This window comes from Bufo bufo, chromosome 9 (assembly GCF_905171765.1).
Source record: "Bufo bufo chromosome 9, aBufBuf1.1, whole genome shotgun sequence".
NCBI lineage: Eukaryota > Metazoa > Chordata > Amphibia > Anura > Bufonidae > Bufo > Bufo bufo.
Window position 1 is genome coordinate 189464122 of NC_053397.1, and position 288358 is coordinate 189752479.

Here is a 288358-nt window from a genome sequence, read left to right on the forward strand (position 1 = left end):
TTTCTAATAAAATATCCACTTAAAATAAAAATTAAAAATAATAAATCTTAATTGAGAAGGGGTAACCTAGAACAATGAGGTTACAGGATGCCCAAAGATGTTGTTGATCAGTAATTCAGTTCATATCTCTGAGGCTACTTTCACATTAGCGGCAGCCTTCTCCGGCCGGCTGTTCCAGCGGGTGAACAGCCTGCCAGATCTGTGCTGCCGCTAGTGTAGTTTTATTCCGGATGCCTCTTGGCATCTACCTCCGGACCGCCCCCATTTTTGTGAATGGGGCCATAGCGGACTTCCGGCGGCACGCTGCACTAGCGGCAGCATGGAATCGGCAGCTGTTCACCGGCCGGGACAGCCTGCCAGAGAAGGCTGCCGATAATGTGAAAGTAGCCTTAAGTGATTGGGAACATGTAATGATTATGTTAATGATCTTTTGTTTCGTGGCATGTAGCCAGTGTTTTAAGGTCCTGTTAAACCAGGGATGCTCAACCTGCGGCGCTCCAGCTGTTGTAAAACTACAACTCCCACCATGCCCTGCTGTAGGCTGTCTGGGCATGCTGGGAGTTGTAGTTTTGCAACAGCTGGATGGCTGCAGGTTGGGCATCAGTGTTTTTGACGGACCCATGATCAGGCCGAAACACTTGTTTCCGGTAATTGGCCTGTGTGTAAAAAGTTCCGGCGATCACCCCATGATCGAGTACATTTTCATTCATCGGGTGATCGTGTCGTTCTACTGGCACCAAAAATCATCATTTCTGTGCAGCAGATCGTGCTATCTAAACAGCGATCTACTGCCCAGGAATAGTGATTTTCTACATTGACATCGCTGTTTCAATTGCTTCCCCCATACAGTGTAGGTGATTGCTGCATGTAAATCCCACCTTCATCTTCACTGATGACCAGGAAATTATCAAAAACGTCTGGTTCTGGTCTATGTAAAAGGAATTTCCAACGTGCTTTTTTTTATTTTATGTGGCAGGGTTTTTTTTTTTCCCTCAAGGGTGGGGGGGGATTCCAATAAGTTGCCAAGTGCTTGTGAGACATACTGTTACGCATTAACAGAAGTTAACACGCATTCATAAACGAACCTGTCTTCGGCTAATGTCACGCATGAGCTTTGTCCCTTGCATTCCCCATGAGCTGAGCACAGCAGGCAGCGTATGGCTGGTACCCTCGTATTGTTTGTGGCCTGTCAGTTGCCCTTGTGTTTTTGTAAGTTGGGAACTAGGATTGAATTGAAAAGGAAGAAACCGTATATATGTAAATTGTATACCCTTATAAGTCTCATCCCAATGAAGGAAGAGCAGCAAAAGAACCGGGCCCACTAGGATATGCCACCACTTCCTGACTGGTGTTGGGTCTGACCTATGGCGTCCCAGATGATCCTGCTGACATAGTACTGTCTCCCTTTCACTGGTTTTCCACTGCACAGCAGTGTCCTAGCCATCCGCTCTATGGCGGAAGTGCAGCATAGCATCATGTTAGTGGGTGAGGCCAGCTCCAATTCCCTGCACAGCTCCGAGGTTGGGGGCACTGCTGTTCTGGAAAACCTGTAAGTGGACAGAGGGCTAAACCAGCTCTGCATCTCTATGCTCAGGATCAGCGGAGGTCCCAGAGGTCAGATCCCCACAGATCAAAAAGTGACCTGATACCATCACTTGATCAGATGGGGTAACCCCTTTAAGTTGTACAGGTTTTCTTAAAGGAGCACTTTGGGCATTAATGTATTGTGTTATGCCTAGTTCAGGGACCCAAGTACTCAAAAAGACACCTTGCATCCTGCCCACACCCCATCGAGGCCTTCACTAGGTAAAGCACATTGTCCGTTTTTTTGTTTTTGTTTTTTCCTTGATTGTTCCTTTAAGAAAAATAGGCAACCTAGGCTGGAAAAGAAGAAACGGAGGAAGCTTTGCTCTTTATCTTCCTGTTTTCATGATCCGTTTCTTGTTGTAAGGGCGTTCCAAGTGACATGAATGTGGCCATGTGAGCAAATGATTGGCACAATGCGAGGGCAACAGCTTAGATTTTGTCGGTGGCTTTCGTGTGGAATTCTGTGATCTCTGCACATATATGTATCGTGTCCACGTGAGAGGAACTATCTACTTGCCATCTAGAGTTAGGGAACCCTCCTAAACTTTACTCGTAATGGCAGAGGAAGCGGCTTCTGTCTGATGTTAGCTTTACAGTTCTGAGAAACCGTACATGTGTTACACCTGGTCTTCTATACAGCAATCCCCCATCTGAAGGACACACTCCATCCCTGCCCCCCAGTATGTATTGGGGTGCTGTTGGAGGGTTTAACCCCCTTTTTAAATGACACTGGTGCTATAAGTGATTTTTGAATTTGCTTGATTCCTGTGAGTGTTTTATTTTTTATTTGTATCCAGATTATAACTCTGAATGTCTATTTTGTTCCAGTTTTTATCTTTATTTCTGTAAATATGTTCCTGGCTGGGAGGAGGTAAGATTAGGAGGAGAGAAAAGAGGGGGTGGTGGTTTATACATAGCTAAGGTGCGCCCCCGGCCCTTTCTTCCTCTCCTCCTGTTCTCCATGTCCTCCACCTGAAAACATTATGTATTACACCCCTGTCGAAGCAAAGACACTTGTGTAGGGTTACAGCACAAAGCTAAATTTTACTCCCTCACTGAAACTCCTCACAAGACCCTAAAAGCTCGTGTCAGTGTTTTTCTCTGTTTTAACCTCCTCGTGTCATCTTTCATCAAAGACCCTTCCCGAAAAGAGAAGCAAGCTTCTGCGGCCAGAAAACTGTGCGCCCAATTTGCTCTCTTTGTTAGCCATGTCTAATATTGGATTGATAACGGACAGCAGACTGTTCAGTAGGGGGGGAGGGGGTCATCTGTGGTCAATTTTTTTTTTGGTCCAGGGAAGAAAGGGGTTCAACAGAACACAACACATTTTTTTTATGTATAAAACAGTATTTCTTATTTATAATAAATTGAATATTTGTAACCCCTTACTACTGAAATTTGTACTTTTTATTTCTTTCCGTACTGGTCGTTAGGTTAATTTTAGTGTTGGGCTAGCCAGTAGTGGATCCAAGACGAGGAAAGCTATAAAGTAAAGACTTGTCCTCAAAAAGTTGCATGTGTGTGGTTCCAGTCTTGCAGTACTCCGTGTGTGGCGAATGGTATGACCATTTTTGGTGCTATGAATTTCTATCCGTGCTGTGTTAGGGATACGGATAGAATAAGTGAGCCCTGAAGGTAGTTTTAAATCTCTAGTAACAGGCAGCTATTGCTTTGATCAACCCATACACATGCACTTTCGGTTTCGCAGAGCTTGAATGTGTCCTCAATGGGGAGAGGGGAATAGCTGCTGTGAAACAACTACAACTCTCAGCATGCACACCAGCTCAACAGTTCTTGTAAGGGAGGGTCCACTTCGCCATTATTTTTCTGTTCTTCTGATCCATTTAAAGAACAGGTATCGCTACAGTCCTCTTCAGTGTATGCCTGCACGTTGTCTCCATTGTAATGGCAGTGCAATGTAATTATAACGGTTCTACCCATTCAAGTGAATGGAAGAGGAAGCTGCAATTACACAGCTCTAGCACTGCAGCCCCTTCAAACAGCTGATTGTCAGGGGGGCCAGGAGTCCTCAGAAGCTAATCAATATCTGTAGTCCAGGCAAACACTTTAAGCTCGACTGTGTCAGGGTTATGCCAATTATTATTTTTTTCCCGGATTGCTTCCAAGCAAAGATTTCAGTGCGCTTCATTCTCATTTATCACTTCTGTTGTTTACAGAAAGCATTAGGCTTGATAATGAGATTTGTGAACTCACCTGTAAAATATTTCTCGCTGAGTTCATTGGGGGACACAGGACTGTGGGTATAGCTGCTGCTGCCACTAGGAGGCGACACTAGGCTGCAGGCTATACCCCCTCCAGTCTGGAGAGAGCAACTCAGTTTGTGTCCAAGCAGTAGGAGTAGCAGAGAAAAAAAAAGAATGGCGGTTTCAACAGCCACGCCATCAAACGTAGCAACTCGAAATGCTGGTGGAAGACCGGTCCCTGAGAGAGTAGATCTTCTCTGAGTGGAAGGGGCCACGGTGTGTCTTCTTGGAGGTGGATTATCTCGGAGTACCACGCTCGACGGGGCCAGTCCAGGGCGATGAGAATCATCTGAATGCCCTCCATCCGTATCCTGCGGAGCACTCGAGGAAGGAGAGGGAGAGGTGGAAACACGTACAGGAGGGAGAACCCGTCCCATGGTGCCACCAGAGCGTCTACTGCACATGCCTTTTGGATCCCTTGTGCAAGAGAAGGTGTGCAGCTTGTGGATGAATCTGGATGCTATCAAGTCCACGTCTGGCCGCCCAGATTTATGCGAGGACCTCTAGGTGCAGGGACCATTCCCCCGGTTCCACGGTCGTCCGACAGAGTCCGCCGCCCAATTCTCCTCCCCTGGGATGTAGACTGCCGACAGGGCTGGTACAAGCTTCTCCGCCCATTGAAGAATCAGCGAGGAATCGGCCATCCGCTGCCCACACCTTGAGCCATAGTTTGCGTCGTAGAGTGACTGCGAGGGCTGACGAGCGGGCAACAAGCGTGCCCGCATCCAATAACTCCTCACAGAGGTACTTCCCTGTCTGGGAGATTTGTGAAGCCAAGGCCTGGAGTTCTGTAAGAGGGACCCCAGCTTCCAAGTCCTGATGGAGGCGTAGAGCCCACTCTGAGACCGCCTTCGCCACCCATGCGGAAGCAAAAATGGGCCTGAGTGCGGAACCACTTGCCGCGAAAATGGACTTAGTGAGGAGCTGTCCGCCACAGGAATAGCCGTATGCTTGGCCAGACTTTAGGAGGAGTGGTCTATTTAGAGACACAGTCTTACGGAAAAGGGTACAGCAGATCCAGACTAAAGTGGCAATCTGGATGGTTCCATGGCTTAGAGATGACGACGTTTCCGTCGTCATGCAGTGGGAATGTCCCGTTGGACTGCCTTTAGGAGCAGAGAAAAGCCTCGGGATCGAAGTCTCCAATTTCCCCTTCAGACAGCAATACTCCAGGGAGAGATGATGCATCTGAGCTTGACCCCGGAGGGGGTGGGGAAGCAGATGCGTATGAGGAGGAGGAATGTCCTGCTCTGCGACGTATAGTGCAAGCGTAATAGGTGGTGGCTGGAAGTTTGGGGGGGGGGGGTTGCTGGTGGGCTCAGACATGGTGGGCCCCCTAATGCTGGACACAAGCTGTAAAAAGACTAAAAGGAATTGTCCTACCAGCGTGTGACCTCAGGTCCTGTGTCCTCCAACACCCCAGAGCCGCAAAAGACGGGTGCGGGACGAACTGCGGTCTGGACGCCCTGAACAGCCGTCCTGACTTAAAAGGGTTTCTACCACCTCATTTGGACCTAATTAGCTGTCAGACACTAGCGATCTGCTAGTGTCTGCTCTACCTAACCATGCTATTCTAAGACCTTTGTGTGCAGCCGTTACACAAAAAAAATAGGAAAAATAATAAAGCATGATGCCCTGAAAAGCAGGGAGGTCTGCCTCCTGCGACACTAAGCTAAAAACTGAGTTGCTCTCTCCAGACTGGAGGGGGTATAGCCTGCAGTGGAGGAGCTAACACTTTTTTCAGCCTAGTGTCGCCTCCTAGTGGCAGCAGCAGCTATACCCACGGTTCTGTGTCCCCCAATGAACGAGCGAGAAAAATGGTTTGCTTTCAATCATCTGCAATCTACCAGAGGCCACCTTCAGGTATCCTGGCGGCATGTGTTCAATTTCCCTGCAGTGCCCCCCCCCCCCCCCCCCCCCACACACACAGATGAAATTAAGAATTACGTAGCTGTCAGTTAGGTCAATTGACTGTTTATTTGTTAAGATAACGCTTCAGTCATCCGGCTCACCCGCCATGAACAATAAATAAGAAAAAAATCCAGTATCCGTAAAGATTGAAGACCTTTATTTCCTCCTCTTAGAAGCCAGGGAGAAGACAAAACCAGAGGCCTACGCATATTGGATTGTTACTCGGCAGGTGATGCCATGAGTAAGGATTGCTGAAGAGCCATCTGAAATGCGTATGTTCTGTCCCCACATGAAGGCGAATGAAGGTGTAACTGATAATGACTTTGTGACTGGCCTACCTTCGTATCCAAGCAGTGGAGCAGACCGTACCGGCAGATGCTCAGGTTAGATGGATCCAGACGTAGACATGAGGATGCAATCAAACGTGGATTTATTTGATCCAGAGCAGTGTCATACGGTGATACAATACAGGAATGCAGTAGATGCTGTCATGTGGATGTCTTTTCTGAGGCTAACTGCTGAGGCTACTGCTGGTCAAAAACTGATGCCTTCACAAGCCGAGGTGTGTGTCTCCAGTCACAAAGAATGCAGCACTGAAAAAGGCTACAGGAAGTGACCAGGCCCAAGGCTACTAAAACCACGCCCAGAGATAAAACTTTATAGACAACGAACGAGGCGTGCAGCATACAAATTCCGGCCAGCAGATGGCAGCAGAGAACAATAGACTTAAACAACATAGGTAAAACAAGAAATAATACAGTGCAGAAATTCAATATGAAAGGAACAGCACACTCCCCGTCTGAAATTCACTTTGGGGATTTCACTATGACGAATGTCCATAAAATATAAACAACCTGTAAAAGAAAACATGTTAGAATGCAAACATAGATTAGTCCTGTTTTCCAACTTGGAATGGAGATGATCTGCGAAGCTAGATACAGTCCTGTTCACCCATCAGGGACATTCTCGATGGGTCTCATCCAACTGGAGAAACGTTCAAAGCGCTGACAACCGAAGCTGGCGTTTTGCTTTGTTCCAGTGACTAATGCACTAACTTCAGCGCGGATTTCTGGATCATTATCCGGATTCTGGATGCTGAAAACTTCCTGTACACATTCGTCTGCCTCTCCAAGCAGAAACTCTGGACCGTCGGTGTAATACTGGACTTCAGCTCGACACCCAGTTCTTGTTGTATGAAATCCGCAATCTCCACTGCCAACACAGTCCCACAAAGTTCCAGTCTGGGAATAGTATGATCGGGCTTGGGGGCTAACTTAGCCTTACCAAAGACGAATCCAACGTGATTTTGGTTGTTGGGTTCTGTCACTTTCAGATAGGCAACCGCTGCGATGGCCTCCGTGGAGGCATCCGAGAACACGTGGAGTTCTTTCTTTATGCTAGAGGAAAGTGAAGTTTTAATATAGCATCTCGGGATGTGGATCTCATCCAAGGCACACAAAGATCGCTTCCAGGCTTCCCATTTTTGCTCTTTCTCGGAGGGAAGTGGGGTATCCCAATCCTTGACTGTTTCAGAAAACTGTCTCAGTAGAGATTTACTTTGTATGGTAATGGGCGCTACAAATCCCAGCGGATCAAATAGGCTGTTTACCACTGATAGGACGCCTCGCTTTGTGAATGGCTTGTCTGCACAACTTATCTGAAAACCGAAGGAGTCGGCCGAGAGATCCCATCTGAGGCCCAAGCTCCTCTGCACAGGTTTACTGTCCAGTCCCAAGTTAATGTCCTTGAATCCTGGTGCATGATCGCCTGATTCGAAGGCCCTCATAACGGCCAGGCTGTTTGAAGCAATTTTGTGTAGTCTAAGTTTAGCTTGGTACAACATACTTTGAGTCCTTTTGAGCAGATCGATAGCCGCTTCTTCAGTCGGTAGTGATTTGAGTCCATCGTCTACATAGAAGTCCTTTTCTACAAAGTCTCTGGCGTCTTTACCGTACTTGGATTCTTCCTCTAATGCAGTTCGCCGAAGGCCGTAAGTTGCCACGGCAGGTGAAGGGCTGTTTCCAAATACGTGTACCCTCATTCGATATTCTGCCATCTCTGCGTTGGTGTCATTATTCTTGTACCACAGAAACCTGAGGAAATTCCGGTGGTCCTCTCTGACTACGAAACAGTGGAACATCTGTTCAATGTCGGCGGTGATGGCAACGAGCTCTTTTCTGAACCTCATCAGCACTCCAACTAGGTTATTCGTCAGATTAGGACCTGTGAGAAGGACATCATTAAGAGATACACCTTGATGTTTGGCACTTGAGTCGAAAACAACCCTAATTTGATTAGGTTTCCGTGGGTGATACACTCCAAATGAAGGCAAGTACCAGCACTCGTCGTTCTTCCCTAAGGATGGAGCTGGTTCTGCATGGTTGTTGCGGAATATTTTGTCGATAAAGGCAACGATGTGTTCTCTCATCTCAGGCTTACTGTTCATGGTACGCTGAAGAGAGTTAAATCTAGACAGAGCTTGTTCCCTATTGTTCGGGAGTCTCACCCTGGTAGCTCGGAAGGGTAATGGAGAAACCCAGTGATTGGTTTCGTCTTTAAGGAACTCATTGTCCATTATCTTGATAAATTCTCTGTCCTCTACTGACAAAGCTACTTTATCATCGTCCTTGCTTGTGTGAAAGACTAATCTTCCCAAGTTGTCAGCAAAGTAGGGAATGTCATCAGGTGGTTGTATGAGGTCTGGAGGCTTCTCTTTCACCTCAGTGATGAGGACAAGGCTTAATGCAAGTTGTGCGTCCATCTCCACGCACGTACGTTTTGAAAGAGCGGATTCTTGGTTGATCCAAGCATACATTTCCTATGACTACCCATCCCAAGTCCAGTCTCTGGGCGTATGGTGCATAGTCGGGACCATTACACTGTTGACGCACCTTGTGCACCCTTAGATTGTCTCTGCCAAGCAGGAGTAGAATCTCGGCGTTGTTGTCCATAGCTGGGATAACGTTGGCTAGGTGCTTTAGGTGTGGATGGTGAAATGCAGCTTCCGGGGTAGGAATTTCATCCCTATGGTTGGGTATTTGATCGCATTCGATCAGCGTCGGTAGAGGTATTTCCGTATTTCCACTGACTGAACAAGCGATGAATCCTTGTGCCCTCCTGCCGCTAGTCTCTATGCGACCCGAGCAGGTGTTTAAGATGTAGGGTTCTGACGGTCCCTTTATTCCAAAGGCTTCAAAGAATTTAGGTCCTGCTAGGGAGCGGTTGCTTTGGTCGTCAATGATGGCATACATTTTTACTGCCTTTTCTGGTAGCCCCTCCGGGTAGACCTTTTATTAGGCATATGCGGGCACAACATTTCTCACTTTGGCCCTCCCCACATACGTCCAAGCATGAGCAGGAAACAGCAGTGGCTGTGTTAGCGTGGTTCTGGGGCTCCCCGCCATGACTTTGAGCAGGACTGGTGGTGACAGCAGCCGGTGAATCCCTTGTGAGTGGAGTTTGGTGCATAGCTGAGGCATGTCTTTCACTATGACACTCCTCACACTTGATAATGGATTTACAGTCCTTAGCCATGTGCTCCAATGAAGCGCAGCACCTAAAGCATACCCCAAGCTCGGTGAGGACTTTCTTGCGCTCCTGTATGGTTTTGGATCTAAATCCTCTGCATTTGTTCAGTGAGTGTGGTTTTTTATGAATGGGACATTCACGATTGAAGGCCCTGTCTCCTGATGAGGTAGTGTACTGTCTACCAGTGGGTACTGCAGATGATGGTAGGTTAGTCTTTCTAACATTCACGCTGCTCTTAAAGTCTCTGTGTTTATGTACAATACTTTCGTACCTTGATGATGGTGTCACTGAGGCTGTAGTATTGAACTCCAGGAAGTCGAGGCTGGGGTCATTCCTCATCTGGGACTGTTCATCGATGAACCTACAGAAATAAATAAATAGGGGAAAAGTGACGTCATGCACTCTTTTGTACCTTGAGACTGATGCCGCCCACTTCTCTTGCAGGCTGTATGGTAACTTCACGACAATTGGGTTCACCCCATGGGCTGTATCCAGGTAGCACAACCCGGACAGACGAGGGTCTCTTTTGGCGAGCTCCAGTTCCATGAGCAAATCACTTAAATCCTGAAGCTTGTGGACATCCTTGAGACTGATCTTGGGGACGTTCTGCAGTCTCCTGAATAGTGCCTTCTCTATTGCTTCTGCACTGCCAAAGGTGCGTTCGAGTCTCTGCCAGGCTGCAGCGAGACCTGCTTCTGCTTGTCCCACATAGACAGTTCTAAGGCTCTTGATGCGATTTGTGGAGCCTGGGCCCAGCCAGTTGATCAAGAGGTCGAGCTCCTGCTCTGTGGTTAGGTTGAGGTTGGCGATGGCGGCTTTGAAGGTTGCCTTCCAGGCTCTGTAGCTCTCCGCACGGTCATCAAATTTTGAGAGACTGGTGTTAATTAGCTCTCTGCTCACCATAAACCTGGCAAACTCAGACATATCTGATTTCTCACTGCTTGTTGCCATGACAACTTGTGATGCCCCTGGGGCGTATAGGCTGCGTGGCGTGAAAGGGTGAGATGCTTCCGGGTAGAATGATGTTGCTGCAGGGTTTAGCTGTGGTCTAGCCTCTGTAGATTCTGATGACTGCTGCTTGAGCTGTGGAGGTAGGCCAGGAAACACCTGGTAGCCATCTTGCTGTAATAACTGCCCTTGAGAGAGCGCGTCTGGGCGACTGTTATTGGATTGCTCGGGTGCTGTGGGTGTCACTGGCCCTGCAGGTAGAGCTGACTTGGAGGTTTCAGTGTTGTTGGCTTGGACAGTACTGCACACTGGGGGTGGTGCAGATAACTGTTTCAGTACATAGTCGCTGGTGCGATCAGCTGGATCGTCTATCTCCTCTGGTGGTAAGCAGACTGAATCAAGGCCTTGGCTCAATGCTTGCTCAAGTAGTCTTACTTTTGCTAATGCGATTTCCTCTTCCCTCTCTGATTCAAGGATCTTTATTCGAGCCTCTGCTTCTGCCCTCTTGGCTTCTGCTTCTGCCCTCTTGGCTTCTGCCTCTGCCCTCGCAAGGACTTCTTTTTCGGTGAAGGAACGCCTCACTTTGGATTGCTCTGCATTTATGCGGGCCTCTAGTAATCTGTCGCTCAGGGCGGAGCTTCTAGAGCATGATGATCTGTAGGACCGCGAGGAATGTTTGGATGAATGCAATCTGTGTGATCTGGTTTCTTGCAAATGAGAGATGCGGAGTTCCACTTTATCTTTAGCATCCAGCACCATGGCGTCTCTTTGTCTGTCTATTGATTCTGCCTTGCACAATTCTGATGGGGCTTCTTCAATATTAGAGTCTTTTAGAAAGGTTATATACCTTGTGGACAGTCTCTTGTGTCTTTCATGGGCTGCGTTCAGCCGCCCGACGGCAACTTGTAAACTGGTGGCATCGCCTGAGGAGGACTTAAGTCCTGATATGAGGGAGGAAACTCGTTCCCATAGCTCTTCCAGGTTGTCACATAGCTCATCTTTCATGGTGTGATAGTTTTCTGTGATCTTTATAGTCGGTTTGAGAGAGCGCCTTGGTCGCGTGACTTGGTCTGCTGGAAGTGTGGGTTCTACCTCCAGCTCTTCATAATGATCAGTATCAGGTTGCATTTGCTTTGTTTCATCACTGGGGAACTGTACGAGGTCCTTTTCGGCCATTTTGATTTAAGGTGCGCTGTCTCTTTAAGAAAATTAACTTTTGAATTGGGGGCTGAAAATTGCAGTGCGGCTCGGATGAGGCACCCCGATGAGTTTCCCAAGGTGTTTTAAGTGAATAGCGGGGTTTTGGTTTGAGGGAGGCCCCGCGTGCGTGAACAGTCCTTATATCATGCGAGCAAGGGTTAATATAGGATGTAGAAAGTGGCTTGGCGAGTAGTGGAGGACTTCCAGGCGAGAGTATATCTACTGCGGACACGCCGTGCTTCCCCTTAGGCTTGTGGGACGTGCACTGTTGCTGGGCAGATTTGCTGGGAGTGGGCCTGTTGCAGGGGAGGTTCCTGAGTGTGGTACTGGGCTCTGAGGGAATCTGTAGTCGGGCATTGGACATTCAGACGGGTATTGACTGGGGTATAAGGCTTTAAGGCAGTTTTTGACTGTTCTGTCCCCACATGAAGGCGAATGAAGGTGTAACTGATAATGGCTTTGTGACTGGCCTACCTTCGTATCCAAGCAGTGGAGCAGACCGGACCGGCAGATGCTCAGGTTAGATGGATCCAGACGTAGACATGAGGATACAATCAAACGTGGGTTTATTTGATCCAGAGCAGTGACATACAGTGATACAATACAGGAATGCAGTAGATGCTGTCATGTGGATGTCTTTTCTGAGGCTAACTGCTGAGGCAACTGCTGGTCAAAAACTGATGCCTTCACAAGCCAAGGTGTGTGTCTCCAGTCACAAAGAATGCAGCACTGAAAAAGGCTACAGGAAGTGACCAGGCCCAAGGCTGCAAAAACCACGCCCAGAGATAAAACTTTATAGACAACGAACGAGGCGTGCAGCATACAAATTCCGGCCAGCAGATGGCAGCAGAGAACAATAGACTTAAACAACATAAGTAAAACAAGAAATAATACAGTGCAGAAATTCAATATGAAAGGAACAGCACAGCGTAGGCACCTTATTTTGTCCTGTTTCTGGCTTTTAAGGGTACAGCTACAGGGCGATTGGTGTTGTGCTACACAAAAAGATGTTCGACCTGTCTGCAACTTGCTGCCGAGCGACTAGTCTAGAACTGTGATTTGGCTGTGAAAACACAGCCAAATCTCAGGCGATTCACGCGTTGCGTGCAACTTCCATTAAAGTCAGTGGAGAAAAAGTCGCGCACAACGTGACCTACAACACAGAATCTGACCTGTCTGTCAATGGTGTCGCAATGCGAGACATGAAATGCTGCCACAGCGATGCGACAGTTGCAAAAAAAATACATACTTGTCGGATTTTGGCACAAATTGCATGTCGCGCTCGGTTTTCACTCTATTGAATTTAATGGAAGTTGCGCGAGACACGCGTCTCATCTGCAATTTGGCTGTATTTTCACAGCCAAATCACAGTCCTAAAATAGTCGCGAGACATCAATTTGCAGACAAGTTGCTGTTGTCATGTAGCCATACCCTAACGTGCAAATTAAAATCTTCAATTTTTTGATGGATGCTGGATTTTTCTTCCTATCGAATTGACTGTTCACGTATTGCAGTGACGGGCCGGGTTATTTGGAGTCTGAACCACAATTTATGGCCCCTCTCTGCACTGGATAATGGATGGGAATCCAAAACGGGGTTTGCTTGAATTTGCTCAGAATTTCATAAATAGGGCATTTAAAAATGGGCAAATTCTTTTCAAGAAGAAAAACTACCTCTCCTATGCTTGAGGGGCTGCAAAGCGAAGCGTATTCCAAGTACGGTATATTTTAATACAGTTAGGTAAGGCTTGTAAGAACCTTTAATGGGTGTGGGTACAATTTCAATAATCGGCCTGAGGGGTGTAACTGGAGGCAGATGCAGCGTTCTCTACATTGTAGTGGCAGGCAGGTCAAAACACATCTCTCCTGGCACAGGAACAGGGTGTTTCCCAATCAACTGTACTTTATGTGACGGATGTAAGCTCCTTGCCCCAGATCAGAATTTTTTATTTATTTTTTAGTAGATTGTAGACTCCACTTGGCCACAATGATATGAATAATGTCTGCAAGTAAGACTTCATGCACATGACCTTTTGTATTTTGTGGTCTGCAAAACGCAGATCCTTAAAATACGGATGACGCCTGTTTTTCATCCATTTGTTTCCTTATCCGTATGTTCGTTCCACAAAGGGTGCAAAATACAAAAAAAAAAAAAAGATGCAACACGGACATTAAGGGTCATTTACGAACAGAAATTCTGGTGCAGATTGCTGTGTAAAGGTTATTTGTTCCGCAATCTGCGACATATTCCCGCTTATGCCAGGTCTAAATAAAGGGGGTGTGGGTGGGGAAGGGGATGGCCCGGCAGCCCGTCTCATTTATCATTTTCTACGGCTGTTTTAAGCGTAGAAAATGGTCTAAATTTAATCCAGCAAGGATCTGGCATAGATTTACACCGGCGGTGGATGCACTGATGTTATGTAGATGCCGTTGCCTCTTCATAACTTCGACGGATCCACCACCAGCGCTGGAGTCTAAAATGCTGATATTAATAAATTACCCCCATTATATCGTACTTTGTGGATCTGTGTTTTGTGGACCACACGTATGGTCAAATATTATCAAAGTTTAGAAAAGTTCTTTGAAGTTTAGACCTTTTCTATTGTGCAGCCTTCTTCCTTACGCTAATTGTAGAAAACTGAAAAGGACGGAGCGCTGGATCTATCATATGATGGCTCCAGCAGCACCCAATGAACACCAATTGGCTTACTATGGGGTCCATTGGATTCCATCATGGTGTCCATCCTTTTACCAGAAGAGATGGCTGAATCTGTGTTGGAGGCTCCCAACATGCCCTCACTTGATCCTAGGCGTTCCCATTCTTATAAACCGTACATGCAGCTACTGCACAATTGACAACCAATATGGCAGCCTATCTTGTTGTCTTTTTTGCAAAAGATAAAGTAGAATACACAGACAATACTATAAAGGTCTAATGAGTGGGTGTCTTCCATCTGGACCCTCACCGTTCAGTAGAACAGGATACTGTGGTCCCGCTTTAGGTTTTTACCTTTAAAGGTAAGGTGAGGGTCTCAGGCGAATATTCCATAAATGCTGTAAATAAGAATACTCCTTTAAGACGAACATTCACTCTTCTTTATGATTACTATTTTTGTTGGGGGGTAGCAGTCTATGGTTCCATACTACACACAATTATATGGTATAGGCCATATGCTTCCATCAGATGTGTTGTGACCATTCTCCAGTCTCGTCCAGTAACCAATCACTGGGTGCGTCTGAGGGTGACAGCAGAATGTTTTAGGAAGGTTTCCGCTTGTTTGCAGTTTACCCCTGTTTACTTTGTGTATCCGCAGGGCAGGCAGTCTTTGCACAGGGAGTGTCTAACCACAGCCCCGTCTACCTTCCCTGCAGGCATGTTCTCAGCCGGGTGTCATTCTTCTGACCGCTGCAGCAATCACTACCACAAGTGTCTGATTCACTTGCTGCTTCCTGTCTGCAGCACACATATCTCCACCTTAGGGCTCTAAATAATACAATCCGGTACGGCATAAGTAGTCATTCCCTTATGTTATCATTTGCTTCCTTGAATAACATGTTTCCATCTTACACAGACAAGGAGACACAGACTTAGGCCTCATCCACACCCATCGTAAGTGTTTTGCAGGTCTGCAAAACACAACTCCCAGGCGTGTACATGCCGCCATTTTTTTAACCCCTATAGGAATTTCCCATACTTGTCTTGTCCTTTTTTTGTGGACTGAAGGAACGAACAAACAGAGGTGGACAGCACACGCACGGTTCATTGAAATGAATAGATCCACATCCAATACGCCAAAAAATCGGGATCACATGCGGACCAAAAAAAACAGTCGTGTGCATGGGGCCTAAGGCTATCTTACAACATTTCCTCTGCAGGTTACCATACACAGCGGCCTGCAGACTGCTCATGCTGATCCCTGAAATACCAAAGTAAAATCTTGAATGTTCAGGTAATAAAAGCTCATACCATTCAGTCATTGCAGAAGTTTTATTGAAACCTAGAATTCCCAGCTCAATTCACTAGAATCCTACGACTGCATTGTGGGACAGCTAGAGCCTTCTTCACCGAGGACAAGGATCAAAAATGCTGCCCTAGACCTGTCCCTAACTACCCTGGCCAATGCAAAATGGCTTCATGGTACCCTTCCAACACTCAGACTGCACATTTTGTAGTCAGAGCACAATATCTATCTATATAAAGCAAAAATCTGGCGGCACTACATCCAACTTGAACAGAGAAGGGTGCACTCCCGAAGGGACTAGACCATTACCTTGGAACCGAACCTGAGTTTGGAAAAAGTTTTTTTTTTTACAGTACAAATTAGTTTATGAAGCTATTGCGCGAAGTCTCGAAAGACATCAAAGCAATAACTTTGGTTTATCGGAGCCAATACATTCTAATACTGTACGGAGATCCTGAACAAAGTTTTATGCGAATAGACTTTCGATGTTTCATCCGAAGTCTATTTGCTTATCCCTACTATCTATCTATCTCAACTATCTACTATCTCCTCTTTCTATCTCTTATCTACATCTCTATGTAGGGCAGTGGTCCCCAACCAGAGGCTTGAGAGCCACATGTGGCTCTTCAGCCCCTGCTGTGTGGCTTGCCATGGGAGCCCTTAGTTATGTACTGGTAATTGACATTGTTGCAGACCTATCCTTGACTTACCACCAAACATGCTAATTTGGGTGGTATGATAGTAATGTTCCCTTTCACACTGAAATATTCATCAGCAAATGTTTGCAATTTCATGGTTTTGTTTCTCCACATTCAACATTTCTCTCCTTTATTTTGGAATTGGCTTTTGCTCCTGATCATCACTGAAGGCTGAATGTGGCTCCCAACATACAAAAGGTTGGTGATCTCGGATCTAGGGAATGATTTTGTAACAGAACAATGCAATGGTGTGAACATCAAATTGGCTCTCTTGCCCCTCCAAGTCTGCCTTCGGAATCCTGGCTGCCATTTATGGCAGCCTGTATTTCATACATGATGCTGTAGACTCAGGCTCAGGATCCCACCAGAGTTAAAGCTACCCTTGAAGTGTCTCCATGTAAGTCTTTGGGAATAGCATGTCCTAGGTTTTGCTGAGCCGGACGCCCCTTGTGCTCATTACACAGGTTGTGCAGAGCGGGATCTAGTGTGTGTCTGTGAAATGGGAAGGGTTGGGCTGTTATTCAGAGGGTGAGTCACAACAGAAGATCTTTGTGTCTGTAATGAGTCAGGTTACAGAGAACTCATAAAACACACCTGAAGGAGACAGAAGCAGCCAGACTGAGGGTGCACGGTGCACAGTACGCAGAACCCCCCCAAACAAGAAGAGCCACCACAATAGGATGGTTTTATGGAGGAGCCTAGACTCACGGCTGCTACTACTGCTCCCATTTCTGGGTTCACTCTTCATTGCATCATCCATAGATGGTGAGAATCAATATTTTACTTCTGGTGATGGGTGGTGGTTCATGTGCAATGGAATGGAGTGGCTAGGGGCAGAGACTTTTACTTAAAGGGGATGTCCAGTATTAGAAAAAAAAGGGTTTCGTTTTAAAGTAACGGGATTGAGCTCCTGTACCAGACAGAACTGGTGGATGAGAGCGGCGCTGCTTCTAGAGGAAAGAAAAAAAGACCACTTTTTGTAATCATGGGCAATTATCTAAGATGTAACCATGTCTCCCCAGTATAAAAACAACAAATGGATTCCATCATTGTCCCTTTATTTGCCCAGATTTGGAGAAGGTATATATGTCTAGCAAATGTCTTATTCAGGAGTCGAGAAAATTTACGGTCCGTATGTGAGCTGTAATGGAGCTTTTCCTGATAGCCTGCAGCTCTCCAGCTGGTGCAAAACTACAACTACAACACCCAGCATGTCCTAATAGCCGAGATGCTGCGGTTTGGCAACATTTGGAAAGCTGCATGATAGAAAACACAGTAATGGAGGTTTTTATGTTTGCTGCCTTCTACCACTACAACATTTTAAAAAATACCCATACCTGTAGTGGCATGACCAGATGCACAGTGAAAAGTCACTCTCGTAAAATGTGCCCTGTGGCATCCTTTAGCAAATCCTCTGAGTCAGATGTTACCTTATATAGTTATGTATTATGTGTTTTCTGGATCATGGCTGGGGATGTAGACTTTATGTAGTCATCTAGATACGGAGTCACAAATATAGAGTTATTTCTATGCTGTAGGAGATGATCCATGTCCAGAAAACACAGGACACTTCTAACATACTGGGGGTTCATTTACAAAGACCGGCTTTTTACGCCGGTCTTTGTTCTCCCTTTGCACTAGTGGAGGATGCATATAATTTATGATGGGGCATGCACCTTGTCCTAAATTAGGCACACCTTCGGCAGTCCATTCCCCTGCCTGGAGTACTTTTTGCCAATATTTATGCCTGGTTCCAGGCATAAATGTTGGTAAATTTGTCCTGGTCACTCCCTAGACACTCCCAAGTGTCGATCGCAACTCAAAAACGCCAGTGCAACAAAAATACTGTTGCACAGGTATTTAAAGAGTCACAAAAAAGACTCTTGACTTATTATACGCCAAAAACAGGTGTAGTGCTGTTCATAAATAACCCCCAATTTCAGGGTAATAGAAGAAAAGCTGGGTTTGTCAATGTAGCAGGGCCAAGATTTTTACGATATCATGTAGGATATTTTAACTCCTTGAATTATCGTCGTTCGCAAACCAATTCAGCACATCTGTGGACTTGCATAGTAGTGCCTGATCTCTCTGTCAGCTTTTCTGCATGGAAGTGTGGTTCTTTGCCATGTGTTGTTAAATGGATGAAAACACATCCATTCTGGGAACACATTTTCAGAAGGCAGCCACATTTTAAGGTGAACTAAAGGGAACCTGTCACATTGGACATGCTATATAATCTGCAGACAGTATGGTTTTTTGCAGGAGGAGCGGAGCAGATTGATATATAGTTTTGTGGAGTTTGAAAAAAGATGGTGGCATGCACACAGTCAGAATCCATGTTTTGCATATCTGGAATTTACAGACCACAAAACAAATACGGTCGTGTGCATGAGGCCTAACTTAAATCCCTGCTCTTTAGAGTCTTAGGAGTCCACTGGGTGGGGAGACTTGGACAATTCGACTTTGCTTCATGTCTTTTGTGGACATATGCATTGCTACTAGAAATGCCATATGGCTAAGGCCTCTTGCACACGACCGTATGTATTCTGAAGTCCGCAAAAAATACAGATGACATCCATGTGCATTCCGTATTTTGCAGAACGGAATAGCTGGCCCCTGATAGAACAGTACTATCCTTGTCCGTAATGCGGACAATAATAGGACAAATTCTATCTTTTAGCGGAACGGATATACGGAAACGGAATGCACACGGAGAACAGCTGGCCCTTCATAGAACAGTACTATCCTTGTCCGTAATGCGGACAATAAGGGTCCATTCACACGTCCGTATGTGCAAATTGCGGATCCGCAAAACACTGACACCGGCAGTGTGCGTTCCGAATTTTGCGGACCGCACATCGCTGGCACTCTAATAGAAAATGCCTTTTCTTGTCCGCTATTGCGGACAAGAATAAGACATGTTCTATTTTATTTGCGGAACGGAAGTGTGGATCCGCAAATGCGGATAGCACATTCCGGCCCAATTGAAAATGAATGGGTCCGCACCTGTTCTGCAAAATTGCGGAAAGGATGCGGACCCATTTTGCGGATGTTTGAATGGACCCTAATAGGACATGTTCGATTTTTTGGTGGAACGGAAATACGGACATACGGAAACGGAATGCACACGGAGTAACTTCCGTTTTTTTTGCAGACCCATTGAAGTGAATGGTTCCGCATACGGTCCGCAAAAAAAAAAACGGAACGAACACGGAAAGAAAATACGTTTGTGTGCATGATCCCTAAGGCTAACTTCATACTTGTAGCAAAGGTATCCGGGATTCTGGTCTGGCAGAGAACAGCCTGCCGGTGTTCTCCGGATCCAGCATAGCTGGAAAGTGCCACTTTCCCACTGGCTATAATGGTATCTGGCAGGGATTCGGACGGACAAAGATTGCTGTATGCAATGGTTTTTGTCCAGCCGAATCCCATTATATTCTAGCAGGCACACGGCACTATCTGGCTATGCCAGATCCGGAGAATACCAGTAGGCTGCTCTCTGCCGGGACAGCATGCTGGATAGCTTTGCTACAAGTGTGAAGGTAGCCTAAGGGTGAACTGAGAGGGATCTGGACACCTTACCAACGACTATAGCTAAGGTTGGACTTGGGTTTCTTGTGCAAATAGTAATGAGGACCTGGCCTTCATCTATACAGAACGTTGTCCTCTTCTTATTGCTTTGTAATCTTTGCTTTTACTATTGCACACACATGACATATCATTGATCAGATCTAATAGGTTATTTGTGAATCGTCTCTTAAAATATACCCAAATGGTACGAGATTGGCTGCAAAGTCCTCTCTATATGAGGTTGTCCTGCTAGGACCCATTATTGTAGGCATGTGATTGACTCTAAAGTCATCTCTATGTGAGGTTGTCTGGCTAGGACCCATTATTTTGTCAGGGGTAGGGTGACCCAATGGGCCAACTGACCTGGCCTCTAGCCAAACAACCACAGCCTAATGACCATTCATACCAGGTCGGTCAGTCTATGGGTGTCTACACTTAGTGTAATTAGCTTTTAATTTCCATGCCTGGCATTATATGACTAATAGGATTTAGGCAGCATAGTAGTCCATAGTAGTAGATTAATAAAGTTAGACTGGCGCCAGGCTTCGATCACATGTGCCATTTATAATGGATATCGCTGGATCAATGCAGAGACTTAAAGAAACCTAAATATTCTCTAAGACGTATAACTCTATAAAAAATAATAATTTTCCTTGTGCCAAAGGTACAAAAAGTCTTGGTACAAATCTCAAATAAAGTTTAACCATTTGTTCTACAATGAGTAGTGAACATACAGTACATTAGACTCCAAAAAAGTAAGGGGTTAAACCAGGATGGGCATGTGCCCTCCTACCGAGATCCTCAAGTGAATTGTCATCTCCACCAGTCTATCCAAGGACTGTAACCTGGAGTGCCCTTATTGAGCACTTGACCCGAAAAAGGTGACCCTATATGGTGACCTGTACCTCATTCATCCCTAATAAGCCACAATCCTAATATATGCTTCAAAGTGTTTCCTTTGTGGAGTTGTCCCAAAATTATCAGTGGAATGAGGTAGTAGAGGGTTAGTGGTCAATGGTGGAGCCGATAGTGGCACAGAATGAACACAAGGAGAACGCCCAGTAGATGGTGGTGTCTAGGTTCCCTTTTAGGTTGACCTTTTTGAGGCAAATGTTCTATAGAATTATGGAGCTGAAAAATCAATGTATGGTCACTAATTCCTAAATGAGGAGGGCACATCTGATGGGCACATGCCCATCCTGGTTTTACATTTCTGGAGCCTTATGTACAGTATGTTTCCTCTGCATTGTAGACCAAAATGGGTACAATTTTGTTTGAGGTTTGTACTGAGATTTTTTGTGCCATGGATGGTCTTACGGTATCCTTTCATACCAAGAAATATATAATTTTTTATGGAGTAATACTTTTTAAGCATATTTATTTAAAAAAAATGATGTTAGTCTCTTCATTGATCCAGTGGTTTGTGTGTGTTATAGCAGAGGACAGGATGTTACATTCTGAAGTGATGAATCCTAATGGTTTACCATTATGAAAGCCACAAGTCAGATCCATGGTACAGACAGGTTCCAGTGATGGCTGACAGACCCCATTGACTTATATTGTGGTCTAAGCGTTTTGACAGCAAGTCAATAGTACGCAGACTGTGCTATTCTTGCCATGAGATCTGATGGGATTGCCAAAGGAGCCTTCAACGCAAGTGTGACTCCAGCCTACAAAAATAACTATGGTGAATCACGGAGGTATGATGGAAAATATGACAGAAGAGCAGAAAAACAAAACCCGAGGTGCGAAAGACCAATAGGTATTCTTGTAGCAGATTTAGCTGCTCAATGACGGAAGTGTCGAGAGGCAACATATTTGAGTCATGTGACTCCTTTCTACGAAGAATGAATAGTCGCTAATCGCATAGGACCATATGGGTGGAAGGAGCATTATTATGATGTCAGAAGAGAGCTGTTTTATGGCTGGCATCTAATTGGCGTGGAATGTAATCCTGTTCCAACCTGAGTTCTGCTGGCTTAGAATTACTAGACCCTTGCAGACGAGTCCTAAGCAGCCGAAAAACATTTATATCAGCAAATGACCTTGGAATAATCAGTAGGCGTACATCACCTAAACATCCCAAATTACTAGTTCTTAACCCTGATTATCCAGTTAAGGATGTTTTCTCTGACTGGCGTTGGAAAGCAAATGTGTTGTAACATGTGCAGGCAGATGAATGTGGATGATATGCACAGCAGGCTCATGTTTAAAGTGCCTGTATATTAGGGAACTGGAGTGATTCAGGCCATAGGCTTAGAGCAGGCGTGAGGAAGCCCAACCTGTAGTGCAGCAAGCCGAGAAGAAGAATGGTTGTGGCAGTAACAATGATGGAGGTGGTAGCCTTCGTAGTGGCAGTGGGAGTCATGCAGTGATGTACGGGCGCACCCTTTCTAACTCTGGGCACACCCTGGCCTTTTTGTGGACCCCAGCCTGGTGGTAGTTAGGGTGCCCTTGAAGGGGAAGGGTTGGCAGGGTGTGAGGCAGGAGGGCAGGTGTAAGGTCAGTGGATAGCTGGTGGAGTCAACAACCAGGCCCATTTGGTTACAATAAATAAAGTCGCCCTTTACTGAATATATTATGGGAGTTGTAGTACATATAGCAGCAATAGGCACAGTTATGAGGTATATTACAGAATAGCTGTGTATAGGCCGTAGCAATGATGGTAGTAGTCCTTTCTGAGACTCTCTCCAAAGTCCCCTGTGTGAATGGAGCAGTAGTGTGCATGAGTGACAACTGTTCCATTCCCCGTGTAAGGGACTGCTGAGTACACTGCTCGTGTCTCCACCAGTCCCATAGAAGTGAATGGAGTTTTGGTCATGCCTGCTCACCACAATCAAGGTTTTCAGGAGAAAGCGGTCAGGCCCCCAGAGCTCAAACATGTATCACCTATCCATTCACTTGAACGGGCAGCGCAGCAATGCCCATGACAGCAGCTATTGTATGTATGGTGTTCTACTTTATGGACCAATGTAAACAATAAAGAGGCCACAGCGCTCACGTGAATGTTGCAGCCCCTTCAAACAGCTGACCACCCAGGGTGCTGATAGTCAGACCTCCACCAATCTCATATTGAAAGCCTATCCTAAGGGGATAGTTATCCTAAATTGTAATCCCAGAAAACCCCTTTAAGTAGGTAAGCCTGCAGTAAGAACAAAACGAGGGAATGTATATCTCACCCAGGGAAAGCTAGGTGGGCTAAAGGAATCCAGGGAAGATGGGTTTCCTCTACTTTGCTGGGATTTTGGTGGAAAGGCATCTGCATGAAACTGAATAAAGCTACGTTTTACCTGTAAGGTGCCATTGCCACCCCAGTACACAGAGATCCAGACAAGTGATTGATGCAGGTTTTTATTATCTACTTCTCTTTTCCGTCCTTCAGTCCACATATCTGTTTGCAACTGTAACGGCCATTCCCAGCGTTGTGTGTTTGACCCAGAACTGCAGGCGCAGACAGGCTCTGGGTTCCGCTGCATAGACTGCAATGGAGGCACAGATGGTCCAAACTGTGAGAGATGCAAAGATGGGTACTACCCACAACTGGATGGCGCCTGTGCACCCTGTGACTGCTATGCTAAAGGTATGTTAAGAAGAAGCACTGAGCTATCTGATGCTTTACTTGATCACTATATATGTACTGGAAAGAGATTCCACCTGTAATGATTCAGCATTGGGTTATGTTTCCCCTTGCAGGTTCTCTAAGCTCTCAATGTGATAACTACGGACGATGTAGCTGTAAGCCTGGCGTGATGGGTGAGAAGTGTGACCGATGCCAGCCTGGCTTCCATTCACTCACTGAGGCTGGCTGCAGGTAAATATAATTTATATGAAGCTTAAAGAGGTTGGCCACTTTCTGGTTACTGTTGACCAATGTGTTTGTAAGATGACTATATGGCACCTACTAATATAGTCTTTGTTGAAATTCTGCACCATTTTCTATATTTCATAAGGTATGCCCACTTGTTTGCAAAGTCTTTTGTGCTGTCCACACAGTGGTCCTGTCCATAAGATGGTCGCTGATGGAGGGTTATGTGACCAGGCAAATCACTCCATGTGATGTTGTCTCCTCCATTCAAATACACTGCGCCTACCAATTGCACTTGTTCTGTTGGGAGTTTGGTGCAGGTGCAGTGTATTTGAATGGAGGAAACACCACAAGGAGGTGATTTGCCTGGTCACATGACCCTCCATCAGCAGCCATCTTATGGACAGGACCTCTGTATGGACAGCAGAAAAGACTTTGCAAACAAGGGAGCATACCTTATGAAATATAGAAAATGGTGCAGAATTTTAACAAAGACTATATTAGTTAGTGCCATGTAGTCATATTACAAACACATTGGGCACAAGCAGCCAGAAAATGGCCATCCCCTTTAACTAAATGAACTGCCATGCTAATCCAGAAGGACCATCATTTTCTAGGGGCTTGCCAGTAGATCAGAGTGAATAGGACTGACAACAGTAGATCTGAAGGGTCAATTTGGGGCAGCAACTAGAGATGAGAGAATCGCTTCTAACAAATCGATAATTCTGATCAGCCCGAGTTCTTTACCAGTGAGGGGCTGTGCCCACAGGTGAAGAAGCGCCCACTTGCTGTTTGATTGACAGGGCCGTACATTTAGCTCAGAACTTTCAATCTTCTGCCTCTAGTAGCAACCAATCTGGAGCTTCAGCCCATACACAGAAGGCATCTATGATGTTGTACTAAAGTTAATGAAGCATACAATGAAGAAGGACATGAAGCATACATTGTATGCACATTCTATTCACTTTACTGTAACAGGAACCCAGCATTTACTGAACATACAGCAAATGCTAGTCCATCTGGTCCGATCCAACAGAAGAACTATTGTAGGACATTTTTTTTTTTTAACTGGAAATGTTAAAGGGGATTTTCCTCAGGATAGGCCATCAATGTTAGATTTACTATATTTTAGATGTATACAGTCAGGTCTATAAATATTGGGACCTCGACACAATTCTAACATTTTTGGCTCTATACACCACCACAATGGATTTGAAATTAAACGAACAAGATGTACTTTAACTGCAGACTGTCAGCTTTAATTTGAGGGTATTTATATCCAAATCAGGTGAACGGTGTAGGAATTACAACAGTTTACATATGTGCCTCCCACTTGTTAAGGAACCAAAAGTAATGGGACAATTGGCTTCTCAGCTGTTCCATGGCCAGGTGTGTGTTATTCCCTCATTATCCCAATTACATTGAGCAGATAAAAGGTCCAGAGTTCAGTTCAAGTGTACTATTTGCATTTGGAATCTGTTGCTGTCAACTCTCAAGATGAGATCCAAAGAGCTGTCACTATCAGTGAAGCAAGCCATCATTAGGCTGAAAAAACAAAACAAACCCTAATGTTTTTGCTATCTCTCTGATGATAGCAAAAAAAATTAGGCGTGGCCAAAACAACTGTTTGGAACATTTTTAAAAAGAAGGAACGCACCAGTGAGCTCAGCAACAAAATAAAAAAATTTAAAAAATCATTTTCCGCTAACTTGTGCAAAAAAAATATATATTCTAGGAACTCGCCATGCCCCTCACGGAATACCTTGGGGTGTCTTCTTTCCAAAATGGGGTCACTTGTGGAGTATTTATACTGCCCTGGCACTTTAGGGGACCTAAAGCGTGAGAAGTAGTTTGGAATCCAAATGCGTAAAAAATGCCCTGTGAAATCGTAAAGATTCTCATTGGAATTTGGGCCCCTTTGTGCACCTAGGCTGCTAAAAAGTGTCACACATGTGGTATCGCCGTACTCAGGAGAAGTAGGGAAATGTGTTTTGGGGTGTATTTTTACATATACCCATGCTAGGTGAGAGAAATATCTCTGTAAATGACCACTTTTTATTTTTTTTTATACAAAGTTGGCAAATTACAGAGATATTCCTCTCACCCAGCATAGGTATATGTAAAAATACACCCCAAAACACATTGCCCTACTTCTCCTGAGTACGGCGATACCACATGTGTGACACTTTTTTGCAGCCTAGGTGCGTAAAGGGGCCGAAAGTCCAACGAGTACCTTTAGGCTTTACAGGGTTGCTCACAATTTAGCCCCGCCCAAAATGCCAGAACAGTAAACACACCCCACAAATGACCCCATTTCGGTAAGTAGACACATCAAGATATTCGCTGAGGGGCATATTGAGTCCATGAAAGATTGAACTTTTTGTCACAAGTTAAAATAAATAAATAAAAATCTATTTCCGCTAACTTGTGCCAAAAAAAAACTTCTATGAGCTCGCCATGCCCCTCACGGAATACCTTGGGGTGTCTTATTTCCAAAATGGGGTCACTTGTGGGGTATTTATACTGCCCTGGCATTTTAGGGGCCTTAAAGCGTGAGAAGAAGTCTGGAATCCAAATGCCTAAAAATGCCCTCCTAAAAGGTACTCATTGGAATTTGGGCCCCTTTGCGCACCTAGGCTGCAAAAAAGGGTCACACATGTGGTATTGCCGTACTCAGGAGAAGTTGGGCAATGTGTTTTGGGGTGTCTTTTTACATATACCCATGTTGGGTGAGAGAAATATCTCTCTAAAATGACAACTTTGTATAAAAAAATTGGAAAAGTTGACTTTTAGAGAGAGATTTCTCTCACCCAGCATGGGTATATGTAAAAATACACCCCAAAACACATTGCCCTACTTCTTCTGAGTACGGCGATACCACATGTGTGACACTTTTTTGCAGCCTAGGTGCCCAAAGGGGCCCAAATTCTAAAGAGCACCTTTAGGATTTCACAGGGCATTTTTTAGGCATTTGGATTCCAAACTTCTTCTCACGCTTTAGGTCCCCTAAAATGCCAGGGCAGTATAAATACCCCACAAGTGACCCCATTTTGGAAAGAAGACACCCCAAGGTATTTCGGGATGGGCATAGTGAGTTCATGGAAGTTTTTATTTTTTGTCACAAGTTAGTGGAATATGAGACTTTGTAAGAAAAAAATAAATAAAAATCATCATTTTCCGCTAACTTGTGACAAAAAATAAAAACTTCTATGAACTCACTATGCCCATCAGCGAATACCTTAGGGTGTCTACTTTCCGAAATGGGGTCATTTGTGGGGTGTTTTTACTGTCTGGGCATTGTAGAACCTTAGGAAACATGACAGGTGCTCAGAAAATCAGAGCTGCTTTAAAATGCGGAAATTCACATTTTTGTACCATAGTTTGTAAACGCTATAACTTTTGCGCAAACCAATAAATCTACACTTATTGCATTTTTTTATTAAAGACATGTAGAACAATAAATTTAGAGAAAAATTTATATAGAAATGTAGTTTTATTTGAAAAATTTTACAACTGAAAGTGAAAAATGTCATTTTTTTGCAAAAATTTCGGTCAATTTCGATTAATAACAAAAAAAGTTAAAATGTCAGCAGCAATGATATACCACCAAATGAAAGCTCTATTAGTGAGAAGAAAAGGAGGTAAAATTCATTTGGGTGGTAAGTTGTATGACCGAGCAATAAACCGTGAAAGTAGTGTAGTGCAGAATTGTAAAAAGTGGTCTGATCATTAAGGGGGTTTAAGCTAGGGGAGCTGAGGTGGTTAAATTGAATGCTCAAAAAATGTTTTGTCTCACTCCCATTTCTTCTTGTTGCATGTTGAAGCTCTACTTGGAACCTTGTTAAGATCCAGCCTTGCTAAATATGATTTTTTGCAATTTTTAAAGTGGTCTTAAACTTTTGATCAGGACTGTATAACTAAGAAGGGCTGAACCAAATTTATGGCGCAGATTATAGGGCTGGTAAATCCTAGTAACTCTGCTACATGAGCATCACTATAATACTGCACGTTGTCTCTTTGTTTTCTCGAATTGTCAGGAGACAAGGTTGTCAGTGTGACCCGGCAGGCAGCAGCCAGGGATGCGACAGTGGAGGAAATTGTGTTTGCAAAACCCAAGTCATTGGAGAAAGTTGTGACAGGTAATGTATTCTGGGATAAGGTGATATGAGCAATATTCTGCATAAATGGCAATGGATGTTTTATTGCAGCACAATCTGACACTATCTAATCAGTGCTGCGACAGACTGTGCAGGGACACCCCCCCCCAATCTGGTAACATCCATCTGGACCTTCATTGCAAACTGCTAGCAATTAATTCATAACTTCTAGCAGGAATAATAAAGTAATCGCACAATACAGAGTCATAACAATTGTTTTTACAAGTGGAATGCAAGGATATACAGTATTCACATGGAGCAGATATGTTGTAGAAAATTCTGTGATTGAAAATCAGTTCCAGTCATTGGGGTTGTTTTGCTACATGGAATTTTGCAAGCCCCATTTCGATGAATGGACCAGTTGCAGAAATTTCTGCCACCATTGTGTGAGAATTCACCCTAGTCTAGATGCTCTTTTTCTGGATCCACAAAGTGCAAGAGCAGAAAATGAGCCCCTCAGCTTCAGTGTCATGGTGCTTGTTGCAGGTGTAAGCCTGGATACTATAACCTGCAGGCCGGGCGATCGGAGGGATGCTTGCAGTGTTTTTGCTATGGACATTCGGCGACATGCAGCAGCAGTGACTACAGCAGGAGTGACATCACAACTTCTTTCGAGAAAGGTAAGTTACACCAATGTCTTCCATGCTTCCTCCTATGTGCACTGCCTCTCAATGGGAGCTTCCTCCTGGACAGTCTTGTCTCTGTGTGAACTTTTCTATGGCTTCCGTACATTGAGTCGCTATAAGACGCACATTTTAACTGCTAATTTCCTATTGTCCTGTCTCAATTTATAATAGAAAGTAAAAGCCACACAGAAATAATCCATGCGCAAAGGGTTAAAAGATGTATTTCGTCCAAATACATTATAGGATTTGTATGTTATGTAAATAAGGCTTGTTTCTTGTGTAATGCAACACTTATCAAAGTTTTCCCGCTTGCTGTCAGTGAATGAAAACCACCATCATTTACCCTTAAAGGCTGACAACCTGTCCTAATACTGTGCTCTTCACAAAGCTTCCCCATAGCAACCAATCAGATTTCATGTTTCATTTTCCAAAGGAGCTCTGAAAAATGAAAGGCGGAATCTGATTGGTTGCTATGAGCAACTAAGCCAGTTTTCCATTGCACTAGTTTTGATAAATATCCCCAATGAGTCTGTCAGAGCTCCTGTAAGAAGCCATGCTCAGAGCAATATCAGAAAAGGTTTTGGAGCCTCAGGATGTAAAAAAACTGGGGATGTTTATGAGTCTGTGTAAAAGGAAACTGTCTGTTGCCTATAGCATTAGCAATAAAAGCTGCTCCGTGATTGGTTGGTATGGGCAACAATGGCAGTGGTGCTTTTAGGCTAGGTTTACATCTAGCTGTTAGGAGCCTCTAGTGCAAATTCTGCCAAAGGACAATGGGGGAGATTTAGCAAAACTGGCCTAGTTGCCCATAGCAACCAATCAGATTGATCCTTTCATTTTCTAAAGAAGCGCTGAAAAATATAATAATAATAAAACGTATTTATATAGCGCCACCATATTCCGCAGCGCTTTACAAATTCATAGGGTTCATGTACAAAACAAAAGTAACTGGCTAATATGCAACTGAAACACTAGGAGTCAGGGCCCTGCTCACAAGAGCTTACAATCTATGAGGAATTGGGGGTGACACATAAGGTAGTTGATTGTGATAAGTAGGATTTGAGCCATTATTAAACTGACAGGAGTGGTGCCGGCCGATCTGCTTCGGGTTTGGGACTACTAGAGGGTCGAGTTAAGGCCAGAGGAGTTAGTTGGGGAAAGGTTTAGTCTGGGAAAAGTCATTTTAGGTAGCTTGATAAGCCTGACTGAAAAGATGCACTTTTAAGGCACGTTTGAAGGTGTAGAAGTTGTGGTACCTAGTATTCAGGGGCAGAGTATTCCAGAGAGTAGGTGCAGCTCGAGAAAAGTCTTGAAGACAGGAGTGAGAAGTACGTATTATGGAGGTTATTAATCCTAGGTCGCTAACAGAACGGAGAGCACGAGTAGGGTGGCAGAGGGAGATGAGGGAGGAGATGTATGGAGGTGCAGCACAGTGGAGAGCACGAGTAGGGTGGCAGATGGAGATGAGGGAGGAGATGTATGGAGGTGCAGCACGGTGGAGAGCACGAGTAGGGTGGCAGAGGGAGATGAGGGAGGAGATGTATGGAGGTGCAGCACAGTGGAGAGCACGAGTAGGGTGGCAGATGGAGATGAGGGAGGAGATGTATGGAGGTGCAGCACGGTGGAGAGCACGAGTAGGGTGGCAGAGGGAGATGAGGGAGGAGATGTATGGAGGTGCAGCACAGTGGAGAGCACGTGTAGGGTGGCAGATGGAGATGAGGGAGGAGATGTATGGAGGTGCAGCACGGTGGAGAACTTTGTGGGTGAGGGTGAGAAGTTTGAACTGTATTCTGTGGTGGATGGGCAACCAGTGAAGTGACTGGCACAGACTAGTAGCATCAGTGTAGCGGTTGGATGGATAGATGAGCCTGGCTGCAGCATTTAGGACCGACTGAAGGGGGGAGAGTTTAGTGAGAGGGAGACCGATTAGTAATGCGTTGCAGTAGTCAAGATGAGAATGAATCAAGGCAACAAGAGTCTTTGCTGTTTCCACCGTAAGAAAAGGGCGGATTCTGGCATCAGGATGTCTTCAGTTCAGTCTTTTTGACTTTTCAGGACGGAGATAATACTGCAGCATGCTGCGGTTTTATCTCTGTCCAAAACACTTGCCGGAATGCCGGATCCGTCATACATTGAAATACATTAAAAATACCGCAATGCCGGATCCGTCCTTCCGGTCTGCGCATGCGCAGACCTTTACAAATGTGAAAAAAAAATAGAAACGGATCAGTTTGTCCGCATGACAGACGGATTAGTTCTTGCAATGCATTTGTGAGACGGATTCGCATCCAGATCCGTCTATAAATGCTGTCTGTTTGCATGCAGATTCCGGCAACGGAACTGCTTGCCGGATCACTCTGTCGCAAGGGTGAAAGTACCCTTGCATGGACTCACTTTGCAGGCAATTATTGGAAAGAACTGTTCATTCCAAATAATTGCCATGTCATCAGAGGAGGAGAATGCTGCAGGAACATGCAGCAATCAACCCCACTGTGTGGGAATTAGCCATCTCTACTGTGATCATTCACCCCTATTGAGAAGCGTTGCTTCTGAGCAGCTGATTGCTGTTTACATGGGATGATCTGTTGCCCAGAATCGTTGATTTTAGGTGACCGTATCAATGGTGCTTTTATCCCATGAACGAGCGTCTATTCATTCCTTAGGTGATCGATAAAACCTTTACATAGGGCAGTTATCAGGAACAAGCATTCCTTCCCGATAATTGACGCAACCATTGGTCTGTGTAAAGGGGCTTTTATTCACACGTCAGTGTTTGATCAGTGATTTCAATAAGTTATTGTGAGCCAAATCCAGGAGTGTAGCCTACTCAGAGATAAGGTGTAATGGAAAGATTTGCCCCTGTTCTGTGTTTTTGACCCGCACCTGGTTTTGGCTCACAATAACTGATGGAAATCACTGACATGGGAATAAAGGCTTAGCAAAGAGTCAGCTGGAGCAAGAAGCACCAATTGTACTAAGTGAAGCCTCTTTATATGTTCATGGCATCTTGTGCGGTCTTGTGCAAAACTGAAATCTACCCTTGCCATGAGCTGGCAGAGATTTCAGTTATAATTTATGCCAAGTTTCAGGAACGCGTTTCAGCCCGTCCCAGCTTTTTTTATTTTAATCTTGCGTATTACTTCATGAAATAAAAGCATAAGTTGATTGAGATCTATTCAAAAATAGGAGAAAAGGGAGCACTCGACGTTGCAGGTGAATTTTTCTTTTATTTTATTTATTCCGTAATCAGCAATCTGCATGATGCAATGTTTCGGCTAGTTATATTAGCCGTTTTCAAGTACTGTATGCTCGAAAAAGACTAATAACTAGCCAAAACGTTGCATCACCCGGATTTCTGATTGTGGAATAAATTTGCACATTTTTTTCACCTGCAACGGAGAGTGCTGCCTTTTCTCCTATTTTTGATTCACTTTGGGGACTGCTTTGGACTCGGCCCCTGCTGGGCGAGCACCGCATCACGCTCTGGCTTTATATTGAGATGCTGTTTCCTATTTCCTATATATATTTTTTTTGACCAGACTACAACTCCCAGCATGCAAAAATATTTGGCTGTTCTAACTCTCAGAGAAGGGAATGAAGCCTTCTGGGAGTTGTAGTTTCTGAACAGCTGGAGTGCCAGAGCTTGCTGATCCCTGATTTAGACTATTCAGCGGCTGCTGCGATTTTCTTCACACTGTATGTTGGGACAACAGCCCTTTTTCCGCTGCAGCGCTACAAACCGGATTGAGCGCTGAGCAGAATTTCACAGAGAATTGCACTCTGAAAAATGGCGTGTCTTCTGTCTCATATTGTCTCTGTCCAATTTCTTATAGGTGTAGAGGGCTGGACAGCAGTTCTAAAAGATGGCTCCCCTGCTTCAGTCCCTGTCCGCATGTCTCGCCATCATAAAGAGGTGTACCTCGCCTCACGACAGCTTGAACCACTCTACTTCAGTGCCCCAGGTAAAGTGAACTATGGTACATGACCGTGTTTTTTAGCAGAATGCAATATTGATAGAGCGTGTATATTGTGTACAGCTCTGGGTTTAAAGGACTAAGGCCTGTGTCAGTGTCACATCCATGTATCATCCGTGAAGATGTCCATGAAAGATCCATGATGTATGTCCGTTTTTTTCCCTCCATGTGTCATCCGAAATTCATGGACGTTGCTCAGTTAAACATTAATTTCAAGAGCATTTTCTATGTGTCTTCAGTAACAAACAGACGCACCACGGATGGCATCTGTGTTGTGTCCGTGATTTTCACAGACCCATAGACTTCAATGGGAGTGCTTGGTCCGCATCACGGATCAAAGTAGTGCATGTCTCCGTGATATTTTTTTTTACTGACCAACAGTTAGTAAAAAAAGTACTGAAATGTGAACAGACACATTTTAAGCAATGGGTATGTGTGCTGTCCGTGGAAAATGCGGACAGCACACGTCCGTGAAAGTGTGGACGAGGCCTAAAGAAAGAAAAAATGATTTTCCTTTTATTGTGGCCTTGTGCACACAGCCGTGTCCGTATTTCAGTCTGCCAAAAAAGTAGCTTTCTCGTGCATTCCGCAAATACGGACAAGATAGGACCCCGGGCTGAGATTTGTGAATTGGGCACACAGATTTGCAAAAAAAAAAAAACTGAAATTTATTTTTCATCTACGTCATATTGCAGGCGCGTTCTTAGGAGATCAGTCTCGGAGTTATGGACAGATGTTCTCCATCAGTTTCCGTGTGGATCGAGGGCGTCACAGAGCTGGTGCTGAAGACTTAATCCTAGAAGGAGGAGGCTTGAGAGTAACAGCGCCACTTACTACATCCAAAACGTCCCTGCCCTGCAGGATACCTCAAACATACACCTTCAGGTAAGGTGGCATCACTGGCAAAGGCGCAATTATTCATTCATACTGGGGATGAAGTTTTCTTGTATTTCCCAATATAAAAAGCATTTACAACACTGTGTCCTCCCTGCAGATTGGATGAACTCTCTTTCAGTCCATGGACTCCCAAAATCAGTCATTATGATTTTCGTCGTCTGTTAAGCAATGTGACGTCCCTAAAGATTCGTGCTACTTATGGAGAATACAGTAAGTTCAGTAAAAGACAGAATTTGCCACTTAAAAGGAATTTGTCACCAAAAAAAACCTATTATTTAAACCAATTTTTCTATAAAACATTATTTTTTATATATTTTTTTCCATGTTCACTATATATAAAAAAAAAAATCCTGTGCAGAGTAGATAGTAGCTGTGATATCACACATTGTGAATGGTGGATCCTGTATTACCTGTCATGGTAATGCTGCCTATGATGACAATATGATTGCTACTGAAAAGTTCCCTGTATAGACTGAGAAGTGATACCTATTATAAGGCTTAGTGGCCAATGCAAAAACTGCACATTTTTTGATATTTTTTTTAAATATATATAGTGACAAGGAAAATTAAAGCAAAAATCACCAAAAATTCTACAAAAACAAAAAACAACAACCTGATTTAGGCCGCATTCGCACCAGCCGTGTGCACTTCGCATCGCGGTGCAAACCCATTGACTTCTATGGATCCGCAATCCACAAGATGTGGCGAAAGATAGAACATGTCCTATCTTTTGCAGCGCAGAGGCATGGACCAGGAAGCTCACGGAAGGGCTTCCGTGTGTTTACATGTGCTTCTGGGTCTTGCCTCCATGCCTCAAAAGATAGGAGATGTCCTGTCTTTTGACGCATCTTGCGGATCGTGGACCCATTGAAGTCAATGGATTTGCACCACGATGCGGAGTGCACACAGCCAATGCTCATGTTTTGCGGGTCCACAGTTTGCAGCCGTCCCACGATTGTGTGAATGTGGCCTTAAACAATAAATCATTTTCTGATGAAACATTTCCTTTAAAATATATTTTCTCTTCTTTTCTCAAGATCATACCATGAACTCATTCACTGCCTATTGTGCCCTCTAGTGGTGCAAGTAATTACTGCAGCTTTTTTCAGTTTAAAAAGCCAAAATAGATGGGGTGCATGAACACCAAGTGAGAATATAATTTCTCAGTATTTTCATACCATTGCTGCCCAGATTGTATGGTAGCATGCATTAGCATTTCAGAAGCAATGTTAGGATATTCTAACAACTAGACACCCATACGGTACTTTGGTCATTTTCATACAAATTGCCTTCCTGTTTTGTTATCTTGACTTTAGTCTGGGCATATCGAATACCATTTAACACTTTTAATTACTCCCTTATTAACTGTATTGACATATTTATCCATGAAGAAAAAAGCAAAGTCTTTTAACAGGCTAAAATATTAAAGGGGTATTCCAGATTTTATTTTTATTCATTTGTTTACATAGTGGGATCATACAACTTTCTAATATACATGTATTTAAAATTCTGCATACATACCATTCTTATACCAGGCACTTGAGCCCTATATGCAGTAGAATGGTATATCCCATGTATCAGTCTTGTGTCATGTATGCATGGCCTAACTGAAACATGGCATCAGTTATGTGACATTCTCTAGGTGATGTTGTAAAATGGCTGCCTGTCTTTATGTGATGTTGTCATGTTGTTAATAAAGTTTAGTGTTAAAAAAGCAAACACAAATTTGTTTCTGCTCAGACACTGACTGACATGCTGAGGTCCCTTTGCAGGTAGTAAAACTGTATATACTGTACATGTTCTGCTCCTCAATACAGTACCATTCACCTGTTAGATACCTGGGCAGTTAACTGATCACATGATACGTGTCAGGGTCACATGACAACTCACATGACTGACTCCATGTTTAGTCCTATCCAGCTCTCCTATGGATGCGTGTTATAAATGGGCCATACCATTTTCTTTTTTAATTAGGGAGAGGTTTGAAAATTTTTCAACATCCTATTCTCTAAATAAATAAATGCAATAGTTAAAACCATAATACCCCATTTTTAAAAAAAATTCAATTGTACTATTTAGAATATCTTTGATGTTAGATTGACATAGAGAAGCCACTGTAAGGATAAATATCTGTATTTGTTATCTCCATCAGGCACAGGATACCTGCAAAGTATTACTCTTGTCTCTGCCCATCTTGGCCCTGGGGATTCGGCTCCTTGGGTGGAGAAATGTGATTGCCCTGTTGGCTATATAGGTGACTCCTGTGAGCAGTGCGCCCAAGGATACTACAGAGAATCTCCAGCACTTGGGGCATTCAGCCCATGTGTACCCTGTAGATGCCAAGGAGGAGGCCGATGTGACCCAGAAACTGGTAATTATCATTCCTGTATGGCCGTGAGTTCATTTACATCCACTTTTGCAGATTTATTTTTTGTATTTTGATTATCCAATAGGTGACTGTTATTCTGGTGATGAAAATCAAAATATTGACTGTGCTGACTGCCCACATGGACAGTATAATGACCCCCGGGACCCCCAGAGATGCTTGCCATGTCCTTGTAGACCTGGCATAGGATGCTTATTGTCTCCTGAGACTCAGGAACCCACGTGTGATCACTGCCCTGTAGGCCTAAGTGGTAAGTACTAGATATTTTATGGGGTATGGGATTTTATGTCACATAGGTAAATAGTCTGATACTCAGCAGGCCTGGCAAACAGCAGAAATGTTGAAGGAAGGTCTGGAACCCACTGTCCATTTGTCCAATGTAGGGTGGAGATGGCAGGTAGATCTGCTTCTATCTCAGAGACCACTTTAGTTTATTCATCTCTTCTTTCTATTACTACATTTTATTCCTCCTATTAATTGTTTAGCATACATTTAAATAAAGATCAATTTTAAAAAAAAAATTTAGCTCAAAATAGGTAGAATGAAATATTATAAAAATTTGCCCCCAAAGGTGTACACAGCCTTAAAGTAAAAGTTTCGGGTGACATATTTAGTCAAAGCTGCAGGTTGACGTACTTTGTGCAGTTAACTTCAAATATCTCATTACGGGTCTTGTAACAACTCCCAAACCAGGTCCTCGCTGTGAAATGTGTGCAGATGGATATTTTGGAGATCCTGAGGGAGAACGTGGACCTCGACGTCAGTGTAGGCCTTGTGCATGCAACAACAATATTGACCCAAATGCAGCGGGAAACTGTGACAGAGTGACCGGAGAGTGCTTGAAATGTATTCATAACACAGCTGGATTACACTGTGACCGCTGCAGAGAAGGGTACTTTGGGGACCCTTTGGATCCAAACCCTGAAGGCAAATGTAAAGGTAATGTTCATTAACATTTCATTGTGTCAGGGAGCTGCATCACCATGAAAGGGCGGCATTGCTCATCAATGGTTTTGCTCTGTTGCCTGCAACACTGGGGTCCTGGGCTTAAAGGGTCTTTCTGAGATTTTTTTAGCTGATGACCTATCCTCTAGAAAGGTCATCAGTATCTGATCAGTGGAGGTCCGACACCCAGGACCCCTGCTGATCAGCTGTTTAAGTAGGCATTGGTGCTTGCAGCCTTCTCGCAGCTTTGCCTAGGCCACGGGATGTCACTTTCACACATGGTCTAGGAGCAGCTCAGCCCCATTGAAGTGAATGGGGCTGAGCTGTGATAGGTATACAATGCACAGCGCTGTGCTTGGTAAGCAGAGAGAAGGCCACGGCGCTACTGCGAGCGCCTATGCCTGTTTAAACAGTAGTATTTGATTGGTGGGGGTCCGACACACAAGACCCTTACCAATCAAATACTGATGACCTATCCAGAGGATAGGTCACCAGTGAAAAAAATCTCAGAAAGCCCCTTTAAATCCGACTAAGGCAACATCTGCACTGAGTTGGCATGTTCTTTCTGTGATTTTCTGAGTTTTCTTCCATGGTCTCTGGTTTACTATATTGATATATGGTTTGTGTGACCTTTTTGGTTATGAAAATCATGTTGCTTTCAGGAAGCTATATAGAAGTTGGCTGCTCAAAGGCAACCTAAACCTAAAGTTCATAAGTTATGGAAGTAAATCTTTCAAAAACAGCTGCTGATGCCATTCACACATGTGTATGTAATTGTTATGGGAAATTCTCAGCACTGCACATAGTAATGATCATGGAAGAAGACAAATGAAAGACACTACAGTTAGGGGAAATAAAAAACCTACCTATCTGTTGAGAACAGTACTGTAAATGACACATGATAGTTGGGAAGTCATGTTATAGATGCATTGCAGACCAAGATCTTCACATTATGCTTCTCGAGAATTTGTCATACATATTTCACGTATTTACATATTAATGGCCTTAGTATAGGTCATCGACATCAGATGGGTGGTGGTCCGACACCCTGCAACCAGATTTTTGATCAGCCCCAAGAACTATACAGCCAGAAGCACAAGCATTTATTAAGACTGGTGTTTTAGACGCCGGTCTTAATAAAGCCCTATAGCTGGCAGTGGATCGCCGAGGCGGTGGCCTCATCATAACTTTGGCGGATCCTCCACAACTTCTAAGTGTGAGACAGCTTCCTAGCTGTCTTACATATAGACCTTTTTCTACACCTGAAAGAGGCGTAGAAAAAGGTCTATATAGATATAGATATATAATATATTTAGACCTGGCAAGAGCGGGGAAAAGTTGGAGATTGTGGCGCAACTAACCAATAACCATTGTGCCGCAATCTGCGCCTGAAATACGCCTAATTTAGGCGTATTTCAGCTTGATAAATGACTCCCAAGGTTCCATCCACTTTGTATTGGCCGTGCCAGGGTACTGCAAGTGAACGAGCTGCAGGACGCCGGTGCTGGAAAATCCCCTTGCCCAGATTTACCAATCCTAAAGATGGTGCAAGCTAAGACCGGCTGCCTAGACCTGCCCCAGATTGATCACAGGGGCTCAGGCTGGAGGCTAAATCTGTAACAACTATTGGTTGGCTTACTTCAAGACAGATTTTTATGCCAGAATTGCACTGAAATATTGGCGCAAAATGGCACATCTTAGACCCGCCAACTTTATGTGAAACCACGCCCACCTTCTTCTAAGCCACTCACTCGTGCAAAAACCCTAGATCCGCCAATTTGTGCCACTTTTTTTTAGACAGCTTTTTGGTGCAGACACATTAGTAGATCTGAGCTACTGTGAATGGAGTCTTCCATTTAGGGCTCATGTACACGAACGTGTGTCGGCCGGGCCCGTATTGCGGCCCTCGAACAACGGGTCAGCAATATATGGGCTCTGGGCGTTTTTGCACCGCATTACAGATGCAGACCTATACAAGTGAATTCAAATTCGATCCGGAAGGTGCGGTGTGGAACGGAGGCACAGAACACCACGGAAGCACCCCACAGATTTCTCTCCGTACCTCCACCCCGCAAAAAAATGGAACATGTTCTATTTTTTTGCGGTGTGAACGTATCACGGACCCATTCAAGTTGAATGGGTCTGCATCCATCTGCGGAAACTGCACGGATGTTGCCCGTGCATTGGGGACCTCAAATTGCAGTCCCCGATGCACGGAACGGCTGGCACATGAGCACGAGCCCTAAGTGTTTAGTTTCCAGCACGGGGGGGGGCTGTCTGAAACAGCTGATCGGTGATGGTGCAGTGTGTCGGACCCTCACCCATCTGATGACCTATCCTGAGGATAGGTTATCACTATCTAAGTACCAGAAAACCCTTTTATTCATAACATTCTGGCTACCACTGCCACTAGCGGGAGCAAGGGAAACTACAAAACAGAAATTTTCTATGCTCCCCCTAGTGGTTGGAGGAACAATAAAAACATTTTTTTTTAACCCTTTATGTTTTCAGCTGAATATGTTAAGTTTTCATCTTTTTATGCAGCTTGTTCCTGTCATCCAATCGGTTCCCAACAGCCAAGCTGTCAGAAGGGAAGCACCTGCGCGTGCAAGCCGGATTTTTATGGCGACAACTGTGATCAGCCGCAATGCCCTAGCTGTTATTCTCAAGTCAGCAACAAGGTACGTCTCTGGGTAAAAGCACAGCTCTCATCAGTGTGCAGTCCGGCTATCTCGTGTACAAACCATTCATTAGCTTTTATTAGAATAACCATATATTCCATTGTATTTTCTAGATGACTTTGTACAGAAGACAGCTCCAGGGCCTCATAGGTGGTGCCAATGGCCAAAGCCAGGCGACAGATACACGTTACTTAGAGGAACAAATGAGAAGAGCTGAGGAGGCATCTACAGTCATGCTAAGGGATTCCGAATCCACTCATGGTGAGATCTGCACTGTTATGTAAGCTTGTAGACATGGTGACTGCATTTAATAATCCAACTGTCTGTATAAAATATATATTGAATTATCAACAGGTGCCGAGCTCTCCCTGCAAAGACAGATGTCTGGGCTGCAGGGGATACAGGCAGAGACCCAGAATGACCTTGAGCGAGTGCAGATGAAGCTACAGGGTGCACAGTCTCAGTCCAGCCAGTACCAGAGCCAGTTACAGGACTTAAAGGGGAAGATCACAATTGCAATGCAGCAACTCAACAGCGGCCAAGCTGAATTAAATCAACTGGTAACTGTAGCAAATTTTTCCTTTTGGTCAATTATATACAGAAATTCTGTACATTTATACAGCATTTATACCTTACATATGGCTTCCATCAGTCCGTCATATTATCCGGTGGCACATTGCTACTTGCTATGTACACCTTTGGGGGCATTTTTTTTTTATTATTGCATTTTACTCATTTTGAGCTAAAAATATTTTTGTATTAAAAATATGGCGTCCTTTTTTCTGTACAGAGCTGAGATGCTATAGTAGCACCTTTTGGATTTTCTGTCTTTTCCGTCAGACCAGGAGCTGACGGACTCCTTATCTCTGCTCTCTGACATTATAAACACCCATTATAGCTCAGTTCTTATCTTACTGATAAGAATGGGGCTTAAATAAGTGTTTATGACCTCTTAGTAATTTAGAGATAAGGTTTATTAGATGACTGGCACACAGTAAACGTACCAGTCACACAACCAGAAAAACAGTTAACCCTTTTTAACCACCTCAGCCCCCAGTGCTTAAACACCCTGAAAGACCAGGCCACTTTTTACACTTCTTACCTACACTACTTTCACCGTTTATTGCTCGGTCATGCAACTTACCACCCAAATGAATTTTACCTCCTTTTCTTCTCACTAATAGAGCTTTCATTTGGTGGTATTTCATTGCTGCTGACATTTTTACTTTTTTTGTTATTAATCGAAATTTAACGATTTTTTTGCAAAAAAATGACATTTTTCACTTTCAGTTGTAAAATTTTGCAAAAAAAACGAGATCCATATAGAAATTTTGCTCTAAATTTATAGTTCTACATGTCTTTGATAAAAAAAAAATGTTTGGGTAAAAAAAAAATGGTTTGGGTAAAAGTTATAGCGTTTACAAACTATGGTACAAAAATGTGAATTTCCGCTTTTTGAAGCAGCTCTGACTTTCTGAGCACCTGTCATGTTTCCTGAGGTTCTACAATGGCCAGACAGTACAAACACCCCACAAATGACCCCATTTCGGAAAGTACACACCCTAAGGTATTCGCTGATGGGCATAGTGAGTTCATAGAACTTTTTATTTTTTGTCACAAGTTAGCGGAAAATGATGATTTTTTTTTTTTTTTTTCTTACAAAGTCTCATATTCCACTAACTTGTGACAAAAAATAAAAACTTCTATGAACTCACTATGCCCATCACGAAATACCTTGGGGTCTCTTCTTTCCAAAATGGGGTCACTTGTGGGGTAGTTATACTGCCCTGGCATTTTAGGGGCCCAAATGTGTGGTAAGGAGTTTGAAATCAAATTCTGTAAAAAATGACCGGTGAAATCCGAAAGGTGCTCTTTGGAATATGGGCCCCTTTGCCCACCTAGGCTGCAAAAAAGTGTCACACATCTGGTATCTCCGTACTCAGGAGAAGGTGGGGAATGTGTTTTGGGGTGTCTTTTTACATATACCCATGCTGGGTGAGATAAATATCTTGGTCAAATGCCAACTTTGTATAAAAAAATGGGAAAAGTTGTCTTTTGCCAAGATATTTCTCTCACCCAGCATGGGTATATGTAAAATGACACCCCAAAACACATTCCCCACCTTCTCCTGAGTACGGAGATACCAGATGTGTGACACTTTTTTGCAGCCTAGGTGGGCAAAGGGGCCCATATTCCAAAGAGCACCTTTCGGATTTCACAGGTCATTTTTTACAGAATTTGATTTCAAACTCCTTACCACACATTTGGGCCCCTAGAATGCCAGGGCAGTATAACTACCCCACAAGTGACCCCATTTTGGAAAGAAGAGACCCCAAGGTATTCGCTGATGGGCATAGTGAGTTCATGGAAGTTTTTATTTTTTGTCACAAGTTAGTGGAATATGAGACTTTGTATGAAAAAAAAAAAAAAAAAAATCAGCATTTTCCACTAACTTGTGACAAAAAATAAAAAATTCTAGGAACTCGCCATGCCCCTCACGGAATACCTTGGGGTGTCTTCTTTCCAAAATGGGGTCACTTGTGGGGTAGTTATACTGCCCTGGCATTTTCCAGGGGCCCTAATGTGTGGTAAGTAGGTAAATGACCTGTGAAATCCTAAAGGTGCTCTTTGGAATGTGGGCCCCTTTGCCCACCTAGGCTGCAAAAAAGTGTCACACATGTGGTATCGCCGTATTCAGGAGAAGTTGGGGATGTGTTTTGGGGTGTCATTTTACATATACCCTTGCTGGGTGAGAGAAATATCTTGGCAAAAGACAACTTTTCCCATTTTTTTTATACAAAGTTGGCATTTGACCAAGATATTTCTCTCACCCAGCATGGGTATATGTAAAATGACACCCCAAAACACATTCCCCAACTTCTCCTGAGTACGGCGATACCAGATGTGTGACACTTTTTTGCAGCCTAGATGCGCAAAGGTGCCCAAATTCCTTTTAGGAGGGCATTTTTAGACATTTGGATACCAGACTTCTTCTCACGCTTTGGGGCCCCTAGAATGCCAGGGCAGTATAAATACCCCACATGTGACCCCATTTTGGAAAGAAGACACCCCAAGGTATTCAATGAGGGGCATGGCGAGTTCATAGAAATTTTTTTTTTTTTGGCACAAGTTAGCGGAAATTGATATTTTTAATTTTTTTCTCACAAGGTCTCCCGTTCCGCTAACTTGGGACAAAAATTTCAATCTTTCATGGACTCAATATGCCCCTCACGGAATACCTGGGGGTGTCTTCTTTCCGAAATGGGGTCACATGTGGGGTATTTATACTGCCCTGGCATTCTAGGGGCCCTAAAGCGTGAGAAGAAGTCTGGAATATAAATGTCTAAAAAATTTTACGCATTTGGTTTCCGTGAGGGGCATGGTGAGTTCATGTGAGATTTTATTTTTTGACACAAGTTAGTGGAATATGAGACTTTGTAAGAAAAAAATAAAAAAATTCCGCTAACTTGGGCCAAAAAAATGTCTGAATGGAGCCTTACAGAGGGGTGATCAATGACAGAGGGGTGATCAATGACAGGGGGGTGATCAATGACAGGGGGGTGATCAATGACAGGGGGGTGATCAATGACAGGGGGGTGATCAATGACAGGGGGGTGATCAATGACAGGGGGGTGATCAATGACAGGGGGAGTGATCAATGACAGGGGGGGTGATCAATGACAGGGGGGGTGATCAGGGAGTCTATATGGGGTGATAACCACAGTCATTGATCACGCCCGTGTAAGGCTTCATTCAGACGTCCGTATGCGTTTTGCGGATCCGATCCATCTATCAGTGGATCCGTAAAAATCATGCGGACGTCTGAATGGAGCTTTACAGGGGGGTAATCAATGACAGGGGGGTAATCAATGACAGGGGGGTGATCAGGGAGTCTATATGGGGTGATCACCACAGTCATTGATCACGCCCCTGTAAGGCTTCATTCAGACGTCCGTATGCGTTTTGCGGATCCGATCCATCTATCAGTGCATCCGTAAAAATCATGCGGACATCTGAATGGAGCTTTACAGGGGGGTAATCAATGACAGGGGGGTGATCAGGGAGTCTTTATGGGGTGATCACCACAGTCATTGATCACGCCCCTGTAAGGCTTCATTCAGACGTCCGTATGCGTTTTGCGGATCCGATCCATCTATCAGTGCATCCGTAAAAATCATGCGGACATCTGAATGGAGCTTTACAGGGGGGTAATCAATGACAGGGGGGTGATCAGGGAGTCTATATGGGGTGATCACCACAGTCATTGATCACGCCCCTGTAAGGCTTCATTCAGACGTCCGGATGCGTTTTGCGGATCCGATCCATCTATCAGTGGATCCGTAAAAATCATGCGGACGTCTGAATGGAGCTTTACAGGAGGGTAATCAATGACAGGGGGGTAATCAATGACAGGGGGGTGATCAGGGAGTCTATATGGGGTGATCACCACAGTCATTGATCACGCCCCTGTAAGGCTTCATTCAGACGTCCGGATGCGTTTTGCGGATCCGATCCATCTATCAGTGCATCCGTAAAAATCATGCGGACATCTGAATGGAGCTTTACAGGGGGTTGATCAATGACAGGGGGGTGATCACCACAGTCATTGATCATGCCCCTGTAAGGCTTCATTCAGACGTCCGGATGCGTTTTGCGGATCGGATCCATCTATCAGTGCATCCGTAAAAATCATGCGGACATCTGAATGGCGCTTTACAGGGGGGTGATCAGGGAGTCTATATGGGGTGATCACCACAGTCATTGATCATGCCCCTGTAAGGCTTCATTCAGACGTCCGTATGCGTTTTGCGGATCCGATCCATCTATCAGTGCATCCGTAAAAATCATGCGGACATCTGAATGGAGCTTTACAGGGGGGTAATCAATGACAGGGGGGTGATCAGGGAGTCTATATGGGGTGATCACCACAGTCATTGATCACGCCCCTGTAAGGCTTCATTCAGACGTCCGGATGCGTTTTGCGGATCCGATCCATCTATCAGTGCATCCGTAAAAATCATGCGGACATCTGAATGGAGCTTTACAGGGGGTTGATCAATGACAGGGGGGTGATCACCACAGTCATTGATCATGCCCCTGTAAGGCTTCATTCAGACGTCCGGATGCGTTTTGCGGATCGGATCCATCTATCAGTGCATCCGTAAAAATCATGCGGACATCTGAATGGAGCTTTACAGGGGGGTGATCAGGGAGTCTATATGGGGTGATCACCACAGTCATTGATCATGCCCCTGTAAGGCTTCATTCAGACGTCCGGATGCGTTTTGCCGATCGGATCCATCTATCAGTGCATCCGTAAAAATCATGCGGACATCTGAATGGAGCTTTACAGGGGGGTGATCAGGGAGTCTATATGGGGTGATCACCACAGTCATTGATCACGCCCCTGTAAGGCTTCATTCAGACGTCCGGATGCGTTTTGCGGATCCGATCCATCTATCAGTGGATCCGTAAAAATCATGCGGACGTCTGAATGGAGCTTTACAGGGGGGTAATCAATGACAGGGGGGTGATCAGGGAGTCTATATGGGGTGATCACCACAGTCATTGATCACGCCCCTGTAAGGCTTCATTCAGACGTCCGGATGCGTTTTGGGGATCCGATCCATCTATCAGTGGATCCGTAAAAATCATGCGGACATCTGAATGGAGCTTTACAGGGGGGTAATCAATGACAGGGGGGTGATCAGGGAGTCTATATGGGGTGATCAGGGGTGATCAGGGGCTAATAAGGGGTTAATAAGTGACGGGGGGGGGGGGGGTGTAGTGTAGTGGTGTTTGGTGCTACTTTACTGAGCTACCTGTGTCCTCTGGTGGTCGATCCAAACAAAGGGGACCACCAGAGGACCAGGTAGCAGGTATATTAGACGCTGTTATCAAAACAGCGTCTAATATACCTGTTAGGGGTTAAAAAAAACACATCTCCAGCCTGCCAGCGAACGATCGCCGCTGGCAGGCTGGAGATCAACTCTCTTACCTTCCGTTCCTGTGAGCGCGCGCGCGTTCACAGGAAATCTCGGCCATCGCGAGATGACGCGTATATGCGTGACTGTGCGCAGGGCTGCCACCTCCGGAACGCGATCCTGCGTTAGGCGGTCCGGAGGTGGTTAATAAAGGCCAATTGAATTTTTTTTTATTTTTAGCCAAAAATGAGTAACATGCAGTCATAAAAAAATTGCCCTGTAGGTGTACATAGCCTTTAAACCTATTTGCGACTATAGACATCTCCTTAATCATGTTTCTCATACTGTTCAGTTACAGGGGGTTTGGGCCCGTCTACACCTCTAGTGACGTGGATTTTATTTAAATTTATTCATATCATTTTGTTTTTAATAATTATTAATAATAATTTTTTTATTAATTAGTATTAATCTTTTCTTATTACAGACATTTTCTTCTTTAGAGTCATCCGGGAATTCAAACTCTTTCTCACAAATTGGTCAAGAGGCGCAGACTATAGCAAACAGGTAATAACTTGATTATTCTCTTAGGCCAGAGCCACACGGTGGTATATGCCATATAAACAAATGCCATGTTATCTGAATATTACATGATGATAAAAAGGTTTTCCGAGTGTTTCATACTGGTGACGTATCCTCTGGCAATCCGATGAGCACTGCGGCCTCCTCGCAACTTACCAAGCACAGTGCTGTCCTTTGGATATGAGCTGTGCTTGGTTTTGCAGCTCTGCCCCACTTGAATGCGACTGAGCTGCGTCTAGGGCATGTGACCCAGTAATGTGACATCAATGGCCTAGGAATAGGCCATAGCACTTACTGAAGCGCTACAGCCTCTTTAAACAGCTGTTTTTTTGGGGGGGAGGGGGAGTCAGACCCCCACCAATCAGATTGGTTTGGATAGGTCATCAGTATTAAACACTCAGAAACCCCTTTAAGGCTGCCCCCACATGGGTCTAACAGAAGCAGTCTGCTGCAAAGCTCCATCAAAGGTAGGACCTGTGTGCATGGATCCTGTATGGCAGCACAAGTATGGCTCTGTACTACACACCCTGTGTGCTGCCATCTGGTGCCTCTGTATGGCACTACATTACGCTATGATGTTATTATCCCCTAGAGGCAATGCTTTTAATGGAGAATACCTTCGTAATACAACGTACAACATTATGATGGAACATACCATGGAACCCAACAGAAATATGAAGTCAGAGCCCTATGGACGTACAATAGACCTCTCTACACCTCTATGGGTGTCATATTACAGCCATATTCAACCTGGAGGCTGTACAGAGCCATAATATATGCCCATTTTAAGGGTGGATTGCGGTTTTATATCAGTGCTGCAGCTCTGGTAGCATATAGCGCTATGTCCCCTCCCTACCCAGAACAGCAGGGAGCCGCTGCCATAGCGCCACCACCCAGGCTTATATTATACCATGGAACAGAAGCCAATAATTGGGAGTTTTTCATTGGCTGAGGTTTTGTCATTAGGGAGCAACAATGAATCAAGACTGTTTTGCTGTTGCCATGGATTCTTAAAAGATTACAAATGTGTAATCATTGTATCCATGGCAACTATTTTGGCCAATTGGCCTGTGCAGTCAGCAAACAAATATAACAATGAAATTTGAGCCAAGGAGATTCATGTGCTATTATAGTTTCTGGCCACTAAGAATTTTTGGACCTCTGGGGAGTGCAGGGAGAATGGGAGTCGTGGTTGTGGCTCTGAGGGTGGTGGTAGTACCTACAGATCACGGCGGCGAGCTCCACTCCTGCACTCTCTAGGGCCGTGCAGTGACTGACTAACACACTGGCATCAGGGCTCCTGCCTGGTGTCAATTGGGGTGCCCTTAATGGTGGATGATTTGCCGGGTGCAAGGGAGGATCAGTGAACAAGAGAGACAATGATCAGGCTCGTTGTGTGATATAAATAAAGTCTCTCTTTACTAAGTTGATGATAGGGATTGTAGTACAAAGAGCAGCAAAAGGCACAGTTCTAACAGTATGTCACTGTACAATATTCTCTCAATAGCTGTATGGACAGCAACAATGATGGAGGTTATAGTACTCCCTCTCTCAAATTACCCTTTCAGTCTCTCAGCAGAACCAGGGGCAAGTAATAAGGTTTTTGCTAAGTCCTTCTGCATTTGGCAGATATGGGTGGCCCATCTGTCTCACAGTGTGGGGAATGCTTTCTCACAGCAGCAAAGCCTTTCTGCCATAAACAAGCACAATACCTTGCTGTCTGAGTCCAATGCATGGCCTGGTGAGTTCTAGATCTTCTCAGATGTCTGTCTCTTGAGTACTTAGGCAGGATGGCTACTTTCTGGGCAGTTGTAGTGTTTAAGGTTCTTGGGCCTAGTTGTGCAGAAGGTTGACCAGCCACATCTTCCCTCCAGGTTGCTTCAGACTAAACTCTCTCAACATTAACTAGTCAGGGGTGGACCTAGTCCATCTCTTGAAAACCTAACACAATTTGCCAAGTTGTTTACCATATGTTGTCTATACGATGCCATTAAGTGCATGTACATAACAAATGAAGAAACATTGCATTTAGGGTCCATTCACACGTCCGCAATTGCATTCCGCATTTTGTGGAACGGAATTGCGGACCATTCATTTCTATGCGTGCTGCCTGGATACGGAATTGCGGACCCGCACTTCCGGGTCCCCAATTCCGTTCCCCGAAAAAATAGAACATGTCCTATTCTTGTCCGCAATTGCGGACAAGAATAGGCATATTCTATTAGTGCCGGCAATGTGCGGTCCGCAAAATGCGGAACGCACATTGCCGTGTCCGTGATTTGCGGATCCGCAAAACACGTTACGGACGTGTGAATGGACCCTAAATCTGTTAATGGTAACTAACCCTTTGCAGTAGTCCTTCTGGGGTACTGCATTAGTATTATTTCTTATCTTAATTGACACCATTCTGAGTTTTTTTTGTTTTGTGTCCAGACAATCCCTTTAGTTTCCAAACAGTATAATCCTTGCTGTATAATACTACTACTACTACGACTCAAGTCCTGTTAGTAGGAAAAAAATGTCTTCCTTGTGGCTTATTCATCTCCTTGTCATACAGACTTTCTCAGGACGCCCAGATGATAACACAGGATGCAGCTGATGCCCTAGCCGATACCCAGAGGGCAATGCAGATCCTCCGCTCTGGAGATGTGGACCTCGGTGCTGCAGAGAGACTAAGAGAAAGGTACGGGATAGTGGTCGATAGTGAGGGTCTTAGTGCTAATGCATGCCGGAAAGTGATTAATGCCAGCCAGATGCTGCCTTCTCGGTTCTCGCTGCTATTTACAAAATGATGGCTGAAATGCTGAAATATCAATAATGGACAATATGGACAATATGTACACAAAATGTATGTATTTGCAAAAAATCAGCTATAAATATAGGAGCCCTCATAAATATCTCCCTGAATATGCAGTGTGATGGAATATGCTACAGTTTTTTTTCTCATGGATAACGTATGAGAGAAACCTCTGTATACCTTACACAGGGCCCACAGAGGTGCAGTATGGGTCCATAGCTGTCTATCGGCGCTGTATTATATATACAGTATTATATATACATATACAACACAAATCCATGATACTACTCTCTGCATGAGACCTAGGGGTGACAACCACACTAATTTTCTTTTAAATAGAATGAGTGGTTGTCAATAACATCTACTGTATGAATAGCAATACTTCAAATGCTAATACCTCCTGTGACGTCCTGACTTGTAATCACATAGGTATGTTGTTTAAAGGAGGATTAAAGAGCAATTCCATCTAAAATAGAAAAAATATATAACTCCTTTAGGGATCCTTTCAAGGCTTGTTGCTAATAACCAGAAGTTATATCACATTTCATGGTAAAAGCTGGGCAACAACCAAAATGGCCACTAACATATCCCCCAAAATGGGTGGCCACTCAGTATTCCTAGCTTTCTGAAAAGCCAAATTTGGCTATTTATATAGGACTTTAGTTATGGTCATGAATATTTAACTGGTGGTCTATTAGCTTTCTCATAAATTGATATACATAAAGAATATATAAATTACCGAATAGCATTTTAACAACTTAGAGGATGACCTTAAAGGGCATCTGTCAGCAGATTTGTACCTATGACACTGGCTGACCTGTTACATGTGCACTTGGCAGCTGAAGTCATCTGTGTTGGTCCCATGTTCATATGTGTCCGCATTGCTGAGAAAAATTATGTTTTAATATATGCAAATTAGCCTCTTGGAGCAACGGGGGCGTTGCCGTTACACCTAGAGGCTCTGCTCTCTTTGCAACTGCTGCGCCCTCTGCACTTTGATTGGCAGGGCCAGGCAGTGAAAACATCATCACACCTGATCCTGTCAATCTAAGTGCAGAAGACGCTGCAGTTGCAGAGAAAGCGGAGCCTCTAGGTGTAACGGCAACGCCCCCGTTGCTCCTAGAGGCTCATTTGCATATATCAAAGGATCATTTTTCTCAGCAATGCTGGCACATATGAACATGGGACAGATGTCTTCAGCTGCCAAGTGCACATGTAACAGGTCAGCCGGTTTCATAGGTACAAACCTGCTGACAGATCCTAATAGATGAGGCCACTGACTGAGGGACTTTACTACTATCTTTGAATTTCCTATTTGAAAACGGGGTTTTCTAAACCAGATAAACCCTTCCATATTGAAGCCACAATGATATTAAGCTGATCGTCCAAGGTCTGGGCAAAAAAATGATTTTTCCAGGGAAGCATTCTCTAGCCAAAAAACATTCCCCGATGAATGGCGGACCCTGTATAGACGGCTCGAGTCCACCAGAGCTGGCTCATAGAGGGGGTGCCTGAGCAAAGCGAACCAGCCCTGTGACATCCATATGCCCTAATAGGACATATGGACAAAGTTTGTCTTCATGAGACAAACCCTTTTAGGACCTATATTTTCGAGGATTATTTCTTTAAATGCTCAGCTATTTTAGGTTTTAAGGTCACTCAAGAAGCTTTTATTGTAGGAATGTTTTGTGTTCATAGGTTGGGTGATATCCGCACTCAAACTGGAACAATAGAGAGCGAGGCCATTCAGGCTGCAGCGGCGGCAGAGAGGTCCTACCATGAGAGCATGCAAACAGCCCGGGAGGTGGCACAAGCTTCTCGTTTGGATCCTCTGGGAATCCAGGTAATGGCATCAGTGAGGTCCTCATATAATCACTTTGTCAGATGTTCTAAAATTCCCCTAACGCCAACAGTTTTACCCTTTTACTTATTCCATTTGTTAGAAACATAATAGATCCTTGAATCCTTTCTGAATATCTTAAGGTCAGAAACAGATTCTTGTGATAATAAAAGATACAAATAATGTTTCCTCCATTTAATCAAGACAAAACTAGTCTAATGTATTAATGGGAATGGTAACACACCTCTTAAACTTAAAGGGAGTGTCCGACAGGACAACAGTTTTTTTTAAATATAATAGACAGAATGGGTTAAAAAAGAAGCATTACTCACCTCAGCAATTCCCTGCTGCTGCCTTTAACACGATTCCCAGGTCTCTGCTTCCTGGTGCCAGCTCCAAACAGGAAAAGGCAGGAGATGCTTTCTCAGCCAGTCAGTAGCCAGAGTGGTGATCCACCTCAGCTCGTGATTGGCTGAGCAGGCATCTCCAGGCATTTCCTGCGTGTCAAGCCAGAACCAGAAAGCAGAGACCAGTGGGAACCCTGTAAGCATCACGAGATCTTTGAGGTGAGTAATGGTTCTTTAAAGGAGTTGTCTCACTTCAGCAAATAGCATTAATTATGTAGAGGAAGGTCATACAAGTCACTTACTAATGTGCAAAGAAAAAAAGTTTTAGCAGCTCTCACCTCTACACACCTGTCAGAGGAGGTGATCGCAAACAAAAGCTTCTAAGCAGGGAAACATATTGGATGTTCATTTTAGAGACTTGTATACCGAAGGGTTTGAACAGAAAGCATGATTTAACCTTGCAGTATATGTAGTGCACCAGTATATGTTTCTGAATGTGTAATTCTTTGAATTGCTGCGTCCCCACCCACGTATTCCTGGGAGGGTTTTCCTAATCTGGGAGCACCTGAGTCTGGGACGCAACCTTCATCCAATTAGAGAAGGAGGAGGAACCCATTTGTGTTGTATATAAAGCACTTGTTTTTAGTACACTTTGTATTGTCTTGATGAAGGGCTCAATACCATAGCCCGAAACGCGTCACAATCTATTTGTGTCTCTCCATGTGACATTTGTTGGATCTTAATACTGCAAGCCGAATAAAGAATACTTTTTATACGTCAAAAGCTGGAATCAACCTCTTTGTTTTTTGGATAAGTCACTTACTAAAATATTGTTACTATCCATATTGTTTCTTTTGCTGGCTGGATTCATCATTATACACTGCTCGTTTCCATAGTTACGACCACCCTGCAATCCAACACCAACACCAGTGGTCATGCTTGCACACTGGTCTCTCTAGTAGCCGGGACCGTGGGAGCACACATAGGCTGGTGCTTTTTCCTATACTGTGCAAGCACGACCACAGCTGCTGGATTGCAGGGTGATCATAACTATGGAAATGAGCAGTGTATGGAAAAATGAATCCAGCCAGCAAAGGAAGTAATATGGATAATAACAATACATTAGTAAGTGTCTTGTATTAAATTTCTCTACATAATAAATGCTATTTGCTGAAGTGATACAAGACAACCCCTTTAATATGCACTGAAAAGAATAAAGAGGTTGTCTGTCAGTATGTACAGTACAAAAACATTAAAGTATGATGTAAAACACCATAAAATGGCAAGAACGTTACTAATAAGGAATTTTATATATATATATATATATATATATATATATCAAGGCATACAGTGAAATTCCTTTAGTCTGGTGTCTGATAATCCAGAGCAACACAGATCTACAATATTAGGGTTCATTCACACGTCCGCAATTCTGTTCCAAATTTTGCAGAACAGAATTGCGGACCCATTTATTTCTATGGGGCCGCACAATGTGCTGCCCGGATCCGGAATTGCGGAGCCGCACTTTCGGGTCCGCAATTCCGTTCCCGAAAAAATAGAACATGTCCTATTCTTGTCCGCAATTGCGGACAAGAATAGGCATTTTCTATTAAGTGCCGGCGATGTGCGGTCCGCAAAATACAGAACGCACATTGCCGATGTCCGTGTTTTGCGGATCCGTTTATCCGCAAAAACACACAGACGTGTGAATGGACCCTTATGTAAATTATTTTGGGTGTTCTTTCTTATTTTTCCGAGAATACCTGTCTCTTTATTCTAGAATGTTTGATAATGTGGGTTCTATCTGGATATTGAGTCCCATTTATGCCAGATTAAAGTAATTTTACTCTATATTTATGAAGAGAGAAAGGAAGGGGCCCCTGTTACAGGGTAGGGTCATGCTTGTACGGATTTCCTCCTACATATAAAACCATTTGGCCCCAGTGCATGTGATATAGGGAAGCTAGATAGTGAGCCCCAGGGGCGTAACTACCATAGCGGCAGACAGGGGCATAGCTAAAGGCTCATAGGCCCTGGTGCAAGAGTTCAGCTTGGCTCCCCCCGCCCCCCCCCCCCCCCCCCCCATCCCTCACTCAGCGCTTTTCTGCTGCCCAAGGAAAATATTGAACCCCCCCGCCCAGTGCCGGACTGGGGATAAAAACCAGCCCTGGAAAAAGTTGCATACCAGCCCCACAGCATTGCGTCATTATTTACTTGTTTATAATAGGAGAAAGCATTCATTTTAAAACATGTGTGTAAACACGAATATGAACTTTGCCCCACGGTAGCTCTTTTGTAGAACCCCCATTGTTCATATTATCACAGTGTTTTCCCAACCAGGATGCCTCCAACTGTTGCAAAACTACAACTCTCAGCATGCCCCATAATGCCCCCCCTCCCCAGTAGTAATAATTCTCCTTATAATGTGCAAAACATACCCCTTTGTAATGCCCCCAGTTGAGCTAATGTTCCCATAATGTGCCAATATAAAATACCCCTTCTCAGTGCTCCCGTAGATGACTCCATAGTGCTCCCCCCCATTCCCCATAGTACCCACCATAATGTGTCCCAGTATAAAATGCCCCTATACAAAGCCCCCCATATAAAATACCCCTTCTTTTTAGCCTCAGTAGATGCCCCTATAGTGCCACCCAATAATCTGCTAGTAATAAGTGCCCCAATAGATGCCGCCCAATCATGTGCCAGTAATAAGAACCCCCCCATCATGTGCCAGCAGTCAGAGCCCCCTCATATCATGTGCCAGTAGCCCCCCTTATTATGTGCCAGTAGCCGCCCCTTATCATGTGCCAGTAGCCCCCTTATGTGCCAGTAGCCGCCCCTTATCATGTTCCAGTAGCCCCCTTATCATGTGCCAATAGCCCCCCATGTGCCAGCAGCCCCCCTTATCATGTGCCAGTAGCCCCCCTTATCATGTGCCAGTAGCCCCCCTTATCATGTGCCAGTAGCCCCCCTTATCATGGGCCAGTAGCCCCCTTATGTGCCAGTAGCCCCCCATCATGTGCCAGTAGCCCCCCATCATGTGCCAGTAGCCCCCCTTATGTGCCAGTAGTCGTCCTTATGTGCCAGTATCCCCCCCCTTTATCATGTTCCAGTAGCCCCCTTATGTGCCAGTAGCCCCCTTATCATGTGCCAATAGCCCCCCCATGTGCCAGCAGCCCCCCTTATGTGCCAGTAGCCCCCCTTATGTGCCAGTAGCCCCCATATCATGTGCCAGTAACCCCCCCTTATCATGTGCCAGTAACCCCCCCCTTATCATGTGCCAGTAGCGCCCCTTATTATGGGCCAGTAACCCCCCCTTATTATGGGCCAATAGTCCCCTTTATGTGCCAGTAGCCGCCCCTTATCATGTGTCAGTAGCACCCCTCATGTGCCAGTAGCCCCCATATCTTGTGCCAATAGCCCCCATATCATGTGCCAGTAGCCCTCTTATCATGTGCCAGTAGCCCTCTTATCATGTGCCGGTAGCCCCCTTATCATGTGCCAGTAGCCCCCCTTATCATATGCCAGTAGCCCCCCTTATCATGTGCCAGTAGCCCCCCCATCATGTGCCAGTAGCCCCCCTTATGTGCCAGTAGTCGTACTTATGTGCCAGTAGCCCCCTCTTATCATGTTCCAGTAGCCCCCTCCCCATCATGATCCAGTATTGTACCTATATTAAAAAAAAAAAACACTTATACTTACCTCCAGCGATGCGATGCAGGCCTCTTCCGGCCTGTGTCCCTCGCTATACGGCTCAGGCGGCGCGATGACGTCATTGCGCCGCCTGCACCGGCCTAGTGTTGGCAGCCTATCAGAGGAACAGGAGGAACACACCTCTCCCTCCCCTGCCGTAGCATAGACATCTGTATTGCCGTCCTGAAGACGGCGATACAGATGACTATGGAGATGAGCGCTTCCACAATGGAAGCGCTTATCTCCTGCTGTGCCCTGTCGCCGGCCGCCCCCACTTGTCACCAGGGCCGCGGCCTTGCGGCACTTAGGCCTGCCGGCCTAGCGGGAAATTTCCCGGTATCCCAGCAGGCCAGTCCAGCCCTGCCCCCCCCCCCTTCCCTCCAGTCCTACTGTTAAAGGGGTTGTCCTCTTTTTACTACTGATGACTTATCCTCAGGATAGGACATCAATATCAGATCAGCCGAGGTCCTCCAGCACCCCCGACGATCAGCTATTTGAAGAGAGGGCAGCGCTCATGTGAGAGCTGCTTTCTCTGTTCTGTTCACCGGCTCGCCATAGCATTTGCAGTGATGAGCAGGTAAACAGAGCAGAGAAGGCAGCGCTCATACAAAAAAAAAAGCGGACAACCCCTTTAAAGACATACTTGGAAAACATTACATACAGCACTACAGAACATACAGGGTAATACAGCACCTCATACCTCTTACATCCAGTGACATCTCCTCTGATGTAGATATTCTTTTTCCTCCTCTTCTCCTGTTAGACCAGACCACCATGGTGACTTCTTTCCGCCGCGCCTTGTCTCTGCAGATTTTAACAAACAGACATCTTACTTTCCTACTTTTCCATCATCCTCCCACCTTCTCAACACCCTATCCTGCCACCCCCAATACTGTGCCCACTGTGCTCCCCAATACTTTCCTGCAGAAACAGTCCCCCTGAAAATACTGGTACCACACAGATAGTGCGTCAGTACAAAAACACCCCTTTATTTTGTGCGCTAGTACAAAAAATCCCCCCTTCCTTTCAGATCAGTCCCCCATATAAAATCCTAAATGAGATCCCCCCCATCTCAGACCAAATCTCCTTTAGACCTCTGTGTCAGACCCCATATAAGACCCCAGTTTTAGACCTCAGATCAGACCGCCATTAGACCTCCATGTAAGACCCCGACCCAATATCAGACCTCAGATAAGACCCCCATTAGACCTCCAAACCCCATATGAGACCCTATTAGACCTCCAGACCCCCATATCAGACCTCCAGACCCCCATATCTGACCCCCATTAGACCTCCAGACCCCCAATCAGACCCCCATTAGACCTCTAGACCCCCAATCAGACCCCCATTAGACCTCCAGACCCCTAATCAGACCCCCAAACAGACGCCAATTAGACCTCCAGACCCCCAAACAGACCCCCATTAGACCTCCAGACCCCCAATCAGACCGCCATAAGACCTGTAGACCCCCAATCAGACCCCCATTAGACCTCCAGACCCCCAGTGAGACCTCTCCAGACCACCAGTCAAACCACTCCAGACCCCCCAGTCAGACCTCTCCAAACCCCCAGTCAGACCTCCAGACCCCACATAGACCACTCCAGACCCCCCATAGACCACTCCAGACCCCCATTAGACCTCTTCAGACCCCCAGTGAGTCCTCTCTAGACCCCCCATTAGCCCTCCATATCAGACCTTAGATCAGACTGTAAAATAATAAAGTAACTTACCTCTCCTTGTCCTGGCGGTCTTCTCAGGGCCTGCGCTGCAGTCACCTGACCTCCTGCAGCGTCAGGTCAGAGTGCGCTCTGTCCGTCCTGATGCCGCAGGCAGCCAGGACACAGCAGCGCGGGCCCTGAGAAGAACGAGCAGGAGGAGGGGTAAGTACTGTACAGCGCTAACATTGCTTCTCTTCCCCTCCTCCTGCAGACTAGTGAGCGCTTCCATTATGGAAGCGCTCACTAGTATTCCCTTTATAAGATGCACTGCATCTTATAAAGGGAAAAGTACAGTACTACTGGCAAGGGGACTGCTTATGGGCCCGGTCACAACCGCGACCGCTGCAACCCCTATAGTTACGCCAGTGGCGGCAGACCATGCGACTGCAATGGGGTCCAGGGCAAGAGGGGGCCCAGTTGGGATCATCTCCTCTTCTACTGGGGGTGAAAACTTGGTCAGGACTCTACCCTCTAAAGAAACAACTTTTAGCAAAAGAGGCAGTAAAAAAATGGCCCAAGGGTCACTGAAAGGGGTTTAGGCGGAAACCCTTCTGTCCTGTGTGGGGGCCCTGGTTTGATCCTTGCTATGGGGCCCTTACTTCTCTATGTACGCCACTGGTGAGACCTATTTCAGACAGGGACCGATGTGATTTCAGTCTGTGCACATCGCAGCAGAAGATATTGCTGCATTCTAAAGCCTCCTGCACACGAAAGTAGGTGTTCCGTCAGACCGCATATGCGGATCCGCAATACACGGGCACCGTTCCGTGTGCATTCCGCATCACGGATGCAGACCCATTGACTTGAATGGGTCCGCAAATCTGGAGATGCGGAACAGAACACTATAGAAGCACTACGGAGTGCTTCTGTGGGGTTCCGTTCCGTACTTCCGTCCCGCAAAAAGATAGAACTTGCTCTATCTTTTTGCGGAATAGACGGATGCCGACCCATTCAAGCTGAATGAGTCTGGATCCGTCCCGGCGTGCCGCACTGAGGTTGCCAGTGCATTGGGGACCGCAAATTGTGGTCCCCAATGCACGGAACGGAACAAATACGTTCGTGTGCAGAAGGCCTAAGGCACAGGAGCAAAATTCTAATTTAGAGGACATCTCCGAGACGGATGCTTTAGTCTCTTATATTATTGGGTCAGTGTGAAATCATCAGCCTTTATGTATGCAGCAATATTTTTGGACTGCCATTTATATCCCAGTGACAAACCATGGGTGAAATGCCAGACATTCTAACCTGTCAGGTGTAGAGATGGTTATCATTAACTGGTAATAATGATTGGGAGCCATCTGCTTGCTATAAAGCTAAGACTCACGGCCATACATCTTCTTAGGGGGAGATGGAACGTCTGAGAGGCGAATCTTTGTCCTTGAGAACTTCAGTGGAAGGAGAAATATCTCAGATCAAGACTCTACAAAGCAAATTTACTGTCACGGAACAGGATGTAGAGCAGCAGCTCCGGGAGGGACAAGAGAAACAGCTGGTAAGGAAATGTGCATGAACCACCACTGACCGCCAGTCTTCTTTTATACCTGTCCAGGAACCTCAGTGTGTATATATATATATATATATATATATATATATATATACATGTGTGTGTGTTCATTCGGCTAACAGCTATCTCCAGCCAACCTCCTCATACAAATGCCTACTTCTCTTGGCTCTGCAGAGTATTCAAATTTATTTCTTCATGTTTGAACAGTTTATTAGATTCTGCAATGTCTGATTTTCTTTATACATGTACCAGATGGGACGTAATGGACTGCAGGATATGTTGGGGCTAGAGCTTTATTGGGAACAGACTGTTATTGATTTAGCAGACATTGTGAGAAGGCGGCCATACACATTCAATAGCTGTCAGCCAAGCGATTGCTTGATCGACAGCTATCTCTCCCGACTCCCTTCTGGCTCTGCTAAACATGTATACAGGGGTGGACTGGGCAAGTGGCCCTAATGTTGTAGGTGGGTCGAAACTTACAGAAAGTAGGTCAACAGAAGTAGATGGGCCAATACAAGTTGACGGGGTCAGTAATACCATAGTGCAACACAGAATACCATCCCACAGAACCAAATACAACGATGCAGCACAAAATACCTCCCAGAAGATGTCCCTCTGTGGTGGCCATCAATAGCTGCCACATTCTGTCTAATATGGATATGGAGCAGGGGGCTTAGGAGGTGAGATGTGGACCACAACACCAAGCCAGTCCTACCTTCAGCATGCTGCTTGGACTTCCTCCAATATTGAACCCTCTAGTTCCTCCAGTAGTATGTTCCCGGTCAGCAGCAGTGAGGAGGACCGTCTAGGGTCTGTGGTCTGTGGTCAGTCCGCCCCTGCGTGTATGTTACTATGTTACATGAATGATATCACTTTATCATGGCTGTCAGCACTAAATGACCGGTCGTGGTATGAATGTTATAAATGGTGTTACAGGGAGCTGATGCCTCCTTTTAGCATTGTTTTCAACTGTACACAGTTGATTCAAGTCAATGGGTCCGAATCCGCACCACAGAGTGCATGCGGTCAGTGCCCGTATATTGCTGACCGGCCATTTACAGTCAGGCACTGAGCGCTTACGCTTGTGTGCATGAGCACCTGTAAGGAGATTTGAAAACTCATCTTCCTGTATTTCTTGCAGATTGCAGATCAGCTGTTGTCACGCGCAAATGCTGCAAAGAATAAAGCGGAAAAGGCGATGCAGACAGGGAACAGCACTTACTATGCCATTGAAGGGATGCTAGGCAGCCTACGGGGTGAGTATGGGCAAACACAACTTCCTTTTCAAAGGATATCCTTCAAGAAGAAGTTATTTATCAAGGCATCTTCACATGTTACACATTCATTTTATTTCTTTATTTCCTGGGCCATATATGACCCTCTCTTAGAAGTCCCCCATTGGGCAATTCCAATCTAGTGCACATGTTCCAATCCAGCGTCTCTGGGCCCACCAGAGAATCTGTACAAAAACTCTTAAAGAGGACCTGTTACCTCTGCTAACATGTCTTAGTAACTATTTGTATTCTCCATGTAATAACAATTATGCAGCATCTATTCTTATAACTGTATGATGTGCCATTTCTTTTATTATTCCTTCTAGAAGTTATGAATGAATTGCCAGCAGTCTACAATGAAGGTCTAGATGGATGTTACCAGTTGGGGGGGGGAAGGGGTCCCTGCATAGTCTGTCTGACACTATCCAATCAGTGCTGCCGATGTCAGACTGTGCAGGGACACAGCCCCAAATGGTAACGCCCAACTGGACCTTCATTGCAAACTGCTAGAAATTCATTCATAAACGTCTGGCAGGAATAATAGAGGAATAGCCTAACATAGAGTCATAACAATTAGGGCTCTTTCACACTTGCGTTCTTGTCTTCCGGCATAGAGTTCCGTCGTCGGGGCTCTATGCCGGAAGAATCCTGATCAGTTTTATCCTAATGCATTCTGAATGGAGTGAAATCCGTTCAGGATGCATCAGGATGTCTTCAGTTCCGAAACGGAACGTTTTTTGGCCGGAGAAAATACCGCAGCATGCTGCGCTTTTTGCTCCGGCCAAAAATCCGGAACACTTGCCGCAAGGCCGGATCCGGAATTAATGCCCATTGAAAGGCATTGATCCGGATCCGGCCTTAAGCTAAACGTTGTTTCGGCGCATTGCCGGAGCCGACATTTAGCTTTTTCTGAATGGTTACCATGGCTGCCGGGAGGCTAAAGTCCTGGCAGCCATGGTAAAGTGTAGCGGGGAGCGGGGGAGCAGCATACTTACCGTCCGTGCGGCTCCCCGGGCGCTCCAGAGTGACGTCAGGGCGCCCCACGCGCATGGATGACGTGTCGCATGGATCACGTCATCCATGCGCATGGGGCGCTCTGACGTCATTCTGGAGCGCCCCGGGAGCCGCACGGACGGTAAGTATACTGCTCCCCCGCTCCCCACTACTACTATGGCAACCAGGACTTTAATAGCGTCCTGGGTGCCATAGTAACACTGAACGCATTTGGAAGACAGTTCCGTCTTCAAATGCTTTCAGTACACTTGCGTTTTTCCGGATCCGGAGTGTAATTCCGGCAAGTGGAGTACACGCCGGATCCGGACAACGCAAGTGTGAAAGAGGCCTATACAGAATTGTTATTACACGGAGGATTCAAGTAGTTACTAAAACAGACATGTCAGGGGAGGTGACTGCAAACATTTTCCTCTTTTTTTCGTCTCAGTGCTCCGTTAACCATAACTTTTTTATTAGTATGAATATGCTGCTATTTGAGGCCTGGCGGATGAATGTCACATTTTATAGGCATCACTTTGGGGTACATACAGGGGCTAAAAGGGTTTGTCCAAAAATAAACTGATCACAACTGACCCAAAAATCAGTAACAAAATGTGGGGGAAATGGCAGCAAGGAGAAAATGACACAGGGACCATTGAAATCAGGGACTGTCTGTGTAATAGATGGACATCAACTGATCAGTCCTAATGGAGAAGAGTACTGAATGGCGGATCCCCCTATATGTACTCGGAATTGCCTTATAGAGTATTAAAATGGGTTGCAAGGGTTTCCTTATATAGTTGAAGCTAGTTATTTTATTTGACCTTTTTTAGGGTTTGGAGACACAGTAGGGGACCGGCGCACAGAAGCTGAAGACGCCTTGAGACGTCTCCCAGAGATCATGCGCATGACTCAAGGTGCTGTAGATACCACAGCAAAAGCAGAAGCCGGTCTAAAGGGGGCAGAGAAGGATTCTGGCACAGCAATTGGAAACGCCAGAGAGGCACAAAGTATTACAACTGCAATACAACAGGTAAAGCCAAAACCCTAGCGGACAATATTGGGGAAATATAAGGTGTCTGCTGTGTATGGGATTGTCTTGTTCTCTAAGACAGGGGCTGGCTGGGGACTTAAAAGTGACCTTTAAAAAAATAAAGGTGGCTCCATGTTGTCGGCAGGCTAAAATTGACAGAAGGCAGGGCCAACACAAGTAGGCAGGGATAACCGAAGTAGAAGAGGCAGCAACACCATAGTGCAGCAAAAGATACCGCCCCTGCAGAACTAGAAACCACAGTGCAGCACAAAATGCCTCAAATATCACAGTGCAGCACATAATACTGCTGCCCTTGCCGCAGTATTCAACTGTCTCATCCTCCAGGGGATGGCAATACAGTTGAGTTCAGGAGGACACCTACGACCACTGGTCAGGTGGTCGTACCTGATGCTGATTGCATGAGATAATTATGTAACCCGTTGCTGACTATGAGGACGGCTTGGTCGACCCCCTGGGCATTGGCCCACTGGGAAATTTCCCTGTATAGTCTATGGCCAGTCTGCCCCATGTCCGTTCCAATGAACCAGAGCTGACATGGGCCCTGATTTATTAGGCTTGGTACTTTGTACACCAGTCAGCGTAATGAGATTCACGTGTTTGAGATGTGGCAAATTTATCAAGAAGTGCGTGCCTCTTGGCGCATGTCAATCCTAAACTGCATCTGAGTCTGAAATGTGCAGCCGTTGAGAGGGCATAGATTTCAGCTATAACTTATGTTTTCTCCTGTGAATTATAGTAAATATGCTGAGATGGACAGATGATCAGTATCTAATCGGTGGGAGAAGGCACCGGTAGTCGAAGTAGCAAGCGCGGCCTTATCTCAGCTCACCAAGCACAGCGCCGTACATTGTATAGCGGCCGTGCTTGGTATCGCACTCAGCCCCATTCACTTCAATGGGGCTGAACTGTGCCTAGGCCACGTGACCGATGAACGTTACATCACATGGCTTACGGAAAGCTGTTACAAGGCCGAGGTGCTTCTGTGAGCGCTGGGGCCCTCTCAAACAGCTGATCACGGGGGTCCCTGGTGTCAGATCCCTACCGATAAGTAAAAAGATATCAGAAAACCCCTTTAAAGAGTTGCCATGTTTAAAATGGTGCATGTGGCATGATAAATCTGGGGCAATTCACTAGCTGTATTAGGTAGGTCTCATGCACACTGCTGCTCGGTACAACCTCTCAGGATGTTGCTGTAAGGTTCTATCCCTAAGGAAGAGCCTTTTTATTGAGCAGTAGTGCACTTTGAAACTATCATTAAAAATATAACTGCTTCCTTCCAAAAAACCTGTCAACTAGTGTTGAGCGAATTGGGACCAAGCCCTCTTAGTTTGAAAACTTTATTAACAATATAGCCTCCATACTACCGTAAAATGTATGGGCTGCAAATATTGCGAGACTTGCTTCGTCTCGCATCTATGACGTGACGCTTGGGTTCCGCGCATAAATGGTCGTGTCCGAATCCGAACTTGGCTTTGTGCCTCGTTCATGAAGTCGAGTTAAGCTTCGGATTTTGACACTGTCATTTATGTGCATAACAGAAGTGTCATGTCATAGATGGGAGACGAAGCAAGTCCCGCGATCTTTGCAGCGAAAGCGCAAAGACCTCCGCGGAACCCATACATTTTACGGTAGTATGGGGGCCATATTGTTAGTTACGTTTTCAAACGAATTGGGTTCGTATACAGCAGTCCGAACTCGATTCGCTCAACACTACTGTCAACCATGCCTATCCACTGGTTGTCTGTGGTATTGCAGCGCAACCGCATTCACTTCAGTGGAGCTTAGCTCCACTGCATCTCTATGATGAATACCATTTCACTGTCTTGTATAATACATAGATGTCCAAAAAATAAAAATAAAAAAATGGAGACAGCACGTCCAAAAGGTGGAATTTTATTCCAGATGCAACGTTTCGTCTTAGTGATAGCCTTTGTATAATACATTCTGACCTCTGCTTTTCAGGATATGATGCAGATGGGCCTCGATGCAAACAGTACAGCTGAAATGGCCTTGACTTTGGAGCGAGAGTTTGCACAATTGCGCAAGATGTTTTCTGGAACAGCTGGAAACTTGGATGACAGGACTCGGATTGCAGATGAAGACAGTGCGGCAGCTCAAAGTGTAGGAATCATCTCACTAAACATCATTCAGGCTACATACGTAACAGCTTGACCCATTGTGGCTATATGAGCTGAATTCATTCATTGAGGTTTAAAATTGTCATTGGGCTTATTCAGATGAGATCTTCTTCTTTCTTCCAAAAACAGTGTCACACTTGTCCACAGGCTGTGCGCGGTATTGCATCTCGGCTCTAGTCACTTGAATGGAATCGAGCTGCAATATGAGGCACAAGCTATGTACGTGCATGGAGCTGATTTAGGAAGAAACCAGCCATGTTTAAAGGTCTAATCCTGTGCTCCCCCTTTAAATGCCATGTCCGAATTTCCTATAGACATCACTGATCTCAGTTTCAGCACTACTGAAAAAAATAGATGTGTCATAATGACGAAAATAACAGTTCTGGATCAATTTTGCTTGTTTTTTTTATCACCCTTTAGATTGCTGCAAGCGCTCTGGAAGCCGAGGCCAGCGCTGTTGGCACATTTGGGGCCGTGACAGAGACGCTGAATGCCCTTGATCATGTACTGGGGCTATTGGGTAAGAGATTGCGGTCATTTATCTCATCAAGGTGTGAGCTATCCCTGCATCATGCACTGATCAAATTACTATTGAGCCATTAGAAATTCTGTACCAGCTGAGCCTTTAGTCTTCTGAGGCCTTTGTCACCGTAAATCAGATTTCAGGGCAGCGATTAGGTAAATCCTGCCTGAAATACCAGTTGAGCCTTTGTGTCCAGTTGCTCTGTTGAAATTTTTCATAGGTAAAGCATGTTATATTAACCCCTTAAGGACTCGGCCCTATTTCACCTTCTGGACTTGGCCATTTTTTGCAAATCTGACCAGTGTCACTTTAAGTAGTGATAACTTTAAAACGCTTTGACTTATCCAGGCCGTTCTGAGATTGTTTTTTCGTCACATATTGTACTTCATGACACTGGTGAAATGAAGTAAAAAAAAATGCATTTTTGTTTATAAAAAAATACCAAATTTACCCCAAAAAATAAAAAAAAATTGCAAATTTCCAAGTTTAAATTTCTCTACTTCTATAATACATAGTAATACCTCCAAAAATAGTTATTACTTTACATTCCCCATATGTCTACTTCATGTTTGGATAATTTTGGGAAGGATATTTTATTTTTTGGGGATGTTACAAGGCTTAGAAGTTTAGAAGCAAATCTTGAAATTTTTCAGAAATTTTAAAAAAACCCAATTTTTAGGGACCAGTTCAGGTCTGAAGTCACTTTGAGAGGCTTACATAATAGAAACCACCCAAAAATGACCCCATTCTATAAACTACACCCCTCAAGGTATTCAAAACTGATTTTACAAACTTTGTTAGCCCTTTAGGTGTTCCACAAGAATTAATGGAAAATAGATTTTCCATTTTAATATTTTTTTTCCAGTTACAAAGCAAGGGTTAACAGCCAAACCAAACTCAATATTTATGGCCCTGATTCTGTAGTTTACAGAAACACCCCATATGTGGTCGTAAACCGCTGTACGGGCACACGGCAGGGCGCAGAAGGAAAGGAATGCCATACGGTTTTTGGAAGGCAGGTTTTGCTGGACTGGTTTTTTTGACACCATGTCCCATTTGAAGCCCCCCTGATGCACCTCTAGAGTAGAAACTCCAAAAAAGTGACCCCATTTTAGAAACTACGGGATAGGGTGGCAGTATTGTTGGTACTCGTTTAGGGTACATATGATTTTTGGTTGCTCTATATTACACTTTTTGTGAGGGAAGGTAACAAGAAATAGCTGTTTTGGCACCGTTTTTATTTTTTGTTTTTTACAACATTCGTCTGACAGGTTAGATCATGTGATATTTTTATAGACCAGGTTGTCACGGACGCTGCGGTTTTATTGGCACAATTTTGGGGTGCGTGTGACTTTTTGATCGCTTGCTATTACACTTTTTGTGATGTAAGGTGACAAAAAATTGCTTTTTTTACACCGTTTTTATTTATATTTTTTTACGGTATTCACCTGAGGGGTTAGGTCATGTGATATTTTTATAGAGCAGGTTATTACAGACGCTGCGATACCTAATATGTATACTTTCTTTTTATTTATGTAAGTTTTACACAATAACAGCTTTTTTAAAACAAAAAAAATTATGTTTTAGTGTCTCCATATTCTGATCTATCGTTTTTTAATTTTTTGGGCGATTGTCTCAGGTAGGGGCTCCGATTGCACCGCTGCCGCACCAGGTAAAAGCCGCAAACCGCAGGTCTGAATTGACCTGTGGTTTGCGGCGATCGCCGACACGGGGGGGTCACGGGACTCCCCCCGGCGTTGTGACAGGATGCCCGCGGACATCCTGTTCCGATTAACCCCCGCCGCACCTCAATCGCGTTTTAAATTTAGGACGTACCAGTACGCCCTGGGTCCTTAAGGACTCGGGAAACAGGGCGTACCGGTACGCCCTAAGTCCCTAAGGGGTTAAAGGACATCTGCAGATTTGCACCTATGACACTGGCTGACCTGTTACATGTGCACTTGGCAGCGGAAGACATCTGTGTTGGTCCCATGTTCATATGTGTCCGCATTGCTTTGTCATGAAGCCTTACCTCCCAGCACCTGTGTACTCACGATTGAAAACACTGGATAAACCCAAGAATGTTGAAATTCAATCTAATTCACTAGACAGGTTCACAGGTAAAGCAATGATGTGGCAGGGTAAAGGTCTATGAAGTAGGGCGTTACCTTCAAAATTCAAACGATATGTACATTACTGGCATCAAAAATATAACAAAAACAACAGGTCTGTACTTTAAGGATAGCACTTCTACAAATCAACCTGCCGCAGGTACTGTATATAGCACACATTTAGCTTTTTTTAACGGAAATTTTACCTAATTACCAATGTCTCTAGAATAAGGAATTAAACCTGTATTTTTGTAATCTGTCATGGAGGTGATGGTTAACGTGCCCATGTTTTTAGGTTTTGGGTAAAAATACCTTTTCATGGTATATTAAACCCCTATTGTCTTAACCTGCAATCCTGAACAAAAGCAGACTCACTTGTCCATTGTTCTGCCGCTGCCCCATGCGACCAAGAAGTGGCTGAAGTGCCTTGACTGCTGCAGCCAATCACAGGCCTCAGTGGTCAAATCAGCTTGAAGGTTACCTCACAGCTGTGAGGTAATGTTCAATCCGATGTTACCACTGAGGCCTGGGATTGGCCACAGCAGTCATGAGACCCATATGCTTCCTGGTCCTGCAGTGAGCGGGAATGGAGCAGTGGCAGGACCTGAGTCTGCTTTGTTTTTGTTCAGGGGCACAGGACTTGACAATAGAAGTTCTTGGCTCCAAGGACGGACATCCCCTTTAATATCTCTTTGCTTAGTAAATGGAAATATCCTCATTAAGAGGCTGAGAAGCTCTCCTTATCCTTTCTTACATATGGTGGTATTATACACAGCATTCTTTTTAGAAAAACTCCACTGCAGATCCTTCCTTCCCTCCTTCCTTCCCACTCTCTCTCTCTCTCTCTCCCTCCCTTCCTTCCTTCCTTCCTTACTTCCTCCCCTCCCTCTCCCTTTCCCTCTCTTCCTTTCTTTCTTTCTTCCTTCCCCCCTCCATTACTTCCTTCCTTCCCTCCTTCCTTCCCACTCTCTCTTCCTTCCTTCCTCCACTCCCTTTCCCTCCCTTCCCCCTCTCCCTTCCTTTCTTCCTTCCTTCCCCCCTCCATTACTTCCTTCCCACTCTCCCTTCCTCCCCTCCCTTCCCTCTATCCTTTCTTTCCCTCCCTCACTCTTAATTTACCGCTAAATTCTCTTGATTTATTTTTATTTTTCAGACCAGCCTATAGAAGGCAGTGAAGAAGGGATACGCGCTCTGGAACTTAGCCTGCGGTCCGCTCGTACAAAGGTCACGGGGGAGCTCAGGCCAGCTGTGGAGGTGTTGGAATTGGCAGCTAAAAATCAGAAACAGGAAATTCTCTTTTTAGAGACAGAGATTCTACAAACTCTCATTGACATCCAAAACCTGCGTGACATCCGTAAAGCTCTGCCACCAGGGTGCTACAGTACCTCCGCCATAGAAAGACCTTAAAAGCACAGTGATGGTCTGTCAAAGGGGCGCACGGTCACTCCACCTCACCCATACTGGGTGCAATATGCTGCAGTATTAAACGGTCACCTATTGATGTATTTTATTACGGGAAATCTATTCTTTTTTGGACGTGGTTGAGAGAGGACTCACTCGTGAATCAAACCACCTGAAACCATGAACTTTGCCTCTCTCGTAGAGGCCATTGCACACCTGCTTTGTACTGTTCCTATTTATTTATTAATAAAATCTGATCCCATTTATCATTTTCTTTGTTGGCCGATATCACAACGCACACATTCTAGCAAAGCAAAATCTTTATTGGTAAAACAGCAACATTAATATGAACAGAACCATACACTAGTCAAAGAACTGCAGTCAAATCCTCCGAACATGAGTCTTACCCCCCCCCCCCTTTTTTTCTTGCACAATATACATAAATTTTTATTTTTATTCTCGACTCTTTGGCCACATAAACTTCAGCTGTTCCTATTATTCGACTTTCCTAAATATGCCTGCGAGTAGGCATATTGTAAAAGGGTCTCAAAAACAGGCCAGTAAGAGGTGTTAGTACGTGCTTGGGGCTCGTAACCACAAGTTAATTTTATCAGGCACTGGACCCCCCCTGTCATCCCCATAGTTCACATTTTATCTTTTTGGAGGCCTCAGCAACAGTACTCATTTGTAGGAAATTCATCCACTGCATGCCGTAAAGAAAGCCAAGCTGACATATGATGGAGGGATGGACACTGATGTATACATGGAATGTATATAGGGGTCAGGCTCCATAAATGGTGTAACTATGAATGCATGCTGGCTAATATGAAGAAATATGTCAGGAACGGCTTGTGCATTCAGAGGGTCCCCGGAAAGTTAATCCATTTGTGAGATCATGTAGACAGTGGACACACGAAGGTGTCGGGGCTGGAGTCAGCAGTGACTATCATATTGTTAATTATTATTATAATGAAAGAGGGGTTATCTCAAAATTGATGCAAAAAAAGAAAATCAAACATAATATAGTACATGACAATCTCTATTAAACAAAGCTAGAACCAGCCCTGTACCTCACATGGATCCAGAGATCTCCCTATTCATTGCCCCAATTGCTCTGCTACATTCTCTTCAAGCTGACATCTCGAGGGGCCTGTCCTTTTCCTATTACAGCTAAAGGCGTGTCCTTATTCAAGTGGCGTGTCCTTTCTGCTGCAGCTCTCTACCTATCACAGCTCAGAGGGTGTGTCCTTTCTGCTGCAGCTCTCTACCTATCACAGCTCAGGGGGTGTGTCCTTTCTGCTGCAGCTCTCTACCTATCACAGCTCAGAGGGTGTGTCCTTTCTGCTGCAGCTCTCTACCTATCACAGCTCAGGGGGTGTGTCCTTTCTGCTGCAGCTCTCTACCTATCACAGCTCAGAGGGTGTGTCCTTTCTGCTGAAGCTCTCTCCCTATTTCAGTTCAAGAGCTGTGTCCTTTCTCAGGGATCATGTCCTTTTTTTTTGCTGCGGCTCTCTCCAGGTAACTGTCACAGCTTCTAACAGTAAATACAGTTGAAAGATGGAACTGATCATGTGCAACCACCTCAGAAAGCGGACATGCACATTACTATACAGAATAACCACCAGGGAGCGCCATTATAATGAAGTAAAGAGTATATCTCACAACTAGAAAGTAAATTACAAAAGTAACTCGTTTTTCATGCCTAATTATATTAAAATAACATTTAATGGTGGCAAAACCCCTTTATCGTCAAGTTTTATGTTATGGGTCAAACATTTCTGATTTCAGTGGTCATTTCTTTTCAGTATCTACAGTCTACAGTACTCATGCTCAACAATAGCCCTTTGAAATGTAATGCTTTTTTAGTATTTATTACTTTTTGTATTTTATGCGACTCTACAGTCTTTACTGCTAAGTAATAACGACTCTAACGCTTTATATTCCTATTTAAGATAGATCCATGTAAATGTTAGCACTTCAGATTCACACGGTAGTAACTCATGCGTGAGCCCTGCTGTCTGTAAGAGGCCTGTACAAGCTGGATGGAAAGGTTTATTGGCATATGGTTCAAAACTGCACCGGACAGCACCATCCCGAAAACTGCTACATTACCTTCCACTAACCTTGAGCCCTGATTTGTTAAAGCAATCGCTGAAAGACATATATTCGGAAAGAGGGGGCTACACCTAGGGTCTACGACACCATTTTGACATGGCTGGAGCGAATACTGAGGCTACATATAGACGTTCTTCCACCAAAATACCTTCAGCACCTTCTGCGTCAAAAAAGCATTGCCCTTTATAGCATCCCAATCAGGGCCTTCACCCAAGGTTCCCCACCAGTTCCCTATTAATTTCTGTACTTCTTATTGAGCTGCATGCCCCTGTCCTTCTAGATTGGGGGGGGTTCATAAAATTTATGATAACACCATGGACATATAAGCACGAGAAGAACATACTAGTTGCATGCAGAATGCTTATGGAGGGAATGCAGCAACAACCCCCTCTTGTCGTCGTATCCACGGTCCTCTGGACAGAAGGAGGACAGGGATATTGGACTTATTCCCAGTTCCTACCACTAAAAGAGAAAAACAACTTATTTGGAGAAAGTAAGAAATGAGTCATACTAAAACTCCCACCATCAACAGGGGAATAAATATACGCCCGCTCAGTGATGGGCATGGCACTGAATGGGTTATATTATACGCCGCCCTCCCCGTAATATACAACGAATGGTTCTAATGCTTAAAGACACCAGAAAAAACACTGCCCCAAGCGCTCCCCTCAGAAGAACAGCGAGCGTTACCTCAACCTTGGGCTTTGGAGTCATAAGATAAGTGAATGAGTAAGGCATAGAGGTGAGGAGGACAGTAATGAGTGGGGTAAAAGAGGAATCATGATCCGTGAGGAGACTGTGGTAAGTAGTGAGTAATAACACATAGTACTGTGATGACGAAGGTGAGCCCGAGGCCACACCTAGATCAGGAACATTCACGGTCACCCCGATGTGTTGATATAAAGCTGACTTTTCAGTACATAGTCAATGACAGGCTGCATCAAGTAATCCACCACGTGTCCATCTCCATGCTGCAAGGCCAACCTGAAGGAGACAAAAAATGGGCATCAACTGGGTTATCAACGCAACGTCTACACTGCCCCTAAAGGAGGAATGTGGAACTGCATACAAATCTGGCCATCATTTTAGTACTACTGAGCTATTTAGTGTCTGGATACATGACTATTTTATTATCAATCCTACATAGTCTACTTATCACTGGATTTATAATGAAAATAATGAAAGATACAAACTGTAAAGGACAGGGATGCAGTACATATTGGGGGTCATTTATTATAGTGTTTTGCTCCTGTTTTGATCTAGTTTTTCCTATTTTAGACTGTCTAGTTTTTTTAGGCGCATTTACTAATGAAAGCGAGCCTGTTTTGGAGGCATTTGTGAACTTTCATTTTTAAGACAAATTCTTGTGGTGTTTTTTTTTTGCCCATTATTTTCGGCCTATTTATGCAGATGCGCCTTTTTTACTTATGAATTGTTACTCTACTCCAAGGGTGCCGTAGTTCTGTTCATCTACTTGTACAATTTTGTTAAAATAGTTGCATTGGCGGGTAGAAGTGGACCTTTTCACAAACATATACAGTTGGAAGAAAAAGTATGTGAACCCTTTGGAATGATATGGATTTCTGCACAAATTGGTCATAAAATGTCATCTGATCTTCAACAATAGACAATCACAGTCTGCTTAAACTAATAACACACAAAGAATTAAATGTTACCATGTTTTTATTGAACACACCATGTAAACATTCACAGTGCAAGTGGAAAAAGTATGTGAACACCTAGACTAATGACATCTCCAAGAGCTAATTGGAGTGAGGTGTCAACCAACTGGAGTCCAATCAATGAGATGAGATTGGAGGTGTTGGTTACAGCTTCCCTATAAAAAACACACACCAGTTCTGGGTTTGCTTTTCACAAGAAGCATTGCCTGATGTGAATGATGCCTCGCACAAAAGAGCTCTCAGAAGACCTACGATTAAGAATTGTTTACTTGCATAAAGCTGGAAAGGGTTATAAAAGTATCTCCAAAAGCCTTGCTGTTCATCAGTCCACGGTAAGACAAATTGTCTATGAATTGAGAAAGTTCAGCACTGCTGCTACTCTCCCTAAGAGTGGCCATCCTGTAAAGATGACTGCAAGAGCACAGCGCAGACTGCTCAATGAGGTGAAGAAGAATCCTAGAGTGTCAGCTAAAGACTTACAAAAGTCTCTGGCATATGCTAACATCCCTGTTAACGAATCTACGATACGTAAAACACTGAACAAGAATGGATTTAATGGGAGGATACCACAGAGGAAGCCACTGCTGTCCAAAAAAAACATTGCTGCACGTTTACAGTTTGCACAAGAGCACCTGGATGTTCCACAGCAGTACTGGCAAAATATTCTGTGGACAGATGAAACCAAAGTTGAGTTGTTTGGAAGAAACACACAACACTATGTGTGGAGAAAAAGAGGCACAGCACACCAACATCAAAACCTCATCCCAACTGTGAAGTATGGTGGTAGTTGTATCATGGTTTGGGGCTGCTTTGCTGCGTCAGGGCCTGGACGGATTGCTATTATCGAAGGAAAAATTAATTCCCAAGTTTATCAAGACATTTTGCAGGAGAACTTAAGGCCATCTGTCCACCAGCTGAAGCTCAACAGAAGATGGGTGTTGCAACAGGACAATGATCCAAAGCATAGAAGTAAATCAACAGAATGGCTTAAACAGAAGAAAATACGCCTTCTGGAGTGGCCCAGTCAGAGTCCGGACCTCAACCCGATTGAGATGAAAGCGATTCACACCAGACATCCCAAGATTATTGCTGAACTGAAACAGTTCTGTAAAGAGGGATGGTCAAGAATTACTCCTGACCGTTGTGCACGTCTGATCTGCAACTACAGGAAACGTTTAGTTGAAGTTATTGCTGCCAAAGGAGGTTCAATCAGTTATTAAATCCAAGGGTTCACATACTTTTTCCACATGCACTGTGAATGTTTACATGGTGTGTTCAATACAAACATGGTAACATTTAATTCTTTGTGTGTTATTAGTTTAAGCAGACTGTGATTGTCTATTGTTGTGATCAGATGACATTTTATGACCAATTTGTGCAGAAATCCATATCATTCCAAAGGGTTCACATACTTTTTCTTGCAACTGTATAAGATTAGGGATTTCTGATTAATTAGAGAGGGGTCCTTTGTTCGGGAAAGTGGGATGAGGTTGAGAACTGTTACATAGAGCATCTTTGGTTTTGGAGGTCCTGCCCTTACTAATATGAATGGACATTGTGTAATGTTTAATTTCCCCTGTGGTGGCGCTGCAGGGAAATTGAGCACTTACTAAAATGTTTTCCTACAGATTACAGGTGATTACTGGGGGATATTTTGTGATTTGCTTATTATCAGGCCCCACACACATTCAATTGTAGGACGATCGTTTGGCTGACAGCTATCTCCCCAGACTCCCTCCCGTCTCCCCCATACACATACACGTTCGGTTCAGCTAAATGTGTATATGTATTCAATGGGTAGAGGGGGAAAAGCCGCTGCCAGACAGTTCTGGAAGGGGCTTATCTCCTCTGAGAACAAAACAATCTGGAACAATACTCACTCTGCCCGATCCTTCTCTCCCCCAACAACATCTGTCAGGGGAGAGTCAGGAACTCCCCACACACATAAGAATGTTGGACAAACTCGGTGGGTTCGGCTAACACAATGGGGCACATTTATTAAGAACGAAGTTTTAAACACCGGTCTTAACAAGCCCTATAGCGGGTGGTGGATCGGCCTTAGTTATGAAGAGGCGCCGGCCTTAGTTATGAAGAGGCGCCGGCCTTAGTTATGAAGAGGCGCCGGCCTCTACATAACTTTGGCAGATCCTCCGCCGCTACTAAATGTAAGACCGTTTCCTAGCTGTCTTACATTTAGACAATTTTCTACACTTAAAACAGGCGTAGAAAATGGTAAATGAGACGGGTCTGCCGGCCCATCCCCTTCTCCGCCTACATAACGCCCACATTTTTAGACCTGGCATGAGTGGGGAGAAGTCACAGTACCTTTGTGCCACAATCTGTGCCAGAAATACAACAATGTTTATAGGGGGTCTTGACACGTCAGGATTGTCCAAAGTGGAAACCCCCTTTAAATTTCTCAGATTGGAATGTTGTAAATTAATAGTAAATTATATTGGAATGTGAAGTTGTAAAGCAGTTTCATGACCTAGTCCAAGGATCAGCAACCACCAGCACCCCAGCTGTTCTGAAACTGCAACTCCCAGCATGCTTCACTCACTTCTAAGGTAGATACAAGAACAGTCAAGCAAGTGTGCATGCTGGGAGTTGTAGTTTTACAGCAGCTGGAGTGCCAGGTTTGCTGACCCCTGACCTAGTCTTACGACACACCATTAATGTATGGTCAGTAGGAGTCAAACCCCTACTCCATAGACAACCTACACTTGGGAATGGTATATGCATTACCTGCTCTTGGTGGAGCTCACATGGGACATCGGATGGTTGCTGTCATCTTTAACCACCAGGATGTTGTTCTGTAAGGGAAGGGATAGTGTTAGGAGATATAATGTGACATACATCCTAGAAGTTCAACCACTGGCATTCAAGGGCTTATGTTCACAGCCCTTACTGCTGTGATAGGTATAATGGAGAGGGGTCATTATCCCAGGGTAGTGCCATTTATTGTTGGATGGATTACTCCTGCTCCTCTACAGAGGCAATACATTCTTACAGGGGTTGTCCCACAATAAATATCCTACAGTTTTCAAACCAGCACCTGGATCTGTATAATTTTCTAATTTCATGTAATTAAAAGTTGACTATAGCCTCTGAGTTATTCCATGAAATCTAGCTGTATAGCGCCACCTTCTGTTTGCCCCTTTACTAATTTCTTTGTCCACCTCACTGTGGTGGATGCACATGCTCGATTCCATCCTTCAACTGCCACCAGGTGCACCAGAAAAGGCAACCCCTGAGAAAGGACATGCCCCCTGAGCAATGAATGGGCAGATCTCTGGATCTGCGTTAGGTTTAGGGCTGGTTCTAGCTTTGGTAGGGCTCATGGTTCACACCAACCCTAACAGAAGTCTGAATAGAATGTGAAGACAAGTATTCTGTATTCCTTCTTCATGATGGAGGGGTGTATTGGTATCAACTGACAAAGGAAAGAGATTTTTATTTTGTGTATATCGCCTTCTCCTGTTTGCAAATGGTAGAGAAAAGTTTATCAAAGCTTAGATTTCTTATCCCTTTAAAGGTGTTGTCCAGTATTTTGATGTTGATGGCCTATCCTCAGGATAGCGCATCAATGATCGTCAGGGGTCCAACACCCTGCACCCGCACTGATCAGCAATTTCGTTGTAGAGCTGGAAATTGGCATCGGACCTCCACAGCTCTATCCACTGTGTGGTGGGCGTAGCTGGCAATCACAGCTCTGCGCCCATTCACCCAGCCCTGACCACTACACAATGTATCCGTGGTATGGTGGATACCACCGTTGCCTAGCAGACGCCATTGAATTATAATGGATCGGTTGGGGTTCCATTATACAGGGAGTGCAGAATTATTAGGCAAGTTGTATTTTTGAGGATTAATTTTATTATTGAACAACAACCATGTTCTCAATGAACCCAAAAAACTCATTAATATCAAAGCTGAATATTTTTGGAAGTAGTTTTTAGTTTGTTTTTAGTTTTAGCTATTTTAGGGGGATATCTGTGTGTGCAGGTGACTATTACTGTGCATAATTATTAGGCAACTTAACAAAAAACAAATATATACCCATTTCAATTATTTATTTTTACCAGTGAAACTAATATAACATCTCAACATTCACAAATATACATTTCTGACATTCAAAAACAAAACAAAAACAAATCAGTGACCAATATAGCCACCTTTCTTTGCAAGGACACTCAAAAGCCTGCCATCCATGGATTCTGTCAGTGTTTTGATCTGTTCACCATCAACATTGCGTGCAGCAGCAACCACAGCCTCCCAGACACTGTTCAGAGAGGTGTACTGTTTTCCCTCCTTGTAAATCTCACATTTGATGATGGACCACAGGTTCTCAATGGGGTTCAGATCAGGTGAACAAGGAGGCAATGTCATTAGATTTTCTTCTTTTATACCCTTTCTTGCCAGCCACGCTGTGGAGTACTTGGACGCGTGTGATGGAGCATTGTCCTGCATGAAAATCATGTTTTTCTTGAAGGATGCAGACTTCTTCCTGTACCACTGCTTGAAGAAGGTGTCTTCCAGAAACTGGCAGTAGGACTGGGAGTTGAGCTTGACTCCATCCTCAACCCGAAAAGGCCCCACAAGCTCATCTTTGATGATACCAGCCCAAACCAGTACTCCACCTCCACCTTGCTGGCGTCTGAGTCGGACTGGAGCTCTCTGCCTTTTACCAATCCAGCCACGGGCCCATCCATCTGGCCCATCAAGACTCACTCTCATTTCATCAGTCCATAAAACCTTAGAAAAATCAGTCTTGAGATATTTCTTGGCCCAGTCTTGACGTTTCAGCTTGTGTGTCTTGTTCAGTGGTGGTCGTCTTTCAGCCTTTCTTACCTTGGCCATGTCTCTGAGTATTGCACACCTTGTGCTTTTGGGCACTCCAGTGATGTTGCAGCTCTGAAATATGGCCAAACTGGTGGCAAGTGGCATCTTGGCAGCTGCACGCTTGACTTTTCTCAGTTCATGGGCAGTTATTTTGCGCCTTGGTTTTTCCACACGCTTCTTGCGACCCTGTTGACTATTTTGAATGAAACGCTTGATTGTTTGATGATCACGCTTCAGAAGCTGTGCAATTTTAAGAGTGCTGCATCCCTCTGCAAGATATCTCACTATTTTTGACTTTTCTGAGCCTGTCAAGTCCTTCTTTTGACCCATTTTGCCAAAGGAAAGGAAGTTGCCTAATAATTATGCACACCTAATATAGGGTGTTGATGTCATTAGACCACACCCCTTCTCATTACAGAGATGCACATCACCTAATATGCTTAATTGGTAGTAGGCTTTCGAGCCTATACAGCTTGGAGTAAGACAACATGCATAAAGAGGATGATGTGGTCAAAATACTCATTTGCCTAATAATTCTGCACGCAGTGTAGTGTCAGTCATTTTGCAGGCAACAATATTCTTCTCATCGAATCTGTCAGAATTTATGATGGAGCCCCCAACACTAATGTGAACAAAGGGGGTCATTTACTATCCAGAAATACTCATATATTAGGCGTATTACTGGCACAGATTGCGGTTCAAAAGTTATTTGTGCTGCAATCTGTGGCTTTTCCCCGCTCACGCCTCATCTCATTCATCATTTTCTACGCCTGTTTTAGGCGTAGAAAATGGTATAAATGTAAGACAGCTAGGAAGCTGGCTTACATTTAGACTGGTGCAGGATACGCTGAAGTTATGTAGAGGCCTACGCCTATAGGGGTTATTAAGATTGGCGTTTTAGACCGGCATTTGTGTTGGGGGGGGCTATATTCTGAGCCTCCGTCACAAGTCCCATCAGATTCGATGAAAAGAACAGTGCTCCGTGCAGCAGAATTCTTCCCGTCAAAGCCACCACCATGGAACTCATTATCAAGCCATCGGCGGTATACGCCATACAACAGATCTGGTACTGTCCTGTGGCTTCTGTAACAGAGACCATGACGTAAGTGTGAACATAGCCCAAGTCAACTGAGCTCTGCTCAGCTAAAATTAGAATTTTTTTTATTTTTCTATTTTACAAGAAAAAAACTATATTTATAGTTATAATAATAGATTTTAATTACCGGTATATATAATATATAACAATTGATTATATAATATATATATATAATAATAGATGGTAATTATAAATAATGTCAATAAAATCATTAAAGTTGGTCGTCCAGGGAAACATTTGCCTTAGCAATGACTAAAAGTTTACAGATAAGAGCAGAACACACCTTGTATTTACGGAGAACTGATGAGTGATTCATGATTTGCTCAGTGTCTGTACCGTCACGTGGCACCACCACGATGCCAAAATCTCCAACGATCACCTCCATCTACAGGGAAACACAGATACACAGCGCAGTGAGCAAGGAAGAAAACCAGACATCATCACTATCCAGTCACCCGTGTAACTCAACACGTCTGTCATCCAAGGAAGGAGAATGAAAGCAGAAGGGTCTGTAGACAACATAAGGAACAATACTCACTTCTGACTCATTCCAGAGGCCAGGGATACAAAATGACTCAAGCAGGTCACTACCACACAGGAGCAAGATCCGCAGCTCTGGGTAGGAAGGACAGCAAGTGTATGAGTGAGAAGACCAACGTCTATAGTATCACAGAGAGAGTGCCGCCTCTACACCACCTGTCCCATCACACTGACTCTTACTGGCACTTACCTATTTCTTCATATCTCATGACTGTGCCCAAGTTTGCATTTTCATCTGTCAAACAAAATGACACAACCAGTTATGTGAAGTCACATATGAATACATGCCAAGCATTTCTATGTTATTGCTTGTACAGATGTAGCACAAGTTACCTTGATACACGAGTTAGTTTAGTTTCCCATATGTAGTAAGAGATCTCTGGATCTGGCATGGTACCAGAATGCCCATCGGCCCAATTAACTATAATAGGGTCCGCCGGAGATTCAGCTGCTACCCGGCAACTATGCTGGGATTCAACCGGAAAAAAAATGCTGTGCGCAGCATTTTCTGTCTGGCAGATTCCAGATAATCTATGCCGGAACAGCCTGCCGGCAAAGGGAGAAGCCTAAAATGCATTGTGCATTAGTTTTCTCAATTTGGAATTTCAGTAAACTAGAGTGGGTGTACGCCCTGGAAATTAATTTATTTTATTTAAATAGTTTCACAATCCCATGTGGTTGATTTAGCTGTCTAGCAGCCGCATTGTTTTTTTATGTTATAGAACTGCAACTCTGCAGCTACCACTAGAGGGAGCTTAGGAGCTAACTGCATACTAGTTATACATTGAACTTAATAGTCTCACAGTCTGCAGTAAGCTCCCATGCTCCCTCTAGTGGCAGCAGCATGTTAAAGGTAAAATGGGTAATAGCTTTCTGAATGGGAGAGAACCGCAGTACCATTCACGGCCACTAACCATTGTATCGAGCTATGCCAAGTCTGGAGTACAGAAAGAGTCAATGGGGTCCATCAGGCACCCTTGGTTTCTGTTAAAAAGCAGTGATGTGAACAAACACCACCATATGGACAGGGGATTGTCAATCTTAAATAAAATCTCTGCTGTGCAGTTACAGTCTACAGTTTGTCATTTACTTCATCAGAATTACTGACTGCAAGCCCAAAAATATACAATGCATTCAGAAAGTCTTCACACCCTTTCACTTTTTTCACATTTTGTTATGTTGTGGTCTTGTGCTAAAATTAAGAAAAAATTAGTTTTTCCCTATAATTCTGCACCTCAATTCTGCACTGAAAACGGGATGTTAGAAATCTTTGCTAATTTATTGAAAAGGGAAAACTAAAATCTTGCATTCACATAAGTATTCAGACCCTTTACACAGGACTTGAGTTGAAAAACCTTTGGGTTACAATCTTCTTGAGTATGATGCCACAAGGTTTGCACACCTGGAGTTGGGGAATTTCTGCCATTCTTCTCCGAAGATCCTCTCATGCTCTGCCAGGTTGGATGGGGATCATCAGTGGACAGCCATTTTCAGGTCTCTCCAGAGATGTTCGATTGGATTCAAGTAAGGGCTGTGGCTGGGTCACTCAATGTCCCTAAGCCACTTCTATGTTGTCTTGGCTGTGTGCTTAGGGTCATTGTCTTATTGGAAGGTAAACCTTCAGCCCAGTCTGAGGTCCAGAGCACTGTGGATCAGGTTTTCATTTAAAACATCTCTATACTTTGCCCCACTCAGCTTTCTCTCAACCCTGACCAGTCTCCCTGTCCAGTCACTGACCATACACCCCCCCCCTCCCCAGCATGATGTTTCCATCACCATACTTCACTGTAAGGATGGTATTGGGCAGGTGATGAGCAATGCCTGGTTTCCTCCAAACATGATCATTATCTTAGAATCAAGGTTAAAAAGTAAAAAAAAAAAGTTTTATTTTTCAGTCTGAGAGTCCTTTAGTTGCTTTTTTTTTTTAAATTAAACTCATTTTCATGTGTCTTTTACTGAGGAAAAGCTTTCTGGCCACTCTACCATAAAGCCCAGATTGGTGGAGTGCTGCAGTGATGGTTCACCTTCTGGAAGTTTCTCCCATCTCCACACAGGATCTTTGGAGCTCAGCCAGAGTGACCAATGGGTTCTTGGTCACTTCTCTTACCAAGGCCCTTTAGTTTGGTGGGGTGGCCAGCTCTAGGAAGAGACCTGGTTGTTCCAAACGTCCTCCATTTAAGAATTATGGAGGCCACTGTGCTCTTGTGAACTTTCAGTGCACCAGCAATGTTTTTGTACCCTTCTCCAGATCTGTGCCTCCACACAATCCTGTCTCTGAGTTCTACAGGCAGTTCTTTGCTCCTCATGGCTTGGTTTTTGCGCTTATATGCTTTTGTCTTTCCAAACCATGTCCAGTCAACTGAAGTTCTCACAGGTGGAGAAAAGATAATCAAGAGAAATGGGAGGACCCCAGAGGTATATTTCAAGGGTCTGACTGAATACTTATGTTCATGCAAAATTTCTGTTTTAATTTTTTTTATTACATTTTCTAAATATTCTACATTTCTCTTTCTACTTTCCCATTATGGGGTATTGAGTGCAGATTTAGGTGGGAAAACGTTATTTTTTTTATTTTAGCTCAAGGCCAACAGAAAAAAGTGAAAGGGTCTAAGGATTTTCTGAATGCACTTTATCTGCTGTGAGCAGCTCTCTTTTCCCATCTGAAGGACAGTACAATAAAACAATGTTTTAAATCACAAGATGGTATTTTAAAGGGAGTCCATCAGCAGTTTTGACCATGCCAGACTGCTGACAGCAGTAGGTAGGGGCTGGGGGAGCAGTACAAACATACCTTTTATGGGGATTTCATTAGGAAGAGTAATGTAATTATGAACTTTTATTCTGCCACATTCTGTTCCTGTAAGTGCCCAGGGAGGAGCTTTACTGTGAAGTATTCTCTGCATTGAGCTGCTTCACCGTCCCTCCCCTCTGCTGTGAGTGACAGCTGTAGCATCCAACCAGGAGACCAGTACAGCTGTTACCCAGAGCAGAGGAGAAGGTCTGTGAAGCAGGCCAATGCAGAGAGCACTTCACAGTGAAGCACCGCCTTGGGCACTTGCAGGAACAGAATTTAGCAGAATAAACCTTCATATTCACACTACTCCTGATAAACCTATCTAGTGCTGTCAGCAGGGTGGTCAAAATTGCTGACAGACTGCCTTTCAATGTGCCCTCTGCAGGACATACATGAGATATCACTCGTCTGCTGGTTTTAAAATATAAAACATATACAAAAAGAATCTCTGGAAACTTACCCACAAATGTAACACGCTGCAGATTGGGACGCACACAGCACATACGACTCAGTCCTTCTCCAACTTTTCCCAGAAACTTCACTAACAGAAGAAAATAAAAATAAACCAATTACTGATGGTTATATTAATACTATGCAACTGTATATATGACACTTTAGTCATTCACACCTGCTTTTGCCATACATGACTTATTTTCTTTATTTTTAACTCATTATTGAACCAATCTGCTTGTTGATGGTTTCCTAGTATCAACAGGTTATAATTCTACACTCCATTAGTTCCAATAAGTTAGGATCAGACCTAATGCACTCAGTATTAATTAATGCTGGGAACATCAGGCACTTATGTACCTGGCCCGCGGCCACAGGTGCCCACCTGAATTCCACTGTATTGCCGTCCTCAGGACAATGATACAGTATCATACTGTGGTGTAGGTGGAATGCTGCACTGTGACATTTGGTTCTGCCGGGGCAGTATTTTGTGCTGCACTGTGGCATTTGGTTCTGCCGGGGCAGTATTTTGTGCTGCACTGTGGCATTTGGTTCTACTGGGGCAGTATTTTTTGCTGGACTGTTGCATTTGGTTCTCCTGGGGCAGTATTTTGTGCTGCACTGTGGTATCTGGTTCTCCTGAGGCAATATCTTGTGCTACACTGTGGTATTTGGTTCTGCTGGGGCAATATTTTGTGCTGCACTGTGGTATTTGGTTCTGCTGGGCAGGTTGCATATATGGGTTATAGACCTTACAGGGAAATTTCCCAGTAGGCCGATGCCCAGATGGCCTCCTGAGCCCTCTTCACGGCCGGCCAGTGGAATTTTTTGGGGATGTATTTTGTGCTGTTTGCGGCATTATTTTGTGCTGCACTGTGGTATTTGGCTCTGCTGGAGCGGTATTTTGTGCTGCACTGGGGCATTTTGCTCTGCACTATGGTATTGCTGGCCCCACCTATTTCTGTTGTCTCTGCCTACATGTGTTGACCCACCCTCTGTCAATTTGGACCTGTTTATACCATGGCGCCACTTTTAGGTTTTTTTTCAGGGCCACTTTAAGTTCACAGTCCGCCCCTGGTTAGGATAGTGATAACATGTACACTTGAGTTTAATCTCCTCTTATTTTTTTAAGAGATATTTTTTTTTAACCAGATCCTGACCTTTCTGGCTCCTAAAATGTCCCTCTTGGTCAATTGTCCTACATTGATATATCTACAGCATTACACTTGTAATTGTCTGTCAAGGCCTATTAGTACCTACCCTGTCCATCCCTTCATGATATATAAATATACTTGGTGTTATTAGGTTGGTGGTATGATCACTATGATCTATTGTGAAATCTGAGGATTCTTCAAAGGTGGGCTCACAAAAAAACCTAAAAACTTTGACTCCTATAAACTTTGAAGGACATGTTGCCTTCTTGTTTTGCAAAGTGCTTATGTATTCGGCAGGTAACTGTATTTGAAGATATGTCTATAATGGAGCGCCCCAGAGGACAAGCACGAGGCATGATGAAGACCTCATAGGAAAGTCTCCACTGTGACTCAGTATTCCTTGGGGATCCAGTTTCTTTCGTGTCCACCGATCATGCACACACTTGCCTGCGGTGGGCTTGTTGGTGAGATTGTTGTTTTGGTAGATGGGTTGTGTCGGCTGGTTCAGGGTCTGATTAATGATCGGTGTGACGGATGGCGTGTTCACATTAGACAGTATGCAGCCAGTTACCCTCTGGAAAGGAATAGAAGCTATATTATCACCATTTTACTGCCTGCAGGCTTCTTACTAATCTACCAGAAAGTCTAGAAACATTGGGGGAAATTTATCAAAACTGGTGTAAAGGAAAAGCCCATTGAAACCAATCAGATTCCACCTTTCATTTTCCAACGGAGCTCTAAAAAATGAAAGGTGGAATCTGATTGGTTGCTGGTTTTCCTTTACCCCAGTTTTGATAAGTCTCCCCCCATTATCCTTGTAGAAAGTCTAGGGCTCAATGTGGCGTTCTTATAGTCAGTCAGCCCCCATATAGCACACAGAACATTTTTTGTCTCACCTTCATGAGGTCTCGGTGATGCTCCAAAACACTGCATGTTGTCTGCCAAGTATCCTGGTAGCATTCCCATGGGTCTACCCTGCAGAATGGAAAGGTTCAGGCTCGTAACACAGGGAGGCAACCTACTTTATTAAACCTGTGTGAACATAGATCCTCTAGGCCTAATAACAACTTAAAGGGGTTGTCTGGGTTCACCCAGGCAGCCCCCCCGACAAGAGCATCAGAGCAATTCAGGAGATCCAGTGACATACCAGGCTCTCCTTAAGGCTGCCAGGCGGAGGCTTCCTCCTAGCAGTGAGCCCATGACGTCACCTGCACTGATGGGCGGACTTTAGCACTGCCCTAGCCTGTTATAAAGCTAGGGCAGCACTAAAGCCAGCCCATCAGAGCCAGTGACATCACCGAACACACTGCTGGGCGGAAGCCTCCGTCCGGCAGTGTGTTGTAAATAAAAAAGCCCTTGCCCTGCACGATCCAGCGCAGGGCAAGGGAGAGCATCGGAGCATGAAATGCTCCAATACTAACATCAGGGGGGCTGCCTGGGTGAAAATATGGGTATGTCTGCGTTCAGCTCTGAACCCGGACAACCCCTTTAACTTTTCAGTTTCATTTACTTATATTACTTTACTTCTACTTTACTTGTATTACTTTACCCCTAATCATTTTATTTTCTTGTTTCTTCAGCTATATATGACCCTCTTAGAAGTCTCTATTCTGCAGTGTATATATTCCAACCCACTGGGGGTTTCCTTGGACCCACCAGAGAATCTGTACAAAACCTGTGCAGGTCCTGTCGCCTCTCCTGACATGTCTGTTTTAGTAAACACTTGCATTCCCCATGTAATAAATTCTGTAAATTCTATTCTTATGACTCTGTGTTGTGCCATTCCTTTATTATTCCTGCTACAAGTTATAAATAAAAAAGCAGCTTACAAGGAACGTCCAGATTGGTGCTATCACTTGGGGGGGGGGGTGTCCCTGCACAGTCTGATATTATCCAATCAGTGCTGCCACCAACTGGTACCTCCCAGCTGGACCTTCATTGAAAACTTCTAGCAAGAATGATAAAAGAATGGCACATCATACAGGGATTACTAAAACACACATGTCTGGAGAGGTGATCTCCTCTTTAAGTGCTTTATAAACCCTGTGGGCATGAATTCAGCATGACATATTCAACCTATAAGAAAAAGATCATACATATTCAATAGCTGTCGGCTGAACAAATTGTTTGGCCAGCAGCTATTCCTCCTGACCCTGCCATACACATGCACGCTTGGCTTGGCCAAAAGTTCATATGTTCTGAATGGGGAGATAAGATTAAGCTCCTGCCAGACTGTTTTGGCAGTGGATTATCCCACCACAGAATAAAAGGACCAGGTGCTAAAATTCGGCATGTCCGATCTTTCTATTCCACAACATCTTCTGTTGAGAGAGAATCGGGAGCCCCAAAATATACATATGGTAGTTGGCTGTTCCTGCCAAAATCAACAGGTTCGGTGCTGGACCATAGGCGCTCATTATTGTGTCGGTGCCTGGTCCTACTGAAGGCTCCTCTGATTCTGGTGGGCAAGTCTGTCCCTACAGAACTTTTGGTTTATCAGCTCTTAGTAATCAGCGCTTTTGCGTTATTGATATCATGCCCCTTAAGCCAAATCTCACCGAATCCAGTCAGAATTCTGCACAGCCAACTGGCACATGGTCAGACGATGCCGACTTGAGACCAGACCCTAAAGAGGACACAAAAAAAGACAATTTATGATCATGATGGTCCACTGATGGTCAGTAATACTTAAAGACAAAAGAATAAGCACATTTTTTTACCCAGAGGACGAGCCCGCCCCCCTCCCCCTCCCGGACACGTGTATTCATTTTAATTTCTTTATATTTTTGTCAATTACATTTCCCATGACGGAAATGATATTTCTTCTAAATGATTGCTTCAGAAAAAGAAGACCAATTATAGCAGCTTGCTCATGAAGTAATGGGAATCTCCCACTGGAGTTTATGGATAGTAATTGAATTTACTTTGGCAGTAATAGAAAGATTACTCCGTCAGGTGAGCGGTCCGGAAAGGAAAAGGTGAGAATGTTAATTGGATTAGGACTTTACGCTGACATACATGAAATCAAGGTCAAACCCGGTTGATTTCGGCAGAACTGTCTGACAATGTGTATGAAGTTGAGTACACCCCTACAGCCGACATGGGTGGAAAGATGAATCAGACATTTTGGATTTGGAAGATATTAAAACCTAGCTGTGAGGAATACTATGGTCACCATCAGGAACCACAGCCAGCAAACTCAGAAACGGCTACCAGTCTTCCCTAAGCCCTCCCGTTGGTAGGAAGCTAAGGTTACTCATAGGTTCTTCACTAGAACCCACAGCAAGGGCAGATGGATTTGGAAACTGGAGACCCAGGTTATTTACTATTTATTTTACTCACTTATATAGCGCCAACATATTCCACAGCGCTTTACAGATGTTAGCATCATTTACTGTGTCCAGTGGAGCTGACAATCTAAATTCCCTATCAGTATGTCTTTGGTGTGTGGGAGGAAAGCGGAGCACTTGGTAGAAACCCTTGCAAACAGAAAGAAAACATACAAACTCCATGCAGATGTTGCTAAGTCTGTGGGGTAAGGTAGCAAAAAACTGGCGCGAGCTTGTTAAAAGCAGATCTACTAGAATGACTGGGCGGGGGTTACAAACTATAATAGATGAGCAGGATCAAAACTAGGAGAGACACTTAGGGGGAAATTTATCAAAACTGGTAGAAAGGACATCTTGCTTAGCTGCCCATGACAATCAAACAGTTTGCACCTTTCATTTTCCAAAGGAGCTCTGAAAAATAAAAGGTGGAAACTGATTGGTTGCTAAGGGCAACTAAGCCAGTTTTCCTTGACATCAATTTTGATAAATCTATCCAAAAGTGACAAAACACTGGATGGTGGATGAAGGGTTAATCTAGAAACAAGCCACAGTCAGAATAGCAGCAGAACCATCCGAAGGCAAATCAGTAGATGAGGGGTTAATCCAGAAAACATTTAAGTGAACAGTACACTGGCACTGGAAACTACACAATACTACAATGTATAGCTTCCCTCAAAACAGCTGTCTAAAACAGCTCACTGGTGGGGGTACTGGTGGGTGTCGGACCCCACCAATTCAATACAGTATTGAAGACCTATCCTGAGGTCAATATCTGTAGCCTGGATAACCCCTTTAAATTAACGAAGAGCAAATGTAAATAATATAGTTTGTGGTATTAGGGCATATAGACATCGCAAAGGGATTTCTACCCCTCGAGACCACCCTCAATGAGCAACAATGGAGAGCCACATCATAACAGCGGCTCCTCCTCCGGCAGGCTTAAGTCACCCTTATATTACATAGATGCCCATTCATTGTACCACGGCATTTGCTTAACATTTGTAGTACCCCGGAGTGGGGCACTACCATTTTGTCACCTGGCTACGGGTTCCTATGTCTAGCAATGTATCCCATCAGTATATTTATTGCAAGGTCTGCTCATTTAGTGCCTTAATACTGTTATGCAACTGCTTTCATATGTTATGTGCCTGGTTTTCCAGCAGGTGGCATATGTTCTGGAAGATTTCTTTAGATAGAATGGGACTAACCATTCCGTACTTTCTGTTCCGCTTCCCACCAAATGAAAAGTTTGCTGAAGAAGTTTAGTTAGTTGGAGTTAGACTGAGAAAGAGATCAGACAACATGGCGCAGTGAGGGAGTGTTTTCCTCTCCTGATGCAGGAGCCCTGGGAAGCAGCTTGAAGAGCACACCACGACTCCTTGAATTTAATAGATTGAGTATTATGAGGAGGTCAACGGCCAAAGGCACCCCACTCAACGGTACCAGAACCTCTATGAAGTCCAAAAACAAGCCTTAAGCCTGAGATGGGCACAGCAGAGAGAGCAGAGTACTAAGGCCTGCCACCATATTGCATCCTGCTGGAAACAAGTAAAGGAGAATCACACTAAACTGGGAAGCGGCAGCTTTAAGGTAGGAGCACTGTGACACAAACATTGGGCCACAGTATACCTCTTGGCATTCTACACTCCAGGACTGCTACTACTACAGAGGGGGCAGCTCGTTGCACATTGCCTGGCTAGCCACCACTGGTGACAGAATTGGGTGTTTTTGCGTATATTGCGAACATATCCTATATTATTGTGGAATGGACATACAGATGCATAAAGCACATGGATGATCCGTACGTCTGTTCCGCAAAAAGATAGAACATGTCCTATACTTGTCCACACAATGCGGAGCATGGACCCATTGAGGTCTACGCGGATGGAACATGCACCACTTTCGCATGTTGCGTATCCGTGGTTTGTGGACTGCAAAACACGTACAGTTGTGTACATGACGCCTGAGATGGAGTTCAAAGGGCTGATAATTGTTATAATAGTCAAGTGTCTTATAAACTATAGTCAGTGGTGTCTACGGAAAGAATTTTATTTACTTCCACACTATTTTCCTGCAGTTTAGTAGAATCAAAGGGAAGAACAGAAATGATCAGATTTCCTGCTGTGATGAAAAAGAGCTGATCAATCATTATGCTAAATCAGCCAAATGTGAGTTTGGATTAAAAGTCAGTACAGTACAGTCAGGTAGGTGCACTCCGTTATACTCAGTAAATACCCAGTGTAAAAAATATGATGAGTATTGATGGGCAATTCCACTTTTAAACAGTTTAAAGGGGCTATCACCTATCCACAGGATCACTGAACGCTGGGTGCCCAATCATTGGAACTCCCACAGTCAATACAGCAGGGGTCCGGAGTTCCCCTTCCTTCTCACACAACCGCTTGAATGGAGCAGATGTACAGCGTGCAGTCTGCTGTTCCCTTCAATGTCTATAGAGCTGATGGAAATGTTTCAAGCACAGCGCTTTTCTGTTTCTCTTGGCCTCATAGATATTGTGGGCCATTTATCAGGACCGGCGTTTTCTATAACCGTCTTCATCTTCGCCTGCACTGCTGGAGAATGTGCTTGACTTATGACGAGGCACGCACTTAGGCTAGTTTCACAGTAACGTTAAAGAGGTCCGGAAGGCGGTTCCAGCAGGGAACATCCTGTCGGAACACTCTGGATCCAGAATGATACCTGAATGCCCGCTGGTCCAATTAACTATAATAGGGAGAATCGGCCCGACAAATACCGCTGCATGCAGGGTTTTTAGTCCGGCCAGCATATTTGCGGGGTTGCAGACGGATCTCCGCTGGTCCCCATTACAGTGAATGGGGCGGGCAAACATTTAGGCAGCGCCTGGCAATGATGGGTCCAGAAATTTCCGGCAAGCTGTTCCCTGCCAGAACCACTTGGCGAATCTCTGAGCACTAGTGTGAAAATAGCCTTAGGCTGTGCCTCTCCACTCCACCGCCTTCTAGTTAAGCAAGAAATTGTATATAAGGAGACAGGGGTGCATCTAGCCTTTCTGCTGCCTGAGGCGAAAACTGAAAGGGTGCCCCCACTCCCCAATGCCAATTTCTTAACCTAACCCCTTCCCTTCAGCCCACGGCCCTTCGGCTACCTCCCTTTTGACCCTACCTAGTGCTGCCTGAGGTGATCACCTCGCCTGGCCTCATTGGTGGTGCACCCCTGTAAGGAGAGCAATCAGATACCCCAGTTGTCTGAACATAGGGACCAGTGCTTAGTAGAGGAGACCCTGCTAGACTGCATGAGTGACCAGAAGATGATGCTGAGATAGGGATGCTCTGCCACAAACCCTGGGTCACCAGCCCTGTGACCAGGGAGCCAGCCAGACAACTGAGCCACACCTTTCGGTAGGGTACCAGCCTTCTGAGAGAGAGAGGGGCAGCAAGCACAGGCCTTTCCTCAGCACAGAACCTTCTTCTGCCAGGGAGGAGACTGGAGAAGCCAGCTCAGTGCACTGCCTGTATTGTTTTGCTCTTGAGTTTCTCCAGTAAAGAAGCAACCTGGTTTACTGCAGACTCTGACTCTCTGGACTTATTTCCCATTGGGGTGCACCACGCCTTACAATGCCCTCCGGAGAGCAGCAACATGTTGTGACACCAACCGTGTCTGGAGGACCTTGCATAGCGTTGCGACCACCCCAAACCCGGCCACTGCAGTATTACAAACTCATTTGGGTTGTAAATTTTGTTATAGATGATTAACAGAGTCAAAAGTGTCATTTTCTTTGTTGTAGGATTAGGACAATGGCATCAGGATTTATCTTCTAATATCCAGATGTAGTGCAATAATCATTCATTCTCAGTATTACCATTATGGCCGTCATAACATATGCATTGCATGTAATGAAAAGTCACGGCAGTGGAGTAAAGCACTGTTATAATTTGAGGGCTGCCAAGGAGAAGATTTTTTGATAAATGATGACCCCAATGCTTAGTATATTTTTATATAGTACTCTGCAATTCGCTCTTCACATCTGACAGATCCTCTATAAAAGATATACAGTTTAAGCAGTCACTTGTATATTAGCCTGCTGGGAATAATATTAAAGGCCTTTAAGGCCCCATTCACATGACCGTAAGGGCTTTGTGCCTGTATTGCAGACAGCAAACGGCAGGCGCGCAATAAACGGGCACTGACCGTGTGCACTCCATTGGTGCGGATGCATTGACTTGAATGAGTCCGCGATCTGCAAACGATAGGACATGTATTTTGCGGATCGCGGACCCTTTTAAGTCAATGCGCGGATCCAAAGCCCATGGAAGCACTACGAAGTGCTTCCATGGGCTTTTGGGTCCTTACCTCCAGACCACACCACAAAAAATAGGACGTGTTGTAGTTTTAAAACAGCTGAAGTCTAGAGAGTCACAGGATGTGGCGCCCAGTCCAACACTGGCATCACTCGTTGGATAGCATCAGACTGAAACACCCCCAGCTGGTAGCACCAAGAAGTACTCTGCAGTGCTCATCAGACAGCCTGGCCTCTTTAAACAGCTGATCGGCAGGTGTGCTGGATGTCGGACCCCCACCGATCAGGTAATGATGACCTATCCTGAGGATAGGTCGGCGCTATTAAACACCCGGAAAACCCCTATACATGCACTCTTAGGAAACAGCACTAGACCAAGCCCATGTACATAACGACATTGCTGACGACATGTACATGGGAAGAAGTAACAAGTGAGCATAGATCAGATCTATGGTACAAGATCTGCAGCCAAGAGAAAGTCCATCAACAAGGTCGTGTGACCGAGATACAAAACTCCACATCTTACATGGATTGTGAAGAACTTAGCAGAAAAATGTTATTCCCTGAAAACCCCTTTAACGTTGGTTCTTTTAGGCTAGTTAGGCTAGGCCTCATGCACACGAACTTTGTTTTGGTCCGCATCCGAGCCGCAGTTTTTGCGGCTTGGGTGCGGACCCATTCACTTCAAGGGGGGCCGCAAAAGATGCGGAAAGCACTCCGTTCCGTGGTCCGCAAAAAAAATATAACCTGTCCTATTCTTGTCCGTTTTGCGAACGCACACGGACGCCATCCGTGTTTTGCGCATCCGCAATTTGCGGACAGCAAAACACACAATGGTCGTGTGCATGTAGCCTAACGCTAGCAATCTGTCAGGCTTTTCCGGCAGGGAACAGCTTGCTGGATCGCTCTGCATTCCGGAATTGCCATTAGCTTGTAAGGCTATTTCCGGCCCCATTGACTATAATGGAGACTGACGGAGGTCTGGCCGCATTCCAAAAATATGCCAAGAGTCGGCTGGAAGAAAACCGCCATGCAGCGATTTTCTTTCGGGATCTCTGCTGGTCTCCAATATAGTCAATGGGGCCAAACGGAGCCTTACAATCTCATGGCAATGCCGGAATGCAGAGCGATCGAGCAGGCTGTTCCCTGCTGGGACAGCCTGCCGGATCGCTGGCGCTAGTGTGAAACTAGCCTTATCCTCAGACAAAAAAAACTCTATTTGCTTCTAATAGAAAAGGAAACGATGACTAAATATATACAAGAGACATTACCTGTTTCCCATAAGAATCATGGACAGGTGAGATGATCCCTCCAATCACAATGAACCTTCCAGTTTTGTGCAGGTAGTCCCGAGCTCTCTCTGCAAACGGCAAATGGATAATAAATAAGTGTCCACAGTAAATGCACCTGAAGGAGAACTAAATCTAAAGGCAGCGGCTAAAATGGTGACTAGAGATGAGCGAACAAGGTTCGGCGTACAAGGTTCGGGTTTGGGTTATCTAAGATTTCCGTTATGGATTCCACTACCACGGACCATAACTTATAATCTGTGGTAGTGGAATCCATAAAGGAATTCTTAGATAACCCAAACCTTGTACGCCAAACTTGAAAACACAAGTTCGCTCAACACTAATAGTGACCATCAGGGCAGGGATGCTTCCGAAATAGGCTACAGTCAGGCCCTCGCCTGTGATTGGTGGCTTTTTGGGAGGAGCCAGAGTCAGTTAGGACTTTGACTATTATATTCAAAGATCTGTTTGAAGGCTACATCACAAATATTCCACATTCCCCTATTAAAACAAAAACAATTCCATCAAAAATCATATCAGTGAACCAACAATTTAAAGGGGTTGTCATCTTTGGAAATATTGTTTTGTTATAAAGGTCTCCAGTCATTCTTGTTCAAAATGGATAGGAAACAGACCCTTGCAGACAAAGAAAAACAAAATGTTTTTTTGATAAATGGTCCTTGTGTATTGCTCACTTGCCTAGGAAAACATCCTGATACTTATTGGAGGTTTTACACGGTCGTATACCCATACCAGATTTGAATGTTTCATGATTACTTTGTAGGATTGTAAGCAGTGTACCACACGGGGAGGGTAGTTTGTTGTTATAATGAGCCGAATTATCATATTGTGATTTATGGAAAACCAATAAAGAGATAAAAAAATAAAAATAAAAGTCTCCTGCGGTAGGGTAGGGAGCAGTGCAGCCCTGTACTTCATTCACACCATTGTCCTATATGGCGACCTCCAATTAGGCGATGGTCCCTAACTTGCTTAAGTGCAGGTTCCTAAATCTAGTAGGGTAAAAGAGTAGTCAGACAGAAAGAGGTCGGAACCAGGCAAGCAAAAACCAGGATCGGATCAGAATCCAAAAGCCAAGTCTAAATCAGGCTAGAGTCCAAACCAGAGAGATACATTAAAATTAACATAAAATAAGAAAAAACAAAGAGTCAAATACCACATGGGGTCAGTGCCAGGAGAAATAATTGACAGTCAGGGGCAAGGTCAGGGACAATCCAAAAGTCAGTATACCAGGAATCCATACAATAGAAATAGACTAGTGAGGCAAAGAAGATCAATTACAGGCAACTGTGGCCAGAAGTCCTGTTTAAGTCCAGAAGTCCCTGATAGGCCAATACGCCCCACTATCAGTGACAATGAGTGACAATGGTGGGGCCGCAGCAACGAGGCAGGTAACTACTTGACATCTCCACTGTGATAAGGCAATCACAGGATGTCCTGCAGCTAATCAGCTATAATATGATGGCAAGCCTGGCAGCGAGTGTTTTTGCAGCGCCACTACAGGAGAAATGAAGCATTACACAGTGCCCAGTGAGATCAATAGACTGTTTGTATAGTGCATGTATGTGCTGGGTTCTCCACAACCAGAAAGGCTCTTAATAGCTTCCCACCGCTCAGGCTAAGGATTCTGAAGAGCATGCCTTTTATTAACTGAGGATTCCATAACTGGGTATATATCCTCAACCAGAGAACCAGTGGTATACCTTCAATAGAGGTAGACCACAGGAGGAGAGGCCCAGCACTGAACTCCTTCTCTTTCCAATATGAAAACACAGTATTTTCATGCAGCCACCACTAGGGGGAACTCAGTGTAATCAGATTATTACAGCTTCCTTATCAGTCAATTGTACCTGCATACATTCCTATGCACTGAGCTCCCCCTAGTGGTGGCTGCAGGCAGCTAGCTTTGTCATAGAAGGGAAGCAGGAGATTTATCAATCCAGTTGATACAATTGAGAAATATAGTGCCCAGAATGAGCGGCATATTTATGAAGCCCTAGCTCCACTTAACTGACATAGCAGTTAGATAAAGCAGGTGAGGCCAAGGGTAACTTTTTTATTCCAATTTTTTCAATTAAAACTTTGTCTGCTTAACAAAAAAAAGTAAACTCATCATTATGTGTTGCCTGGGAGTCTTTTACGCACGTGTACTAGCCATACTGGGAAACTAGGTGGGGCAGGTGGGCCATATTAAGTTTTGCTATGGGGCCCTATGAGATCTGTGTACAACCCTGCTCAGAGACAGGCAAAGTACAATTAAAACATGCAAAAATGAAAGCCTCTTTGACCTTCTCGTTCCTAAATGTACTCATAAGAGAACAGTATGTTCTAAATTAATTACATTTCAGATAATTAAAGCATCTTCAGTCTATGTGAATGAGTTCTCTACAGTCTAAGGAGACACACGGACCTTTATAGTATCAATCCAAACACAGTAAAATTAAATATGGAAAGTAACTACGACAAGAACCAGATATTGACCACTTTTGTATCATACGTATTTATTATCCTTGCCCCTGAAGACTCCTAGATATTAGTTATTGATTCTTTATGGTCTCCACTGGTGTATCATATCATAAAATATCCTAACAATGTAACACACAGAATATTGAAAATCATTAATTAACTATGGTTTTCATAGATAGGAGCTGTACTGTTGGTTGTTGTGTTTATTTATGAAATTTCCATACACCGTTACATTTGTGCATTACATACACTGTACACTGATCTATAGTGATGACTATCAAGCATATGCATGTGTCCCTCAAGTTACAGTATTAATTCTTCTGACAATAACCAATTTTATTTTTTATTGCAACTTGAGTTCATCACTATATGAAAAACTATTAACATTAGCTCAACCTGGCACAGTAGATAGCAGTACAGCACATGTAGTACATGTACAGAGCAGTAAAGTAAGTATAGGTCAGGCAGAGAGCAGAAAAGTGCCAGTAACACAGGTAGATAGTAGTACAGTACATGTAGTACATGTATAGAGTAGTAAAGTAAGTATAGTTCAGGCAGAGAGCAGAAAAGTGCTGGTAACACAGGTACAGTTGGAACCAGAAGTTTCCATACACTCTATAAAAAGACACATATGCATGTTTTTCTCAATATCTGACATGAAATCAGAATAAACCTTTCCTGTTTTTGGTCCATTAGGATTACCATAATTATTATTCGCTTTTTGTTTTTCATAGGTCCAGACCATGTCGGAGATCACTTTTTCATCCATTAATGCTAACGGGCTGAACACCCCTGAGAAGCGTTCCTCCATTCTTCGGCTCCTATGGAGTAAAAAGGTACAGATTGCCTTCATTCAGGAGACTCACTTCCGCAGGGATACTATGCCGAAATTTAGCTCCCCCCGTTATCCTGACGCTTACCATAGCTGCTATAGTGATTCTAAATCGAGAGGTGTGAGTATCCTCATTGCTAGATCCGCCCCATGGGAGTTTCTAGACTCTAGCTCTGATGATACGGGCAGATTTTTGTTCCTTAAGGGTAAGATAGGGGGCCAGTTGTATACCCTGGCAAATGTGTACTTGCCCAACACAAAGCAATTGAGAGCCCTCACGGGAATACTGTCCAAATTGGAGAGCTTTGCTGAGGGCACGCTTCTGGTCGGAGGGGATCTTAATGTAGCCCTGGACCCATTGGTGGATGTCTCTAAGGGCTCCTCTCATCTACCTTACTCATACACTCGCCGTTTCAGGAGCCTGCTTCACTCTCATCAGCTGGTGGATGTGTGGCGAGTGATTAACCCTGAGGTCAGGGACTTCACATTTTATTCCAACCCTAGGGATGTATATTCCAGATTGGATTATTTTTTGCTTAGACACTCGGCAGTACCCCTCATTGCCTCTTCCTCTATTGACCCAATTACATTTTCAGATCATGCCATGCTACATGTCTCTCTGAAATCCCCTCTGCCTTCGCCTAGATCGTGGAGATGGCGTCTTAATGAGTCCTTACTTCAGGATCTGGAAGTGGCGCAGGGTATTGACTCGGCCCTTTCGCACTACTTTGAGGAAAACCTAGTAGACGATGCCTTACCCCTTTATGGTGTGGGCTGCGCATAAGTGCGTGATCAGAGGGGAGTTCATCAGACATGGGGCACGGCGTAAAAAGGAGAGGGCTTTGGAAATCTCCCAGATTTTGAAGGACATTTCCGAGTTGGAACAGATACACAAACGCTCCCATGCTCAGTCTGTTCGAACTGAGCTCACACAGGCAAGGTGCAAGCTTAGAGATAAACTAGACACTCGTACAAAATACCTCCTTTCGCAGGGTAGGAGACACTTTTTTGAATATGGCAATAAGTGTGGTAGACTCTTGGCTAGATCCTTACGGGAACAAAGGGCAAGGAACTACATTCCACGCATTACTCCACCGCGGGGACCGGTACTACACAACCCTGACTCTATCACAGAGGCTTTCTCCCACTTCTATCAGAACCTTTACAATCTTCCTCAGTCCAGTCAAACGAATCAGGCCCTGGACTCGGCCATGAGCTCCTATTTGACTAGGTCAGGTTTACCCAAACTGCCGAGTGAGGCCCTTGAGAGTTTAAACAGTCCGTTCACCGCTGATGAGATTGAGGAGGCTTTGAAGTCAATGCAGCCTAGTAAGGCTCCAGGCCCCATCGGCCTACCGGCCTCTTATTATAAGAGATTCCTCCCCCTTCTGAGTACTCCTCTTACCAATGCCTTGAATAAATTAAGTTCCGGAGTCCCTCTCCCTAAAGATATGTCGCATGCACACATTACTGTTATCCATAAGGAGGGTAAGGACCCGACCCCTTGTGCCAGTTACCGGCCCATATCTCTACCTAATGTAGACATTAAGCTTTTCGCAAAAGTCCTGGCCACCCGCCTGACCCCTTTCCTGGCGGACCTGATACACTTAGATCAGGTTGGTTTCATTCCCTCAAGGGAGGCGAGAGACAACACCACAAAAGTTTTGAACTTGATCCATCTGGCCAAGATCCAACGTTCCAACCTATGTCTCCTATCCACGGATGCCGAAAAGGCTTTTGACAGGGTTGGATGGCCATGGTTATTTTCAGTATTAAACCATGTGGGTGTGGAGGGTTCTCTATTGACATGGATCCGCTCCTTATATTCTTCTCCCTCGGCAGCCACAAAGGTTAATGGTGTCCTCTCGCCTCCCTTTGAGATTAGGAATGGTACACGCCAGGGTTGCCCCTTATCGCCTCTAATCTTTGTCCTCACGCTAGAACCACTTCTGAGGACTATAAGGAAAAACCCTGATATCTCCGGTCTGATGGTGAGAGATAGGGAGTTTAAGATAGCAGCATATGCAGATGACCTGCTGTTTATGATTACCAAGCCTAGGGTTACGTTCCCCAACCTAATTGAGGAATTCAAAGTATTCCATAACTTGTCCAATCTGAAAATTAACTTGCAAAAGTCTGAAGCGCTTAATGTCTCCATTCCACCCACCCTTGAGGCTGAACTGGCGGGTTCCTTGCCTTTCCGCTGGACGGCAGGCGCCATTAAATACTTGGGGACGATGATCCCCAAAGACTTACGAGAGCTATTCCCAAGTAATTTTACCCCCTTCTTGAGTCGGATCAGAGAAGATCTTAAGAGGTGGTCCAAAGGCCTTTACACGTGGTTCGGCAGGTGTGCCATTTTTAAGATGAATGTCCTTCCACATCTATTGTATTTGTTCCAGACCCTTCCAATCCACATTCCGGCCAGCTTCTTTTCTATTGCACATCGTGACCTCTTTAAATTTCTATGGGCGGGGAAAAGCTCAAGAATATATAGATCCCTATTACATGTACCAAAGGAAAAGGGGGGTTTGGGGATCCCTGATCTAAGGAAGTATTATGCAGCCTCAATGTTTCAACGTGTAGTAGACTGGTCCCGACACACCATGTTCAAACAATGGATCTCTATTGAGCAGTTTTCTTCCCGGACCCCTTTGGCACTACTGCCATGGACTGATGGGAGGGTTCCTAGTGACCTCTCCTCTCATAGGTCCTACCCTGACTCAGTTCCGTAAGTATCATCAGATCTCTACTATCTCCCCTACGCCCTCCCCAATGTTTCCTGTCTTGGGACATCCGGACTTCCCGGCAGGTAACTCTGGGGGACCGTTTGCTCAGTGGAGATTGAGCGGCAGGTGTCGGGCACCATTCTTTAGAACCTCCGGTAGGTGGCTCACTTACTCAGAAATTTTAGGACAGATGGACCCTTGCCCTCTAGGTCCTTGGAGATCCAGACAGCTTCACCACTTCCTTTCTTCTATCCCCCCCTCTCAGGGGTCTGACAGGGCACTCACTCCTTTTGAAAAAATTTGTATCGGCTCTCTCAGAAATATACAAGTCATTGGTAACGCCAGGGTCGGACTATCTCCCCTCTTATTCGGCCAAGTGGGCTCAGGATTTGCAGAAGGATATCTCCTCCGACCAGTGGCTTAGGATTTTCCAATTTACCCATAAATCATCCATTGCCAGTAAGTATCAGGAGGCCAGTCACAAATTGCTATCGAGATGGTATTATGTCCCAACTCGTCTCCAGAGAATGTTCCCGTCGGCATCTCCTCTATGTTGGCGTTGCGACTCCCACCCAGGTTCTCTCCTGCATATTTTCTGGCATTGTGATAAAATCAGACCGTTCTGGGAATCTGTTCATGGGACTCTGGCTTCCATTTTCCCCTTTTCTATTCCTAACACACCAGAGTTTTTGTTGCTCTTTCTCTCGGACTTACCGTTGATCTTATTTCGGCGATCCTGTTTGCGCCACCTGGTTATAGCGGCTAGAGCTTGTGTCCCTGCGAGGTGGAAGTCTGCCTCTCCTCCCTCTATGGGAATGTAGATTCAGAAGGTTGAAGAGATACGAAGAATGGAGGAACTCACAGCCTCTATGAAAGGTAGTAACAGGGCTTTTGTTACTATGTGGACCCCCTGGTTCACCTTCCAAGACTCAACGGAGTACCGGAATTTGCTGGCCTGAGAGTCTCGTTTGGACACCAATGTACTCTCCACTCCCCCCTCCACCTCTACCTTAATTCTCTGTCCCCCCTATTCATTTTTGTATCCTTGTCCTGTGCTCCCCCTCTTCATTTATGTTGTTGATTGTTGATTTGTCTTTTAATTTCATGCAGAGGCCATGTCTTCTTGGCCTTGTGATTTTCTATATGATTTTTGTCAGATGAATCAAGGTGCTTTATTGTCACCGCAAGCTGAATATCAAACACTGACCGTGGTGTTGTAATTGTATGTGTATTGTTGGATTATGTTTCATGATGTCAGTCGGCTTGGTCCGACTATTATTTTCTAATGTATGTGATTCAACATGCAATAATTTTGTTATTTTTGCAAGATAGAAATAAAGAATTAAAAAAAAAAAAAAAAAAGGTTTATTCTGATTTCATGTCAGATATCAAGAAAAACATGCATATGTGTCTTTGTATGTAAACTTTTGGTTTCAACTGTAGATAGTAGTACAGCACATTTAGTACATGTACAGAGCAGTAAAGTAAGTATAGTTCAGGCATATAGCAGAAAAGTGCCAGTAACATAGGTAGATAGTAGTACAATGCATGTAGTGCATGTATAGAGCAGTAGAGTACATGTAGTTAAGGTAGAGAACAGGAAAGTAGATGTAGTACAGGTAGGGAGCAATGCACAACATTTAGCACAGGTAGAGAGGAGAAGAGAGCGTTTAGTACAGGTATATAGCAGCATAGTACCTGCAGCATAGGTAGAGATCAGTACATTACATGTAGTACAGATAGAGAACAGTACAATACAAGTAGTACAGGTAGATAACAGTACTGTACATCTTGTATAGGTATTGGGTGTACAGTATATGTAGTATCAGTAAATATCATTGCAGAACATAAAGTACAGGTAGAGAGCGGTATAGTAGTGGTACAATAGGTACATATCAATACTGTACACATAGCACAGGTAGATAGCAGTGCAGGACATGTAAAGCAGGTAGATAGAACTGTATGGCACATGGAGAGGGGAGTAAGTGCATGAAGTACAGGTAGATAATAGTACAGTACTACATCGAGAATCACATCGACTTTGAACCACACTGGATCATAGGGACTTTAGATGTCCAGCCCCTATATACCATCATTAACCATGGACAGGGCATACAAGCTATGAGGGCTCAATTATTAGCGGAGGACTGATTGCCCCTGGAACAGATTGATTTTGTGGCAGAAGGGGTGGACTTTATTCTAAACCATAATTATTTTTATTTTGAAAGTGATTATTACTTACAGACACAGGGTACTGCCATGGGCACCAGGTTCGCCCCCCAGTTATGCCAACTTGTTCATGGCACAATGGGAGTCCTACACCATAGCCCCTAGACTAGGGGCGGACCTGGTGCTCTGGCACAGGTATATCGATGATGTGATATTTATATGGCGTTAGGGGGAAGATCAACTTCAAAAATTTATAGAAGAGATTAATATAAACACATATAACTTACAATTTACCTCCCAATAAGTAAGACATCTATTGAATTTCTAGACCTACAAATTTTTATAGGGAATGGAAAACTGACATGCAAAACATATCAGAAGCCAAGAACGAGTACACTAGCTGCCACCTCCCACACTGGCTGCTAAATATACCTCAAGGTCAGTTTTTCAGAATAAGACACAACTGTACAAATGACAGCCATTTTGAGGAGGAGGCAGAAAAGATGACACAACAGTTTCGAATAAAGAAGTATCCATCTACACTGATAGAAACAGCATTAAATAAAGTACGGGATATGGATAGACAGACATGTTTTTGTGAAAATTACACAAAAGATAACCAACCTAACGATGATACGATAAGAATTATTCTACCGTATAACACAACTAAGGCTACTTTCACACTAGTGTTCGGGGTTCCGCTTGTGAGTTCCGTTTAAAGGCTCTCATAAGCGGCCCCGAACGGATCCGTACGGCCCCAATGCATTCTGAGTGGATGCGGATCCGCTCAGAATGCATCAGTCTGGCACCGTTTGACCTCCATTCCGCTCAGCAGGCGGACACCCGAACGCAGCTTGCAGCGTTCGGGTGTCCGCCTGGCCGTGCGGAGCCAAACGGATCCGTCCAGACTTACAATGTTAGTCAATGGGGACGGATCCGTTTGAAGTTGACACAATATGGTGCAATTTCAAACGGATCCGTCCCCCATTGACTTTCAATGTAAAGTCTGGACGGATCCGTCTGACTAACTTTCAGACTTAGAATTTTTTCTGAAAGATAATGCAGACGGATCCGTTCTGAACAGATCCCATCGTTTGCATTATAGGAGCGGATCTGTCTGTGCAGACACCAGATGGATCCGCTCCGAACGCAAGTGTGAAAGTAGCCTTAAAGAAATAAAAAAGATTATGGCTAGACATTGGCATCATATACAGAATGATAAAATAATAGGCCCTATGATCTCTGGTACTCCCCAAATGACATTCACAAAAGCGCCGAATTTGGGCTTAAAAATAGCTCCAACCATTAAAAGGAAACACAAAACATTTGAATCTATCCATAAATGGGCAGACATTACAGGGGTTTTTTTAGATGTGGGAAATGTTCTAATTGCAAAACCACCTCATTTCCAAAGAGAACCACACAAATAACGTCAACTACAAACTCGCATAGACAACTGATAAAAGATACTGTGATACTACAAATGTGATTTACATTTTGCAGTGTCGCTGCAACAACAACAAATATATTGGGAGAACAAAGAGGACACTAAAAAAGCGAGTTTCTGAACACATTATCAACATCAAGAATGGGTATGATAAACATACAGTACAGACCAAAAGTTTGGACACACCTTCTCATTCAAAGAGTTTTCTTTATTTTCATGACTATGAAGGCATCAAAACTATGAATTAACACATGTGGAATTATATACATAACAAACAAGTGTGAAACAACTGAAAATATGTCATATTCTAGGTTCTTCAAAGTAGCCACCTTTTGCTTTGATTACTGCTTTGCACACTCTTGGCATTCTCTTGATGAGCTTCAAGAGGTAGTCACCTGAAATGGTCTTCCAACAGTCTTGAAGGAGTTCCCAGAGATGCTTAGCACTTGTTGGCCCTTTTGCCTTCACTCTGCGGTCCAGCTCACCCCAAACCATCTCGATTGGGTTCAGGTCCTGTGACTGTGGAGACCAGGTCATCTGGCGCAGCACCCCATCACTCTCCTTCATGGTCAAATAGCCCTTACTTTCAAAGTTTTCCCAATTTTTCGGCTGACTGACTGACCTTCATTTCTTAAAGTAATGATGGCCACTCGTTTTTATTTACTTAGCTGCTTTTTTCTTGTCATAATACATATTCTAACAGTCTATTCAGTAGGACTATCAGCTGTGTATCCACCTGACTTCTCCTCAACGCAACTGATGGTCCCAACCCCATTTATAAGGCAAGAAATCCCACTTATTAAACCTGACAGGGCACACCTGTGAAGTGAAAACCATTTCAGGGGACTACCTCTTGAAGCTCATCAAGAGAATACCAAGAGTGTGCAAAGCAGTAATCAAAGCAAAAGGTGGCTACTTTGAAGAACCTAGAATATGACATATTTTCAGTTGTTTCACACTTGTTTGTTATGTATATAATTCCACATGTGTTAATTCATAGTTTTGATGCCTTCAGTGTGAATCTACAATTTTCATAGTCATGAAAATAAACAAAACTCTTTGAATGAGAAGGTGTGTCCAAACTTTTGGTCTGTACTGTACATTATCTAACCATTTTAAACAAGCTCACCATCAAGATCCAACAAATTTAAGATATGTATCATTAGAAAAGGTTCAAAAACATTGGAAGGGGGGTGTGACCACATAAGTAGGATGTCAAGATTAGAATCAAGAAGGATATTTGAGTTCAACTCACTCCTACCGGGTTGACTCAACGCTGAGTTGGAGATTTTCGGCTTTTTATAAGTATTGGGTGGGTGCCTCTCACCGACGGACGACGGGAAATACCAGTTATAGGTTTCTCAATCTTCTCTCGGTGGTAGGTTCCCACCCATTTATCTCAATGAGCCCCCCATACATCCAGAATTTATAAAGCAAAAAAATACCATCAAATGTATGATAAAGAAATCCAGTTCTAGATCACCTGAATATTTTTAGGCTTCTGGAACATTTTCAGAACATTGGAACACCTATAGAACTCTTCTACATCTATTTCCATAATGTATATATTGAAAAACCTTTTATTTGTGAAAACGCATAAATAACGCATGGAAACCGCACTTGCGTTTTATTACTTATTTTCCATTTTTTATTCATTATTTTTATATGTATCATTCTTAAAGGGAACCTGTCACCATGTTCTGACATATACACCCTGTACAGAATTATTAGGCAAATAAGTATTTTGACCACATCATCCTCTTTATGCATGTTGTCTTACTCCAAGCTGTATAGGCTCGAAAGCCTACTACCAATTAAGCATATTAGGTGATGTGCATCTCTGTAATGAGAAGGGGTGTGGTCTAATGACATCAACACCCTATATCAGGTGTACATAATTATTAGGCAACTTCGTTTCCTTTGGCAAAATGGGTCAAAAGAAGGACTTGACAGGCTCAGAAAAGTCAAAAATAGTGAGATATCTTGCAGAGGGATGCAACACTCTTAAAATTGCAAAGCTTCTGAAGCGTGATCATCGAACAATCAAGCGTTTCATTCAAAATAGTCAACAGGGTCGCAAGAAGCGTGTGGAAAAACCAAGGCGCAAAATAACTGCCCATGAACTGAGAAAAGTCACGCGTGCAGCTGCCAAGATGCCACTTGCCACCAGTTTGGCCATATTTCAGAGCTGCAACATCACTGGAGTGCCCAAAAGCACAAGGTGTGCAATACTCAGAGACATGGCCAAGGTAAGAAAGGCTGAAAGATGACCACCACTGAACAAGACACACAAGCTGAAACGTCAAGACTGGGCCAAGAAATATCTCAAGACTGATTTTTCTAAGGTTTTATGGACTGATGAAATGAGAGTGAGTCTTGATGGGCCCATGGCTGGATTGGTAAAGGGCAGAGAGCTCCAGTCCGACTCAGACGCCAGCAAGGTGGAGGTGGAGTACTGGTTTGGGCTGGTATCACCAAAGATGAGCTTGTGGGGCCTTTTCGGGTTGAGGATGGAGTCAAGCTCAACTCCCAGTCCTACTGCCAGTTTCTGGAAGACACCTTCTTCAAGCAGTGGTACAGGAAGAAGTCTGCATCCTTCAAGAAAAACATGATTTTCATGCAGGACAATGCTCCATCACACGCGTCCAAGTACTCCACAGCGTGGCTGGCAAGAAAGGGTATAAAAGAAGAAAATCTAATGACATGGCCTCCTTGTTCACCTGATCTGAACCCCATTGAGAACCTGTGGTCCATCATCAAATGTGAGATTTACAAGGAGGGAAAACAGTACACCTCTCTGAACAGTGTCTGGGAGGCTGTGGTTGCTGCTGCACGCAATGTTGATGGTGAACAGATCAAAACACTGACAGAATCTATGGATGGCAGGCTTTTGAGTGTCCTTGCAAAGAAAGGTGGCTATATTGGTCACTGATTTGTTTTTGTTTTGTTTTTGAATGTCAGAAATGTATATTTGTGAATGTTGAGATGTTATATTGGTTTCACTGGTAAAAATAAATAATTGAAATGGGTATATATTTGTTTTTTGTTAAGTTGCCTAATAATTATGCACAGTAATAGTCACCTGCACACACAGATATCCCCCTAAAATAGCTAAAACTAAAAACAAACTAAAAACTACTTCCAAAAATATTCAGCTTTGATATTAATGAGTTTTTTGGGTTCATTTAGAGCATGGTTCTTGTTCAATAATAAAATTAATCCTCAAAAATACAACTTGCCTAATAATTCTGCACTCCCTGTAAAACCGAATGTACCTTAATGCTTGGTTCCCCTAAAAGTTCCTAGAGATCGATCCATAATCTTCTCAGGACTAACCTTTCCTATTTTATCGCCCTATAAACCTTTACCGCCGTTAGGCTCATTTGAATAAATAATTCCTTCCCCTCACACCATCATAGCCTATTTCCCGCCCCCTAAACTTTGATTGACAGACGATTTCTGCCCTCACTGATTGTAATGTCGTCCGAAATCGCGCACTTGCCCTTTATTTATTAGACCAATCAGATAATTTAGTGCATGTCCCCTCCCCCTCACACCACTATGTGCTGGAATATTCTCAAATATCCGCTTCAAAATACTTACGCAATGGAGCTCTGCCCAAAATGAATATTGCGCATGCGTGAGATCTTATCTATAGGGGGGGTTTCTTAGGCGGAGCTCAGGTGTTTGACTCTTCTCATGTCAAACAAGTAAGATATGACTCTTTTATGTTAATTAGCATAAAAGGCGGGAAAGCTTTATAGGGCGATAAAATAGGACAGGTTAGTCTTGAGGAGATTATGGATCGATCGCTGGGAACTATCAGGGTAACAAAGCGTTCGGTTACATTCGGTTTTATATCTCAGAACATGATGACGGGTTCCCTTTAAGTCTCACAATATGTCCAATGTCAAAGCTTTTGAAGATAATGTCCACAAATGTGCACTGAAACGACATTATATTGTTTTTATAGTGGGAATTAAACCATATGTGGGATATAACTATTTAGGATCCAATTTCATGATCAAGATCCAGTACAGACTTTGAGATGGACCCTTATGAAACTATTTAAGGGGTGTAACAAAATGGAGGTCCCAACCACGGAGGAAGGAACCAGTAGAGTTCAGAAATGCGTCTGGTAGAGTTTTGGGACCCTACTTTATATATGAAGCACCTTATGGATTGATCGTACAACTGTATATGGAGCTCTCCATGAACTTTTGCTGCATTCATTCAAATATCCAGAGATTGGCCTGAAAAGTCACGTGAGACGCCATCTGCTCTTTTAGATCTGGACCCACTACGTCTATGCTCAAACCACGTGAGCCCCGACATCCACGCCTAGGCCACGTGAGCTCCGACGCTGCCGATCTACGCAGAGGCTAGCGGACCGAACGCCATTCTGAAAATTTGTGCAGGCACACTTCCTTGCTCCGCGATACCAAGGACACCTAACCGTGAGTAATATCAGTGAATACTATTGCTCTGGTGGGCACGTGTATATTACTAAATCTACTAACTGCATAACCTGGAGATATTTGCGGCCACTAGAGTCATCTGGACATTGATACATCAACAAACATATGAACTAAACCTATCAAGGCTCTGTCAACCATTTACATCACTTACAGCATATCTATTGATTTGCAGCCTCCATTTTAACCATATTTTATGGAACCTTTACCGTTAGTGGAATGCACCATATTGTAGACTGTTTATGATATTTTTATCCATATGCGTTTTATGCTGTATGTACTATGGTTCACTTTAAATGCAATTTTAGTGCATTTTTTAATGTATTTGTTTAGCGGTTTCTTTTTAGCAATTAAATAAATAAGTATTTGCCTCCACTTGATCCATCTGGTGAGTGCCTGTTTAACTATAATAATTAGATATTTAACCTAACTAGCTAACTACTTTTATCATCAGAATCACTCTTCTTGTGAAATGCACCCATTTAGAAGCAGTAATAAACACTAAACAATATTTTGTATATTTAAAATGTATACGATTTTGCAAAACACTTTGTGTGTCTATCTATCTATGAATAATAATGCATTGTGTTGTCTAGTACATATCAAAGACTAGGGCCGGTTGTGTTAGTATAACAGTTGTAGACCATGAAGATGAGTATCTGTCAATTTCAGCACCAAGATGCTGGACAGCTCCCAGCTGGATACTCTTATTACAAGGCTGCATTGACATGAAAGCTTTCTTAGTAAGTGAAAAGCATTGATTTATGCACGTCACCCCTCTGTAATGTTATCTGTAGCTGCTAAAAATACTGAATATTACCATTATTATATATATATTCTCTGTACAAAATCCCTACTTCATCACTAATAATAATAATTATTATTATGATCATAATTATTATTATTTTATGCCTACATTCAAGATTGTTCTAAACATTTTCTGGCTTTACTGCCATTTCACTAACGTAAAAATAAAAATTCTTTGTAGACCTCTTTAACACTCTTCATTTCATATTAGTGTAGCAAATATAATAATAATATAATACTGTTTATTAATAAGTGTAGTTCGTTTTCATTTTCCAGAATACAATATAATTTTCTTAATGTACTTAATCAAAAGAACATGCTTAAACACTGTGAAGTCATAGGAAATGGTTACTGCACACAGTGGGAAAAATATGCAGTCGCTGTGATGTCACTGAACTGAGATAATAAACGTGATGATATCACAAAGCCCATTTGCTTACATAATGCACAAAGTGATGTCACAGCATGGGAATAATAAGCACTGTAATGTCAGTTTGGACATAATAAGCACTCACTGTGATGTCACAGAACAGGGGTAATAAACATGTTGATATCACATCTAATGGCCTAGGATGACAGTGATGTGACATCACATAGATTATAGATGTGGTGTAATAACACAATAATGCCCAAGAGTGATGTTACAGCATGGGAATAATAAATACAGTGATGTCACAGAACAGATGTAATGAACACAGCGATGTCACAACACATTATCATGATGCAAAAATACAGTGACATCAAAGTAGATGTCACAGCACTGGATTAATATACAGTTGCAAGAAAAAGTATGTGAACCCTTTGGAATAATATGGATTTCTGCACAAATTGGTCATAAAATGTGATCTGATCTTCATCTAAGTCACAACAATAGACAATCACAGTCTGCTTAAACTAATAACACACAAATAATTAAATTTTACCATGTTTTTATTGAACACACCATGTAAACATTCACAGTGCAGGTGGAAAAAGTATGTGAACCCCTAGACTAATGACATCTCCAAGAGCTAATTGGAGTGAGGTGTCAGCCAACTGGAGTCCAATCAATGTGATGAGATTGGAGGTGTTGGTTACAGCTGCCCTGCCCTATAAAAAACACACACTAGTTCTGGGTTCGCTTTTCACAAGAATCACTGCCTAATGTGAATGATGCCTCGCACAAAAGAGCTCTCAGAAGACCTATGATTAAGAATTGTTGACTTGCATAAAGCTGGAATGGGTTATAAAAGTATCTCCAAAAGCCTTGCTGTTCATCAGTCCACGGTTAGACAAATTGTCTATAAATTGAGAAAGTTCAGCACTGCTACTACTCTCCCTAGGAGTGGCCGTCCTGTAAAGATGACTGCAAGAGCACAGCGCAGACTGCTCAATGAGGTGAAGAAGAATCCTAGAGTGTCAGCTAAAGACTTACAAAAGTATCTGGCATATGCTAACATCCCTGTTAGCGAATCTACGATACGTAAAACACTAAACAAGAATTAATTTAATAAATAGTGCAGATGTGGCGCACTGAAGCAACGAAGGACCAAATGAGGTGCACACAGTAGAGTAGGCTCACCCAGTCTACTCAAAAGGGATACAGTAAAAATGAAGAGAACTGGGCACTCTCGAATAATGGAACCAACATTAAATTTATTCAACCTAAATAAAATCACAATATGCAGAAAGTGATAAAATCGATACATAGAAACAGATTCAATAATACGAATACTATAAAATCCTGCTATACAAAAAATAAAAAACAATAAATAAGTATGATACCACGAGTGGCGCAATTGGGGATCCCAACTAGTAGTAAGGTGCACCTAGTGAGTGGTAGCCTGTTGTGGCTCGATCAATCAGTGTTGAAGTGTTGATTCGAATACTGTCTGCCGCGCGAAAGGAAGGCTTAAATGAAGTTACAAACAGAGACCGCTATTTAAAACGAAGGTCCACGTGTATACAGGCCGCCAGCGTGGGAGGTCAGATGGGAATTGCTCGTAAGACACCAGCCTTTCGAATATACGACCAACGTCTAGAGCAATATTTGAGCACAGGCACCTCATATGGTAAGAACGTTCTTTATTGCATGCCGGCAAGAAAATATTTTATTGTCCAAGCACTAGTTCACTTTACTTCAGCGGGACGCCGCTGTCTATGCTATATGGTGTAAAAGTGAGAGACATTAACTTTCGGAAGCACTTTAGTTCGAAACGAATGGACATTGTTTTTCTCATTTCCATAACAAAAGATACTATAACACAACCATCAGAATAATCTATTCATTGGAACACTAGACCTTGCTTTGATCGATCACTAAGCCACAACAGGCTACCACTCACTAGGTGCACCTTACTACTAGTTGGGATCCCCAATTGCGCCACTCGTGGTATCATATTTATTTATTATTTTTTTGTTTTTATCTAGCAGGATTTTAGAGTATTCGTATTATTGAATCTGTCTCTATGTATCGATTTTATTATCGATTTTACCACATGTAATTCGATTTTATTATCGATTTTATCATTTTCTGCATATTGTGATTTTATTTAGGTTGAATACATTTAATGTTGGTTCCATTATTCGAGAGTGCCCAGTTCTCTTCATTTTTACCAAACAAGAATGGGTTTCATGGGAGGATACCACAGAGGAAGCCACTGCTGTCCAAAAAAAACATTGCTGCACGTTTACAGTTTGCTCAAGAGCACCTGGATGTTCCACAGCAGTACTGGCAAAATATTCTGTGGACAGATGAAACCAAAGTTTAGTTGTTTGGAAGAAACACACAACTCTATGTGTGGAGAAAAAGAGGCACAGCACACCAACATCAAAACCTCATCCCAACTGTGAAGTATGGTGGTGGGGGCATCATGGTTTGGGGCTGCTTTGCTGCATCAGGGCCTGGACGGATTGCTATTATCGAAGGAAAAATGAATTCCCAAGTTTATCAAGACATTTTGCAGAAGAATTTAAGGCCATCTGTCCACCAGCTGAAGCTCCACAGAAGATGGGTGTTGCAACAGGACAACGACCCAAAGCATCGAAGTAAATCAACAACAGAATGGCCTAAACAGAAGAAAATACACCTTCTGGAGTGGCCCAGTCAGAGTCCTGACCTCAACCCGATTGAGATGCTGTGGCATGACCTCAAGAAAGTGATTCACACCAGACATCCCAAGAATATTGCTGAACTGAAACAATTCTGTAAAGAGGAATGGTCAAGAATTACTCCTGACCGTTGTGCACGTCTGATCTGCAACTACAGGAAACGTTTGGTTGAAGTTATTGCTGCCAAAGGAGGTTCAACCAGTTATTAAATCCAAGGGTTCACATACTTTTTCCACCTGCACTGTGAATGTTTACATGGTGTGTTCAATAAAAACATGGTAACATTTAATTATTTGTGTGTTATTAGTTTAAGCAGACTGTGATCGTCTATTGTTGTGACTTAATTGAAGTTTAGATCACATTTTATGTATATGACATCACAATACAAAGATAAAACCTACACTGATGTCATAGTACAGGAATAACAAACAAAACATCATAATACAAGGATAATGCACATGGTGATGTCCAACTACAGAAGTAATAAATGCAGTGATGTCACAGCTCAAGGATAATAGAGTATCATATTACAAAGATAATGTACACAGTGATGTCAGCATATAGAGGTAATAAGCATAGTGATGTCACAGTACAGAAGTAATACACACAGTGATGTAACAGTACAGAGGTAATAAAGGGAGGGAAGGGATGTAAATGAGCTCTTAACAAGCTCTGCCTCTAATGCCACCAGATGTAAGGCAGCTATCCTATAAGTCAACGTTCAGCTCTTAAAATAAGCCTTGAGACATGACTTGGATATTAAATAAGCCAGCACCTCATCTGCAGACAGCTGTTCCAGGGTGATTTCCCCTCATCAGTGCAGAGAGTACTGGCTTAACTGGGTGAGAGGCCTGTGTCCGGGTCAGGGGGGAACTAACTCTCCTTAGGGAGAGAGCACCTTAATTAGTGTGAGGAGACTTATAGGCCATACATGCTCCTCTGGAATTCTGGGATGGAAGGGATGCAAATTAGCTCTTAACAAGCTCTGCCTCTAATGCCACCAGATGTAAGGCAGCTATCCTATAAGTCAATGTTCAGCTCTTAAAATAAGCCTACCCAGACACACGCCTCTCACCCAGTTAAGCCAGTACTCTCTGCCCTGCACTGATGAGGGGCAATCATCTCGAAACAGCTGTCTGCAGATGAGGTGCTGGCTTATTTAATATCCAAGTCACGTCTCAAGGCTTATTTTAAGAGCTGAACATTGACTTATAGGATAGCTGCCTTACATCTGGTGGCATTAGAGGCAGAGCTTGTTAAGAGCTCATTTGCATCCCTTCCCTCCCAGAATTCCAGAGGAGCATGTATGGCCTATAAGTCTCCTCACACTGATTAAGGTGCTCTCTCCCTAAGGAGAGTTAGTTCCCCCCTGAGAGGTAATAAACACACTAATGCTACAATACAGGGGTAATTGATCAGTGCTGACTATGGTAGGATGCACATAGTGATGTCACAGTATGTAGAATAAAAACTGTATTTCCATTATGTCACAGGGTGGCCATCAGGACCTCTAAGGTCCCAATTTTTCATAGAACCAGTACTCTATTGCACACAGTAGGAATGCAGGACTTTAGGTAAATGTGTCTTGGGGCTCATTCAGACAATCGTATGAATGGGTCCGCATCTGTTCCACAATTCTGCGGAATGGGTGCGGACCTATTCATTTCAATGGGGCCGCAAAAGATGCGGACAGGACACCGTGTGCTGTCTGCATCCATTGTTCCGTGCCACATCCCTGCAAAAAAGATAGAGCATGTCCTATCTTGTCCGCAATTGCAGACAAGAATAGACATTTCTATCATTGTGCCTGCCATGTGCAGTCCGCAAATTACGGAACAGGTATCCGTGTTTTGCTGATCCGCAATTTGCAGAATGCAAAACACTACGGCTTCTGAATCAGCGCTTAAAGGGGTTGTCCAAGTTATATTTATTGATGACCTATCCTCAGGATAGGTCATCAATATCAGATCGGCTGGGGTCCGACACCCCCGCCGATCAGCTGTTTGAAGAGAAGGCGTGCGCCGCGCCAGCGCTGCCTCCTCGTCATTGTTTACCTGCTCGCCGTTGCATCTGCAGTGGTGAGCAGGTGTAATTACACCCAAGCTGTCCCATTCATTTCAATGGGACTGATCGCTCCTATACAAGTGTATAGAAGCAATCCATACCATTGAAATGAATGGGATGGCTTGGGTGTAATTACACCTGCTCACCGCTGCACATGCAACGGCGAGCAGGTAAACAGTGAAGAGGAGGCAGCGCTGGTGCGGCGCGCGCCTTCTCTTCAAACAGCTGATCGGTGGGGGTGTCGGACCAGCCGATCTAATATCTAATATCTAATATTGATGACCTATCCTGAGGAAAGGTCATCAATAAATATAACTTGGACAACCCCTTTAAGTTTTCTAGCTAAAGAATAAGTGTTATAAAAATGACCAAAAAGGGTTAAAAATTGTAAAAGTCATCCTCAAAGGTTCTAATGCTGCTGTAGTCCCCGCTGCTTTCCACCTCCTCTTTCGATATAACACACAGAAAATGGCTGAAATGCCCACTAAGCCCAACACTGTCTGAGGTGGGTCACAGCAGCGGCCAGTGATCGAGTGGGTATTTCCAGTCAAAGCCGCTAGCAGAAAGTGGAGGCAGCGGGGACCAGAGCAGTGTCAGAATGGCAGTGGCGGGGGATCGGTGCGGGTGAGTAATGCTTCTTTTTTTATTTTTTAACCCCTTCTGACCCTTTTAAAACAATTTTTCATCTACTCGGAAAACCCATTTCACGCAGTCTTTTCTGTATTAAAATGCTTTTTCTGATATTATTTATGACCAATATTTCTGTATGATACACAGAGTATCACGACATGTAACCAAAACCTGTGTAAATGCTTCTGTGTACTTAACTTCTGCCCTACTGTATAATGTCAGGAGCATCAATTGTTCATCTAGCTGTGACAAAAATACCCTGTACCTCCTTCCTCCCGACAACTTAGATCAAGACATAGGACATTAGATGGATTTACATTGAGCCGATCAATAAATCAAATGAAGTTAGTGCCATTATACAGGGAAAAAACAGCGGTAAGAATAATGACAATCCGAGAATATACAGAGCTCTTCCCTTCACTAAAGACCGGGATGTACAGTAACTATCAGGTTAAATAAGAAAAACTAAGAATCATATCTCACAGCTTTTCTGATATTCTAAATTATACCAGATAGCCACTAAATATTATATCCATATATCCACTTCCTATGTGACGCATTGACAGTGCCCTCTCCTAGTTACAGCCAATGTTGCTTGGAAACTACGGAACATGATTTTACATGGAGCATCACATATTACATTGATGCAAACACTGAGATATCAAAATATCAGGGGAAATTGATCAAGATCATGCAATATAATGGTGCTTGCACAAAAAAAATTCCACTTTTCTGGCATTGATAAATTCCACCACTGTACTGTACTAGTGATGTGCAATCTACAAATGTAGGACTTAAAGGGGCTGTGCCACGAAAAATATCCTACATTTTTCAAACCAGCACCTGGTTCTGAATACTTTTGTAATTGCATGTAATTAAAAATTTAGTATAGCCTCTGAGCTATTCAATAAAATGAATCTGTATAGCGCCACCTGCTGTTTGTTCTTCTCCTTATTTTTTGGCCACCTCTCTGACATGGTCATACGTGCTCAGTTTAATTTTCAACTGCCGCCAGCTGTATCTTCTGTTAGAAGCCAGGGAAATTATAGGGAAAGAGCAACAACAGAAAGGACACACCCAATGAGCTACCAGCCTGAAATAAATCTAATAGAACAACTGAAGCAATGAATGGGGAGATCTCTGGATCCATGATCTAACAATCCTGGTCTTTTAAAATTAAATTACACCCAACGATGTCCATAGCCTTTAATTAGTTTGGGCCACTCAGCTGGAGACTAACTGTACCCCTGACCTTTAATTTAAGATCAGCTATGATTTTGAAGACATTCAAAATATTTAAAAAAATTACAAATTTCACATTACAACCACTTCTACTCAATATCAGCTTAAAGGGTGTAAGAAGGTACAAGGAATCATCGTGGATGATAGGTATGTGTCACCGAGGTTCCTGGCCTCGGTGGAGTAAGAGCCAGTTTTCATGTGTCAGCAGCAGTTGCTGTGTGACACCTTGCTATCTAGTATGGCTGTAAATAGCTGATACGGGACGGCTTTTACTGGGCGTAGTCAAAGTGATGGGTGGGTGACTACTCCCCACGGTCCAGGCCGGGTTTTGACAGGCCTAAAAAAAAAAAACAGCCAGCAGTGTCAGGTGGATGGATTACTCCTCTCTGACACTGGAGCTGTGTGAAACTCTGCTGAGATCTGAGGCCCGTGTGTCGGCTGAAAGCTGAAGACAATGGGTCGGGCGAGCAGGCCGCCTAAACCCTGCAGGTGGACTTTCTGAGGCTGAGCATTCAGCCGGGTGTGGATTAAACACCCAGGATGAAAGGTGAATGTTTTTCTGTATGAACTGTTTTGGGTGTGAACTAACACCAATACTGAAAATGGACTGTCATACTGTGAACCTGCAACTAGTGTGAATAAACACTGCAGTTTTTGAGTTCCAAACGTGTCTTTGCCTCTTTACTGCACCCGCTTGTCCTGTCTACCAGAGCGAATCCCCACAAGGGGTATTCCCATCTCTGGGACATTGATAGCATATCACTAGCATATGCCATCAGTGTCAGATAAGTGCAGGTCCTATCTCTGTGAACTGCTCCTATGTCCATATTGGGACTCCAAAAGTGAACAGAAAGCAGCAGCGCATGGGAGTTCTGAAAATAGCCGAGCCCGGGTCAAGAACATGACATCATGGTTGCAGTGGCGGGGAGGATGCTGCAGGAGACTGATTCAATAGAAAGTCTCTGGGCCTGTCTTGATTCTGTCTCCTGCAGTGAGGAGAGCGTGCGCTATGTGAACGCTTCTCTCTCCTTGTTCTAGCAATCGCAGGAGGTCTCAGCATTAAGACCCCCACCGATCAGAACCTTTGATATGTCGCTAAAAAGCAAACATGACAACCAATATGGCTGCACTTCCTGTTTTCTCTTTTGCAAAAACGGCTCTACAATTGAACGGGATTCCATGTACCTTGAATGTGTCTCATTGTAGAGAAAACCGACTGGCTAAAGAATGAAAATAGTGATGAGTACATACTGTAGGAGCCGGTGCAGAGGATGGGAGTGGTAGTGGCCCTGACAAGGTGTTGTGTCATGATCGGTGTAGTGGAAATGTAGAACCAGGCCAGAAATGAGCCTATAACAGTCACTTTTTACTAAGTGCAAAATATACCTTGCAGTATATCCAGCAGCAATTTATACGTAGTGCAGTTTTCTGGCACCAGTTGAGAAGGTATAGTGGCAGGCTGGATATACTGGTACTTATGGTTATTGGTGTCCACTGTAAGTCAGTCAGACTTAAGCTGTATGAGGTCTAATAGTGGTCTAGGCAGGGGCATAGCTAAAGGCTCATGGGCCCTGGTGCAAGAGTTCACGTTGGTCCCCCTTCCCTCAGTGCTTTGTGGCTAGGGGCAAGGAAGCACATAGCCTTCATGCTGCCTGACCCCTTCTCTCCAGCCAGAGGTGTAACTTGAAGATTCTGAGCCACAGTGCAAAATCTATAACAGAGCCCTGCCAGCATGAGCTTTCTATAATACTGGTGTCTTTTTATGAGGCACAAGTCTTTGGGTTCCCTCAGGATCCTGGGCCCGGTAGTGACTGCTCCCTCTGCACCCCTTATAGCTACGCCCCTGGGTCTAGGTGATGGGTGTCTCAGCTGTAGTCCCTCACCTTGCAGCAGTGTCTGTAAAGTTGTATTTCGCTGGTCACTTTGTTGTCTCTCAGATCCTTCTTGTAGTTGAATTTAGCTGGTCTCTCTGGATTGTTGGTCTCACAGGAGAATAATATGTCGTTCCCAGGAGCAGGAGCTCTGGCATGACCTTCCTCTCCTTTCTAACACTACTCTGGAACTTTCCCTCTTGGCAGGAAGTGGGACCCACCCATCCCTACCAAGTAGGTGAGGAACATGGTGGTTAGCTATGTTTCTGCCAACCTTTTCGAACCATACCTCTCCTGCTGGTACCTACTGTACAGCCAAAACAATAAAAAAAATACATAACATTAATATACATTAACAAACATTTGCAGATCCCCCCGGTCTGGGGTACTGCACATATCTATGTAGTTCATATGCCCTTCAGGAGAATACGTTGTGCAGCTACAATTGTCATTCCTTATCCAACCTCCTATAACTGCTATTAATAAATGATGAAACCGGACCTGCTCTGGAGGAACATGAGCGGACTCATTACTTATTAATTGTAGGCCCCATACTGATAAGACAGCGTCTGATGTCTGTCAATATATGGACAATATACAGCCTTCCCCTGGGGTTAGGGGTTTCAGCAAATCAATATTATTCACAGCGATGAAAACGTATGCAATTTTCCAATAGACTTTTGATATCAATCCCTTGTGGTTTTCAGGATCTCTGCTTGCAGTCATTTCATAGGACTTTTCATTGTTTAATTCTAAGAGATAAAAATCTGTCCTAGCCATTTGATGGACACTTAAAGGGATTTATCCCATGATTAATGTAAAAAATTAAAATCACACATCATAGAGTCCGTGACAATCTCTATCTAACACACTTAGAACCAGCCCTGTAGCCCTCATGGATCCAAAGATCTCCCCAGTCATTGCTCTAATTTTCGGGTACATTTATATCAAGCCGACAGCTCAAGGGGAGTGTCTTTTCTGCTGCAGCTCAGGGGGCGTGGTCTTCTCTCTCCCTATCACAGCTCAGGAGGCAGTCAAAGGATGAAACTGAGCATGTGCGGCCTTCTCTGTGAGCTGGACAAAGAAATAAGAAAAAAACAAACAGCAGGTGGCGCTATACAGATAGATTTTCTTGAATAGCTCACTGGCTATACTAAATTTTTCATTAAATGCAATAAAAAAGTATTCAGATCCAAGTGCTGGTTTGAAAACTGTAGAATATTTTTGAGCGGCAACCCCTTTAAGACGTTAGATGTTACAAGACACATTTCTGATAACTCTGCTGTAACGAGCGGGATTATACTTAGCAGCCATTTTGATCAGCCAGGATTGGCATTGTGCTGTCATCAGACACCGTAAAAATGCAACTTGGCATTAGCAGAAAAGCCTCAGGCGGTGTATTAACCCCTTACATACCAAGCCTGTTTTGGCATTAAAGGGGTTGTGCCACTAATAACGCTTACTCTCTATCCAGAGGATAAGTGCTTGAACGCTGGGGGTCTAACTGCTGGGGATGGGGTCCACAAGTGCTGCCGATCTACCCTATTAGAATGGAGCAGTGGTGCGCATGTGTGACCATCACTACATTCACTTCTAAGGAACAGCCATGAGTGCTGTACTTGGCGCCCCCATAGAAGTGGACATTAAAGGGTTGTCCCATCTCAACATTTGTGACAGATCAATAGGATATGCCACAAATATCGGATAGGTGCAGGTCCCACCTCTGAGACTATTTCCAAAAGTGGCCCCTGAAGTGAAGGAGAGCACACCACGCATGTGTGGTCACATCTACATTCACTGCTATGGGACTGCCAGAAATAGGCAAGCCGGCGTGGTGAATGGAGGGTGGCCGTGGATACGTACCTGCTCTCCCTGCACTTCGGGGGCCCCGCTCTTGGACCCGCACCTATCTGGCAATGTACCACAAATATTGAGATGTGAAATCCTCTTTTAGTGGTCGGATGATGTGATACAAAATAGGACGGATATAAGACTTACAGCATATTGTACTGCTTGTATCAGCGCATGCGCTAGACATGTTCAGCTACTGTTCATTACCTGTGCAGCAGTAGAGGGAAAACTGAGGCAACGGTAACATGGGTAATTCATGTGACTGCCGCCATCTTATGTTCAGTGGACACTGAGAATGCTGCTCATCGTTATTTATATATCCCAGCTTTGGACAGCAGGGGGCCTTCAACTACAGAGCTTGGTGGCAACGGTAGACATACTCTACCCATTGCCAGAACGGGCTCTTGTGTCCCCCTTTTGAATACAGCAGTGGTCAAGCATGCTCAATACTACTCAGTGGCCTACCTTCAATGTAGGCAGAGTATGCGACTGCTACAGGGGATGGGAGCCCACTGCTGTATTCCTACTTCTGTTCCTGACATGAAAACACTACACCACCACTAGGGGGAGCTCAGTGCAAATAGATAATTACAGCTTCTAATGCAGTCAATGGCAACTGTATTTATGTCTATGCACTGAGCTCCCCCTGGTGGTGGCTGCAGGCAGCCAGTTTTGTAATATATTATCTTATTAGAGCTGTATGGGGGAGATTTACCATTGTATTTATGCCAGTTGTTGGGCCTACATACATCGAGAAATAGGGTGGAAGTTGGATCAAGTGGGTGAGATCAAGGGCGAATTTTTATTAGATTTTTTTTTATTAATTTATTTTCCACTTAATAAAAAACAAACGTAATTTTATCAGAAATCTGGTGTATCGTGGTTTGCATTCTGCATTGCCAGGGACTGACTGATGCACATGTACTGGGGAAATGAGTGGGCACTGGTGCCCGTACTAAGATTTGCTATGGGGCCCTAAGAGATCAGTGAACATTCCTTTCCTAAAAAGAAATGTGAGTCAGTAGAGACAAATCTATTTAATAAATGCTTGACTACAACATGACTATTATGCCCACTGCTCACCCGGGTTAGGTGAAATTAATTCTCATGGGCACAGAGGTGCATGCACCGGTTCAGGAACCATTTCAGCAGCCCAGGACGCCGCTCTATTTGAATTGCTTATTGGTTCCTATTTAACCTGGTACTTTCAAAATAATATTCCCTGAATCTGCAAGATTAAATTTAGACACACTTTGCCATGGGCTGACATATGACAATATGTCTGTGTTGCCTGCATCAGATTACTAAACCAAAGAGCATAAGCCACCGAGATAAAGAAATAGGAGAAGGCACGAGAAAATGTTGAATTTTTGCAGAGTCCGGCTGGTGAGATGTTCAAAAACAGGAGGATGAAGCCTGGTGATGGAAGGCGGTCTGCTCTGTATCCTCTAGGGAAGCAGCGGTGTCAATCACCATTAGGCTAGACCGGATAGACGCCATCAACGGACAAAACAAATATTTCAGGCAGACACATAGGTCTTTTTTATAGAATGGGCTATAGACTCAAGATCCATGATGCATAAAACAAAAGTCAAACGTGCAATGACTCCAATGATTGTAGCTATGAAAGAAGCATTATTTACCGAAACCTTTGCAGACAGGTTGTTTCCTGTGGCTCAACCCAAACTAAGCTGCAATACCCAACACTGCCTAAACCAGGAGTGGCTCGGTTTCTAGAAGAAAATAACCAAGTTTTTTAAAATCTCACAGAACCCAATGGGGATCATTTATTATCCAGAAATATGCCTATGCCTAGTATGCCACAATTCATATAAAATTGGTCAGTAAAAGCCTCAGTATATGGGCTCATGGACAGGACTGTATGTATTTTGTGGTCCGCAAAACACAGATCCGCAAAAAAAAAAATCGGGTGATGCCCGTGTGGATCCATTGTAACTGCCTGTCCTTGTCCTTAAAACAGACAAGAATGGAACATGTTTTATTTTCTTTGCGAAGCAGACATATAGACAAGGAATGCACATGGAGTCATTTCCGTTTTTTTAGAGCCCCATTGAAATGAATGGTTCCGCATACGGACCTGTAAAAAAACGGAACGGAAACAGAAGAAAAATACGTTTGTGTGCATGAGCCTTTTCTCTGTATAAACTTGGAGACATATGAAGGTACAGTAAGACCCCCTAAGATGTCTCTCTCGGAACGTCTGAGAGGATCCCAGAAAAAGGGGCAACCCTTCACACTCCTGGAACAGTTCACAAATGTCCCAGGACCTCCCAAAAACCAGCCCTGTGTGTGCCACCAGGATGCTGCATCATCAGGTACTGCCCTGGCCTCCAAATACACATTGTTAGACAAGGGGTGCGTCACCACAAGGTGCGTGGCCTGTCACAAAAGGGGTTTAGCCTAAGAAAAGGGGCATGCCTTGCTTCCTAGATTTCACCTCTGAAAAGTTTGCAAATATGAGTTTTCTATGAATTATGGCTCTGTACAATTCAAGGGGCTACACGGAGCTGTAATACATTAGAGTGCGTCAGCGCGAACAGAAAAACTTGCCTTGACGGAAATATACAGCACCCCAAGCTGCAGTTGTGCACATGTAGGATCTCACCCCATCAATGGAAGATGGTATAGATTATATATACACATATAACATTTTGGACCGAACATCTGGATCTTCTTCAGATATTATGAAAAGCTACTGTAGCAATCAGGTCCAGTTGTAGATGGAATCACCGAAATAAACATTAGCATATATGAACTGATGACATGCGAGGGGCGGCTCACTCCTAACTTCAAAAACTTACTTGCAATCAAAGGCTTTTGTTATCATTTTTTATTGTCTATTTTTGAAAAATGAAAGCTGACTAGTGCTAAGGGCAACAAAGTCTATGATACATGAAGTCTATGGACTCATTCATCTAGATAGGAACAAGGAATTCTATCAGAAAAAAGTTCTTACTGAGTATTTTCAATTTTCCTCATTTACAAATTGTAAGGAGATTGGGTACTTAGAATAGGCAGGAGATGATTCTGGTGACTAAATAGACAAAGATAGACATTGTGTTGTCAGGAAAAAAAGGAAAAACATTTAAAGGGCATCTGTCAGCAGATTTGTCCCTATGACACTGGCTGACCTGTTACATGTGCACTTGGCCGCTGAAGGCATCTGTGTTGGTCCCAAGTTCATATGTGCCCGCATAGCTGGGAAAAATAACATTTAAATATATGCAAATGAGCCTCTAGGAGCAATGGGGGCGTCACCATTACAACTAGAGGCTCTGCTCTCTCTGCAACTGCTGCACCCTCTCTACCTTGATTCACAGGACCATGCAGTGCAAATGATTCGCGCAACGGAGAGATGCAGCGGTGGTCGTCCAGGCATCAGGAGCGACACAGGTGCCGGGGAGTGGGATATCACCTGTATGAGGTGCCCGGGGAATTTTGGGGGGTATTGGATAAACCCTTTAAAGTGACACTGTGGATGATTGAGAGAGAAAAAAAAAACAGAATAGTAAAGAATTAAAACTTTCAATAAAAACTAAATATAGTTAAAGGGGTTATTCATAGTATTCAGTATATTGGGCAGACTAGATGAGCCAAATGGTTCTTATCTGCTGACACATTCTATGTTTCTATGTTTCTGGGATCAATATCTGATCAGTGAGGGTCCGACTTCCAGCACCGCTGCCAAAAAGCAGTCTGAAGACAATGCAGCCTCCTCACAGCTTAGCAAGCACAGCGCCGTACATCGTATAGTGGCTATGTTTGGTACTGCCGCCATGGTTCATTTACTTAAATGGGACTGAGTTGCGCTTAAGCACCACTGAACGTGACGTCACTGACCTAGGAAGAGGCCACAGCATTCACTGAAACAAAATGGCCTCTTCAAACAGCTGATCAGCGGGGGTGTCGGGAGTCAGACGTCCACCAATCTGATATTGATGACCTATCCGAAGGATAGGTTATCAATATTGTACTCTCGGGAAACCCCCTTTAACTCTTATCCTATTCTACCATTTCTGAGTAAAACGCTTGACTTGACCTCATTTACTTTGAAAGAGAAATCTTTCCCGAGGACAGGAGATATATTTTGATGGCGGTGTAGCTGTCTTGACTCCTTGAATCCCACTCGTGTATGTTCTATATTAAAATGCCAGGTCCTCCCCATCATCGCTGTCATCTGTAGGCAGAAGCAGGGGGAGGCATGAGCTGTCTGTTACACAAATAAAATGTTTGTGTGGGAGGCCCTCAGTATGATGGGAGGTAAGCATCCAAAGCGACAACATGTGCATAAGGATTATCATATATAAGAGTTGACAATAATCATCATGTAAATATGGGTGTGATGTTTCTGCAAATCATGTTTTTTTCTTTAAAAGTCTTTCTTTGTAAAAGTATATAAAAAGTATTCAAACTGTCAACAAGCTAGCTGACGCTGATGTATTTTATTCTTATTTATACCACTTTCACAGCAGGACCCAATTTTGCAATCCAAGCGCTAAGTAGAGATGTATAAAAAACGGTCCATCAAAAGCAGCTTTTTGATGGTCTCCGACAAGCAACAGGGTTTTACTAAATGTTTTAAAATAGGAGTATACAATAGGAGTAGCCGTTATTGAGCGGACCATTGTCCTCACTTTTTTGCCATGTTGCATAGGACCACTGTCCTTATGCAACTATTGGGCTGTATTGATTAGACCAAAACCCTACTGCCCTTTAAACACTGTCCGTTGCTCTAAATCTAGGAGCGGACTTTTGTAGCTCAAATGGGCTTTTTTTGCATCTATTTTTGTAATTTTGTCTTTTCTTTAAATTGCAATCTTCACTTTTATTGCCCCTGAAGAGTCTCCCTGTGGGACCAAAGATGGCATGTTGGGATATAAGTGAGGGACAGTTTTGAGGTTTAGGCCCCAGATAGGGACAGGTTCCGGACGGGGTCGCCCCTATCGGGGCGGGTGCTCTGTATGTTGTTAGGCAGGGACCATTAGCCCCCTACCTATATATTAGGCAGGGTTTAGCACCAGGGCTCTGTAGGTTTGCCTCATTTAAGCAACTACTACATGAGGATTTGCCTTCATGGAATTATCCGGACAAGAGTACCCGTTCCGTTTTCACTATTAAAGGACGGCATCTGGCAAAGAGGTACTACACAGCTCATTTATCCGGGTTGGGTAAGATCATTCCATTATTATCTTCCTGGAAGTGATTATTTGCAGGCGCCTTTTTTGGTTTTGGCATTGGTTGCACAGGTATTTCTCACCGTGTTGTACACTGTGTTTTCAAATTTGTATACTCCTATTTTAAAAGATTTTGTAAAACCTAGGTTTAAACATATAACCCAGGTCTTTTTTGAGATATTGTTCAGTATTGGTGAGGGACCTCACTCTGTTTGGTATACCTGTAACAGGGTGTCAGTTATTTGTGTTGACTCGCATGTTTGGATATGGCAGGTTTTCTCAGTACAGGATTTAATTCTGACAACTGGTTATAAAGAGCAAATAGTCTCCTGGTGGGAGGTTCAAAGTCTTGACAACTATCTTAAACATAATATAGTCCCTAGGGGCTTAAGGATTACCCTGACACCAGCAATCAGATGTAGGAATGCATCATTAATGACGAAGTGAGAACAAGAGACCACAAATATTTCTCTTCGCTTTATGCACATTTTGTTGGAACAGGAGCGTATCTTGTTGGAGGATTTAAACATAAAGCTAAAAGAACAGATTAGCATTACTCAATCTTTCGCTCAAGAACCAGATTTCAAAACTAAAGAAAAACTACTACAGGTTACTTTGGAACGTTTCCAATATCACCTTAAAGAAAGGAAGCATAAACAATTTGCAAGAGATCTGGCTGATTTCAGACAGAACAAGGCTTATATTCTGATCAGTGATAGGAGTAGAGCACTAGTCCAAGATACGGACTTGTCCTCTACTGAAACTGAGCACTCAGATTTAAAGAACAAAACTCAAGTAACACCAGAAACCATACACGTGGTAGAGGGAGGGGTAGCAAAAGCTTTAGAGGTGGTTCTCCGGGTAGAGGTAATTCTACTTTTTTAGCCCAAGCCCCATCATACCCACTACGAAACCGCTCTCCACAGTATCCAGGTACACCTCAGGTCCAAAAATAATCAACCTATCTACTCGTTCCCCCACTGTCCATGAAATAAGTATTTTGGAAAAAGGGCTTTTATTTTTTCAAACCACTAAGTTCGACTTGTTTAGAACTATTGTGGACATTAACTTATTTGCATGTAAGCTTAAGTGGTTCAAACATTTCTGTAATCTTGACAAGAAACAAAGCCTTGAATTAGGTATCCCTACAGAGATGCTAGAAGACGTTAAGCTATTGTATGATTTATCTTCTCAGGAAGGGCCCCCGATGGGTATAGGCCCCTTTACATGGCTTAAAAACAAAAGCAATTGTGGTGATACTAACTGTATTGATGTCTTTGTAAATCTAGTGAGTTCTGATCTGGAATCTACTTCTCTACAGTTCATTCTGCCTAATTATGAGAGAGAGGAACTGCTAGCCTTGAGGAATCTAGAACAAGACAAAAGTATAATCATAAAACCCTCTGATAAAGGGGGTAAGACGGTTGTTCTAGATGCCACAACATATAAAACGATGTGTGAAATACTCTTGTCACCCAGAGATTACTATGAGATATTAGATGGGGATCCAACTAATAAATATAAAACAAGAACTAAAGAATATATTGGATGATGCTAAAACCAATAAATTAATTAGTCAAGAGGAATATGACTTTCTTCTTCCCAGACACCCTCAAACAGCCACATTTTATTGCCTCCCCAAAGTGCATAAGGGGTTGGCAGTTTGTGCCAAAATCTTGGTATCTACGTTGATAAGATACTTACCCCGTTTGTGACAGCCCTTCCCTCTTTTGTACGTGATACAGGGGACCTCTTTAAGCAAATAGACGGCATCCAATTGGAGGATGATTGTATCCTGGGGAGTATTGATGTTGAAGCATTATACTCGTCTATCCCCCATGAATTTGATTTGCAGGCTGTTGCACACTTTCTTTCTGCAAGGGGTTGCCAATTTATCGTGCACAATAAATTTGTTCTCCAGCTCCTCCAGTTTTCACTCACCAGGAATAATTTTCTTTTCAACGGAAGGTACTACCACCAGCTCAGGGGCACCGTGATGAGGCATTCATGTGCCCCATCGTATGCAAATTTGTTCCTGGTGAGAAAACATTCACACGTGGGCACGATTCATTGACGACGTTTTTGTCATCTGGAAGGGGAACATGACGTCGTTTACCAACTGGGCTAATGGACTTAATGACAACAACATTGGTCTTTGCTTTACATCAGAGTGTCATGAGATCCAAATACCCTTCCTTGACATAATGAAAAACCCAAATGGTACACTAGATACATCTATCTTTAGAAAATACACCTCCACAAACTCCCTTTTATGATGGGAAAGCATCCATCCGTTCCCACTAAAAAGAGGGATCCCACATGGCCAATACCTCCGGTTAAGGAGAAACTGTTCTCAACATTCTGATTTTCTTAAACAATCTGCAGATCTAAGAGATAGATTCCTTGACCAAGGTTATCCCATGAGTACATTGAAACCAGCGTTCCAATCAGCCCTGTCATGTGATCGGTCATCTCTTCTTTTATCTAAGAAAGAGACTACATCCGTGGAAGGTGCCAGTAGAGGGGACACAGGTGAGATCCACCTCATATCCACATTTGATGAGGCGGCCCCCCATGTGAGGAATATCATCTCTAAATATTGGCACATTCTACAGATGGATCAAGATTTATGTAAGGTGATCAGGGACTACCCTAGCATTACCTACAGAAGAAGTACTAGTATCCGCGATAAGATCGTCAAGAGTCACTTTCAATCATCAACAACAGCCAAAACATGGCTTGATAAGCCGATTACTGGCTGTTATAGGTGTGGTGGCTGTGTTTCGTGTAAACATATGATGTGTGGTAAGACCTTCAAAAGCAATATTACCAATAAAACATATGAGATCAGACATTTCATTAATTGCAAATCCAGAGGTGTGATTTATAAGATAACTTGTACCTGTGGTAAAGAATACGTTGGAAAGACCACAAGAGAATTGAGACGGAGGGTAGGAGAGCATATTGGCGATATCTCTCATCAGAGAGATACCTCTGTGTCCAGTCATGAGAGACATGAACACGAGGGGAGGGCTGACTGTTAAATTTTTGGGTATAGATCTTATCACACAATCGGGAAGAAGAGGCGACTGGGATAAGAAAATCCTCCAGCGGGAGGCTAGATGAATTTTCTATTTAAAAACAACTATCCCAAATGGCCTTAATGAACAACTTAATTTTTGCTGTTTTATCTGATGGACACCTGAATGGATAATTCATATGATGCTATTTTGTACTGATACATAAGTACCCATATAGCATTTTATTTTCAGTCATCTTTCATGTCACTCATTTTGTTTGCAGTAATATGTATATATATATAGCTTTCTTTGCTCTTGTTTGTATACTGGCCAGCTGATCAATTTATTTCTTGTTTTACTGTGCCTGAAATCCATATTAAGTGGGCTTTTTGGTCCTTAACCCCTTCCTGACCAGCGCCGTAATAGTACAGCGCAACGGGACGTGACTTGCAGCCCAGCGCTGTATTATTACGGCCCGCTGAACGGGCCGGTGCAGGAGTTGCCCCCGCCCGATCAGCGGCAGGGGACCGGCTGTTCCCGTTAGCCGGACCCCTGCTGTATGCGCTTGCATCGGTGAAAACACAGATGCCGGCACATTAACCCTTTCTATGCCGCGGTCAGCAGATCGGCAGAAAAAAAAAATATGGCTTTCAGAAAATGGAGAAACATACATTTTTTTTTCAAAAATGCTTTATTATGTAGAACTGAAACAAACAAACAAAGTAGACATATTTGATATCATTACATCCGTAACAACCTGCTCTATAAAAATAGCACATGATCTACCCTGTCAGATGAATGTTGTAAAAAATAAAAAAGGTGCCAAAACAGCTTTTTTTTTTGTTACCTTGCCTCACAAAAAATGTAATATAGAGCAATTAAAAATCATATGTATTCCAAAATAGTACCAATAAAACTCGCACCTTATCCCCTAGTTTCCAAAAAGGGGTCACTTTTTGGGAGTTTCTACTGTAAGAATGCATCAGGGGGGCTTAAAATGGGACATAGCATCTAAAAACCAGTCCAGCAAAATCTTCCTTCCAAAAACCATATGGTGTTTCTTTCCTTCTGCGCCATGCCGTGTAAATATTGAGTATTGTTTGGCTGTTAACCTTCGATGTGTTAAAGAAAAAAAATGGATTAAAATTGAAAATCTGCCAAAAATTTGAAATTTTGAAATTTCATCTCTATTTTCCTTTAATTCTTGTGAAACACCTATAGGGTTAACAAAGTTAGTTAAATCAGATTTGAGTAGCTTAAGGGGTGTAGTTTCTACAATGGGGTCATTTATGGGGGGTTTCCACTATGTAAGCCCCACAAAGTGACTTCAGACCTGAACTGGTCCTTAAAAAGTGGGTTTTGGAAATTTTCTAAAACATTTTAAGAACTGCTTCTAAACTTCTAAGCCTTCTAACGTCCTAAAAAAAAAAAAAATGACACTTACAAAATGATGCCAACATAAAGTAGACATATGGGGAATGTTAAGTAATAAATATTTTATGAGGTATCACTTTCTATTTTAAAGGCAGAGAAATTGAAATTTAGAAAATTGTGAATTGTTAATTTTTTTGATAAATTTGGGATTTTTTTATAAATAAAGGTGAAATATAATTTCTATAATTTAGGACTATCATAAAGTACAATGTGTCACGAGAAAACAATCTCAGAATGGCTTGGATAAATAAAAGTGTTACAAAGTTATTACCACATAAAGTGACACATGTCGGATTTGCAAAAAATGGCCTGGGCAGGAAGGTGAAAACTGGCACGGGGTAGACAGGGTTAATGATACCTGCTGCTGTTCATCTGCAGCTAGCAGAAGCGGACCGTGGCGTCCATGGTTACCATGATGCCCGTTCTTCGCCCTGCACTGCTTCTATCCACCCGCCCCATCACTTACATAGCTTCCTCCTCCTCCCTCCAGGTGGTGCGCGCGCTTGCAGGAGTGCGTTCCATTGAGTGGGGAGAGGAAGTGGGGCTGCATTAAGGGCGCGTATCGGTGGAATTTAAAATGCAGGTAAGCGCATAATATCGCGCTCCCTTTTTCATACACACCAACGGTGAGACTGTGGCATGGTGAGGATATCTTAACCTCCCCTAGCCATTATTGAGCGGACCATTGTCCTCACTTTTTTGCTATGTTGCATAGGACCACTGTACTGTATTGATTAGACCAAAACCCTACTGCCCTTTAAACACTGTCCGTTGCTCTAAATCTAGGAGCGGACTTTTGTAGCTTAAATTGGCTTTTTTTGCATCCGTTTTTGTTATTTTGTCCTTTCTTTAAATTGCAATCTTCACTTTTATTTCCCCTGAAGAGTCTCCCTGTGGGACCAAAGATGGCATGTTGGGATATAAGTGAGGGACAGTTTTGAGGTTTAGGCCCCAGATAGGGACAGGTTCCGGACGGGGTCGCCAGGGCGGGTGCTCTGTATGTTGCTAGGCAGGGACCATTAGACCCCTACCTATATAATAGGCAGGGTTTAGCACCAGGGCTCTGTAGGTTTGCCTCATTTAAGCAACTACTACATGAGGATTTGCCTTCATGGAATTATCCGAACAGGAGTACCCGTTCCGTTTTTGCTATTAAAGGACGGCACCTGGCAAAGACGTACTACACAGCTCATTTATCCGGGTTGGGTAAGATCATTCCATTATTATCTTCCTGGGAGTGATTATTTGCAGGCGCCTTTTTTGGTATTGGCATTGGTTGCACAGGTATTTCTCACCGTGTTGTACACTGTGTTTTCAAATTTGTATACTTTTATTTTAAAAGATTTAGTAAAAGCTATGTTATAAAATATAACCCAGGTCTTTTTTGAGATATTGTTCAGTATTGGTGAGGGACCTCACTCTGTTTGGTATACCTGTAACAGGGTGTCAGTCATCTGTGTTTTTGTTCCCATATTAAACAAATTAAAAGCATTTCCTAAAAAAATGATCAAAGATAACAAAGGTTTAATATAAAAAAAAATACATCTTACTTTTGCTAACTGTATAGTCAATGGTGGTCAAAGGTGGAGCATCCTAGGCATCAAACCCAGTGTATGACATATCAGTTATTGGACAATTAATGCTCTTTTTCATATCAACTCCTTCATAACTATCACATTTTACCATCTAATAAAACCCAACTCTTATGTACAGTACAAAAAGTGAGAAGCACCAAGCAAGGAGCACCCATCTCCACCCAACTGGGCGATCACAATGTTTGCACCTGTCACCTGTCCAATGATCTTATGTGCTAAAGCTATGATTTTTAGACAGAACGAGAAGAACCTGACCTATAACCTCTCAAAGAGCCCATTCCCTCCTGGATTTGACCATTTACTGTATTACATTTATTTTTTTCATGTCAAGGAGTTCTCTACTTTGGACAATCCCTAGTTGTAGAAATGTTCTCCTGACAATAAGATAATCACAAAGGGGATCATTTATTGGAATTTTAGACGCGGGTCTTAATAACCCCTGCACTGGTGGTGGATCCGCCAAAGTTATGTAGAGGCGTCAGCCTCTATATAAATTCGATGCATTCACCATTGGTCTAAATCTACGCCAGCTTCCTTGCTGGAGTAGATTAAGAACATTTTCTACGTCTAAAACAGGCATAGAAAATGATAAAGGATAGGTCATCAGTATCTGATCGTGGGGACCCAACACCCGGGACCCCCGCCGATCAGCTGTTTGAGACGGCGTTCTCTCTGATTTTTCTAGGCCGAGTGATGTCACAGTCATCGGTCACGTGGCCTAGGAGCAGCTCAGCCCCAGTCAAGGGAATAGAGCTGAGTGCTATACCAAGCACAGCCACTATCCAATGTATGGCACTGTGCTTGGTAAGGTGTGAGAACAGGAACGCCGATGCCTTCTCAAAACATCTGATCAGCAGGGTCCCATGTGTCGAACCCCCATGGATCAGATACTAATAACCTATCCAGAAGGTAGGTCATCAGTAAAAAAAAAAAATCCTGGAAAACCCTTTTAACTTGCACTATGATGTATGCTGTTGGTGTGCAATACTGTTTTGTATGGTTGAACTGCAGTTTATATGTTTATTGTAGTAGTAGTAGTAGTAGTATATAGCCTGTCCAAGGACAGGGACTGTAATAGAAAATGCATCCACTTAAGGGCAGAGTTCTTGTTCCAGAACAACGACTACAATCTCTATACAGAAATATCACGCTCCCAAAAATTACTTAGTGGAATTAGGAATAATAGTTGTAATGCAAAGGCATTAGCTACTTCTAATACAAAAAAAAAAACACCCAGGACACACCAACGTGGAGGTCCTTTTGCAGGAACCGCTTGGCAGGAGCTAAGCACTGTCCCCCTTTTGTTCGCTAGTGCCCACCTCACGCTGTACATTCCTGTACAGCGCTTCCACGCGGGCGCTGAATACAGCAGGAGCCGCTGTTCACAGAAGCTGGTGAGCAACGACCTCCAGCTTGGTACCGCCCACATAATGCGGTACATCCCTATACAGCGCTTCCGTGTAGGAGCGGCCGCCCTCAGGTTAGTATAGCGGAAGTAGCTGTCCGCTAAACTACTGAGTGCAGTGCACAGTGGAGTGAGTTAGGATGAGATGGCTTCCTCCCCCACCTCCCACTTGGTACTGCCCACATCACGCTGTACCTTCTTGTAGAGCGCTTTGACGTGGGCGCTGAATATTCGCAGGAGCCACTCTACGCTACACTGGTGAATGGGTGGCATGGCATCGTTCTCCCTCAAACCCCAAAAGGGCTGGTGAGTGCGGGCCACTGTATCCTCTACAGTATAAACAATTAGGTGTCAAGTCCCTCTCTATTGGCCCATATATATACACACCTTTTTTCTGGACTATTATACACACCTGACTATAAGATGCACTCTAGGTTTAGACAGAAAATCAGAAATACATATTTTCTATTCATTAAACCTTTACTGGTGGTTTAATGAAGTGGAGGGGTCAAGGTCAGTAACTAACACACACAGCACTGCTGCATATACACCTGACAAACACAGCTTTACTACACAGCTGACATATATACACACAGTACTGGTATACACACAGTTCTGCTACATATACAGTACATCTCTCACACACACACAAAAGTTTTTTTTTGCCTTCCTCTGGATCAACTTGCAGGATAACAGGCCGAACTGGATGGACAGATGTCTTTTTTCGGCCTTATGTACTATGTTACTATGTTACATTTCTCTACACTTAGACTGCAGTAGTCTCTTCCTGATTCTGGCCCCTCCCACTCATGATATAATCATAGGTCCTTTAGCTTCCAATGATCAGCGTTTTCATATCTTCTCACTGTACCTTAGGACCTTTCAGCATAGAGATGACTGTATTCCTTCTCAAGATTGCACACTCTCCTGCCTGCAGTGATCAAGCAGATCAGTGTCAGGCAGGGTGAGAGAGAAGTGTACAGAAGCCCACCTCTCTCATTGATCCAGTAGAGTGCTGTATGAGCGCTTTGCCAGATGATTAAGGAAGCAGTCAAGAGGCTCTGGCACAGCTGGACCACCCTGACTGCAGACTATAAGAGGAAGTCACTTTTTAGCAAGATCTTTTTCTTGCTAAAAAGTGCCTCTTATCGTTCAAAAAATATATGACATTTTTTGAAATATCATGTGGCCATCCAACCACATGGTGGCAGTATTTCGGTTCCAAACACACATGACATGCTAAGGCTACTTTCACACTAGCGTTTTGGCTTTCTGTTTGTGAGATCCGTTCAGGGCTCTCACACGCGGTCCAAAATGAATCAGTTTTGCCCTAATGCATTCTGAATGAATAAGGATCCACTCAGAATGCATCAGTTTGCCTCCGTTCAGTCACCATTCCGCTCTGGAGGCAGTGTTTTGCTGTCCGCCTGATGAAGCGGAGCCAAACGGATCCGTCCTGGCACACAATTTAAGTCAATGGGGACGGATCAGTTTTCTCTGACACAATCTGGCTTTATAGAAAACTGATCCATCCGCCATTGTCTTTCAATGGTGTTCAAGACGGATCTGTCATGGCTATAGAAGACATAATACAACCGGATCCATTCATGACGGATGCATGCGGTTGTATTATTGTAAAGGAAGCGTTTTTGCAGATCCATGACAGATCCGCAAAAAACGCTAGTGGGAAAGTAGCCTAAGGCCTCATGCACATGACCGTTGTTCTGGTCCGCATCCGAGCTGCAGTTTTTGCGGCTCGGGTGCGAACCCATTCACTTCAATGGGGCCGCAAAAGATGGGGACAGCACTCTTGTGTGCTGTCCGCATCTGTTGCTCTGTTCCATGGCTCCACAAAAAAAATATAACATGTCCTATTCTTGTCCGTTTTGCGGTCAAGAATAGGCATTTCTACAATGGGCCGCCTGTTCCGTTCCACAAATTGCGGAAGGCACATGGGCGGCTTCCGTGTTTTGCGGATCTGCAATTTGAGGACCACAAAAAAAACGGAACGGTCTTGTGCATGAGGCCTAAGGCATTATATCTATTAGATATCCTGTCCATTTGCACTGTATTTACACTACACTGTGGAAAGGGTTAATGCATAGCCAGCTAATACTGAGAGACCTTGGGACTTTCTGTCTATGCACTGAGAAGTTAGAAATCTTCCACCATTACTATAAGGGACCATGCAAAGTTTTAGAGGAAAAAAATTATACACTGTCCTTTCCACTATCTCGTTTAGCTCTGTTATTTACATCTGAAGACTTATTAATGTCTGGAAAAACTGCTTAGTCATTCCCATAGACTTGTATTTAAACTCTACACAAGTTTATGGCAGACTGGAATTGCAACGTTTCTGTTTAGGCTACGTTTCTCCACTTCACCCCTTCCACTTGTAGGTTCTAGTTAAGCAACAAACGGTATATAAGGAGAGCAATCAGAGACCCTAGTTGTCTGCAGATTGGGACCAGTGTTTAGCAGAAGAGACTCTTCCAGAATGCATGAGTGACCAGAGGAAGACACTGAAACAGGGATACTCTGTCATGGATGCTGGGTCACCAGCCCTTTGTCCAGAGGGCCAGCCGGACGACTGAGCCAGACCCTAGGCCACCAGCTCTTTGGCCAGGGAACCAGCCTTCTGAGATAGAGAGAGAGAGAGAGAGAGAGAGAGAGAGAGAGAGAGGGAGAGAGGGACCGCTAATTCAAGCCTTTCCTCAGCACAGAACCTTCTTCTGCCAGGGAGGAGACTGGAGAAGCCAGCTCTGTGCACCGCCTGTATTGTTTTGCACTTGCTTTCCTCCAGTAAAGAAGCAACCTGGTTTACTGCAAATCCTGACTCTCTGGACTTATTTTCCATTAGGGTGCACCAAGGCCTCACCATCCCCTCTAGAGAGCAATAGCACATGGTGATTCTTCAACGGTGTCCTTCCATAGGACCCAGCTTAGTGTTGGGACCATCCCAAACCCAGAAGTGTCCATTCTTATCAATGGGTTGTCTGTGTAAAACATGATAGGTCAGGTCCTCCGGAAGAAGAGATGCTGTTTGCAACTGCTCTCTACTCTGTCCAAAAGATAAGGACCCTGAATGGGAGGACCAGGCTTTTAACTTATAAATCCCTAATATATATGATATGTGGAAAACCCCTTTAATACTGATATATAAATGTTAAAGTCTAATTGATTCAAGTCGAGATTTAAAGCGGTTTCTGGGAATCATTAACTATTTCCTATCGGCCCCTTGTGGACATGTCACTGCTGAAGCCACTCATTGGCTGCAACGGCGCAGGCGACCATGTCCATGTCCCAGCCAAAAGAAAACAAGACCGGGGCCAGAAGATGGAGGAACGGTAGCCAGCACACAGGACCAGAGAGGCTCGGAGCAGGTAAGTAGGAATCTGTCAGTAGACTATACAGGCTAGGGGGTCCATAGGAAATAGGTAATCATTCCTGGAAAACCCCTTTAAGGCAGAATTTTCTTTCAAAATCATTTAAATGCAGCCTATGTATTAATACTGCAGAATCTCTTGACAATTGCTACTAGTCAAAATTCTAATTGTATTGTCATCTTTTCGCAGGAGGAATGACATTTGATTTCCTGACTCTTCGGAAACAGCTGAGACCTCCATCCAGCTTCTTCAATGTACAATGTCATTATTTTTAAATCTTAAATTGTTACTATTAGTATCTGCATTGCTACATTATTATTAAAAATGTATTATTATATTAATATTATTGTTATAAAATAGCAATTGCTGCCATCTAGAGCTACGACCCAGCACATTTCACTGGCTGTGCTGGGACCTCATGCAATTACACAGTTTGGTAAATGCCCAAGTGCCAATTAAGCTCTGTCATTCAGTCTAAGCCATCACATCTGACACGTCCACATGGTAAAATGACAAATATCCTCCTAAAACGAAACATCTCACATCATAATTGCACCTATAAAAACCCCGTCCACCAAACCTGTAGAGACACTTAATAATTCTCGCCCGCAAGTCCCCCCCTTAGGCTAGAGGGTCTCTTTGTTGTGACTCCTCTAATTATGCATAAATTTATCATGGCACAGAATAGCTTCTTTTATACACTGTCTGCCTTGGAAACACAGGGAAAGCCGTCAGCTCTTACCCACCGCCATATTAACCATTTCCTGCATGGAATACATCCACTGAGCAACGGCTGGAAAACACAAACTGCCTTAGATAACGGGACTGGGGGAAATTCGATAGGGCCTTATGTAGTACTGTATAATTGCTTATCCCGAGCAAATGCAGGGTTTTTTGGGGGGGGATCTGCAATCTCAATTATGGAGCCATGCCAATGAGGCAGACGCAATGGAAAAATCGGATCATCAAGACTGATGGAAGGGCAGGAGAGATGGACATGGAACGGGGAGGAAAGAGGATGCAGATGATCTAGAGGGAAGCAGAATGTAGAAGATGGAGGACTGTGCAGAAAACGATGGATGCTTTTTTTTTTCCACCTCCCAGGAAAAACTAATAAAATCCCATCAAGGTGAACAAGGTCTGTTCATGGACTCACCGAACATCTGAATATGTCCTTTCGTGATAGGGTTGAAGCTGCCGCAGGACAGCAGGATAGCGTGGGTCTTAGTGGTTTCAGCCATGCTGGAAGGTAGAGAGGAGCAGGTAGAAGATGGGTGGTGAGAAGTAGGGGTAGTCTGTGGGTGGGGGCAGATTGTGAGTTGGGATAAGGGCTCTCTCTAGGTGGGTGGGTATTCTTTGCCTCTGCAGAGAAAGGAGATGAGACTGGTCGCCGAAGACTCAGAGGAACAAATGCAATAGGCAGCACGTCACTGCTCTGCTTCCCTCCCCCTCCCTCGCTGCCTTCTCTCCATTGCCTTTCCCCTTTAACTACTACAGAACCACTTATCCACCTGCTCTTCCCTGCCCAGGGGCTCAAAAGCAGACAGCAGCACTTTATGGCCGTTTAATACAGTGACGCCTGCAATTGAGATAAAAAAAGAAAATGTATGGTAAAAAATAATATTTAGCAGAAAATGCTTAGAATAGTAAGGTATGGAGCTCACAATACAGTAGCTATTACTATAATCCCCCCTATAGACTGGGCAGTGAGTATTCTCATTTGCTCCGCTTTCACATCCAGGAAAGACATAATTACTAAGGCTCCATTCAGACGTCCGTATGAATGGTCCGGATCCGTTCTGCAATTATGCGGAACGGGTGCGGACCCATTAATTTTCATTGTGGCTGTAAAAGATGCGGACAGCACACAGTCTGCCGTCCACATCCGCACTTGCATTCCGCGGCCCCGAACTTCCGGTCCGCGGCTCTGCAAAAAAATAGAACATGTCCTATTCTTGTCCGCAATAGCGGACAAGAATAGGCATTTTTTATTAAAGTGCTGACCATGGGCAGCAATTTTCGGATCCGCAAAACACTTACAGACGTGTGAATGGACCCTAACACATAGTAAATAGCAATTACTGAAGGGTTTTTGAAGGCAAAGTGACAGTCAAATAAACACCTAAACTAAACTTCTAAGCCTTCTAACGTCCTAAAAAAGTAAAATGACATTTCCAAAATGATGCCAACATAAAGTAGACATATGGGGAATGTTAAGTAATAAATATTTTATGAGGTATCACTTTCTGTTTTAAAAGCAGAGAAATTGAAATTTAGAAAATTGCGAATTTTTCAATTTTTTTGTAAATTTGGGATTTTTTCATAGATAAAGGTGAAATATATTGACTCAAATTTATGACAATGTCTCACGAGAAAACAATCTCTGAATGACTTGGATAAGTAAAGGCGTTCCAAAGTTATTACCACATAAAGTGAGATATGTCAGATTAGGCCTGGTCAGGAAGGGGGCAAATGGCCCAGATGGGAAGTGGTTAACATGGTCAGTATTTTGCACCAGTATTTGTAAGCCAAACCCAGGAGAAGAACCTACACTGATAAGGTATAATGCAATAGAATAAAATAAATACAAGATAAATAATAAAAATAAATATAATATAAACACAATAAAAATAAATATAAATACAATAAAATGAATATAATATAAATACAATAAACATAAATGCATTAACCACTTAAGGACCACAGGTTTATACCCCCCTAGTGACCAGGCCCTTTTTTACAAATCGGCACTCCACAACTTTACCGGTTTTTTGCTCGGTCATGCAACTTGGCACCCAAATGAATTTTACCTCCTTTTCTTCTCCCAAATACAGCTTTCTTTTGGTGGTATTTAATTGCTGCTGACATTTTTAGTTTTTCTGATATCAATCAAAATAGACCGCAATTTTCTCAAAAAAAGTGTATTTTTAACTTTTTCTGGTAAAATTGTTTAAATATAATTACATTTCTATACAAGTTTGTGTCAGAATTTATTGTGCTACATGTCTTTGATAAAAAAAAATCCAATAAGTGTAAATTTAATGGTTTGCGCAAAAGTTATAGCGTTTACAAACTATGGTACAAAAATGTGAATTTCCACATTTTGAAGCAGCTCTGACTTTCTGAGCACCTGTCATGTTTCTTGAGGTGCTAGAATGCCAGGATAGTATAAATACCCCCCAAATGACCCCATTTTAGAAAGAAGACACCCCAAAGTATTCACGGAGGGGCATGGTGAGTTTATGTATGATTAATTTTTTTTTCACAAGTTAGCGGAAAATGACACTTTCTGAGGAAAAAAAAAAAATAATAAAGTTTCCATTTCTGCTAACTTCTGGCAAAAAAATAAAAAATCTCCCACGGACTCACTATACCTTTGGGTGTCTACTTTCCGAAATGGGGTCATTTGTGGGGTGTGTTTACTGTTCTGGCATTTTGGGCGGGGCTAAATTGTGAGCAACCCTGTAAAGCCTAAAGGTACTCATTGGACTTTCGGCCCCTTTACGCACCTAGGCTGCAAAAAAGTGTCACACATGTGGTATCGCCGTACTCAGAAGAAGTAGGGCAATGTGTTTTGGGGTGTATTTTTACATATACCCATGCTGGGTGAGAGAAATATCTCTGTAAATTGACAACTTTGTATAAAAAAAATGGAAAAAGTTGTCATTTACAGAAATATTTCTCTCACCCAGCATGGGTATATGTAAAAATACACCCCAAAACACATTGCCCTACTTCTTCTGAGTACGGCGATACCACATGTGTGACACTTTTTTGCAGCCTAGGTGCGTAAAGGGGCCGAAAGTCCAATGAGTACCTTCAGGCTTTCACAGGGCATTTTGACGCATTTGAATTCCAAACTACTTCTCACGCTTTAGGGCCCCTAAAATGACACCCCAAGGTATTCCGTGAGGGGCATGGCGAGTTCATAGAAGTTTTTTTTTGGCACAAGTTAGCGGAAAATGATTATTTTTTATTTTTTTCTTACAAAGTCTCATATTCCACTAACTTGTGACAAAAAATTAAATTTTACATGAACTCGCCATGCCCCTCATTGAATACCTTGGGGTGTCTTCTTTCCAAAATAGGGTCACATGTGGGGTATTTATACTGCCCTGGCATTTTACGGGCCCTAAAGCGTGAGAAGAAGTCTGGAATCCAAATTTCTAAAAATGCCCTGTGAAATCCTAAAAGGTACTCATTGGAATTTGGGCCCCTTTGCGCATCTTGGCTGCAAAAAAGTGTCACACATGTGGTATCGCCGTACTCAGGAGAAGTAGGGCAATGTGTTTTGGGGTGTATTTTTACATATACCCATACTGTGTGTCAGAAATATCTCTGTAAATGACAACTTTTTCCATTTTTTTTATACAAAGTTGTCAATTTACAGAGATATTTCTCTCACCCAGCATGGGTATATGTAAAAATACACCCCAAAATACATTGCCCTACTTCTCCTGAGTACGGCGATACCACATGTGTGACACTTTTTTGCAGCCAAGATGCGCAAAGGGGCCCAAATTCCAATGAGTACCTTTTAGGATTTCACAAGGCATTTTTACGCATTTGGATTCCGTGAGGGGTATGGTGAGTTCATGTAAGATTTTATTTTTTGTCACAAGTTAGTGGAATATGAGACTTTGTAAGAAAAAACAAGAAAAAACATAATAAAAAATCAATTTCCGCTAACTTGTGGCAAAAATAAATAAATCTTCTATGAACTCGCCATGCCCCTCAAAAGTGATCTTTATAGCGCCGCAGCGATTTTACGGTGTTTTTGCAGTGATCAGAAAAAAATAATGTGCGCACAAGATGAGGCCTGATCGGGCGAACACTGTGTTTTTTGTAGAGCCTATAGAACATGTCCTATTCTTGTACGCAATTGTGGACAAGAAAAGGCATTTTCTATATAGTTCTGGCAATGTGCGGATCCGCAAAATGCGGAAAGCACATTGCCGGTGTCCGTGTTTTGCGGATCCGCAAAAAACACATACGGACGTCGGAATGGAGCCTTACAGGGGGGTGATCAATGACAGGGGTGATCAGGGAGTCTATATGGGGTGATCAGGGGTTAATAAGTGACGGGGGGGGGTGTAGTGTAGTGGTGTTTGGTGCTACTTACAGAGCTGCCTGTGTCCTCTGGTGGTCGATCCAAGCAAAAGGGACCACCAGAGGACCAGGTAGCAGGTATATCAGACGCTGTTAACAAAACAGCGTCTAATATACCTTTCTAAGGTTAAAAAAAATTGCATCTACAGCCTGCCAGCGAATGATCGCTGCTGGCAGGCTGTAGATCAACTTCTCAGCCGCGCGATGCTGTTCACGCGAAATCTCGGGTCTCACGAGATGACGCCAATAGGCGTCATCGAGACCTGAGAGAGCCGCCACACTGACGCCTTTCGGTGTTAGTGTCACGGGAGATGGTTAAAATAAAAGTGTACAGCAAGAACAAAATAACACTGTTTTGGTATTGCACGGGAATAGCAAATACATTGATACACTCACCTAAAGAATTATTAGGAACACCTGTTCTATTTCTCATTAGTGCAATTATCTAGTCAACCAATCACATGGCAGTTGCTTCAATGCATTTAGGGGGGTGGTCCTGGTCAAGACAATCTCCTGAACTCCAAACTGAATGTCAGAATGGGAAAGAAAGGTGATTTAAGCAATTTTGAGCGTGGCATGGTTGTTGGGCCAGACGGGCCGGTCTGAGCATTTCACAATCTGCTCAGTTACTGGGATTTTCACGCACAACCATTTCTAGGGTTTACAAAGAATGGTGTGAAAAGGGAAAAACATCCAGTATGCGGCAGTCCTGTGGGCGAAAATGCCTTGTGGATGCTAGAGGTCAGAGGAGAATGGGCCGACTGATTCAAGCTGATAGAAGAGCAACGTTGACTGAAATAACCACTCGTTACAACCGAGGTATGCAGCAAAGCATTTGTGAAGCCACAACACGCACAACCTTGAGGCGGATGGGCTACAACAGCAGAAGACCCCACCGGGTACCACTCATCTCCACTACAAATAGGAAAAAGAGGCTACAATTTGCACGAGCTCACCAAAATTGGACTGTTGAAGACTGGAAAAATGTTGCCTGGTCTGATGAGTCTCGATTTCTGTTGAGACATTCAAATGGTAGAGTCCGAATTTGGCGTAAACAGAATGAGAACATGTATCCATCCTCTGATGGCTACTTCCAGCAGGATAATGCACCATGTCACAAAGCTCCAATCATTTCACATTGGTTTCTTGAACATGACAATGAGTTCACTGTACTAAGATGGCCCCCACAGTCACCAGATCTCAAGCCAATAGAGCATCTTAGGGATGTGGTGGAACGGGAGCTTCGTGCCCTGGATGTGCATCCCCCAAATCTCCATCAACTGCAAGATGCTATCCTATCAATATGGGCCAACATTTCTAAAGAATGCTATCAGCACCTTGTGGAATCAATGCCACGTAGAATTAAGGCAGTTCTGAAGGCAAAAGGGGGTTCAACACCGTATTAGTATGGGGGCACTAATAATTCTTTAGTTAAGTGTATATATAAAAAAAAAAAAAAAAAAAAAACGCTGTGTGTGAAATTACCCACAATGGAGCGTGCTCATTTTTTTCCTTCTGGATTCCATGTGAACCTGCAAGAAAAAACCTCTGTGTGCCTCCATAGACATACAGGAATACAGTCTTGGTGACATACTATGGATCCATACAGATCAATAATACAGCCATGTGCATGAATCCTGATTGTCTCTGATCAAACGTTTGAAAAGACCTCGGCACTCCGGTAAGCACTGCGGTCTCTTCCTAGTCCAGTGACATCACTGGTCACATGGTCATTGGTTACATGGCCTAAGTGCAACTCCGTGTCATTCAAATGAATAGGGCTGAGCTGCAAAACCAAGCACGGCCACTATACAGTGTTTTACGGCGCGGTACTTGGTGAGCTGCGAGGAGGCCGCATCATTCACTGAAGCACCACAGCCTCAACAAACAGCTGATTGCCAGGGGTCCTGAGGATAGTTCATCACTATTAAATACTTGGACAACCCCTTTAAATACCACGCGGAAAAGATGCAATGTTTTAGGATGTGTGCAAATACTGCAATCAAACTGCACAGCAAATTACTGATGAACAGCCAATCACTGCATGCAGTGAATTTACAAAATTTGTGGGATAAACCCTTAGAGGGGTTCTCTCACTTCAGCAAATGGCATTTATCATGTAGAGGAAGTTAATACAAAGCACTTACTAATGTATAGTGATTGTCCATATTGATACCTTTGCTGGCTGGATTCATTTTTCCATCACATCATACACTGCTCGTATCCGTGGTTACAGACCACCCTGTATTCCATAAGTTGTGGTCGTGCTTGCACACTATGGGAAAAAGCGTCAGCCTCTCTGGTGGCCGGGACCATGGGAGCTCATATAGGCTGGTACTTTTTCCTATAGTGTACAAGCACGGCCACCACTGATGAATTGCAGGGTGGTGGTCATAACCATGGAAACGAGCAGTGTATAATGTAATGTAAAAATGAATCCAGCCAGCAAAGGAGGCAATATGGACAATCACAATATATTAGTAAGCGGCTTGTATTAACTTTGTCTATATGATAAATGCAACTTACTGAAGTGAGAGAACCCCTTTAACAACCTGCCTACTTTGGGCTTTAACCCCTTACGGACACATGACGTACCGGTACGGCATGTTTCCCGAGTCCTTAAGGACACATGACGTACCGGTACGTCATGAGTTTAAAACGAGATTGCGGCGCGGCGGGGGTTAATCGTAACAGGATGCCCACTGAAATCATTCAGCGGACATCCTATCACAACGCCGGGGGGGGGGGGAGCCCCCCTCCTTACCCTTTCTGCTCGGTTGTGGCACACGGGGAATGTTCCCATGGCAACAGGACGCCTTCTCAGGCATCCTGCTGTCCATGGTGCTGAACAGATCTGTGCTAAAGGCATAGATCTGTTCAGACAAAGTGTAAGTAAAATACAATACAATACACTATATAGTGTACTGGACTGTATTTTACAGACATCAGACCCACTGGATCTTCAAGAACCAAGTGGGTCTGGGTCAAAAAAGAAAAGTGAAAAAAGTAAAGATAATTTTTTTTTTTTAGCACTGAATAAAAAAAAAAAAAATTAAATACACTACACATATTAGGTATCGCCGCGTCCGTAACGACCTGATCTATAAAACGGTCATGTTACTTTCCCCACACGGTGAACGCCATAAAAATTAAAAAATAAAAACTATGAGGAAATTGAAATTTTGCCCACCTTACTTCCCAAAAAAGGTAATAAAAGTGATCAAAAAAGTCGCATGTACGCTAAAATAGTACCAATCAAACCGTCATCTCATTCGCAAAAATCATACCCTACCCAAGATAATCGCCCAAAAACTGAAAAAACTATGGCTCTTAGACTATGGAAACATTAAAACATGATTTTTTTTGTTTCAAAAATGAAATCATTGTGTAAAACTTACTTAAATAAAAAAAATTGTATACATATTAGGTATCGCCGCGTCCGTGACAACCTGCTCTATAAAAATACCACATGATCTAACCTGTCAGATGAATGTTGTAAATAACAAAGAAAAATGCCAAAAAAGCTATTTCTTGTTACTTTGCCTCACAAAAAGTGTAATGTAGAGCAACCAAAAATCATATGTACCCTAAACTAGTACCAACAAAACTGCCACCCTATCCCGTAGTTTCTAAAATGGGGTCACTTTTTTGGAGTTTCTACTCTAGGGGTGCATCAGGGGGGCTTCAAATGGGACATGGTGTCCAAAAAAACAGTCTAGCAAAATATGCCTTCCAAAAACCGTATGGCATTCCTTTCCTTCTGCGCCCTGCCGTGTGCCCGTACAGCAGTTTACGACCACATATGGGGTGTTTCTGTAAACTACAGAATCAGGGCCATAAATAATGAGTTTTGTTTGGCTGTTAACCCTTGCTTTGTAACTGGAAAATATAAAATAAAATGGAAAATCTGCCAAAAAAGTGAAATTTTGAAATTGTATCTCTATTTTCCATTAATTCTTGTGGAACACCTAAAGGGTTAACGACGTTTGTAAAATCAGTTTTGAATACCTTAAGGGGTGTAGTTTCTTAGATGGGGGTCACTTTTTTTAAGTTTCTACTCTAGGGGTGCATCAGGGGGGCTTCAAATGGGACATGGTGTCAAAAAAAACAGTCTAGCAAAATCTGCCTTCCAAAACCTATATGGCGTTCCCCTCCTTCTATGTCCTCCCGTTTGGCCAAACAGTAGTTTAGGACCACATATGGGGTGTTTTTGCAAACTACAGAATCAGGGCAACCCATATTGAGTTTTGTTTGGCAGTTAACCCTTACTTTATTATTGAAAAAAATGGGTTAAAATGAAAAAAAAAAATTTAAATAGAAATTCCTAAATTGTTTCTCCATCTGCCATTAACTCTTGTGGAACACCTAAAGGATTAATAAAGTTTGTAAACCCAGTTTTGAATACCTTGAGGGGTGTAGTTTCTAAAATGGGGTCATTTTTGGATGGTTTCTATTACATAAGCCTCACAAAGTGACTTCAGACCTGAACTGGTCCATAAAAAGTGGGATTTGGAAAATTTCTGAAAAATTTAAAAATTTGCTTCTAAACCTCTAAGCTATGTAACATCCCCAAAAAATAAAATATCATTCCCAAAATTTTACAAACATGAAGTAGACATATGGGGAATGTAAAGTCATCACAATTTTTTGGGGTATTACTATGTATTACAGAAGTAGAGAAACTGAAACTTTGAAATTTGCAAATTTTTCAAAGTTTTTGGTAAATTTGGTATTTTTTTATGGAACAAAATTAACTTTTTTGACCCAATTTTAGCAGTGTCATGAAGTACAATATGTGACGAAAAAAACAATCTCAGAACGGCCTGGGTAAGTAAAAGCGTTTTAAAGTTATCAGCACTTAAAGTGACACTGGTCTGATTTGCAAAAAATGGCCTGGTCCTTAATGTGAAATAGGGCTGTGTCCTTAAGGGGTTAAAGACCTGCCAATTTGTTTTCATCCTCATATCCCCTGAGCCATAACTTTTTTTTTTGTTTTCCATTGATGTAGCATACGAGGATTATTTTTTTTTTGCCAGACAAGTTATATTTTTCGATGGCACCATTTTAGGGTACATATTATTTATTAACTTTGTCTTTTAAGGGGATGCAAAAAGGGTACAATTACGCCAATACCAATTTTATATTTGTTTTACTACTTTTGCAAAATATGGTGCATTACTATATGAGAACCATAACTTTTTCTTAACTGTTCCATTGATGTAGCTGTTTTTTTCACCTGGATGTGTTGATGTTTTTATTGGTTGCATACAACTTTTTGATTGCCTTTTTTTCCCATTTTTTTTGTGCGGCAAGGTGATCAATAAACAGCAATGATTTTTTTTTTTCTCTTTACAGCATTCACCATTTTTCATGTTTAGTGGGTATAGTACCACTGTAATCCAGAATAATCTCTAATCCCTAGTTCTGTTTGCATGTATAACAGTGTGTAGCCATATTTTGTTTGCTGTTTGTAGGCTAGTTTTATGGATGTGCACCTGTGACTTTGTGCAAGTCTAAATTTTCTTGCACTGCTTGGGGACATGTCACCTCTGAGGCCAGTAGTTGGCTGCAGTGGCACAAATGGCCTTGTCCATCTGGAAATTTACAGACGGGGACTAGACTACAGAACAGCGCCAAGGAACTGGAACTGAGCGACGGAGAGCACACGACCATATTTTGTATCTGTGCACACGGAAGGATCCATCGTTTGTGGGCCGCAATACGAACACGGTTGTATGCATGAGGCCTAAGTATGACACGTATGATGCTGTGTAACTATTGACTTGACAGTAACATCTGATTCAGCAACGGTTGTGAAAACTGCTGCAGTGCTTGATGGTAGAGGAGCCATAAGCACAGTGCCACGTTTATCATCATGCCAGCTGTCTGATCGCATTGCTATTTTTTAAGCACCTCGACCACTCTTCCCAAAATCTTTGATAATGTTGTATATCCTGGAAAAAGGAGAACATTAAGATTGATTTACAAAGGTTTCCATAGTTTTCTGTCCAGAAAGTAAGACAGTCCCGCTCTGAGCAATCTACATAAGGCCCAATGCACACATCCGTGTGCCGGCCGTTGCTGCGGACCACAAATTGCGGTCTGCAATGCACTTGCATCGTACCTGCCGTCTGCGGACATGGACCTATTCACTTGAAAGGGGCCCGCGATCCACATCCAACGGTCTGCACCGCAATTTGCGGATTGGCACGGACAGCCTTTAATATAACTGCCTATTCTTGTCCGCAAAAGCGCGGACAAGAATAGGACAGGTTATATTTTTTTGGCGGGGCCACGGAACAAAGCAACGGATGCGGACAGCACACGAAGTGCTGTCCGCATCTTTTGCTGCCCCATTGAAGTGAATGGGTCCGCATCCGAGACGCTAAAACTGCGGCTCAGTTATTAGACAATACAACCGCATGCATCCATTCAGAACGGATCCGTTTGCATTATCTTTAACATAGCCAAGACGGATCCGTCTTGAACCGCACTGAAAGTCAATGGGGGACAAATCTGTTTTCTATTGTGCCAGATTGTGTCAGTGAAAACAGGTCCGTCCCCATTGACTTACATTGTGTGTCAGGACGGATCCGTTTGGCTCAGTTGCGGATCCGTTTGGCTCAGTTGCGTCAGACGGACACCTAAAAAGGTGCAAGCAGCGTTTTGGTGTCCGCCTCCAAAGCGTAATGGAGACGGAACGGAGCCAAACTGATGCATTCTGAGCGGATCCTTATCCATTCAGAATCCATTAAGGGCAAAACTGCCCCGTTTTGGACCGCTTGTGAGAGCCCTGAACGGATCTCATAAACGGAAAGCTAAAACGCCAGTGTAAAAGTAGCCTTATGCACCAAAGTAGAGCATGTCTTTGTGTTCTTCCACTGACTCACAGTCAGGCCTCTTTCACACGGGCGTGTGCGCCCCGTTGCTGTATTGCAGACCGCATTTGCGGATCCGCAATACACGGGTGCTGTTCCGTGGGCATTCCGCATCATGGATGCGGACCCATTCACTTGAATGGGTCCGCAAATCCGGAGATGCGGAATGGTGCGGAACGGAACCCTATGGAAGCACTGCAGAGTGCTTCCGTGGGGTTTCGTCCCGTACTTCCGTTCCTCAAAAAGATAGAACATGTCCTATCTTTTTGCGGAACGGCTGGATTGCGTACCCATTCAAGTGACAGGTCCCTCCTGCCCCATTCAAGTCCCCTCCTGCCCCACGGACTGTGCTCGTGCAATGCAGGCCGCAGCACGACCACGGGGTGCACACTCCCGTGTGAAAGAGGCCTCAATGGAAAATCACTGATGTGTAATGAACACATTAAAATCAATGGGTAGGTGTGCTGTCTGTGAAGAACATGAACAGCACACGTTCGTGATTTACTGATGTGTGAAAGAGGCCTAATAGCATAAATTTGTACCAAATTTGTGGAAATGTACTAAGACTGGTGTTACCTTTCACTTAAAGGGGTTGTCTAAGGCCCCTTTCACACGGGCGCGTATTCCGTGCGGATGCGATGCGTGAGTTGAACGCATTGCACCCGCACTGAATCCCGACCCATTCATTTCTATGGGGCTGTGCACACGAGCTGTGATTTTCACGCATCACTTGTGCGTTGCGTGAAAATCGCAGCATGCTCCTCTTTGTGCGTTTTTCACGTAACGCAGGCCCCATAGAAATGAATGGGGTTGCGTGAAAATCGCAAGCATCCGCAAGCAAGTGCGGATGCGGTGCGATTTTCACGCACGGTTGCTAGGAGAAGATCGGGATGGGGACCCGATCATTATTATTTTACCTTATAACATGGTTATAAGGGAAAATAATCGCATTCTGAATACAGAATGCATAGTAAAACAGCGCTGGAGGGGTTAAAAAATAAAAATAAAAAATTAAACTCACCTTAATCCACTTGCTCGCGCAGCCGGGATCTCTTCTGTCTCCTTCTTTGCTGATTGCAGGAAAAGGACCTGTGGTGACGTCCCTCCGGTCATCACATGGTCCGTCACATGATCTTTTACCATGGTGATGGATCATGTGATGGACCATGTGATGACCGGAGTAACGTCACCACAGGTCCTTTTCCTGCAATCAGCAAAGAAGGAGACAGAAGAGATGCCGGCTGCGCGAGCAAGTGGATTAAGGTTAGTTTATTTTACTATGCATTCTGTATTCAGAATGCGATTATTTTCCCTTATAACCATGTTATAAGGGAAAATAATACAATCTACAGAACACCGATCCCAAGCCCGAACTTCTGTGAAGAAGTTCGGGTTTGGGTACCAAACATGCGCGATTTTTTCACGCGAGTGCAAAACGCATTACAATGTTTTGCACTCGCGCGAAAAAATTGTGCATGTTCCCGCAACGCACCCGCACCTTTTCCCGCAACGCCCGTGTGAAAGAGGCCTGAGTTATAATTTTATTATACTAAACTGCTGTAGGGCTGGTGAAATAATAAAATAACTTACCTCACCTTCACCAGCCTCTCCGATCCTGCATAGGTCGCTCCATCCTCATCTCTGGGCTAAAGCCAGTGATGTACTGTAGCTGCAGCAGCAGTGACGTCTCGTGAGCCGCTGCGGCGAATCACTGGCTTCAGCGGGAAAAGAAAGGAGCAGCATTGCTGGATCGGAGGGGTCGGTTAATGTGATGTAAGTTATTTTACATGCCCTGCAGCAGATTGGTACTTTGACAGCAATTGTAACTTTAACAACTTCTTTAATGACCGATCCCGGAGAAGAATAATCCTGGAGCATCTTCGGGGGTTCAATGTATCAGAAAATGAAATCTACGCCAGCAGGGGCGTCAGGTGTAATGGACGTCAATTTTCTGATGCACATATAAGTAATTGGCTCAGACTCTGGGTGACCGGCTCACGGCCTTATGTGAAAATGTTGCGGGGGGTGGAAAAAGTTGTAAATTTGGCGCAATACGGTTAATGTGCAACCTTTGACTAGAGAGTCGGAAAATGCACCACATTTATTACAGAGGATGCGGTTGGATGATAACAATTGGTCACTTTTTAAAGGGGTTGTCCTGCTTTTATTAAGTGATGACTAGAGTTGAGCGAATCGAACCCAACGCGGCAGACTTCAATCCGAATTTCAGGATAAATTCGATTTGCCGCAAAGCCGAATTTTCTCGTGCTTCGTGGTAGCGAATCGATTTAACCTGAAATAGTGTAAAAAGCAAAAAAAAAAATTGTACTTACCTCCTCCATTTGCTCACAACGGGCCAGCCGCCGCCATCTTAATTCAAGATCTCGGCCGAAATCCCGTGCATCTCGGGACGCGCGAGATTTCGCGCCAGATCTTCAAGCAAGGTGGCGGCGGACGGCCCGCCGCGAGCAAATGGAGGTGGTGAGTATGACCTAATTTTTTTTCTGTTAACTTTACACTGTATTATAACTCTCAAATGCATACATGATCGCGGCATCTGACGGGTACAATGATGGGGAGCGGCGCTATCGCAGTTCCCTGTCATTCCACCCACTACTTACAAAGAAATGCGCTTTGTGACTAAGTAATTCCTCACTGAGCTAATTTTTTTGTAAAATTCGGAGAAACAGCCGAATCGAATTTTCCAAAACTTTGCTCATCCTCTGGAAAGGCCATCACTAGCTGATCGGCAGGGGTCTGACGCCCCACACCCTCACAAACTGCTCCGGCGCCAGCAGTCCACAGCTGGTAACTGCAGCACTGCTCCCGCTCACTTCACTCAGTGGACGGATCTTGTTACTATATGGTTCTGGTGACAACTTTCGGCGCCAGAGCTACACCTGAACAGCTGATTGGCGGGGGTGCCGAAACCCTGCATATCAGCTAGTGATTGCCCAACCTGAGGACAGGCCATTACTTAGTAAAAGCTGGACAACCCTTTTAAATTTATGGCACCTACCGGTTGGCTTTCTTTGCGCCAATGTTTTGTCTTCATTTTCGCACACATTGGCATATCTTAAAGGGCTTCTGTCACCCCACTAAACAGTTTTTTTGGCTAATTATAATCCCTATACTGCGATTTATGCATACATACTGTAAGGCTACATTCACACGTCAGTATTTTTCTATAATCCGATTTTCTGTCCGTTTTTTGCGGATCCGTTGTTCCTGAAAATGTTTCCGTATGTCATCCGTATGTCATCCGTTTTTTGCGGATCCGCAAAAAACGGAAACATGTATAAATTTCAATAAGCAAATAAAGTTGTTTGGATTTCTTTAAAAAAAAAAAAAAAAAATTAAATGTAATTTCCAGGAACGGATTCCGTATAAAACGGATGACATACGGAATGACATCCGTATGTCATCCGTTTTTTGCGGATCCATTGACTTTGTATTGTACCAGGATCCGATTTTTCAGGAAAAGAATAGGACATGTTTTATATTTAAACGGACATGCGGAACGGAACAACGGAAACGGACAGCACACATTGTGCTGTCCGTTTTTTTCCAGGACCCATTGAAAATGAATGGGTCCAGATCTGGTCCAGATCTGTTCCAGAAAAAACGGAACAGATCAGGAAAGAAAAATGACGTGTGAATGGACCCTTATTAATCATTTTGGTTCAGCAGATTATGTTAAAAACGTACTTTTAAAATATGCAAATTACCTCTCTACCAGCAAGTAGGGCGGCTACTTGCTGGTAGCAGCCGCATCCTCCTTTCATAAAGACGCCCCCTCCGCATGCTGATTGACAGGGCCAGCGGACGGGATCTTTCTCTGCTGGCCCTGTTTGCATTCAAAATCTGGTGCCTGCGCCGTACCTGTCTTCAGTCGGCGCAGGCGCACTGAGAGGCGGACGCTCCTTCGGCCACTCCATCCTCAATGCGCCTGTGCCGTTGACGTCACATCTACACCCGGCGCAGGCGCATTGAGGAAGGAGCGGCCGAGCGAGCGCTCCTCCTCTCAGTGCGCCTGCGCCGACTGAAGACAGGTACGGCGCAGGCGCCAGATTTTGAATGCAAACAGGGCCAGCAGAGAACGATCCCGTCCGCTGGCCCTGTCAATCAACATGAGGAGGGGGCGTCTTTAGGATAGGAGGATGCGGCTGCTACCAGCAAGTAGCCGCCCTACTTGCTGGTAGCAAGGTAATTTGCATATTTTAAAAGTACGTTTTTAACAGAATCTGCTGAAGCAAAATGATTAATTACAGTATGTATGCATAAATCGCAGTATAGGGATTATAATTAACCCCAAAAAAAAAAAACTGTTTAGTGGGGTGACAGAAGCCCTTTAAAGGGAATGTTTCATCAGAAAATTACCTCGTGTTTAACATATTTTTAGAGAATTGGTGGTAATTTTTAATTTTCCATGTCATAAAAAAAAAAAAATCCTGAGGTTTTCGCACTGGCCTCTAGACCTAATAATAGGCGCTACTTCTTGGTCTGTCTGTACAGATAACTTTACTGCAGTTATCTGCTTATCATCACAGTGAGGATTACAATGACAGACACCATCTCTATATAGATAACACTGGATCCACCATTCACAGCAAGTGATATCACAGCTTAGCTACTCCCTCCTGACCTCTGCACAGGTCACAGAGCATGCCTAGAAAGCTCTCCCATAGAAATCAATGAGGTCCCCTCCTGTCTATTGTGTCCAGGGCCCATGATGGCTGCCGTAAAGCAGTTCTCTAAATGCTGTTAACAACAGCGCAGGCGAGATGGCCGCCCCCATCATCATGTTCAAAAAACAGAATGAAAAAATCTGCAATCAGAAAATAAAAACAGATTAGAAACAAGGATATGTGTTGCTATCTGGCTTTTCTGTCACCAGATACATCGCAATAAAACTGTGTCACCTGAGACGTGCGCTTGACAGTTGAACGTCATGGTCTTGGTCCCATCTTCTGCATTCTTGAAAAAAATTAATGTTTTATAATATGCAAATTAGTCCCTAGGTGCAACAAAGGCAGTGCCGCTGCTCCAAGAGGTTCTGCTCACTGCCCTTCATGCCCCGCCCCCCCACCACTGACTGACAGGTGCAGGCAGTGAAGACGCATTGTACAGGGATGAAGTGCCTGGCGATCTCCATCCCCATACTGCGCGTGCGCTAAACAAGCTACCGCGAGACTTTAGGGCCAGGGCAGCGAGCAGAGCCTCTTGGAACAACTGCATTGCCCTCATTGCTCCTACGGGCTCATTTGCATATTGCAAAACACCAATTTTCTCAAGGACGCAGGCACCTAGGAAGATGGAACCAAGACCATGATCTTCTACTGTCAAACGCACGTCTCAGGTAAGACAAGGTGCACGCCAATAAAGGGCATCTGTCAGCAGTTTTGTACCTGACACTGGCTGACCTGTTACATGTGCACTTGGCAGCTGAAGACATCTGTGTTGGTGCCATGTTCATATGTGCCCGCATTGCTGAGAAACATGATGTTTTATTATATGCAAATGAGTGTCTAGGAGCAATGGGGGCGTTACCATTACACCTGGAGGCTCTTCTCTCTCCGCAACTGCCGTGCCCTTGATTGACAAGGCCAGGTGTGATGACGTTTTCACTGCCTGGTCCTGTCAATCAAAGTGCAGGGGGTGCGGCAGTTGCAGAGAGAGCAGAGCCTCTAGGTGTAATGACAACGCCCCCGTTGCTCCTAGAGGCTCATTTGTATATATTAAAACATCATTTTTTTTCAGCAATTTTGTCACATATGAAGATGGGACCAACACAGATGCCTTCAGCTGCCAAGTGCACATGTAACAGGTCAGCCAGTGTCATAGGTACAAATCTGCCCCCCCCCCCCCCTCCCTCTTCTAGGCACCAAAATACACAATAAATTTGCAGCACAGCAGGAGTTTTTTGGTGCACTTTGCGGTCAATCCCCCTCCTGGCGCCTTACTACGGACTACACTTTGGGCCCATTTACACGACGGCTCAGTGCATCTAGTTCTATAGACTGGGGGTCTCCAACCTGTGGCAACTCCAAGCATGCTGGGAGTTGTAGTTTCCCCACAGCTGAAGCACCAGGGCACCTGCACATGGGATGTGAAATACCGCTGGAAATTCAGTTACTGCAGCAAAAGCGCATGAATTACATGGGTTTTGCTGTGCAAAAGGCTGTGGAAGTCGAGGGTAAAAGCCGCGCCACGTGTGAACCCACCCTTAGGTTATGGTAACAAAACAAACATAAAGGATACATGTTGTTTCTACATTTTATATCAAAATAAGTGTCCCCTGCGGATGACGCCATTTATGTGGGAATAAAAAGGAAAACACATGCAAGGTCACAAGTTCCATGACAACCGATGTGCCCTGTTCCATCTGAACACGAGGCGCCATGGACGGCCTAGGGCAGCTGCTGACGCACTAAGCAGGCCCTAGCGCCGCCGCGCTCCGTTGCCTAGGAGACCGTTCACCAGCCGGGAGCTCGTTGCTAGAGCAACCGAGTCCTTTCCTCCCCTCAACATCTCCGCCCACCTTTGCGTGACGTCACTGCCCGTGGTTACGCGCCTCGCGCCTGCGCGCCGAGGCTTGGTGGGCGTGGCTAGAATTGTGCGCTTGGAAGCTTCAGCCGGAGGGATATAGAAGACGCACCGACCGGAAGTGCTGCTGAGAGAGACCTGTTTCCGGAGGGGAAAGCGTTCAGTGGGACTCTCCGGGGGGTTGGTTGTCAGGGGGACAAGGGGGGGTTTGAAGGCCCGGGACCCCATCCTCACAGGCGGTGGGGGGGGCCCGGAAAAGATGGCTGACTCACGACCGCTTCGATATTGAGCCTGTGTGGAGAGTCCGAAGCAGAAAGCCCCGGTGGAGGATGAGCCTGCTGTGTGCGCAGTATCTCCGGTGAGGAGCAGAGCCCGGGGACGGTCTGTGTGGGCAGGAGGAATGGCTTCCCCGTGTGTTCACACCATGTGGTGCTCTGTGCTGGGCAGCTGCGGTAGATCCCCTCTGAGGTAGTCTGTGTGACACTACATATGGTAGGGTATGCAGGTCACCTCACGTGGCCTGTGCTGGTCACTAGAGGGTGATGTGGAGGTGTCTGATGGTTGTGCGGTGGTGGTGGTGTCTGATGGTTGTGCGGTGGTGGTGGTGTCTGATGGTTGTGCGGCGGTGGTGTCTTGATGGTTGTGCGGTGGTGGTGTCTGATGGTTGTGCGGTGGTGGTGTCTGATGGTTGTGCGGTGGTGGTGGTGTCTGATGGTTGTGCGGTGGTGGTGGTGTCTGATGGTTGTGCGGTGGTGGTGGTGTCTGATGGTTGTGCGGTGGTGGTGGTGTCTGATGGTTGTGCGGTGGTGGTGGTGTCTGATGGTTGTGCGGTGGTGGTGGTGTCTGATGGTTGTGCGGTGGTGGTGGTGTCTGATGGTTGTGCGGTGGTGGTGGTGTCTGATGGTTGTGCGGTGGTGGTGGTGTCTGATGGTTGTGCGGTGGTGGTGGTGTCTGATGGTTGTGCGGTGGTGGTGGTGTCTGATGGTTGTGCGGTGGTGGTGGTGTCTGATGGTTGTGCGGTGGTGGTGGTGTCTGATGGTTGTGCGGTGGTGGTGGTGTCTGATGGTTGTGCGGTGGTGGTGGTGTCTGATGGTTGTGCGGTGGTGGTGGTGTCTGATGGTTGTGCGGTGGTGGTGGTGTCTGATGGTTGTGCGGTGGTGGTGGTGTCTGATGGTTGTGCGGTGGTGGTGGTGTCTGATGGTTGTGCGGTGGTGGTGGTGTCTGATGGTTGTGTACTGTGATGTTTGGCGTGTAGTGTGGCGATGGCATCCTGGTCACCCTATGTTATATGCTTGCTATCTATAATGGGCACTGCTTATCTCCTGTGCTTGCAGGTCATGTCCTCTGTTGGGCACCTGTTTTTGTTGTATATGCTGATTGCCTCTTTATGATCATTTTTACCGCGCCCCATGAGTGGCTGTGTGTCCCACTCCCTATTTGACACATTCTGTCAGTAGTGACCCCATGTGGGTGTGCTGGTCGCCTGCTGTAGTAGTGTTTACTGATAAGCCCATATTATGTGTTCTAGTTACTGCTGTACTACACACTGTATGTAGTAGTGTATACAGGTCACCCAGTGTCGTGTGTACTGGTCAGTACCAGTAACATCTCCGTGTGATCACGCTTGATTCATCTCCACTGCGTCCCCCTATGGATGACTATGGTCAGTAGTCATTCCATGTGCTGGGTGCTCATCTCCCAGTAGGACCCCAGCTGTTAAATATCTATGGGATTTATTTTTATATGAAGTCTCCTTTTTTTTTTTTTTTTTTTTATAAAGATTATGAACACCTGCTGGGGAATTTTTTTTTACGATTGCATTATACTTCTTTTGGGCAAATTGTTTCCAATTTGGACAATTTTCTGAAGTTTTTGTGAGCAACTTGACAGCTCAGTGTGAAACTGCCCTCGAAGGTGTCCATAGCCTTTTAAAAGGGTTGTCTCACTTCAGCAAAGGACATTTATTATGAAAGTTAATACCAGGCACTTACTAATGTACTGTGATTGTCCATGTTGCTTCCTTCCCTGGCTCTATTCATTTTTCCATCACATTATATGTGCACACTATAAGAAAAAGCACCAGACTCTCTAGTGGCCAGGACTGCACATAGGCACGCATGCGCAGCAGCTCCCGTTCCAGCCACCTAGAATCTGTGCTGCATATTTGCAGAAGTGAGACCACCTTTTTAACGTGCATTGTGATTGTTGCACCCCATGTTACTTTCCATCCGTTCGCACTTTGGGCAGTCATAATATTTCTACTAGGAAGTATTACTTCTGCATGAGGTTTCAGTCTACTTCACAGTGGCTCAGCTGGTACCATGACAGATGTGGATAGTGGAGGTTGTGCACGATCTGCCGTCTGCAGTTCTTCTTTGCTGTGACTTTGTGTGCTGCAGTCTTGTCTATCATCTGTAATCACAACCTCTAGCAGATCTTGCTTGTCGCTGTCATATGCAGCATTGTATTAGCAGGTTCTGCAGGCATCGACAGCTTGAGGTGCCAGAATATGATTCTGTGGAGGAGCCTTATGATTGGCAGCATCGGTGGCAATGGATCCAATCCAGTTGGGATAAAGCAGGGAAACCTTTCTCAAAGTTATCATTGGGAACAACATTATATTACTCTAAAATAAATTTTATATATATATATATATATATATATATATATATATATATATATATTAACCGATCCATGTTTAAAGGGGTAGTCTCCTCTGGATAGATCATCAGCATCTGATTGGCACGGGTCTGACACCCGGGACCCCTGCCGATCAGCTGTTTGAGAGGGCAGTTTAAAAAACCTGAAGAACCCCTTTTAAAGGGGTTACTTCATCTGAAGCAATGGGGGCGTATCGCTAGGATGTGCCCCCATTGTCTGATAGGTGCGTGTCCCGCGGCTAGGATCAGCACCTATCTCCTAAACAGAGCAGCAAAATTGGTAGAGGGCACACTACGACTATTTCCGTCGGGCCCATAGAATTGAATGGGAGCGGTGGCCAGTCATGCACCGTGTGCGCTCCCATTCACTTCTGTTTGCCGCATGCTTGGTGGTGACAGGACCAGAGTCTCACAGCGACCACTTTGGCAGGCTCCGTTTTTGATGTAGCAGCATTAAATGACCTATCAGACGATGGGGGCATATCCTAGCAATATGCCCCCATTGTCTCAGATGAGACAACCCCTTTAATACAAAGCCCTTACTAATGTATTGTGATTGTCCATATTGCCTCCTTCTTTTTTCCATCACATTATACACTGCTCGAAGGGTTACGGCCACCGCTGCAGCGGAGATACCAGGCAGCCAGGACAGGAGCTACTCCACTTGCGTGGCCATGTTCAGTCCCACAGTCCTGGCCACCAGAAAGGCTGCGCCTTTTCCTATATTGTGCAAGCACGACCGCTACTGATGGATTGCAGGGTGGTCGTAACCTCTGGATACGAGCAGTGTATAATGTGTTGGAAAAATGAATCAAGCCAGCAAAGGAGGCAATGTGGAGAATCACAATACATTAGTAAGTGCCTTGTGTTAACTTTCTCTACGTGATAAATACCATTTGCTAAAATGAGACAACCCCTTTAAATCATCTTGCCACTCCGGTGCCGATGACACGCTGTACATCCACATGTCTGCTGCAGCCAGTCAGGCCTCGGTGGGGATCCTAGTTTGTATGACAGAAGACTATTGAGGCCTGTGACTGGCTGCAGTGGTTATGTAGATGTATGGCATGTCATCGCGCCACACTGACAGGGAACATTGGTGCTGAGGTGGCAGGGACTTTAATCGGTGACTAATGTTAGGTTTAAACGAGTTCTCTGGGCTTTACTTAAATTCTTTCTGTCAACTAACCTGTGGAAGGAAGGAACTTCCATCTATCCTTCCATCGCGCAGCCACTTCTGCGATCCTGTGACTACTAGAAGAGCTGTGGGCTCTTCCACTGAAGTCCCGACTGAACCTGTGTCTCCATGTTGGGTACATGTATGTTTTGCAGCTGAACAAGAAGACAAAGGAGCACATCCCTTTTGGACTTCGGTGGAAGAGGCCACGTCTAGTCCGGCAGATGCGGCTGCTTGACGGAAGAGTAGTGCTGAGAAGTCTCTTCCGCAGGATGGCTGATTTTAGAGAATTTAGGTAAAGCCCAGAGAACTCCCTTCAAATTTTATAGCACTTCCCGCAATCCGTTTCATATCTCAGGGTCCGGCTACACAGCGATATATGTCGCAGAAAAGTCACGCAAATTTATTGGTAATGATTGTCAATGGTGTCACAGTGCGATATGACGTGACAGTCAAAAATAAAATACGACATGGATGGGTTCTCAGGCGGCAAAACCGCTGCGTGCGGCCGCTTTCACCCGAGCAACTTTTTTTTTCCTTTTAGCTGCGATGCGTCGGGTGAACTCGTAGCATCCAGACTGAATCCTGACCCATTCATTCCAATGGGTCTGTGCACATTTTTCACCCATCATTTCTGTGTACAGGAAAAATCACATCATGTTCTATATTGTACGTTTTTCACTCAGCCCTGGTGAATGGGGCTTGCGTTGAAAACAGAAAGCATCCGCATTCAATGTGTTTTTTACTGATGGCTGCTAGATGTAGATTAATATTCTTTAGCTTTACCTCGGGTACATTACAAATGCAATCCGGATGGGAAGAAAACGCACACACTGAACACTGATTTGCAGAAAAACGTATTCAACTTGCCTGCAAAACCATCCGTTTTTTCCTCCACAGATCCTGACACAATCCGTATCACTTGTGTGAAAGAGGCTTAGGCTGTTTTCACATCTGCGCTGCGAACTCTGGCAGTCTGTTCCGGCGGAGGAGCACACTGACGGAGTTCACCGTATCCGGCATAGCCGGATCCCTTTTCACTGTAGTGGGATCTGGCGGTAATCTGGCCGCTTTCTGGCATATATGCCGACTTTCACATGTCGTACGTAGCATTTTTTTTGTCCGGCTGAAAGCAGACATGTACACCAGATACAGTGCCAGTGTTCACAACGCAGATATGAACTCCGCCTTAATAAAGTAGCCGCAAAGTAAATGGCATTAGACAGGTAGCCTAACGGGGGTGGGGGGTTGGGATTCAAGGATTTTCTTATTGATAGACTCAATATAGGCCATCAATATCTCATCGGCGGGGTTCCAACTCCCTGCACCCCTACCGATTGTTGGTTTCACGGTAGCTCTGGCGCTGGAAATTCGCAGCTCTGTCCATTGTGGGTGGAGCTGGTTACAGGTGACTTCCTGCATTAGAACTACAGTGAAACAGCTGATCGGCAGGGGTGAGGGCTGTCGGGCCCCCACCAATATCTGATAGGATATTGAGGATAGGCCACTAATAACAAAATCCTGGAAACATCCTCTTTTATTAGGCTCTGTTCACACGACCAGATCTTTGGCCTGCATCAGATCCACACTTTTTTTGCGGATCGGATGTGGACCATTCATTTCCATGGGGAAGCAAAAAAATGTGGACAGCACACCATGTAGCGTCTGCATCTGTATGTCCATTTCACAGCCCCGCAAAAAAGATAGAACTTGTCTGATTTGTGGATATGAGTAGATATACAATGGGTCTGCAAAAAAGACTGCAAAATACGTACGGTTGTGTGAATGCGCCCTTATTACACCTGCGTGAGTTCTGTCACTCGCTATATAACGATTATCTGCACTATAATTGCACCGTGTAAAGGCGTTTGATCATTTACCATAAGTCTCACAATGTCTCGTAACTATCTGTGGGGAAATGGGTTATTGGCGGGGGGGGGGGGGCACGACAAAGTTTCTAGAAGCATTTATGCCCTACAGTTAATCTAGCTATAAGATCACATGTGGGATATGAAAACCGCCAGTAATAGACATCTGTTGCTTTCATATGCCGCTAACATCTGATTATGAAATTTGCTTAAAGGAGCGTGAAATCAGAATTGCATGTTTCCGTATGAAAACTCGAGTGATTTGTACCTGAGTATTTTTGGAGCCTGGTTAATGTTTAACACGGCGTGTAGGCTTGTTATACACTGTAGAAGGAGCCATTAAATGTGAACACGGCCGTACTGCTCTGGGTTACATGACTACGTGGTGGCCCCGATCCGTTCTGTAAAATGCTGGTCTTAGTAAATGAACCCCCTTTTTGTCTCTTTAAAAAAATTATTTTTTTTTATTTATTTGTCAATTTTTTTTATTTTTGTTTTCCAAAAAACACAGCGGACAGATGTTATGTTTTGGGCAGTAGGTAATTAAAGGGGTTTTCCATGATTTTAATACTAATGACCTATGCTCTGAATAGGTCATCAGTATTGGATCCGTGGGGGTCCGACACCCGGGACCCCCGCCGATCAGCTGTTTGAGAATGGAGCGGCGCTCTTTGAACTTTCCCTAGGCCAAGTGATGACCTATTCATTGGTCACGTGGCCTAGGAGCAGCTCGGCCCCATTGAAGTGAATGGGCTGAGTGCGATACAAAGCATAGCTGCTATACAATGGACGGCGCTGTGCTTGGTGAGCTGAGAGCAGGCTGCAGCACTCGCAGGAACGCTGGTGCCTTCTCAAACAGCTGATCAGTGGGGGTCCTGGGTGTCGGACCCCAGCAATCAGATACTGACAACTAGGGATCGACCAATTATCGGGGTTGCCGATATAATCGGCCGATATTCATGATTTTCAAAGTTATCAATATCTGCATCTAACCTTGGCGATAATGCGTCCAGTGCGCTATCACAGAACATGAGCGCGTTACATAGGCTACTTTCACACTTGCGGCAGAGGATTCCGGCAGGCAGTTCAGACGCAAACGGATGGCATTTGTCAGACTGACGCGGATCGTTCTGACAAATGCATTGAAATACTGGATCCGGTATTTATTTTTTCCACAGATTTAAAGGTCTGCACATGCGCGGACCGGAAGAACGGAACTGTCCACGGACGCGTGCATGAGGCTTAATAGAGCTCTATCAGGGTAAATAGGACAAGGGATGAAAATATCCCAGGTTCTAGACCCTGAGGCTACTTTCACACTTGCGGCAGACTGATCCGGCAAAACGTATGCCAACTGATGGCATTTGAAAGACTGATCAGGATGCTGATCAGTCTTAAAAATGCCTGATCAGTCAGAAAAATGCATTAAAATGCCGGATCCGTCTTTCCGTTGTCATCCGGCATTTATTTCTTTTTCACTTTTTTTTTTTTTTTTTTTTTTTTTTTTTTTCGGTCTGTGCATGCGCAGACCGGTGGGACGGATCCGGCATTCCGGTAAAGGCTGCTGACGCCCTGCTCTAGCTAATTTGCATCACCCCCGCTTCCCCTTCTGCAAGCTGGTGCAAAAAAAAAAATCACATTGATAAGCCCAACAAATACGGTATTTAAAAAAAAAAAAAGTTAGCCGTGAAACTAATCCATACGAAAAACGGCTAAACTGAACAGGCAAAAGTGGATAGGATTCAGGTGCAATACCACATGCAGCCTGTGGGCAGGTAGGGCGCTGTTCCTAAGACATGGTAGTCTTGCTTTTTCTAATCTTGGATAACTCTCAAGTATTCCTGATCTACTGATATAAGATCTATCCATAGGCGCCTGTGTAGATATCCCGTCCTCTGCAGTCAGTCCTCGAGGTCAGGGCTGCACGCAGTATTTCAGTTCAGCTTTATCTGCGCTTTGCTATAATTTACAGCAGGGCCAGGTGTTACTTAGTCGTAGTCGGTATCTATGTTTTCCATAGCAGAAATTCAGTGGTGAGACTACAACTCCCAACATGTCCTATCAGAATGTGGGAGCTGTAGTTTCACCACATTTGGGGAGACACAGGTTGCTGGCCTCTTCTAGGAAAAAAAGCGCATGTTCTCAAGAATTTCTGCAAAAATTTCAATGGGAATCCGTGCACTGGTGCCACGGATTTGAAATCTGTGCTGCGGAAAAATTAGAATTGGCATACCAGATATTGGGGCAGATTCTGCTTGGAAACTGTAATAGGCACACATGTAACTGACCTGCAGACCCGTTGCAGTTCACGCTGTAAGGCCTAATTCGCACAACCGTATTTTTGGTTCATGACCGATCCACATTTTTTGCAGATCGCACCTGGACCTGTTAAATTCTATGGGGCCTGCAAAAAAGGAAAGCGATGCACACGGACGTCATCCGTGTGCTGTCCACATCCGTGTGGCCAGGCCGCACGTTATAGAACCTGTCCTATTCTTGTCCATTTGGCAGACAAAAATGGGCTTTTTTTTTTTTTTTTTTTGCAGTGGGTCCCGCAAAAATGTGTGTAATGCGCACAGACCGCATCTGTATTTTGCAGATCTACGACTTGCCGACTGCAAAACAGATCCCTTTGTGTACAGGAGACCTTAGGGCTCGTGCATACAAACATATTTTCTTTCCATGTCCATTCCAAAAAAATTTATTAAATTTTTTTTACGGACAGTATGCAGAACCATTAATTTCAAAGGGTCCGCAAAAAAATTAGAAGTTACTCCGTGTGCATTCCGTATGTCTGCTCTGGAAAGAATAGAATATGTCCTATTATTGTCCGCATTTCTATTAGGGGCCAGCTGTTCCGTTCCGCGAAATACAGAATGCACACGGACGTCATCCGTATTTATTGCTCACCTCAAAATGCATACGGTCGTGTGCATGAGCCCTAAGACTAATTTCACAGCTTGTGCGGTCTGGAAAACCTGTTCCGTGTCATGGCTGCATTTCTTTCTCCTCTAACTTGAACTCACAGCATCGTAAGGATCCACGATACTGAGAGTTAGTGCCCGACCGAGGATCTACGGTTTGTGCTGTACTCGCTCCGGCGTCAGAAGTCAATATGATGCTGTGAGTTTCGGTCAGAGGAGCCAGTGTGGTTCCCAGAATGAAACCCCTGTGTGAAAACTGGCCTAAAAGTGTATGTTCACACAAGGGGAATTTCCAACGCAGATTTTGCCGTGTCATGGCAAAAGGTGAAATCCGAGGTTGAGATCCCCCAGCGTCAATTGACATCCTGCAAGTCTGTCACCTACTTTGGACATATTAAACCGTTATCACTGTCCTGTAGGGGACGTAAAGAGTTAACAGATTGTACCTTTCTTTGTGATTTCTGTATCTTTGATGTTGAATAAACAAAGTTTGAAGATATATGCAAATGAGCTGCAAGTGCCCGGGGGCGTTCCTCTCCGAAAGTGCCCGTGTTCTCCTCCGTTATCGCTCCTTCCATGTTTCAATGTAAAAGGCCTCTTTCACACGACCGTTTTTATTTTTTTATGTTTATAGGCCATTTTTTGCGTTCCATGTATTGTCTGTATACGGAACCTTTCATTTCAATGGTTCCGCAAAAAAAAAAAAACGGAATGTACTCCCTATGCATTCCATTTTCCGTTCCGTTAAAAGATAGAACATGTCCTGTTATTGCCCGCAAATTACGTTCAGTGTCTCTATTCAAGTCAATGGGTCTGCAAAAAAAACGGAACACATATGGAAATGCATCCGTATGTCTTCTGTATCCGTTCTGTTTTTGCAGAACCATCTATTGAAAATGTTATGCCCAGCACAATTTTTTCTATGTAATTACTGTATACTGTACATGGCATACGGAAAAGCAGAGCAGAAATGGAACATAGCGGGGGAAAAAAAACGGAACAACGGATCTGTGAAAAACGGACTGCAAAACACTGAAAAAGTCTTGTGAAAGAGACCTAAGGGTACTTTCACACTAGCGTTTTTCTTTTCCGGTATTAAGTTCCGTCACAGGGGCTTAATACTGGAAAAAAAAGTTTTATCCTAATGCATTCTGAATGGAGAGCATTTTGTTCAGTATGCATCAGTTCAGTCCCTCTTACGTTTTTTTGGCTGGAGAAAATACCGCAGCATGCTGTATTTGTCTCTCCGGCCAAAAATCCTGAACGCTTGCCGGAATGCTGGACTAGTGTTTCCGGAAAAATGGATCCGGTTTTCCGGTCTGCACATGCGTAGACCTTTAAAAATGCAAAAAAATAAATAAATACCGGATCCATTTTTCCGGATGACACCTGGGAGACGGACCCGGTATTTCAATGCATTTGACAGACGAATCTGGATCCGTCTGACAAATGCCATCTGTTTGCGTCCGGATTGCCGGAACTGCCTGACGAAATCCTCTGCCGCAAGTGTGAAAGTGCCCGAAGACTGACCAGTGTCCTTATATCATGGGCTCTCTGAAATCTCGCGGCAGCTCGCGTCAGTGCCAGGCCTGGGCATGTGCTGTACACTGCCCACTGTGGGCAGCTGCATCGGTAAACTAGTAAGGCCCCCGGGCACTTGCAGCTCATTTGCATATACACTGCGTGCAGAATTATTAGGCAAATGAGTATTTTGACCACATCATCCTCTTTATGCATGTTGTCTTACTCCAAGCTGTATAGGCTCGAAAGCCTACTACCAATTAAGCATATTAGGTGATGTGCATCTCTGTAATGAGAAGGGGTGTGGTCTAATGACATCAACACCCTATATTAGGTGTGTATAATTATTAGGCAACTTCCTTTCCTTTGGCAAAATGGGTCAAAAGAAGGACTTGACAGGCTCAGAAAAGTCAAAAATAGTGAGATATCTTGCAGAGGGATGCAGCACTCTTAAAATTGCAAAGCTTCTGAAGCGTGATCATCGAACAATCAAGCGTTTCATTCAAAATAGTCAACAGGGTCGCAAGAAGCGTGTGGAAAAACCAAGGCGCAAAATAACTGCCCATGAACTGAGAAAAGTCAAGCGTGCAGCTGCCAAGATGCCACTTGCCACCAGTTTGGCCATATTTCAGAGCTGCAACATCACTGGAGTGCCCAAAAGCACAAGGTGTGCAATACTCAGAGACATGGCCAAGGTAAGAAAGGCTGAAAGACGACCACCACTGAACAAGACACACAAGCTGAAACGTCAAGACTGGGCCAAGAAATATCTCAAGACTGATTTTTCTAAGGTTTTATGGACTGATGAAATGAGAGTGAGTCTTGATGGGCCAGATGGATGGGCCCGTGGCTGGATTGGTAAAGGGCAGAGAGCTCCAGTCCGACTCAGACGCCAGCAAGGTGGAGGTGGAGTACTGGTTTGGGCTGGTATCATCAAAGATGAGCTTGTGGGGCCTTTTCGGGTTGAGGATGGAGTCAAGCTCAACTCCCAGTCCTACTGCCAGTTTCTGGAAGACACCTTCTTCAAGCAGTGGTACAGGAAGAAGTCTGCATCCTTCAAGAAAAACATGATTTTCATGCAGGACAATGCTCCATCACACGCGTCCAAGTACTCCACAGCGTGGCTGGCAAGAAAGGGTATAAAAGAAGAAAATCTAATGACATGGCCTCCTTGTTCACCTGATCTGAACCCCATTGAGAACCTGTGGTCCATCATCAAATGTGAGATTTACAAGGAGGGAAAACAGTACACCTCTCTGAACAGTGTCTGGGAGGCTGTGGTTGCTGCTGCACGCAATGTTGATGGTGAACAGATCAAAACACTGACAGAATCCATGGATGGCAGGCTTTTGAGTGTCCTTGCAAAGAAAGGTGGCTATATTGGTCACTGATTTATTTATTTTTTTATTTATTTTTTTTTGAATGTCAGAAATGTATATTTGTGAATGTTGAGATGTTATATTGGTTTCACTGGTAAAAATAAATAATTGAAATGGGTATATATTTGTTTTTTGTTAAGTTGCCTAATAATTATGCACAGTAATAGTCACCTGCACACACAGATATCCCCCTAAAATAGCTAAAACTAAAAACAAACTAAAAACTACTTCCAAAAATATTCAGCTTTGATATTAATGAGTTTTTTGGGTTCATTGAGAACATGGTTGTTGTTCAATAATAAAATTTATCCTCAAAAATACAACTTGCCTAATAATTCTGCACTCCCTGTATCTTCAAACTTTGTTTAGTCAACATCAAAGATGCAGAAATCACAAAGAAAGGTACGATCTGTTAACTCTTTATGTCCCCTACAGGACAGTGATAACTGTTTATTGTGTCCAAAGTAGGTGACAGACTCCCTTTAAAATCCACACCGCAGATCAATGGGCCGGTACCGTAAAACACTGCAGATTTCCCACATGCCGTTCTGATGCGAAAAGTCCAGAGCGTTTACTCGGTGTGTGGCCGCGCGGGGGGGGAGTTTTCCAGTGTCTTATGCTGAGCGCAGGGACGTAAACCGAACTAAAAGCGGGATTCTTGCAGTTTAATGCGAATGTAAAATCATCCGAACAGTGAAGTCCTTGTAGAAAAGTCTAGGTGCAGGGTGTGTCGCCGTACTGCGACATGACTTGCCTTCCTTAGGTGTGTCCCGGAGCTGTAAGTAGTGCTCCTGTCACCTGCTTTCCGTGTATAGTGAGCGGTGACGGATCACACTTCTGACATGTCTCTGCCTCCAGTGCTTTCACCGCACTCGCTGGAGATTGCAGCGCTCTACTTGATCTTGATGCGCTCTGATCTCTTGTACAGTTACCTCCGGCTGCGTCTTTGTGTAGAGAGCGCCTGCGATACGTAGGCTTTATTATGTATATCCCCTCATAATGTATGGTGTATTCTGGCCGAACGCCTTCGCCTTGCCCTATCGTGTGAGTCACAGTGAGAAATTGATATTCGCCTGCATATCGGGTGCTTCAGCGTTCCCCGCCAGACACGTTAGGCCAGGTTCACCGATTAGTTTTACGTTTTTTTTGATCCATCAGAAAAACAAAGTTTAAAAAATAAATAAAATAAAATTATTTTGAGAGCATTTGTTGAGCTAATTTTGCAGCCATTTTCGTCAGCTCCGCCTGAGATACGTTATTCTTGACCGGAGAAGAAATTCTGTGAGGATGATTTTTTCTACCATCAACAACACATCTCTGATGGTTTGTTCACATCACCGTTATGGATTCCGTTATTGTTTTCCGTTATAACGGAAAATAACAGAATCCATAAGACGGAAGCCTTCAAGAGGCATTCCGTTTTGATCCGTCGTAATAGAGGTCTATGGGCATTGGGCAGCAGAACGGATCCGTCCTGGTTGGACTGCATAATGGAAACCAGGACGGATCCGTTACGCTGCCCATAGACTTGTATTATGAAGGATCAAAACGGAATGCCTCTTGAAGGCTTCCGTTTTATGGATTCCGTTATTTTCCGTTATAACGGAAAACAATGACTAAATCGGTAACGGTGATGTGAACAAGCCCTGACAGAACTGGCAAAAACTGATGCAAAATGAGCACAACGGATGCCCAAATATTATATTTTTTCTTTTTTTCTATTCTAACCGATCAGGAGAACGGAAGAATAAACGGTAATTTGAACCCAGCCTTACCGGGGTCTTTTATACTTTCGGCCAGTAAGACATCCCGATGTCTCTTGGATCCCAAAGAAATAAACGCAATCAGCTCACCGCCTTTGTTAGGCTACTTTCACACTTGCGGCAGTGTGATCCGGCGGGCAGTTCCATCGTCGGAACTGCCCGCCGGATCCGCTGATTTGGATGTGACTGAAAGCACTTGTGAGACGGATCCGGATGCGGATCCGTCTCACAAATGCATTGCAAGAATGGATCCGTCTCTCCGCTTGTCATGCGGACAGACGGATCCGTCTTGTATTTTTTTTCCACATTTTTACCGGTCTGTGCATGCGCAGTCCAGAAGGATGGAACCAGTATTCCGGTATTTTGAATGCACTAATACATTCCTATGGGGAAAAATGCCGGATCCGGCACTAAGGCTACTTTCACACTTGCCGCAGAGAGATCCGGCAAGCAGTTCCGTCGCCGGAACTGACTGCCGGATCAGGCAAAATGTATGCAAACTGATGGCATTAGGGCTCTTTCACACTTGCGTTGTCCGGATCCGGCGTGCACTCCATTTGCCGGAGGTGCCCGCCGGATCCGGAAAAACGCAAGTGAACTGAAAGCATTTGAAGATGGATCCGTCTTCAAAATGCTTTCAGTGTTACTATGGCACCCAGGACGCTATTAAAGTCCTGTCTGCCATAGTAGTAGTGGGGAGCGGGGAAGCAGTATACTTACAGTCCGTGCGGCTCCCGGGGCGCTCCAGAATGACGTCAGAGCGCCCCATGCGCATGGATGACGTGTCCATGCGATCACGTCATCCATGCGCGTGGGGCGCCCTGACGTCACTCTGGAGCGCCCCGGGAGCCGCACAGACGGTAAGTATACTGCTCCCCTGCTCCCCACTACACTTTACCATGGCTGCCAGGACTTTAGCGTCCTGGCAGCCATGGTAACCATTCAGAAAAAGCTAAACGTCGGATCCGGCAATGCGCCGAAAAAACGTTTAGCTTAAGGCCGGATCCGGATTAATGCCTTTCAATGGGCATTAATTCCGGATCCGGCCTTGCGGCAAGTGTTCAGGATTTTTGGCCGGAGCAAAAAGCGCAGCATGCTGCAGTATTTTCTCCAGCCAAAAAACGTTCCGGTCCGGAACTGAAGACATCCTGATGCATCCTGAACGGATTTCTCTCCATTCAGAATGCATTAGGATAAAACTGATCAGGATTCTTCCGGCATAGAGCTCCGACGACGGAACTCTATGCCGGAAGACAATAACACAGGTGTGAAAGAGCCCTTAGTAAGACTGATCAGGATCCTGATCAGTCGAAAAAATGCATTGAAATGCTGGATCCGTCTTTCCGGTGTCATCCGGCAAAACGGATCCGGCATTTATTTTTTTCACCTTTTTTTTTCGATCTGCGCATGCGCAGACCGGAAGGACGGATCCGGCACCAATACATTCCTATGGGAAAAAATGCCGGATCCGGCATTCGGGCATGTCTTCAGTTTTTTTCGTTGGAGATAAAACCGTAGCATGCTACGGTTTTATCTTTGGCCTAATCAGTCAAAACGACTGAACTGAAGACATCCTGATGCAAACTGAACGGATTACTCTCCATTCAGAATGCATTAGGATAAAACTGATCAGTTCTTTTCCGGTATTGAGCCCCTGTGACGGAACTCTATGCCGGAAAAGAAAAACGCTAGTGTGAAAGTGCCCTTAGTCCTCGGTGCACGGATCCTTAGGAGAAGCAAATACACTGTAGAAACAAAGTTAGTGGGACCAGTACTCCGGTCTTGAATAAAACCATGAATTTTTTATTTCAAATATTTTTTGAAAAGTCCAAAAATGGCACACAGCAGGACATCTCTCCACACCAGTCAACGCATTTCGGTCTGTACTTAGTCCTTACTCTGATTATTTGGAATAAGGACTGAGTACAGTTCGAAACGTGTTGACTGGTGTGGAGAGATGTCCTGCTCTGTGCCGTTTTTGGACTTCTTTTTTTTTAATTTATTTTTTAAAAGAAATATTTAAAATAAAAAATTCACAGTTTTATTCAAGACCTGAGTGCTGGACCCAGTACTTTGTTTCACCATGCACAGGTTGGTCTGTACCTTTTTAGGGCTCATGCACACGACCGTATATTGGTTGAATGACCAATTTGTTTCCATGGGGCTGCAAAGGATGCAGAGAGCACACCATACGTCCGTTCCGCGACCCCGCAAAAAGATAGAAGACGTCCTATTCATGTCCGTTTTGCAAACAAGGATAGGACTGTTCTATTGAAGTGAAAAAGAAAATGGCGGCACATACACATCCAAGATCCGTGGTGTATTGCAGATGTGCGATTTGTGGACCGCCAAACACGCGTGAGCCCTAATGGGTACATCTGCAGGTGAAACGGCAAATCCGCAGCCTTGTACAGTAGCCTTGTACAGTTTTTCTGGGTGCAGAATCCACTTCGGGATTCTTTGTGGTTTTTAAGGGTGCGTTTTTTTTTGTTTGTTTTTTCATTCATTCATTCATTCATTGATACAGTTTTAAGCCTCATGTAGACGTCCGTGGAACATGGTCCATGAGATACCGGACTGGCATTGCAGGCGCACACAGCGTCATGGCAACCAACCACTTCAACAGGAAGTACTGGATACAGATTCTGCTTCAAGAATCGGCACGTTACTTAATTCAATGGGGCTCAATTGCAAGCATTTTTTAATTGTAAGGGAGTCGGCTACAAAATCTACATAGACAAAACTCTGTGTGAACATACCCTTACGCTGCGGCATTTCGTTGCGGACTTTGCTCTTTGCAACGCTTAAAGGAATTTGCGCCAAACCATGGATTAAAAAAAAGAGAGAAGTCTGTCCTTAGAGCTACACGGCGACGTTTATTGTAATGACAGTGTCGTCCCCTCTTCTTTTTTTTTGGCAGCAATCCTAGGATAACCCCTTTTATCAGGTTTCTCCTGTAATAAAAAAGAAAGGCAGCCGTACCTGCACCTTTTCTTATGAGGTTTAACCCCGCCTCAACCACTGGGACTATGAGCTTATCGATTGGCTACCTGGTTTACTCGGAACTTGCCAAAGCAGCATAGTAATTATTATTTTTTTGATGTGTGTATTTTTTAAACCTTTTTATATCCAAAAATATTGCGTTAGCGTTTGTTCTGTATGCTGTGCTTTGTATCGTGTGGTATTCGCCTCCCCGGCTGTGCGGCCTGTAATGTGTCCGACGTCTGCCACGGTAATTGATTATCTAATGTGCTAACAGCAGCGTATGAAAAATCTATAATCTGCTTCCTCCCATACAGTCCATGGTCCCATGAGATGGTCGCTGACCAGCCTTCTGCATGGAGGCACGAGCCATGTGGATCTCTTATCAGTTTAACCCTTCTTTTTTTTTTTTTGTTCTCCTGGTTAGCTGCTGCCGTCTTTTCATCATACATGCGGATAAAACCTCACCGCTGATTCCTTCCATTCTACTAATGTTCATTTTAGTATTTCTGTTCTGTTCGAGGTCAGCGCTTGGTCACTTCTTTATAGACTCTGTCTGCAGCTTATCAATTTGGATGGTTTTTGACATTTTATTTCCTCTTGATTGTGTCCTCATGCACTCAGTATGAACTCGTGGTTCTCTTCATTTTTCTACCGCACATCTCCGGAACGGGGGCCCACGAAATGAGGGGAGAACAAGCTGTGCCTGTGCCTCCACCCTTCATTCACTCACTTTGTTTTTGGAAGTCTCATGGCAGTGAATGGAGAAGATGCTGTGCATGCACAATGTGCGCTCTCGGAGCTGGTGGGACCCACACCTATCTGACATTTATGGCGTGTCCTAGTGATATGCCACAAATGTCTCAGATGTGACAACCCCTTTAAGGGCACCACCAACAACCAGCTGAATGTTTTTCTGCATTTGTCAGAACTGTTATTAAAGGGCATCTGTCAGCAGGTTTGTCCCTATGAGACTGGCTGACCTGTTGCATGTGCCTCTGTGTTGGTCCCTTGTACATATGTGCCCACATTGCTGAGAAAAATGACGTTTTAATATATGCAAATGAACCTCTAGGAGCAACGGGGGCGTTGCCATTACACCTAGAGGCTCTGCTCTCCCTACAACTGCCGCGCCCTCTGCACTTTGACAAGACCGGACAGGCATGATCGCGTTTCGGCTTTATTGCGCACCACAAACAGTGAATCCGCGAATCGGACACCAACCGTGTGCACTCTGCTTCACGGTGACGAACCTTTGACTTCAATAGGTCCGAGATCCGCAAGATGCAGCGAAAATTAAAACATGTCCTATCTTTTGCGGAGCGGAGGAACAGCCCCGGAAGCCCTTCTGTGGTATTCCAGGTCTATGCCTCCACACTGCAGAAGATAGGACAAGTTTTATCTTTCGTGTGCGGTTCTCACTGCATGGCGGCTGTGGCTCAAAACGACTCATGGCTGCGCCATATGGCCATATCCTCAGGGTGGTTCGACATGAGCATTTTTTTTTGGAAGCAGTTTTTGAAGCCATGACCAGGATTTGAGTTAAAAAAAAATAAATAAAAAAAAAAGAGAAATTGTAACCTGAACCCTTAGGCCCCTTTCACACGGTCGAGTTTTCTGCGTGGGCGCAATGCGTGAGGGGAACGCATTGCACCCGCACTGAATCTGGACCCATTCACTACAATGGGGCTGTGCAGATGAGCGGTGATTTTCACTCATCACTTGTGCGTTGCATGGAAATCGCAGCATGTTCTATATTCTGCGTTTTTCACGCAGCGCAGGCCCCATAGAAATGAATGGGTCTGCGTGAAAATCACAAGCATCCGCAAGCAAGTGCGGATGCGGTGCGATTTTTCACGCATGTTTTCTAGGAGATGATAGGGATAAAGGCAACCCCGGACCCCATTAAAGTGTATTCACTGTATTATTTCCCCTTATAACATGGTTATAAGGGAAAATAATAGCATTCTTAATACAGAATGCTTAGTAAAATGTGGATTGAGGGGTTAAAAAAAATGAACTTGCCTCATCCACTTGATCGCGCAGCTGGCATCGCCTTCTTTCAGGACCTGCAAAAGGACCTTTGACGTGGTGAGCACGGTGACGTCAGCGGAGGCCCTACTGAATTAAGATAGGAGATTTCGTGGGGGTTCCGATCCGTGCCTATGTTCCTTATCTCCGTGATTGCGGACCCATTCAAGTGAATAGGTCCGCGATCCGTGACCCGGAATGCACACGGCCGCTGCCCGTGTACTGCGGACCTGCCGTATGTGGGCCGCAATACGGCCCTGGGGGACACACGGTTGTGTGCATGAGGCCTAAAGCTTGTATTACACGCGCAGACAATTGTGCAGATCATGGCATTAGTGATCACTTCTTCCCATACTGTGGAGGAGATTGCTGTATGTTAATATCTAGTCCACTGACAATCGCCTGGATGATCTGCACATCTAATTTCAGATTCTGCTTGTAACCATCAAAATCTCCACTATGCCGTTCCTTAAAGGGGACACTTCCATCGTATTTTTTAATCATAGTTGCAACCTACGGTATATGTAAATATTTTATATAATTATTTTTTTTATTTTTTTTAATGTAAGACAGGTGTAAGTCGCTCCATGTATTCTACTATCTGTCCAGAGTCTTTAACCTCCTCCCTGACTGGAATTTTAGTACCGCAGAGTATTTCATTTATAGGGTTTATCCTGAGTTATGGAAAATGTAGGCAAAGACAGGGACTGTAATACAAAATATGAACCCAATACCCGTTGGACTCCCGCTGCCGTCCCCAGCGCTGCTGCTGCTCTGCGGTCTTTGTTTACTTGGCTGTAGCAGTAACAAGCCTAACACACATGACTGCTGCAGCCAATTGTTGACCTTGGCATCCTCGTGCACTGAGGCTGGTGATTGGCTGCAGAGGTCACATGTATGTCACCGCTGCAGCCAGGAGGCAAGGACTGTTGGGAGGCAGAGAAGCGGAGGCGGGTGTCTCAGTGACGGGCTCTTTTGTTATGGTCGTGCAGTCCCTGCCTTTGCCCACGTTTTTCTTAACATTTAAAGGGGAATTCCAGCCTTTAAATATTGGTGACCTATCAGCATTTTTTTTGGTAGCCGGAGGCGGAAAGAACAGATAGCTATGACCCCCTCTAACACAAACAGGGCTAAACGGAAAGCCTTGCACTGAAATACTGATCCATCCCCTGTTCTAAATTGAATCTTCTTTCTTTCCTCCTTACAGGCAGGCCGAAGTCCTGAAAGCAGATATGACAGGTGAGCATGTTTTATGAGCCGTCTCCTTCTCATGTTACTTGCTTTTACAGTCACTGGTGCCTTTGTGATGGGGACACCACCCATTCCAGCTCCTTACCTCTTGTGTGGATATCTATAAATAAGAGTCATTCACTTTTGGGTCACTTACCTATCATGGGAAGTCTCAGGGACCCCTCCATGGAATACAGGCTCTGTTTTCTGCCTATAGCACATGCATGATAATGGCTCCCTATTCCTCCTCTAAAGGGGTTGTATAAGAATGGGGGTATTTTTGGCAAAACCCCTCTACCCACACCCCGCTTGACTAGACCGGTAAAAGTAAGCTTGCTTGCCTGCTTCCTGGTGCTGGTTCACCACTCCGTCTCCTCCAGGCCTGTGATGCTCCGCTTCACTCCCTCGCTGAGAACATCCAGTTTCGCTGTTAACGGCCCTCCTTACTCCATGACAAATGGTCACTTGACGCAAGGGTATCCGGTCACCGTCACGGCCACTGATTGGCTGCAGGTGGTGTCAAACCCAATGTTTTCAGCAAGTGGAGCATCGCAGGCCTGGAGGAGAAGGAGCGGGGAGCCAGCACAGGGAAGCAGGCAAGTAATCTTCCCTTTAGGCCTCTTTGACACAAGTGATTTTTCGGTCCAGGTGAGATGAGTGAAGCAAACGCATAGCATCCGGACTGATTCCTGGCCCATTCATTTCAATGGGTCTGTGCACATTACATTTTTCTGTGCATCATTTCTGCGTTCAGGAAAAAAAATCAAACCTGTTCTATATTCAGCATTTTTCACGCAGCTCTGGTTTCATACAAGTGAATAGGGCTTGCGTGTAAAACAGAAGGCATCTGGATGCAATGTGTTCTTCACTGATGGTTGCTAGTAGGGCTGAGCAAATTGGGTTTGGACTGCTGTATCCGAACCTGATTATTTTAAAAACTAAGTTAAGAACATCAGCTTAGAAAGAGATCAGCTCAATCCTACTGTAAAATGTAATACCTCCACGGAGGTCTTTCCGAAGTTTTAGCAAATATCGCGAGACTTACTTTGTCTCGCATCTAACACGTGTCACTTTGTTTATTCGCATAAATTACTGTATCAAAATACGAAGCTGAACCCGACTTTGTTAAGGCTCGAAGCAGAGTTCAGCTTCATATTTTGGTGTATGACCTGTAGTTTCATAGCAGCATAATGAATGCTAGGAAAAAGTTTCAACAAGTCTAAGGGCATATTCATACAACATGTGTTTTTTAACCACTGTGTGTTTACTTCAGTACAGAACAGCATTTCAGCTCCGGGTTTTTGGTGCACCAAAAAAATGCACGAAAAACGTGCGGATATTTACTGAATGGTTTTTGATGCTTACCATTCGTATCAATGGGAGATTCAGCTCTGATTCCGAATAGAAGATTAAGGCTTTTTTGGAGCTGATTTTGAGGCTGAAATGGGCCAAAATCAGTGCCAAGGCCCTAAGGCAGGCATGGCCAACCTGCGGCTCTCCAGCTGTTGTAAAACTACAACTCCCATCATGCCCTGCTGTAGGCTGATAGCTGTAGGTAGTTTGGGCATGCTGGGAGTTGTAGTTTTGCAACAGCTGGAGAGCCTCAGGTTGGCCATCCCTGCCCTAAGGGCTCATGCACACGAATGTATTTTCTTTCCGTGTCCGTCCCCCCTTTTTATTTATTTTTAAAACCGTATGCGGAACCATTAATTTCAGCGGGTCCGCAAAAAGCGGAAGTTACTCCATGTGCATTCAGTTTCCGTATTTACGTTTCGCAAAAAAACAGAACATTTCCTATTGTCCGCATCACGGACAAGGACAGTACTGTCCTATCAGGAGCTAGCTGTTCCGTGTACGGACGTCATCTGTGTTTTTTGCGGACTACAAAATACATACGGTCATGTGCATGAGCCCTAAGGGTGCTGTTACTCCTGCAGCCAAGCAATGGCAACTGAATGTGGTTTACCACCAATCTCTCGGCTGCACCTGTACCCGCAGCATGAAACCTTGGCGAGTTCAGGTAGCCCATAAGTGTGTACTAGCACCCTAACATTGATTCCTGGAAATCCCCTTCAGATGCTGGTTTCTGTAAGCGTGCAATTTGTTAATTTCAGAATCCAAGCCTGGCACAGCAGAGGTGTGGACATCGCGTCAAGCTCTACAGGACTTGTACCAGAAGATGCTCGTCACAGACCTGGAGTATGCACTGGACAAGAAGGTGGAGCAAGACCTGTGAGTTCCTGCATGATTATCCAAGCGTGTACATTCTCAAACTTTTTGCATCAGAGATTTGTTTGTGTCATGTGACCACGGAGCGTGAGTGAACCGCTTGCTATTACTCACCGCTCCGTGGTCAGCCGCCGGTGCGCACCGCGCTGCACTTTCCTCCTGACACATCGTCAGGGCATAGTGCACGTAAGCGTGCACTATGACCTGACACTGTCTGACGTCAGGATGATAGTGCAGTGCACGGAGAAGAAGATGGACGAGCTGTGGAGCGGCGCCCATACAGGAGAGGTAAGTATTTCATTTCACTGGCGCTAGGGACATGGCTAGGAGGGGGGAGGGGAGGAGACACAGCTGGTGGCACTGGGGAGGCTGACTTTTTATAAAGAAAAACGTTATTAAAAAATTTTTAGTACTCGATTAATCGTTGGTTTAATTGATAGAATACTCAATTTACAAAAATGGTCGATAGCTGCAGCCCTAGTTAAAATGATGGAACCTAATGGGACCCATTGTAAATTAGTGGTTTCCTTAAATTCGGATTCCTTCTGCTAAATGAATGCGCTGTGACCCCTCATAACCCATTCTTTTTATTGTCCCAAGGTGTTCAAAATTTAATCAACTTTACAATAGCTCTTGATTATAAGGCCTCAAGCACACAACTGTTTGGTCCGCATCCAATCCGCATTTTTTGAGGATTGGATGCGGACCCATTCATTTCAATGGGGCCACAAAAGATAGAGACAGCACATCGTGTCCTTTCCAAAACCCAGCAAAAGAGAGAACATGTCCTATTGTCCATTGTGCAGACAAGGATAGGACATTTCTACAGCAGTTAAAAAAGAAATGGCGGCATGCACTTGGCCAGGATCCGTGTGTTGCAGAACAGCGATTTGCGAACCACAGAACAGATGCTGTCGTGTGCATGAGCCCTAAGTGTATACACCTTCTATGCAAACCTATGGAATTCCATAGCTACAGATTCTAGATGAACCCTGTGTACAGTTCAGCAACTGATTTTGTTTTCTTCATTTAGCTGGAATCATGCCTTCAAGAACCAGATTACAACGCTGCAGGGTCAGGCGAAAAACCGGGCGAATCCGAATCGCAGTGAGGTGCAGGCTAATCTGTCATTATTCCTAGAGGCAGCTAGTGGATTCTATACACAGGTGAGGTAGCCTGTTACATAGATGGATCCCAAATATGCGATTGTACTGATATTATACCTATATTTCCCTTTTTGTCTAACTTTTTTTTTTTTTCTCCATCTAACAGCTTTTGCAGGAGTTATGCACTGTGTTTAATGTGGATTTACCATGCCGAGTGAAGTCCTCTCAGCTGGGGATTATCAGCAATAAGCAGATGCACTGTGGGACCGTGGTGAAACCTCAATCCAGTTCCTGCTCCTATATCTGCCAGCACTGCTTGGTTCACCTTGGAGATATTGGTGAGGACTTGCTAAGTTTTAGTAGGCTGTGGGCCAGTCTGTTGTCTGATTGCAGGTGCTGTGGCGCTCGTGCACCGTCTACTTTGTAGTGGCCGTGGAGTGTAATTACAGCTTTCTCGTCTATTCACTTGAATGGTATGAACAGTTGTAATTACACCAGCGCTACAAAGTAGACGACGCTTAGGTAAACATGTAAGAGTACACATCACTTGTACCAGCTCCGCAGCACCATCAAACAGCTGATTGGTGAGGGTCGGACTCTCGGCACTCCTGACAATCTGGTATTGATGACCTGTCTGAAGCATAGGTCATATATATCTCTTGTCTGGACAAGCGCTTTAAAGGGAATCGGTCACCTCAAAAACGCATATAAAACCGCCAACATTACCTCATAGTAGCCCCCAGTCTGTTAATATGTTTGATCAATTGGAAGGTTTGTGGATAGCTCACCACCCTCCTCAATAAGGTAAGGGTGCTCTAGTCGAAAAACTGCTCACTCAGTCAGTCCAGGAATGATAAATAAAATAGAAAAACGACTGGCACTCACTATGTGGTTCACATCAAACAACTATTTATTAGCCGCCAACTCAACAATGGAGTGATAGCAGCAATGGATACAATTTACAATTAAAACAATAATAATCGTTAAACCCCTAAAAGGAATAAAATACAATGCACTGGTTATATAAATATATGCAGAAACGCAACAAGATAGGGTCTCCTGAATATGTGTTGGACTCTATATATCGCAACACTGTTCCTTTGCCAGATGCAGTATGTATCCAAATCAATCGTGTTGGGGATACTGTCTCTTTAAATAGGAAATGTTACCAAGTCCGTTAGTATCCTGCCCAGTGTCCACAATATATTAGCTCAATTGATCCGGATCCAAGGAAATCCACAGGCTGCAATGGCTTATAATATTGAATGCTGCTGGGGGATGCCGTTTCCCTCTATATATTTATCTTCAGCAGTCCTTTAGCCGACTTATACTGCGGCCTTCAATAGCTTGGCATATTGTATATTGCAGGGAAATATTGCTTACCCATATAGAAGAGTCTTCAGCAGTCGGGTTTGGCCGCTCGCTGCACCGCTCACTTTCGGCGTCCTCGCACTCTGGTGTTTGTCACGTGATATCCCAGAGGTATCGCGGGACTTGGAAACTTTGTTCCGGTATTCCTATGAGAGGTGCTTAGGTAAGATGAAAAAATGGAGCGCTCCACTTATGAAGAATGATCTATATCTTATCGATCATATCCAGAATCTTGCTGTAGACAGGGATATAACGCCAAACGCGTTTCGAGGACTTCAATCCTCTTCCTCAGAAGTCCTCGAAACGCGTTTGGGGTTATATCCCTGTCTACAGCAAGATTCTGGATATGATCGATAAGATATAGATCATTCTTCATAAGTGGAGCGCTCCATTTTTTCATCTTACCTAAGCACCTCTCATAGGAATACCGGAACAAAGTTTCCAAGTCCCGCGATACCTCTGGGATATCACGTGACAAACACCAGAGTGCGAGGACGCCGAAAGTGAGCGGTGCAGCGAGCAGCCAAACCCGACTGCTGAAGACTCTTCTATATGGGTAAGCAATATTTCCCTGCAATATACAATATGCCAAGCTATTGAAGGCCGCAGTATAAGTCGGCTAAAGGACTGCTGAAGATAAATATATAGAGGGAAACGGCATCCCCCAGCAGCATTCAATATTATAAGCCATTGCAGCCTGTGGATTTCCTTGGATCCGGATCAATTGAGCTAATATATTGTGGACACTGGGCAGGATACTAACGGACTTGGTAACATTTCCTATTTAAAGAGACAGTATCCCCAACACGATTGATTTGGATACATACTGCCATCTGGCAAAGGAACAGTGTTGCGATATATAGAGTCCAACACATATTCAGGAGACCCTATCTTGTTGCGTTTCTGCATATATTTATATAACCAGTGCATTGTATTTTATTCCTTTTAGGGGTTTTTTAACGATTATTATTGTTTTAATTGTAAATTGTATCCATTGCTGCTATCACTCCATTGTTAAGTTGGCGGCTAATAAATAGTTGTTTGATGTGAACCACATAGTGAGTGCCAGTCGTTTTTCTATAATATGTTTGATCAGTTAGTCTGATGCTCGATAGATTCAAAAAACAATGTTTTAAGCACTATCTTGCCAGTCAGCTTCAAGTCAAGAGGGCTGTGGCTTCCTTGCTTCAAGTCAAAGTAAGCATGCCCCCTAACCGTCCCCTTTTTTGTTAGATTGACAGCCTGCAGTGCGGCCGGGATCGCACAAGTCTAGCTCGCGCATGAGGTTACTATGGCGATTTTATATGCGTTTTTGAGGGGACAGGTTCCGTTTAAGGTGTATGGCCAGCTTCAACTGTTTAGCAGTGCATGAGAAAATAAGAGACTTCTAAGGATAGACACTGAAAACCATAACGATCACACATGTTTCTATCTATTTGTTCTCTAATCCAAGGACTCTCTATTGAGGTCACTTATAAAACTGGTGTAAAGTAGAACTGGCTTAGGCTACTTTCACACTAGCGTTCGGGTGTCCGCTCGTGCGCACCGTTTGAAGGGGCTCACGAGCGGCCCCGAACGCATCCGTCTGGCCCCAATGCATTCTCAGTGGAGGCGGATCCACTGAGAATGCATCCGCCTGCCAGCGTTCAGCCTCCGCTCCGCTCAGTGAGCGGACACCTGAACGCTGCTTGCGTTCGGGTGTCCGCCTGGCCGTGCGGAGGCGAGCGGATCCGTCCACACTTACAATGTAAGTCAATGGGGACGGATCCGCTTGAAGATGACACTATATGGCTCAATCTTCAAGCGGATCCGTTCCCCATTGACTTTCAATGTAAAGTCTGAACGGATCCGCTCAGGCTACTTTCAGACTTAGAAAATTTTCTAAGTAATAATGCAGACGGATCCGTTCTGAACGGATGCAAACGTCTGCATTATCGGAGCGGATCCGTCTGATGAAACATCAGACGGATCCGCTCCGAACGCTAGTGTGAAAGTAGCCTTAGTTGCCCATAACAACCAATCAGGTTCCACCTTTCATTTTCGACAGCTCCCTTAGAAAATGAAATGTGGAATCTGGTTGGTTGTTATGGGCAACTAAGACATTTCTACTTTACACCAGTTTGGTAAATGACCCCATATATTTGTATTTAATGGGCAGCTCTGATGAAAGGGTCTGCTGGTTGTTTTTACTTTTGTCTTTCAGGCCTCCTGCACATGACCGCGGGACCGCCTATGCAGTGAAAATAGGACATGTCCTATCTTTTGCGGTGCGGAGACATAGACACGGAAGAGCTTACATATCCTGTCTTTCACCGCATCTTGTGGATCGCGGTCCTTTTGAAGTCAATGGGTCTACACCGCGATGCGGAGTGAACACTGACTGTGCCTGTGTTTTGTTGACCCGCGTTTTGTGGTCCACAACACAGGCACGGCAGCCCCATGGTCATGTGCAGGTAGCCTTACTTAGTGGATTGTAGGTCAAGTTCATGTTATGGATTACAGAACAAATGCATCATGTGAATAGTTCTTGGAGTACTGTTCACCAGTAATGTACTAGCAAATAAACAGCCATTTCCTGAATTTCCTTGTAAATTGAAGCTATGATTAATATCATTTATTTTATTTTTTTTCTTCTTCTTTCTCTCCTTCCAGCTCGCTACAGAAATCAGACAAGCCAAGCTGAATCATATTACAGACATGCTGCTCAACTTGTCCCTTCCAATGGTGAGTAGTGACTTCCAGTTTCACTTTTACAGTATGTCCTCATGGTACGTGAATTGCAACGGAAAAATCCATAATAAAACTGCTGTAAATTCCTCAATCACATGTGGATTTGCTGTGGGTTGAAAATGTGAAGCATAAATTGACGTGCCTCAGATTTTAAATGTGCATTACAATTCAGTTTCCATGCAGATTCCTCACTGATTTTATTTTTTATTCCCATAGCGTGTGGAGATTTTGTATAATCTCATCCTCTTTGCTGCTACTGTAAAGCTGTAGATTCCTCCCCACAACCCAGTTTCCATATGTGAGCATACACTAAGGGCTGTATTAGACCTTCAGAGGGTTGGCCATATTATCGCTAACAAACGTTCATAGGAACGCTCGTTAGCAGTGATCTGCCTGTGTAAAAGTGCCGCTAATTACATAAGATGAATGCTCGTTTGTCGGGCAATCGCATTTAAAAAAAAAAACTAAAAACATTGTTTGCCGACAACATACGTGCTTTCTACTCACGCTCTGCTGCCGGCTAAGGGCTCATGCACACGACCATATGCATTTTGCTGTCTGCAAAAAACTGATCCGTAAAAAAATACGGATGACATCCGCATGCATTCCATATTTTGCAAAGCGGAACAGCTGGCCCCTAATAGAACAGTACTATCCTTGTCGATAGTGCGAACAATAATAGGACATGTTCAATTTTTTTGCAGAACGGACATATGGAAACGGAATGCACATGGAGTAACTTCCGTATTTTTGAGGACCCATTGAAATGAATGGTTCCGCATACGGTCCACAAAAAAAACTGAATGAACACGGAAAGAAAATACGTTAGTGTGAATGAGCCCTAACAATGATTTTGTATGGGGACAAGCATTGATGATCGCTCCTCCCTGTACTGTGGAGGAGATTGCTGCATGTAATAGCAGCGGTCTCTTCTGCTGAAGAGCATGCGTTTCGTTTTTGTTTTTTTGTTTGTTTGTTTTTATAGGGTACTTTCACACTAGCGTTTTTCTTTTCCGCTATTGAGTTCTGTCCTAGGGGCTCAATACCGGAAAAATAATGATTTAGTTTTATCCTAATGCATTCTGAATGGAGAGCAATCCGTTCAGGATGTCTTCAGTTCAGTCACTGTACGGTTTTTGGACGGAGAAAATACCGCAGCATGCTGCAGTATTTTCTCCGTCCAAAATTCCGGAACACATTGAATAGCATTAATGCCGATCCGGCACCAAGTGTTCCGGAAAAACAGATCCGGTTTTGCGGTCTGCGCATGCGCAGACCTTTTAAAAATGTGAAAAAGATAAATACTGGATCCGTTTTTCCGGGTGACAATCGGAGAGACGAATCCGGTATTGCAATACATTTGTGAGATGGATCCGCATCCGGATCAGTCTACAAATGGTATCAGTTTGCATACAGATTGCCGGATCCGGCAGGCAGTTCCGGCGATGGAACTGCCTGCCTGAATCCAGCGACGTAAGTGTGAAAGTACCCTGAGGCTTCCTTCCCAACAATCCTAATGCTCATCTACAGGTGTAATACTGCCTTTTTCACATGTCAGAAGCGCACATACCCATAGATTGTAATGTGTTTATTCACACATAACTAATTTTCCACCAATCATGGGTCAGTGGAAAAACGACAGACAATCGCTACTTTACCAAACACGCCCATTCTGGGGGTGCATGAAAACCACTGACACAACACTGATGGCATCTGTGTTCTGTCAGTGATTTTCACGGACCATTGGTAGGAGATGCTCTAGAAACAAATTTTCAACCAGGCAGTGTCCATGGAATATGGATGGCACACAGATCAAACAGGAATCATTCGCAGACATCTTAACAGATAAACCACTGACCATCTTTGACACGGATGTGTGAAAGAGGCCGAAGACTGGGGAAAAAAAACATTTGAAATTCCCTTTAAGAGAACCTTAAAGGGGTTGTCTGGTTTCAGAACTGAACCTGGACATAACCCCTTCAATCATTCAGCATGAATGGAGCATTTCATGCCCCCCCTTCCCCCTTGCCCTGTGCGGCAGGGCAAGGGCTTTTCTTTTACGTCTGACATACCTGCCTTTTCACGGAAATGCTTGGCTGAGCTATTGGTGTCCGTCGTATCACTACCTGGGTTGACCGACTGTCGTATGCGGTGGCTCCCCAGATCATCGCACCAGCAGTTGGGGCAGTTTGTCCGTCCACTGCCAATTTTGGATTTTAATTTATTTTTTGTCAATATAGTAAAGATTCTTCTCCCCCTTCTTTTTATTTTTTTATGAACTCATAGTTTTAGCTTCAAAAACTGCATCCAAAAACTTCAAATGTGAAAATACCTTGTAATTCTGCATATTCAGTGTATATTACATTGACCTTAAATCCTCTGCATTTAGTTGTCACTCTGTCACAGTATCCTGCAGCACATCACAACATCTTATGCGAGTAGTCCATTGACAGAGTAGTGTAATAAAGTTTGCGTGTATTCAGTTTGAGGTTTGACTGCCTACATAATGCATCCATAACGGACATGCCATCTCCAGTTTCCAGACAATCTGCCCGATTTAAAGGCTATTCTCTAAATGTACGTTACTTTTAAAGTTACTACAGGATATTCGATAAAGAAAATATTAAATCCCCAGGATATTAAGAAGTTACCTGAATAGGGGTGGACCAGCACCTGTTGGGAGACCAGGGTTCTGGTGACACCTGCGAAAAATGACTCTTCTCTCTTCTAGGTCAGCCATATAATCAGCTGGCTATCCTTGCCTCTTCGAAGGGGGATCATTTGACCACTATTTTTTACTACTGCCGCAGCATCGCTGTTAAGTTTCCTTTCCCAGCAGCCTCCACAAACCTGCAGAAGGCTCTTTCCAAAGCACTGGAGAGGTACAGGTTAACTCCAGGATACTATTTTGCCTTTTTATTTCTCTTTTTCTGTTACTTTGTGTTGATGTCACTTTCTTTCTCTTAAGTCGCGAGGAGATGAAAAAACGATGGAGTGTCTCAGATTTTATCAAGGCCTTCATTAAGTTCCACGGACATGTTTATTTAGCAAAAAATTTGGACAGAGTGAGCCATCTGCGAGAGCAACTGGAGGAGCAATTCAAGGTGAGGGACATTGTAAAAGACCTCATTGGGAGCAGCCAGGTTTCCAGGGAAACGCATATCGGAAAGCGTACAGGAATCGGCCATGCATACTGGGGACGACATCCTTAGGCTACATGCACACGACCGTATGTGTTTTGCGGTCCGCAAATTGCGGATTTGCAAAAAAAAAAAACCGTTGACATCCGTATGCCATCTGAGCTTTTTGCGGATCAATGGTAACAATGCCTAAAACGGACAAGAATAGGACATGTTATATTTTTTTTTTTTTTGCGGGGATACGGAACGGACATACGGATGCGGATAGCACATGGTGTGCTGTCCACATTTTTTGCGGACCCATTGAAATGGGTCTGCATCCTATCCGCAAAAAAAACGGAACAGACACGGAAACAAAATACGTTCGTGTGCATGAGGCCTTACACTGTGAACAGCAGAATTTATACAAAACAATCTATAAAGCGGTAACACAGCAAAATGACAATATTCTGCTTTCTGTTCATAAGGTTACCTTACCCTATAGTTTTCTGCATATATTGCCTGGTAAATATATATAATCATGGTTCACTCTACGGCCATGTTCACATGCTTGCACTTTCAATGCAGGTATCTTTTGTGAATTTTAGCAGGTAAATCGCAGTACCCCAAAATTGTTTAATTTGATGTAAAAGAAACAGATGGGCCCCTTTATTATATTGGGGACAGGGGGTCATCTAGTTGATAGATTTAACAACTCTAATGTGGAAACACCGCTTATGTCCGACTGTGGAGAAGGATATATATATATATAAAATAATAAAGAAGGGTACACAAAACTAAAATATAAAGAACAAAGGAATAAAACAGGGGAGTGTATAAATGACTAACAGATAAAATACCATAGAGGGATCCCAAAGCGCAGTTGGGACACCCATGGATCTACCGCAAATTATCCGAATTCCAGCGCGTTTCTCCATGATTATCGGTTCTGCAGGGGACAATTTCACAGGGCATAAAATCCACATGTATTACACACATTGTGATAAAACATAAGTTTGATAAAGAAAATAATATTGGATCAGTGTTGGCGCATGAAAAGTACCACTGTACACGCTGTGTACCCCCGATTGGTTGTCTAGAGGCTGGCAATACAGCACATAGGAGTGTCTGTAGAGTATCCACACACATGAATAGCCATACAAGAGATGCAATAAATGCCAGTGTCCATGCGATATATATGATAAAGCACATCACCGACTTGTCTCCAGAGAGAGTTCCAGACAGATGATCTTCCAGAGGATAGAAAGTGCAGAACCCCTTTAAGATTTGCTTCTAAACTTCTAAGCCTTCTAACGTCCCAAAAAAATAAAATGTAATTTTCAAAATGATCCAACCACGAAGTAGACATATGGGGAATGTAAAGTAATTAATTTTGGAGTTATTACAATCTATTATAAAAGTAGAGAAATTTAAATTTGCTAATTTTTTAAAAATTTTGGTAAATTTTGTAATTTTTTTAATAAATAAAAATTAAATTTTTTGACTGTTTTCTCGTCACATATTGTACTTCATGACACTGGTAAAACAATCTCTGAATGGCCTGGCTAAGTAAAAGCGTTATTACCACATAAAGTGACACATGTCGGATTTGCTAAAAAATGGCCTGGTCCTGAAGGTGAAAAATGGCAGGGTCCTGAAGGGGTTAAGATATATTAGTGGGAAAACCTTAGTGCAAAATCATGTGTCTATGGTCCCGGAGTCAGCTCGACAGGCTAAGCACACCCACGTCCCCACCCAATTACCCACTTTTCAAAATTGGAGTAAGTGGTGTTAAAAATGCAGAATGATGCAAAATGTTTGCGCACAAAAAAAAAATACTTCAAAGTCCCCAAAGTCCTGTTCTGCAATGTTGAAGTCAGAATTCTGGAGTGAGGAGGGCGATACATTTCCCCCTTGGTTTTGTTTTTCTTGTGTATACTGAAGTACATTATTCTTTTTCTTTTTTTCTTAGAGTATGGTATTTCAAAAAGTCTTCAATTCCCAGCAGTTGGTTCATATCACAGTGATCAACCTGTTTCAGCTGCACCACCTGCGGAATTTCGGTATTGAGGCCGAGCAACAGAGCTTTAGCCAAGATGAGGACCTGTGCTGGTCTCAGCTGCTGGCTCTCTTCAGTAAGTGCCTCCCCCCTTCCCAAAATGATTTGTCTTCAGAACGTGGACAGGCCAAGTCTATGACTAAGGCCTCATGCACATGACTGTATTTTTGGTTTGTGTCCAATCTGCACTTTTTGCACTCTGTCCTGTTCATTTCTATTAGTCGTCCGCATCCGTGCAGCTGTGCTGCAAATCATTGAACCCGTTTTATTGTCTGTTTTGAAGACAAAGGGCTGTATTTTGCGGATTCGTAATTTGGACCACAAAACGGATACGGTTGTGTGCAGGAGGCCTAAAGTTCCTTTTACATAGACTGATTATTAGATTATCGGGGAAGAACATTTGTATAAACTCATAGCGTAAAATGTGTGGGCAATCACCTGATGAACGAGCAAACGTGATTGTGTCTTTCTGCCGGCATGGAAAATCATTGTTCTTGAGCAGCCAATCGTGGTGTATAAACAACAATCTGCTGCACTGGAACAGTGATTTTCTATGGGGACAAAAGAACACTGAATCACTTGCTTGTCCCCGTACAGCGGATGAGATTGCTGCATGTGATTGGGAGCATCTGCTTCCTTCCCGATCTTCTGTCAGTCTGTGTAAAAGGACCTTAACTTTCACAAGTTTTTACATTAGTTTCCATTTCATGGCTTGTCATGTTGGAGGCGTCTTATTGTTATGGCTAGCTGCCATTACTTAGAACTGCTTGCTGCGGGCATCAGAAGTGATGTGGGTGCTGGGGAGTGAGGCAATGGTGAGGGGACCAGGCATTTGGCAGGCATTATAGGGGTTAGATAACACCTCTTCATCTAAAATAAAGCCTTTAAAAGGTCTAGCAAAAACACATTTGTTTTTGCGGAAAGTGAGCGTGGTTTCCATTGACCACGTACTACCACACAGTGGCGTAGCGTGGGTTGCCAGCACCCGGGGCAAGCCAAGTATTGCGCCCCCACCAACCTGTGACCACGCCCCTTTTTACTGATAATGTAGTAGATATCACTTGCAGTCATACGTAACACCACAGAAGATAACACGGTGATAACTCTCTGAATACAGATAATGTAGTAGATGGGTGTGAGGCCCCAGAATTCAGAACACGCACAGTGTGACCTGCAGTGTTGCCATATTATATATTCACCCTCCCATCACTACAGAACATACAGGGTAATACAGCACCCCATACCTCTTGCATCCAGTGACGTCTCCTTTTATGTAGATGTTCTCTTTCCTCATCTTCTCTTTTCAGACCTTTAGACCAGACCACCATTTCTCGTCTCAGATCAACCCCCTGAAAATACTAGTGCCACACTGATAATGCCCCTTCAGTAATTATTGGCACACAGTGCCCTAAAATAACTGCTCCCAGTGTAAACTGTAAACATAACGTCCCCCAAAAATAATTGTAGTAAACTGATACTGTGCCAAGGTGCCCCCACAGTAATAGTGCTCCCAAAAGTCCCACCAATAGTAATAATTCTCTGCTAGAGCACACGTGGTAGTAAAAGTGCTCCTACAGTGCCCCCAACACGTCCCCATTATGCCCCAGAAGTAATAATGCTCCCATAATGCCCATACTAGTAATCATGTTCCCCATAGACCCCCAGTAGTAATAAAGCCCATCATAATGCCCCGCAGTAGAAATAATTCTCCTTATAATGTGGCAGTGCAAAAATGCTTCCTTTATAATGTGTGGTAGTGCAAAAAATACCCCCTTTTAATGCCCCCAGTTGAGCTAATGTCCCCATAGTGCCCCCATAATGTGCCAGTATAAAATACCCCTATATAGTGCCCCCAGTAAATGCCCCCATAGTGCTCCTCTCCCCCCTTCCTCCTAGTGCCCCCTATAATGTATCAGTATCCCCCATAATTTGCAAGTATAAAATGCCCCTTCTTGGTGCCCCCTGTAGATGACCCCATACTACTCCTCTCCCTCATTCCCCATAGATGCCCCCCAATAATGTGGCAGTAAGAAGTGCCCCCCATAGATGCCCCCCCAATCATGTGGCAATAACAAGAGCCTCCATAGCACTCCTCTCTGTATTGTACCATATAAAAAAAATAAACACTTATACTTACCTCCATCAGGCAGGCAGCGATGCGATGCAGGCCTCTTCCGGACTGTGTCCTGCGCTGTACGGCTCAGGCGGCCAGATGACGACATCGCACCGCCTGTACTGGCCTCTGATAGGCTGCAGGCACTAGGCCTGCAGCCTATCAGAGGAAAAGGAAAGGGAGACTCCTCTCCCTCCCCTGCCCCGCCGCAGCACATCCATCTGTATCGCTGTCCTGAGGACCGCGATACAGAGGACTATGGAGATGAGCGCTCCTCTCCCTGTGCCCTGCTGCCGCCCCCCACTTGTCACCAGGGCCTCGCATCATCTCGCCTACTTGTCTGTAATTTAGCAGGCAGTGTACCATTGACACGTTTACACTAACAATTGTTTTGCCATTTTTGCTTGCCCAGTGTCGTTCCTTGGCACCCTTTGCAGAAGTCCCTCCAAGACCCGTCACTGTGATGAAACATCCTGTGCCGATCCACTTCCTGCTATCAAGGTGTCTCTCGACTGGATGAAGCTGCGTCCCACTGTATTTCAGGAGACCGCTATGGAGGAAAGACAATAGTAAGTCATGCAATGACGCATTCATTAGAAGAAATCCCTTTGCTTCGGGTTTGTCCACACCTATCTGCATCAGTGGCCTCATCAGCCTTGTGACGGAAGTCTAGTTTCTGTGCACGTAACGCATCTCCAATAGCACAGCAGCTTCATCTTTTGGATACAGATGGGTAGGGGTGAAAAAGATGTTTGCCATTACTGGTGTTTGATGCACTTCAGATTTGTAGCCACTGTCTTATAGTGTAATGTCTGCTTTTCTACCTACAGTGTTTGGCCATGGCTGATTTCCCTGTTAAACAGTTTTCGTGTACTAGAGGAAGACCTGACCAGTACCAACTGTAAGTAACTGAGCTCATGCTGCAACCTAATATTTGTTCACAGCCTTTTTAATGACCAAAGTGTTTTGATCCATTTTTCTACTACAAGACAGATTTTTTTTCTTCTATATTTATATATAATGTTAAAGGGGCTATTTCAGTTCTGGTAGGTAATTAGGTTGTCTGGGGTCCTACCACCAGGACTCCAACCGATCACGAGAGCAGGTACCCTGTACCCCTAGAAATGAACGCGTCAGCTGATCAGGCATGTACTCTGCCGCTTCATTTATCACTACGGATGTTGCAGAAATAGCTGAGCGCTATACTGGGCTGTCTCTGGAAGTCCTGTAGACCTGAATGGAGCTGCAGTGCACATACCCAACCCGCCACTCCGTTTATTTCAGGCATCCCCGGTTTTGTGATCGGTGGCAGTCCCAGCAGTAGGGCCCCCCTAATTTGATGTCCTGTGGATAGAGGATAGCTTGCCACAACTATAAATACCTCTTTAAAGAGGTCCTGTCCCCTTTACTGACATGTCTATTTTAGTAACTGCTTTGATTCCTATGCGGTAACAATTTTGGAGCATCATTCCTTTTAACATTATGCTGTGCAATTCCTTTATTTTTTGTGCTTGAAGTTTATGAATAAAGGTACAACTAGGTGTTAACATTTGGGGGGGTCCCTGCATACTCTGACACTGGCAGCGCTGATTGCATAGTGTAAGACTGTGCAGGGACTGGTAACACCAAATTATTCCTTTTATTTATAAACTACAAGCAGGAATAATAGAGGAATGGCCCAACATCGAGTGATAAGAATACATGATCCAGATTTGTCATTTAATGTGGAGAAAATTTTGTTAAATACATGTCAGGAATGCTGACAGGTCCTCTTTAAAAAGCTGACAGAGAGCAGTGGATTTGGTAAAACCTAAAAATAAGTATTACTCACCTGGAATAATCTGCCATTGCTTCAGCACTGGTTCTCCTGTTGTTCTCTGTTGCTGTCCTGCAGTGATTATGTTGCGACCACCTGGATGTGTCTACTGCAGCCAAGCACTGGCTGCAGCGGTTACATGCAGGTTATTGCAAAGTCATCACTGCTGTACTGTGACAGACTGGCTGGTGCAGCGCAGGTTTTTCCAAATGAACAATACGTATTGCTATTTTAACACACCCGCTGCTTTCTGACAGATTTATAAATGACCCAGACAACCCCTTTAAAGGGAGTCTTTCACCTAAAATCACCATTATAGAACACTAACATCAGGATCTCCATTACATTCACCATATTAGAACGCTACCTTCCATATTGCTGTCAATCGCCGATTTTCTCAGAAAAACACTTTTATTCAATACGTTAATTAGCTTCTGAAGGTCGGTGCCAAGGCCCCTTGACGCTTTTCATTTGAAACCCCTCCCCTTCACAAGAGCGTTTAATGCGCATGTGCATGCCCGTACATCCTGATCTAGCCGGCTTTGTGCCTCTGCCCATAATGGGGAATAAAGTGTGCAGGCGCGGCGAATCTGTTGAACGGCGCTGGATTTCTCACTAAGAGGAGGACATAATCAGAAGAACCTAGGGGTGAAAGGGGAGGGGTTTCATATGAAAAGGGGCCTGGGCAACGGCCGCATGAACGCCGCCCCTGGGCACCTTCAGAAGCTAATTAACAAATTGAATAAAAGTGTTTTTCTGAGAAAATCGGCGATGGACAGCAATATGGAAGGTAGCATTCTAATATTGGGAATGTGATGGAGATCCTGATGTTAGTGTTCTATAATGGTGATTTTAGGTGAAAGACTCCCTTTAATTTAGATTGTTTGCCTGCTAGGTAGTGGCCCAAATATGTTTGCTGCTTGGAACAAAGGATGTGGATCTAGGTGGAATGCTAAAGGAGTATTCACTCTGCATTGTCTGTTTTTGTATATGCTTTGAGAAAGCACCCGCTGCTTATGCCAAATGCTTCCATAGGGGGTCCCATTCCCTACTCTTTTGGGGAATGGGACCCTATGGAAGCATCAGTCAGGTGGGTATAAATCAAGATTCCCCTTTATAGTGTAATGTCTGCTACTCTACCTACAGTGTAGTCCAGTATGCTATTCCATACAGAGGTAAAAGGTAGAAAAAATGGCTAGGGTATGGATTTTATTTTACTTTGTGGTTTGTAGGTGGAAGGGTTATGGGGAGCCCGTATTTGGAGTAAACTGATAAATCTAGGTTATCCATCTGATGTTTTGCACTCTGATTTTATGTCTCTTCACCTAGTGTTGCCGCTTCCAGAGGAGTTTGAGCTTCAGGGGTTTCTGGCTCTTCGACCAGCATTCAGGCAAGTGTTTTTCCCCTCATCAGACTCCTCCTCAGGAACCTTCTGCTGCTTGTTTCTTAATGTTTTACCTTTCTACGTTCCTATTTCTACAGCTGCTGTTTTTGTTGGTTGGACCATATATGAAGTATTTCTTTGGACTATGAGACAATATTTGGCAGGAAAATTCCTTGGTATAGTACACAGTCTGTGGGGGGTCCAGCAGTACCAGACCTCCCTGACTGCTTCCTTAATGATCTCGTGGAGTGTGCATACAGCACTCTGCTGGATCAACGAGATCCAGCAGAGTGAAAAGGAGGTAGCTCCTTTAAGTCTACAATAAAAATGCCACTGTCTGAAATGTCCATAGCAGCATAAATGAAGTTATAAAGTTGTGCACGCTGTATTTATTACCACCGCACAGTCATGTGAGCAGTTTATCAAGCAGTCCTGACTTGGCCTTGGCTTCATCTGTATAATGCGCATGCGCTGGATGATGAAGCTTGCCTGTAATGATATATCTTTGCCTGTGGGACATCAAGCAAGCCAGGACTGCACAACTCCTCAGGAGGCCAAGACGCGCCATATGACTGTTCAGTGGTGATTTTATATGGAATGTGTGCTACTTTGAGTTCACTGTTTCCTTTTTGCCACAAGGGACATTTGTGACAGAAACATATTACTATTGTGTATCCTGTGGAGGCAGTTTAGGGGCTGAAAATATCACAGATGCCCCTTAATCAGAATATATAGCAGCTGCTTGTTCAACATTGTTCAGGTCTGATCTTGCAACTGGTTATGTTTGATTGTTTCAGCTTTTTTTCTATATTAAAAGAAACAAAATATCTTCCGTTCTTAATTTATTTTATTCCGGTTTCCATTTTAGAAACCTTGACTTCTCTAGAGGCCACCAAGCTATTATCGGAGACCGGGAAACTCGGCACCGCCGACTGCGAGCCATTCGCCTTGTCTCATTAGGAAAGTGGATATCTGAAAACCAGCCGAGGTGTGTTTCCGAAATAAAATGCGGTTTATTTAGGAGTGTATAGCTAGAAAGATCATACTAAGAAATATCGAGAGGTATATAATGGGAGTGTGTGAGGCTTGGAGACGAGTGATCCTGGTGATCGCCGTTTACAAAGGATTTTTTAACTTATTAAGTTTTATAGCAAATTACCTGGATAAACTATAAGGCTAGGTCTACACGACGACATTTTGTCGCACCAATGTCACGCGACAATTTTTATACCGATGATCTATGGTGTCGCACTGCGACGCGACAGTCGCAAAAAAAAAAAAATCCAATCGACACCATAGACTTTCATTAGAAAAATTGTAGTGCGACAAATGTTGTTGTGTAGACCTAGCCTAAACCTACAAGTGGTCAGTGCTCCATCTGCTATTACCCATCACAAGAAAGAGGTTCTGGAGAGCTATCGGTGTGCCCCAGTCAAGTGCACTACCATTTTATTCCTATGGAGGGTGGCTATTCATTACTGGGGATAATTTATTTATATTTTTTAATTTATTTTTTTTCCTAGTGCATTGAATCCTTTTTATTTAATGTTTTGACAGGCTGTTGCAGTACCGTACTGTGCAAGGTGAAGTTTCCTTCTTCACAGATATTCCTGAAGTCATGATTGAAGATCCAGATGATGCTGAAGACTTGTCTTCGCCACTGGAGACTAGGCAGGCAGACACTCAGAAAACCGAGCTAAGTCCCGGTTTGAAATCTGTACTTTCCACTGGGCGCAGCCCCAACGGTGACACTTCTGAAAAGCCTGTGGTTACTTTTAAAGAGAACATTAAACCCCAGGAGGTAAACCGTGATGTGCCAGCTCGGAGTTATACAAGAACAGCCAATGCTGGTAAAGAACTGAGAGACTTTAATAAAGGGATTAATGCTACCTCTAACAAGAAGGATAATAACGGCAAACGAAAGAATGAACCCAAGAAGGCTGGTGCTGACAAGGTGCAGGAATCGGGAAAACAGAGCATTGCTGTGCAGGTGTGTGTCATATACTGGGAGGAAATGACCGATTACCAGAATTGCGCAGTGTACTTCCCCTATTTTTACCTTTCTGTCTTTGTTGCAGGTGAAAACGTCAGTCTCTGAGGCAAGAAAAACACCAGTGACCCCGACATCTAGTCCAAACACCAACACACAGTTCATACCTATCCACCATCCTGGTGCTTTCCCACCTTTGCCTAGTCGACCAGGTATGTGTTAGAATTATTCTGTTTGTGCCTTTCTTATGGTGTTGTTTGGTCTCATTACGTCTGTAGTAAACCAGCATTCAAGGATTATGACTGACTACGTTGTTTTTCTACAGGATTTCCCCCTCCTGCCTATGTCATCCCACCTGTGGCATTCTCAATGAGTTCTGGGTATACCTTTCCTCCTGGAGTCAATGTTCCTGGATCTTTCCTGCAGCCTTCATCTCATTCTGCTGCTGGGAGTCAGGGGCCTCCAGGTAAACAGTCCCACATTCCTTACAGCCAGCAGCGGCCTTCAGGCCCAGGGACGCCAGTCCAAGGAGCTCTTGGTAACCATCTGCCTGGCCAGTCACAGCCACAAGCTCCGTCTAGTTCTCCAACTCAACAAAGCACACCGACATCAGCACAGCTGCAGATTCAAGTGATGGCGCAGCAACATTCACCCACTAAACCTATACAGTCTCTTGGAAAGAACCCCCAGCTCCACCCTTCTCTCCAGCAGGTATCATTGTTAGTTTATACTTCTTGAAAGCCATGCGTATTGACCCTACTTGGCTAGACTTCCTTGTACTGTGAGGTAATAAATATGAGTCTGATTTTACTTTTCTTCTTAAAAGGGGTATTCCCTTCTCATAAAGTGATTGCATATCACTAGGATATACTGTCTCTTTATGATCGGTGGAGTTCCAACTTTTGGGTCTCCCATTGATACTAAGCATTAAAGAGGTTATCCTGGAAAACTGGTAATCTTTGACGTATTCTCAGGATAAGGAAAAAATCACGGGAAATAATGCACTATAGATGCAATAACACAATAGATGCAAACATTATATATGGACAAAGCCTATCCTCAGGATAGGTCATCATTATAACGTCGGAGGGGATCCAAGTCCCGGTACACCCCACCAATCGACTATTTCAGAGAGGTGCTGTGCACACTGGTGCTCTGAGCGGTGCGGGCTCCCAAAAGTGTTCCAAGCACAGCACCATACATCAGGTAGAGGCTATGCTTGGCATTCGAGTCAATGGGGCTGAGCTGCAACTAGGCCACGAGACTGATATACAGTGACATCACTGGCCTAGAAAGAGGCCACGGCCTGAGCATAGGTCATCAGTATATTTTCCTGGATAACCCCTTTAATGGGCCAAAGAACTGATTCAGCACTGTGGCCCTTTCACTGTATTTTCTTGCATGCTGATACCCCAGGACACTAAGTTTGCAGTGAACTGCAGCTAGCTCCATTCGCTTGAACGAAGCTGTGCTGCATATCCCCTGCACAGTGGGTGGCTGGAGCCGCGCTGTGCAGGGAAAGACTGTGAAGGGGTTGCAAGTCCCTTCATTCTCAGGGTTGGTGGGGGGGACCCAGAGGTCACCCCTCCCCACCGATCATAGTGATGGCATATCCCAGCATGAGATGAAATACCCCTTTAACTATTCTAAGGTAGGCCCACTTTATATAATGAATTGTTATATTACCCCACTGGTCATTCTGGGTTAGGATCCATAAATGAAGTCCATCTTCTGTAACATCTCTCTTTGTGTGTTTAGTACCAGCAGACTGTAGACGCCTCTAAGCAGTTATGGAACTCTCCTCAAGTCCCAAACTCGCTCGGAAAGCTACTACCACCAATGAAGCAAAACTATTTCATGGACGGTCGTCTGCCAAGTGAACCTCTGAGCATGTTGGAGCAGTGCCTACAGCATCCAATCATGCAGCAGCCCCTGGAGAAGAAGATGAAGTCTTTCCCAGTGGATGCCTACAATCAGAACACTTCTGAGATGAAGATGTCCGACTTCTACTGGGGGGACCAAACATCTTACAACCTAAATGACAACAGAGCCCTGTTGGCACAGCAGTCCATTAATAACCAACGGAGCAAGCGCCAACCAGCTGGCTATCGGTCAGGGCAGGATTCAATTGCAAGATTACCATTCGAGGTAGGATTTTACTTATAGAGCAGAAGCAGTGTAATGAGGGGGTAAGAAGTATTGGGAAAGGCCGCAGAGTGGGGATTGGTTGGCTGAGCAGGTATTTCCTGTGAGTTAAGATGGGACCAGAAAGATACCAGCTCGGGACCTGGCAAGCATCTGAACGGTAGATCGGCGAGAGTGTGTGAGTTTTTGTTTTTTTATTCCAGCCTTTCCCAATAATTCTTGCCCCTGGACAACCCAGATACCTCATTAAGCTGCTCACTCGAATTGTCCTTATTCACTTTGTGCTATATTCAAGTCTTTGAGTGGCTTCCCCGTATTTCTCATTCTTCCTTCCTTTTTTTTAATTTATTTTTTATTTGACATTTGATGGGAATTGCAAAAAAAATTACAGCACTAGCAATTATTTTACTTTTTTTACTATCAAGGGATGGAGCCACAAAGTGATTGCTCTTTGTAAATTTAAAACAACATTTGGCTGTCTTGCATTTTTGAAATGTGAGAAACAAGCTGCACTTGAGAAAATAAAAAAATAAAAAAAACACCTTTTAAAGGCTGTGTCAACCTTCACAACCATTTTTTAAATGGAGTCAGTCCTCTATTTTACTCATGTAAAACTGCTCAAATAACACTGTAGGTCGCAAACACCGTTCACAAATGGGACCTTTTTATTGCCTTGTCTACTGCCCTGAATCGATGGTCCATAAACTAATTTTGAAGTCATACGCAAATGAGCTCACAATTCCCAAGGGGTACTGTCTATTGCTCCAAGTACCCGGGCTCCCAGGCGTTATTCGGCGATGACTCCTTACCCTGTCAGGCCGTGAGCCAGCCTAGTGTCCTTTTGGCATCACTGTCCTCTGTGCCTGAAATCCCACGCCGGCCCTTGCACAGTTCCTTCATTAATGCCGCTGCCAACAGTCTGTATGCTGGGGAGCCAATGGCAGGCGGGGATAAACCTCCCTAGCGTGACCCACGGTGCTAGAGAGGCTCGTCCCCATCCCCGCCTGCCATTAGCTGCTTCCCCCCCAAACCCTGGATATTTTCATCCGTGTGCAGGGAGGAGAAGCGGCGATGTGGGGACCGGGAGCAAGTTTGTATATTCCCACGGAGGGGCCTGGCACATGGGGGGGCTGTTGTAGATACTGGATAACCCCTTTAACAGTCTTTGTCCCTTCTTTCTTTGTGCCTTTGTTTTTGTGAAAAATGAACTTTTATTTTATGCAAATGAGCATCTAGGAGCAATGGGGGTGTTGCCCCTACTCCTGAAGGCTCTGTTCTCTCTCTCCTCTGGCCATGCTCTCATCATGTTGATAGGACAAGCCAGGATGATGTTAACACTGCCTGGCCCTGGGAGAAGGGAATGTCTAGGAGCAGGGGCATCACCCCCATTGCACTTAGAGGCGTATCTGCATAAAATAAAAGTTAATTTTTCACATAAACGGAGGCTCATAGAAAGAAGGGACAGACTGTCAGCTTCAGTTGCTATTAGCTCATGTCTAAAGTAGGCCATTTTAATAAACATATTCCTAATGACAAGAGGCCCTTTAAGGTGGAGATCATGTGCCAACATTAAACAGAAATAACTGTGCTGCAATTTTGGTGCGACCCCCTTGCATGATGAGTTTTGTATTGTACATTTTGTATTCTATTCTAAATATTTTTGTATAACCTCTTTTTCTCTCGTACAATCTCCATTTTATTTTTCTACTTTCTCTTTCCTCTTTTTCTTTCTCCTTTGTTTCTGGACTGTCTCTTACTAGGAACCCAAGCGTTCCCCTCTCCTTCCCCCGGACCTGTTAAAGAGTCTGGCTGCTCTAGAGGAGGAGGAAGAGCTGGCTTTCTCCCCTCCTCCTGATCTTTACCCAGCTCTGCTCGGCCCTCTGGCCACACTCCCTGGACGAAGCCTCTTTGTATGTATTCTGCGTGCTGCACTTCTCCCTAGTCCTGGTTAACCTCTGTGTCTTGCGCTACACTTTGGACCTCATTCCTTCTTCTCTCAAAGCAGTACTAATACTCTTTGTGCTCTGATATGTATGTCTTTGGCAGTAAATGGGTTTTTAATTTCTTCCACTGTCCATATTAACACCTTCAGAGCAGATCCTTTAAATCCAGTGAAGTGCACAGCAGTAAAAGGGGGCTGCACTGCACTATCCTGTCTGTCCGGTGTGTAGTGTTTTATTCGGGCGCTTATCTGTCCAACAGAGTAAACTAAAAGTTCAAGCTAAACAGAGATGGGTTGTTACCGAAAGATTTTTAGTGTGAATTTTGTCTCTAAAGGGGTTTTCTTTTTTTTTTTTTTTAGGGTTTCTGTCACCCGAAAAATGGGTATTAAGCTGGCTGACATTTGCGATGTGCTAATGTCAGCTGAACATAACTATATTAGTGCCATCTCATTGCCTAAAGCCTTTATAGAAAAAAAAAACTTTTATAATATGCTAATTTGCCTCTAGGAGCAGGGAGGCGTTGCCCCTGCTCCTAGAGGCTCCGTTCCCCTACCTCTGGCCCTGTCTGCAGTGTAAATCTCGCGCCGTTCAGTATTCGGCGCAGTGAGTGAAGCTGGCAGCCGGCGAGCGCCCTTCACTCACTGCTTTACACTGCAGACAGGACCGGAGATAGGAGACCAACGATGCCTGCCCCTGTCAATCTAGTGTAGCAGGGCGTGGCCAGAGTTGGGAGAGTTTGTTTTTCTCAATAACGGCGGCAGGCAGTGAGATGGCACTAATATAGTTATGTTCAGCTGACATTAGCACATCGCTAATGTCAGCCAGCTTAAAATACCCATTTTTCAGGTGACAGAAACCCTTTAAGAAGTGCTCAAATTTTTCTGCAGCACTACTACAGGAGAATTGAGGCGAAAAGCTGTTAACTGTAACTCGCCGTAGAAAAGCAGCAGGTTACATTATGATATGATCATTATACAAATTTTTTTTTTAAAAAGCGCCCAAAGCTTATAATGTCCAAATTTACCCAAGATGAATTCCTTAGGGGTCAAAATTAAAGAGCAGAAAGTCACTTTGAAGGAGTTTCTAATGTTTTGGCACTATACAAAATGTGCTCTAGTCCTTTGTCCTGCATTGAGCCGAGGTCCAAGTCTTGCAGTGAGCCCAGCCAGTAGATAAATTACACAACTAGCATTGATTTTCACAGTACGAATATATGGTAATGTTTGTGGTGTTTTCTCTTAATCTTTTGTAACAAAAAATCAAAAAAAAAATCATAATTTTCAGTTTTTCCTTCAGTATTTTTTAATATTATATCTGTCATCTAATGGGCACAAAATAGAGGTCTAATTGTCCTGTGAAAAATATCTAATACGTGTAGGTTGGCTCAGAAATTAAATGGTTAATCCAGAGGACCCCCTCGTTAATATTTCTTTAAAGCATCTAATAAATGTATTCATTGCGTTAGCAGTCATCCACCGGAAAATCCTATTAAAGTAGCTGTAAGTTTGGGTGTGGAAACATACGAACCATGTTGGCTAATTAAGCATACCGGTTTAACGGCGTAGATCCAGCTAGGTATATTTGGGTGTGTCTCTACAAAGGCTGCCTTTATAGAGAAGTGCCCGTACCCTGCCTCCACAGTTATATGTTGGCAGCAGATTGCACTGTGAAATGGCAAATTGGTCTGGCAGTAAATTGTCTCTCTTTCTTTTGGAGAAGTCTCTTCTGGAAAAGCCATCTGAGCTGATATCCCAGCCCCCCTCTTTCCTCTCACTCACTGGATTTTCACTGAGCCAGGTAAGGGAGGGTATGGAGAGCTGAGCATTTTGAGGTGACAGGACCTGCATTTTACAGTTGTTCACGTGCTGATCGCTAATGCCAATTTTCTCTGTTCTTAGCAGGAAAGGTTCCCGAGTAACAGCGTCTTCAATGATGTGTACAGCAAGTCGTCCTGCGGTAGCACGAAATCGGAAGTGTGCCATCCAATCGGACAGCAGGAGACCTCTCTTTATTCTCTGTTTGAGGGCAAACCTTGGTCTCCATCTCTTCCAGCAAGCTCGGGTAAGGAGCATTATTAGGGTCCAACTGGCAAAAATTTTATTATTTAAAGGGATATTGTTAGCAGATTCATACTGCTCTAAGCATGGGCAGCAAGAAATAGTGGCGTGCTCCCTCATTACAAAGAACTATGTTTTACTCTGGAATCGGTTAGTGTTTCTGAGAAAACATAGGGGGTCATTTATTAAGATGGTCATTTTAGACGCCCATCTTAATACCCCTTTAGCTGGCAGTGGATACACCGAATTTATGTAGAGGTGCCGGCCTCTACATAACTTCGGTCTATCCACCGCCTGTCTAAATCTACGCCACCTCGTTTTATTGGGACTTTTTTCAGGATTGGTGGTGGTGGGAGGATGGCTGCACGATATATCGAAAAAAATAATCGAATCGCGATAATCTCCAAATGCGATATGGCGATTTGGCCGATCCGAAAATGCTGCAATTATATATGAAGGGGCCCCGCCCACATAACTGGCTTTGTGTGTAAAGTATTTTACTACTGTCTGAAACGAGCTCTCTCCTATTGATAAAATGGCCAGCCTCTGTACGCACTTTCACTACGAATGCACTGCAGTGAGCTGGCCGGCGCGTGACTGACGTCACTTAGTAACGCTCCTGCTTCCTGAATTAAGTGGGAATAGTGTAACTAAGTGACATCAGTCACGCGCCGGCCAGCTCGCTGCAGTGCATTCGTAGTGAAAGTGAGTACAGAGGCTGGCCATTTTATCAATAGGAGAGCTTGTTTCAGACAGTAGTAAAATAATTTACACACAAAGCCAGTTATGTGTGCAGTTTAGGACACATGAGGGGACACACAGGGCCATGAGGGGGACCAACATAAGATGCTATATGTGTGTCTTATGCTGGCCCCCCTCATGGCCCTATGTGTCATAGCACACATCCCCTATAACAGTGCCATCTACAGATCCACCCCATAACAGTGTCCTCCACAGATCCCCCATAACAGTGTCCTCCACAGATCCCCCATAACAGTGTCCTCCACAGATCCCCCATAACAGTGTCCTCCACAGATCCCCCATAACAGTGTCCTCCACAGATCCCCCATAACAGTGTCCTCCACAGATCCCCCATAACAGTGTCCTCCACAGATCCCCCATAACAGTGTCCTCCACAGATCCCCCATAACAGTGTCCTCCACAGATCCCCCATAACAGTGTCCTCCACAGATCCCCCCCATAACAGCGTCCTCCACAGATCCCCCCCCATAACAGCGTCCTCCACAGATCCCCCCCATAACAGCATCCTCCACAGATCCCCCACATAACAGCGTCCTCCACAGATCCCCCACATAACAGCGTCCTCCACAGATCCCCCCCCCAACAGCGTCCTCCACAGATCCCCCCCCCATAACAGCGTCCTCCACAGATCCCCCCCCCCCACATAACAGCGTCCTCCACAGATCCCCCCCCCCCCCACATAACAGCGTCCTCCACAGATCCCCCCCCCCCCCACACATAACAGCGTCCTCCACAGATCCCCCCCCCCCACATAACAGCGTCCTCCACAGATCCCCCCCCCCACATAACAGCGTCCTCCACAGATCCCCCCCCCCCCCATAACAGCGTCCTCCACAGATCCCCCCCCCCCCCCATAACAGCGTCCTCCACAGATTCCCCCCCCCCCCCCCATAACAGCGTCCTCCACAGATCCCCCCCCCCCCCCCATAACAGCGTCCTCCACAGATCCCCCACATAACAGCGTCCTCCACAGATCCCCCCCCCCACATAACAGCGTCCTCCACAGCATAACAGCGTCCTCCACAGATCCCCCCCCATAACAGCGTCCTCCACAGATCCCCCCCCCCCCACATAACAGTGTCCTCCACAGATCCCCCCCCCCCATAACAGCGTCCTCCACAGATCCCCCCCCCCCATAACAGCGTCCTCCACAGATCCCCCCCCCCCCCATAACAGCGTCCTCCACAGATCCCCCCCCCCCCCATAACAGCGTCCTCCACAGATCCCCCCCCCCCACATAACAGCGTCCTCCACAGATCCCCCCCCCCCATAACAGCGTCCTCCACAGATCCCCCCCCCCCATAACAGCGTCCTCCACAGATCCCCCCCCCCCCCATAACAGCGTCCTCCACAGATCCCCCCCCCCCCCCCATAACAGCGTCCTCCACAGATCCCCCCCCCCCCATAACAGCGTCCTCCACAGATCCCCCACATAACAGCGTCCTCCACAGATCCCCCCCCCCCCACATAACAGCGTCCTCCACAGATCCCCCCCCCCACATAACAGCGTCCTCCACAGATCTCCCCCCCCCCATAACAGCGTCCTCCACAGACCCCCCCCCCCATAACGGCGTCCTCCACAGATCCCCCCCCCACATAACAGCGTCCTCCACAGATCCCCCCCCCCCACATAACAGCGTCCTCCACAGATCCCCCCCCCCCACATAACAGCGTCCTCCACAGATTCCCCCCCCCCCACATAACAGCGTCCTCCACAGATCCCCCCCCCCCCACATAACAGCGTCCTCCACAGATTCCCCCCCCCCCCACATAACATCGTCCTCCACAGATCCCCCCCCCCCATAACAGCGTCCTCCACAGATCCCCCCCCCCCCCCACATAACAGCGTCCTCCACAGATCCCCCCCCCCCCACATAACAGCGTCCTCCACAGATCCCCCCCCCCCCCCACATAACAGCGTCCTCCGCAGATCCCCCCCCCCCACATAACAGCGTCCCCCCCAGATCCCCCCCCCCCCCCCATAACAGCGTCCTCCGCAGATCCCCCCCCCCCCCACATAACAGCGTCCTCCACAGATCCCCCCCCCCACATAACAGCGTCCTCCGCAGATCCCCCCCCCCCACATAACAGCGTCCTCCGCAGATCCCCCCCCCCCCCACATAACAGCGTCCTCCGCAGATCCCCCCCCCCCCACATAACAGCGTCCTCCACAGATCCCCCCCCCCACATAACAGCGTCCTCCACAGATCCCCCCCCCCACATAACAGCGTCCTCCACAGATCCCCCCCCCCCCACATAACAGCGTCCTCCACAGATCCCCCCCCCACATAACAGCGTCCTCCACAGATTCCCCCCCCCCCCACATAACAGCGTCCTCCACAGATCCCCCCCCCCCCCCCCCCACATAACAGCGTCCTCCACAGATCCCCCCCCCCCCACATAACAGCGTCCTCCACAGATCCCCCACATAACAGCGTCCTCCACAGATCCCCCACATAACAGCGTCCTCCACAGATCCCCCCCCCCACATAACAGCGTCCTCCACAGATCCCCCCCCCCCCACATAACAGCGTCCTCCACAGATCCCCCCCCCCACATAACAGCGTCCTCCACAGATTCCCCCCCCCCCCCACAACAGCGTCCTCCACAGATCCCCCCCCCCCCCCCCACATAACAGCGTCCTCCACAGATCCCCCCCCCCCCCACATAACAGCGTCCTCCACAGATCCCCCCCCCCCCACATAACAGCGTCCTCCACAGATCCCCCCCCCCCCCACATAACAGCGTCCTCCACAGATCCCCCCCCCCCCACATAACAGCGTCCTCCACAGATCCCCCCCCCCCCCACATAACAGCGTCCTCCACAGATTTCCCCCCCCCCCCCACATAACAGCGTCCTCCACAGATCCCCCATAACTGTCATACCCAGCCGCATCAGCGGCTCATATGGGAAAATCCAAGCAAATAGACCTCTAGCACAATTCCCTTTTAAGATATCGTTATCGCAATTTTTAGGGCCCTAATCGCAATCGCACAAAATTCCCATAATGTGCAGCCCTAAAATAAATATTTCATCCTTTGTAATGCATAGGGCTAATTCCACAGCATATATACAGCAACATATGTAACACATGGTCATTTAACTTGTGCAGGTTTTTATTTTATTTTATTGCACAAATTTTGTCCAATGAGGGGAGTTAGTGCTAACATATACATCAACTTATGTCACTGTATAATGCAAGAAATAAAATTAGACCAGCACCTCCAAACACAATATAATAGAGTGCAGGGCTCGCTCCCATTGCTGACATGCATTACATTACTGTTATACTTACTATGTATATGAAAATTGATGCTGTCTGCACATAAATTCCATCTGCCCAAGGCTTTTACATAGCGTACTATGGCTGGATCCTACACTGCCCTGAATGTTGTAGGCTTTATGCCCGGGAGAGGCAAGTCTGATCGTGTAGGTTACCATCTGTAAATCCACCTTGCCATTGGTAGATTGGCCGGACACAATTTTGATAAATGTGCACAAAGAGCTTCAAATTGTCATACGTAGTAAGTATAGCAATAATGCAATTCGGAGTGATCCATGTTTCCAGTGTTTGCCTGTGTCTTTAGGCTTGGAGCAAGGTGCTGCTACATATACTGTTTGCTTATGCCACCGTGTAGGCATACAGTGGAAACCATGGCTATTAGAAAAACAGATACAGCATGGTATATACGGTGAATTTTTATTTTATTTTTTTGAGTGGGGGGAGATTCCTCAGTATTGAATACTGCAGTAGACTGTACTAATTCATACAGCCGAAACGAGGCATACTGATGTGTACCAGCCCAACAGAGCGGACACCCTTTAGGTCTCTCAGATAAATGGGGCCTTATGGATATGTTTGATATATGCAGCAGGAGCTTTTCCGGCGCATATGGCAGACTGCTTGAGAAGAGTGCAAATAGTGAACAATATTCAATAGAATGTAAAAGATAAAGGATTAGAGGACATCTGTCAGAAGATTTGTACCTATGAAACTGGCTGACCTGTTGTATGTGTGCAGAAAATTATCATTGGCAGGGGCTGGCAGTGAAAATATCATCACACATCACCCTGTCAAAGAGCATAGAGAGCAGAGCCTCTAGGTGTAATGACAACGCCCCCATTGCTCCTAGAGCCTTATTTGCATATAGTAAAACATTATTTTTCCCAGCTATGCGGGCACATAGGATCATGGGACTAACACAGATGTCTTCAGCTGCCAAGTGCACATGTAACAGGTCAACCGGTGTCATAGGTGCAAATCTGCTGACAGATGTTCTTTTAGGTTTCTTTTGTGGTGGACAACCTTCTGTAGAACGAGGAGGTTCATTATAGGCATGCTTTGTCTTTATCTTCTAGACCATTCTACACCAGCCAGTCAGTCACCTCATTCATCAAACCCGAGCAGCTTACCAAGCTCTCCACCCACCACAAACCATACAGCCCAGCCCTTCTCCAACTTCGGGCCTATAGGAACCCCAGACAACCGTGATCGGCGTTGTGCTGACCGATGGAAGACTGACAAGCCAGGTATTTTTTTATATATATATTTTTTTAAACATGGCAGGGTGCTAATTTGGCAGGGTTATTTTTTATTAATTTAACTCTGTTTTTCGTCTTTTCTTGCCAAGCTATGGGTGGCTTTGGTCTGGATTACCTGTCTGTGACCTCATCATCCGAGAACAGCTGGCGCCAGATAAATAATTCCAGCAGTGCGAATGCTTGGGCAGCTCAAAGCAACGCAAGAGAGGACTCTTCAGCTGCTCTGATGGAGAGCTTGAAGGTTAGTGTCTACAGTGGACAATCTTTTACTAAAAATGCTTATTAGGCCGAATGGAGTTATAGAACAGAGGGGGGAAATCATCCGATCAGAAACCCCTTTGTATTACACATAGCAGGCTGCTTGCTCCGGCTCACTATCTTGCAGAATTTGTCTTCCGTTTATAGCACAGATTGATGCCTATTGACTTTACTAGGGCCAAGATAATACGTCAAATGAATACTGAGCATCTGTGATAATGGCTAATCAGCAGCTCATCTTTTTAGCAAGGTGCCAGGGTTATTAAATTGTCGCATCGCTTCAACAATAGTCGAGCAATGTACCAGCAAACTACAGGTTATGCATATGCATCAAATCATTATAACCACTAGAGGGCACAGTAGGACCACATAGCCGCACACAGGCATGGCAATGGTACATATTCAATTCAGTTCCTGCTGTTTAACCATGTCTCCGTATTAAACCCTGAGAGCTGAACTGTATGAATGTTATAAATATACACTGCTCATCAGATTTCATGTTGCAGAAGCATCTCCTCTAATGTACAGATGGATTCATTATAAAACCACTAACGTGGCTTTCAAATACTGGAAATATGAATTATAGCTTACCCATCTGTAAATATTATTTATTATTAAAGCGCCATTCATTCCATAGCGCTGTACATATGAAAAGGGGTATACATGCATAATACAGACAATTGCTCTAAGCATAAACAAGACAAGTTACAGACTGGTACAGAAGTAGAGGACCCTGCCTGTGAGGCTTACAATCTACATGGTATGGGAGAAGGACACAGTAGGTGCGGGTGAAGTTGGTCATGGTGGTATAGAGGCAGCAGGGTCACTGGTTGTAGGCTTGTCTGAAGAGGTGGGTTTTCAGGTTTCTATAGAAGGATTCCACTGTAGGTGAGAGTCTGATATGTTGGGGCAGCGAGTTCCGGAGTATGGGGGATGCACGGGAGAAATCCTGGAGTCGATTGTGGGAAAAGGTGAGAAGAGGAGAGAAGGAGGTCTTGTGAGGATCGTAGATTACGTGTGGGAATGTATCAGGGAAAGTAGCTCAGAGATGTCGGGAGGTTACAGGTTGTGGACGGCCTTATATGCATTTGGTAGTACTTTGAAGTGAATTCGCTGGGCAATGGGGAGCCAAGGAAGGGATTGGCAGAGGGGACAGGCAAAGGAGTAATAGGGTGAGAGGTGGATCAGTCGGGCAGCAGAGTTGAGGAGAGATTGGAGGGGTGTGAGTACGCTAGATGGAAGGCCACAGAGGAGAATGTTGCAGTAGTCTAGTCGGGAGATGATGAGGGCATGTACAATTAGTTTTGCAGACTCAAAGTTGAGGAAAGCATGGATGCGGGAGATGTTTTTGAGTTGGAGGCGGAAAGTGGTGGAAAGGGCTTGGATGTGTGGTCGGAAAGAGAGGGCAGAATCCAAGGTCACTCCAAGGCAACAGACTTGGTTGACCGGGGAGAGTGTGCAGCCATTGATCGTGATGGATAGGTCTGTTGGGGGGGTTGAGTAAGATGGGGGAAAGATGATGAATTCTGTTTTTATCCATGTTAAGTTTTAGAAAAGCGAGAGGAGGAGGAGGATATGGAAGATAGGCATTGTGGGATTCTGGATGGTAGGATGGTGATGTCTGGACCAGAAAGGTAGATTTGTGTGTTGTCAGCATAAGAGTGATACTGAAAGCCATGGGACTCTATGAGCTGTCCAAGGCCAAAAGTGTAAAAAGAGAAGAGCAGGGGTCCTAGGACAGAGACTTGCGGGACACCAACAGAGAGGGAATGAGACGAGGAGCTGGTGTGAGAGTGGGAGACGCAAAGGGAGTGGTCGACAGTGTCAAAGGGGAGGAGGACAGAGTAATGTTTTCTGGTTTTTACTGTTAGTAGGTCATTGGTGACTTTGGTAAGGACAGTCTCAGTTGAGTGGTGGGGTCGGAAGCCAGATTGTAGCCGGTCAAAGAGGGAGCAGGAGGAGAGGTGAGAGGACAGTTGAGAATGGACATGTTGCTCAAGTAGCTTTAAGGCAAATGGAAGAAGTGATATGGGGCGATAACTGGACAAAGCAGATGGGTCAAGTGAAGGCTTTTTGATTATGGGTGTAATGTTAGCATGTTTAAAAGCAGAGGGGAAGACACCAGAGGTTAGTGATAGGTTGAAGAGATGAGTTAGGGCTGGGATAGATACTGTACATACAGTATCTATGGTCGGGGCTTCACAGTGAAATAGATTGCAGCGTTTAGCAAGCTGATCTGTACATATCTATGGCCGGGGCTTCACAGCAATGTATTGCTTGAGCTATGAAACAGCTATGTATTTCCTCTTTTGATTCTGCTGACCGTGCCTTTCCTCCTCAGTCTATTTGGTCAACCACAATGATGCACCCTGGCCCATCAGCCCTGGAGCAGCTCCTGATGCAGCAGAAGGAGAAGCAGCAGAGAGGACAGGGATCACTCAATCCTCCGCACTGAGAGACGGGAAGAAGAACCCAGTGACATACATGGCATGATTGGTCAGCAGCACAGGACAGGATATGTCCTGAGCCCTGAGGAGGGCAGCCCTCTCTCCCCCCTCACCGATCTGGGGGGGAGCACATGTGGGGGAGCGTCCAGCGTATCCCACCAAATCTGAAAACCCCCGACCGCAGGCGACGCAGTTACCTGACGGACACAGCAGGAAGTTCCCCCTCCAGAGGGAGCTTGGGACTTCTTGAGTATGGGGGGAAAAGGGGTAACGTGCCCCCATCTTTCTCGTTATTTGTGCATGCCTCTCACAGCACCCCCTGAACTTCTGCCTAACACACGGATAGGAAATATCCCCCAGCAGTGCAAGGCAGGTGGGGGCAATAAGAGCTCTTCCCTCAGCCGTAATGAGTTTTATGGTTCTGTATCTAGGTGGCGGGTGCACAAGAAACACCCCCCGCATCCAATTTACAACCGAATGTCAGGGACTCTCTCCATTAGTGGAGACTGAGGAACTGGTCCCCTCTCGCCCACCAGCTTGTGCTGGCTGAGGGAGGTGTGATTGAATGGGTAACTTTTTTTTTTTTTTTCCCCTTTCAGGGGAATGGGTGAGGGGTTGCGTGTCTGTGTCACAGTTATGAATGCTTGCTTGTTCCCATTGAGTGTCCTTAATCTACTTTGGTGTCTGTCATTCCCTGCCTGCTTAATTGTCATGTGTGTTTGTGTGTGCGCTCAATGTTCCCCTAAAGCTGAGTATTGCAGTCTGGATGGTGGCATATTGGGGAGGTGCTTTTATGATGGGGCAGAACATAGCATAGAACTGGGCTATACAGCCCTCCCTTCCCTCCCATGGGTTATAGCTAGACTTCAGCTGATTTTTTTTTATTTTTTTTTCCTCTCCCCTTATTAGCCTGCCTCTTTGCGAAGTCCCTTACAGCTGGCGGAGGGGCACCTGAAGTGTAGGATCAAGTTGCAATACTAGTTGCAAGTGCCAGAGCTGATAGCACAAGGCAAGAACAGGAATTGTTCTGTCCTCTACACTGCTCCAGCAAGACGACGAGCATTGCGCACAAGCAGTGAGAGAGCTGGGATGGTTGCGAGTGGTGAGCAAGATGAACACATGATCTAGTGGAAATATGGTGAAAAAGAGCATGAGTGCCTCACGTGTCCATCTGGATGGAGTGAGAAATGGTTCTTCTACGTAGAGTCGGCATACAGGTCGCCCCTATGTGTGTTTGTGGATGTCAAGGGGTACCATCTGGTGCCCCCGCACGTTTAGCACCTCCTGCATTGAACATACATCTAACACACAGTTTGGGGCCAGATGTTTTCCGTAGAACGAAGGATTCTCTTGGAAGAAGCCAGTACTCTTTGGGGATAAAATATAAACTGAGAAGTGGCAAGGTGCCACTTTGGCTATTTTAGCAGGATCTAGAGTGTGGAGACCCCTATTCACTCCTCCCCTTTTCCTTGTGTTCTTGTGTGAGCACCGTCTGCTCAGATCTGCTTTACCATTAATAAACTCATCTTCTCTAAAGCCATATACGTGTCTGTCGTCTTTCTGTTCCATTGGAAAGAATAATGGCTCAAGTCTGGGGAATTAGGGGGCCAGGGTAATACGTGGAAGTCTTGGTCATGCTCTTCCAACCAATGTTGACATACCTAGCAGTGTAATATGTCACATTGTCCTGTTGGAAGATCCCATCCACCCAAGGGAAGACAATCAGCATTTGTGGGTGTACGCGATCTGTAAGGATGGATTCATACCCAAATCAGTTGAGTGCCTTCCACATGGATGAGTAGGCCCAGAGATTTCTTGCCTGACACGTCACCGTCCTTCCATTTGATCACACAGTAGAGGTCCAATTCTGATACTGCAATGAAAATTGAAGCCTTTTCTGCCGAGAGGTGTAAGAGAACCTCTGTCTGCGTCGGAGCCTTATACACAGTAGGGTTCACTGAACTATTAGACACATGCCTGGTAGCCCCCTAGTTCATTTTGGCGGTGATCTGCTCCACTGTAGCGTGTTGGTCTGCCCTTGCTCACCTTCATAGGCAACATTCACCTCTCACATCGATGGCATGTGGTGGTCTGTAGTTTCACTTATTTGCATAGGTGCCATTAGTCCACTTACACTTTCACATTTACACTTTCACCACAGCAGCACATGAACAGTTCGCAAACTGAGCAGTTTCAGAAATACCGCCACCCTTCGCCCAAAAAGCCAATAATCCATCCCTTGTTGCAACTGATAAATCGCGCCCTTGATGGCAATGAGGGATATGTGTGCAGACAGCCTATCGCACACCTTGTATGCTGACGACATGCGACTTTCTTCATGAGCTGTGTGCTGCAGATGTCGAAAGTAGGAAGTGGTCATAATAATGTGACTTGACTGTGTGCGAACTGTTCGTGTCAATTGATGTAAGGTATAGATAAATAGGATTTTTTGTGCTTACCTGTAAAAAAAACTCTTCTCACTGGACCGGTTTTGGATGACCTAGAGAAGGCATCTGATAACAAAAAAGGGTTTCCTGACTCCAGACCTCCCAAAAGACAACAGTTTTTTCGTAAAAATAAAAAGATTTTCAATAGAGGCAAAAGTCTAAATTTCCGACAAGAAAACAGAAATAGGAAGTCAAAAGATACCCCACATATAAAAGAAGTATGGCAAGCTGTAAATACCACCTGTTCATTTGAACAGACAATTGCAAGGATACAGGACAAAACTCCCACATTTCATTATAGGTGGGACAGATGGTTAAACAGTAATTATTATCCCTCTCAAACTTGAGAGATATTCCTGCATAGTTTTGATGTGTTAGTTATGTTATTTGTTTTTCTGTTTTCATATTCTTAGGTTATATACTATTTTTATAGGAAGAATGTTTACTGATAATCAATACTTCTTGGTTACAATCGTTTCTTCACAATACAAGCTGTTATACAAATCGCTTATAATATGTTTCTCTTTTGACATTGTGAAAAATTTTGTTTATTTCTTCATATCTTCCACGCGACTTAGAAAGCAATTTCTGTTCTATTTGTTTGTTTATAAAAATTTTAATAAAAAGAATTTCAAAAGAAATAGGAAAGATAAGAGATTATTTTTTAATTCTCAGTCCTCTTCAGGGTCCAAAGCTGGTCAACATTGACAGTTTCTGTTCCGTGGGGGAAGACTCTCTCTGTTTTCTCTGGCTTGGAAAAAAAATCTCATCAAGCCCGTAAATTCTTGGTATTATAAAAGACTGTTTCCGTCTAGAGTTTCTCTTCCCCACCGGAAAGATTAAAAATTACAAATCTTTTACAAAATTCTACAAAGAACCTAGCACTAAGACAAGAAGTTTTTTCCCTTCTAGAGAAAGAGGTTCTAGTTCCTGTGCCGGACTCGGAGAAAGGGAGGGGGTTTTATTCGTCCCTTTTCTTTGTTCCCAAGCCAGACGGAACATTCAGAATGATCATAAACTTGAGAGACTTAAATCAGTTCCTAAGATACAAAAAAATCATAATGGAATCTATACAGTCCGCAATAAAACATCTATTCAAAAACTGCGTCATGGCCACCATAGACACAAAAGGTGCCTATTTCCATATCCCAATTCATGCAGAATTCCAAAAATATCTCAGGGTGGCAGTTTCCATGGAAGGCCAAGTCTATTATCTACAATACAGAGCACTTCCGTTTGGAATATCTCAGGCCCCCAGGCTCTTTACAAAGTTGATTGCAGAGGTTATGGCTCGCATAAGGGAAGGAGACCTTTTGGTTATCCCTTATTTGGACGATCTTCTAGTGGTGGCAGAAACAGAAAACCTTTTAACCTCTCATTTCCAAGAAGTATTGCAAATTTTGACAAAACTAGGATGGCAGATCAACTGGGGAAAATCAAATCTGACCCCTTCCCAAAGTTGTGTATTTTTAGGACTGATTCTGGACTCTGTAAACCCATGTTGTTTGCGTCCTCAGCACAAGATATCCCGATTAAGAGAAGATGTGCGGTCCCTGGTAGCCTCAAAAGATCGAACCATCAAACAGGGAATGGCAGTATTAGGCAGGATGTCCTCCACATTACCCGCTGTCAATTGGGCCCAGTTTCACTCCAGAACACTTTAATGGCAGATTCTAAAGGAGTGGCAGGGATCACTATCCCCATTGGATGCCCCGCTTCCTCTAACCCCTCGGGTAATACAGTCCTTAATCTGGTGGCTGGCTCCTTCAAATCTGTCTCAGGGTCTCCCTTGGGACTTATAGGAGCAGATAACCATCACCAAAGACGCCAGTCCAACCGGGTGGGGCGCCTATTGTTAGTGAGGCGTTCAACAGGGGGTATGGAGCTCAATGGAGAGTCAGGACTCCCAGAACATGAGAGAACTCAGAGCAGTTCTACTTGCCTTAAGAGAATTCCTACCCATAATACAAGAAAAGGGAATAAAAATCTTCTCAGACAATGCCACAGTGGTATCTTACATAAACCGACAAGGAGGGACCAGATCAAAAAATCTTATGTCCTTAACCGCAAACATTTTTTCTCTAATTATTCCTTATATTCCCTTTTATCAAAGCAGTACACTTAAAGGGAACAGAAAACAAGCTGACAGACTATCTAAGCAGAAACCTTCTAGACCAGGGAGAATTGGTGTTTGAACAAAGAAGTCTTCAATCGGATAATTCAGCTATGGGGCCGTCCTCAAGTAGACCTATTTGCAACCATCGAAATCAAAAAATGCAACCTATTATTTTCCCTAAATCCGGAAGTTTCTCCAACATGGATAAGACGCCTTCTCCCTTGCGTGGCCGAATCGATTTCTGTACACCTTCTCTCCAGTGAGGCTTGTTACAAAGGTTGAGGCAGGAACAGACAAGGATCATTTTGATCTCCCTCTTCTGGCCAAGGAGAACATGGCTCACCTGGTTGAGGAAGCTTTCTTTAACAGATCTTTGGATTCTTACGGACAGGCGGATATGTTGTTTCAGGGTCCTGTCTTCCATCCGGACACCATCTAACAGCCTGGTATTTGAAAGGGAAATCCTAGAGCGCAGAGGTTTATCTAAGGAAGTTGTATCTACCCTATTATCATGTAGGAAAAAAGTAACCTCTACCATTTGCCTCAGAATATGGAAGACTTTCTTAAATTTCTCTAAACCCAGTAGATCCCTTAAATTATCCTCCTATGTCTAAAATGTTAGAATTGTTTTTTACAAAGGGTTCTCAATAAGAACCAAAGACCTAGCACTCTTAAGGTACAAGTTTCCGCCCTTAGTGCTTTTTTGATTTCCCAATTGTAAATCATCCATGGATTAGGAGATTTTTTTTAAAGCAATTAGTAGGATTAAAGCTGTGATCAGACCCTCAATTCCCCCGTGGGATCTTAATCTAGTTTTGACTAGAATGACTGAGCCTCCTTTCGAACCAATACAGGACTTGACTATTAAAAATGTGTTGTTTAAAACCGCCTTTTTGGTGGCAATTACTTTTTCCAGGCGTCTAGGGGATATTTTTTCCTTTTCAGCCTCCCCTCCTTATACTAACATCTTGGAGGATAGAGTGCTCATTAAACCAGATCCTTCTTTTCTTCCTAAAGTGGTCCCCCTGTTTCATAGAACCCAAGACATTGTTCTTCCATCCTTGTGTCAGTCCCCAAAGAACGAGAAAGAGAGGAGAATCCATTGTCTAGACGCAAAAAGATGCCTGTCCGAATACTTGAAAGCCACTAGTCAATGGAGAAATTCCTCTAGATTTTTTGTACAATTTGGAGGTAGAAACAAAGGTCTCAATGCTCCTTCTAGAACACTTTCTAGATGGATAGTGGGTGCCATTACCTTATCCTATTCAACCAGATCCATTTCTACTTCATGGGCAGAGAGGGCGAATGCATCTCTAGAACAAATTTGTAGAGCTGCTACCTGGAAGTCATTTTTATTTATTTTTTTGCAACTACAAGTTAGATTTAGACTCTAAAGACCGGCTGTCTTTTGGCAGAAAAGTCCTCCAGGCAGAAGTCCCCCTAAGCTAATAATATTCTAGTCGTCTCTCAAGGGTGCTGTCATGGAAAAGTGATTACCGGTAAGTGTAATCTTAAATTTCTTGTTCGTATCAATGGGGGACACAGGATACCATGGGGCGGGAGCAAAAGACCAAAGCAGAGCCAAGGCTGGCCATGAGGTCACACGCAAAACTGCGGGGAAAGGAAGCACAGGAACCCAGAAAAGAACAGGAAGAGCATGAACCAGGATGGCCAGCCAGAAAGCGTAAAGGATGCAGTGACTTAGACTGGGCAGAAGAGAAATGCCCAGTTTAACGAAGCCAACGGGCTGGAGATACTTCAGAAGATGTGGATAGCAGAACAGAATATCCCCAAGAAGGTTAAGCCTCTGACGAATGAACATGAAGTCTGGGTATCGAGGACCACAAAACTGGTGTTTGAAGTCGAGAATGGAAGGCCAGGATGGTTTGCATGACAATAAGCTCCAAAGAAAGAGAGGGAGGTTCACCCAATAGAAATAGGTCTGTTGAATCTGGGTACCTATGAGACCCGGCCACAAGATCCCAGCCATGCTACCGAGAAAAATGTTGCATAAGAGTACAGCCATGTGAAAGTCCGTCACTAGACAAAAGGAAGACTGCCAGATGCTGGGTCCAGGACAGTATCATGACTGACGTGAGACAGAGCAGCTGCACTGGGAAAAGAGAGCAGGCTGCAACAAGTGAGAGCGTAGACCAGGCATCCTCAAACTGCGGCCCTCCAGCTGTTGTAAAACTACAACTCCCACAATGCCCTGCTGTAGGCTGATACCTGTAGGCTGTTCAGGCATGCTGGGAGTTGTAGTTTTGCAACATCTGGAGGGCCGCAGTTTGAGGATGCCTGGCGTAGACGTTCCCCAGGAACATTTTAGGGATGTAGCTATGCGGAAGCAGATTAGGAACCGCTGTGTAAGCTCTGCAAAAAGAAAAAAAACTCCCAAAGAAGAAGTAATATGGTAGGAGGATGCCCCCAGAGCCACAGAGGCTCGTCGTAAGTTCTCTCACAAGAGAAGCCGTCCGACACACCACAGACCAAACTGCATGGACTGGCCAACACTAACAGTAGGCTGAAGCAATGCCCACCCCAGAAACTTTGGGGGTGCGTAGACTCATGTAAATAACTCATGAAAGAATAAAGTTACGTTAAAACCAAGCACACCATTGTTTTTCGTGTGAAAATCCCAATAAGTTTGATGTCACATGACCCTCTTCCTATTGAAAAAACAAAAGTTGGATTCAAATTGGCCGACTTCAAAATGGCCACCATGGTCACTACCGAGCTTGAAAAGTTTCCCCCCTCACATATACTAATGTGCCACAAACAGGAAGTTAATATCACCAACCATTCCCATTTTATTAAGGTATATCCATATAAATGGCCCACCCTGTACATACATTCAGTTGTGTGGGTGCAGTGCACAATCTTTTTACCCTGCCTCAAGCCCAGTGAGAGAAAAAAATTACTTTAATCCGTCTGTTAGTTAGGTGGGCGGCGGCGGCCATTTTATGCAAGCTCATTGCACCTGCACTGCATCTGAGCTTTTGTGACATTCAAATCCAAGCTTGAAATACTGCACTAATAATCTGGTTTTTAAAAAAACACCCTTTTTTAGCAAAATACAACATCTGGTGCATTTGCAGGATTAGTCAGTGTGCAATTTAAGCTAGAAATACAGCCGCCCCTTGTAACTCTGCTTGGAAGTTGCGGCCTCGCGTAGATGCGGGCCGCCAGGAAGCACTTCCGGCCGGAACAGAGGGCTGGAAGCGCAGAACTGTAGTTGCGGGCCCCAGAGGGCAGGACAGGTGGGAGGAGGGGGCCGCAAGCACTCGAATAAAATAGGAAGAGGAACCTAGGCCAAGGGGGAGGGGGTTGAGGAGTGGAGTGAGTGGGATGGTGGGGGATATACTTACCTTGTGGTCTCTATACTCACCCCATCTTCATCCTCTTCTCGTCACCCCCCTCAGGGTACCAGCAGGGTCACCTCCTCAGCCACTAGCACCAGGGTGGTAGGAGGCTGGAGTTGAAGTGGGCCGGGGGATGGCAGAAAGGCAGGTGACCCCATGGCTGGGATGCAGGGGAGCTGGGCTGCCCTGGTCCACTTTGCCTTATTGGGGGAGGTCGGACGGTGAGGGAACAGACATCAGCCTTCCTCCCTGGGTAAACGAAGAGTCCAGGCGTCTGTTTCCTGTACCTAAAGAGGAAAAAAGGTAAAACAACAAAGAAAAATGGCAGTTATGTGCCCTGCAAAGCAGGGAGGTGTGCCTTCTAGTCCAGGGGCGTTGCTAGGCTGTCCCAGGCCTTGAATGTCCTGCCAGATAGATACAATTGTATTGCATCCTCAGGAAGGCAATACAATTGAATCTAATGCATTGCAAGATCTGAAGGACCTGTGATCAGTGCAAAAGGCAGGGGTTTCAGAAGGACCTGTGATGATGTCACCATCATGTGACAAGTGCAGGAGAGGAGGGCCTTCAGCAGTGAGGAGGAAAAGTCTTGGAGAAGAAGCTGTGGTGATGTCTGCTACGTGAGGAGAGGTAAGTGAAGGGAGAGGCAGAGCAATGCTGGGAGTTGTGGTTATTTAACTGGGACTGTATGTTAGGGCTGAAGGGAGGGATGTTATCATGGGACTAAATATTCAAGGGTGATGTTATTTACATGAGGCTGCATGTTGGTGGTGGCTGTGGGAGGGAGTGATGTTATTTACATGGGACTGTATGTTGATGGTGGCTGTGGGAGGGGCGCATGTTATTTACATTGGACTGTATGTTGAAGGGAGCTGAAGGAGGGGGTGATGGTATTTACATGGCACTGTATGTTGATGGCGGCTGTGGGAGGAAGTGAGGTTATTTGCATGGGACTGTATATTGATGGTGGCTAGGGGAGGGAGTGATGTTGTTTACATGGGACTGTATGTTGGTGGCTGTGGGAGGGGGTGATATTATTTACATGGGACTATGTTGAAGGTGGCTGGGGAGGGGGTGATGTTATTTACATGGGACTGATTATTAGAGGGGGCTGTAGACAGAGAGGGATGTTATTTACATGGGACTGTATGGTGGACGGGCTGAGGAATTATAATTTGTGAGGACACTAAAGGGAGGAATATAACTACTGGGGGCCCTGCAGGAGAGAGCATTATAACAGTAGGGGGTGATATAAATACTGGGGACACTGAGGGGGGCATTTTAAATCCAGGAGACATTAGGCGTTCTTATTACTAATGGGGGCTTTATAGGAGGGACTTAGAGATCCGCCTTATTTGTACTAAGAGCACTATGGGAGGCCTTATTACTACGGAGGGGGTCTGTAGAGAGCTTTATTACCACTGGGGGAACACTAGGGGAGAGGCTTATTTCTACTGGGGGCTCTGTGAGGGCATTATTAATAAAGGAGGGTTCTTCTACTAATGGGAGCACTTTTGGGGAGCATTATCACTGTTGAGGGCATTCTAGAAGGGAATTACTATTGGTGGTACTTGAAGGAGCACTATTACTATGGGGGGGGGGCTATCTGTATGGCACTTATTTAAAAAATATGATTTTTAGCCAAAGTTAAATGCAATAATAATAATAATTTAAAAAAATGCCTCCAAAGGTGCACATAGCCTTTAACCTCCCTGGCGGTCTAATTCCTGTAGTATTTTCGTACCCGAAGAGGTACACACTGTGTGCTGTCCGCATCCATTTCTGCCCCGTTCTAATTAACCCATGGTAATCCTGAGTGTGGTTCGGGGTTACCGCTTCTTGCAGTGTAAATTCACCCCGAGCCAGTGTCGGGATTATCGCTAAGGAGGTTAAAGTAGAAGACACCTAAAACAATTACAACAATGTCTTAAAGAGCCTAATCAACTCTATTAAATCAGGGATACTGTCGGGGTTGCTCATGCTGAGTGAAATGTCCCTGTCTTGTAGTTTATTATGCTAATAAGGTGTTAGAAGCACCAAAGGGCAGGCCTTGCCCCTCAGAGCACCACTGCCTTTCCCCCTTACGGCTCTTTCCCACGAGCGGATGCCATGTGTGTCATCTGCAGCGTGAAAGACAGCCAAGCCCCGCACTGGACAGCAGAGACACGGAGCAGTGACATGATTGATAATGCTCCGTGCCTCTCTGTGACCCTTTTACTACAAAATCATGGTGACAACTGTATCTCACTGTGATTTTGTAGTAAAAAGATCACAGAGAGGCACAGAGCATTATCAATCATGTTAATGCTCCGTGTCTCCGCTGTCCAGTGCGGGGCTTGGCTGTCATTCACGCTGCGGATTACCCGCACAGAATCCGCTCGTGTGAAACAGCCCTTAGTCTCTCCCTCCCGTTGAGTGACAGGACCAGGCATCCTCACTAATGTGCCAGCGCATGCACAAGATTTCAGGGAGAGACATTCAGAGATTTTGCACTCAATGGGGCACATTTACTAAGGGACTTGATACTATTTTAGATGTAAAATAGGCGCAAGTCCCCTTTTTTAACCGGCTTTGTGACATTATTTTGTTGCACGTTTCGTTCGCCAGTTTGAAGGCCTGTCGACGGCCGGGACTCCAGCCCCAGCAAATTTCCTTACATGTACGCCTGGAAACAGGTGTAAATGTTAGTGAGAAACGAAATTCGACAAATCTAATGGCAGCGTAAGGGTGAAAATAAGACCTGCGTAAAAACCCAGTCCTTACTAAATGTGCCCCAATGAGAGGGAATGACTAAGGGCGAAAAGTGGTGGTAAAGGGGTGCTCCGAGGCACTAGGCCCGTCCCTTGGGGCTCCAAACAGTTAATTAAAGTGTACCTAACAATTTTTATTAAAACCTATTCTACTCTGCATATAATGGACTTTCATAATATACTTTATTGTTTTCTTTCCTTACAAAATCGGCAGCTGACATACAGGTGCTTCTAGCACTTTAGAATTGCTATACTTGTACTGTGCCAGCTTTGCTGAGCTAAACCCTGGCATAGATGTACGATGCCAGGCTGGATCGGAGTGGGCACAGGCAAGAGGAGCGATATGCTATGCATAGCTCCTGCTCGCTTTCGTTCCGCCCTGCTAAAGCCTTGCCTGTACTATGTTGTATGCAAGGCTTGTAGCAGAGCGAGCGCAGGTAGGAGCTCTGCATGGCACAGAGCACTGGTACAGCCCATCCAGTGGAATCCATACACTGGTACACCACTGACATTCAGCAGTGTATGGCCCCTTTCACACGGGTGAGTATTCCGCGTGGGTGCAATGCGTGAGTTGAACGCATTGCACCCACACTGAATCCTGACCCATTTATTTCTATGGGGCTGTGCACACGAGCAGTGATTTTCACGCATCACTTGTGCGTTGCGTGAAAATCGCAGCATGCTCCTCTTTGTGCGTTTTTCACCTAACGCAGGCCCCATAGAAATGAATGGGGTTGCGTGAAAATCGCAAGCATCCGCAAGCAAGTGCGGATGCGGTGCGATTTTCACGCACGGTTGCTAGGTGACGATCGGGATGGGGACCTGATCATTATTATTTCCCCTTATAACATGGTTATAAGGGAAAATAATAGCATTCGGACACATGGTGATGGATCATGTGATGGACCATGTGATGAACGCATGTGTAAGAGGCAGCCCTGAATCAAACAGCAGCATTTCCAGCACTTATATCTATGCAGACTGTCATGTTTCCCTCTGGCCACCGGAGGCCACTGTGACTAAACAGGAACCTGAGTTGTGCTGGCCAGAGGCTAAGAAAGGGTTAAGAAGTTTTTCCCGGGCTGTTCCAGAAGTTGCTGGGGGCCTTGCTGAGATAACAGGGAGAGATGGACTGCTGAGAGATAACAGAAAAAGACTGGAGCAGCAGGAGGCTATATTAGCTGAGATTTTCCTGACAGCTGTAGAGCTGCACACAGAGGACTTTGCTGTGTGTTCCAGAAGAAGTGGGACTGTGTGTAGAGACCAGCCGGATCCTTCCTGCCAGAGGTGGAGAGCTGCATCTGTTGTGACCAGAGAGAGAAAGCCAGCCAAGCAAGTGACTGGACCTGGATCCAGACTGCATCTTATTGGATCCAAGAGAATCTGCAGAACTGTGAGTGGCACCGTTGCTTATCTGTGATAGGTTATAGAGTCAGGGACTTAGTCAGTGCGCTGTAGAAGCGTCCCCTGGGTAGCAGGGCTAGATAGGGAATAAGTGTTGAGAGTAGCCTGCAAGCTGACTGTTTGCTGTTTAGCTTATTCTGTGTCTATGCAAAATCTCATTGCCATTGTTGTTGATTTATGTTCACCTGTTCATACCATTCCTGTCTTTGTCCCATTGTGCCTCTGGTGCGGTGGTACTGTATTGTTACTCAGCTTTTCCGGCAGTTTCATTTTGCTCCTTAATAAAGCCGGCTTTTGCTTCAGTCACCTTGTCCGCTGTACTGTACTTGAATCCTGCTTTGCGGTCTCTCCCTCCTCTGACCGCTACACGTGCAAAACACATTGCACCCGCGCGATAAAAACTCAACATTGGAACGCAATCGCAGTCAAAACTGACTGCAATTGTGTACCTACTCGCGCGGGTTTGCCGCAATGCACCGGGACGTATCCAGACACGCTCGTCTGCAAGGGGCCTATAGATTCTAAAGCCCTATAGACACACTGCAGGTGCCTATTTTGTGAGGGGGGGGGGGAGAAAGGAATAAAAAATATTTTAAAAATGCGTTTTATGCAATTCACTGTAGGCTTTAATACAATTGTTTAAAATCTTAGATACACTTCAAGAAAAAAATTACAAATTTCTCAAAAAAACGGCTCAACAGATGGCTAGAAAGCACCTTGCCATTTCACTTAGCAGGATCAACCCTAAGGCCTCTTTCACACGGGCGTGTCCGGATGCGTCCCGGTAAACCCGCGCGAGTAGGTACGCAATTGCAGTCAGTTTTGACTGCGATTGCGTTCCGCTGTTCAGTTTTTATCGCGTGGGTGCAATGCGTTTTGCACGCGCGTGATAAAAAAACTGACTGTGGTACCCAGACCCGAACTTCTTCACAGAAGTTCAGGTTTGGGTTAGGGCTCTTTCACACTTGCGTTCTTTTCTTCCGGCATAGAGTTCCGTCGTCGGGGCTCTATGCCGGAAGAATCCTGATCAGGATTATCCTAATGCATTCTGAATGGAGAGAAATCCGTTCAGGATGCATCAGGATGTCTTCAGTTCCTGGAACGGAACGTTTGTTGGCCGGAGAAAATACCGCAGCATGCTGCGCTTTTTGCTCCGGCCAAAAATCCGGAACACTTGCCGCAAGGCCGGATCCGGAATTAATGCCCATTGGAAGGCATTGATCCGGATCCGGCCTTAAGCTAAACGTCATTTCGGCGCATTGCCGGAGCCGACATTTAGCTTTTTCAGAGTGGTTACCATGGCTGCCGGGACGCTAAAGTCCTGACAGCCATGGTAAAGTGTAGCGGGGAGAGGGGGAGCAGCATACTTACCGTCCGTGCGGCTCCCCGGGCGCTCCAGAGTGACGTCAGGGCGCCCCAAGCGCATGGATCACGTGATCGCATGGATCACGTCATCCATGCGCATGGGGCGCTCTGACGTCATTCTGGAGCGCCCCGGGAGCCGCACGGACTGTAAGTATACCGCTCCCCTGCTCCCCGCTCCTACTATGGCAGCCAGGACTTTAATAGCGTCCTGGGTGCCATAGTAACACTGAAAGCATTTGGAAGACGGTTCCGTCTTCAAATGCTTTCAGTACACTTGCGTTTTTCCGGATCCGGCGGGCACCTCCGGCAACGGAAGTGCATGCCGGATCCCAACAACGCAAGTGTGAAAGAGGCCTAAGTTGTAGTGTAGATTGTATTATTTCTCCTTATAACATGGTTATAAGGGGAAATAATAGCATTCTGAATACAGAATGCATAGTACAATAGGGCTGGAGGGGTTAAAAAAATTATTTTTTTAACTCACATTAATCCACTTGTCTTCATCTGTGAGCAATAGGACCTTTGATCACCATGGTGATGGATCATGTGATGGACCATGTGATGAACGCAGTGACGTCATCAAAGGTCCTATTGCTCACAGATGAAGACAGAAGAGATGCCGGCTGCGCGAACAAGTGGATTCAGGTGAGTTGAATTATTTTTTATTTTCTTTTAACCCCTCCAGCCCTATTGTACTATGCATTCTGTATTCAGAATGCTATTATTTTCCCTTATAACCATGTTATAAGGAGAAATAATACAATCTACACTACAACTAACCCAAACCTGAACTTCTGTGAAGAAGTTCAGGTCTGGGTACCACAGTCGGTTTTTTATTACACGCGTGCAAAACACATTGCCGCAATGCACCGGGACGCATCCGGACCTAATACGGACACGCTCGTCTGCAAGGGGCCTAACTGTCAATAAGCCTGGTTTAATAGAGTTGAACATGCTGACAGATGCTTGGTAATTCTCAGCAATTTTATTGACATGATTTCAGTGGATTTCAAATCTCCCCTTTGTAGGTAACTATTAAAAACATGGAAATTTCAGAAAAAATCCTTCAAACATCATACAATGATCTGCAATGCTTGATATGCAGCAACTGGTCTACAATATAATGTGGAAATCCACAGGACCAGAAGCCGAAGATTCCATGGGATTAAAACTAGATATTTGGTTCTATTGTAATACTCCTTGTGTCAAAAGTCACTAGGCATTTTTGATTTTGGTATTCCTAATAAAATAAGAGTAAACATAAAACTAGATATTGAAACGTCGTCATTTCCTGCATCACTTGTCCGGGCAGAGAATGGGGTTGGGATTACGGCATACACTTCACTGTGAGGTCCTAATCTCCACAGTTTCTCCTTGTGGAGGTCAGATCTGGATTGATGGAGAATCCAGCTCTGAACTCCAGTGAAAATGCCCAGAAGCAGAACGCTGGGAACTGAGATTAAATATCAAGGTTGTGGCAGCAGATTTTGGGTGCTTAGAAGGTCATGCCACCTGAGCTGCCAGCTTGAAATCAATACAGAAGCAGAACAATTGGGGTAATGAATGTGGAGATCTCTGGATCCATGTGAGGCACAGGGCTGGTTCTAGCTTTGTTAGAAAGGGATTGTCATGTTCTATATGATGTCTGATTTTCATTTTTTACATGTGCCCCCAGTCAGCACAGCATTTCGGATGTTACATTGCTGAATGAATAGAGCTCCTGGGACACTGGTGTCATGTCCTAGGACAACGGGACTGTGCTTCTGAATTTGGGAGGCATGCCACACCTGTGCGCCATCTCAGTTTGAGCACTGATCTAGAATATTTGACAATGCGGCTCCTATCGGCACCAGTGATGACAGCTTTAAAGGGGTTATCCATCCCCTATAATGTCCCCCCTAATAACCAGGTTATACTTACCCCACTCCCCGGCACCCGCATCACTTCTGATCTCCGCACGGCCGCTGTTGCGTCTCCCTGTTCCTCGGATCAAAACATCCGGCGAGGAGGGAAGCCAAAAGCAGGCCGCCGTGACTGGGGCGAGCCTCCCTAGCATCGCGGGTGACGCTAGGGAGGCTCATCCCCGTCGCTGCCTGCTATTGGCTGTCCGGGACACCCCCCCACGCGAGAAATGCAGCGGGGTTGTGCGGGCTTCAGGAGTGATGCGGGTGCCGGGGAGCGCGGTAAGTATAATCTATATGAGGTGCCCAGGCATTAGGGGGGGACATTATAGGGATTAGATAACCCCTTTAACGGTCCATATTTCCAGAGGGTCTCAGAACGGTGTTTAGTGTCACTTCTATTACAAGGGTAGTGGTTGTGGCTTTGGCGTCAGATCATCACTCCCATCCTTGTTTTTTAACTCTTTATTAAGGATATTTAAGTGACATAAAGTTACACGACATGTCGTCCAGTGCTAAAGCTATAATACATGAAGTAGTAAGAAGACCATAGATACTGGTAGAACGTATTGAACATAAAATGATAGAAGAGACGTTGCTACAGACAGTATTTCCTGTAATTCTACATTTATTTTGTGTATACAGCTCCTCTGCAGACCCATGTATCTCCGTGGTTTGATCCTGCCATCATACTACTTTTTCTGCATGCAATCCTGCTGCAGAAAATCATTTACACTACGTGTGACCATACCCTTGGAGCAATAAAAATAGGACTAAGGCCTCATGCACACGACCGTTGATTTTGTCCGCATCTGAGCCGCAGTATTCGCGGCTCGGGTGCGGACCCATTCACTTCAATGGGGCCGCAAAAGATGCAGACAGCATTCCATGTGCTGTCCGCATCCGTTGCTCCGTTCCGTAGCCCCGCAAAAATATATAACATGTCCTATTCTTGTCTGTTTTGCGGACAAGAATAGGCATTTCTACAATGGGCTGCCCGTTCACTTCCGAAAATTGCGGAAGGCACACAGGCGGCTTCGGTTTTTTGCTGTCCGCATCAGTATGTCCGTTCCGTTGCCTCGCAAAAAAAAAATAGTGCATGTACTATTTTTTTCTAGTTTGCGGACAAGTATAGGCATTATTACAATGGATCCGCCAAAAAAAAACGGATGCCATACGGAACATCATCTGTTTTTTTGCGGACTGCAAAACACATACGGTCGTGTGCATGTAGCCTAAAGGTGAAAATGAGGAAAGTTTTATTTTCTTGCTCCCTGACATTGCACCTCTGGTATAAAGAAGAACAAATGTTGAAAGGAACACCCTGCTAATGGTCGGTCTACTAATAGATTATGTAAGCAGGCATTGTGGTCACTCTTGTGAATGCTCATTTCATACTTGTTACATGGACAGAATGCTGCAGCGGATCTCTCTATGATGCTGCATATAATGTACTGGTTGTACTGGTATTACTGGTACAGATTAGACAGTTTTATCAGGTCTGAAAGCTGGTGACTGATGAATAAAAACACGGTTTGTAAATCTGGAGGACTCCACTGGTTCTTGGAAAGATTTCTTATTTTATTTTATATTCTTTTTTACCTTTTTATTTTAAATATGAGACGTTACTAAGCAGCGGTATGTTATATGTGGATGTTTGCAGATTGTTCTTGCATGCCTCCTATCAGTTGCTTTTCACGTGCTGGACAAAAGCAGATGGAAAGATGCCCACCTTCTCATGGCATTCTCCTTCCCACCATTCCTGCGACACTGCAACAGAACAAGACAAACTCCTTAGTGCAAAAGTACCGTGCAATGGATCAATACTCCTGCTACATAGCTAGACATCTCCTTAAAGAGGACCTGTCTCCCCTCCCGACATGTCTACATGCATTCCATGTGTAGTAACAATTCTGGAGCATCTATTCTTATGTCTCTATGACATGCCATTCCTTTATTATTCCTGCTAGGAGTTAGGAATGAATTGCTAGCAGTCTGCTATGAAGGTCCAGGGGGGTGTTACCAGTTGGGGGGGGGGGGGGGGGGGTGTCCCTGCACAGTCAGTGGCAGCACTGACTGGATAAGTCTTAGACTGTGCAGGGACACACTCCCAACTGGTAATACCCATCTGAACCTTCATTACAAACTACTCGTAATTCATTCATAAACTTTTTAGGAGGAATAATACAGAAATTGCACAAAACAGAGTCATAAGAATAAATTCTACAGAATTTTTGTTACATGGGGAATGGAAGTAGTTACTAAAACAGACGTCAGGAGAGGGGGCAGGTCCTATTTAAAACTGATCTCCACACCTTTACACATGCTCATGGACGTTACTTTAGTCTGCACAGCACATCACATTTTAGAGCAGATTTTTTTCCTCCAGAGCTATAACTTATTCACAAGGTCATGTAGCTCTGTTTCATATGCCTGTGATTTAAAAGCTGTATCTGCCTGTTTCCTCCTGAAAACAGCAGGAGGGATTCACCCAAAAAACTGTTTCACTGCCTGCAGCCACCACTAGAGGGCACCTAGGTGCTTGGCTCATGCTGGTTTTTTTGGGGTAAAGACTCATTCACACATCATTGTTCCACGAACGTGTGCTGTATGTGTTCTCCACGGACAGCACGCACCCCTATTCGTTTTAATGTGTATTTAGTCCGGTCCGCGTTTTTTTTTTAGCACAGAAGCATGCTCTATTTTGTCTGTGTTTATGGATCTATCATGCCTAGTATAATCTATACAAAGTCATAAATGCCATCCATGTTTCACGGATCATTAGGAAAAGATGCTTTGAAAATTATTTTTCAGCTGTGCAGTGTCGGTGAAACACGGATGACACACGGATTACAAAAAAACTGACACAGACCCAACACGGATCCATCACATGCATCTTCACGGAGGCATCACTGACCACTTTTTCACGGATTTAAACACGGATGTGTGAATGAGGCTTAGGCCTCATGCACGCAAACGTTATTTTTTTCCGTGTCCGTTCCGGTTGTTTTGCAGATTGTATACGGAACCATTCATTTCAATGGGTCCGCAAAAAAAATACGGAAGTTACTCTGCATTCCGTTTGTCCATATTTCCATTCCGCAAAAAAAAATAGAACATGTCCTATTACTGTCCGCTTATGGAAAAGGATAGTACTGTTCTATTAGGGACCAGCTGATCCATTCCGCAAAATACGGAATGCACACGGACGTCATCCGTATTTTTTTTGCGGATCCATTTTTTGCGGACCGCAAAATACATACGGTCGTGTGCATGAGGTCTTAAAGGTCTAAACATTGTGCAGTCAGAGTTGTAGTATTTGACTAAGCTCTGCAGGGAATTTGTAGCTCTGTATCAGAAAGAAACTGACGTAAAAAATTTTTTAAAGGATTTTAAAATAAAAGAAAAATATTTTCAAGAATTATTGACTTAAAAAAATTCACCAACAGGTAGGTGTTTATGACTGTCTTTTTAAAGAGGTTCTCCAGCCAGTTCACTTAATTACTAGTTCCTAATAACCAGCGGAAGGAAGCGCTTTTACATAGGACTTACCCGTCCCTCTCTCTCCCAATGCCAACATACAGACAGATTGCAGTGAATAGCTCACTGGCTATGCACAATTTTTCATTATGTGCAATTACAAATGTATTCAGATCCAGGTGCTGGTTTTAAAAAAAATTAGAATATTTTTAGTGGGACAACCCCTTTAAGTGAAATGGTGGGAGAACACCTTTAAGTTGTGAGGTCATGGAACATTTTCAAATTAGGGAATGATAATTTGCCCCATTCAATTTACTGTTTGGAGAGAGACATGGCTCTGACCACCTCTCAGTTGGATGTAATGTAAAACAACCGTAATACTGTGCCAAAGAGACTCCTATGGCATCCCTAAAGAATTCAAATGTGGCATGCTTCCATCGCACACCAGCGGAGAATATGGCGCCTCCTAGTGCCTAATGGTCATACTGTCCTATAGCACCTATGGACCTTTCCTTTTTCCAGATTTTCCTGTAAAAAGAAAATTAAATAAAATCGTCAAAGCAGAAACCAGTAGGCAGCCATGCTCACCTTTACTGAGAACCTTGATAACATCTCCTTTTTTAAATGGCAGATCTTCCGGCTGCGAAGCCTCATAATCAAACAATGCGGTCACAGTGGTCCCGGTTTTATCATCCAATGTAAGATGACTCAGACCTTCTCCATCAGCTTTTTCCACAGGCTGTTCCATCTAAGAACAGTGAAAGGGCATATGGTTGTCTCAACTATTTCTTAGACCGCATTCATACAAACGCGTGCAGTGACTTAAATTGGGCCTCCAAAGATGCAGATGCTCCCTTTCAAGCTGTAAAGGGGTTGTGCTGGATTTTAAAAAAAAATGTCTGCTTTCTTCCAGAAACAGCGCCACAGGCTGTGTGTGGTTTTGCAGTGTAGCACCATTCATTTGAATGGAAGCTGATCTGCAATACCAGACACAACCTATGTACAGGAGTGGCGCTGTATTCTAGAAGAAAGCAGCCATGTCTTTCTAATCCTGTAGGGAGGACACAGCAGGAAAGGGGGGGGGGGGGGGGCAGCTGTCTGCCTCTCCTAATTGTCACTATTAATGGACGTGTACTTTAGACCAATAGACGTTTTTACAACATTAGGTCTACAGCTGATATACATAATTACACAGACAACTGGTTGCTGAATGATGTTGGTTAAAGGGATTGTCCAGGGTTTAAAAAAAATGATAGCAGGAAATTCTATTTAAAATAATATATATATATCAAATTACCCATTTAAATCCTTGGCAGTCTTTGTTAACGTCGCTGTAGCCGTCATGTCCACATGACTGCTGCAGCCAATCCTTGACGTCAGCCATCTCAAACTGAAATCCACATGACTGCCGCAGCCAATCCCTAACATCAGCCATCTCATGCTGACATCCACGTGACTGCTGCAGCCAATCCCTGATGTCAGCCATCACAAACTGAAATCCACGTGACTGCTGCAGCCAATCCCTAACATTAACCATCTCATGCTGACATCCACGTGACTTCCACAGGCGATCCCTGATGTCAGCAGCTCAAACTGACATCCACATGGCTGCCACAGCCAAATACCTGACGTCGGCCATCTCAATGTCACGACCATGGTCATGGTCGCGACTCCTGAACCCGCAAGCTGTTGCCTGCGGTTTGGTCTGTTGTCAACCACATGGTGAGGGCTGCTGGTATGTTGCCTCACATGTGGTTGCCGCTGGCAACATGTTTGTACTTGGCAGTATAGCAGCCTGAGTTGTTGCTAGGCAGCTTGCTGTCAAGTGCATGCGGTTACACCTGGCAACCTGTCTTTGTAGGTGTGCCTTTTGTTTGTATGGGGTGCACACCAGACATAGAAAGTGCACACCACACAAACAAAAGGCACACCTACAAAGACAGGTTGCCAGGTGTAACCGCATGCGCTTGACAGCAAGCTGCCTAGCAACAGCTCAGGCTGCTATACTGCCAAGTACAAACATGTTGCCAGCGGCAACCACATGTGAGGCAACATACCAGCAGCCCTCACCATGTGGTTGACAACAGACCAAACCGCAGGCAACAGCATGCGGGTTCAGGAGTCGCGACCATGACCATGGTCGTGACACTCAAGCAAGCATCACCACTGAGATCAGTGACAGACTGCAGCGGTCATGTGCACAGACCAGTGTCAACCACAAGAGCAGCTGGATTGGAGCGGAAAAAGTTAAACAGGTGAGATTTTTTTATTTTATTTTAAAAAGTATTCCCTGCAGTTAGAATTTTTTAAATCCTGGACAAACCCTTTAAGGATTTAGGTGCAACAAAGGAAAAGTAAAGACATTCAATCTAGTAGGGTATCCTGGTATTGCAAAGACCCAGCAGAGTATAGTACATGTGATGTCATCCATCCATATTCATTGTTTCCATAGAACAACATTTGATGTCTAGAGCTAAGTGCATTGCGCGTCTCTTACTTCCACTTCTGTGCACTTAAGTTTCAGGCAGTTGTCCGTCATCTGTCCCCATGCTCTTTCTATGTTGTCTTTGCTGAGCAGGACTTCTTTATCTCCATCTACAAAACTGAAGAGATTACAGGTAACATCGTATGTCAATGGATTCTTACAATGCAGTGTATAAAGAGAGAGCGAAAAAAATATATATATATAATATAGCCTATCTGATTGTTGGAGGTCCGACTCCCAGCACCCCCGCCAATCAGCTGTTTGCCTCGTGGTTTACAAAGCAGAGCACCATACATTGCCATGGGCGTCCGCAGAAATTTTTCCTGGGGGGGGGGGGGGCATCATTTTATTGACATTGAAACGGGCACATGTATGAAGCCTAACTGCAGATATAAGAGGGTGGAACGGAACCCCGTTTGTGTACAGGGACTAAGCTTTAAAATAGGAAGCCACCACAAAAGGAAAGACCAATTCTTCTTATTTCACTTGAATGTCTATTAATTTGATATTATTTTTGCACCCTTTTTTATAGTCTCAGCAATATGTTAATTTGCATTTTTTCGCCAACAAATGAAATATTGTGTTCTGTACCTGAACGCTTCCAGGCTTTTGTCATATGTAACTTACAAGCAGATGGTCTGCAGAATACCAGGCCTACCACCAGTATTACCCCTTCATATACCGCCTGCCTGGTCACCCTGACCAGGCGGGCAGGCGGTATATGATTGAAGGGGCAATACTGCCTGGTATATGGACAGCAGAGATGGCATCCTCTGGGCAGTACTGTCTATGGTCATCCTTCACCAGCACCCTGACTGCCACCTGCTTGGCCTGGCTCTCATTGCACTTCACTGCCTGCTGCTTGGCAGAGGATGCCATATCTGTTGTCCATATAATACCAGGCAGTATTGCCCCTTCATATACCGCCTGGTCACCCCACACCTAACACTCAGGGAGTACTGTCACACTGACTGGTCTGTGACACTGACTGTCAGTCACTCACTGTGTTAGTGTCACTCTCACTCATTCATTCAGGCTGCCTGTGGTTGTGGAGTCCTGAAGCGTCCGGCACACTGCGGGCGGCTCATCTTCTTGCTCCGGCTCCGCAATGTCTTTCCCGCCCAAAAGGTGGGCGGAGCTTCGTACTGCCGTGCGCGCCCGACCCTGGTGATTCATCAGGGCGCGTACATGCTCCTGATAGATACCGCTCCTCACTCTGCGGCGCTGCGCAGTGCAGCAGCTGCAGAGCAGAGGCAGAACTCAGTTCACAGATTTCCAGGGCCCCAGGGGGGAGGGGCACTTGCCCTCCCCCTGCGGATGCCCATGTACATTGTCATTCACTTAAATGGGACTGAGCTGCATTTAGACCAATGAACATCACATCACTGGCCTGGGAAGAGACAGCAACAGTCACTGGAGTCAGACCACCACCAATCAGATATTGATCAGGAGGACCTGGCTTGTCACATCATCAGAGTACAAAATGGCAAAAAGTTCCCCGTGATTAGTCCGCATCACATGTCCCAGGACCAAAGATCACTGTAAGTTAACCAACCAGTTATAGGCATATTACTATACCATTTGTAGAGGCTGGAAAATTGTGAAGGGAAGCAACCCACAGAAATGTAACTCCAAGCCTACTAGGGTGGTTCACACAGTTTGTTTTCAGTGTTTTTTTATTTTTTATTTTTTTAATGCTGTATGTTAATAGAGAAATATAAAATGCACAACAAATTTTAATCTGTTTTCCTTTAGTGCTACAGCTCTGTGTACTAAAAGGACAGATGGAATTCTTAATTATTTAAATGAATCACTAATTAGTAGAGTAGACTAAGTAGAGCACTCTGAGCCTATACAAATGACCTCCCACCTTGTGTGTGTTATAAAGAAGTAACCTACATAGGGCAGGAAACCTGTGCTGCTTTTAGGGCTAAGGAAGAACAGATTAAAATTCGAATTCAATAACATCCTAACCAGCGGCACAATAATGGGTACTTAGCAAGAAGAAACCCTACAGAGAGGGCCCTCTTGTGTGGCGGAACTCAAAATCAATCGCACGAGAGATGTCTCCTCCGAGAAATGAAAATTCAACATATAGTGCAAGCTCAAAGCTGTGGGCTAAATCTGATCCAGTAGGGTCAAACCTTAATCAGCCAAAGGGGTGGATGCTGCTCTAACAGAGGGAGCTCAAAGTAAGCAAACCAACTGTCCTTGTTCACAATGGACAGGGAAAAAAAATAAAATAAATGGGAGTGGCTAGATGTCTTCAGGCTCCGGGTCTACTTAAAGGGGGTATTCCCATCTCATGCATTAATGGCATATCACTAGAATAGGAGAAGGTGTCAGAATTTCCAAAACGGGCCGGTCTCAAAGCAAAAGAGAGCGCAGAAGAGCTCTCTTTTCACTTTTATGGGATTTCCGTAAATAGCCGACTGAACGCGTTCTGCAATTTTCGGAAGTCTCATACCGGTTAATGGAGAGCTCTCCATTCACCTCTATGGGAGATGGACCCCATACTGGATAAGGATCAGGTCCCGGAGGAGGCCTGCCACCTATTTGACATTGGTGACATATCCCGGCGATATGCCACCAATGTCTGAGATGAGACAACCCCTTTAATTAGTGATTAATTTGACTAATTAAAAATTCCATCTGTCCGACTAGTACACAGGGGCAAAAATACCCTAATCATTGTGCTGCTGGTTAGGACATAAGAGAATAATACAGAATGCATGAAAAAATAGGAAATAAAAAAACACACCCAAAAAACAGTTTTTAAGACAACCTAAAGCTATATTATAAAATTCCAGAGAATGCTTTGTGTATGCCCCCTACCCTTGCGTCTTCATGTAGCGCAGTGAATAAAATAGCTGCTTTCATTGATCGAAGCGATCAACGATGATGCAAAAATGTACTGTAAAACATGTCTGATAAATGTATAATAAACTAGTTTAGCTATGGTCAGCTATTCTGGATGTTATTTTTTTGTAATCTTTCCCCTTTAGAAAACATTAGGCACTTACTGGAGTTTGATGATGCAGGGTGTCAGCTTTAGCTTACTGCTGATCAATATCAAGAGGTCGTCGTATGAAAGTTTTTGGGAGACCTGTATTGCTACTGTGTATTTGTAGTAAACTTTGACAATGTATGATGCTGAGGATTCCTGCAGGTAAGAGACACAAGGGCGTGAGTGCATGAATACACCAGACAGGACGTTTGTGAATCATGGGGCATATTTTGCATGGTATTGCTTTAAAATAGGTTACTAAGGGCTGTTTCACACGAGCGAGTCCATTGCGGGAATCACGCTCCGTGTACGAGTGTGATCCTCCGCTCTGGACTTGCAGGAGCGCACGGCATTATCATGATTCATAATGCTGTGTGTCTCTGCATGACCTTTTTTCCACAGAATCATAGTGCCATAAAGCTGTCAGTATGATCCTGTAGAAATAAGGTCAAGCAGAGACACACAGCATTATAAATCATGATAATGCCGTGCGCTCCTGCAAGTCCAGAGCGGAGGATCACACTCGCACACGGAGCGTGATTCCCGCAATGGACTCGCTCGTGTAAAACAGCCCTAACCCTAGTTCTAGTCTTAGAAGTTAAAGGGTTTGTCTTAGAGCTGAGCGAATCGATTCATCTCATCAACAAGAGTTATTCCGCTGCGAGGGAAACTTTTGGGTAGCGGCGCATGAACAGTCACTGCCCTGGAGGCAGAAACAGAGCAACTGTGTTGGTGCCACTACTCAGAGCAGTGACGCAGACGCGAGATTGTCAGGGCCAGGCGAGATGGGCGGCCATGTCAAGCAAGTAGTAGGGGAAAGCGGCAGGACACCCCTCTGCAGCTTAAAAATTCTTGTGGATGAGATATATCGATTCATACGAATCAATTCGCTGATCTCTAGAACATTGTCCCATAATTTAAAGTTATCCCCTATCCTCAGCATATGGGCTAAGAGTTTGATCAGTAGGGGTCCAACCACTGGCACCTCCGCTAATCCCAAGAACTGAGTGGAGATCAGGTATCGGCCAGTAACAAGTACAGCACTCCTAGTGGTTGGACCCCTATCCTGTGATACGAGATGCATATAAATCATGGGACAACCATTTTAAGACGTTCCTATCTTAACATTTTTAGTATTGTTGGGCCTTTTCATAGGTAAATGCATTGATATCCAATTCATTATTGTCAAAATGGATGTTCATTTCCTTTAAGAGCCATGCTCGATTATAGTTGCAATTTTGTATGTCTTGAGTAGGCCAAATTAAGGTCACACAAAGGTTTATACTCTTCAGTGTTATCCTTCCCATGAATGTACCAGTCTGAGAAGATGCCTCCTTGTTTACTTACTTAAATTTATGACGGGAGAAAAAGATAAGATGCAGCTGGTGATAATTACCTATACAATTAGGCATTTATTAATGAAGCAAAATATATAATATGTATGTATTTATTTAATGAGCCTTATGCTACTTTCACACGAGCGTTCGGAGCGGATCCGTCTGATGTTTCATCAGACGGATCCGCTCCGATAATGCAGACGTTTGCATCCGTTCAGAACGGATCCGTCTGCATTATAACTTAGAAAAATTTCTAAGTGTGAAAGTAGCCTGAGCGGATCCGTCCAGACTTTACATTGAAAGTCAATGGGGAACGGATCCGTTTGAAGATTGAGCCATATGGTGTCATCTTCAAGCGGATCCGTCCCCATTGACTTCCATTATAAGTCTGAACAGATCCGCTCGCCTCCGCACGGCCAGGCGGACACCCGAACGCTGCAAGCAGCGTTCAGGTGTCCGCTCACTGAGCGGAGCGGAGGCTGAGCGCTGGCAGGCGGATGCATTCTCAGTGGATCCGCCTCCACTGAGAATGCATTAGGGCCAGACGGATGCGTTCGGGGCCGCTCGTGAGCCCCTTCAAACGGAGCGCACGAGCGGACACCCGAACGCTCGTGTGAAAGTAGCCTAAGTTAGTCCTTAGCATAAGACAATCAGTAGGACATATATATGTATTTGTTTATATTATATTGTTATATGTTACGAAGACAACATGTATCCAGTATATTGTATATATTTCTCATTAGAAGAGTGTCTGTGAAGATGTGTATTTTGTAACAATTAATCACATCTTTGGTATGACAGAGGAGGTACTGATATCTCTGTGAGAAAACAAGCCATTTACGATCCATAAATTAAGTGTGAGAAACATTCAAAAGAGACGCCTAGAGGTCTGTCTCTAATTGCTACAAGTGTCAGAATTAATCCCTATGGCTTTGAATTAAAGCTTCTAAGGTCAAAATGTATATTCAGACCTACATAAGTTAACCCTTTATACTATGATGCAGATAGCTTATACAGCAGTGCCACCTAGGTATCAGTAGGTGACATTACAACAGTAGCAAAAGTGCATTCTGGGTAAGGTTATGATGTCACATCTTTTATCAATGGTCACACCTATCCGACAATGATTGGAAAGTTCCAAACCAGGAAGGTGTGTCTAACTGATAAGTTTGGGATCATAAGCCATACACAGGAGGTGAAAAGGAAAAGAGAAGGAGAAAGAGAGAGAGAGGAGAAGAGAAGTTGAGGTCTATCAAGATGAAAGCCATGGTGAGATGTGCTATGATGGACCACCCAGCTTTCCTAGGAGCAGAAGTGAGATTCCTACTAGGACTTGGTAAGAGACACAGAAAATGATATTTCATTTTATTAAGACTAATTTGATAGTGTGGGTGAAATGATACCATCTAGATTGGCGAATAAATAAATGATTAAATAAATTGATCATCTCCATATTGAGATGTAGTCTTAGGATATTGTGAGGCTTCATTCTACCTGCAGAAGAATCAAGACTCATAATCTAGCAAAGCATTAAATGATTGCTTTTATATATACAGTATATTGGTAGAACATTCTTCGCCAAGCTGTGATGGATTCCCACAGGGAAGATTTGTTTCAAATCCTTTCCATTTAAGATCCTAGATCCCTGTTATTTGTCTTAATAGTCTTACCAAAGTTATATATGTGAAAATAGTCCAGGATGGGGCGGAAGGATACAGTTATCTCTTCTAAGTTGTATCCTTGGATGGATTTGCCCATGCCTGAAGTCATGTGGTGTGTAGTTGGTTAGAAGGGGGTGGAATGTATTCAGCATTCTATATTGAAGTCTAGGATTAGACATGCCCATCCTGATATCATGAGGTTTTCTCTGAACAGAAGTAATGTATATAACTTATGTTCCTACTTTGATATCCTAACCTAATAATAGCTTGGTTATAATGTGACAAGTTATTTGCACTCACATGTATTGTTAAGCTTGTAATGCTTTATATTAACGCTATATATATTCATTTGCATGTATCATCGTGTTTATTTACTTATATATGTATATAACCTTGTAACCAATAAATCTGCATATTTTTATAATACCTGTGTATTATTGTATAATGCAGAACTACATTTTATCATTAACGTCATCTCACGTCAAAAAGAACTTATTTATCTGAGGAAATAGTCGGACTCAGATGTGAATTGTATCAATTAGGTTGTCTACAATTCACCAGGTCATGATTTTAAGAATTTATGACAAATTTTATAAATTAAATTTTTTTTTATGATTAATTATTTTTATGACCATAATTAATAATTCTTAATTGAATTATTACCCACCGACAGTATATACATAATATGAATATGCCATGGGTCATGGTCAAACCTCTTTAACCCTCATTTATCAGGAGTACAAACGTCAGGAAAAAATTGATCAAATTTTTCCTGAAATTAGGATCGAAGTCCACTTCCTTAACTTTGATTCGCTCAACAGTAATCACCATATTCTGACCCCCATCAGCGTTATTGCCTATCGCAGACATTAGCCCCAGGTGTCTGCTGTGTGAAACAGCAGGCACCCTGTGGCTATGGCCCTCACTTTGCTCCAGAGTGGGTGACGACTTTCATTATATATGTCGTCAAGGGGTTATTTGTAAAAAAAAATGAGTCATGCATCATATAGTACATGCCAACCTCTTTCTAACAAAGCTAGAACCAGCCCTGTACCTCACATGGATCCAGAGATCTTCCCATTCATTGCTCTGCTAGATTTATTTCAAGCTGAGAGTTAAAGAGGACCTTTCACTAGATTAAAAAATCTAAACTAACTATACAGACGCGTAGAGCGGCGCCCAGGGATCTCCCTGCACTTACTGTTATCCCCGGGCGCCGCTCCGTTCTCCGGTTATAGCCTCCGGTATCTTCACATGTTAGGCTCCACCCAGGGGAACCTGCCGGGGTCTCTTTCTCCCAGGCTGTAGTGCTGGCCAATCGCAGCGCTCAGCTCATAGCCTGAGAGAAAAAAAAACCTCTCAGGCTATGAGCTGAGCGCTGCGATTGGCCAGCGCTACAGCATAGGAGAATGAGACGCCGGCAGGTTCCCCTGGGTGGAGCCTAACATGTGAAGATACCGGAGGCTATACCGGGCGAACGGCGCGGCGCCCAGGTATAACAGTAAGTGCAGGGGGATCCCTGGGCGCCGCTCTACATGTCTGTATACTTAGTTTAGATTTTTTAATCTAGTGAAAGGTCCTCTTTAAGGGGCTGTGCTCTTTCTCATTATTTCCTTTCTGATGCAGCTAGTGGCAGTTAAAGGATGGAACTGAGCATGTATGTCCACCTCAATGAGTTGGACAGAGAAATTCGAAAAAGAGCAAACAGCAGGTGGCGCTACACAGATACAATTTGATTGAATAACTCAGTGGCTATACTAAATTTCTAATTACATGCTATTACAAAACTACTCAGATCCAGGAGCTGGTTTGAAAACTGTAGAATATTTTTCATGGGACCACTCCTTTAAGCTTAGGGCATCTACTCAACAATTATGGTTAGCAATTTAACCATAAAAAACATTCTTAACCATATAACAGAGTTTACTGTGTGACTGCGTTCCCTAAAGGGATGTTATTGCTGTAGTTGTTTCAAATAGAAGTGGGCCCCTTTACAACGCATACCTTTGGGCCGGTTGGTGATTTTTCTCTTGTGATAGATTTTTCTGTTTTTTCTGGAGGGAAAAAAAAAAGAGAAAAAAAATCTGTTATAATCATACACTTGATAGCAAGAGCTACATGGCGGTAAATCTCAGTCTGTAGGGTCCTAGAGATACAAGGTGCAGGCTCCTCTCCTAGCGGCCCGCACGCCTTCTCCAGCAGTCAGGGCTCCTCAAACTCAGCAGAAGGAAGCCGTCGTTCCTTCCTTTCGTCTGTTGTTCCTGATGCTCCTCCTACTCCTCGTCACGGGTTTCGCCAGCAATCGATAACCGAGGCAATTGCAAAGAGACAACAGTATGCAGTGGGCACTCATCCAACGACACAGAAGCTGCACCTGCACCTGGCCAAGTTGCTGGTAGCACAGTCCCTCCCTTTACTTATCGCGGATTCTGCCCATTTCAGTGAACTGATGGCTTGTGTCAAGCCAAGGTGGAGAGTCCCAAGCCGCCATTACGTCTCTAAAAAAGCTGTACCAGCCCTACACATGTATGTTGAGCAGAAGGTGGCCCAGTCCTTGAGCCTGTCGGTGTCTGGTACAGTTCATGCCATGAAAGAAGTCACCATGGCGGTCTGGTCTGACAGGAGAAGAAGAGGAAAGAAACTATCTACATCAGAGAAGAGAAGTCACTGGATGTAAGAGGTATGAGGTGCTGTATGACCCTGTATGTTCTGTAGCGCTGTATGTAATGTTTTCCAAGTATGTCTTTAGGGGTTGTCCGCTTTTTTTTTTTTGTATGAGCGCTGCCTTCTCTGCTCTGTTTACCTGCTCATCACTGCAAATGCTACAGCGAGCAGGGGAACAGAACAGAGAAGGCAGCTCTCACATGAGCGCTGCCCTCTCTTCAAACAGCTGATCGTCGGGGGTGCTGGAGGACCCCGGCTGATCTGATATTGATGACCTATCCTGAGGATAAGTCATCAGTAGTAAAAAAATAAAAAGACAACCCCTTTAACATTAGGACTGGAGGGAAGGGGGGGGGGGGGCATTTCAATATTTTCCTTGGGCAGCAGAAAAGCTAGGTGCACCAGTGCTGAGTGAAGGGAGGGGGGGGGGGGGGAAGCTGAACTCTTGCACCAGGGCCCATGAGTCTTTAGCTACGCCCCTGGATAGACCTGATTGTGCCCTGGAAGCCCCATAGGCACCATGCAGTGAGAACCTAGGGGTCCATAATGTGAATCCCGTAGGACCTCCATGCCATGCACACAGCTCTGTGTATGAGCCCTTATAACTACAGAGTATTACACTTGCTAAATTCCAGGGACCTGACCTTGTACGTTTTTAGGGGCCGCAGAGGTGGGAGGTGCTGGAATATCTGGCTTTGCAGGTTTTGACGATGCTTCTTCTTCCTTTGATTCATCCGGCTGAAAATAATAATAATAATAATAATAATAAAAGTTTATGTACTACATTAAAGGGGTTTTCCAGGACTTTTATACTGATGACCTATCCTCTGTCTGATTGGTAGAGGTCCGACCCCCGGGACCCCCGCCGATCAGCTGTTTGAGAAGGCACCGTGCTCGGAGTAGCGCCGCGGCCTTCTCTCGGCTTTCCCTAGTGCTGTAACGTTCATCTTCCACATGGCCTAAGAGCAGCTCAGGCCATAGGAGTGAATGGGCCCGATACCAAGCACAGCCACTATACAATATACGGTGCTGTGCTTGGTGAGCTGGTCGGGGGATCCAGAGGATAGGTCATCAGTATAAAAGTCCCAGAAAACCCCTTTAACAGTCAGATTTATGGTGTTTTCACAAGTACTCATGTGCTGAAGATTTTAGTTGTTTTTTTTATTTATTTTTGCAGCTTTTTTTTTATCTAAAAAATGCAGGTCACATAAGTGCTTTTTTGCTATTGCCATTTTTGTTCCTTAGGTGACGTGATTTTTTTGTTTTTGTTTTTTGCATGTCTTCCTGCAATATGCTGGAGCTATTGCTGTTTTAGTTTTTTTCTAGCACTTTCACATCATCTCTATAGAAGAAAAAAATGGCATAAGACATGCTGTTTGCAAAAAAGTTCCATAATTCCAAAAATCGCCACAAAGAAAAAAAAAATGCGGCACAACACAGGTGACCAAAAAGAACATAAGTGGTTATTTTGACATATTTTTTAATTTGTAAAAAAAAAACTCCAGTGCCAAATTCATGTGTGCTAGGACCCTTACCCAAGATCTATATGCAAATTTAGAAAAACAAGAGCAGGATCCCATAGATTCTCGCTCATTAGTCATCATCTCACAGTGTAATACTGCCGCCAATTGCCCGATGAACGGCTTGTTCATCTGGCAAGTCAAATTTTTAAGCATGCTTAAAAAAAAATCATCGCTTGCGGCGGCGGACTGTGCTGTCTAATAGCGATCTGCCACCGGCAAACCGCTAGAGCGTAGGAGGTGCATGTAATAGCAGCGGTCTCCTCTTCTAGTGAGCAAGCGATTGCCGGGAGAGAACGCTTCCCTCCCGACTATCGTCTGCCGCATCAGCCTGTCTAATACAGGCTCAAGATGATGGGGGTGAGTCTGATGACAAGCTTGTTGACTGTTTCCACTAATAATACCCACAGCTACAGCAAAGGCTGTAACTCAGGATCAGGGCAAGACAAGTATTATAATGGGTTTACCCATTTTTATGATGAGTAGTATGTTCACTATCCCCACACAGAAAGTAACCCCCCATAATGTTCCCATATACTGTACACCAGTGGTGGCGAACCTATGGCACAGGTGCCAGAGGCGGCACTCGGAGCCCTCTCTGTGGGCACCCTGGACAATATGCCTTAGAATTTTCCTGCCATTCCCCAGTGCAGGACACGCTATGAACGGCACAGGCAGCGCACTGAATGTACAGCTAAATGATGAAGTACATAGAAGATATACTGTATTGGATGGTAGTATTCAGTGTTGGCACTTTGCGATAAGTAAGAGGGTTTGGGGTTGCAGTTTGGGCGCTCTGTCTCTAAGCGGTTCGCCATCACTGCTGTCTACCTTTCATCCCACCTAACATCATGGCCGGTATTTTTTTTTATTATTTTTGTGGAAAGCACACAATAGGTCTTACCTGATTTTTATGCTGGAAACGCAACTCTACCGGCTCCAGGTAATTGCACGGTACAATCCCTTTCTGTATACACATACAATAGAAAACAGAAATAGCATTCATTCAAAAAATTTATATACCGATAAGTGGTGTAATGAGATCTGCCATTAAAGATCAGCCGTCCATAACTGATCCAGTCATTTATGAACGATGTGGCCATATACACCATATAAAACACATAAATTATGTTTAAAGGGGTTTTACAGGATTAACATATTGATGGCCTATCTACAGGATAGGTCATTAACATCAGATCAGCGAGGGTCCGACACCCGCACATCACAGACCGGCTGTTAGCTTCTGCCGCTGGTTCTGGAAGTGAACAGTGTACCGGGCAGAACAACACCGCTCCATACGCTGCTTAGTGGTCATTCTCGGGTACTGCAACTGATGGTCCAATAGCCTAAGAATGACCACCACACAATGTATGCAGCTGTGCTGTTCTGTCCCTGTACAATGTTCAACCGTAGATGCCGCTAACAGCAGAGTTCGATGATCTGATATTAATATCTTATCTTATGGATACGTCATCATCATGTTGGTCCCGGAAACCTCCTTCATCAGCATAATAAAGTACTCAAGGCTTTAGATCATGATGTGGCAAAAAGGCTTGTTTGTCAGGTAACTCGCACCTAGATTTTGGCCACCAGTTTTGGATATTTTCAGGAGAAAGCGGAATAAAGTGGCATAACCATCATATAGGCCAGGGATCAGCAACCTCCCGCACTCTGAAACTACAACACCTATGGAAGTTACAAGAACAGACGAGTAAGAGTGCATGCTGGGAGTTGTAGTTTCACAGCAGCTGGAGTGCCGAAGGTTGCCGATCACTGGTATAGGCTATACCTATATAGAACACAGTGGCATAACTATCACAGATAGCTATCAAATAACTGCTGTGGTGGCGGAGGCAGCACTGAGCTGCTCCTTGAGCTTGCTAGGACACTGTCATAGTAGATACCTGTAGCCACCACTAGGGGAGCTCACTGCATGAAGATATGCAGCTCTAACTGAGCTCAATAACGCATATAGAAATCCATATGCAGTGAGCTCCCCCTAGTGGTCCTTTCATGCAGCTAAAATTATATGATTTATCAAGTCAGAGAAACTGAGCTACCCTGTACAAATGTATCAAAAATTAATGATTAAGGATTTTGGATCTGAAAACAGAATAGTGAACGTTAACATTAATCAAAATGTAATATTTTTGGTGGCGCTCTTGATGTGTGTGTGTGTGTGTAGCTCTGTATTTTGCATACAGCTGTATTGAAACATGAAAAATGTATATGGGCGCATACCAGCCAAATTGACAAAATTTTGCATGCATTTGGATAATAAAAGTCTATGGGCACATACTATATGTTGGGAGGTTGATACTGACTATGTGCAGACTGCAGGGCCAAAACACAGCATTAGCGAACCTTTGTTGCATCTTCATCGTGAAATTTCACCCGAGACTTTCCCATGAACAAGCAGGGCCAGGCTGCTGGTACGGAGAGGTCTTCAAACAAAGTGCATCCAAGATAGAAGCTTTATTGAGGCTACACGTTTCGGCTCTGGACCAGTGCATTGTGGTACTGGTTCAGTGCCAAAACGCGTGTTCCCAATAAAGCTTCTATCTTGGATGAACTTTGAAGACTTCTCAGTACCGGCGGTGCGGTCATGTCCCTACTCTTTAGCCAGAGATTTACACAGTAGCTCTGAACATTTCCTTATCTCTTCTTGGTCTTATCTCTCTCATGATTTTACCCACAGCAATTCATCATTACAGCTGTGAACCACAGAGATTAGTGTTCCTATCTGCAGATACTGGAACCGGATGATAGGGCTCGGCTGTAATGCTCATGGTAAATGGTATGTATCCCTGCCTCCCGGACAGATCTATATTTAGGGCTCATGCACACGACCGTGTTTTGGGTCGGCATCCGAACCGCATTTTTTGCAGGTCAGATGCGGACCCATTCACTTCAATGGGGCCACAAAAAATGCGGACAGCACACCTGTGTGCTTTCCGCATTTGTATGTCCAGTCCGCTGCCCCGTAAAAGGGCAGAACATGTCCTATTTTTATCTGTTTTACGGACAAGGATAGGACAGTTCTATAGAGAGCAGGACATTCCGTTCTGAAAGTTGCGGAACACATATGGCGGACAGCAAATATGGCAACGGACGTGTGCATGAGCCTTTACTGCAATGTTAGACTGGTATAGTCACACCCGAGACATACTGGTTCTATATTTACTAATGTAAGTGCACCTAAATTTCTGCATACATGACGCCAAATGTGGCGCATCCAGGTTTAGAGAAGCTATCTGCTCCTAGCCTGAAAAAGGGGCATAGGAAACGGGCGTGGTTTCCGCAGGAAAGGGGTGTGACCTATGACGCAAAGTTTCCTGTATCCTCAGGATAGGTCATCAATATCAGATCCCGACGATCAGCTGTACGAGGAGATGGCGCGCGCGCAGTGCGCATGTGCCGTCTCCCTTTCAGCTCTGCTCCTTTGCCATAGACAGCAGCAGCGAGCAGGAAGAGAGACGGGAGACAGCATGTGCGCACTGCGCCCGCTGTTCCTCATACAGCTGATCGGCGGAGATGCCAGTCATTGGACGCCCGACAATCTGATATTGATGACCCATCCTGAGGATAGGTCATCAATATAGGAGACCCCAGAGAACCCCTTCAAGTGTATTGTCAGCCGGCCTATAGTTTAATGTGTATGGGGAGCTAAAGTGAAAAGAAGGATCATCCTATCCTTTGGTTCTCCCAGGAGATAAGTCGCCGCCCGTGGTGTCTGGCAGCGACTTTGTGAGGGAGTTGGAAGAGCTAGCTGTCGGCTGAACAAAATGGGTAATGTATGAAAGGTTGCACCAGAAAAGTGGTGTTTTTGCAATTTTTTGGGTGGAGAAGGCATTTGTGACAAATTTATGAAGCGTTTGCAACATTTTTAGTGTTGTTTGCGCCTTGCCAAGCAGTTTACATTTACTATGTGGCAGGCAGAAGTTTTGTGGACGGAGATACATTTTTAGCCGGCCTTATCACTGTAGCTTTTTTCAAAAAGTTGCAAGTGTACTCCAGTCCCCTGGTGGAGTACAAACTGACGACTTCCTTATAATAGATAAGATTAGGCTACTTTCACACTTGCGGCAGGACGGATCCGACAGGCTGTTCACCCTGTCGTATCCGTCCTTCCGCTATTTCGCCGTGCCGCCGGACCGCCGCTCCGTCCCAATTGACTATAATGGGGACGGGGCGGAGCTCCGGCGCAGCACGGCAGTGCACGGCGAAAGCCGCCGGACTAAAAAGTCCTGCATGTCCGACTTTTTAGTCCGGCGGCTTTCGCCGTGCACTGCCGTGCTGCGCCGGAGCTCCGTCCCCCGTCCCCATTATAGTCAATTGAGACGGAGAGACGGAGAGACGGCACGGCGAAATAGTGGAAGGACGGATCCGACAGGGTGAACAGCCTGTCGGATCCGTCCTGCCGCAAGTGTGAAAGTAGCCTTAGACTTCGAATGAAAAATTACTAGATTTTCTGATGCCACAAACTTAGCAAGAGGCGTGCAACATTCTGTAAACTGGTTGAAAAAAGTGTCCTAAAAAAATGTAGACACTCCAAAAAAATCAATTCAAAAAGTGGCATCTTGATGCATTGTTTCCTAAGTTTACAGTATCTGCAGGATTAGTAAATCTGCCCCATTTGTCCCTGTCATCAAACCTCCAACACCTGCAGAAGAACTCGGGCCCCTGATTACTTTTAACATCATAGAGTATTTACATTATATTTACTCATGGAGAAACAGTTCTGCCCCCTCCTCTGGAGTGCACCCCCTCCTCAAGTTCCCCTGTCCGAGATTGGCAGGGCTGTAAGCCGTGCAGTGGGACGGTGCTTCAACATGTGCGGCAGAAGCAGTGATTTCATCACAGTGCGGCCCCCCATGTTCTTGACACTATGGACGCCCTGTAGTACAGTTTTTCTCCCTAAACAATGATGTTGGTAATAGTGATTCAATTTGTATGACGTTGTATACTCGGATACATTATGGTGCTGACAGATGGCTCTCATACAGGACATCCAACTTCCTGATAAATTTATTTCTGCAGATGGCTGGATGCAATCAAGCGACATAAGAAGATCCAGAACAGAATGTAACGGCTCGTACTGTTCAGGCGCCGGACTGTTCAGCTCAATGACTATCCTGCGCAAAAGATCTGTAAAATATTCCTTTATTTTGAACTTGCTTGAGTGGATTCCACAGTGATTTAATGGCTACCGATACCTATGGGGGCAATTTTATTTTATTATTGCATTTAGTTAATTTTGGGTTAACTCATTTTTTCAGTTTTCAGCAGCTTTTCCGCTACAGCTATCACTTTCAGTGTATTTGCAGACAAGCAGGTTCTGCTTCACACCGAATCCCGTCAGAAAGCTGTACTGATGGCTAGATGTGTCCCCCTTATATCTGAACTCCTGGCAACTCGTAAACACTCAATAAGAATTTAGGAATAATGAGTGTTTATGACCCGTCAGGCGTTCAGAGATAAGGGGTACTCGTTCTGCCATCAGAACAGCTTTCTTTAGGGATTCAGTGTGAAGTAGAGAGCCTGCTACTCTGCAAATTCGCTGTACAGGAAAAGCTGTTTGCATTTTTAAATAACCAACAGAAAAAATGATTTTAGCCAAAAATAAGTAAAATGCAATAATTAAAAATTGCTCCCAAAGTTGTCCATAGCCAATAAAGCAAATTTTACAAGTTCCTTATTCACCGCTGCTGGAGAAATATGGTATTACATGACACCTATTGAAATTAAAAGTTGTATAAAAAAAAACTGTGTGAGACCGCTGAGGCCAGCGATTGACTGCAGCGGTGGTGTGTGTCGACACAGTAATTAAGACTGCAGGTGGCACCAGAGCAACAGCGCTGGAGCAAAAGGGAACTTAACAGGTAAGTAATGATTAATTTATGGTTTGTGTTTTTTACAACTCCTCTCCCTCTGCCCCATGGCCTGTTTTTTTTCCATGAACCTGGACATCCCTTTAATGGGTGCCCATGCAATGCATGGCCCTACACAGTCCTCTTTGCAGTGGTTTTGACTTCTAGAGGTAAGCATGGGACCCCCCCTCGTTGATGTTACCTCTGATATTAAGGAATCATTCAAGATTTGTGAGGGTCATAAGTAGTTTGTGAGGTTTTTATGGATCTGCCCGTGGTCCTGATCTAGTCACACTTGTGTTCACGCTTACTTGTATTTGGCCACCAGGTAATAAATCCTACTTTCCGGTTGTAAGGAGGTTTAGACTATTACCAGTCATAGATAATCATAATAACTCCAGATAGATAAATAATGCATACAATAACAGAATTCATTTGATGTTCAGAAATGTCCACAGGTATGAGATGGAGGGACAGCGGACAGCATGATGGGGGATTGTGGTCTTATCGAGCTGGCTGATCTTCTCCTCTTTCCCCGTTCTACAAGCAAATGTCCCACTCGTCTACCTTTATCATCTTGTTGAATGACATGCTAAAGGATGGAGAACTTTGTTTGATAGTATATTGCCTTGTCAAAATTACCTCCAATCGGCCTAAAGTCCCATGAGGTGGTGTGTCTGGTCAGTATACTATGCTAAGGATTGCCCCAGACAGTGCTGTTGGACCTGGAGGAGATTTGTTGATCTGGTGGCTTCTTACTAAAACCTACTATATCCTCCATATATACTGTATATACAATGTTATATATATATATATATATATATATATATATATATATATATGTGAGTAATGGCTGCTGACACCTGTCTCCATCCTGGTGATAATGAATGGGCTGATGTCACTGGGCGACGCATTCTGTTAATCTTTAATCAGTTTTATTTTTATATAATATGATGTTTTATATTAACAACAAAGAGTCCAACCTCTGAGATCCCACCATTGCTGAGAATGAGGGGCTTTTGGTCCCTGATTTCAGCTGGAGAGCCAGGCAAGCCTGTGCTGACCTCTCTGTAACAACAACCCCAATGCAATTTTATGGAGCAGGACAATGCATACTCATCCGGTTCTTCAGTTGAGAACCAGGACGAAGGGTCCTTCAACAGTGAAGGTCCCAGAGGTCAGGACCCCCACCTAACTTACCTTTATAACCCGTCTGATTGATAGGTTATAAATGTTAAACAGGGGTTGTTTTGGGTCGAGGTCTTTTAAGTTTACTTGATGAAACTGCTTGAGAACCCAGACAGTTTTGTTCTTGAAGAACTGAGAATTTGGTGTTTTAAAAAAAAAAATCATCATTAGTATAGAAGTGCGGCACAGAGTTTATGGTGCAGACTGTGACAGATCCCAGCCCTAAGGCACTAATGAAACCTACAAGGTGCATGTAGCCCACCATGGAAATTGTACACATTATGCTGCAATAATCTCTTTATGGTATGCACCAGTCTCAGATGCCCCAGAAGTGACCACACCATATATTGACAGGTGCACTGCCAGGATGGTAGCCCCTTTGGTCAATGGCGTCCATACCATCCTCAACAGACCAAGTCACAACAATAGAACAATCAACAAGTCATAGAATCGGGCATAGGCAATGCCACCAAACTTACCTTTCCATTGAACAGTACTGTTGCCCAATTATCATCCCCCTTCTTGAGGACAAACACAATATTTCCCGGCATGACCTCCAGCTCTTCTGTGGTCTCAGAGGTAAATTCAAATAACACACGATGCGGTTGTCCCTGCAGGGTCCTGAAAATACACCAAAATGATTCTTCTCCATGTCTGATACTGGCAGAAAGAAGTGGAGTCAACTTATCGGAAGACAAGTAGACTACTATTATAAGGAGAACTTCAAGAATGCAAACAATGATACTGCAAATAGTAAAACTGGTCATGAATATCAGCTACTTAAAGGTGTACACATCATCAACTACAAAAAAAAGATCACATTTTGAATATTTGATCCTCCATACATCTCCAGTTCAGTCTTGGTTCGTATATTTCCTGCATTTCTGGTGGCCATGAAGAAAACCTATCTGACTTACCTCAGTATCTCAGGAGTTTTTGGTCGTGCAGTTGGATTATTGGCCTATCAAAGAAACAAAAAAGGAAAAGCATCATATAAAATCTAAATATACAGTACGGTATATAAGAAAAATAAGCTATTGAAAATATATCTCATCCTATACTACTTTGCATTATAGAGTTAGTCTTCTTAATTGCTTCATAATGTTACATTGAGTTTCATATAGCAAATAAGCAGCCATAGTTTCCTAGATTGTTTAAAGGGCATCTGTCAGCAGTTTTGTACCTATGACACTGGCTGACCTGCTGCATGTGATCTTGGCGGCTGAAGGCATCTGTGTTGGTCCCATGTTCAAGTGTTGCTGAGAAAAATGAGGTTTTCATATATGCAAATGAGTCTTTAGGAGCAACAGGGGCGTTACCTTTACACCTAGTCTCTGCTCTCTCTGCAACTGCCGCACCCTCTGCACTTTGATTGACAGGGCCAGCTGTGATGATGTTTACAATGCCTGGTCCTGTCAATCAAAGTGCAGAGGGCAGCAGTTGCAGAGAGAGCAGAGCCTCTAGGTGTAATGGTAACGCCCCCGTTGCTCCTAGAGGCTTATTTGCATATATTAAAGCTTCATTTTTCTCAGCAATGCGGGCACATATGAACATGTGACCAACACAGATGCCTTCAGCTGCCAAGCGCACATGTAACAGGTCAGCCAGTGTCATAGGGACAAATCTGCTGACAGATGTCCTTTAATATATCCTTCCTATATAGTCCTACAAAGCTTAAAGGGGTATTCCAATTTGAGACACAAGGGGCATATCGCTAGTATATGTCCCCATTGTCTGATAGGTGCTGGTCCCACCTATATCGAGAACAGAGCGGGGAAAGTGGTGGCTGGAGGACCCCGGGTTTCTCCGGGTCCAGCCACCACCAAGCATTCTCCCCATAGAAATAAATGGGAGCGCACTGCGCATGACCGCCAACTGCTCCTATTCATTTCTATGGGGCCGGCGGAAATAGCCGAGCCATCGCTCGACTATTTTCGGCAGCCCCGTAGAAATGAATGGAGGGCAGCCGCGCATGCGTGGTTCATCCTCTGGGACTTTTACAGCTGCCTTCACGAGATAGGTGCGAGTCCCACTTTATCAGACAATGGGGGCATTACCCCTTTAATAGGTAGGTTACATGAAATGCTCCATATATTGTACAGGATATCAAGGGAAAATTGTAGCTAAGTGCTCAATAATTCTTCTTCAGTCAAGGACAAGGCCCAATAGGCTTGACCTTAAGTGCTCATTCACACGACCGCATTTTTTGCAGCTTGGATGCGGACCCATGTACTTTAATGGGGCCGCAAAAGATGCGGACAGCACTCCGTGTGCTGTCCGCATCCGTTGCTCTGTTCTGTGGCCTCGCAAAAATTATAGATCATGTCCTATTCTTGTCCGTTTTGCGGACAAGAATAGCCATTTCTATATTGGGCCGCCCGTTCTGTTCCGCAAATTGCTGAAGGCACAAGGGCAGCATCCGTGTTTTGCGGATACGCAATTTGCGGACCGCAAAACAGAGCACGTTCGTGTGAACGAGCCCTCAGGGGGAGATCCCACCTCTCCTGACATGTCTGTTTTAGTAACTAATAAAATTCTCTATGTAATAACGATTCTGGAGCATTTATTCTTATGGCTCTACGTTGTGCCATTCCTTTATTATTTCTACTAGTTATGAATGAATTACAAGCGGTTTGCATTGCAGACTATCCAATCGGTGTCAGAGTGAGCAGGGACACCCCCCCCAACTGGTAACACCCATCTGAACCTTCATTGCATCCTGCTGGCAATTCATTCATACAATCTAGCAAAAATAATAAAGGAATGGTACATCATAGGCTCCAGAATTGTTATTGCAATGGGAATGTAAGTAGTTACCAAAACAGACATGTCAGTAGCAGTGACAGGATCTCTTTAAGGATCTTCTAAAAGGTTTTTTCACCTGTCAATAAATCAGTAAAATGAACTGCACGGTCAGAATACTAAAAGCTATCTTTCCTTGTACCAAGCATTGTGGTTGAAATGTCCATTAGTGCTAATGTACGCTGATAGCTATAGCCAACCAAGCAGATCAATTACAATGTGCAAAACAAATCCGGAATTTTGAGGAGATTTTCACCCTATGGCAAGATTTGTATAAATTTGGTAAGATTTTTCATTTAACATTTTGGGTATGGCCAAGGGGAATCCATCTCTGCCACAAAGCCTTTGCTTTATAGAAGCTCAGGTGATACTCTAGACCAGGGATGCCCATTCTGCGGCCCTTCAGCTGTTACAAAACTACAACTCCCAGTATGTCTGGACAGCCTACAGCTATTAGTGCATGCTGGAAGTTTTAGTTTTGCAACAGCTGGAGGGCCGCAGGCAGGGCCGGCTCCAGGTTCATGTGGGCCCTTGGGGCGATAAATCTCAGTGGGCCCCCTTGTGGCATTTGTCAAATGTCACCACGGCATCTGAGAGCGCGGGCTTCCTGCTCAGACGCGCCTTCACCCAGCGGAGATCGGGGAACGCACCCTGTTCTAAAAATGATCCGCAGCCTGTACTAGGCTTCAAGGCTCATTATTAGTATATCCCAGTTCAGGCTACTAGGTGGCAGCACTGAACTGTGATATAGTGATGTCTATACAGAATAATGGAACAATTTCCAATTTTCTGTATAAGTTGCAATCTGATGAAAAGTAATTTTAAAAAAAAGTTAAAAAAAGTTTTGAAAATATAAAAAAAACCTGAAAAAGTTAAATTACCCCACTTTCCCCAAAAGGAAAATAAGCAAAAAAAGAATAACATTATGGGCATCGTCGCATGCGAAAACACCCACACTATTAAAATATTTAAACAAAAGTTATCCCATATGGTGAAGGATGTAACAGAATTTTTTTTTTAAAAAAAAAGGCTGATTTGCTGTTTTTTTCATCACTTTATCTCCCAAGAAAACTAAATATAAAGTGAACAAGTCATACACACCCCAAAATGGTATTGTCAAAAAAGACAGATTTCCCTCAAATGAGCCCCCACACATCTCCGTAGACATAACTATAAAAAAAAGTTATGGGAGTCACCGGGGAGCAGGGGTTCTGTTAGGGTTGCCACCTTTCCCAACAAAAAATAATAGTTACACAAATTAAAAAGGTTGGTGTGTCTATTTAAGTTTTATTTTCTAGCTGGGATTTGAACTCACAGCTTCTACAGTAAAGTCAAGAACCTTAACCACTGAGCTATAGAGCTTCATGTTAACCTGCTGTAACTGTATTATGGCTAAAAAACCTCAGTAGTAGTTTCCCACAGAATATGCATTAATATATATCAGCGGTATGATTTAATATATTTTTTTTAGCAATTACACATTTATTTTGTGCCATACATTTTTTTTTACAATTACTAAAAAGAAATAAAATGATACTTCTGCTGTATAGGAATACCTAATACATGAGAAACTACTATGGGGTTTTTCTGTCATAGCTTAGCATTGAGCTCAATATCTCAGTGGTTAAGGTTAGTGCCTTTAATGTACAAGGTTGTAAGTTCAAATCCCAACAGGAACATTTTAGAAAGATAGGGTAATTAGACTTAAAGAGGACCTTTCACCGCTCCTGACCTGCCTGTTTTAATAGCTTCATGCAGCCCCCATGTAATAACAATTCTGGAACCTCTATTCTTATGGCTCGATGTTGTACCATTACTTTATTATTTCTACTAGAAGTTATGAATGAATTGCTATTAGCCTTCAGTAAGGGGACAGAGGGGTGGTAACTGGTTGGTGGGGTGTACCTGCACAGACTCGCTCTATCCAATCAGTGCTGCCATTTTCAGACTGTGCAGGTACACCGCCCCAACTGGTTACCACCCTCTGTACCCTTACTGAAGGTTAATAGCTATTCAGTCATAACTTGTAGTAGAAATAACAAAGGAATGGCACAACATAGAGCCATAAGAATAGATGCTCCAGAATTGTTATTACATGGGGGCTGCATGAAGCTATTAAAACAGGCATGTCAGGAGCGGTGAAAGGTCTTCTTTATTGTTCAATCAGTTTTTTTTAGAAAGAGAAGAGAAATAACATGCACAATATATAAGCCAAATATGTTGAAGAATAGTGCAGCAAATGCTTGTGTCCAGAATCTTCTTTACATATTAATAACAAAACAAGTAATGTGCTTATGAAATCATGACACAAAGAGAAATAAAAAAAAACTAAAGACAAACAATAGACTAGGGAAGGGAAGAAGGGGAGGGAAGGAAAGGACAGGAAAAGGGAAATTGTAGAAAAAGTATCAGGAACGTCACCAGGTGTAACCACCAGTATCCAGAAAGGTCTTCTTTAAATACACAGGGTGTCCCCAAGCATACTGAAAATGCTTGGGGATACCCCCTTCATGGTCATAGCACTGATTCCATATATGGACATGTCCATATATGGAGTCAGAGCAGGGACTCCTAAGCCAGGAAGAGTCCCGACTCTTCGGGATTCCCCACTGTTTAGCGATCTGCCATTAGACCTGAGTGGACCCCCCCAAGAGCAGTGGGCCCCAGAACTTGCCCTACTTTGCCGGGTGTTGACACCGGCCCTGGCCGCAGGTTGAGCATCCCTGCTCTGGACCATTCTCCGACCTGTGTGTCTACAGCCCCCAATAGCGATGACATGCTGAGAGTTTCAGTTTCAACACAGCTAGAAATCTGGAAGTTGCAGACACTATACTAGGTCCTCTGTCTAAACTCTGATAATAAATATTGAGACAATAGGGGAAATTTACCCATCTAAAAACTACTGTTTTAGACAAAAAAAAATTAGCTCAGGGGTTGTGTCTTGGTGGGAAAATGGCATGGCTTTCTGAAAATGGGCATGGTATAAGGTACGACAATGGGGCATATTTATGAATCCTATAGATGGCGGAAGCTTAGATCGGCTGTGCAGACCTTCACCAGTATTATCAGAGGGGCTCAGGCTGGATGATAAATCTGGTACAGGGAGAGACACTTTTCTCAAGCTCTGTACAACTATTGGTTGTCTTTGCTTGAGACAGAATTTGAATTGTTTCACAATTTGCTGCTAAATGTCACATTTAGGCGATGTCCCCTTCCCGTAAGCTAGGCGCAGAGAAAGTAGATGCACCAAAATACTCCACATTTTGGCACATCTTCCAGGTGCACTAGACAATTAGCATAGGTGGGCCAATGGGTAGCAAAATTGTGGTCCAAAGTAAGTCAACTCATAGGTGGTATAAATTTAGAGTAGACAGTGTAAAAATGATCAAAATTTATCATCCAGTATCAGTCACTCAGGCGAATCTTTAGACTGTCTAGAATAGGGGTCCTTTTAGATGGCCTGATTCAGGTCCATGACAGCTTGATTGGTGCTCATTTAAAAGGTCTTGTACACAGGCCAGAGGAAAGTGCACAGGGGACTACTGATGAGCGAAGTTTTGAAAAATTTGATTTGTTCCAAATTAATTTGTCACCGATCACTATAAATCAGGTATACCCAGGCCACTCTGCCTAATCTGGTTCTTCCACTTGGTTGCCCAATCTCAGTGTGAAGGCTTGGAAGTCAACCCTTTCCCGACCACCGACAGTTTTAAAGAGCAAATACCTGGTCGCCGGATTTTTAACCTTTTAAATGCCATGGTCACCCGGGTGGGCTCCATTTCCCCTGGCGGGGATCGGGAGAGCCGGAGTGTGTATGCAGCAGCCCCTGCCCTCCTGTGTGATGGTACCAGAGATGGTACATAACATTGAGGTGGGAAAACCTTCCTCAAAGCAATAAAATTGAGGGATCCACAACAGGGATGACCATAATTCCATGTGGATCTCTCAAAAGGCCCGGGATCCTTCCCTACTATGAACCTAAAGGCATTTTGTTTTTAAAATGATCAGGGTTAAAACCAGATGCCGAACATGGTGGATGGATCAAACATAGCCGCTGGATTACTGCAGGAACACTGTCCCTAGTGCATGAGCGCTTGCCACGTCTCTCCCTCTTAGCTCACAGGACAATGGCGGAGACCACGTGGGATGAGGCTTTTATAGGACTGTGACATCACAGGGGATGGCTACCTGCGGATTGGCTGGCTGCACGGCATTATGGGTGATCTCGTGTTCCCGGGCTTCTTACTTTCACTTTGTAGCACGTGCAGCCGCCATTTTAGGAAAAACTACTTCATTAACACGAAGCGCAAGGAAATTTGGCTTCGTTATGATACCTAAATTTTGGACTGAATTCTGCTTCAAATGCTTTGCTTCCCCCAACACTAGTTACTATGATCGTTGGGCCCCCATGCTGTTACATGACGCCAGGGAAATGTGCTGCTGACCTGCAAGCATTCTCATGCTCACAGAACCAATCTGGTCAGCTGACAAAAGAAGCGTTTTCTCATTCCTCGCCTGAACACTAGCACATTTGCACAGGTCAGTCATCAGGAACCAATGTTTGTACGAACGTTCGTTCCCGATAATTGTCCTGATCATCTATGTGTGTTAAAGGGCTCTAACCTTACACTGTCTAAGGGTGGCCATACACATTCAGTAGCTGTTCATCTGAAAGCTGTCTCTCCCGACACCTTCTCGGTTCCCGCTTACACCTGTTCAGAGAGGGGAGAAAGCGGCTTCCAGACACCTCTGGCTGCGGCTTATCTCCTGGGAGAAAATATTCATTTCACCCAATCCTTCTTTCTCCCAACATCATCTGTCAGGGAAAAAGTTGGGAGCACCCTACACTCATTAGACCGTCAGCCAAACCCACCGTTCTTGACTGACAATACACTAATGTGCATGTGTGCCTTAAATCTTAGATTGTGTTGTGTTGTAAAGAAAACCTCAGGTATGTACATTTACCAAGGGGCAGCAGTTCTGCACAACTTTCAAGGAGTTTCCAGTTTTAAATAACTTCCCTCTTTACTTCCCCTATCGTCCTCTTCCCTCCAACGCAGAGCATGTTACTCAGCCCAGACTTCAGCGGATGTTTGGGGAAGCAGTTTAATTAGTTCCTAAAAGGCTCATCGGCTATAGGTTTACATGACTTTCCAAAAAAAAGTGACCTTCCCCAGACCAGCACACAAAGGGTTAAACTGATTTTTATTTTTTATTTTTCAGTGGAGCAGCATAATGGTGAATGGACAATTTTCAGACTGTATGAGATGAATATAAATTAGATTCATGGTTGGACTGGCCCACCAGAATACCAGAGGATCCTCTGGTGGGCCCAGGCTCTGATTCTATAATTAGTCCCAAAGATCCAGGAGAGAACCACAATTTGGCCGCCTTTGGAGCCAATCAATTGCAACTAGAGTTTATTTATTTCATTCCAAACCTGTTAGACATTATGGATGATATTGGGGTTGGGCCTTGAGAAATATTTCATCTGATCGGCCCAAGGAAGCACAAGGATTGGAAACGTTTTAACTTTACCTGGGGTTGTAGTGGTGCAAAACCTGAGAAATTGTCTTTGTCAATGACGGAGGCCACAACCTGTGAAGCAATAACATTCATCATTAGTTACAGAAACAGCTCAGGATTTTATTTAAAAAAAAACTGAATGTTTCCTATACTGTAACAATAAAGTATGAGATGCCCTAAAAAGTTGTGCAGGTCCTCGTAATTATTTTTTTTTTTTTGGGGGGGGGGGGGGGGGGGGGATACTTATAAGGGCTTGTGCACATGACCAGTGCTGTTTTGCACAGAAGGGAGATTACCCCTGCTTCTGAGTGAAATGCATCTAGCTGTGCAGCTGAAACAAGTAATAATATAGCTGAAAGAGACATTAGGGGAGCTCAAAAAAGACCTACAGTACTCCTTCACAGTTATGATTGTACAAAGAAGCATGGCTACTATGCAAACTCAGGTACACTTTAAAGGTGTTGTCTAGGATTAGAGTCTGGGGTCTGCTGGGTGTTTTATTTAGAAACAGCGCCACATCTGTCAATGGGCTGTGTCTGGTATTGTAGTTCATTCCATTCAGGTGAATGGAGCAGAACTTCAATACCCATCACAGTCCATAGACATAAGTGGCACCGGTTCTAGGGGGAAAACTGTTCCGTTTTAATAGTTTTGGACAATCCCTTTATGAATCATCATAAATCCATTGTTATATATTTTGCTAAAATTAACACATCCCAGTAGCCTGTGGCGTACCTTCCATGGAGGCAGACCACGGAGCCCACGGGGAGTGGATCCAGTGCTGAATTCCATCTTTTGTTCGCTACATGAAAACACTGCAACACGAAGCTGTCACTAGGGGGAGCTCAATGCAAAGAGATTTTTACAGCCTCCATTGCAGTCAATGGTAACTATATGAATTCCTATCCGCTCCCTAGTGGTGGCTGCAGACAGTCAGTTTTGAAATATTTTATATGAAGCATGGATTTACAGCTATAAGATGGAGATTTAGCAGTATCTTTATGACAGATGTCAGATAAAGGGTGACTCTTTTATGACAATTTTTTTAAACTAAAATTCTTCACCTTAATTCCAAAAATCATCAGAAACCTAGGATGTCACGCTTTGTATTCTGTATTGCCTGGAAGCGATTGATGTACCTGTGCTGGGAAACTGGGTGGGTGCATACTAAATTTTGCTATGGGGCCCTATGAGATCTTGCAGCATGTTGCAGCTTTCGGAACGTACCGTTGCTTTCCCCAAGTAGTCTTTCTTCTCTAGTTGTTCCACATGTTTCTCATTTGGATGAAATAACCTCCCTTTCGGCATCTCTGTTGGAGGAAAGTCCTTTTGTTTCTAAAGACGTGGATATAGAATGGTTAACGTGTGGTTACAGCAAGGAAGATTTTGTTACAAGCTGTAATTCTCATTGTCACAATGTGCAGAACGGTCTCCGCACCCAACATATTGTCGAAAAAGATTTCCTACGCCAAAATCTGAACACGCTATTCAGCCATGCCGACGTCAACTAGCAGGAGCACAAAAGGTTCTCCTTTGAGAACGTTTTCCCCTCCTTTGTTAAGAACATTTGATTGTAAGACAATTACCAGGCCGTGCAAAGTGCTGGAGGTAAAAATATCTGTCTGCCCACATATAGGAATTATTGTCGTAAATTGTAAGAGCAGCAATTTTATTATTTCTACTTTACCTAATTAAATGTGTTTTAAATATTCAAGGGAACCCACCACCATGAAAATGCAATACAATCTGCAATCAGCTTGTTATCACGTAGGAGGAGCTGAGCAGATTGATATATAATTTTGTGGGAAAAGATTCAGCAAAACGTGCAATTTATACATCTAAATCTCGGCTCATTCTGAGCTAAAGAGTCATGTGGGCGGTCCTAGTCTGCATATATACATAGCTGTCAATCACTGATTGGACCGCCCACATGACTTCTTAACAGAGATTTAGATGAATAAATTGCACATTTTTCAGAATCTTTGCCCTCAGATCGATATATCAATCTTTGCAGTTCCTCCTGCATGATAACCTGCTGCCTGCAGATTGCACCGCATCTCGTAGTGGCACGGTCCCTTTAAAGAGCTTAACTGCCGCATCATTTAAAGGGCATCTGTCAGCAGATTTGTTCCTATGACACTGGCTGACCTGTTTTATGTGCGCCTGGCAGCTGAAGACATCTGTGTTGGTCCCATGTTCATATGTGGCAGAATTGCTGAGAAAAATGATGTGTTAATATATGCAAATGAGCCTCTGGGAGCAACGGGGGCGTTACCATTACACCTAGAGGCTCTGTTCTCTCTGCAACTGCCGCCCCCTCTGCACTTTCGCAGGATCAGGCAGTTAAAACCTCATCACACCTGGCCCTGTCAATCAAATTGCAGAGAGCGCGGCAGTTGCAGAGAAAGTGAACTGAACACTATGATGAGTAGCCTACTGATATTTGTCAAGAAGCCCCATCTTCTCTATGTACACCTATGGGGTCATTTATCAAACTGGTGTAAAGTAGAACTGGCTTAGTTGCCCGTAGCAACCAATCAGATTCCACCTTTCATTATTCAGAGCTCCTTTGGAAAATGAAAGGTGGAATCTGATTGGTTGCTATGGACAACTAAGCCAGTTCTTCTTTACACCAATTTGATAAAGGACCCCACTAGGGTGTCAAGGTAGAATTTAAATTCCTCATGACTTCTCTGCTATCCAATTTACAGCCTATGGACTGCGGTAAACAGTAGTTTACTGATGGACCTACCTGTCTACTTGCTGCAGATTCTAATTCCCTGCATCTCTATGACATGACCCCCACTCTCCAATCTACAAAGGAACTATGAATATGTTTGTGTTATGGAGTCTCTGGTCTTACATAACCTTGTGAAACCATTGCTAAATATATATTTCCTTATTATCTCGGCTTCCGTCTGTGGTTTCCAGACATGTCATCATCTGTCAGGGCAGAATTCTCATAGCACATGGAAACCTATGGGTGCGTGGTGTGGAGGCATGGCATCACACTGTACAGTATATAGGCGTATAGACTAACAAATATAAAATTATAGGGGGAGGTATAGAGGTAGCCATCACACCAAGGCCAAAGACCCCTCTGACACATTAGAAGGCACTAGTATTACAATTGGCATTGGGCTGATTTTGCCTTCAAATCTGCCCTGATTACCTGCCGTCCATTAACCAACTATGTAAGAGGTGGCCAGACCAAGTCTTTCTAGGTCCTCCACTCTGGTTAATAGAGGGGGGCTGAGCAGGGTGCCCTCCTAGTAAATGGATAAGGCCACATTCACACGACCGCGTGACAGCCGTGTCTGTTAGGCGGACCGCAAACCGCAGATCTGTAAAACACTGGACCGGCCATGTGCACCCCGCATGGTGGTGTGGACCCATTGACTTCAAGATCTGCAAGATGCGGCCAAAGATAGGACATATCCTATCTTGTGCAACGTTAAGGCATGGACCCGGAATCACTTGGAAGGGCTTCCATGTGCTCCGGGACCGTGCCACCGTGCTGCAAAAGATAGGACATGTCCTATCTTAGGTTGCATCTTGCAGATCTCGGACCCATGAAGTCAATGGGTCCATAACCCGATGCAGGGTGCAAATGGCTGCTGCCCGCAGTTTGCAGTCTGCAAAACAGGCATAACCATCATGCAGTCATGTGAATGGGACCTTAAAGGGGTTCTGCAGTTTATTTAAACTGATGATCCATCCTCTGGATAGATTATCAGCATCTGACCAGCGGGGGTCTGACACCCGGGACCCCTGCCGATCAGCTGTTTGAGAAGGCAGCGGCGCTCCAACAGCGCCGCGGCCTTCTCACTGTTTGCCGCTGGTCCATTGACGTCACGACTAGTATCAACTAGCCTGGGCGCGGCTAAGCTCTGTTCACTTGAATGAAGCTTAGCCCCGCCCAGGCCAGTTGATACTAGTCGTGACGTCACTGGGCCAGCGGTAAACAGTGAGAAGGCTGCGGCGCTGCTGGAGCGCCATTGCCTTCTCAAACAGCTGATCGGCGGGGGTCCCGGGTGTCGGACCCCCTCCGGTCAGATGCTGATGATCTATCTAGGCTAGGGGATAGATCATCAGTTTAAACAAACTGCAGAACCCCTTTAAAGGGCTGAAAGTAAGCGGCACTATACCACATAGTAATACTAACAGGTAATACAAGAGGAAAGCTAGGCACAAAGAACCAAAAAAATCTTGTATAATCTGAAATTTTACAACCGCACATAATTCGGCAACAAGTCGCGGGCTCACCAGCATTTGCTGCATTGCCTTCTCTATCTTGGTGCCGTGCCGCGGCTCTACCTTCTGACTGCTGGCTAGGATAAGGTTTTCTTCTGCTTTTGCCAAGTTCCCCAATTTTGCATTTGCAAGGGCGACATTATACAGGATCTGAAAAAAAAAGTCCCAAAAGGTATAAAAACACCAATATTAGAAACTCTAGCGTGCATTTCTTCGAGACCTCCACACAATGGCGACAGACTTTTTTTTTTTACTTGGGGTGTGTTCAGATGTTAAAAAAAAATACCTGTGCAGGGTACATCTAATGCTAACCAAATAGTTCAATGACTGGAGGATAAAGGGGTTATAGGGACATCATAGAGGGGTATGTGTGTATGTATGGTGGGCTGCATCTTCCCTTGCAATCACAAATGACTACAGCAGGGGCAGGCAACCTCCGGCACTCCAGCTGTTGTGAAACTACAACTCCCAGCATGCATACTGGCTCTGCTCTTCTAAGAGCTCTCATAGAAATAAATGGAACATGCTGAGAGTTGTAGTTTCACAACAGCTGGAGTGCCGAAGGCTGCTGACCTCGGGACTACAGGGAGATTCCAAAGCTGGACCAACATGGATCAGCAGATCGCTCCGCTAGATACCAACTACAAAAATAATAATCTTTATTTATATAGCGCCAACATATTCCGCAGTGCTTTACAGTTCAAAAAGGGTTGAGGTACCCTCTAAGAAGGAACTGGGGGACATTTATCAAACGTGTTGCTAAGGAAAACTGGCTTAGTTGCCCATAGCAACCAGATTGATCCTTTCCTTTCTCAAAAGCGCTTTCACAAATTAAACAAGGAATCTGATTGGTTGCTATGGGCAACTAAGCCAGTTTTCTTTAGCATCAGTTTTAATAAACTTCCCCCTAGGGGGTAGATTTATATATATATAAAAAAAAAATGATGTAAAGGAAAACTGGCTTAGTTGTTTATAGCAACCAATCAGATTCCACCTTTTATTTTCCAAAGCAGCTCTGAAAAATGAAAGGTGGAATCTGATTGGTTGCTATGGGCAACTAAGCCAGTTCTACTTTACACCAGTTTTGATATATTTTCCCCATAGTCATGATATTCATGGTCCTTTCTCCCTTTGTTTCATTATAGTTCTTTGTGATTTCTCATACTTTGGTGCAGCTGGTACGATGTAGACTAGCCATAATCATGAGATCACGGTCAGCCAAATGGTCATTTGGCCGACAGCTCTCTCTCTCTTTCAATGACACGCTTGATTGCCTTGGCCAAGCATGCATGTGTTGGGAATGCAAGAAGATAGAAAGCCGCTACCAGGCACCTCTTATCTCCCCAAGAACAAAAGTATTGGGCATATGGAATCCAATAGGCCTGATCCTTACCAGCCCAACATCTGCTGCTGGTGGAGAGTCAGGAGTCCCCACGCACATTAGATGGTTGTCCGGTACCACTGAAACCTGCTGTCTCTGACAACATACATCTAAAGTGTATTATCAGCTTTAGGCTCCTGGAAAAGGACCGAAAATCAATCTTAATGGGAGCCTGTCACCAAGGAATTCACTGGTAAACCACAATGCCTGGTAGGGCTAGCCTAAGCAATCACTTGCTTCATACTGGAGAAAAAGAACTTTTAATCCATGTGCAATTGAGCAGCTAAGTGCACCGAGGGCGGGCCCATGACACTCGGTGCACCCTCGCTCCTCCTGAGAGCCTCTCCCTTTCCTTCTTGATTGACAGAGTCAGTTTCCTGCATAGTCATCTTACCTGGACCTGTCAATCAAAGAGCGAGAGGGGCCGAGCCGAATTGCTCTTGTGGGTGTGTAAGACGTATGTCTGACTAGTCTCTCACCTCACAGCTGTAGAGTTTATAGGTCAGGCCCAGGATCTTGTAGTCAATGAGTTGGTTACCCCTTAGCTCTGTAAAGCAGCGAGCCCAGTCCTGGTGGGCCTGGCTATACCTGCACACAAATGCATCATCATTAGTACAGGGTTTGGCACAAGGAAGGTATCTAGTAGCATATAGCATATTGCAGGCAACTAATCACTCAAATGGTCGGCACGTATGGGTTTCTTCAGATTACATAGCTCTGTTGTAAAAAGGGGTTGTCTTTATGAGACCCCTTTAAGACCCCTGAGTGTAAAATTCATAAAGTCTGGTTTGTTTTTTGGTTTTTTTTGTTTTGTTTTTTTGCGTGTGTATTTTTGGTAGTCAAGAAATTGCTTAGGGTCAGGCAGTTGAAATCCAACATGCCCATTCCTTATCTCCCCCAAACATCACCTCTCAGGGGTCTCTATACACGTAAGGCTACTTTCACACTAGCGTTCAGAGCGGGTCCGTCTGGTGTCTGCACAGACGGATCCGCTCCTATAATGCAAACGATGGGATCCGTTCAGAACGGATCCGTCTGCATTATATTTCACCAAAAAAACTAAGTGGGAACGTTAGTTAGACGGATCGGTCCAGACTTTGCATTGAAAGTCAATGGGGGACGGATCAGTTTGAAAATTGCACCATATTGTGTCATCTTCAAACGGATCCGTCTCCATTGACTTACATTGTAAGTCTGGACGGATCCGTTTGGCTCCGCGCGGCCAGGCGGACACCCGAACGCTGCAAGCTGCGGTCGGGTGTCCGCCTGCTGAGCGGAACGGAGGCCAAGCGGAGCCAGACTGAGACATTCTGAGCGGATCCGCGTCCACTCAGAATGCATTGGGGCCGTACAGATGCGTTCGGGGCCGCTTGTGAGAGCCTTCAAACGGAGCTCACAAGCGGAACCCCGAACGCAAGTGTAAAAGTAGCCTTACATGATTGGCTGACATGTATGGCCAGCTTTAGGCTCCAGAGACCAGGTGTGACTACTACCACCCCCTATGGTTATGCTCATGTGTATAATTGATAATTATGTGTAATCCAGACTGTTTACATTAAAGTACTGTAGTCCCTGGAGCAAGGGTACTTTGAACTGTGGACATTTGCCCTTATTGCTACTATGCAAAGCCATCAACTTCCTACTTTATTGCACTTTTAACTTGCACTGTGATTTATGCTGTTGTATGCAGGCTCGGACTGGCCCACAGGGGTACAGGGGAATCCCCCGGTGGGCCCCTGAGCAAGGTGGGCCCCTAGTCTCCCACCCCCTGCACAAGTGGCACATAACACATTAGATTTAGTACCCTACATACATATATTTAATGTACAGCACCTCAACCAGCTTATGTTCATATAAAAACTTGTTAGATTATTTATTATATTTGAATGTATCCATACGGTGGGCCCCCAAAATAAATTTTACTGGTGGTCCCTAGATACCCCAGTCCGACACTGGTTGTATGCACTTATACTTTTTATATTGTTGAACTGGATTTTATATGTTTATTGTAATATATCCTATTCATTTACACTGTTATAACACTATAGTTGCACTGCACAGTAGAAAGGATTAATGCACGGCCAGCTAATACTGAGAAGAGACTTTATGACTTTCTACCTATGCAAAGGTTTGGAGGGGATTAAATAAGAGACACACTGAACTTCTGACTGTCTGGTTTAGCTCTGTTTATGTCTGAAGACTTGTCTGAAAAAATGGCTAAGGGTACTTTCACACTAGCGTTAGTTTTCCGGTATTGAATTCCGTCAAAGGGGCTCAATACCAGAAAAAAAAACGCTTCAATACCAGAAAAAAAACGCAACATGTTGTATTTTGCTTTCCGTCCTGGGAAAAACTGATCCGTCATTGACCCCTAATGCAAGTCAATGGGGACTGATCCGTTTTCTCTGCCACAATCTGCCACAATAGAAAACAGATCCGCCCTCCACTGACTTTCAATGGAGTTCCAAACGGATCCGTCTTGGCAATGTTAAAGATAACACAAACCGGATCCGTTCATAACGGATGCAGATGGTTGCATTATCAGTAGCGTTTTTGCTGGACCCTGCCGGATCCAGCAAAAATGCTAGTGTGAAAGTAGTCTTCCCATTCATGATAGAAATTGTAACAATGTTTCTGTTTAGGCTGTGCTTCTCCACTCCAAACCTTCCACCAAAACGTTCAAGTTCAGATAGAAACTGTATATAAGGATAGCAGCTAGAGCTCCTAGTTGTCTGCATATAGGTACAAGTGTGTAGGCTACTTTCACATCTCCGATTAAAATTCTGGCAGGCCTGATGGAATTCTCCCGATCCGGCGCTGCCAAATGCAGACAGGATGTCCGCCAGCCCCATTAAGTATAATGGGGTCCAGCAGAGATCCCTACGCATTCTGGCAGACAAGCAGTGAACCGCACAGACACAAACTGCTGCATGCTGCCATTTGTGTCCAGCTGATCCTCCACTTGTCTGCCGGAACGCCATGCTGGAGTTTCACACTGGATGTGTGAAAGTAGCCTTAGTAGAAGTGACCAGAAGAAGATGCTGAAATAGGGATGTTGAGCCACAGATCCTGGGTCACCAGCCCTGGGATTAGGATTAGGGAGCCAGTCGGACAACTGAGCCACAGACCCTGGACACCAGCCTTTGGCCAGGGAGCCATTGTTTTGAGAGAGAGAAATAAAGAGAGAGGGAGAGAGAGAGAGAGACAGCGAGAGAGACAGCTAGCTCAGGCCTTTCCTTAGCTTCACACCCTTGGAGAAACCAGCCCTGTGCATTGCCTGTATTGTTTTGCCTTGCCCTGATTAACTTCAGACCCTGACTCCCTGGACTTATTTGCCGTTAGGGTGCACTGTCAGGAGGACCCATCATAGCAGTATGGCCACCCCAAACTCGGCCACAGAAGTACATGTCTGCATTTAAAAAGACGTTTCATATAGTGAGTAAAATCTACAATATTTTACAGAACTTTATCATCATTAATTTCTTTTTCAGTCTGCAAAAATTTGCAAAGGGTCAGCAAGAGGCTGCTGATGGATTTGATCCTTAGCTTGCGTCTCCGTTATTTTTAGTCATTTCAATGCACTGTGCGGTTTTCATATGGATGGACCAGGGATCCCATGGTCCATAATAAAGCCATAAGATCCATGAACAGCCAACATGATGAACAAAAGAACACATACACGCTGGCTACAGAGCCAAGGTTAACCAAAGGTAGAGCTCCAACAATTGCTAAAAATTAAAGTTTGTAATATATAACAGTTACGGTGCCTCTTACATGCCCTTCTTGAAGAGGACGGAGCCGCGCTGAAAATACCCCACAGCCAAGTGATTGTCTTTCTCTATAGTGCTGGTAAAGGCCTGGAAGACAGAAGATCAATACAAACGAGCCATTGTATTAATGATACTAATTCATATTGTATAGGAAGGCCGCATCTATGGATATCAGATCAAAACATTAACAATAATGTAGATATAAAAAGTCACATTTACAAATAGGTTTCTCTTCCCACAGGTAAGGCAACCATTTAAACTAATTTAAAGGGGTTTCCCCACGAAAAATATTTTTCATTTTTCAAACCAGCACCTGGATCTGAATACTTTTGTAATTGCATGTAATAAAAAAAATTAGTATAGCCACTGAGTTATTCACTGAGATCTATCTGTATAGCGCCACCTGCTCTTTTTCAAAAATCTTTGTCCAGCTCACTTAGGTGGACGCACATGCTCAGTTCCATCCTTTAACTCCCACCAGCTGCAGCAGACAGGTCACGCCCCCTGAGCTGCCAGCTTGAAATAAATCTAGTAGAGCAATTTGAGCAAGGAATGGGGAGATTTCTGGATCTGTGTGAGGTACAGAGCTGGTTCTAAGTTTGTTAGAAAGAGACTGTTGTGTACTCTATGATATTGAATTTTTATCTTTACATTATTCATGGGAAATCATTTTCGGGTTTCATTTAAAAAATCATTGGGGGGTAAAGAAAGTCCACTTGACTAGAGCATGCCACAATGTTTTTTTCCTGTCCTACTTGTATCATTCTAAAAAAAAATATCGCTGTATGTCTCTGATTCTAAAAATGAAGGTGTTACAGAGCGGCTTTAGTGCTGCGTCCCCTTCCCACCACAGTGGTTGTCCCTCTTTCGAGTCCAATGACTTTTCTAACTGATTTGATGCCTGTGTAGCGTCCTGCACCCTTATTCCTTGTGTTTGGGTCCATACCCTATGGATGAATAAAATCATATTTGGACTCTTACCGGTGAGTGCCATCTCTTATCTTCGTACTTTATATAGACCATTATGCCTGTAGGTAAATTCTGGCTTGGTTGTAGGAATGGACATTTGTAAGCCTCAACAAAAATTCCATCACAGTTCACTTGTCCTTTGAGATTTCTATGTTTATATTCTCGTAAAGTACAATAGACAATATGGACTGATATTAAATAACATATTTTAGCCTAGAACAGTCAAAAACTGGCCGCGCTCCAGAACTGATGGGATGTGACAACGAGTTTATTGACTTGGTGTCACTAATCCTTATAAAATAGATATTCATTTCACCAAATTGATACGTCTTTGTAAGGAAAAGTTCAAAGCTCTAAAAACGATGCAATACCACATTAAAGGGCTTGTCTTCTGGATAGGTCATCAATATCAGATTGGTGGGGGTCCGACACCTGGCACCCTCCCGATCAGCTATTTCAGCCACAATACAGTCTATGGAGCGGAAGCAGAAGGCTCAATACGCTGGACAAGGAGCTGACCTGCAGTACCCCGACATACCACTATGCAGCGTATGGAGCTGTCTGCATCCGCTCTCTCCACTGTATGGTTTCCAGCGCCGACGTTTGCCTGAAACAGCTGATCGGTGGGGGTTACAGGGTGTTAGACCCCCACCAATTTAACATTGAGGACCTATCCTGACGATGGTCTATGCACCCCCCACACAGTGTAAGAACTCAGATGCGTGTTACTTTTATAACTCTTATATTGCTGATAGTAATGCCAATCAGGGAAATTGCAGTTTTTGTAGTTTTCCATAATATTGAAGCTGATACATATGACATACTGCTTTCCACTATAGGAACCATATAAAAAAATATAAGTTTGCAAATCTACAAATGATTGGCCTTGTATTTAAAGGGGCATTCTGACTATCGACATTTATGGTATAGTCATTTGGTCCCAATTCAACAATCCAAAGAGCTTGGCAGAAACTTTACGTGGGAGGAAATGAAGAGAGCGTCTATGGGAAAGATGGGAGCTGTGGTTATGTAAGCATCCCACATATAAGTCAACGGTCAGAATACCCCTTTAATTGACACTCCGCATTTAGGCCTCTTTCACACGACCGTATGGCTTTTTCAGTGTTTTGCGGTCCGTTTTTCACGAATCCGTTTTTTGTTTCCGTTTTTCTGTATGGCATATACAGTATACAGTAATTACATAGAAAAAATTGGGCTGGGCATAACGTTTTCAATAGATGGTTCCGCAAAAACGGAACGCATACGGAAGACATACGGATGCATTTCCACATGTGTTCCTTTTTTTTGTAGACCCATTGACTTGAATGGAGCCACGGAACGTGATTTGCGGGCAATAATAATACATGTTCTATCTTTCAACAGAACGGAAAAACTGAAACGAAATGCATACGGAGTACATTCCGTTTTTTTCGCGGAACCATTGAAATGAACGCAAAAAACGGCCCGTAAACGAAAAAAAAAAACGGTCGTGTGAAAGAGGCCTTAAAGAGTCCATTCAAACGTCCGCAATTTCGTTCCGCATCTTACGGAACGGAATTGCAGACCCATTCACTTCTATGGGGCCACACGATGTGCGGCCCGGCTCCGGAAATGCGGACCCGGAATTTCCGTTCCCGAAAAAAATAGAACGTGTCCTATTTTTGTCCGCAATTGCGGACAAGAACAGGCATATTCTATTAGTGCCGGCAATGTGCGGAACGCACATTGCCGCTGTCCGTGTTTTGCGGATCCGTGGATCCGCAAAACACGTTACGGACGTGTGAATGGATCCTTAAGGGGTTCTCTACCTTTTAGATATCAATTCACTTGAATGGGAGCAGACTGCAGTATGCCGGTATGGCTGCTTCCAGCTCAGTCCCTGATTGACAGGGGTGTCAGATGTCAGACCCCCCCACCGGGATGGATCTGATATTGATGACCGATCCAGAGATTAGGTGATCAATATCTTAAAGCTATGCAACCCTTAAGGATGCTGAAAAAGTTACAGTTTCACAATATAATGTATGGAATCAATGTATATATTGGATTGGAATCACTCTCCTTCCCTGATGTACAGTATGTTGCAAAAAAAATGCAAAACTACACACACACAGGTGATCAAATTTCCCACACATTCTCACGATCCTATGAATGGGTCCACATCCGTTCCGCAATTTTGCGGAACGGGTGCGGACCCATTCTTTTCAATAGGGCCCCAAAAGATTTGGACAGCACCTCGTGTGACAGGGGGCCCTGCAAAAATATAGAGCATGTCATATTCTTATGTGCATTTTATCAATGGCGCCGGCCATGTGCGGTCCGCAAAATGCAGAACGCACAATGCCCGTATTCGCGTTTGGCGGACCGCAAATCACTTACGGTCGTGTGAATGTAGCCTAATCTCTTAAAAGGCCTGGTCCCAATGATAATACTGTATATTGGGTTATTGTTATTTAAGCAATTCCCTAATATACTGTATATTTCCTAGAATCCCCATAATAAGTAAGATACGAAAATGATGACATTGCTTTTGAATAGACATATGTTGTACCTTCTCTGCCCCATGTAAATCCCCCAACACCAGGTGACAGCAGCCGATATTAAAGCAGATCTTGGATCGAGGGTCTGTGATGGAGGTGAAAGATTTCAGGGCGTTAGTCCAGTCACCCTTGTCCGCAGCAGCCACCCCATCACTCCACAGGCGCATAACCTCGACCAGAGCCATCGCGGTGCACTATGATGGTATACTTCCTTCACTGATCCTCGGACATGGAACTGCACCCCTGAGCACCCACACAGTTCATGTAGGTTGGTGACGCAAGAGGAAGCAGTGTGACACGACACAATTCTCAGCAACAGATTCCGAAACTGAAGTTTTGTACAATACGTAAGAACTTCCCCTATTTATGGCCTTCCTCTATTACCGCTGCACAGACTGGAGGTGAAGACGTGTACTGTACACCCAGTCTGATTGCATGTATTTATATGGTAAGGGCTTGTTCACACAAACGTGTGATGCCCGTTGCCGTATTGCGGACCGCATTTGCGGATCCGCAATACGCGGGGCCACCGTTCCCTGGCCTTTCCGCATGCCATTCTGCATCCATTCATTTCAATAGGTCAGCAAATCCGGAGATGCGGAACGGAACACTACGGAAGCATTACGGAGTGCTTTCTGGGGTTCCGTTCCGTGCTTCAGCACCGCAAAAAAATAGGACTTGCTCTATCTTTTTGCGGAACGGAAGGATCGCGGACCTATTCAAGTGAATGGCTCTGCGATCCCCATCCGGCTGCCCCACTGACGGTGCCCGTGCATTGTGGACTGCAATTTGCGGTCCACAGCACGGGCACGGGCTTCACACGTTCGTGTGAAAGAGCCCTAACTGTCATGTTTTCTTTAAAAAAATCTATTTTAGCATATGTTACTGCTGCAGCAGCATTATGCATAAATCAATCTTTAGTTTCTTCACATACCACTGTTTTCCTTGAGTTTTTACCTTAGTTACGACTGTTTAAACATTTACAATATGAGGACCTTCTCAAGATGGCTCCTCTGCCAGTTCTCTGAGGCCAAAACTGCTTTCCCTCACTTCCCATACACACTTGCTGTAGCCAGCAGCTCCCTGCCAGCCAATCAGATTGGATTACTGAGAGACACGCCTCCTCACTCTAAAGCCTAATGCAGGCGTGCAGTGTGAAGGACCGCCCCTCCGTCTTCTGTTTATACTAAAAGGAAGACAGACAAGCCCTAGCAACTGTCTTTTAAAGGGGTTGTCCAGGATTGGGGACATTGGTGTATGTGTACAATGGTCCCCTAAATATTACATTCATGCCTGCCCTTCACTTACCAGACATTTTTAATGGCCCTTTTTTCACTTTACAAATTTTCAGCCGGAAGTGCAGTTTCTATCAAAGTCAGCAACGTACCGGGTCCCTTTCTGCATAGCGAAGCCTCTTCTTCCGCTTCGCAAGGAGCCCGGTGATGTCACCGTCAGCCTCAGTAATTATTCCGAGCGCATGGAGGAGTGGTAACTAGGCAACACACCACGCTAAGCAACGTCTCTCTGGTCCGGTGACGTCAGCGGGCAGGGCGCATTCTTAGCAAGGAAGGAGGCAGGAGGCATTTAGGGGAGTGATTAATGGGGAGGAATAGTTTCTGCAAGAGGCGGCATATGAATTAGGGGGGGGGCGGCTGCACGGAGGAGCAGACATACACTTGAAACAACGCGATTCTGCGCTACGCTGGGACCCTGAAAGCAGTGCGGCAGGAAGTTACCGCACACATAAACAGAGAGATAAACAATCAGTGGGGGACTGTAGGAGCCCTGCTGAAGTGTAAAAATACCTAAAAACATCTGGGGGGACCTTGAAACCGCTATTAATAGTGATTTAACTGTTTTTTGGTTTTTTTTAATCTTGATCCCGGACAACCCCTTTAAGGGAACAGTGGAAAGGGACAGGGGACATTAATGAAAACTGTTATTATAAGGTAATTACAGATCTTTTGGCAATCACTGAAAGAATAACTCAGATATACAGTTGCAAGAAAAAGTATGTGAACTCTTTGGAATGATATGGATTTCTGCAGAAATTGGTCATAAAATGTGATCTGATCTTCATCTAAGTCACAACAATAGACAATCACAGTCTGCTTAAACTAATAGCACACAAAGAATTAAATGTTACCATGTTTTTATTGAACACACCATGTAAACATTCACAGTGTAAGTGGAAAAAGTATGTGAACCCCTAGACTAATGACATCTCCAAGAGCTAATTGAAGTGAGGTATCAGCCAACTGGAGTCTAATCAATGAGATGAGATTGGAGGTGTTGGTTACAGCTGTCCTGCCCTAAAAAAAACACACCAGTTCTGGGTTTGCTTTTCACAAGAAGCATTGCCTGATGTGAATGATGCCTCGTACAAAAGAGCTCTCAGAAGACCTACGATTAAGAATTGTTGACTTGCATAAGCTGGAAAGGGTTATAAAAGTATCTCCAAAAGCCTTGCTGTTCATCAGTCCACGGTAAGACAAATTGTCTATAAATGGAGAAAGTTCAGCACTGCTGCTACTCTCCCTAGGAGTGGCCATCCTGTAAAGATGACTGCAAGAGCACAGCGCAGACTGCTCAATGAGGTGAAGAAGAATCCTAGAGTGTCAGCTAAAGACTTACAAAAGTCTCTGGCATATGCTAACATCCCTGTTAGCGAATCTACGATACGTAAAACACTAAACAAGAATGGATTTCATGGGAGGATACCACAGAGGAAGCTACTGCTGTCCAAAAAAACCATTGCTGCACATTTACAGTTTGCAGTTTGCACCTGGATGTTCCACAGCAGTACTGGAAAAATATTCTGTGGACAGATGAAACCAAAGTTGAGTTGTTTGGAAGAAACACACAACACTATGTGTGGAGAAAAAGAGGCACAACACACCAACATCAAAACCTCATCCCAACTGTGAAGTATGGTGGTGGGGGCATCATGGTTTGGGGCTGCTTTGCTCCATCAGGGCCTGGACGGATTGCTATCATCGAAGGAAAAATGAATTCCCAAGTTTATCAAGACATTTTGCAGGAGAACTTAAGGCCATCTGTCCACCAGCTGAAGCTCAACGGAAGATGGGTGTTGCAACAGGACAATGACCCAAAGCATAGAAGTAAATCAACAACAGAATGGCTTAAACAGAAGAAAATACGCCTTCTGGAGTGGCCCAGTCAGAGTCCGGACCTCAACCCGATTGAGATGCTGTGGCATGACCTCAAGAAAGCGATTCCCACCAGACATCCCAAGAATATTTCTGAACTGAAACAGTTCTGTAAAGAGGAATGGTCAAGAATTACTCCTGACCGTTGTGCACGTCTGATCTGCAACTACAGGAAATGTTTGGTTGAAGTTATTGCTGCCAAAGGAGGTTCAACCAGTTATTAAATCCAAGGGTTCACATACTTTTTCCACCTGCACTGTGAATGTTTACGCGGTGTGTTCAATAAAAACATGGTAACATTTAATTCTTTGTGTGTTATTAGTTTAAGCAGACTGTGATTGTCTATGGTTGTGACTTAGGCTACTTTCACACTAGCGTTCGGAGCGGATCCGTCTGATGTTTCATCAGACGGATCCGCTCCGATAATGCAGACGTTTGCATCCGTTCAGAACGGATCCGTCTGCATTATTAGTAGCCTGAGTGGATCCGTTCAGACTTTACATTGAAAGTCAATGGGGAACGGATCCGCTTGAAGATTGAGCCATATAGTGTCATCTTCAAGCGGATCCGTCCCCATTGACTTACATTGTAAGTGTGGACGGATCCGCTCGCCTCCGCACGGCCAGGCGGACACCCGAACGCTGCAAGCAGCGTTCAGGTGTCCGCTCACTGAGCGGAGCGGAGGCTGAGCGCTGGCAGGCGGATGCATTCTCAGTGGATCCGCCTCCACTGAGAATGCATTGGGGCCAGACGGATGCGTTCGGGGCCGCTCGTGGGCCCCTTCAAACGGAGCGCACGAGCGGACACCCGAACGCTAGTGTGAAAGTAGCCTTAGATGAAGATCAGATCACATTTTATGACCAATTTGTGCAGAAATCCATATAATTCCAAAGGGTTCACATACTTTTTCTTGCAACTGTACATACTTAGCTCTAATAAACAAACTAGCAAATAAAAAAAATATGACAGTTACCCTTTAATATTCATTCTTAATTATTTTTTCTGTTTCCTTTATAGCACTAACATATTCCTCAGCACTGTACATTAATCGACATCACTCACATCAGTCCCTTACCATCTAAATTCCCCATCTCGAACACACACACAGTTTCATATGAAATCAATTTAAACTGAATGTTTCATCAGAAAATGACCGAGTGTTTAAATCATGTTTTTATGTTTAAAGGGAACCTGTCCCCTGGATTTTGTGTATAGAGCTGAGGACATTGGTTGCTAGATGGCCGCTAGCACATCCGCAATATCCATTTCCTATAGCTCTGAGTGCTTTTATTGTGTCAAAAAAAGGATTTTATATATATATATATAGATCCAGAAAAAAGAGCGGCACTCCGATGGATAAAAGCAAGTGAACCCTTTATTCACCCAGGTGGTGCTGGGTGAATAAAGGGTTCACTTGCTTTTATCCATCGGAGTGCCGCTCTTTTTTCTGGATCCATTCATCGGGGTAGGAAGTCCATTCCCCTTGGGACGTGCACCCGTACCTTTCCCTTCTTAGGCCTCCTGCACACGGCCAATTTTTTTTTTTCCCGTTTACTGGCCGTTTTTTGCGTTCCGTATACGGTCCGTATACGGAACCATTCATTTCAATGGTTCCGCAAAAAAAACGGAATGTACTCCGTATGCATTCCGTTTCCGTATTTCCGTTTTTCCGTTCCGTTTTAACATAGAACATGTCCTATTATTGCCCGCAAATCACGGTCCGTGGCTCCATTCAAGTCAATGGGTCCGCAAAAAAACCGGAACACATACGGAAATGCATCCGTATGTCTTCCGTTTCCGTTCCGTTTTTTGCTGAACCATCTATTGAAAATGTTATGCCCAGCCCAATTTTATCTATGTAATTACTGTATACTGTATATGCCATACGGAAAAACGGAACAGAAACGGAAGCACAACGGAAACAAAAAACGGAACAACGGATCCGTGAAAAACGGACCGCAAAACACTGAAAAAGCCATACGGTCGTGTTCAATAGGCCTTAGCCAGTGCCGCCATTTTTCTTTAACTATATATATATATATATGTAAATGAGGCTACTAACGTTTCCGGAGCCCAGCCACGCCCACTGTGAAGGAGCCCAGCACCGCCCCACATACTCCAAATTTCCTCCTTGCTCCCCGACGTCACATAGCTAGAGCGCAGTAATCTCGTGATGCGCGAGCTAGTGTATGCGCAATGTTGGCATAGTGTTCCTTCCCTGTGCTGGCATCAGCCTCAGGGAACGAACTGCTCATGCGCTAGCTCGCGCATCGCGAGATTACGGCGTTCTCGCTTTGTGATGTCGGGGAGCAAGGAGGAGATTCAGGAGGATGCGGGGCGGTGCTGGGCTCCTTCTCAGTGGACGTGGCTGGGCTCAGAGTCAGAGGACGCTGGACTCATCTCTGAAGCATGGAGGAGACAGGACTCATCTCAGGTTTATTTACATATCTATAAAATCGTGTTTTTTGACACAATAAAAGCACACAGAGCTATGGGGACTGGATATTGCGGATGTGCTAGCGGCGATCTAGCAGCCCATGTCCTCAGCTCTATAAGCAAAATCCAGGTGACAGGTTCCCTTTAACTTATTTTTAAAGCATTTTTGATTAAGTAATTTTTTATTTTCCATGCCACTATCTATACTTAAACAAAAAAGCACAAAACCCAGCAGTTTGCGCACTGACCATAAGTCTAGAAACAGGCGCGACTTCTTGGTCTGTACAGATCACTTTACTGTAGTTATCTGCTTATCTGTCATTCGTATCCTGCCCGTAGTGATATCACCTCTGTGTATAGATAAGACAGGATCCACCATTTACAATAGGGAGCTTATCTAGTCTTTCCTTGTACGATGACCTCTATACAGGTCACAGAGCAGGCCTAGAAGACGTTCCCATAGAAGTCACTGAGGTCCCCTCCTGACCATTGTGTCTATGGCCCATGGGGCTGCCGTAAAGCAATTTTCTCAATGCTCAATGCATGTTCAGGAAATATAATTAAAAAAAATCTGTAATCAGAAAATAAAAACAGGCTAGAAAAAGGGAGATGTGTTATTTTCAGGGTTTTAATTGGCAGCTAAAAATGTTGGTGACATTTCTTTTAAGCATTTAGTATGTTTTTGGAGGGTGGGTGAAAATTGGACAACCTGGAGAGTACCCAAGATGATCTTAGCTGTGACCTAAAGTAAAACATTGAAGAAAAGAAATATCCAGTAAGCATCACCAGTGGCATAATGGTTGTCACAGCATGTGCAACCAGACCTGGAAGGAGTACATTTTTTATCATCTATTGTCTTCCTTTACTATGAAATTTTTTATTTGTTTTATATATTCATACAAGATAGAGCCAATCAGCTCGGAAGAAATATGTATCGTCTTTCAGATTAATGCAAAAGATGATAATCAAAAATACCTACACTCCTAGCTAACAAACTCCTCAGGTCCTGACGCCATCCAGCATCAGAACATTATGTGCAGCAGCAAGAGGGTTAAGTCTGGCCTAGTGTTTAAATAACTTTTCTTTATCTGGTTTGGGATCTGAATTTAAAGGGACCGTCTCACTTCAGCAGATGGCATTTATCATTTAGAGAAAGTTAATACAAGGCACTTACTAATGTATTATGATTGTCTATATTAATGCAAAAGACGATAATCAAAAATACCTACACTCCTAGCTAACAAACTCCTCAGGTCCTGACGCCTTTGCTGGCTGGATTCATTTTTCCATCACATTATACACTGCTCATCTCCATGGTTACGACCACTCTGCAATCCAGCAGAGGTGGCCATGCTTGCACACTATAGGAATAAGTGCCGGCATGTATGGTGGCTGGGACAGCAGAAGTGTGCATAGTCCAGCACCTTTTCCTATAGTGTGCAAACACCAGGGTGGTCGTAACCATGGAAACGAGCAGTGTATAATGTGATGGAAAAATGAATCAAGCCACCAAAGGAGGCAACATGGACAATCACAATATATTAGTAGCTACCTTGTATTAACTTTCTCTACATGAAAAATGTAATTTCCTGAAGTGAGACACCCCATTTAAGGAGTTGTGGTTCATTGAGTGGAAGATCAATTTTTCCTCCATATTTATACACTTCAGGGTGCTGTGGAGGTCACATTTTAAGGGGGCAGGGGCGGGGGTCACTGTTAAAGGGGTGGGGTGCTCTGGAGGTCAATGTTAAAGGGGTGGTGCTCTGTGAAGGTCACCGTTAATAGGTACACTGCTGTGGAGGGTCACTGTTAAAGGGAATCTGTCATCAGGATTTTGGATATAGAGCTGAGGACATGGGCTGCTAGATGGCCGCTAGCACATCCGCAATACCCAGTCCCCATAGCTCTGTGTGCTTTTATTGTGTATAAAAACCGATTTGATACATATGCAAATTAACCTGAGATGAGTCAGAGCTTGAAAATATGACTTCTCTGGTCACACAAGTAAGATATGACTCTTTTATGTTAATTTGCATATGCATCAAATCGTTTTTTTTACACAATAAAAGCACACAGAGCTATGGGGACTGGGTATTGCAGATGTGCTAGTGGCCATCTAACAACCCATGTCCTCAGCTCTATACCCCAAATCCCGGGGACAGGTTCCCTTTAAGTGGGCAAAGCACTGTGGAGGGTCACTGTTAAGGGGGTGGGTTGCTGTGGAGATCACTGTTAAGGGGGTGGAGAGCTGTGAAGGGTCACTGTTAAGGGGGCGGGGTGCTGTGGAAGACACTGTTAAGGGGATGGGCCGCTGTGGAGGACACTGTTAAGGGGGCAGGGTACTTTGGAGGTCACTGTTAAGGTGGTGGGGTGCTGTGGAGGTCACTGTTAAGGTGGTGGGGTGCTGTGGAGGTCACTGTTAAGGGGGTAGGGTACTGTGGAGGTCACTGTTAAGGGGGTGGGGTACTGTGGAGGTCACTGTTAAGGTGGTGGGGTGCTGTGGAGGTCACTGTTAGGCCTCTTTCACACTACCGTTTTTTTTTTCCGTTTTGCGGTCCGTTTTTTGCGTTCCGTATACGGTCCGTATACGGAACCATTCATTTCAATGGTTCCGCAAAAAAAACGGAATGTGTTCCGTATGCATTCCGTTTCCGTATTTCCATTTTTCCGTTCCGTTGAAAGATAAAACATGTCCTATATTTGGCCGCAAATCACGTTCCGTGGCTCCATTAAAGTCAATAGGTCCGCAAAAAAAACGGAACACATACGGAAATGCATCCGTATGTGTTCCGTTTCCGTTCCGTTTTTTTCTGAACCATCTATTGAAAATGTTATGCCCAGCCCAATTTTCTCTATGTAATTACTGTATACTGTATATGCCATACGGAAAAACGGAACGGAAAAACGGAACCGAAACGGAAACACAACGGAAACAAAAAAACTGAAAAACGGATCCGTGAAAAACGGAACGCAAAACACTGAAATGGACATACTGTAGTGTGAAAGAGGCCTTAAGGTGGTGGGGTGCTGTGGAGGTCACTGTTAAGGGGGTAGGGTACTGTGGAGGTCACTGTTAAGGGGGTGGGGTACTGTGGAGGTTACTGTTAAGGTGGTGGGGTGCTGTGGAGGTCACTGTTAAGGTGGTGGGGTGCTGTGGAGGTCACTGTTAAGGTGGTGGGGTGCTGTGGAGGTCACTGTTAAGGGGGTAGGGTACTGTGGAGGTCACTGTTAAGGGGGTGGGGTACTGTGGAGGTCACTGTTAAGGTGGTGGGGTGCTGTGGAGGTCACTGTTAAGGTGGTGGGGTGCTGTGGAGGTCACTGTTAAGGGGATAGGGTACTGTGGAGGTCACTGTTAAGGGGGTAGGGTACTGTGGAGGTCACTGTTAAGGTGGTGGGGTACTGTGGAGGTCACTGTTAAGGGCATGGGGTACTGTGGAGGTCACTGTTAAGGGGATGGGGTACTGTGGAGGTCACTGTTAAGGGGGTGGGGTACTGTGGAGGTCACTGTTAAGGGGGTGGGGTACTGTGGAGGTCACTGTTATGGAGAACGCTGTGGATATCTTTTAACCTCACACACAAACATTAAATGAAATAGTTGAAATACACCCGTGAAAAAAGGTCATTCTGCTAGTAATTGATAAATTAAAAAATAAGTTGCATTACAATTTATGGGCAGATATCAATATGCTAAGATATTAGGAGTGATTATGTAGGCCTCCCCCATTCTTCTCAAAGAACCTCTTCATTCTATACTGTACATCGGGCACAGTATACTAAATCGGGGCTAAGATGTAGAAACTTTTGTAAACTGCACAGATATTGAGAGGGAAATGCTACCTAAATAGTATTAAAGATTCCAAATAATTCAGTCCAGGATCGCACTGACCCACCAGAGTACCAGAGGAGGTTTCGGTGGGCCCATTTTCTGACACAATAATGGGCCCCTTATAATACAGGGCCCCTGAGATCAAGCAGAAGATAATGTGGAACTAACCTTGCAACCAATAACCAACAGATAACAGAACACTGGGGGCTCTGACTGCTCTCCTTATATACAGTTTCTGGCCGAACTAGAACATGGAGTGGAGAAGCTCAGCACAAACAGATACAATGTTACACTTCCCATCTGTCATAGACTTACAGTAGAGCTTCAATGACACTCGATGGCAATGACACAGCAGTTTTTCCAGTCACAAACAGGTTTTCAGACATAACTGAGCTAAGGCTACTTTCACACTTGCGGCAGAGTGATCCGGCAAGCAGTTCTGTCGCCGGAACTGCCTGCTGGATCTGGCAATCTGCATGCAAACAGAAAGCATTTGTAGACGGATCCGGATGCGGATCCGTCTTACAAATGCATTGCAAGAACGGATCCGTGTCATCCGGAGAAACTGATCCGTTATATATTTTTTCCACATTTTTACCAGTCTGCGCATGCGCAGACTGGAAGGACGGATTCCGGCATTGCCGTATTTTGAATGCCTAATACATTCCGGCATTCAGGCAAGTGTTCAGATTTTTTGTCCGGAGATAAAACCGTAGCATGCTGCGGTATTATCTCCGTCCTGAACAGTCAAAAAGACTGAACTGAAGACATCCTGATGCATCCTGAACGGATTGCTCTCCATTCAGAATGCATTAGGATAAAACTGATCAGTTCTTTTCCGGTATTGAGCCCCTGTGACGGAACTCTATGCCGGAAAAGAATAACGCAAGTGTGAAAGAGCCCTAAGACATTCAGAAGGTCAGTCTGGTTTTGGTGGTAAACAAGTCAGGCTTTTTCTCTCCAAAACATGCTCTTCTTCAAACTGAATGGTAGCAGTGGAAAATTACCAGCTTCTCATTACTAAGGCCTCACGCACACGACCGCTGTGTGCATTCGCGTCCGTTCCGTCATTTTTCACAGTTTAGCGGGGGTCCCCTCCCATTCATTTCTATGGAGCTGTGAAAAAAAACTGATAGTCCTCCGTTTTTTCAGTGGAAAACGGAGGACGGACCCATTCAAGTCAATAGGTCCGTCAAAAAAAAAACGGATGTACAACTGGTATGTCATGTCAAAAAAGGAAGACACAAGGAAACACAACTGAAGCAAAATCGTGTATATGAGGCCTAATTCACTGAAATCTATCTGCATAGTGCCGCCTGCTGTTTGCTCTTTTTCTAATTCGTCTGTCCCCGTCACTGTGGACACACATACTCAATTCCATCTTTCAACTGCCACCAGCTGCAGCAGACTGGACACAGCCCCTGAGAAAAGACCCCCGGACCGTATACGGAACCAATCATTTCAATGCAAAAGAAACCAGAAGTTACTCCGTGTGCATTCCGTTTCCATATGCCCGTTCCGCAAAAAAAATAGAACATGTCCTATTATTGTCCGCATTACGGACAAGGATAAGACTGTTCTATTAGGGGGCAACTGTTCCGTTCCGCTAAATACGGAATGCACACGGACGTCATCTGTATTTGTTGCGGATCCGTGTGAATGAGCCCTTACAGTCTACTACTCTGTGGTCTTCAAGGAGATAAAACTCAGGTTATTAGAGGATGTTGGCGACGCCATTTTTCAGTTTTAGGTGGAGTTACTCTTAGGGCTCATGCACACAACGGTATTTTTGGTCCGCATGTGATCTGCATATTTTTAGGGATCAGATGTGGACCTGTTCATTTCAATGCGGCAACAAAAGATGCGGACAGCACACCGCGTGTTGCCCGTCTCTGCACATCCGTTCCCGGGCCCCGCAAAAGAGATTTTGCGGACAAGGATAGGACATTTCTACAGAAGTTGAAAAATAAAGGGTGGCTTGCACTCGGGCGGGATCTGTGTTTTGCGTATCCGCAATTTATGAACGGCAAAACACAGCCGTGTGCATGAGCCCTTAGTATGAGGATTTTTTATATCATAGTGACAAATCTATTTCACTTTATATCATGTACCTGAAAAAAAGGGAACATAGCCTTACTTTATATCAAAGACCACTTCAGCAGAAGCAGAGCCAAGGATGTGGAAATATTTCCTTCCCTTTCCTTTAAGTGCAAGACGTTATGGGGCAATTCGATTGCATTTGGAGCGTGTATCATCATGGCCACGGTGTTGTTGCTTCATAATGTAACTAAAGGGCGTTTGATCTAAATATTGAGGTTTGGTATAATTAGAATTTTGTAAATAGATGCCTGCTACTTTGTATTGAGGAATTATTGGTTAACTTACCAAAACCTTGGCTCTGGACACCCCTAAACAGCTGTGAAGCCACAACCAGACTTTCTCTTGCATTGGCCACTACGGAAGAAATGTAAAATTACATGGTGGCCATTCAGATGAATGACAGTTCATATGCACAGTGGCATGGACTGCTGAAGTCCATGCCCCCCCCCTTCCCATTGACATCCATATGCTTTAGGGCTCATGCACACGAACGTATTTTCTTTCCGTGTCCATTCCATTTTTTTTGCGGACCGTATGCAGAACCATTCATTTCAATGGGTCCTCAGGGGGAAAAAAAGGAAGTTATGCCGTGTGCATTCCGTTTCTGTATGTCCGTTCCGCAAAAAAAGAGAACATGTCCTATTATTGTCCGCATTGCGGACAAGGATAGGACTGTTCTATTAGGGGTCAGCTGTTCCGTTCTGCAAAATACGGAATGCACACGGACGTCATCTGTATTTTTTGCAGATTCGTGTTTTGCGGGCCGTAAAATACACTGCTCAAAAAAATAAAGGGAACACAAAAATAACACATCCTAGATCTGAATTAATTAAATATTCTTCTGAAATACTTTGTTCTTTACATAGTTGAATGTGCTGACAACAAAATCACACAAAAATTAAAAATGGAAATCAAATTTTTCAACCCATGGAGGTCTGGATTTGGAGTCACACTCAAAATTAAAGTGGAAAAACACACTACAGGCTGATACAACTTTGATGTAATGTCCTTAAAACAAGTCAAAATGAGGCTCATTAGTGTGTGTGGCCTCCACGTGCCTGTATGACCTCCCTACAACGCCTGTGCATGCTCCTGATGAGGTGGCGGACGGTCTCCTGAGGGATCTCCTCCCAGACCTGGACTAAAGCATCTGCCAACTCCTGGACAGTCTGTGGTGCAACGTGACGTTGGTGGATAGAGCGAGACATGTTGTCCCAGATGTGCTCAATTGGATTCAGGTCTGGGGAACGGACGGGCCAGTCCATAGCATCAATGCCTTCGTCTTGCAGGAACTGCTGACACACTTCAGCCACATTAGGTCTAGCATTGTCTTGCATTAGGAGGAACCCAGGGCCAACCGCACCAGCATATGGTCTCACAAGGGGTCTGAGGATCTCATCTCGGTACCTAATGGCAGTCAGGCTACCTCTGGCGAGCACATGGAGGGCTGTGCGGCCCTCCAAAGAAATGCCACCCCACACCATTACTGACCCAATGCCAAACCGGTCATGCTGGAGGATGTTGCAGGCAGCAGAACGTTCTCCACGGCGTCTCCAGACTCTGTCACGTCTGTCACATGTGCTCAGTGTGAACCTGCTTTCATCTGTGAAGAGCACAGGGCGCCAGTGGCGAATTTGCCAATCTTGGTGTTCTCTGGCAAATGCCAAACGTCCTGCACGGTGTTGGGCTGTAAGCACAACCCCCACCTGTGGACGTCGGGCCCTCATATCACCCTCATGGAGTCTGTTTCTGACCGTTTGAGCAGACACATGCACATTTGTGGCCTGCTGGAGGTCATTTTGCAGGGCTCTGGCAGTGCTCCTCCTGTTCCTCCTTGCACAAAGGCAGAGGTAGCGGTCCTGCTGCTGGGTTGTTGCCCTCCTACGGCCTCCTCCATGTCTCCTGATGTACTGGCCAGTCTCCTGGTAGCGCCTCCATGCTCTGGACACTACGCTGACAGACACAGCAAACCTTCTTGCCACAGTTCGCATTGATGTGCCATCCTGGATAAGCTGCACTACCTGAGCCACTTGTGTGGGTTGTAGACTCCGTCTCATGCTACCACTAGAGTGAAAGCACCGCCAGCATTCAAAAGTGACCAAAACATCAGCCAGGAAGCATAGGAACCGAGAAGTGGTCTGTGATCACCCCCTGCAGAACCACTCCTTTATTGGGGGTGTCTTGCTAATTGCCTATAATTTCCACCTGTTGTCTATCCCATTTTCACAACAGCATGTGAAATTGATTGTCACTCAGTGTTGCTTCCTAAGTGGACAGTTTGATTTCACAGAAGTGTGATTGACTTGGAGTTACATTGTGTTGTTTAAGTGTTCCCTTTATTTTTTTGAGCAGTGTACATACGGTCGTGTGCATGAGGCCTTAATAGGAGATGTTGGTAGATGTTCAGGTAAGCCCTTAAAGGATTGTCTGTGCTATGACCATCCCTATGTACACATCATTTTATCAGGTACTATAACGTTACAATATTTCCCAGCCCACCACGTCTGCGTGAAAGATTGTAAGTTCTCATGTTCATCTTTTTTTTTACACCACCATTGTAGTCATTCTACACGTTACGGTGTGTAACGAAAACAAATCCATTTCACTAAAATATAAAAAGGTGGTCCTACAGGAAATCCCGTTGATGAATGGCAGTTCTTGTTATCTGTGTGTCATAAAGGCAATCGGCAAAATACTGTCACTCAATGGAAGCCTGTCTTGTAAATGGAATGGGCAGGGGTGCTGTCTTCATTACTAGCAGCACATTGTGACAGCCCCTCTGCCATCCCATTCAGAGAGCACAGGCTGCTGTGCAGTATGAGTGGTCTTTCACACGAGCGTGAGAGAGGGATCGTGCTTTGTGGACTTACAGAAGCGCATGGCATTATCATGATGGATGGTGCTGTCTGCCTCTGCCTGACCTTTCCTCTGCAGAATCATGCTGACAGCTTTATGTCAGTATGATTCTGTTACAGAAAGGTCACACAGAGGCACACAGTATTATCCATCATGATAATGCCGTGTGCTTCTCAAGTCCAGAATGATAAATACCTCTCTCACATGGAGCGTGATTCCCGCAAGGGTCATGCTCATGTGAAAGAGCCCTTAGGCCCCTTTCACATGAGCGAGTTTTCCACGTGGGTGCAATGCGTGATGCGAACGCATTGCGCCCGCACGGAATCCGGACCCATTCATTTCAATGGGGCTGTGCACATGTGCGTTGGTTTTCATGCATCACTTGTGCGTTGTGTGAAAATCGCAGCATGTTCTATATTCTGCGATTTTCATGCAAGGATGGCCCCATAGAAGTGAATGGAGCTGCATGAAAATCGCATCACATCCGCAAGCAAGTGCGGATGCGATGCGTTTTTCACGGATGGTTGCTAAGAGATGTTGTTTGTAAACATTCAGTTTTTTATCACGCGCGTGCAAAACGCATTAAAGGGATTCTGTCACCAAGTTTTAGGCTATAGAGCTGCGGACATGCACGGCTAGATCGCCGCTAGCATGTCCGCAATATACCGGTCCTATAGGGCTTTGTGCTTTTATCTTCTTTAAAAAAGGATTTTAGAGATATGTAAATTAGTCTTGTAAGGTGACCAAGGGGCTGTACGAACCTTCCTGGAGCCCAGCCACGCCCGCCTGTGAAGGAGCCCAGCACCGCCTATGTCCTCCCAATCTCCTCCTTTCGTCACCATTAGATAGCCGTAATCTTGCGATGCGTGAGCTCGCGCATGCGCAGTGCCGGTATAGTGTTCCTTCCCTGTGCTGGCATCAGCCTCAGGGAGGGAACTGCGCATGCGCGAGCTCGCGTATCGCGAGATTACGGCTATCTAACGGTGACGAAAGGAGGAGATTGGGAGGACATAGGCGGTGCTGGGCTCCAGGAAAGTTCGTACAGCCCCTACACACTTGTCCGTTGCTGTTGACGGGCACATCTTTATACTCCCCGCAGCTCAGGGAGGACATTATAAAACATGTACACCAATTGGGAATTTTGCTGGATTAATTTCCCAATTCCGCACAAATTTATAGTGTGTGTAATTGGGGAATTAATCCAGCAAAATTGCCTATTGATGTACATGAATATTATAAATCCCCAACACACTATGGATGATGAATCGAGGTATGGAAGTCTAAATGGAACCCCATTCCATGTTGTTCTATTGAGCTCCATGGACACGTGTAATACCCCTGCAGCGGGACTTTTTATGACACGCTTTCCGGGGCTATAATATTGATGTGTGTATTATCCCTATGCTGCGGCATCACTCTCTGCAGTGTGACATCACTGTGTGCATTATCTTAGCACTGGAACATTTCTGTGCAGACTTAAGGCTTCACTATTTCTGTTGTGTCAGATCCTATGAATACATTTTGAGAAGTTAGCACATAGGGCTCAAAAGCTATTTTACAGTTTATTAAAAGCCACATAGCTACATGCAGAGCTCCATGCTTGCTAGCAGCCTATGGGTCACCTCCGTACTGTTAGATCAGGCAGGATATCCATTATATTTTCAAGTACTGCCATTCCATAGCGTACCAACATCACAAGGCCAGCAATGTGCATTAGGCTACTTTCACATCTGCGTTTTCAATTCCGTTATTCAGATCCGTCATAGGATCTCAATAGCGGAAGAAAACGCTTCCGCTTTGTCCCCATTCGTTGTCAATCGGGACAAAACGGAACTGAACGAAACGGAATGCGCCAAAATGCATACCGTTCTGTTTCCGCGATGTGGTGCGGAGCAAGACGGATCCGTCCTGACACACAATGTAAGTCAATGAGGACGGATCCATTTTCTCTGACACATTAGAAAACGGATCCGTCCCCCATTGACTTTCAATGGTGTTCATGATGGATCCGTCATGGCTGTAGAAGACATAATACAACCGGATCCGTTCATGACGGATGCATGCGGTTGTATTATGGCAGGCATGGCCAACCTGCGGCTCTCCAGCTGTTGTAAAACTACAACTCCCACCATGCCCTGCTGTAGACTGTCTGGTCATTATGGGAGTTGTAGTTTTGCAACAGCTGGAGGGCTGTATTATGGTAACAGAAGCGTTTTTGAGATCCATGATGGAGAAAGTAGCCTCACATATGATTGCCCCCTACTAAAAGTCTGTATGCAATGGAAGACCACACAGCCACCCATCTTGAATGGTAGGTGCATAAATGGTGTTTAGCAGTATTCTATAGCAGTGCCCCCCCCCCCCCCATATAACGTTATGGTTTGTCTACATTGCTCTGGAAACTGGTATGTAACCAACATTTGTATTAATAAAGCTGGCTTTACATATTACACGTATGTCTGTTGAACACGCTGGCTTCAGCAGGATCAGCTGGTCATTTATGTGTATGGGGGCAGCACGATTGCTCAGTGGTTAGCACTGGTTCCTTGCAGCAGTGGGATCCAGGGTTCGAATCCGACCAAGGACTCCATTTGCAAGGCGTTTGTATGTTCTACCTGTGTTTGCGCTGGTTACAACTGTCTTCTCCTACACTCCAAATATACAGTCAGGTCCATAAATATTGGGACATCAACACAATTCTAAGATTTTTGGCTCTATACACCACCACAATGGATTTGAAATGAAACGAACAAGATGTGCTTATGATGGCTGCAAACTGTTGTAATTCCTGCACCGTTCATCTGATTTGGATGTAAATACCCTCAAATTACAGCTGACAGTCTGCAGGTAAAGCGCATCTTGTTCATTTCAAATCCATTGTGGTGGTGTATAGAGCCAAAAATGTTAGAATTGTGTCTATGTCCCAATATTTATGGACCCGACTGTATATTGATAGGGAACATAGATTGTGAGCTCCATTGCAGCAAGTGATAATATCTGTAAAGTGCTGTCGAATATGTCAGCACTATATAAGCAAGTAAAATATGAGGGCCTCATGTCAACATGCCCAATCATTTTATTCTCAGATTCTGGCTAAAGTGTCTGGTGGAGGCATTCTCCTCTCTCCCATTCACAACACATGCATACAGGAAGACGGAGAGATAGCTGCCAGACAAGTTATCGCCATACACATCAGATACAGTCCTGATCAAAAGTTTAAGACCACTTGAAAAAATGGCAAAAAAAAATCATATTTAGCAAGGCTGGATCTTAACAAGGTTCCAAGTAGAGCTTCAACATGCAACAAGAAGAAATGAGAGTGAGACAAAACATTTTTTGAGCATTCAATTTAATGAAAACAACGAATAAACTGAAACAGGCTGTTTTTCAGCTGATCAAAAGTTTAGGACCACACCTCCAAAAAAAAACTACCCCCCCCCAAAACAGAAATCCAACTTCCAAACATGAACTCAGTAATGAGTAGCTCCGCCGTTATTGTTTATCACTTCCAAAATTTGTTTCGGCATGCTTGATGCAAGCGTTTCCATGAGGTGAGTGGGAACATTTCTCCAAGTGGTGAAGACGGCCGCACGAAGGCCATCTACTGTCTGGAACTGTTGTCCATTTTTGTAAACTTCCCTTGCCATCCATCCCCAAAGGTTCTCAATTGGATTTAGATCAGGGGAACACGCAGGATGGGCCAAAAGAGTGATGTTATTCTCCTGGAAGAAGTCCCTTGTCCTGCGGGCATTATGTACTGTAGCGTTGTCCTGTTGAAAAACCCAGTCGTTACCACACAGACGAGGGCCCTCAGTCATGAGGAATGCTCTCTGCCACATCTGGACATAGCCAGCCGCCGTTTGACGCCCCTGCACTTCCTGAACCTCCATTGTTCCACTGAAGGAAAAAGCACCCCAGACCATTATGGCACCCCCTCCACTGTGGCGCGTAGAAAACATCTCAGGTGGGATCTGCTTGTCATGCCAGTAACGTTGGAAACCATCAAGGTTACATTTTTTCTCATCAGAGAATAATACTTTTTTCCACCTTTGAATGTCCCATGTTTGGTGCTCTCTTGCAAAGTCCAAACAAGCAGTTCTGTGGCGTTCAAGGAGACGAGGTCTTTGAAGACGTTTTTTGTTTTTGAAGCCCTTCAGTCTCAGATGCCGTCTGATGGTTATGGGGCTGCAGTCAGCCCCAGTAAGGGCCTTAATTTGGGTCGAGAATCGTCCAGTGTCTTGACGGACAGACAATTGGATCCTCCGGCTCAGTGCTGATGAAATTTTTTTTGGTCTTCCACTTGACTTTTGTTCCATAACCCTCAGGATCATTTAAGAAATTCCAAATGACTGTCTTACTGCGTCCCACCTCAGCAGCGATGGCGCGCTGTGAGAGACCCTGCTTATGCAGTTCAAGAACCCGACAGCGTTCAAAAGGGGAGAGTTTTTTTGCCTTTGCCATCACAACGTGTGACTACCTGACAGAAAATGACAATGAATCCACATCTTTGCACAGATTTGGCCTTTTAAAGGCATGTGGTCCTAAACTTTTGATCAGCTGAAAAACAGCCTGTTTCAGTTTAGGCTCCATTCACACGTCCGCAAAATGGGTCCGCATCCTTTCCGCAATTTTGCGGAAAGGGTGCGGACCCATTCTCTATGGGGACGGAATGTGCTGTCCGCATCCACATTTGCGGATCCGCACTTCCGCATCCGTGCTTCCGTTTCCGCAAAAAAATAGAACATGTCCTATTCTTGTCCGCAATTGCGGACAAGAACAGGCATATTCTATTATGTCGGCAATGTGCGGTCCGCAAAATGCAGAACGCACATTGCCGCTAAATATGATTTTTTGCCATTTTTCAACTTTTGATCAAGACTGTAGTTGTCAGCCAAGCGCTTGTTCAGACGAAAGCTATTCTTCCTGCCTCCCTATACACGTGTATGCTCAGCTCAACCAAGCGTGCATGTGTTCTGATTGGAAAGAGGAAAGTAAGGCTACTTTCACACTAGCGTTCTGCTGTCCGCTCGTGAGCTCCATTTGAAGGGGCTCACGAGCGGAGCAGAACGCTTCCGTCCAGCCCTGATGCAGTCTGAATGGATGCGGATCCGCTCAGACTGCATCAGTCTGGCGGCGTTCAGCCTCCGCTCCGCTCGCCTCCGCACGGCCAGGCGGACAGCTGAACGCTGCTTGCAGCGTTCGGGTGTCCGCCTGGCCGTGCGGAGGCGAGCGGATCCGTCCACACTTACAATGTAAGTCAATGGGGACGGATCCGCTTGAAGATGACACTATATGGCTCAATCTTCAAGCGGATCCGTTCCCCATTGACTTTCAATGTAAAGTCTGAACGGATCCGCTCAGGCTACTTTCACACTTAGAAAATTTTCTAAGTTTTAATGCAGACGGATCCGTTCTGAACGGATGCGAACGTCTGCATTATCGGAGCGGATCCGTCTGATGAAACATCAGACGGATCCGCTCCGAACGCTAGTGTGAAAGTAGCCTAAGTCGCTGATAGACACTGTGCTTTTCTCCCTGGAGAAATAGATTGTGCATGTAAGGGTAGGTTCACACTTGAGTTTACCTGTTCCGGCAGAGAAAAGCTTGGCCTAGCCAAATACTTGCAATTAATGGGATCTGGTCTCTTTCCAGCATGAGTGCTGGGTTTGCGTTGGCCATTTACCACTGCATGCACCGGTATTTGTCTGCCTGAAACCCATACTAGTCAATGGGGTCCAGGGGTGAATAGCAGTGTCTGGCTAGGCCAGATCCGGTGACCTCCAGCATGCTGTTCTCTGCCATATCAGGTAAACGCATGTGTGAACCTACCCTTAAAATACAACAGCCTGATCCTTCTGTCCCCTGATATCTGCCATTGCGAAAGAGTCAGGAGGCCCCCCCCTACACCATCTAATGTGTATATCCAGCTTACATATGACCTCATCCCTTTAGACCAGGGATCAGCAACATCTGGCACTCCAGCTGTCCTGAAACTACAACTCCCATAATCCTTCATTCACTTCTAGGGGAGTTAGAAAAACAAACAAGCAAGTGTGCCTGTTGGGAGTTGTAGTTTCAGGAAAGCTGGAGTGCCTAAGGTTGCTGACCCCTGTTTTAGACTTACGATCCCACTTTTTGTAACTCAGTCTGTGTCCAATCTCTGTGTCTTTATCCACTTCCGGACCATCCATGGACTTGATACTTCTAGCTGGCCTATAACCATCCTTAGTTTCTGCTACTCTGCAATTTTTCAGTTGCCTCATACCACTGTTATCCACGTCACATCCAATAAAATAAAATAAATCACAAACACGATTAATCCAAATCAATATTTAATTTGTAAAAAAAAAAAAAAAAATAGCAAAGATTAATTACGTCAGTGCTTCAGGTTCTTCAATGCAAGTGTCGACATTAAAGGCCCCTCTAGCAAATATTGGATTAAGGCTTCCAACCCTTGTCGGGTAGGTGGTTGCAAGGTGCTTTCTAGCTTGGTAACCATCTGCTGATCCATGAAATTACTGGGCAGGTCCCATCACATTGTCTGCTCTGCAGAGAAAGTGGGACCTGAACCAACCAGACGGACAGCATCAGTCACTAAGCCTTTCAACCATGAGCCTGTCCGAGAGGGGCAGAGACCAGAAAGCCAACTCTGCCCTTGGGTGCTTTCAGGTTGCAAAAAAAATGTGAGGATGCATTGTACAATATGCAGCTTTTTATATGAAATCCTTTTTGCAGACAGCTGGTGGTTTTTGGCAGGACAGCTCATCCACCATTTCGCCAAATCGCTGATTGAATGAACATGATGGCCCATGCCAGCAACCAACTGCTTGAATGGCAAAGCCTAGCCCTTTAGGATATGGTACTTTTTGTAAATTTTAGGCATCTGGTTAAATTCTGTTACATACACCTGTATTATATCCAGCCGCCTTCCTGGCATTAGGCCTAAATGCCCATTTTGCAAATCCAGCTTTTAGAGCCCTACCAGGCACAGTTCAAGCCTGTGGGCACCGCCAAGACAGACTTAAAATGCCAGCCCATAACCTTATATAAAATGTATGTTTCCAACTAAGCCTGGTGTCACTGACGGCTGGAATTAAAAACACCCATCAAGGCCACCGGTAGATATCTATCAATATTCGGCACATATGGCCTCAATAATGATCGTGCGTTCCACGATACCGGAAGTAACAGCGCGGCGTGCGTTCCACCGGCCGGAGGTTCCTCCTCCGTGCCTGGTGAGACGTGCTCCGGCACCGACCCCCTGAGGAACCCAACCGGGGGAAACGCGTCGGGGTGTTATAATTATCATATAAAACCATCTAGGGCTTCTTAGGGTTTTACAGGACAGGTGCGAAGACAGGGAAATCCCACCATCTAGGTTTGTCCCTGGGCTGAGGTCTAAGTAGGGCCTCGCTAGGGCGAGTGTTCCCCGCCCTCCACATCAGCCGCCCCAGCCCTGCCCTTTCTGATCATTTCCCATTTATTGTGACTATCTGTGTGCATATGGGATACTACATGCATTATGCTGGTTGGGCCATTTCTTTTGCCCATGCACATCGTTTACCCTCTGTTGTGATTACAGGGCGATTTTATTCTTTATCTTTAGTAAAAGTTATGTTTTAAAGGGTCAATTATTTCCAATTTATAAGCCATCTTCATGCCCCCATTAAAATTTGATCTAGGCTATTACCATGTCTAAAAGATAGATGCAAAAATCACATTTCTAAGCACTGAACTGTCCCCCCTCCCTGACAGATCTGTTTTAGTAACTACTTGCATTTCCCATATCATAACAATGACTCTATGAGGTCTCATTCCTCTATTATTCATGCTAGAAGTTAAGAACGAATTGCTAGAAGTTTGCAGCGAAGGTCCAGATGGGCGTTACCAGATGGGGATGTGTTCCTGCAGTCTGCCCCTATCCTGCTAGTGTCAGACTGTGCAGGGACACAACCCAAACTGGTAGCACCCATCTGGATCGTCACAGAAATTTTCTAGCAATTCATTCTTAATTTCTAGCAGGAATAATAAACGATACAACATAAAAGAGTCAAAAAATTAGATGCCCATAGAATTGTTATCACGTGGAGAATGCAAATAGTCACTAACACAGACATGTCAGGAGAGGTGACAGATCCACTTTAAAGGGGTTTTCTGGAATTTTCATACTGATGGCCTACCCTCCAGGATAGGTGATCAGTATGACCGACACCCCAGCCGATCAGCTGTATAAAGAGATCGAGGCACTCCTTGAGCACTGCGGCCTCTTCCCAAGTCATGTGATGTCATGTTCACTGGTCACATGACCTAGCCACAGCTCAGCCCAATTCAAATGAATGGGGCTGAGCTGTGATACCAAGAACAGCGTTGTGCTTGATAAGCTGCAAGGAGGCCACAGCATTAACCCAAGATCCAGTGAGCGCCACAGCCTCCTCAAACAGCTGGGGTGCCGAGAGTCCGACCCCCTACTGATCCCGTATTGATGACCTATCCTAAAGATACGTCGTCAATATGAAAATCCCTTCAAAGAGCACCTCTGGTCTTACACATAACACAAGCAACCATTTTGTGGGCAGAACCATAACAAAAGGAGGAAAAGTGCATCGAAAAACACTGAAGATTTATCAAAACTGGTGCAAAGGAAAAAAAATGGAGCAGTTGCCCGAGTCGACCAATCACTGTGCAGCTTTCATGGTTTCAGAGGCCCTTTTGAAATTCAAAGAAGCAATCTGATTGGTTATGGGCAACTGCTCCATGTTTCCTTTGCACTGGCACCAATCAATATCCCCAGTTTCTAAATCTTAATAATTAAAGGTGTTGTCCAGGATTAGAAAAACACAGCTAATTTCTAATTTCCAAAAACAGCAACATCCCTGTCCATGGGTTGTGTTTGGTATTGGAGCTTGGTTCCATTGGAGTAAATGGGGCAGAGCTGCAATACTGGACAAAACCTGTGGACGGGGGGTGGTGCCGTTTTTAAAATAAAGCGGTCATGTTTTTATAATCCTGGACAATCCCTTTAATATGAATGGAACCCAATGGTCACCTGAACTCGTCTTCCTGCTATTCAGCCCACAAAATTATCGCCTCTGCTACGGGGGCCCTATGACGGGTTACTGCAGACCCCCGCGTTTGTTGGCTACGGAAAGGAACCCAAGGAGCCACAGCAGAGTGAATCGTTTTACTATATAATTTATCCCTTTGTACACCTAGGACCTGAGGGAGTTAATGGTAACAAAATCCAGACCCCCGTCGGCAAAGATAACGACGGAGCCTAAATCGGTCTCTGGACACTGTTCCATGATAGAAAAAGGCCTTAGATTGCAAAAAACGCTGATCCTGAGAGAATTGCCCCAACGGTGTGGAAGGTGGGGCAGCAGCAGGAACGCAGGGAAAGGGGACCAGCTCGCTTACAGTGCCGAGCTGTGAGGATTAGCCCTGACGAAAATGAGGTTATAAGGCGCAATACCATTCACCTCGGAGCAGACGACACTGCAACCTGTAGAAATGGGAAGGGGGATGGCTATTCAACAGAGCCCAGCTCAAGGAGGGCAGGGGACGCGGATAATTTAGCACTCATGTCAACAGAGCTCTGCACTCACAGCAAACTCTCACAAGCTCTGCGTACTTCAAAATGGTATTTAAAAACAAAACGAAGGCTAAAGAAGAAAAAAAGGAGAATAGAAACGTGGGCA

General features: G+C 44.5%; 5 protein-coding genes across 13 annotated transcripts in view; 2 read left to right on the plus strand and 3 right to left on the minus strand.

Moving 5' to 3' along the window:
• The first annotated feature begins 16663 nt into the window (after positions 1 to 16663).
• On the plus strand, positions 16664 to 67291 carry LAMC2 (laminin subunit gamma 2). Its single transcript, XM_040407301.1, has 23 exons — positions 16664 to 16862; positions 23050 to 23247; positions 23361 to 23478; positions 27510 to 27611; positions 28116 to 28249; positions 32089 to 32217; positions 32925 to 33114; positions 33224 to 33336; positions 35279 to 35497; positions 35580 to 35762; positions 36206 to 36451; positions 39002 to 39138; positions 39252 to 39399; positions 39493 to 39698; positions 45547 to 45626; positions 48199 to 48324; positions 50137 to 50281; positions 57379 to 57528; positions 58685 to 58799; positions 60644 to 60843; positions 62827 to 62985; positions 63423 to 63522; positions 66790 to 67291. The coding sequence occupies exons 1-23, from the start codon at positions 16778 to 16780 to the stop codon at positions 67041 to 67043; spliced, it is 3537 nt and encodes a 1178-aa protein (XP_040263235.1). The 5' UTR covers positions 16664 to 16777; the 3' UTR covers positions 67044 to 67291.
• A 1452-nt stretch (positions 67292 to 68743) lies between these two features.
• On the minus strand, positions 68744 to 133581 carry NMNAT2 (nicotinamide nucleotide adenylyltransferase 2). The gene is made up of 11 exons (XM_040407302.1): positions 133493 to 133581; positions 90590 to 90678; positions 84269 to 84336; positions 82607 to 82685; positions 82158 to 82284; positions 80567 to 80647; positions 77503 to 77547; positions 77311 to 77387; positions 77056 to 77157; positions 73580 to 73647; positions 68744 to 70136 (listed from the first exon to the last, which is right to left on the minus strand). Exons 1-11 carry the CDS (start codon positions 133575 to 133577, stop codon positions 70034 to 70036), a joined length of 924 nt encoding a protein of 307 aa, XP_040263236.1. The 5' UTR covers positions 133578 to 133581; the 3' UTR covers positions 68744 to 70033.
• A 17437-nt stretch (positions 133582 to 151018) lies between these two features.
• On the plus strand, positions 151019 to 206010 carry SMG7 (SMG7 nonsense mediated mRNA decay factor). Of its 9 annotated transcripts, none has more exons than XM_040407303.1 (23): positions 151019 to 151227; positions 170382 to 170413; positions 172519 to 172636; positions 173667 to 173799; positions 173906 to 174077; positions 177763 to 177834; positions 180572 to 180722; positions 180809 to 180944; positions 182932 to 183094; positions 185544 to 185700; positions 185962 to 186032; positions 188277 to 188337; positions 189200 to 189319; positions 189889 to 190321; positions 190410 to 190533; positions 190647 to 191032; positions 192080 to 192469; positions 194227 to 194376; positions 196126 to 196206; positions 196308 to 196470; positions 201589 to 201759; positions 201861 to 202012; positions 204371 to 206010. In XM_040407303.1, exons 1-23 carry the CDS (start codon positions 151199 to 151201, stop codon positions 204482 to 204484), a joined length of 3579 nt encoding a protein of 1192 aa, XP_040263237.1. In that variant the 5' UTR covers positions 151019 to 151198; the 3' UTR covers positions 204485 to 206010. The 9 variants fall into 9 exon arrangements, with proteins under 9 accessions (XP_040263237.1, XP_040263238.1, XP_040263239.1 ...); XM_040407304.1 differs by having other exon boundaries at positions 196311 to 196470; XM_040407305.1 differs by having other exon boundaries at positions 196129 to 196206.
• A 14952-nt stretch (positions 206011 to 220962) lies between these two features.
• Positions 220963 to 264552, minus strand: NCF2 (neutrophil cytosolic factor 2). The gene is made up of 15 exons (XM_040408143.1): positions 264287 to 264552; positions 260771 to 260853; positions 257476 to 257584; positions 255628 to 255765; positions 252589 to 252696; positions 251374 to 251433; positions 243951 to 243994; positions 243513 to 243654; positions 236880 to 236942; positions 235100 to 235193; positions 233796 to 233845; positions 228810 to 228949; positions 225799 to 225904; positions 223890 to 224049; positions 220963 to 221591 (listed from the first exon to the last, which is right to left on the minus strand). Exons 1-15 carry the CDS (start codon positions 264458 to 264460, stop codon positions 221506 to 221508), a joined length of 1557 nt encoding a protein of 518 aa, XP_040264077.1. The 5' UTR covers positions 264461 to 264552; the 3' UTR covers positions 220963 to 221505.
• Positions 264553 to 285542: 20990 nt separating this feature from the next.
• The window catches only part of ARPC5 (actin related protein 2/3 complex subunit 5), a 9774-nt gene continuing 6958 nt past the window's right edge, over positions 285543 to 288358 (minus strand). The window contains exon 4 of the mRNA XM_040406714.1: positions 285543 to 288358. This exon is cut by the window's right edge and continues 158 nt beyond it. The gene's annotated coding sequence lies outside the window, so the exon portion shown is untranslated.

What these genes read in the sequence shown, in the direction of transcription:
- LAMC2 (XM_040407301.1), top strand. Translation starts at nt 16,778, where the DNA reads ATGGTTTTATGGAGGAGCCTAGACTCACGGCTGCTACTACTGCTCCCA. An exon ending in CACAACTTCTTTCGAGAAAG is followed by an intron (nt 28,250 to 32,088) that starts GTAAGTTACACC and finishes AATTTCTTATAG; the next exon opens with GTGTAGAGGGCTGGACAGCA. An exon ending in TTACAACTGCAATACAACAG is followed by an intron (nt 60,844 to 62,826) that starts GTAAAGCCAAAA and finishes TCTGCTTTTCAG; the next exon opens with GATATGATGCAGATGGGCCT.
- NMNAT2 (XM_040407302.1), bottom strand. Translation starts at nt 133,577, where the DNA reads ATGGCTGAAACCACTAAGACCCACGCTATCCTGCTGTCCTGCGGCAGC. An exon ending in ATGATTCTTATGGGAAACAG is followed by an intron (nt 84,337 to 90,589) that starts GTAATGTCTCTT and finishes TGTCCTCTTTAG; the next exon opens with GGTCTGGTCTCAAGTCGGCA. An exon ending in CAGTTCTCCGTAAATACAAG is followed by an intron (nt 73,648 to 77,055) that starts GTGTGTTCTGCT and finishes CTTCCCTTACAG; the next exon opens with AACAACATCCTGGTGGTTAA.
- SMG7 (XM_040407303.1), top strand. Translation starts at nt 151,199, where the DNA reads ATGAGCCTGCTGTGTGCGCAGTATCTCCG. An exon ending in CCTGAAAGCAGATATGACAG is followed by an intron (nt 170,414 to 172,518) that starts GTGAGCATGTTT and finishes TGTTAATTTCAG; the next exon opens with AATCCAAGCCTGGCACAGCA. An exon ending in AACTGGAGGAGCAATTCAAG is followed by an intron (nt 180,945 to 182,931) that starts GTGAGGGACATT and finishes TTTTTTTCTTAG; the next exon opens with AGTATGGTATTTCAAAAAGT.
- NCF2 (XM_040408143.1), bottom strand. Translation starts at nt 264,460, where the DNA reads ATGGCTCTGGTCGAGGTTATGCGCCTGTGGAGTGATGGGGTGGCTGCT. An exon ending in ATAAACTCTACAGCTGTGAG is followed by an intron (nt 255,766 to 257,475) that starts GTGAGAGACTAG and finishes TTTTTTTTTCAG; the next exon opens with ATCCTGTATAATGTCGCCCT. An exon ending in AATCACCAACCGGCCCAAAG is followed by an intron (nt 228,950 to 233,795) that starts GTATGCGTTGTA and finishes TCTTACCTGCAG; the next exon opens with GAATCCTCAGCATCATACAT.